The 268,287-nt window shown below is 35.0% G+C and overlaps 1 protein-coding gene and 1 long non-coding RNA gene across 2 annotated transcripts; one reads left to right on the top strand and one right to left on the bottom strand.

The window, feature by feature from the left end:
- Positions 1 to 34,287: 34,287 nt before the first annotated feature.
- On the bottom strand, positions 34,288 to 204,770 carry LOC150093856 (protein couch potato-like). The gene is made up of 11 exons (XM_090413028.1): positions 204,693 to 204,770; positions 106,445 to 106,522; positions 103,785 to 103,838; positions 95,937 to 95,999; positions 67,462 to 67,603; positions 62,661 to 62,696; positions 56,074 to 56,207; positions 55,041 to 55,285; positions 47,245 to 47,314; positions 36,924 to 37,031; positions 34,288 to 34,707 (listed from the first exon to the last, which is right to left on the bottom strand). The coding sequence occupies exons 1-11, from the start codon at positions 204,768 to 204,770 to the stop codon at positions 34,693 to 34,695; spliced, it is 1,023 nt and encodes a 340-aa protein (XP_090269154.1). The 3' UTR covers positions 34,288 to 34,692.
- On the top strand, positions 38,284 to 52,587 carry LOC150093857 (uncharacterized). Its single transcript, XR_016550321.1, has 3 exons — positions 38,284 to 38,363; positions 50,595 to 50,701; positions 52,468 to 52,587. It is a non-coding gene; the product is annotated as an uncharacterized LOC150093857 (long non-coding RNA).
- Positions 204,771 to 268,287: the final 63,517 nt, after the last annotated feature.

Here is a 268,287-nt window from a genome sequence, read left to right on the forward strand (position 1 = left end):
CCATTACTGGACTGTTTGATTTGCTGGAAAAAAAAATCCATTAAAAATAAGTATAGCATTTGAAGTCTCCTACAAAAAAAATCGGATCTTTGAAATCAATGAGTTAACTTTATTCCAATTGTGGTAGGCGCTGAAGCTGTTGTTTGAAGAAATGAAAATAGCTTTCCATGTTCTTAGGGCAGAATACTAGTTAAGATAGTACGCTATCTCTTTTAATAGAAAGTGAGCATGCTTTCTTATGTGACCATATTATCAGGTAATTTTCGTTTTGATATTCAACATTATATGGATGCTATATGAATTCAGGTTAAACATAACTTTGTTTAGATCAGACACTTTAAAATTGTAGTCAGAATCGAATGTTTCTGAACAAAAAGCTTCCATTTCCGTTTTAAAGAAAGCTTGTAATGTCATTTTTCTTGAGATATGCATGTAATGACTTATGAGTCATATCTCCATATCATCTTATTAAACTACAGGATATTTATGAATGCTTAACCTACTTTTTTGTTCCGATGTTTCAAAGTGAAAGTAAGTTATTATTTTGACCACCTGCTTCCTAAATGGTAAATATTATCGACAAAGAGGGAAAACTGCATATCCGTTTTCTTCTGAAGAAGAACAAAGGACGTTGATTTTGCGGTTATGGAGATGGAATTTTTGTTAACTTTCTTTGAATAATAAGTAATGGAATCAGAGATTAACGATCATAAACGGAAGATTGAAATTCATATTTGGAGTAGTTCACGGATGCTCTTTTATTTATGTACATCACACACACACACACACACACACACACACACACACACACACACACACACACACACACACACACACACACACACACACACACACACACACACACACACACACACACACACACACACACACACACACACACACACACACACACACACAAAAAAAAGTTTGGTAACTTTTACTTAACCAGAAGTAGCCTATGGATCACATCACGGAGATCGCTTGCTGGAGAGATTTTACATCAAGCACTTTTAGGCCCCCCAATAAACAAAGTGATGGTCTCACGTGCAAATGAAATCCTCTAATGACTTAGAGGTCTTCTCACAAACATCCATTTCACAATTTAGTTCAAAATCCACAAACTATTAGTCTGTTGGAAAGTGGAGATGATATCGACTCTTCTCACCAGTCCAGTTGGATTATTTTCCATTATTAGATACACACATGGAATATGCTTGAAATTATTCGAATGTCTCGCAATCTCTTTGTTTTTGTAAACCTCAATATACCGTTGTTCCACGTTGGGTGGGATTAGAAATGTTACTCTCATCGGTAGAGTTTCAACTAAATGCTGATGAAAGAAATTTGATCACTGCTCTCTCTCTCTCTCTCTCTCTCTCTCTCTCTCTCTCTCTCATAAAGCACAGTCATTTTTCTGAAGTTATAAAGCTTGTTCTTAACTCTTGCTAATGATGCTGTACACTTTGGGGATCAGAAATTGCAACTCTCTGCTATCCCGTCTAACCTTCATGCTTCATGCTCCTATTTCTTCATACCACATCTTCGCATAGCTTGTTTGTTTAACTGGCACAAATAGACTAACCTACCATGAATAGCGCATGCAATTAACAGACATAATCACCCAACCACTTTTTAGTTGCTTCGGTCGTAATATTCAAAAGCTTGATCATTTAATCTTAATGCAACTTAATGCAATTCTTGCATTAAGACATGATATCTTATTGATAATACTCAACCGAGTCGTTTCCATGGAACAACCACAGGCGTAGGTAAAATAATGTCCATAATATCGATATAACGTGTTTATTTTCCAGGCAGTACGACAAAGGATCCTAACCCCACCCCCCAAAAAAAGACATTCTCCATATCATTAACAGCACGTAGCTAAACATAACAGATGATACGATACATCACCATATCTGATTTCAAGGGTGAGTATGGTGATTCGCTTCTCCCACAGCTTTTCAACAGTCTGATATCAATCACTGAGGGCACTGTATCATGCATGTAGAAAGAGTGAACATTGTTTAGGTTATGTTTGCCTTGTACTTAGCATCTTTCCACGAAAACAGAAACTAGCTATAGAGCTAGTGCACATTAATTCTCCATAAATCTTGTACAGCTGTGAACTTTCTGAATTCATCTTCGAAAGCATTGATAGATGCATTAAGGAAACAGTGCACTGTTTCGTGGATTTCTTTTAAACATCGCATTTCGATGAACTTATCAAAAATATCTACTATCTGTCCAAAAAGAAACCGAACTTTTCGAAAATAGAAGAAACTAGTGACGCCACCTGTTGTATCTTTTTCTTTGTCGAGTTATAGTACCGAGTGTTACAGTGTGTTTTGACGAACGATCGGAAAATGAGTTTCAAACAGAGAGCTGCGATTGACTTCTGTGTTAACCTTGGTAAAGGTTTTATCAAAACGCATCAAATGCTTCAAAAGGCATACGGTGATGAATGCTTATCCCGTACCCAAGTTTACGAGTGGTTTAAGCGATTTCAAAGTGGTCGTGAGACGCTTGAAGACGAAAAGCCGGGCCGTCCAAAAACTGGACTGAGCGAAGTGAACATCCAAAAAGTGCGTGATTTCATCAACGAAAACCAGACATCGTCCGTGAGATTGACTGAAGATGAATTGGGGATTCCAAAATCAACTGTGCGGCACATTTTGACCGAGAGTTTGGGCCTTCGTAAATTGAATTCCCGATTTGTTCCGCACAAGTTGACCGACGACCAAAAAATGTATCGAATTGAACACTATAAGGACCTCGTTATAATCTCTCGTAAGGACTCAAACGTCCTTGAAACGATCGTTACTGGTGAGGAAACGTGGTGTTTTGAGTATGAGCCCGAAACAAACCGCCAGAGTGGAGATCACCAGAAGATGGCATCCGATAAAAAGTCGCTTGGAGAAGTCAAAAGTAAAGACAATGCCGATTTGTTTCTACGATTCCAAGGGCATTATCGACAAAGAATTCGTTCCGTCTGGCCAAAAAGTCAATAGTGAGTTTTATCTCGAAGTTTTGAAGGATTGGTAGCGAGAATTCGTCGCGTACGGCATGAATATCGTGATGCAGGCAGCTGCATCAACGATAATGCACCATCTCATCGTTCGAACATTGTGAGACAGTTTTTGAGCAAAAACCAAGTTTTGTGTGTTGGATCACTCGCCATATTCACCTGATTTAGCACCCTGTGACTTCTTTCTCTTCCCCCGACTTCATTTGCCGATGAAAGGAAAGCGACATGACACCACTAAAAACGTTCAAGCAACAGTAACCACGACCCTCAATAGCATCCCAAAATCCGATATAAAAAACTCATTTAACGAATTAATTGGCGATGCCAAACGCTGTATCGAAGCTGAAGGAGAGTATATTGATTGAAATGAATGCTTTGAATAATTATAATTGGCCTGTGGTTTATTTTCTATCAAACGTTCGGTTTCGTTTTGGACAGATGGTGTAGAAATCCAAAATTAACTTTAAGATATCGGGCTGGTTCTTTGGTAATACATTAATACGCTTTGAAATTGATTAGAATATAAAAGAACTGTTGACAATTGTTCGAAGTGAGAATCCATCTTCTGCTGCCAATGTAAATCCAATCTCACGTAATTTTCTTGTTCTACAAAAGTTTAAAATTGACTGATCAGTTCATTTCTTTTTGAGATACTTGAAGGTTTTGCATCTATCTTATCGCGTCTTTTAAAATGTGATTTCATGCTTGAGCTCTAAATGTCCGTCCCTTACTTTGCAATCCCTTTCATGGAATCTACTTTGGACAATAAGAGCACCGGGTTACTCCTTACTTTTAGATTTCTTAAAGTGTTTCCAAACTTCGGATTGATTGATTTTCATTTTGCAGCTAAAGTGAATATATCAAAATTATAAAATTAATAAAATTCAGCGCGAAAGTCTGTTCGCTGATTGTCGCAATCTTTGGTTTTGTTTAATTAATCAATGCCTTATGAGATGGCTATTTCCATGAGTGAACCGACTTAGGGCTATTAAGTGTAATAAAATATCAATTACGTGTGGCTTTTTAGTTGCACTTGTTAACAGACATATTAGGCATCTAATGATATTATTGTATTATATTTAAAAGAAACATGAAGAAGTGTGTAAAGTAATGTATAACATTATACACTAATTGAGTCGTCAAATATTTTAATTCTTAATTATATTTTAATAGACCTTTGTAGTTATTTTCTTCACACTTAAAGGTTTCCCCGAGGATGTTTCTGTAGGATATCATTCATTGTTTTTATTACAGCCGTTTTGATTAGGATTTCTCATTGATCAAGTCCTGTATCTTTCTTGCTTTCATTCTACTGTATGATATGGGAGCAAACGTATCTTTAAAGATTTTGAAGATATCTCATTTCTTAGGGTGAATTTATTTTATTTTATTTTTTTTTAAATTTCGCGTGTGATAATATAACAGTTGTGAGGCCGATATGGGCATATGTGGCATCATGTTATAAAGAGGAGGATGGGCAGAAAGGACACTTGTGTTACTCTGTTCTGTTGAAGAGTGGAACAGTTCATACACTCCATGTGATTGGTCACTTTACACAGACTTCTATAACGATGTTCTTTGCTTACACGTGGCTATCCTTCAACAGAAACCTTGGCTATCAAGTATAACTCTTCACGTGGTGTTCTGCCATTGACCCGAATCCCCCCCTGTAGACTCTTCAAACTTCTGATTAATTGTTTAAGCATCGGCTTCCCAAGATTTCCATCCACAGTTCTGAGCATCAACTTACACCTTAGTGTTAGCTTTCTGTACCTTTCATGTGCAGATGCAAGGCAAATGTGTTACCCTCACATTTTTCTCGGTAGACAATATTGCAAACAGTTCATTTGGAGTTGCACAATATTTTAAAATAATGCGCACAGATCATTGATATGATATCCTGTGTAAACACCTCTTTCGAATTTTATATGATCTTCTTCACGTACTATTACTTAAAAAGCAAACAGAACATTCGCCTTTAAAAATATATCGGTTTGCTTTCTATAGGAGGTCATCTACGCTTGACAACAAGAATAATATGTCGAATTTGAAAAGAAGGATAGCATCTCAGTACTTGTCTCAACATAATTTATATATTTCAGTGGCTTTCTCTCTTTTAGTTTGTGATGTGATATGGAAAGCGTCGTTTCAATCTCAGATTCACTTTACAACAAGATGATCACATCCTTTGTCGAAAAAATCAACAATTCAAAAAGTGCTAATTGGCATGCATATATTATAACCAACACGTTTCAGATTTTGTCAGTGAGGACAATAATGTCTTAGTCTTTTAAAACAAGGTCGTGTGCCTTGCACGGGGACAGATACATTGTTTCTTGTGAAACATAGGTATTCTTTTTTTATTCTCAAGGAGATGAAATTTGTCTGTCAACAAATGCGATGAGCAGGAAGCAATAACATAACATAGGGGACGCAGGAGCAGAAGTTGACTTTCTAAGATTAAAACTACTGTGGAAAAAGGAAACACTCAACTGTAAGAATAAATAAACCAGAACAGTACACGTCGTGAGTTTCATTTACTGTAATGTATTAAAAACTTAGCTTGTCAATACTGTTTCAGGGTTATCTATCTCTTAGCCTACCCAAGATGCCTATGTATAATAGGTTTACCATCTGTTTGTCACTAGTATTCACATAAAAAAGCACTTAAAACGAAACGTCCGTTGATTATATAACTGGTTTCACACACTACTACATGCTTAAATGCATCATCGTTTACAGAAAACCATCTTAATTCAGAAAGCCTCTCTGAAAATTTTCAATTAATTCATACTAAATACATCTTTTTCTTATTATTTTTATATTTGTATTATTATATTATTCTTAAGCTTTATAATGTTTTAAATTATGGTTATTTATTCATTTAAATTTTATTTCGAAGTTTTGTCAGAACGTGCAGATAAATTGTGCAAAGCATCTTGTACTAGTACGTCATTTATTCGTTTGATTGCAACGTTTATTATTAGCCTAACGTACCAACACTTCCTTTTCGATGTCTCCGATGTTGTTACTGATATTATATATTATTCTATATACAAATAGCGTAACAGATTTTAAGGAAGCTTCTATGAATTTCTTTTCCATTTCGACCAAGATGGATGGTAAGATTTTCCTAGAGGAACATGCAGTAGTGCATTTATATGTAGCAATTCATCACCAGCTGGCAATGAAAGCCAATGGAGATTTGAAATCTGCCATAAATATTCGTATTTTCATTGGCTACCATATTTTAAATATTTCGAAGAAAGTGTACGATGAAATATGAATATATTTGCGTAGTTTGACGTTGTTACCAATGCTCAAGTTTCCAAATATATTCGTGTAATTAAAGATGAGCATCCTGATAAAGAATTAAATTTAATGATGTACGAGTTTAGGAAAATTCCAATTATGCAAAAATCAGTTAAACTCCGCTCATATTAATTTTTAACCAGATAATCGTTTTACTTTTACTTTCATTTTTTAATAGGAATGCAGCGGTCATGTAAGTAATTTATCTTCGGCTATGATGTAAGTTTAGTACCTGGAAGACGAATGAAAGCTTTTTTTTTTTTTTTTTGCTTTTTCCTGTTTTGCACATCGATCAGCTCTCCCCTTCTGCCTACGGATGCTCCTGGGCAACTTAACAAGAAAATAACTGATGGGCTTGTTTAAAAAAAGTATTCCCAAGCCATTTCACTATCAATATTAGATTGCAATTGATTAAAATTTTTATTTTTAGAAATCATCTAGTGTATCTCTTAACGTAACTGGAGCTTCAATCTTTACAGAAGTTGAAAACTAAAAATTTCAAAACACACCATATAGTTATGTAATTGTATTAGTTCGACTTAGATTCAAATAACATTGAGATAATCTGATATTAATAACTTCATCGTGTGAATGGGTTTCCTTTAAAAGAACTTGTAATGTTCTGGTTTGCCTTTACAAAAATAGCTTTCCTCTTTGTGTTTAAATTATACTCGTATCTTTGCCAAAATCAAAAACAAATTGAAGTAATATTTACGAGAAAGGTGTCGAGGAGATGAATAGAGGAAACTTACTTCTCGAATTTATCAGCAGGAATTAGCATTGTCCTGACATGCTGATATAAATTTAATTATGAGCATCGTACTTTTCGTTCGCACAGATGGCTACTCCTTTTCTCTCGATAGTTTTGATTTTACCATACATTATGTTAACAAAGTATTAGGATTACACGTATATGCCAGGAAAATTTCAGATCCTACCATATGCAAATATTCAGGAAGTGTCTGCGTAAATCTGATAGTAAAAGATGGCATGTGCTGCATGTTTTTGCACAGTACTCGATGTCAATATGCCACATTCAGCTCAACTGACAGACTTCCAATGTGGGATGGTAGCTGGGTGTCACATCAGTGGTCTTTTTGTCCGTGACATTGTTACCCGTCTCAGTATACCGAAATCCACAGTTGCTTATGTCATTCGTAGATGGAAAGTTGATGGTGCTACCACATCAGGAAAACGCCCTGAGAAGCCTCCGACACTCACTGACCGAGATGGATGAGCTCTGTCTCGAAATGTTTGAATGTCCCGCACGTAATCGGCTGCGGACCTCGCAGCCAACCTGGAAAATGATGCAGGGATATCTATCAACACTAGAACTATCCGCAGAGAGGTGCGTGCCTTAGGTTACCACGGCAGAGCTGTTGCGAACAAGCAACCCCTCAACGCCAAATCACGTTTGGATTGGTGTCTTTCACATCGTTCCTTCCTGGAGACCGTAGACGATTTGAAAAGCGTTCTGTGGAGCGTCGAATCACCCTTCCGGATGCTTCATTCCGATGGTCGTCTTTGGGTCTGGTGATTACATGGGCAACGATTCCCGCAGGACTGCACCATTCCAACTCTCAAGTTTGGTGGGAGTTCCGTAAAGATATGGGGAGTGTTTCATTTGGATAGGGCTTGGTCAATTGGTGGACGTACCCTGAACCATTACGTCTGATAGCTACCTGAGAAGCCAACACTCACTGACCGAGGTGGATGAGCTCGGTCTCGGTTATCGCGCACGTCATCGGCTGTGAACCTGGAAAATTCTGCAGGGACATCTGTCAACACTAGAACCGTCCGCAGAAAGGTGAGTGCCTGAGGTTACCACCGCACAGCTGCTGCAAAAATGGACAACTTCATGCTTCCGATGCTGTGGAAATACTTCGGCAGTGACCCTTCCATGTTTCAGTACGGCAATACTCCATGCCATACTCCCCTGCATGGCCGAGACTGGTTTCAAAGAAACAACATTGAAGCAGGCCAGTCTAATAATGTTAGACTGGCCGCTCATAGTCCATGGAACATTTGTGGGACGAATTAGAATGTGGAATTCGCTCCAGACCACAGGGGCCGCCATTAGCATCAGCAATGGAGATAGCTTTCCGCGAGAAATGGAAGAACATTCCTGTTGCGCCGTATCCGAAATTGGTTGAAAGCATGCCTCCATGGGTAATTGCTGCCATTCAGGCCAAAGGTGGTCCCACTCGGTACTAGAAATGTCCTCTTATGATAACGAACTTGTGATATCGTCATCTTTTCCAATGTGTGAAATGTGGAACTTCAACATTCTGATTTACACAATCCCAACTACTGTGCTAGTATTTGGAGGTAGTAAAAGACATGCATGTGACAGTTTAGAATAGTACTGAAATATCTGTAAAAAGGGGTGTGGAGGAGAAAAGTCGATTTCATATGGAATGAATCAATATGAGAGAAACATTGGTTTAATATCTTCTTATCATCGGAATGGTGACGTTTTAGAGATACTTTAGAAATGGGAATAATAATCTGCGAGACGATTTAAGTTAATAGTTGTTGGAAATAAAATAACTGAAAAAAGACTGATTTAGCTCTGAGCATCTCCTCTTTTGTACAGTAATCAATGTCGCTGAGTTCGCGATACTTTCACATTCTTTGATTATATTCCTCTCATCTCTTATTCGACCTTCCTTCTTTTCTTGATGTTCAATTTCCAATCTTTCTAGATCAGTTTTATATTTTTTTTTCTATTCTTTTAGCAAGAGGTTTCAATTCAAGAAGAAATGCTTGTACTGATTCATGTTATATTTCCTTTTGATGGATGAGACTTTATTCTTTATATAGTATAGTTTTTCCAGCACTTCATCCATTCATTGGCCATGTCTACATCAACCGCTCTGAGAGAGGGAGAGAGAGAGAATTGTATTTTTTTAAATTGTTAATTGGCCTGTAAAATACAGAGAAGGTGTAATGTAATTTTTTAAAACCATAACGGACTATTTTCAACTGGCAGTGAATTATTTTCTTTTCCTCGCCTTGTTCCTTATATATTTTTTTAAATTGTACTGTCACGTGTCTCGTAAATATTGCGTCATTTTCCATTAGAAGATTGCGAATTTCAAATAATTATCTCATTAAGTTTCTTGCCAACTTTTTTGTCAATAGATAGTTTTACTGTTGTATTAAATATATTTTTTTAGATTTCATCTATCAGTTTCTTTTGTATATGCTGGTATCGCTTCCCATTCTAGGATTTTGCATTCTTTCAAAATTTTATTAAATAAATTCTTTATCATTCAGTAATTACGACTTCACTCTCATATTTAATGACTTACATTATCTGTTTCTAAAGACGTTTTAATTGCATCCACGGTAATAATTTATATGTACTTTTTTTCTATTATCATTTTCTCCCTTTTGTTAATTGTACAGTTTTATGAAAATAATATGGTTTTTCTTCTATTTTTCACCTTTACTTCCACGTTTGCATAGTGAACTTGTATTTTTATGGTTTGTAATTATTTTCCATTATGAAAAGCCATCTTTTTTGTTGCACTGAATACATTATCCAATAGTCATTCTGAGATTTAGCTATTCCGTATTCTACATTTGCTCCATTCCTTGAGTTTTATTATTTTTTATAATTTAAATACATCTCTCTCTCTCTCTCTCTCTCTCTCTCTCTCTCTCTCTCTCTCTCTCTCTCTCTCTCTCTCTCTCTCTCTCTCTCTCTCTCTCATTACACCACGACCATCATTTTTGCGAATTCAGTTTCTTTCTGTATTCTGGTTTTTCCGCTTGGGCAGCATGTTAACTAATTTCATTTTCTTTTATCTGTTGCAACCACTTTATGTTTTTGTATAAACAGAAGTTTAATATTAAACTCAGTATTATCAAAATGTTGTATCAAAAAGAGCAATCTAGTCTTCTGATTCCTTTCTGTTAGACGAATTAAATAAAATAAAACCACTTTGCTGACTAATGATTATAACGAAACTACCATCCAAAAATTATCGACCTGTCATCCCCCCAGCCAGATTACAGTCGTCTGATGAAAAGAAATTCCTTATCCAACCTTAAAGAAAGCCTAGACAAATAGGGCGGATTCTTCGAAAAGTACAATTTACACGCTTCGTTCAAACCAGCTCAGAAAGTTTCTTTTCTACCATCTATCAACGACAGATCTCTCCTTGCCAAGTATCTATTAACTCCTCTGTTCATGTCAACTTTGTTACTTTGGAGAGACTGGAAGTTCTGTTAAGATTAGAATCGAAGAACAATCAGGACTCAATTGAATTTTTAGAATCTGACAAGTCCGACATTAATTCTCATGCCATTAACATTAGACAGAAAGTTCTTTGGAACCAGACCGAGATTCTTCATTCCAACAAATTCAAGTTGATAGTCTGTTCCTTGCAACATGCGAAACCTTAGAACATGGTCAGAACCTCAACCGCTCTGATTGCATGCAAATTTCAAAGTTCTGGGAAGTGATTACTGTTGACGTTCCTATTTTTTTTAATATTTATTAAAGTATTTAATGTTTAGGTACAGAAACTATCCAAACGTTTTCCTTTGAACTCTAAATAGCGCTTTTTTTCTGTCAACTCAGCTGTGACAGAGACGTTAGCTAGTAGTCCCATAGTACGTAACTCATATCTTGTGATCCATATTTTGAATAGAATTAACTGATCTTTTCTTCTATCCTTGATTATGTCCATGTCAGTTGGAGTATTAATAAATTCTATATATTTCTAGACATGTGCAAGCCATCCAAGTGTTTCATGAACTTGATTTACACTGAAAGTTATCGTCATTTTTCTATAATAACTATATTCTAAAATTATCTTCATTTTTATTTTTATTCCATTTTTGGAAGTCATGGCGTTTGTTGTTAATTGTAAATTTTATATGCATAGTATGCATTATCTATTTCGGTTAAAGCTACGAATAGTACATTCTTCCTTAACTAAGGTATTTTTAACAGTGTGGAGATTGTTGTCGACTCCTGTGCTCTGTTTACTATTCTACGGAATGGTTTAGATCATTCCTTATGTTAAAAAGTGTTATTTATTACAGATTAAACTTCTGTGCACACTGTAGATTTAATTCTTAATTCTTAATTAACTACCTAAATAACTCGTAAAAAATCCACTATGTAAACAAGTTAGGATATTGTATAAATAGTGTACCACTGCAGGTGCGTTCGCGATATTGCGATAAGTCTTAGGTACTAAGACTGGTGCAATTGTTTCCCACACAACTTCCTGTGTGCACCAATTGACCAAAGCATTTAATGAACGATGTTCTCCGATGCTCCTGCGGAATTGAAGAGGATTGGTATTAGAGTCGCATGCCTATACGGAAACCACTCATTTCTCAGAAGAATCAGAATGTTTGTCTACAATGGTGTCAGGAACATCGTCAATGGACACTAGAAGACTAGGAAAAATGTCATGCTCCTACGAGTCACGGTACAGCTTGTTCTGTAGAATTTGGCAGCAGTTCCATAAAGCAATGAACCCGGTTTGCCTTGTAAACATAACTCAAGGTTCTGGAGGTGGTGTCATAGTGTGGAGGCATGTTCTGTTGGCACGAAAGGATATTGATGCCTTAATATTGATGGAAGGGCGGGTGTCCTCCAAAGTAATATGTGAATATTGTTGCCGATCAAGTCCATCCTGCATGTTGACTTTTTTTATCAAGTAAGTGGCCGTTGTTTCATGGACGACAATGCTACTGTCCATCACGCAAGTGTTCAGAATTGGTTCCGCGAGGTTGACAGCGATTTCCACCATCTTCGCTGGCCAACGCAAAGCCCAGATCTGAACCGCATTGAGAATGTATGGGACATATTAGGAAAATAGATCCTCGAGCAAAGTTCTCTTCCGTCAGATCTATCTGAGCCAGTTAAAGGACTGCCTGGTGAACGCCTGGTATATTGTAGACGTAGATGTAATCCAACACTTGATGGAATTTATGCCAAACAGCATATGTACTGTGAGTCGGGCTAAAGGAGGCCCAACACGATTTTAATTAAGAGTTTCTAATTCAGTTTATTTAAAGAGTGGCAGCCAAAATCTGAAATATAATCAAAATGGATTTGATGATAATAACATAATTCATTGTAAACATTATGCCTTCTCTAGTAATTTCGAAGACATCTTAATTTGTTTCCATTATAAAAAAAAAAAACTCATGGAAGTTTAGATTCACATTACTTTGCTATTTTAATGGGACATTTGATTATGCTATTCTTATTAAAATTATCAGAAATGTAATATATTTTTTAAAGAGTTTCCTGTTCTTACTTTTTCCAGTGAGTGTCTGCTGATTTTAATTGTCAGATGCAGTTTTGAGCTATTATTACGCGCAAATTTTTTTCTAACTTTGTCCAATAGCAAATGTGAGGATGCAAAAGTTTGTTAGAGGGGTGCCTACGTTTGTGCTAAATGGAATAACACAGGAAGAAATGGTTGCAAGCTGCTGGAAATTCCTGATTTAGTCGATTTTTTGACTCAGGTGATTATGGTTTGTAATCAAGGAAATTAAGTATATCAATTTTTTAGAATGCTAGTAATTCCTTTGGACAATCAAAAAGGTGTTAAAATATTTATATAAACTTCATAAATCATTAAAAGCATGTTACGAAATGAGACCATAAAATAGTATCTGATCTTCAAGAAAGACTAGTATTTTCACATGGTTTAAACCTGGGAGAGGGGAGGGAAGATGAAGAGCATTTATTTTCTTAATTGATGATCCATTTCATGTATTTATTCATATATTCATTGTATTTCTCATATTCAAATAATAAAGTGTCATTAATTACCTAAATCACATCTCAGTTTGCGTTTAAAAAAATAAGCAAGAAAGTTTTGCCTTTTCTAACTCCTTTTTTTTTCTTCCTTTTTTTTTATAACTGTTTTAAGATTACCTCGAGGATGATCTGAACAAGACTAAATCGTCTTCCTTGTCTGAAAACAAAGTGAGCTCTACAAAGCGATCATTTAATGCATACAAATAGATGACAAAACATCCATGGACTATGATTGCCACTGTTATATATATATATATATATATATATATACAAAATAATTTCCGGAAAAAATAACTCATTGTCTCCTATTTGCGACAGTGTTGTTTGTAAATGTTTGCTCAATTTAATAATACTAAATTATGAAACACGTACATCACGAACTGCGATCAATCCTTCGATGATTGCAGGAGCTTTTTCTTGCTCCCTGGATTTTCTTCCAATACTGATTTAGTCTCAAGCGTAGGCAGCGAGGCTTTTCCACTGGGAAACTGTTTGTCACCACTCATTTTAGTCCCAATGTTATATAAGAGGCGCCACAGTCCAGAAGTTGTTCTTTGCGCAAAACTAAAATCGAGCCAACTCTTTCAGGGAAAGGCAGGTAGTGTAGGAGAAATGGTACGTATTCTTCATTAAGTTATTTAGGAAAATAATTATCGACGTAAATAATGGTTGTTTAATATTGTACTACAATCTCATTAAAACGATTAAAATTTTATTATATAAACAGCATTTTTCAATTACTCATCACATACTTTTCCATTACGTACTATTTAAACAGCATGTAAAATTCCAGCCAATTACTCACTGTATTCACTGTCGTTTTAACAAAAATGACTAAAAAAGACGGTACTAAGTAGCATTGTAGTTTTAAGAAAGCAAACGGATTTATGCGATTCACATTACCCTAAATAGATGTGTTCATTCTGGTGTAGACTCCATTAAAAGATTATTTAGCTGGTGGATTAAAAGAAAGATTTTTCCGATCTAAACATTACATTTAAATGCTCTTCAGTTTTTTTTTTTTTGGTTGTTTTTTCTGCTTTGTTAATTTCGTCTTCACTCAAATTTTGGTTTTTATCAACCTGTTCACTTGTTACGGATCAGTGTTTTTTGCATTGTAACAATACGTTTCCAGTTTTAATCGTGTTTTCGTTTTTGTTTCTATGGTAACGATGTCTCGCTTTATTAATAACGTTTGCATAATTATGCTATGGAAAGATTGTGCCGTACTCAGTAACATCGTATACATTTTTAAAAAGACAACGTATGCCCTAAAACTTATATTAACTGTTCGGAATGAATAAAATTTTAAATGACAGACAGTTCATGAAAGGATACAGTTTATGAAATGGAATAGAAATGCGCTTTATTTTGTAATTTTACTGCGACAATGTTCCACATTAAAACAGAATATTCTTTCTATTATCTACTGTTACACTGGTAATAAGGTTTTCTCTTTTTTTATCCATTAAAATCTCTCCTAAACTTTTCTAAAAAGAAACTTTAATACGGTTTCTTTATTCCTAAATCTATTGAAATTTTTTTCATTGTAGAAAGAGTTTTAACACAAAAATGACTTTTTATACTTCTCCTACAATATTAATGATATTAAAAACACATCAATTCATTTGTATTAGTGTCTATCTTAATATCTGTATTCACGAGCTTGCACCATGTTGCTGATGTAGATGCTATATTAACTTTATCACCGTTTTAAATATTTTTCATTGAAATGACTCATTTAAAATAAAAAGTGTTTTAGTTTTTCACATTTTTTTAAATTTCGGACTAGCTTTTATTTTGTAATTCTTTTCTGTTAGACGAATCGAAATGCTAGCTTTTCTGAATTACGTATAGGTTGAAACATCAGTAGAAATATTACTTTTAAAAGTGAATAGTTTTTGCGCAGTTAAGAATGAATGTTAGTACGTTTTACAAGTTGAAAAGTAAATTATTTCACAGAGGTCATTTCCCGGAAAATTATGAAAAACGACGGACGTATGTCTTCCAGATATCATCGATGGAGTGATGATATCTTTGGCCCATTTAGATTTTTTTTTTAGTTTCAAAATTAAAACCCGTCAAAAAAGGACCAATTTTGGTGAGCATGGTGGTAATTTACATCGTGTTTTATTTTATTTTATTCTATTTTCTTTTATTTTTTCCAAAGCTTTTTGTTGAATTTAAAAACAAAATTATAGCATTCTTCAAGGCATGTCTAAGTTTGCAAAGTAAACTTATTTCAAGAGAATTTCTATATTCGTTTTCTCTGTCATCACTTTATCCATTAAGGGAATATGGTTTCATTCCAAAGATCTGAGTTTTGCAATATTTTAATATGATACTACACTGTTAGATGCCTACATCTTCAACTCTTTTCATTCACGTCATCAGATATCTTTAGAAAAGCCTCTTATCCATCCGTTCCGAAACATGCATTTCAGATATTGGATAGCATGGATGGAATCAATTTAGTTTTACTAATTGAAAAACCTTTTTTAAAATTCCTCTAAAGATTTAAATTTCACTGATATCGCTATCCATTGAGTAGCCAAATGTTACTCAATGTTTGGTGTATTGTGACATCACGCGACATAAATAAATTTCTATCAGAGAGATATTTCAGTAAAAATTGGGAATTCATTTAGAGCGCCTCCTTCGGTGACTTTGTAAATTATTATGCATCTTTCATTATTACTAATCAGAAATCAGAAGTTATTTATGTTAATCCAAATTCATCGTTGAATATAATCAACGTAGTTATATTTAAGTAACCATATATCCGGAAATATTATAGAAAATACTTGTTGAAATTATTAAATCTTTTGCTAGCTGCGCAGATGTGCATTTTCTCTGCTAATTATTATTATTATTATTCCTAAAATCAATTTAACAAACATACCATTTAAGTATGTGTCATTAAATATTAAAATATTTCACCCATAGAGTCACGCATTGATTTTTCATTAAATATACTCGTCTAGTGTTTTATTTGTTAAAAATATCGAAACCACATTGCTAAATAAATAATTATATAAACGCAAAATAATCCCCTACAAATTTGCATTGTCGGCATCTATAGAGGAATAAACATCTTAGTATATGTTATCAAATAAATTACTTCCTAGTATTATAAAATAACTCATTTGAAACACTTTCCAAGCGTCCTGCGAGATCAATATTATTTTGATAATTTTTACGCTCAAGTTTTATATTTTTGAAGGACAGATGTGTGTTCAGTGTCGTTAGCTTGTGAAGGATAACTTGTTCTGGTTTCACTGATGTTTCTTTCGTCTTGTAATTGATTTGGGTTCATTTTTGTTTTTTCTTTTTGTGGAAAGAATAACATAAACGATAAAATTTTAAAAACTACTGTAAGAAAATCTTCAGTTACATTCTATTATCTTTAACATTCTTTAAAACAACTAATAGAAATTCGTGCTTAAGTGAATGACCTCAACAAATGCCTTTGAATGGCACAGCTAAAGGCGTCAACCTTATGCCTCTTGTACATCATGAGGCTACAGTCATTATTCAGGGCATGCTTGTAATACGCGTGTTTTGTTGTTTAATTTAAATTCATTTCATATTTATTGATTTCATAAATGGCGATCTATAAACAACACACGACCAGAAAAATGTATATTTTGCATTAATTGATTTGCTCTGAAAATAACTCTCCACCATTTTACCATTTAATCGGCTATTCTCTCCAAACACCACAATTTCTCTGAAACCATCAAATGTCAATTCTAGGAAAATAAATCGATCAACTCATTGCTGGCAGAGAAGACTCACATATAAGCGAATAAGCAAGGACTCCCGGAAAATTGTTAATAAATAGTACAGGAAATTCAATGATCACTTTCTCTTTCATGCAATCAATAGAATGGTTGATGTAACAGTTAACACAGTAGCCCTATATGAACATGTGAGAACAAGGGAGTGAATTTTGACATGACTTGCTATTATTAATTAAGCACACGAATTCCGTCGCGAAGCCTGTTGATTTACATGCGAATAAATATCGAATTTGCAACAGTCACTTCCATAACTTATATCTGTGGCTAATAACAGATTGCAATCAGCTTTAACATCTATTAAGTACCCTTAATGGGATTATTGGTTTATTCTTTCTTTTATAAATTTCACTAGATTAATTTCTCCAGATTTGAGAAATGGTACTCAAAATGATACGCAGACTTATCTGCTGCTAAAACAGGAAAAAATAGTAAATCCAGGAAGAACTAAAATTTAGTAAGCATATACCAAAGAATTTTGATATACAGAGTTCTGGAGGAAAAAAGAAAGAATGCTATAGAAACCGTAAATTTTATTACTCCAATATAACGAAGGAAATAAGAATTATACTAACAAAAGCAAACAGAACAGAGTCAAACAGAACCAAATATTGACTCAAAAATAACGAAAGCCTATATTTTTATACATATATATATATATATATATATATATATATATATATATGTGTGTGTGTGTGTGTGTGTGTGTGTGTCTAAGACGCAAAGAATTTTTATAAGCTTTAGAAGAAGAAAAAAGAGGTGAGTTAACCGATCTAAAGATGAGGTTGGAGTTTGCCTCTGGCCAATTCGGATTTCCCTAATCCTAACAGACGTAATGTAATGGCCTCATAATCTTATTTGTCTCTATCGTAATTCCAGTACAGCTCAAAAGAGCCCAGTTCAAATATAAAGCAAAATGGTTTAATGAAACGATAGAGGGAATGTAAGAATATAGTAAATACTAGAAAACAAATATTAGAAAAATTGGGAAATAAATCAGTATAAATGTAGGAATTGATTAAATACTCAAAATGTAAATACATTTGTTAAATAGACGTCTAACAAAATAAAAAGCAGAGCAACACACAAAAAGACCAGAGAAGTTGTTTTGTTATAGTTGAAAAATGAACTGTAATAACGAATGAGAAACAAACGAAAACAATTTCCAGGTACTTTACCTGAAAAAGCTGCTGTATGAGAAATAAAATACACGGAATGTATGAGGGCACAATACATGAATATTACAAAAGATTAAATAGAAAAGAGCTCATAAAAGGTTGATAAAAGGAAGACAGCAGGCGTAGAAAGAGAAAGACTAGATTATCAGGCGTAGTGAATGAGGGGATATACTTGTAACCAGGAAGTGTTGAGCGGCGAAAGAAAAGACAATATCAAAAGAGGGTATTCTAGAGACGCACTCTGGTATCACTCTGCAAACAAAAGGTGATATTTTCGAGAGAGGAAATTAGATGTATCGCATCAGCGGAACACAATAAAAATGTGGAAAGAAAGAAACAACGAACTGTAGGTTGAAAAAAATGGAAGGAAAAAGTACTTATTTTTTGGGAGTAAACCGCAGATGCGACATATTGAGATCACAAAGAAGAATAAGGAAACGAATTTGTATAGAGTTTTAAAAGAAAAAAGTAAACATAATATGCAACAAGTGTATATATTTAAAGCGATTCAAACATTATAAAAAAAGTTAGAAGAATAAAATAATTTTGAATTTATTGGATTATTGTAAAACTTGTAAACAGACCGTTTATAGACTATTTCTTTTCCATTGATTAATTTTTTAGACGGTAAGCAAGTAGTCTAAACTTTATATCCCTCTGAGATCATTGAAACTTTATTCGAATATTGTATTACTTTTTTAATTCACAGAAGACTTCGGTAGTTTACGAGGTGTATTTTGTTCTCTTTGTTTTTAGTGGGTTTTTATTCCAATCTCGTAAGTGCGATGTAGGTTACAATGAATACAAACCTCAGACTTAAATTCCTGCTAATAACACCAAGTGTTTCTTAGAAATTAATGCCATATTGATTGCAAAAGAAAGTGTATATCGTGCAAGTGCATATACGCATCAAACTCTCATAAAATTCGTTCTTACTTCGAGCTACCCTTTTTTTTCCCGCTCTCTTCAGCATTTGTTTCGAGAGTTATTAACATCCATTTGCTCTCCGAGCCTGTGTGGTAATAATTTTTGAAGCTCGGCGTTCAGTGATCCAAAGTGAATTAGAGCATGAAGAAATTAAATTATCTGTTTTAGTTCAAGTGGTGAAGAAATAAAAAAAGCGTTTTATATCGTGTTATCATAAAACAGTGCAATTCAAAAAATATCTAATTTTGGCCTTCTTTGCCACAGTGGTGAGTGAAATCGCCCGACCCCCTTTCGAGTCCACAGGCTGCAGGTTCGAACCCGCCATGGCGTGAATAATAATGATGAGAGATAGTTATAACAAATAATAATTATTATATAATAATATTCTTTATAGACCACTTGTTACAAACCCTCGAAGGTGAATGATACCGCTCACACTCTACCATCATCCTTCATACGCGAAAACTGTCGTCAATTCCCATGAGATAAAACTTTATTTTGGGAAGAGGTAGACGTCACATGGTAAAGAAGAAAAACGCCTAACATCCTATTCGACAATTTCGTTCTTTTTGCGTCCTTGAGGATAATCGTCATACCATTATATATTACTCTGTTGGCGATATTCAAAGCATGTAGATTTGCATCATACTTCAATGAACTGTGAGTATGCTTACAACACATAAATAAAGTAAAATGAAATAAAAGCATACAAATTATAACTTATTTCACTTATATTATTTATACATGTAAAACGCGGAGAGATTTATATCACCAGCGTAAGATGGCTGATGATTACGTTAATTTTTCGAATTATTTGAAATTTCTTTATTTAACTGAGAATTTTAATAGTCCATCGCATCATATAATAATAAATCCATTAACTTCTTTTATTCGCAAAAAGGAGTGGTCGAGGATATTCACCAATATCTGACTTTTGAAGACTAGTGGGCCGCAAACTTCCACCCATAGCCAACCACTGAACAGCTGGCCTAAGACTATTGGTGACTAATTGGCAACTGGGAACGAGAGTCGGGCTTCCATCTCGTGGCCAACCCTTACACTGTTCTTTTTTTTTTTTTTGTCTGTCTGAAATAGTGTGGGTCACGGTCGATTTTCTTCACTTTTAGGGGACGAAAAACTCAATTTTCCTGGGGGGGGGGGGGGAAGCCAGAGATCAACAAACTCGAGAAATGGTCTAAGAAAGGATTACAAAATATATTCTCGTTGTCGACTAAAATCGATCTTAGAGGAGTCTTTATTCGGTCGGCCTAGATAGCTGTTAACACCATTTGTGCAGTTTTACATGGTTCATCGTATTATGTATATCATTATGATCTTATATTCATTATGGTATTTTCTGCTGAGTTTTGTTTGAATTAGTCTGAATAATAATAAAAACAACAATAGTATTTTCTCAAAAGGTTGATTTTTTGCTGCTTCTGGAAGGTAAAAAAACTAGTCGGACATTTTGGTCATTTTTGAATCCCAACTGTAAAGAAGAAGCGGATTTAACCGTATATGACAAACATTAATCGATTATTATTGGATTTATTAAGATATACTGTTGGTGGTTCTACTAGTGTCTTGATAGAGTATCTGAATATGTGCAAACGGTGATGGCACAAAAATAAATAAATAAAAACAAAAAGCGTACTTCTGCCAGTTGAATATAATGGAGATAATTTAAATAATAACGCATGCATTTCCGCAAAAATTGCTACAATGACTCAGTTTCTATGTTTAATTTTTCCCTTGGGAAAATAGCAAATATATGACTATTGCTTATAAATTTTTAAGGTAAACAAAACAAGGAAACTTTCCTTTTTTAAATATAAAAAAAATAAAATCGCCAACGACTTTTATTCCCAAAAGAGAGTCTTCTTCTTATTGTGCTATCTTCTATCGAAGGTCAGCGACCATCTTGGCGAACAAACTGCGGTCTTGTGCTAACTGAGCAGTTGTGCACTGCTCTTCAAAAGAGAGTAGGGAGGCCATTTTTTGAAGATCGATGGCCAATCAATCTCCATCCTTAGCTGTCACTGACAGCTGACCCAAGATTATCAATTATCCAAAGGCATTTGGAAGGAGAGTATGGCAGACAACTGCTGCCATCTTATAATCTCTAACCCTAACACTTCATATTGTTTTCGTAAATAGTGTGAATTTTATGGTCGATTTTATTAAGCTACAGGAGTTAAAATCCCGCGTTTAGCGGAGGAATAACCTTATTTTCTAGTGCTAAAAAAATCGACCAACTCCCGAAGCGGCTGCAAGGAGATTGCAGAAAACGTTCCTCTAATCGGCAACTAGAATCGAACTTCGGCATAAAAGCAAACGCCATTTCCATAGTGCTACACAAGCATCTCAACTTTCCAGTTTTGTATTTAAATTAATTATTTTAAAGATTTGATTGCGAAATGAATTCTGCTCAGTTATGAAAGTGCGCAAAACAGTTGTTAATAGATATCCAAAGAAGGAAGAAATCGTTAAGTATTGCTAGTTGTATTTATGTTTTTATTACATAAACAAAACTGGGGGAGGGGAGAATGTTAACTCCCCTGCCCAAGTTTTCCCATAAGTAAACCGTTCTTTCCCCCACCCCAAAATAAAGCGCCCTTAAATATGATAAGATATATATACCAAGTGATCCAAAAGTAAGAGAAAAAGTAAAAATTCAATTATTCGAAAAGTATAAACAATGCGGTTTTTCTCAGAAAGGTAGCGGTCCCGGAGCTGCTGCCTGTCGCTATTTAAACCGTGAGGTACGTAAATTTCGGATGTAATGAATACTGTAGTTAAACTTTCTGCATTTAACGTTTATTACCGAAGTTAAACGTTCTGCCCAGGTGAGAAATGTGATCGTTATGAGATAAAGAACTTTTAGTTAAGTTATATTATCAGAACTCCGAATGTGCAAGTGCGGCTTTGCTCACCTATCGTTCGATGCGGGGTATTAGAAGTGGAAAGGGACCGATGGCTTGTGCCTCACTGATAGCCATGATGAAAAGGTTTGAGGACACTGGCTGTTTGGAAGCACCTGCAAGAATCCGGAGACCCCAAAAAAAACTATTGCAGTTGTGCATGAGGTCGAACACGAGACCGACACACAATCGGCAACTGCCGCACATTGGGAATGCAGTGCCCTTGAAATTTCAAGACAAACTGGCATTTCGTACGGGACTGTGTGGCGATCACTCAGAACCATCCTCAAGAGGTATCCTTACAAAATCCAACACGTACAGGAACTGAAACCAACCGATTTCGAGAGACGTCATGAATTTACAAATTGGACTTTTCAACAGATGGAAAACAGTGAGGACTGGCTGACAAACGTCCTGTGGACTGAGGAGGTGTACTTTGTGCTTAATGGAAATGTAAATGCACACAACTGCTGCAACTGGGCGAGAGATAACCCACACGCAATTGTGGAAATCCCTTTGCATCAGCCAAAGGTGACAGGGTGGTGCGGGTTCACTCCGTCATTCTTTATAGGCCCCTTTTTTCTGTGAGGAAGTCCACAGCGGTACATTTCGAACGGTTTCTGTCACACGCGAGCGTTATGCAGCGCTTTTAAGAGACAGCATCATTCCCTCCTTGCAAGAGAGGCAAGCGCTCTACAGTGTAACATTCATGCACGATGGAGTGCCTCCGCACATCACAGGTCCTGTCCGGCACCTGCTGCAATCGACATTTGGCGATGTCCTCAGTTGCTCTTTCCCGCACGAATGGCCACCAAGGTCTCCAGACCTTACACCTTGCGACTTTTGGTTATGGGGCTACTTGAAGTCACAGGTGTACACAGGTCGGCCGACGTCATTGGCCATGTTGAAAGAAGCTATTCGCCATCATGTGACAGGAATTACAGTTGAAACCCTCTTCGATGCTGTGCAGGGTGTCGTGCCACGTCTCATGAATGACGGCCGTCACATTGAACATTTGTAATCCTAGAAACGTTGCGAACTGTGCTGCGGCACTGTACAAACTACTGACTCAACTGAAGCGCCACCTATCGGTGGAAAATGTAACTATTCTGGCAATAAAATTTTTCGTTATTAAAAAAAATCCCATGTCTTTCTGTGCATTTCTGTGAAAACCGCATCGTACTACTGTCTATACTTTTCGAATTATTGAATTTTTACTTTTTCTGTTTTATATATATATATATATATATATATATATATATATATATTATTAAAATAAACCCGGGTTTCCAATTTATTCTTCCCGCATAGAAACATCCCCCATGCTTCCTTCCCCTGTTATAAACAACCTTCAGCAGGAACATGGAATTTGAAGACCTCCTAGTTTTTGTTTAGGAGTGTCCCTTATTTTAAATACATTGGCTATTTTTACTCAAGAAAATATATATATATAAATTTCTTGAGTAAAAATAGCCAATGTATTTAAAATAAGGGACACTCCTAAACAAAAACAGGCTATAATAGCCGTAATAATAATAATAATAATAATAATAATAATAATAATAATAGTGTTTAAGAGGAGTAGCATGGAAATTTTCCCAGAAACAATACCTATTATTATTTTTATTTTTATTAAATTACTATTTTAATTCCATTTTTATTTTTAATTTAATTCTATTAAATTACCATCATAGAATCATGAAGATTGGTTCCCAATGGTAACAAACTTCGCCATATTTAACGTGGAAACTTAAAAATTATGTTGTATAAGAAAGAAGTAATGACAACTTTTTATAACATTCACACGCTAATATTAAAATTTGCTAACTTTTGAGAGAAAGAAAATAATACTCTTCACAAGAAAACCAGCTTCTTGTTTTTTAGAACGAAGTTCCATGACATCTCTTTCGAGGAAATCAAAATAAAATGCGTTTGATAATTTTTTTTTTCATTAAGTGCTTCAGTATATTTATTATTTAATAAATTAAATGTTCGGCAGTTGAATAGCGCTCTCATTCAATGCGTTATTATACTATTATTCTGTCCATGTACTTTAAGAAGCCGTTTCTTAAAGATATCAATATTTTATATTTGCATTGGACAGTATTTCTTAGCACAGTATGGGAAGTGTGCCAAAAAGAGTAGCATGTAAGCTGATATTTTTGGCACGTAGCAGAAGTATATAAAGAATTAAAAGTTTCCTGCTGAATTAATTTGAAAGAGGATATAATGTGGCATACTGTGGTTAGCACTTGCTAACAAAAATGGTTTAGCATCAAGACATCTAAGTATACACTTCGATTTAACTGAATTGTCATCATCATAATCTTTTTAGGGATTCCATCCCTAGTTACCTGTCTCGGTTTCAGTCCATCTTTTCCTTAGTCACCCTTGACTTCTGCGCTGTCCAGTTGAGTGGTGTGAAAGTATCGTGTTGGGTTGTCTCGAACAGTGTCTTCTAAATATGTTTAATTCATTTCTTTGTGTACTTGTATATTTTATCAATTACTGAGTCTATCTTTTGTTATATACGTATTTCTAAGCTTCAGATTTGTTTTCTTTTTCTTTTTTTTTCTAGAGTGGATAGTCTGCTGTCTTAAGCAGGAATTCGATTTCTGTACTTTCTATTATTCTTTCCCCCCCTCATTCAGTTTTATGGTCTATATTTCACTTTCCCACAGTCAGATGGTCTTGTCATAACTTTATAAACTTTTATTCTTGTACACGTTTGAACTTCGTTAGGTTTAATATTACTGCTTATCAATGTCAACTTTTTTTAATATACGATATATAATGTTAAGTACCCAAGGTATTAGACATTGTTTTTTGTTTTAAAATATTACTTTCAATAATCTTTTAATTGCGACCGGTGATAACTCTTTAATTAACATGATTTTCATTTTATCTGTTGATACTTCCCATTTCTTATTAATAATTGTGTTGAAGAAACTGATTTTTTATTAACTCGTTTCCTGCTGCGATTATTTGGTCAATTTGGTCATCTGCAATACTTAGAATGGTTCCACGATCCAGTTTAAATGGCGATTTTATATTTTTTCTTCTATTTCTTTACTATTTAATCTATGTAGATTTTGAACAAGAGCGATGAATTGGACATCCTTGAAGGACTTCTCTATTTATACTGCAGAAACTGTAGAAACTACAATTTCCATTCTGGTTCCTTTTTCACTGGTTGCTTGATCAAAACAACGAACTTGCTGATTCATACAGCAAGTTGGTTGTTTTAATCTTCATGGGCATGATTCATGGCTAGTTGTTAAGATTTTGTCAAACGCTTTCCGTTAATCTACAAATACAATGTGGGCTTTTAGGTTGAATTTACAGTGTCTTTTCATTAGGATGTTGAATGTGAAACTATTTTGTTAATCAGAAAGTTTATCGCGTGATTTGATTTTGGAAGTTAATGTTTTATGTGAAGAAATATATAAAGAGCGTAAAAATTTTACTCTTGAATTACTTTAAGTGTATTAAATCATCAAGATAATTTAATACACTTCAATTGACGCGTATTAGACTTAATCTTGTTCTGGAGTAGAATTTTTTATACTGATCAAACTGGTTTCCTTCTTTATATTTTTATTTGTTGTATTTGTACACAAGATATGAAAACATAATATGTAAAATACAAATTTAAACGAATAAGCTTTAATTTTTATCACACATAAAAATGGGGCGTTGTTTAGCACTGTGGAAATAGATTTGCATCCATAGCGCTAAGCTTCCCGAAGAAAGATGGCTATAGGTTTGATTCTAGTCGCTGACTAACAGAACTTTTTCCAGGTATTTCTTCGGCTGGTTCCGGAGTCAATCGATAACTGATAAGGAGAAGTAGGGTTTTTCTCTAAAAACTCGGGTTGCTTACTCCGCATCTCAAAAATCGATCGTAGAATTCACACTATTGGAAGCAATAACACTGGTATTAGACTTTAGAGGCACCAGATAGCGGCAGTTGTCTGTTGCACTGTTTTTCTTGAAAAGCCTTGATTCATTGATAGGTTGGGCTCACTATCAGTGAAGGCATTTTATGACGAGGGAGGTTCCATTGTTTTAAAAAGTTAGTTTGGATAAAGAAGCTCCCCCTACTCTCTTTAATAAATAAAACACGTTAGGGATTTATTTATTAATTTTAAAAAATCGGATTTTATAATTTCCCTTATCTACAATACAAAACGTATTGTATTGTAGATAAGAATTCGTACACGCATCATGATGTATGATGTGGGGACTGAAATCCCTAAGAATCTTCTAATAGAATTATACTCACGGAGGTCTGACTGATCACTGAGACATATTTGAATATTAACTTTTTTCGCGTTAAATTTGTACATATACTGTATATACTCTCGTATTATGTTATGTCAGCCACTGGCGCCTTAGAGAGGTGAGGAGAGTCACTCGATACAAATATTGTACTATCAATACCAAACTGAAATAAAAAGCTTAGTGTTACAGTATTAAGAAGAGGGGAACATAAGGCAAAAGCTACAGTAAAGTAGTGATACAAAAACACGCATGAAAAACGTCAATTGCATATAATATGAAAATTTGTGAATTTGTATTTATGGATAATGAACTGGGAAAAAAAAAAAAACGGTAATTTGAATTCAATATATTTTTTCACAGTGCTAAATCAATTTCGGATAAAGTGATTTTTGTGACTTTTTTAAAAAAAATATGAAATCCCAAGCACTCGTGGCCCATTTCAAATAGCTGTTTCAAGCGTATATGTAGCATGTATACATGCTACAAGTTCGGCATGTAGGACTACTTTCTTAAGTGCGAATGTAAACAGGCCACGGTTTACAAGACAGTTAATCAAGAAAAAAAGTACCGAATTATAAACATAATAACAAAATTATGATCTGATGATAGATATTTTTTACTTTCTGATAAACTGGTTTAATACGGGACTATTTCGGGGAAAATTATCAATGTTCTTCAAAAAAAAAAAAAACATTCACATTGGATTAATATGATTATTATAATACTAAACAACTCTACGAAGTCAAGGGCACACGAAGTTAAGGGCACACTCCATAAACTTCATAAAATATCTTGATGTCTATCACACCTCTCCTTGAACACATTCACCGAAGATGCAATCACAATGTCCACTGGCATTTTATTTTTACACTCATTCACCAGACGCTATGGAAAGAATCTGGATCTCGCATGCTTTTTAGCTACTTAGTTTCCGGGGATGACATTGAGTTCTTCCCCATCTGCTATGAACCGCAAAATTTCTCCTTTACCTAGACTCTAAAATCTCCTTAACAGCATGGTGTTTCCATCATATTTCCTTTTACTTTTTTATCCAAATTTGAAGACCACGATACTTTAGCTTGTCTTCAGTCTGTTGTTCCACAGGCCAGATCATCATCTTGGTTAGCACTTGAGACTGTTGATCTTGTGGTAGATCTTTTCGATCGGTTCTTCATTTCTATGAGACTCAGTAGACCATGTCTGAACGAACGCAGAAGTCCAGATGTAGTCTTATTGAGGCATTGTAATGTGGCGATCCTAGAAGTTAATGGACTTTTCAACATTTCAACTTTAACTTTTCATGATGAACATTGCACCCTTCAACATTATCCCATCATCCTAAGTATGCACGCACGCACGCGCGCATATTGCATTTAACACTATTTTTCATTAACTTATCTTATCAATTTCTTTATCTAGCACAAAGTTTCATTAATGAAACTTTGTGCTAGATGAAGCCGGAAAAAATATTCCTAGAATCAACATCAGCTTAAGATGGTTGAAATACAAGCATTTGAGACACAATAAACACACAAATATTTGCTTTCAAACGGCTTTATTTTTCATGCACCTAAACTTTATTTATACAACAGCAGAAAGAAAATGCACAGTTTTCACATGTTATTAAGATTGCTTTTTTTGTTTTGTCGGTTAGGTCCACTAAGTTGAAATTGTAAACACTGAATACGAGGATCAGCTACGGGATTCACCCACAGTAATGACTTTTAAAAGAGATAGTCGACAACAGATGGTCACGGTCATTTGAATATTTTGCATCCATCCGTTTTTATCGACTCTTTCGGTAAAGACGCGAAACTTATCTAGTAACCAATATTATAAGACAGAGCTATATTTCCATATTTATATCAAGGTATGATCAAATACACAAAAAACGGGTCTACATAGCATGTTCTAACTAGGATACATAAATCTACTTTACAAAGTTCCTAAGATCACGGCCGCGCTTAGGCTCACGCTACTTCTCTAGGCCAAAAGGTGGACGGATTTCAAGTTGCAGTTAGTGAACCGGAGTTTCGCGAATCATTTAAGGCATTTCTGACCTCGTCTGCTATTTATCTTACTCATAGCCACTCGGTCAATGAAAAACGAAAAACAGAAATGGTGAATTGTTATGACATCTTAACAAATTGCAAAACAAGTTCAAAAGAGGACAAAATGGAATCGGTAAAAATCACTACACACGACACTCTTGTATCTCTGATCCGTGAGAGTTTAACAAGTGCATGATGTACAAGACATCCCACACAGCCGGCTCTCTTTCAAAGCGGTTGTTTTTTTTTTTATCAAAAAATCTTTCTCTTTTTTTTTTATTTGTTTTCTGTTCTAGAATTTGGTCCACGAAACCTGAGCGATAAAGGGAGTGTGTGAGTTCTCCAGTACCCTGTCACTGAAACCTGAATACCTTTTTTTTTTGCAAATATCATAAAGGGATGTAGACATAGCGACGACAAAAATTTGATATTAATTATTACTTTATTTTCCAGGTAGTAATCATTTTTATAACAAACTATGTACGAATTCTGATGTTGACATTTTGTAGGATTTGTTTCAGGTTGCAGTAGGACCCAGGGAAAGAGACCCTGCATAAATTATTGTACCCAGTTTAGCTTATACAATATAAAGCGTCATATACTACATGTTACCTTAGAGCTCAGCGAGGAACAACAGATATCCACTAGTTACAGAGGTCACTTTGTTATCCACAAGGGTTCTCCCTACAATATCACTTTATGAATTGACTACATGAGTGCAGGGGAACTTCACGAACAACATTAAATAAAACTTAAAAGTAAAGAAAAAAAAGATATCAGTAAAAATACATAAAATCAATGGTAACAAGCCGTTCTCATAAACTAGCCTACAGAATATAATAAAAACTATACGCTATATCAGCAAAATATCACTGGATAATGTTATAAATAATTTACACAATTACAAAATATGACTTTAAAACCTTTCCTGATAATATAAAATTTAAGACATTTATCTGCCACTTCCGTTTTGCAAGAGCAAATTTGACACCGAGGTGTGACTGTATTCGCTATTATGAACTCTCTCTTTTTGAAGTTGAGCAAATCTTGCCTAATAAACCATTCTGCTTTTTTTGTTTCAGGTACAAAACTTCATACTTCACACAGTTACGTTCATCACACACACACACACACACACACACACACACACACACACACACACACACACACACACACACACACACACACACACACACAGTCTTTTTTAATCATTTATTCTCTCTCTCTCTCTCTCTCTCTCTTTCTCTTTCTCTCTCTTACTCAATTTTTTCTGCCTTCCTTACTTTATTTGCGTCTTCCATTCAGTAAATGACTAAACAACACATCAAAATTGAACGCCGACATGAATATTATGCCAATACAGTTGATCACAAGTCTGCTAACTTTGCATAGCAACTACGCTGAAATACATCAAAACGGAAATGGCCATACTACGTTCACACAAAAATGACACAAACTACATTTAGGACTATAGAACGAGATAGTAGCCGTATTTATACATAAAAATATGGGTATAGACTAGCACATTCCTGCTGTTTAAGACGGATGCTGATATGTCTGATTATAGGACTTGATGGTGTGATATGTCATCGAGATTGAGGCACGAGGCGATTTAGAAGATAAAATAACTTCCTTCCGCTTGCTAGGCATCCAAGGATGCCAAACCCATTCATTCTTTCATTCTAGACTTTGTTCGTTTAGTATCAGTTCTTTAAAGAAAGAATAATTACTTGGCTTTTTTTCATTATAGCCTAAGTTTTCATTCATAACTGATATATTTCTTCCCGTTATGGTATGGAAAATGACGAAAAATTCACTAAAATGGGATTTATTAAATAAAGCGTAAAACTTCGTATTCAATTCACTTATCATCAAATTCAAACTTTATTTGTTAAAGTACTCTACACAGAAGTGTAGAACTATAGTTTTTAATTTTAATTTAAATGATAATTTAATTACTAAATTGTAATAGTAGTTTTATCACTTCCATTGAATTGCAAATTAAAAGATAAAACATTAAAATTAAAATAATCGAGTCTTTAAATTCCACTTTCACATGACGATATTCAGTTCTCGGCTATGTAGGCCTATTATCACTTGCAGATGTTTTATCACAGTCAGTCAATAATAATTTTTTTAAAAATATTGAACGAAACACGGCAGTTTGTAAATGTATACAGTAATGCAAATAGATTTTTTTTTTTTTTGGAATGCAAACGAGTTTCAAAATGTACATGTTAAGTATAAATTGTAATAAATAGAATAATTAACTGAAACAGTATATTCAATTTCTTTAAATACACGATTTCTCACTGGATATGACTAAAGGGGGCGCCACTTCTCACTAGTTTTTATTAGGTTAATTTTGTTGCAAGTCAACATTTTTTCATGCTATTTATAAATGATTGTTTCTTCACTTCATTAATTGTTTCGATTGTATTTTAAAATACAATTTCTGAAATAGGCACTGTTTTAGCTTGGAGAATTTTCAAAATAAATGAAATAAAATAAAATAAAAACTGCTAACGCCTTTTAATTACCAAAAGGAGTAGGCGAAATCTTACTTAAGTATTTTAAAGATAAATGAAATCTTACTAAATATAAACGAAATATCAGTAAAGTATTTTAAAGATAAATGAAATCTTACTAAATATAAACGAAATATCAGTGAAGTATTTTAAAGATAAATTCATCTTAGGTTCCGTTAAAGTAATCTACTTTTTATTATTTCAAATTTTGAACCCAAATTTTAAACAGTAGACATTTATTCCTGACATATAAAGATGAGACGATGAGAATCCTTACGTATTGACACGAGACGAATTTGATTCCTGTATTAATCAAAATTATTTTAATAATACTCTAACAAGTTTTCCTTAAACAATTTAAACTTTATTATTAAAAGTGTGTGATTTTAAAAAGTGTAGATATGCGAAATATAACAAAGTCCAAACTCGGATTGATTTCAAAATATCCCTGATATATTTATAGTAGTAGATAGTTTAGACTTCGGTCGAATTTTTAAAACATTTTATTTTGAAAACGTAAAAACGATTTAATTTGCTATCGAGCGAGGTCTCTTTTTATATTTTAATGTTGATTTTATTAAGTTAACTGCATAGTCTTAATTGCATTATTGTTCTCAATGATTTGAAAGACATAAATTAACATTTGTCAGAAATTCGATAAATTATGACGAATAAGAGATCGTGAATTCCAGGAGGTATTTACAAAAACAGTAGAGTTAAAGATGATTTTTGAAAAGTTTGCTAATTAATTCTCTATAAAAAATGAATGTTCAAATACTAAAATAACCTTTGTAAAAATAAACGCTTAGTTTACGATTTGTGTATCTAAAGGAAACTTGAATTTGTGGATCTAAATGATTTTTCATTAATTTTCATTGCATTTCCTAATTCTTTTAGTTTCAAATCAAATTCCAACGAAAAGTCGTAGTTCTACTCTCATACAAAGTTTCAACAGTATTTTCATGATTAATGCAAAGAATTCTGTAGGTGAATTATTAACATTTGAAGTGTACAAATAAATAGCATTAACAGTTACAACTGTAATGAGAAAAAGAAAAACCCAGCAGTAACCTTTCGTACCTGATATCACAGAAACCTCATTTTCACTTAAGCAAGGAAAAAAGTGTGGCTTCTAAGTGTCACTTACCCATAAACTCTAAATAAACATATCATCTGCTTTTAATTAACATAGACCACGAATCGCATAATTTTTATGCTTTATTCTATGCTTCCAAGATGGATAAAACTTGGTCTGTTTATTTACAGTATTTCTTAATATCTGTTTAATTACGGATGACAGATCGTTAATCTTAATCTACCTTTTAGAGCTTATTTTAAATATTTATTGCAAAACTTATTTATGCTCTTTTAATGTGTGTGTGTGTGGATTGAAATATGCGCTCGCAAACTAATCACAAAATCTTCAAAGGGTGTCTTAATTCAGTTGTAATAACAGTTTTTATATAATTATGTGTGTAAATTACGTGTGTTTACTAACTAAAGTTTGCTTTTATTTATATTCTGTGTTGCGAATATTTCGCATCGATAGAGACTGGCTAACAATGCTTCCTTTGAAAATACGGAAGGGCTATTTTATTTATTTTTTTCCGCTGTATTGGAAATTTGTGCTTAGGTATTTCTAACTCAAAGAACAATGGTCAAATATTTTTTTTATATTTGCATTTAATGAGTTAATGATCCGAAATGAAGCAAATTATTGATTTTTCAGTTGTAAATCTTCGCGTAACCTGTAAGTTATATAGTAAAAAAATTTGTATAATATTTCATAATTTGTAATATTTTAAATATTAAAATTTAGAATATTTTGTAATATCCGTGAGAAATATGTCCTTGTGTGCCCGAACTTCTTTTTTTTTTTTTTTTTACACAGACGTGTTTTTTTTCCCTGAATTTATTTACTAAAATGACCGTTTATCCAATGTGGGTTCTTTCGTGGTTACCTGAAATGGGAGATGAAGAAAATGCGATTCATAAAGTGATTAAAATGATTAAAAGAGATCAAATGATTATTAATTAATCTTAGAAACGTAACGAATTACAAGCTCAATTAAATTATCTATTTGTTCTCATAATGTTATCTGCTTGAAATACAATAAACATATCAACAATTGAGCTTAAGAGTGTGCGAAACAATTTTCATAAATTTGGGCGAAAATAACGATTAAGGGAATTTGATTTTAATTTTTCAGTTTTCTAAGTTATTCGCTCTCTCATTAACGAAACGCAGAAGATAACAATGATTATTACTAACGATAAAACCGAATTGCTTTTCTGTGTGTGTTAAATAGGTTTATGAGCGATCTAAATGAATAGGATTATCAATATATATCAATATTATTTACAGTGTTTCACTTTATAAGCACTAGAATGGTCAATTTTTTTATCGTCCTTTTAGAGGCGGAAACTATATTCATGTCTAACATATACAAGAAAATATGCATTTACATGAAACGGAAGGTTAGTGATAAACCAAATTAAATAAAACAGAATAATACCTAATATAAAAGATTTGAATGCTACTGCTATTCTGTAAGTTCATTAAAAAATAAAAATAAAAAACATTACCACTTGAAAAACACAAGAAATCGTTATTTTCAGAATAACATTCTTCTTGTTAACATTATCTTACCACGTATTAATTATGGTCGAAAGATATCGTAATTGTTCTTCAATGCAAGGACCATTCTTTAATTATTTGAAGTATTCATTGATTGACATCATGTATATGCTGAATACTCAGAAAAAAAAAAACTATTTTCTTTTTATCTGTTATTCTGCAACTTGTATTTCGTTCGAAACGTTAACACGTGCATACAAGGTTAATTGCATTTACAAATAAATATTATGCAAAAGAATTCGTAAATACTTAACTTATTATGTAATAGCTTAAAGGACTTCGCAAATTGAGTCGGATAACACACTATTTAGTAATTGACTACAATTCAGTATAAATTATGCTAAAAATGAATACTAATTCTCACAACCACTTCTTTAAAAATCAAAACGTGCTTGTAATTACTTCTGACATACAGAATAATTTTTAAAGCAAAATGTTGGTAGCAAGTATTTTATGAATCAAGTGTACTTTTTTAAATAAAACTCCTGCTTGATAGTTAGGATGAAATTCCAATAAAGGCCACGAAATTCACGAAGAATTTGCACATCTTTATAGATGAAAATATGACGAACAAAGCTATTTTAAGGTGAAAAGTAACCTATGTAATTAAATAAATAAAATACAACTTTGTTTCATCCTCACGATTTTGCTATTTAGTATCAAAATCATTCATTATGAATCAAATTTCTTCTGTTTTTTTTTAAGTTCTATATTAATTTGTAATTCTAAATTCTATCCAAATAAATCCAATACTGTAAATTATATATATAATTAATCAATCTATAAGAATTTTCTTCTATTTCTTAAAAATGCATGGCATGCGATTATTCTACTAAAAATATCTGAAGGGTAAAAAGGGTTCTGGTCATAACTTTGAAAGAACAGTGGCTATTCCTGACTCATACCACTGGGTTTTTAGTATTACTAGTTTTTCCATTAATTTTGCTGACACGAGAGCTTCATTTTCCATACTATAAACCAGCTACGTCTTCCAAAACAGAAATTAAAATATACTTTGGCTCGACAGATCAGTCTTTAAATAACATATACATATATAAATAAAAAAATGTATGAAAGCATCTTAACGGACGAGCCGAAACGCATCGTAAACAGACACACGGCACAACATCTTAAACCAGTAAATGGGGGAAAAATCCTTGATATCGCTAAATTAGCGATTGGAACCCTTTTGCCGAATTCGGGAAACATCTCGCACTTTCTTCATATCAGTCCCTTGATACCTGCAAAATGAAAGAAGGAAACTGTTTTCAATAATATAGCTTTGCCATCTGATTGTAATTATGAGTACGAAACTTGGCAGTGGATAATTTTGATGAAATGTTTTAATGTTTGTTTTACATTTATCATAAGAAGTCGAATATTATTCTTATGCGTACATAGGTTTTTACGAGTGACGATAAATATCAGAAAAACAAATAAAATGTCTTCAAGATTTATTCTATGAACTTAAAATTTAAATAATCTGAAACATAAAATTTAATATTTTCTAAAAAGAAATTTTATTTGAAAAGATTATTAAAATTTTCATTTTACAATCATTATTCGTAAACAATAATGAAGATCTTTTTGTAAATTATTGAAATGTCATTTCAATATATGAACGTATAAAAAAACATATATCAACATATAAAGTTAAATAACTGACATTAGACTAACTAAATTATTGACTAAAAGCAAACATATATGTACATACAATTAAAGTACACCTATTCATAGTAATCTTGAGAGAGAGAGAGAGAGAGAGTCGACGATGAAATATCTACAATCTTGATGGATGCCCTAATCAGATCACTGGAAAGTGATTTTGACAATAAAAATAGTTAAAAAATGACCGATAGGCGAAATATGGCGCTGTGAGAGAGAGGAAATTATATTAATATGAACCGAATGATATGCGTGTGTGAAAGACTCAGCGTCAATGACAAGCGAAGTTATTTCATGATCTTTATTTCATTTTATAAAATACGTGGTCTCCAAAAAGTATCCCTTTTGACTTTGTTTCTTGGTAAACCTTTGGTATGGTTGAGAGATACTTCCAAAGACTCGTCTAGACAGATTACTGCTTGGGTAAATAAGTAGTATGAAAGTGTGTATACAAGGATACCTTCAGACTTTTTTTTAAGTGCAGCACTTTCATTGCTTAAAAGGTAGTCTGAACATTAAGCAGCAATTTAGATCTTACTGTAAAGTTTAAGTGTTTACTGGCATTTAATCCTTGAAGTCAATGTTTGGAATCTCAGATGTTTTGATTGATGTTATTTGTTTTTTCAGAGTAATTCTCTTTTTTTGTGTAAAAGGATATTTCAAAGCTTTGTTGTATTAGAAATATATTACTGTGTAAAAATATCCTTCCTTTTCTTCTGGGTCATCAGAAAGAAAAATCAAAATTTCTTGAACCGCTTAATATTTTTTTCATTGAACTTATTTATTTTGCGTTTGTAATTTTTAGAAATAAGGAACTTTTACAAAATCCATGTATTGCTTGTATCGTTTAAATATGAATAACATGAAATTTCAATAAACGCAGTACTATTAATAGAAAAAACGTGTTGCTACATGTTTTAAGTGAGCTTTGAAATATGAATATACCGGAGGATGAAATAACAAAGGCGACTGCAGTGCTGTAATCGAATTTGGAAACAGAACTGGAAACTGATTAACAAGAAGGAAAAGTGTCCAGTTTATTACATAAGCCATTCTGTTTACAAAAAATCATAATCTCGGTGCTTGAAAACCATAATTGTACTAGAGCAATGGCCTTGAAGGCCACTATCAAGCCTAATGGCAGATATTGTACATGGGTTTTTATTATCATTTTATTTAAAAAAAAGTCTAGCATAACTTATGAAAAGAAACAAATATTTTTCCGAACTAGATCTAGTTCATCGTTATCCAGAGAGCGGCTAATTGAAACTTGATAAAAGCAGAGATGGAAAAATCCCCAATAATTGCTAACCAGAATCTTTATCAACAAGCATATCTTCCACGCGAAAATTTGCTGACAAGGATATACAAATATAGCCACCAACGAAGAACTACTTTCCTTAAAAGGCTATTGCATATAATGCGGGATAAATCTAATAATCTAGTCTGGTCCAAAACTGAATAAGAGAATAATCGTTTAATAAGAATTCTCTCTGTCAAAAATCATCAATTTTATCAGACTAGTTAAGAAGGTGAACACAAACACGTAATATGATGCTTGACTAGATAGGATGACCCATTTAATGACTTGTGTAGTGTAGTAGTGTCGTGAACTGTTAAATTTATGTCTAGTCTAAAGAACTACCGCGGTAAAATTGAAGCCTGTGGAGAAATTCACTTCGTTTTAATGTGTAAAAATAGTTTCAAATCAAAGAAGCTGAAAATGGATTACTAAGTAAATATACACAACTCAGTTCCAAAAATATTTTACTGTCACAAAAATTGTTCTTACTTCTCCCATTTTGTTCTTGGCATATTCAATGCGTATACCTCCTCTATCTGAAGAGAAAAGAACACATCCTTGAAGAGCGGTCATAGCTTGCGTAGCTAACCGAATATCCTATAAAAGAAAATATCATAATTGTGATTCCACAATTGATTTCGAAACATCGTTATTTTTTAAAATTATAACGTTAGTGTTAGACATCTGGAAAATCGGTGATTAAATGAACAAACAATAAATAACTGCATCTAGCTATGAAGCCAGGAACTCAACGAAAATGTCCACGTCTTTTATGGCATACAAAATTCAGGTCAGTGATTAGTATATAATGAGAATTTAGTAGGATCGATCAAGATCATTTACCTGATTAGAAATGCATAAAATAATAACATAAGCGACTGAAAGGAACTGATATTGATGTCGAAGTGATGTTTTTCAACATCACTATGTGTAAGATTCCTGAGACTTTCTGTCTAAGGCATCTTACAGATACCAAGAGCGTCGGTTATACTTATGCTTAACTCAGCCTCAGAGAAACCACACAATTTCTTTTGCTTTTGAATTCTTTGCAAACCAAATAATTCAGGAAAGATACTATTTAACAACAAAGACTCAGAAAACTAATAAATAAGGAATAGATAATGGTTAGTCAAAATATTTTTACATATACTGTGTAACTAAGAAAGACTAGAGTTTAAACGTTGTATTGAATCGTTTTGGTCTGGTAATTTGTGAATAAGCAACTGCATATTGGGTGCAGCTTTCTTTCTATCATTTTCAAAATTTCCAAAAAATGTTCGGTAACATAATATAAACTTTACTTCATTTTATTAGTTCCATGCAATCGTACTTTAACAGCCAAATAATGAAACCCTGGTTTATCCCATCTTTAGTCAATGAGGAGCGTTTTGTTAGTTTGTTTTGCAGGAGGAAACGCCCAAGTTTAAGAATAAAACCTCTTTCACTTCCGTGCAAGACCAGTCAACTCAGTCAATAAACTAAAACACTTTTCGCACTTCACTTTCCTGACAGGATTAGAACAAGATCCTTCGAGACCTTCTGTTAATAAATGATAACTATTCTATTTACTATTCTATTCATTATTTACGTGGAAATTTGTGCAGGGCGCTATCAATAGCTGGGCTCTAACTTCTTTAATATTATTATTCAGAATGTTGTTGTTTGAAATCACGGCCTAAGCAACTACAGCTATATGGCAGGTATATGACATCGGTTATATGAGCACGTTCTTCTGGCCAGTTTGCCTGAATCAACAACCCAAACGCAAGATGAAATTCTTGCGTTTCAGACCTGCTAACTCATCTTTAATTGAAGAACTCATATGCAATTCTTTCTTCGCGACCTAGACGGGATTACAACCCAATGTAATCGTCGATAACTACTGAATTATGGACTGTTTTGAGGGACAATTTTCATCGAAAAAAAATTGTAAGTTTTAATTATTTTATGTTTTGGGATGTACCATAATATCATTCTCCAATTACTTGAGAAATTTATTTGAGATCTGAATTTAAGATAACGACATTAATTTAATTATGAAGCACGCTGTATTGATCTCAGCAGTGAGGCTGCATTCTGACATGTTTGAATTCAGTTCGCGAGTAAATCGTTATTTTAATGTTTTCGCGTTGGACGTTGCTTTCACTAAGATGACGTCTGATCTTCATAGAAATTAATGACCAACATTTGGATAAAAAATAGGAAAGATGCCAAATTTTAGAGAAACTTCATATAGGTGTAAATAATAGTAAGCGAGCTGAATGTCCATTCAAGTCCCACTAAGATTGCAATGAAAATGTTGGAACAAAGTGAATTAAAACGATAGTTGAACAACTAAATCCTGTTTTGATAACTATGTTGTCAGAATAGATAACACGGTATTAATGTTTTACTGGAAACGTTGATCATGGGAAAGTTTATGACGTGTTGATTCCAAAAAAGATGCTATCGATGAACGAAATTGTTAAATATCTGACAAAAATGTTCATTCACTCAGAACAACTTTTGTATACACTAGATAAGGTACGTGCTTCTATTCCTAAAATTAAATAAGGGATCGTATTTTCCAGAAAATATGAATTCACTTTACTAGCTTATTCACTATAAAAATGCATTTTATGGTCTTTCGAAAACAGAAAAATAGTTACTGGAATTCATGCTTAGCTACCAAATGGGTGTACATGAAATATAATTACAGTTATTAAAGGTGATATTTTTCATGCATTAATATTATATGCATTTGGAACAACACATTATTTTACTGCCAGATCTCATATAGTTCCTAGCCCATCTAATCAAGTTAGAAGTCCATTCTCCCCACCCATGCATTATTTAACCTTGACATTTGCTCTTTTGCATGAGTTGTCTTGCTATTAGTGTTCATTGCATTGCAACAATTTTCTTATTTTGGTACCCATTCGGTGCTGTTTTCACAGAGTTATACGTATCTACGCTGTGGTACTTACTGGTAATTATCATATACAGATAGCATTGAAAAAAATAAACAGAAAATACACAGGGCTTTCAGGTGCTCCATAGTAAGTGTACTTTAATTTCGAATTTGTGTGTGTGTGTGTGTGTGTGTGTGTGTGTGTGTGTGTGTGTGTGTGTGTGTGTGTGTGTGTGTGTGTGTGTGTGTGTGTGTGTGTGTGTGTGTGTGTGTGTGTGTGTGTGTGTGGTGAGGCGATTATTTAAGGCTCATTTAGTGACATTATATTTTTGTCATTCTGAACCATCAATTCATTCATACTTTCCTTCTCAACAGATCCCAACAGTACATTCCATTCACCTACTACCCTCTGTGTAAAGAATCTACTCCTCACCACACTCCTCAAAATATACAGCCCACTAAAACCACTCATCAATGTAAACGTCTTCATCATATCACCTCTTTCTCCTCATCCTCTCCATATAACCATTTCACAGCCAAGATAATGCCATATTCGCCTGTTTCTGATCTTCTCCAGAATTCCCCCATTATAAAAGAAACCAGGTGACTAAATCTGCGCAGATTAGTCCATGGGTGGTCGAACCAATGTTTTGACACAAAACCTTATTATCGCTATTTGACAGTCATTGCAGCAAAGCACTTTGAATCTTCATAACACGTGCCTATATTGGTTATTAGGCGGTAATCACTCTCTTTTCTAGAACAATATTTTTGAGAGAATGAAGAAGCACAGTATATACGAATACAAAGTGCATAGTTCGAATTTTCACATCACCATGCTTTGATGGCAAGCATAAACATAATGAATTGCATCTGCCAACAAAACATTATCTCACTTTCCTACAAAAGAGCTTAACTCGTGGCAAACAACTTCCAGCATCATCAAAAACATTAATAGATAAGTGAAAACGCACACACTCGATTATGGATCATATAAAAATAAATGAGACACTTGTAAAATGCGATGACACGCGAGCAAGACCGGATCAGCCATAGTTCACCTGCTAGTAGCTAAAGCTAAATGAGTCACATTTGGTTCGGTATTCCAATCTCTGAAATTTGATGAGCTCTGTGTATAATACGGATTTATGTGTTGATTTTAAAATTAGAAAGACCAAATCTAAATTTGTAAAGTTAAATGGTTAACTCAGTTCCAAATAGCACACAAAGTGGAAGGAGACTAGAGCTGCAAAGGAAAAGGAGCAATTTGCTTGATATCTAAGCAACAAGTTCTTCCTCAAAATGCAAAACCAGAACTACTTGCTCAAAATGCAAAACCAGAACTACTTGCTTACCTAATTTATGTGCCTATTTGAATAAAATTATCATTTTAGAGGCACCATGTAATTAGCGTAATCATGTAAGTTTGAAATTGAATACTGCATTCCATGCAACTTATATTCATTCATACTGTCAATGAAATAAATGTAAATAATAATATTAAAAGACTATCGGAATTAGAAGAATCAAATATGATTCCGAAATTATGGTTCAGATTGGTATCCTCGAGACGAATCATATTTTTGAAAAATTCATCATCGTTGAAAGACTTGAAAGATGACATCCTTCCTATGGATTGTGCTAAAATTATGAACATTTTCGGTTTATTTTATCTGGCAGTCCATTGGAACGTTCAGCGAACCTACATAATGAAGCGGATCTAAATAACCCTTTTAATAACCACTTAAAGAGCACTGAGAATAATGATGTCCTTAATTAAAATGATGCAAATGTTGCATCGATTTTGTCTATCTCTGAATAATAATCATACTTAAAGCCGTTAAGAGACCATTTCTGCCATCTTTCTCTCTCTCTCTCTCTCTCTCTCTGGAAGTTTTATCATCATTAAAATTTCTTTTCTCTTATATCAAAACAAAAAATCGATAAAAATAAAAGTACAAACAACCAGTTGAATAAATATGCGAAGCAATTGCTAGTATTAAAATCTTATCTCTCAGGAAGTATTATGGAGGTTCTAATAAATAAATGGTTACAGAAAGTCAACATGTGGTCTTTCGGTTTGCTATGTAAATCATAGCTGTTTCGACTGTGTTTGAAACTGCTTTCATTTCAAATCACTCATTCCACTTCTGGAAATGTGAAACTTGATGATCAAGAAAGCTTGAGTTATAGGTTATTCAGAAATAATACCAAGGCCTTGATATTAGTGTATTATGGCTGTATGTTTTGCGTGGTCTGCAGAAATTCCTTCCTTCTAATGTGAAACCGGCAACCACAGCTTTAGTCGAAAACGTAAAAAATGTGGTTGCCGGTCTCACATTGAAAAGGAAGGAATGATTGTGCTAACTATTTAAGGAAGACTACGTTACCACATTTTGTACGTTTTCACTGATCGGTATACCTGATTTCGACAGTCAATTGTAGCAAAATGATTTTTATGTAACCTATAGTACATTAGCACTCTGAGTAGGCTAAGGATTTTTTTTTTAAACATGGGAGTTTTCCCAGAAATAATGTAAATTTTTTTTTAATTTTATTTATTTTTCACTAGTCCGAAAACCCAGTTACGGAGAACAAAACATTTCACAAGTCACTTCAGACTTCTAATAAACAAGGTGGTGGTTTCACACCGGACGATGAAATTCATTTCCCGTCTAAAGACAATCGTATGCATCCATCGCCACCTGATCAACCATTTGTTGGTTGGTTAGAATTATAGCTGAAGCAACCAAGGAGATTGTGGACAAGTATTATGCCTGTTAATGGCATATGATTGGCGACAGCAAAATCACATGGTATTCCCGAATGGTGATCCCATTGCTCTGCAACAGAAATTCGAATCGTGCACGGAGAATAGAGACTTGAAAACAGTTTTGTAGACCAACTGAAATAGATTATAACTAATAGAAATGAAGTTCTAAACAAGATCGTAACCAAAAGGTGATCCCATAAACCCGCGTAGCTGTATTAGAGGCTGTTTCTTGAAGTAAATGGTGAGATCACTTAAAATACAAGTGGATTAGCTTTGCTTCTTCTAATATAGTTCTAATCTAATTTTCATAAGGCCACTTTTCAATTACATCCAAGAGAGCAACGCAATACTGCTCTTTGCTGGAAAGATCTTAGTATGTGAGGAAGAGCTCATGTAAAGACTCATCAAGTAAATGAAGATGAGATAGCCGGCCCAACACGGAGATGATAATGTTTTCTTTCCAAAAGAACAGTTTTTTTTTTTTTATCCAGAAAAGCAGGATGAACAACCTCCTGGGAAACACAGCATGCTAGGTCCAGAGCCCTAGTTGCGTCGGTAATTCCAATAGAAAAAAAAGATTAAATAAAACTTCTTTGAACTGTATATTATTATTATTTTTTAATCATGAAATAATATAATAATATATTCCATATTAAAATGAACTGTGTTGCCATTTACCAAATGTTCAGAAGACTAAAGGTAATGAGAAGAGTAAAGTTTGAGACACGAGAAAAATCTCTGCATGCTTCATCTTTTTTATAACAGTGGCAGCAAACAATTTGAAACAGAGTACGCTGCACAAGCAGATCACAGCATCCAGTAGTAAGTATTACAGTTGGTAACAAGAATGACTAGAAATGAAATGGAAAATAAATATCAAATACATACTGGAGAAGTGTTAAGTATAACTATCCAGAACACCGGAGTTCGGACACCCTGGTATTTCGCTTGTATTTAGTTTTCTTTGCTCGGTAAAATAAAGTTTTCCTTTGTGCTTTCAGAGGATTATTTATCAGCCGAGATTTGTTATACTATCCAGGCCTGACGACAGATAGACCAATACATAAAAGTCCTATTTTGATGTTTCATAACATTTTAGTAAGTTTTATTTTTAATGCATTAAGTGCATTCCTTCCATTAAATGCATTTAATAATCCAGTTAATAAATATAGTTTTCTTTATTCCATATATACTTAACTGTTTCGAACGATGAAATACCAGAGAATGGAAGCATCTAGGGACGTGTTGGCCCTCCATGTCAAGACGACATGATAAAATAAACGAAAACTTAAGTAACTAAGTTGTTCTTTGCATGGTCGCTTGTAAAACGAAAGCAATGAGAATGTGGTTCCACATTATGAAATGCAGAATTATTAATCCTATTGTCTCCACTAGATGGCGCAATATATTATCAAATGCGACAAGTAAATCGGAAAAAAATAATCAACACTCATTAACTTTCTAATATGCTTAGTAGAATGCGAAAATTAACAACAGCACAGGAATAATGCTGGCAGCGAGTTTATTGTTTCTTCTGTTTATCATGACAAAAGCTGTTTTAAACACAGGTCTGTTGTAGAGCAGTAATTACGATGGGTATTTAATACTCTAACAAATACTCCACGGTATTTATTCATATAAGCGCGCCATGCACGAATATTAGTATAAGGATTATGCCTTTTAATCACCAGCTGGTACATCACCATAGGACTCTCGGAGACTGTGCCGTACTCGGCGTTGCTAAACAGGCGACTTTTACCTGCGCATTGTTAGCGTGTCTGCGTAGATTACTGTTTCCTCTTGCTGTCATAGCCGAACAAATCCATGCTTATTAGGGATTAAATTTCGAAGAGCAGAGCGCCATTATAAATTTTCAAGAACTGTTTTATGTAGAGTGTAAGATGAAACTACGAAAATGCGTCAACGTATTTCTTCGCATGCTTTCCTAACCAACTGCAGTTTCACGTAGCATGACGAAATGGAAGTCCATCTCAAATTACATCCTAAACTTCCGAGCTAGTTCATCCAGATTAGAATAGATTTATTCCGGCTTTCCAACAGATCGAACTAATTTCGAACTTAACGAGCTTTTTTTAAAGCAATAACAACATGTATGTAGCGAATGCTCGCACACACGCACACACGCACACACACACACACACACACACACACACACACACACGCGCGCGCGCGCGTGTGTGTGTGACTGTGTGTGTGTGTGTGTGTGTGTGTATATATATAGATATAGATAGATAGATAGATGATAGATAGATAGATAGATAGAGAGAGAGAGAGAGAGAGAGAAACTGGCGTCCAGTGCAGTATTTAATCATGACATGACAAAGTAATGCACATCGCCATCAGTTGCAAATAGCTCTGTCCAATTAAAGGTATTCCAAAGAGATGAGACATCGCTGTGTGCAAGATCATGGCTGTGTAGCAGTGATTTGGAACCCTCCCAAATGTAGCGCCGTATCCACTACTACTTATAGAGTTTTTATTGGATATCATTTCTGTTGCTGGAAAATTTATTATATCAAATCCAAACCAGTTTCTGGGACTGCTCCGTATACATCTACTAAAGGCAGAGATTTCTGTCATTGTGGGACCCTTAATATGCAGAAATGAGATCACGTTTCTGACCTCTACGTATTGATTTCCTTCTTTTCATCTATTTTATATTAATTTAATATTAATTTAACCAGAACGTTTTAATCTCTTTAAATTCTTTAGCGGATTATATGTTTTCACGTGTGAAACGTTGACACCTTTTTTGAAACGCTGTTGAATGTTATATACATCATTGTGGGTTCGCGTCTATCAACTCAACAGATGGAGCGAATGAAAATTAAATGAAAAACTTTGAATATTTGTACCACCATCATTTTCATCGAACCCGTGAAAACTTTGCAAACGATGACTATAATTTGTTCACTGATGGTGATAATTTTTGCGACTTTTGATTTTTTATTATGACAACTGTTTATCATAAGCAGTATACCCTTCAGAATAGAGAATAGCGCTTAAGAAACAGTATTCTTATAGACTACATGAATATTTTTCACAAGAAATACTGTATATTATAGAGTATTATATTTATAATAAATTTAGTTTAATCATTTATCCAAGTGTATGCAAAAAAAGTTTGCGCCTGAAAATATCTTCAAGACTGAGGCAAGGTAGTGCAACACCAGGCAACTCCGAGAAAAGGTGGACCAAGCTCTCATCACATTTATTATAGTCTAACCAAGTGAAAAATAAACTTTCAGAGTATTATATTATTTACGCCTACACGTAGACCCACATTTCACCGTTCGTGTATTCGAAATCAAATTTGACGGAGTCAATGCTCGTTACCAACGTGCGAGTATATTTATTTGCAACTTAAACTTTGGCACGCCAAAAAAAAAAAATAATAAATAATAATAATAATAATAATAATAATAATAAAAATAAAAATCTCTGACGAAATGGAAATTGTTAATGAAAACCTCTGTTCGATATAAAAGAATTTTATATCCATTTCGATATAAAAAAAAAAGTTCCATATTTTGAACACTGCACCGTTTAAATTCTAACGTTTTTTTTTTTATTATATGTATATATATATGAGTAGTACGATACTGGCACTAATTAAAATCAAAAATGAGTTCCATGAATGCTACTTTCAGTGCACATTTGAGATGAAAGAAAATTTTATAAAGGATTAGTGATATTTATTAATTATAAAGCTGAAAAAGTAGCTATTCTTCAATAAATAAATTCTAATTTACTATTAGTATATCACTAAGAAATTTAAATAAGTATAAATCTCTGCATATCCTTCCACAGAATGCACTCGCAAAGAAAAAGAGAGAGAGAGAGAGAGAGAAAAGAAAGAACAATCGCCCTTTATTATCCTTATGATTATTATACCTTTTCTTTGTAATCAGTCGTATTTCATATCTAGTTGCGGTTGGAATTTTAGTGCTTTGTTATCCGTTGTTTTTTTCCCGTTACTTTATATTTTTTTAGTAAATTTTCCTTCCCAATTCATTGATCAGGAGAAATTTTTTTTGTCTTTTTTTATGCTTTCTACCAAGACGCCTGGCTTTCTTCAACTGCCTTTTTTTTTTTTCATGAATTTTCGAAGAACTCCAGAAGTCAATGTAAAGCAGTGTTTCGAGATAATGTCAGTTTGTTATTACATAAACACAGCGAAGTCAGATAAGGTCGTTATTTGGAGTAAGGTCTCTTAGATTACAACCTTAGTATTCCCGTCGATGCGTCTTAAAACAGCTGATAAAAAGAGCTTACAAAAAGAACGGAGAAAAAAAAAAAGGTTTCTTTAAAAAAAGTTGAAAGCTACACAAAAAGAAAGCGTAGTTTCTTGCTGGTATAAACAGAAGAGAAATAAAAATCCAAAAGTTGTCATTTACGTCATATAAGCTTCTAATGTTAGCGAATGTTAATCAATTTGTCAGGAAATGTCTATTTTTATCCATTTAATAATAGAAGTTATTAATGAATAGGTTTTTATATCAAATGCTTTCATAGTGTATTTGTTTAAAATAATTTTCAAATAACTACTAAATAATTGTAAGTGTACGAAATACGTTTAGTAAATATTTTTGTACGAAATAATTGTTAGTCAATGTACAAAATCATTTTCTAAAAAATATTTGTGTACAAAATTGTTTAATAATTTGTTATTCTTTGAAACAAATAGCATTAAAGTAAATATGCATAATTAATTAAAATCGAACACTGATGAATTCCAAACCGAATAACCGAATGAATTTCTTTTATAATGTTATCGCTTTTTGAAATTTAAAGTAAATTACTCTTTAAAAATAGTACTATGATAATGGTAACGAATAAAATAAAATTATTATTGGGACTGTATTTGTAAATTCTGTAATGCTAAATTTGTTCCTTAATCCATAATTATACTGCGCATAAATTATAAGCCGATATCGTCTGCTAGCGCTTCAAGGTATATCGATATTTATTCATAAATATTTCTAATTTACTATGGGAAAGATGATTTTCTTGTATAAAAGAAAAAAAATAGTATTTGTTTGTTTTAGTAAAAGTGCTTATTTGGAAATATATGCACTAACTGCTAAATAAACATAAATGAGAACTTGATGTATTAAAACACTTACCTGATATTCCACAAAGGCTACTGGAGCGCCACCCTTGTTATGCATTCGTAGGCGACAAAATCCAGGAAAGCTAAAGAAAATATATATGAATTTCCGTGCAACAACATAAGTACATAATAGTTCTTATGCAATTTCATTATTTAATTTTTTTTCTAACATACTAAAAGAAAGCAGAATAAATAACCTTTAAGAGGTTTTAATAAATAATCATCATAATAATATAGAATATTTTTAATTAAAAAATAGTGTATGTGACTAATAAAACTTGCCAAACATTTTTAAACTTGCAAATAGTGTTCTAATTATATACTTTAATTGTACTTAAAATATTTTCATATAAGCCAAACAACAACAACAATAATAATAAAGTTGAATTTGAATAATAATAGATTTTTAACGTTTCTATATTCATTCATATTGGCAAAAGTCTCCAAAATTAGTCTCCAATTGAATTTACGAAGAATCCTCGTTTTTTATTCCAAGGTTCTTCCAAGATAGGGTATTGAAGTTCTTTTCATATCGGATTGTAGTATGATAGAAAGATAATAATTTCCAATAATTTTTGAATGGTAGTTTTGTTGTATCCATCAATATCAGATTGCTCTTAATTTTATTCATGCCATCTAACAAAAGGGTATCAGAAGAGCAGATTATTAGCTCTATGCACAAGACTCTTCATAACACCCATTTTTTTGTGATGAATGGTGATGGGAGGATAAGTGAGTGTATCTACAATTAAAACTCGGCTTCCAATAAACTGAAAATTCAAGTGAAATTACAAATTATTACAGTATCCAAAAAGGGTACTTGGTTATTGGATTCACGTTCGTATAGTGAACTTGATATTGGAGTACAAGGAGTTTATTTTCTCTAAGAACTGAAGTAATGATGACTCAATGTGGGACCAGATTGAAAATATTCACAAAATGTAACCATACACGAATCTGAGGGAATATAGTGTCAAACAGTTCTTTTTCTAAATGCTCCATGATATAATCAGCTAACGCTGGTAAGAAAGGACTGCCCATTTCTGTTCCTTCTATTTGTTTTGACAACTAATTCTGTTATGTAAATAGCCCGAGTTGGTGGTAAACTTAAATTGGTTGACAATGTCTTCTGGGAAATCAGATTGAAAAAAACTCAAGAATCTCTTGTAATGGTATGTTGGTGAATAGGGAGACTATCTATCTTACTAAACATCTCTATGGTCATCCTCGGAATCCCACTGACCATACCAGCTCTTATATCAAACTGTCTTCACTTCAAAGAGAAAACAGATCTACATTTGTTTAATAATAATATTATGGTTTCTTTTCAGGTAGTCTCCCTATTCACCAACATATCATTACAAGAGGCTCTTCAGTTGTTTTTTTTTAATCTGATTTCCTAAAATGCATAAGGATGGCGACCCACTATTGGGCGTAGTGGATCGCCATCCTTACATTTTAGGAAGGCCATAGAGAAGAGGTGGACTGGCGTGATGAATTCGTAACTTCTCAACACTAGTGGAATCCCACGATTTTATATTGTCTAATGATTATTTCATTTATTGATTTACGTTTTTGTTGGATTCCTGTTGATAACACTGTAGATTGATCTATTTCTCAATAAGATATTGATTTTTCAATTATACTCGGTGGTATTCATGTGGCATTACCTTTATCGGCCTTCGTGATGTCAATATTAGTGTCTTGGCGTTGGGAGCAAATTTGCTTGTACTTCTAAGATCGGTATATTTAAATAAGGCGGATTTGCTTTGTATAAAATTTGGGCAGTCTCAAGACGTAATTTATTAGCTTCATCAGCAAGTAATTCTCTGATACCTTTTATTTGTAAGGCAAGGTATATCATTATTATTATTATTATTCGTGACACCTCCAAGGATCCGAAGACTCATCGCGGGAGGACACCTATTGTACATCTCTCCATCTCCACCACTACACCGAACGTCTACTACCAATCATCAACATCAGCGCCATCTACTGGCCACTACCACCACCACAGCTAGTATTTTTTGTCTGTAAATTGCGTGTGTTCTGAAGGGCCGATTTGTCTGTATGCGGGATGAAAAACCCGAGTTTCCGGAAAAAATACCCTGCTACCTCCGTATGAGATCGGCTAACTCCCCTTCTATTGAAAACGTCCATATAAAGATTCCTCCCGTCATGTCGAGAATCGAATTTGTGCCCCTTTTCCAATGGAAGGGCGCGACGTACTGTCGTTCTTCCAATTGCGCTACGGAGGCGCTATACATCGAGGAGACAAGGCCAAAACTGGACCTATAGATACAATCTTTAGTTCATCATTCGTCTGTAGTCTATTGGTTAAATTTATAAACCAGCTGTTGCGGTTTGACTCAGTTATTGGTTGAATATTGTGGTTTGTTCCATCTAACATTTCAAATATACGAATTAATCTACTATTGATATTATTTCGATTTTTTTTTAATTAAAGAACCCATCCAGTCGCATTCTGCCCGGAAGATTTATCAAAAAGCAAGACATTATTAGTAAATCAAATAAGTGAAACAGAAAATCACTTTTATTTAAATAATACTCCACTACTGGACCTAATATTTATTATTTATTATGAATTTAAATAATGCTCAAGACCATCTTGAGTTAATTTCTCGTATTTGACTATCCCTGACCAGACGAGCACATTTCATCCATAAACGTAGATTAATTCATAAGATTGAAATATTAGAAGGAAGAAACGCCGCAATATTAAGGAGTCAGAATTACTTCAGTTCCTAGAGAAAATAAACTACTTGTACTACCGTATCAAGTTCTTTATTGAACACACTAATAACCAACTACCCTTTTTGGATAATGTAACAATTCGGGGTCCTAAGGTCATGTTGAATTTTCATTTTATTGTAAGCCAAGCTTTACCGGCAGTAAACTTGCTTGGTTATTGGATTCACGTTCGTATAGTGAACTTGATATTGGAGTACAAGGAGTTTATTTTCCGATGACTCAATGCGGGACCAGATTGCAAACATGGCCTGTGAAATTACAAATTATTATAGTATCCAAAAAAGCGTACTTGGATTAATGGTATGGGAGATGAGTGAATTCTAATTCACTCATCTCCCATACCATTCATCACAGAAGATAGATATTATCAAGCGTCTTGTACAGAGAACTCGTACCATCTACTCTTCTGAACGCCTTTTGTTAGATGAACTAAATAAAATGAAAAACAATTCTATATAATTTTTGTTACACGTGTAAGCCATGATACTTACTTTAATATATTTAGTGCAAATTTTCCATTAAAGCTATTTATTATGTTCAATGTTGTATTGAATGAATACATTTCGACATAAATGATTGTTAAAAAAACAGGAGCATCAGATTAAAGAAATTAGCAAAGTCAAACAGCAAACCTTTACAAAGAAATTTTGAAAGGATCTCACAAGAAAGAACATAATAATGACAAAACTAAGGCAAAAGTAAGAATATTTTAATTTTATTATAATTATATAATCTCATTTATTTATATACGTTTGTATATAGTATATAATATCATTGTTTCAATAAACATTTTCGTATTCTGTATTTTGTATTAATTTCTCAAATTTTAAATTTACGCTGCACTGCACTCTTTGTGTCCAACTGCAAGTTTATAAGACAGTAAACGTAACCAAAAATTATTTTTCTTTCGTGATTCTGACCACAATCTGACTGTTGTATTCCACTATCCCCAAAATACGTAATAATAATTGATCCGAGTGGTTAGCGTATCCGCTAACCACTCGGATAACAAGAAGGGAGATCAATTTCGTCGCGAGACCATTGCTGTACTTATCGGATGTCTGAAGTGGCTTAAAAGTTCTGTGTTTGGTTTCTAGAGCTGGGCTTTTAGGCTACGAAAAAAATAATATTTTTATGTAAAAAATAAATAAATAATACCATAATACTATATGTATAAATAAAATTAATAAAAAATACTGAAGAAATCTTTAGCGCAGGATACTAATGTGCTTTAGGTTTACAAAAACTTTTCTTGAGTGGGACTTACATAAATTCCCGGTGGAGATCATCCTAGATATCAGAGGGGATTGAAAGAGTTCCACGTTTCGTTTCTAGAGATAGTTTCCGGATTATTTAAGCGTCTATGTTCCCTCACAGTACTAACGTATTACGTTTGCAACCATTCGTGGGGGTTGCCATAAAAAACAAAAACAAAAAAAAAAAATAAAATAAAAAAGAATATGGAAGTCAACATTTCTCTTAAATACCTGTCAACAATAACCTTCCAACATCCTCTTGTTGTTGTTGTTGTTATTGTTTTTTTTTCAAACAGTCTACAACAAAAACACATTTAAGCATTTCCTACAAAAAAGCAAGAAAGAAAAAAAGAAAAAAAGATACACGACTTCCTTTTGCTTTCTTTTTATTTGACCTCCGCCCAGCGCCTTAATGTAGTGCTTCCACAAATCTCCCCATCATCTAGTTTTCCTTAACCTTCCATCTAATTTTTTCATCTTTCTGCCCAACATTGCCACTCCTACTAAAGAATCTTACCTCTTCAACAGCTTAATTACTGTCTCAAAACTGGAACTACGTAAACTTCCTTCAATTTTTTTCATCGACTTCTGACCTCTGGTACATTCCTCACAGTGTTTTTCTTTCAGCTGTTCAAGAAATACCCGGCGTGAAATCAGCTTCAAGTTCCTTCTTTCCTTTTTCACAACTCACGGCAGTGATGTTCCCATTAAATATGATTATCACATAGGATTTGCAACTTCTCGCATGTGGGATTATTATTTTAAAAAATGTCCAACATCTGCATGTAAAGCGTACGGTTCAGGAAGAAGCTCTGATACATGCTTGGTTTCATTAATTTTTTCTATTTTGCAGTAAATTAATTATTTTATTTAAATAAAAAATGATATAAAAAAGACTAGCTAGAAAATTGAAAGTATTAATCACTATCTCTTTTCTTATTTTTATTTATTATTCTTTCTTCCGCATACCATATATTGAATCGCATAAAAATAAACAAAATGACAGCAAATATGTAGGATTGTAGGTTTTCTGGTATGGCAAATTAGCTCTTTTCCGCTAATGTCCGTTTTGATTTGATTTTACCATAAGTTTCTCTTACATACATTAAATATTAATTAGTATTAATTAATTAATTAATATGAAATATGATATAATATGATTATCAAAAGTGAAGTGTAAACTAATTATTATTTTTTCTTTTTCTCAGTAACTGTCTTCTTCATCCGAACTTGAAGTGACCGAGATTCACTAGCAAAGACTCCTTAATTCTTAATTTCCTTAATTTAGTAAAGTTCGTTATGATAAGTTCACTTTTCTTTGTTTAGAGAATTAAAAAAATAAAGGAAAGAAAAGAAAACCATGAAATATACTACTTTTCTTCACATTAAATGTCTGATGTCTGTTTATGGTTGAAGTAAATACGATGAAATAAAGACTTTGCATCACTTTCTCTTCATATGTTTTATATAATGGGTTACCATAGTCAGTTGTGAGTAATGGGTTCAAGGAGAAGTATGAGAGATTGTGTGGATAGACTGGATCTCCTGCAAGACCCATGGTGGTGCCCGTACTACTGTTATTATTATTCAGAGCGAGTATATCGAAAGTTTTCAGTATTATTTTTCAGTTAATTTTCAAAAATCTCAGTAAAAAAATATGTATACGCAAAGTGGAGGTGAGGGATTTATTCTATCGGAAACTCGGGTGTTTCGCTCTCAAACCGACCGAACACACAGATCAGATTTACAGGCATAAACACTTGCCCTTAGGGGATGCAGCAGAAGAAGGGTTTGCTTGCTCCATTAATTTGCCCTGCCTCCTAATCAGGGGACTTTTCTCGTCCTAATTAAAGAATGGTTCAACAAGAAGAATTCAAAGCAACCGACCGAACCTATAGCATTGTAATTTTGTCAGTCTGTTGGTAGGACCTTCCCGTCTATATGTTTATAACAGAATCGGTTTGAGTGGACTCCTTGTGAAGAAATTCGGTATTTGAATCAGTGCGATGTTTGTTGAGTAATTTCGGTTTTTCAATAAAAACAAATGCTCTGGAGCCTGGTTTGCTCTTCCTAGAAAGATTTGGTCATCAATCAACGGAATCGGAACTAATCAGGGCAGATGTGGCTATCTACTACATAAATGGGAGCTGTGTGACCAACCTTATTGTGATTGTTCTCCCGTGGCTCAGACGATTATTCATATTGTGAACGATTGCCCAAGGCACAAATTTCACGGTGGTGGCCTACAGGACATCCACAAGGTGACGGATGAGGCCTTGAATTGGCTTTCCAGTCTGGACATTGACCTGCAGTATGGTGGTGGCGGTGGTTATGGAAGAAACAGAAGATTCAAGGTCTCGTTCACCACCAAGATGTCATTCTCATAGCCGCTCTCATAATCCTCGTCGAAGTATCAGCAGAACTCCTCCTCGTCTAGAAGATGATGATGTAAGGTGAAATGGGTTTTCTCTAATGGATCAAGTTTTCACAAAAGTCACTACTGCTCTCTAATAAAACCTTGGATACAGCTACATTTGTGTTGTGATGCGTTGAAAGAACATGCAGTCTTGTCATATTCGATACAGTAGGATGATAATTTTCCCTGACTTGATTATAACATATTACGTTTGCTTTTTTTTTTTAAAGGAAGACTTGGAATGCAGTTCGTGCCTTTTATCTAAAGAACTTTTACATGGTAAGATTTTCATCATTTGTTTCTGGAGATTGTGATTGTACATTTCACTTGCCAGTTTCACAAAGCCATATGCGTAAATAAATAATTAAATAAAACAAATGAATCTCTCTGTCATATACTCATATCACTGGCGTAATAAATATCGGATACAATTAGTGTCTGGAATCTTAATGAGAAATTTTTCAGTCATTTCAATTTTGATCGAAGAATGATTTAAATCAGTGTGGGTGAAACCTAAGTTTTTGTGATACTTCATTTCCATAATTATTTCGTAACATTGCACTTTAGTTTTGTTTCAAACTACTTATAACAGAAACATATTCAAGTTAGTAGGCATCGCTTACCTTATTGAAAGTGAAAAGTGACGTTAGGCAAGAGAAATTGAAAATATTTGAAAAAAACAACAACAACAACATGGTAATAACATGTATTATGTAGATTTATCTCGCATGTATAATACTCCCCCGATACATCCAATCAGATGTGCTATTTATATCTCTTTAAAATCAATTCCCCATTGGTAACGTTATATTACAGTATTTTGTAACTGGTCCAATGTGAAATCTATTAAATTAGTTTAATCAGGATTAATAATTCTTAAGCTCTAAATGAATTCAACAATCGTTGAATTGATAATCGTAATCTTGAAACTTCGAAGATTAAAAAATCCCACCAAAGAAAGAGAGACGACTACTTTCTTTTTAAAACTGTTCGTAAACAGAATCTGTGAACTTTAAATCGATGAAAAATTCACCGAAAAAAGAGATAATGAAATCATAACTTGTTTTGACCTAAGGTTGTTTTAGTCAGTCTAATCTTTGTCGTAAACTTGAATTTTCTCCAAACAAGTTAGGAGACTTTTTATTGGCTGTGTGAGAAATTCCACTACTTGGAATTTCCGAACCAATTTTTCCAACTTTTTTTGCACAAAATAAAATAAGCTAGATATTCATGAGACACACAAGAATTTCTATATCATACTTACAGATCCTTCTGATCATATTAAAATAAAACGGATGGGCAAGAGAATGGATTCAGTAATATTATAAGTATTACTTTATGGACATTAACAAAATCACCACTTACCTTCCAAAAATATCCTTGAGCTCCTGTTCTGACACAAACTGACCAAGATTCGCCACGAAGAGTGTAGAGCAAGGTGGTGTGCTAGAGGTAGAAGATGTGGAACCAACCGGACTGGCCAGAGCTGGACTGGCTACTAGATGAGGTGGTGGTATTGTGGCATGGATGGCGGCACCACCGGCAAGAGCGGCATGGGATAAGGGATGGGGAACAGTCAGCGGGGGCTGCAGGGAAGTGTCAAAGATTTCCTTTAAGAAAATAAGTCTGCTCACTAGTATTTCATGTCACTATACAGTTATTTATCATATTAAATATAAGTATAATATGCGTGTTTTCGATGTCATTTTCGTTTAAATATCTTAAGAATTTATTAATTAAATAGCAGGTGACATCTAGCAGTAACACTACTTATATTTCTGCAAATACAAGCACTATAGTAATTGTACGTATGCATTAAAATTATTATTGTACAGGACTTATACAATAGTAATTAAATTACTTATTAATTACGGATTACTTTATACTAGATTGGCTTGATTTACAACTTCTCACCTCAAATGGTTCATAGCGTCCCCTCAAAAACGAGTGCCGATTCTGTCTTTTTTTTTTTTTTTTTACTCAAAAGATTTATTTCAAAACATCCAGTTTGGAAACAGAGGAAAAAAAAAGCGCCATCTGATCGGTATTGAAGGAAGAAGTACATTATAGGAAGTGACGTATGTCACATCTAAAAAAAATAACCAATTATGTTAATAACGGATTCTAGAAAGGAAGAAAATGCACGAAGAAAAGAATAAAACTAAATACTAGTTAACATAATTCAGAAATGTTAGAAACAATAATAATAATAAACTAATCACAAATTAGGAAAATGTTTTCTTGAATTCAAGAAAAAAAAAAGTATGAAGTAAGAATTTGTAGATTCCAGCCAACTAAAAGTGTCGATTTTTTTCTTTTTATTTTTGTACTAATGATATTTCATCGCAAAGAGCAAAATAACGAAAAATAGCAAATTGGTTTAATCAACAATACTTACCGGAAGCTGAGCATGTAAGGCAGGATGTACTAGCGCCGCAGAGTGGAGGGCAGACGAAACAGGCACCTCGGCATACGACAGTGATAGATGAGGCCAGCCATCATGAGCCGCTGGTAGTAATGCAGCTCCAATTTCTGTGCACAAAATGGAGTTTTAATAGAAAATAACTTACGAATTATAGCAGAAAAGTAATTACTCACTCAAATACTGATAATCACTTTAAACTTATTAACTGTTCTCAGTAATTATCGTGTAGGTCAGTATTGTGTATTTATTTCTATTCAACACAATCATTCAAATGTTATTCGGGATTTAAATTTCCTTATGCATAAATATAGATGAGCGGGTAATTTTTTTTTCTTGTGTGTGTGTGTCTGTGTGTGTAGCGATAGTAAAAATGGCATCAACTGTGTTTCGTAACGAATGCAGAGGTTTATACGATGCGAACTAAACATCGAAGGCAGGGAAATGGTCCGCTTAATCCATCAGAGAAAAATCTGCCACTATTGTCGTTATGAAAGAGATCAGTCTCTGTTATAATCGCATCTCCTCGAAATCCATTGATTACGTAAATCAGATAAACGCTTCAGTATTTTAAATACATTTCGTGGAGCGTCTCTTTGAAAAATCGATTCCCGGCACTGTAAAGCTTGAGAGCGCGAACACGGCTTACAAAAATGGGGAAAAATGGGTAACAGGTTATCCGACCAATCAATTTTCTTCGTAGAGCTGACAGAGTTGGAGAAAATGTGACGGAGACAAAAGACACTTAGAGTACCCATCCCTGCATTATTTTAATGTTCTACTTAATCGAATTAGACTTATCTTTGCACTCCAGCTGTATCTCAATTAAGGTCTACCAGAGTTGCTTTAATACCGTCTGTTAATTTGCCAGCGATACTAAATTGAATCCATTAGCTCATCCACTAAACTCTTACGATGAGAAGTTATTTTCTTTTCATTATCCACCACTCGCTAGAACAAATGCCTTTTTCTTATTGATCATGAATTTTCATTGTCCCTGTGTTTATTGGCAGGTAACAAATGAAAAATTACAAAAGCATTGGGGGGGGGGGGGGAGTTTTTGGCAGATTTTGAACGAGTTTTTCCGAAGTATAATATTAGAAACGATCGAAAACAGACTTTTTTTTTTTTCCTTTTTTTTTTTTTCCAATGTTACGGTCTGCCAATTGCATAGGGGTTCATCGATGAATCTGTGGTTTTAGGAGACATTCATAATGTAAACGGGATAACTTCATTCTGGATTGTTGTTTATGATGACCTCATTTAGCACCCATCACATTAAACAGAAAAGTGTAATAAATGAAGTAAATAATTCATTGAAACATTCTAATGAAAAATAAAATTATAAATATATGTATATCATTTACTAAGAAATAATGTACTAAGTTAATGAACTAGGTTAACTAAATTGTTTCTGAATAAACTATTTATTTGTATTTTTTCCAGCACTTTTGAATGCATAAATAGCGTAATAATGTTCAGTTTGCCATTTGAATCAAAAGAAGTGATGTGACAGTTATTCCAGGAAATAGTATTAGTCTCGTATCTTCCTGTATTGTTAGTTTATTTAATCGATACTGAAGGAGTATTGAGGTAGTCCTTGACAAAAAAAAAAAAAAAAGAGGGAGAATTATATTGAAAAGTCCTTAATTTTCATAAATATCAAAGAATGGTCCAATTACATTTAACTTTATCTCTGAGATTATTTTTTTCTTCACCGCAATCTAGAAATATTATCGAATAATTGAATTTTGGTAACAGTTTGTAATATAACAAGTTAATTGAAATAAAATTAATGATGAGAAATTGGTTGATAATGGAGCAGGCCATAAAAGCTTAAGCAAAAGAAAGGATCTGGGATTAAAGTGGTTTTAAATATCAGCCCTGGTATTGTGTATTTTCCAGCGTTTATTTATATTTTCTGCTATAAAGTAAATTGCTATCCTTCCAAAATTCATTTTGAGACGTACTGCAGATTGCAAAATAATAAAATGCACACTATTTACTACTTTGAAAACCGTAATTGGGAAAGGTTCGACTATTTTATCTGTCTTCCTATAGATTAATTTAACCTGCCTGCTGGATCCTGATCTTCAACTGCTTTTGTTCTACTCACCATGAGTAAAATGGTAAAATATCTTTCGGTGATGCGTGTGTATTCGTGTTTGGTATCGCAAATGGCTGGTTTCAGGAAACAAAAACCAGTAATAAAATTTCGTTATTTTAGAAAGAGCATGCTCCTTTTCATGCATTCAAGTAAGAAATTTCGCACTTATGTAATCATTCAATATAGACTAAAGGTAAAAAAACTACGCCCTATTCATATATTTAATATTAAATTAAAAACATATTTTATTAAATTTGTTGGATACATATGATCACAGGGCAGTATTTAGTCTCATGAGGGTTGCATATCTCTACATTTTCATAAATATTCTAGAAAGTTTGGTTCTTTGAGTAGTGAGATGGATTAAAAACATTTATTTTTTTTTAAGAAAGTTGACTGCCATCTTAAATATTAGTTTCGCCTATAGCAAAATATGACTTTATCAAGGTATTGATTTACATGTATCGCGCCATTTTCTCTTTTTTATTTTTTATTAAATTGATTTTTTTTTTAATTTTCTTAATTTTATTTATTTCAAAGTTCCGTTTTATTTTTAAATCTCATAAAAATTGAATTATGAGCTTTTCAAAATACATTCTGGACAATATAAGTAATTCTTCGTATTAGAAAAGGTATTTTAGTATAGTACATCTAGGAATTATATTAAAACAACTATTAAATTATTTTACAAAAGGGATGTGTCCATAATTGTGAAAAGGCTATTTGTGAACTGAATTATAATCAAATATTTGCAAAGAAGGACTTTTCAAATTACTTGGGACTTTACCTCAAAAATTAAGTGGAAAATATTGTCAAATTTTAAATTAATTTGAATTTAAAAAAAATAATAATATACTTGGCTGTCAGTAGTTTCTCAAAATGGAGAATAATCGTAGCATATGTGTGTGTAATTATGTCTATTCCCGAGACAATGACCCTGGACAATTTCAGATTTAATTATCACATATAAGAGGTGGGAATATTAGTCATGTTCCTGGTAACTCTTTGGTTATTTGTCGTCTAGTGTCCCATCCATCATCCAAAGAAAAATTATCCACATCCGAGATCTGGAGCATGAAAAATGAGATACTTGGTGACCGCACGTAAATAATTCACCATGGTGTTCCACGATGAGGGATGTTTACAGATGGCTTAAATCAATTCTGTACAGATGATTAATGCCCCTTGTTTGGTACTAGAAATAAGGAAGTTGTTTATTCTTCATCAGAGCCTGCTAATTATCATAGTCAGAACTTTTCAACTTGGTGTCTAGTCTTCTGTTTACTTGATGTGTAAACCCGGACTACACGACCCAATGGGATAGACGCACAGCATAAAACAGATGAGAAATTCTACCTCCGTGTGCCATTCTCTCTCTCTCTCTCTCTCAAAGGATCATTATTGTTTAGTACGGAGGAAACTAGAGGCAGTGATTACTTTGATTAGTTTAGTTTAAGTTTCCAAGAATTTGGTTTCCTGGCTTTTTTGTTTCTACTGGTTGAAATGTGTACACATTTCTTGGTCTTGTACTTACAATAATTATAAATGGGAATAAGTGTTTCCCAAGTGGTGAAGAAATAATAAGAATATTTAGTTTTTTGTTCTTTAATTTTATAATTAATATATATTTAATGTTGTTAAGTATAAAATTGTCTTGAGTTTTATAGCATTTATGCTAAAAAAGCTATAGGCTCAAAGGTGAGGTAAGTATTATGGATATTATAATTTTATTTATAATTTTAATTTATTTCATTTATATAAAGTATTCTTTTTTGTGGCTGGCAAGAACTGACAAGGAATCGGAAGATTTCTCACTGCTAGAGAATGCTTTTCTAATCTAGTCGAAGTTAATATTTGAACTCCCTTTCCAGCTGACTTTTTAGTAAGAAAAATATGAACAATAATACACATGCCGGCCAGTGAATGAGATACCTTCTATTATTACTACATTATTATGGATATTATTATACAAATAGCGAGCCGAATAGAGATGTTACTTAATCCATCATGGTCTCAAAGTCTTTATCAACACATTGGCAAATTTTATGCCTATACAGCAGCTAGAATATTAGCAATATCCATTTACTAAATGGAAGGTATACATACCAGCCACTCAATTTGAAACCTTTATTTAATACAGTGGTTCTGTATAGGCATTCGGCTTCCATGCCAGTCCTCTCCAATTCCCTGCTCATAGTTCAGTGAGATATGAGCAGGGAACTGCCTTCATTAAATGCTTTGGTCGACTGCTGCACACAGGAAGTTCTGTTTGTCCGCTCAGACCTCGTTCCTGACAACTTGTCTTAGGAATACAGTTGCGCCTCTTAGGCAAGCAATGTGGGTTATTTTTCCACTGATTAAACATCCGGATTATCTCACATTTTGAGAAATCAGTCAGTTCTGCTGCTTTAAAAACGTGGCTAAAGCCAGACTAGCATCCACAAAAAAGTCCTTTTTCGAACTCCCAAAAGATCCCTTAATTTTTCCATTGTGATCAAATTATTGACGATTACTGACCAGCAGCATTCTTTAATGGATGTCTAGAACACGTGATTATGCACGTGACTAAGTATTTTGCATGTACGCTGCGTAAGTGACGTTTACATACATCTGCATAAAGGTTTCTAATTTAGTGGCCGGTATGGGTACGTTATATGCAATGATGATAGTAACTAATTGCACAGACTATAAATATGCAGTAACTGATTCTAAGGGATAAATTTTGCGCTGAAGTGTACGTATGAGACAATCGGCAACGGTTCTTCAAAGACTTTGAACAGGAGTGACAGTGGAGCCACTGTTGGCATGTGGAAACCAGTGCTCTGCTGGATGGTCACATACAACATTACAATGTCTTTATATCACGGTGTTATTAAAATAAATAATAAAAAAACATTATGTCAACTTTGGGATTGCTGCCCTGAAATAGCTGACCGATGCGAGAGAGTGAGAATTAAGAGCTTCATAAGGGTTTAGTAGACGTGCCACCATCAGTGAAATGATTGTGCGCTATTGCCAGGGACTACTACTACTAGGTATCTCATTCGGGACAGTATCCAAACTGGCCCAACAAAGCTCTGTAGAATGCTTATGCCTCTCCAACAAATAACAAGCAGACTAATTGTGAGTGTGGAAACATCATCATTAAATATCAAAGGATGGGGGAAAAGTTTCACGGAGAAAGATCCGAAGCCCCGATTTTCATACGGCAGAAAGACAAGATTGCGGCAAGAATCTCCCCAGTTTGTAGAAGCATTATCGGAATTCGGCAGAGCAATGGTCTGAGATATTAGAGCCCTTGATACCATTCTGGGTGATCATTTCCCCTGCAATTGTTGACTCTTCCAACAGGTTAATGCGTTGCGCACACAGCAGTGTGATCAGAAATGGTTATTGGAATATCATAATGGCTTTTATCGTAATCTTAATGACTAAGAGCTGGTGACAGATCTTAGTCCCAATTCGCACTGTTCTCCTGAAGCAGGATACCAGTGGAATGTTCCCGTAACCTCGTGCAGTCAAGTCGATAAACCCCTCATGTATGAAAGGGTTTATCGACTGATTCTAAAATATTTCATTCGTCAAACATGTTATTTAACGTGTATTTCCAATAAACAGGCTACTCAATGTATATTAGAGTAATACCGAGCTTTTATGATACTCTTTCTTTATCGCATATCTGTTCTTTTACCCTTCTGAAGAATCTGGATATATCCAGACTGTCTGAAATTTAATCTCATCAAACAGCTCTTCCTGTTACTTATAACGTATTATGATGTGAACTATTTCCTTAAGTTTAAGTAGTCAAGGAAATAGTTTACATCATAATGTTACACCATAAACGCATAACTCACACATTTACATTGTCGCTCAGTTTATTTGCAAATATCTCATCGAAAATATCGTGTCAATATTAAACGCAACCCACAGCCTATTGTTTTGCTTATGGAGACGTAGTCTATGGGTTATCCTAACGAGAATTTTAACAGGTCTTATCAAGGACAATTATGAGTAACAGGACTTAGTAGAAGTGAGTTTGATAAGTGAGAGTACACTTAAAGCAGTTCCAAAAGCGTGTAGTAAGCAGCGAGTACAGACAGACAGATTTATGGTGAATAATGGTATAACAGAAGAACATTATTTTGCAGCCCTAAATGACACGAGTTTAGTATCTTTTCATATTTTTTACTGGAGACGAAGGACATGAATTTTTATACAGACAACTGAGATATTGAAGGCCTGTGCATAACAACAAATTTATTCAATCCAGTGTTAAATTGAAGTATAACTACTTAGTTAACTATTAAGATGTTTGTATCCATTTACAATCCCAATTTATGTTGTAATTTATGAAATGAAAGTTATTTTTCAGTGGTTTAATTGGGGTGAGTGCAGTTTGCAAACAAAATTGGTGTGAAAATTTTTTGACAACAAAAAATAAGGGTAAGTTACTTACTTGAGGCAAAGGAATCCATGTAGGTCCCGGGGCAAACTGCCGAAATAATAGGAAATTCAATTTTATCCTCCGTATGTGCAGTTCATATATACATAAAAAAGTGTTCCATGTTAAAGAAAAAAAAAGTGGTTTAAAACAAAAGTTGGACATCAGGGAAATTGGGAACAGATTTTCAGTTTAATTATTTATCCCATTATTTTAAACTTTATGATCACGATATCAAAAGTAGCCCCCATTGGAAAGTTATCTTTCTTTTTTCTAATTTTTGGTGCCGAACCCAGTATGGTTTACTTATATCACGTGATTTGTAATTTTGCTATTTAAATTGAGTTAATGAAACGAACTTTTTTTATAATTCTGTTCAATTTCTTGAATATTTTTTTCAATATGCCTCTGAACCTGAGGGCCAAACTTTGTTTTCTCTTCAAAACGTCCGGATTAATGTTAATAGTTCATACATGCACACTTATATTCAATTATTAGCATAATTCAAACACCATACACGATTAAACATAATAAATTATTATTATTTAAACAATGCTTAAGATCTTCACGTAGATTTGTTCACTTACCGTGTATCGTTTAGGTTCAAATAATCAAAATCACATTTTAGAAATGTAAAGAAGGTCTTTCGCGTCTAACTGGCATTAGAATCCAGATCTTTTAATCCAAAAGGCATAGTCAATACCGACAGGAACTCAATTGTGTCAGAAAACTAAAATGATTAACGAGCTTCTACCGTTTTGATGGCATGCAATTAATAAGTAATACACACTGTACCCGTAAACCAACCACCAACTTAACTTGTGTAGAAAATGCGTAGTCTAAATTAGGAAAGGTCAAATATCTCCATTTAAAGTGGCATGCGTTACGTTAAAAAATACACATTTAAATTATTTTAGACTAATCAGTTCATATATGGTACCTCAATAAATCAAGATAATCCTGAATGACTCTGAAGCTATCAAGCATTGTTAAATAATAAAAATTATTCACACATATATGGAAACATGCCTCTCGGCTACAAATCAAATTAAAATAGTTGACATAATAATTAATTAAACAGAGGACGGAAAGTATTTCTATTAATTTGTGGTCTATAAAAATAAAATTAAAAATAATAACATTAATAATTAATAAATGGAAAAAGAAGGCGAATAGCAACAGCAGCAGCAACTGACATGAGAACAATACAATAATAACAGCAAATAAATAAACAACAATAACAGAAAAAGCAACACTAAATAACAATAACAGCAATTAAGAAAAAAGGATAACAATAAAAAATGAGAAAGCAAGTATGACAATAATAACAGCAATAACAATAACAACACCAGCGATAATAATAACAACAATAACAATATTAGCGATAACAATAACAGCAATAACCAGAAAGGTGAAGATAACAATAACAATAATAACAGACATAACAATAAAGCCAAATGCAACAACAGCAACTGCAATCCATCAATCAACAGACATAAAAATAGTAATGCATTTGGAATCAAATAATGTAATAAGAAATAATCGGTCAAGTATTCAAAAACTGCTTAAAAGTCTGCTTGGCAAATGGAATGATATTTTCAGATACAAACTGGGTGGAAACGTACAGGGGAAGAAAAAATACCACTTGTCTATAACAACAGTCTAAATAACCATGTTTCATTTTTAACTCAATCCTGTTTAATAAGTAATACTTATCTCATTGTTTTATCTACTTTTTAGATAGGCATCAGAGGTTTGGTTGGCTGTCCAAAACGTGTACTTAATATTATTCGATATGATGTTAAGTACCCTGTGACTGAGTCATGATTTTATTTCTGTATCAGAAGATACTCGTATGTAAATCGCCTTTTGAAATGGATAATTTGGGTTAATATTGTTCTACGATCATTAGGAGAGTTATTGGAGAAAGTGACATCCTGAATAATTTAATTCAGCTGCACTCCAATAATTAATTTTATTTTATTTAAAATGATTCTTAAACAGAGTCTTCATGCACTCGATTCAAACCTGCTTGTATTGTGTGTTGTAAGATTCAAGTGTCTTATGAATTTGAAGTGGATACTCATGCTACTCTTTGTTGGCGCGTTGACCAAAATGCAACTGCATTTGCATTCTTTGTCAAATATCCATCTTTTTTATTTGGTTTTATTATTCTATTTCATTTTATTGTAAAATACGGTATCATCTTGATAAACTTATTGATATAAAGAGGCATTCTATTCACATGATACTCCGCATACCTGCAGTGAAATATATTGGAAAGAGAGTTTTATTGTTTAATATTGCATAGCAGTAGTCAAGATCATGAAGCTGATATGTTAGACTGTTAATCACGCGTATTCTCAAGGAAGTGTGTCTGTTTTATTACAGAAGGCTCGAGTTTCTGAGAGGATAAAAACTGAAGGAGCAATGGCGAACGAAAACTGCAAATTTTGATCAACATTTGAACTATCAGAGAAATCAACATAAAATATATCAAAAATAAAAATAAGAGATCTGCACATATTATTATCAAAATAAATGGCATTTCATTTTTTCTATGCCGAATTTTAAAATGATGTTAACTTCTGGTAAATTTAACTGACATGTTCCATGTATATTTTAAAACCTGTGATGCCTCTGATTGTCCATATAGAAAATAAACAAAAAAAAAAACCATTTTTGCTAGACGGTTTTCAAGCTACTCTTCTTTAGAATACTTTTCTGAAAGGAATTCTTACGAAGCCTTACTAATGCCTTCGTCGCCGAGAAGATCGCATTATCAGGTGGACAAAATTCATAAACGTTTTACTGGACTCATTTGCGATAACCTGGCATTTAAAGTATTCTTTTTCCATTTCACGATACTCTTATAGATCGTGAAGATGACATTAAATAATACCTATTTTCTCACAATTTAAGCGATTAAGGAGAAAATCATGTATTAATTCTTGTAAAACATTGACTCTTCATACGATGAAGGAGATGAAATAAAAGGAGTATTTTGTATGGCAATATTTATACATGAGCAGTTTTAATAGTATGAAGTTGTTAAATCGAGTATTAAACAAATATCTTCCTTAGATTTTAATAATAAAGTAAAGAATCAAATGGATTAAGTTCATTAATAACTGGAATATTATTATTATTATTATTATTATTATTATTATTATTATTATTATTATTATTATTATTGTTGTTGTTATTTACGCGAAATTATAATCACGTCAAAAATTCTAGTTGGGATTTGCATACATGTTTTCTCCACCAGATGGCAGGGCGCTTTTTCTAACTACACAACAAAGGAAATTATATAAATGTATCTACTTAATTTGTTTAAAATTTCTACCTGATGGAAATATATCGGTAGCACTACGTGCGTATGTTGTATTGTACCATCTGAAAATTGCAGGGTGATGTTTCTTGAAAAGATAAAAAAAATCTAGGCGCGATTTATACGTATGCGAGATGCGTATATCATCATGACGACATCTCTCAGTAGAAATGAAAAAAAGTAGGACATCTGTGAAGCGTTGAAATATATCTGACTCATCCGAAACATAACTGCGTTGTATGTACCTGTACCTTAACATGACACGAATCCTCACAATAAATATAACATCGCTAAACTCATATGTTTTTCATACCTAGCTCATTAATATAAATCCAAACCTTCTCGCTGGCTTTTCTACTTGTTAAATATTTTATTTTGTTTTCCTTGATTTCTAGACGTTGAATAGTTTTGCATAGGATATGAAATATTTCGTTTTAGATGCATAAATGTGGGCTGGTTCTATACAAAATTTACGTAATAACGTCAGAATATTTTTAGGCGGAACCTTTTGGGTGTGGGGATTTATTTTAAGAAACATAAATCTAAATATTTCGGTAATAGGGGTAGCAGAATTAATTCTGTTATTTTTTAACTCCCTTTCTAACCACCTCCCTGCACATCTAATATGTTACTTTTGCAAGCTCTCGTTTTGAGGTTAATATAGCAAATGCTGACGTACATTGTGACGCAACATCTATCGCGTGTAGATCTTGTAATTTTTAATTCATTCCAGTCCTTTCAACTGTATGAATTGTCATAATACATATATTTATTTAAATGTTCTTTCTAACTTAATAATGAAGACTGCTATTGTGTCAACTAACAATCCTTTTGAAGACTTAAAAGGATTGTTATTAATTCTAAAGGATTGTTATTCTGAATAAAGAAATTATTCAGAAAATATACTAATTTCTTTATTCAGAAGTATTAGCATTTTTTTTTGTATTCGTATTATTGTTGTGTTCAAGACCTATCAAATAAAAGTTTTGAATTGTGTCAATAGACGACTAAATATGAAATAAATGAAATAACAATAACTTGAGAAGTAATTAGATAAAATTAATTACAGTTGGGTTTATTGTGATTCTTTGAAAAATTCTCCAACATGAAGAGTATGCATATGGTTTACCTTTTACAGAATTATTGTTTTAATTTAGTTCCAAATGACAATAAGATAATAGCACTTGATAAACATCAGAAATCTGGAATCAAGAGAATAATTCTGTTTGGAATTTAACAAATATATACAAGTCAAAATATATATATATGTCAAAATTGGTGTAAATTATGAAACAAAATTCCCACCGAATCAATGCAAATCATTTGTGGAAGTGACCGAGTTTGTGAACTTTGTATGGGACGTTAATTAATTACAATCCTATAATGTACTCTCTCTCTCTCTCTCTCTCTCTCTCTCTCTCTCAAACACACACGCAATCCATATTAAAGAAAGGCTGCTCAATCATAAAATCAATCACTTACGTCCGGTTAGAGGGTGCAAAATTGCTGGGTGAGTTGCAGCTGCAGGAGGGGACTGTTGCTTTGGTTTGCTAACTTTCGTGTTACTCTTGGCGAATTCAAGTCTGATGGTTTGCGGCAAGTCGGGATCAAACCTCACACCCTGCTAAAGAAAGGAGTAAACAGTAATGAACATTAAACTAGTAACTAAATAATAGACAGGGAGAATCGAAATAAATAAGATTTGAGTAATTCTCACAATATGTAATTATACATATAAACACATCCTTGAAGTGCCAAATCGGATAACAGTTAGTCTATTTCTCAATGAATTAAGTTTTAATATAGTGTGATTTATTGCCAAGAAATATCCACGTACGATGTTCCTTAATATTGCTTGCTATTTTAGGGATATTTATTAATTCATTTATATATTTATTTCGGTTTTAAATTATTAAAAAACGTGACGTCATCCTTATAAATTATTTAAAATTATATGGTTAATTGAGTTTACATGATTAATGATATTTTGGATCATTTCATTTATTTTATAATAAATAAAACCACAAAAGTTTAGAAACCTACTTACTTTAGTATGCGAGACTATGAGTTACCTGGTTTTTTTGGTTCAAATCCTGTGAATTTGAACCAACCAAAGAGAAGTTCAAATCCACAGAATGCGGAATCCCATTTTACCATGGATATATGTGAATGTCTTTTGATAGAAGATGATTCCTTTGCCCTGTTCGAGATCACTATTTTGTTTATTAGAGGTCTGAAGTGAACTGCAAGCAAACAGTATCATGTTTGGTTTAGGACCGAACTACAGGATTATTTAGGTTTTAGTCCACCCACAGTACTATCGTGTTGTTATGTGTTTCATTCTTTCGTGAGTGCCACTGTCATAAAACATAATCCTGGAACCCTTCTAGAAGACAAACATGATAACTTTTAAGTAGCATCAGATCTCCAATAAGTTGTTAACACACAAGAGTATGAAAATTGTTTATCATATAAAGTTTTTCTTAGAATAAGATTTATAGCCAAGATTTTATAAATTGGAAACGCTACTTAGGCCGGCAGAATACCACTCATAATCCAGCGTTGGTTGAAGTATGGTCATCAGGTTAAATTTTGCAAGTTGATGTGCAATTCTCGATAATTTCCACCTCACTGAGTTCAGATTCATGAGTGACAGATGAAGCAAACAAGCCATGCGAAATTCGCTCTCTTGGAACTATGGTATGTGTGCTTTCTAGCATGTTATTGTACTCGAAGTAACTATCGAAGTAACTGATGATAGTTACTCGAAGTAACTATCATCAGGTGAACACATTTTGATTATGAAAAAGATTATCTGGTTGGAGGTAATTTTCCATATAGAAAATTCTTGTCAACTAGGAATTCAGAGGTACATTTATCAGTCTCAGGTTGTTACTTATTGCACGATCATATTTTCTTATCACACTACGACTTCGGCCATAATTACGAAAAATAAAAAAAAAGAAGAAGAACAAATTTCGGTGTGGAATCGGAATTCTCAGGATGATGAAAACATTTTTCGATTCTTCAGTAGTCACTTTTTTTCTAGCTGAGAGGGAGTGAAAATTGAGAGTGATTGCTGATCTACCACATCCATGATAAGATCCGTTGAACTGTCCTTTTCTACACATCACTTCCATTAAGATGTTTCAAATCCACAGTCGGCAAAGTGCTGAAGAAATAAAGGTACAGAAATGACTGAAGCCACAATACCTCGAGTTGGGGCTAAAATACCAACTGGAGATCCTGCAGATGACGAGTCACCTCATAGGTACATTTATCAGTCTCAGGGTGTTATTTATCTCACAATCATATTTTCCTATCACACTACGACTTCGGCCGTAGTCCCACTCTAGAGAAGCTATCTTCGGAAATGCGAATCAAGCGATAAAATGCGAATCAAGCGATAAAATGCGAATCAAGCGATATGTAGAAAACTAGCGCATGATTTGGCATACATTTTCATGGAACACCAGCACGCAAACATTTGTTAACAAATCTACGAATTCTCGTCGTCGATGGAAATGCACTAAGAAACACAGTATTTTAATTGGTAGGAATGGAAATTAGTAGTATAGAGTTGTACTATGCACTTTTACGGTCTAGTGTGATGGACATGTTTGGGTGTGGATGATATTTTCAATAACACTTTTGACCTGATCTGTGTATATGGTTCTAACAACGAAAATTGGAGATGGCAGTGTAATGATGCGGGGTTGCTTATTTGTTCCCGAATGAATGAGGTCCGTTGGTCGCACTACACTGAATTGTGATTACTAGGTCCTACCCTGATATCCTACTTTTGATATTCTTGACAGGTATATTACCTAGATTGTGACAGTTTTATGGTACCCGAAAAGTAACGATAACATCCGGGACAATGCACTGGCCAACGTTAAGAAGTCCAGATCCCATAAAGTATGCATCGATGAACAAATGAAGAATTGTGCACTACCAAGACGGAGCGCATTATATATATATACAGGGGCGGCTCGTGCATACGTACTGCGGAACTGCAGCACCCCCAATTTTTCTCGATATATAAATATATTTATTAATATTTGCTTGTAATATTTAATTTTATCATCAACAATCCTATACAATTCTCTTATTTTGTATTAAAAATTATAAAAATCCATCTTGTAGCACTTAGGAGGGCGAAGGACGTGAGCAGCACTGTGTTTACTACAGTGTCATATTGCTACGCACGCAAACATATGCACGTCATAGTGAAATGCGAGCTATTAGCGTAATGCGGCACTGTCCTTCGCGCAGTTCCACTGTTGTTTATATGCAGTTTGGGCAAGTAGTAGTGATCGTAGTGCTTATCGTGTTTACTCCGTCTCTTTAAATATTTGGACATTACAATTAACGGATTTAACTGTAATGTCAAAAAATTGTAAATCCATTCTTTTAATTACAATTAAAGGAATGGATTTTATTTTAAAGTAATTTTGAATTATACTAAACTGTATAATTTTATCGCTAATAAACAATATTTTTTCATGAAACAAAACAAGAAGAATATATTTTATTTTTAAATAATTTTGAATTATACTAAACTGTATAATTTTATCGCTAATAAACGATATTTTTTCATGTTTCGTTTTTTTTTAATTGTTACCATAATTTTGATATTTTATCCAAACACGTATACACTGTACTTACAGTGTGTATGTATATTTCGAAAGTTGCAGCACCCGCACGATTTCAAGCCACGAGCCGCCACTATATATATATAGTGGCTATATATATATCACCTAAAAAACGAGCTAAGAGATTGTAGAAGGAACAAAAACTCGCTAACTTATAATCTTTCCAATGATAATGTTTTCATCAAAATGGTGGCCTATCTTATTTCGGTGGTAGTCATGTGATGACGCTCCAAGTACCTTTCTTTCAAAGCCAAGAAAAGTAAAGGCTGGCCGATCTGTTAAATACGGTAGGCGGTTCACGGCACAATGACTCAAGGTGTGGCTACAGAACCAGAGAGAGGTAAGAACGCTGTGAGAATGGCTTGTTACATGATTGCAGTAAGTGAAGCAAGGATTATGAAGAAATAGAAAGAAACTAGCATCGCTGAACTCATTATTTTCGTCCACGGTAGAGGTAATGCCGCAACGGATAATGTAGATAGTGATGATTAAAATATCAGACGCAATGAAATAAATGTAACAGAACCCGGATTATGTAATTCAGTACGAAATATAAAGGAACAGAATAATCGTACACTTACACGTTCTAAGAAAGTGTTTATTGCGGTTTTTTTTTTCTTTGTAAGTAGTGAGTTATCATTTGAGGAGAGTAGCTGGTACATAATGAAAGTGTTACGGTAGCAAACTAGTTAAGGAAATGGTGATGAGGCGAGATAGGAAATATAAACAGGTGGGAATGCAAATTTTACTTTTTATAAGAAACTAAAGGTAAAACTAAAAGATAAAGAAGTGTGGGGAAACAAGCCAGTAAATTGGAATGCGTAGTTAATCTGGTCTGCGATATTGTAAAATATAAATTTTTGCAATAATGAGAAAATAAATTTAATTGCAAATATTGAATACAAATATTAATATTTGGATTTCATGTTATCGTTGTTATTTTGTTTGGTTTTATTAGTTTCTTTTTATTTATTTTAAGCGGGATGTATCATGATATTTTAATTAAGTAAAAAAAAAATTATATCTTTACAAAAAACACGATATTAAGTCTAATAATTTAGACTTCAAGAGAAAGAGAACACCAGATAATTATAGATAGAAAAATGTAGACTTCGTGTTTTTACCATATTCTTTTAATCCTAGCACTTATTTGGGATTTCATTACAAATCTAAATTTTTGAAAACACTTCCATTTTTTATTATTCTGTTTTAGTTAGTAAACACAGTCCTTTTCATCTGTTACTCATAATCAGCAGCTCAATTTTGCCAAAAAGGTCTATATTTAAATAGAAGTAAAGACATGATCACGAGCATATTTGAATAACTGATTTAGAATATTTGAACATCTGTTGTTGAATCATATATTTTAGATCAAAGGTTATTTCCAATCTCTGTTATTCAGAAATAATTACTTAGCGTTTTAACTTATTTAAAAATAAGACATTAGCATTAAATATATTTCTATGCTGAATTCATAAGTCAGCTTGTATTTTACACTCTCCTTAGATATAGTTGGAAAGGTAATGTTCAGTTAGCAAACAGCGTGCAATATTTCTTGTCTGTTCTATAGAGTTTCCCATTAAATAAATCAGAAGTTCCCAAAGTTGAAGTACAGGGTGTCCCAAAATTCACGCAAGAAGTAATTTTGATAGAACACACAGGTTTTTAATTAAAAATTGTAATTTCTTATTGATTCATAAAGTATACAGTATAGGGTTATGCATGGAATAGCATATCAGATAAATGGCCTCCACGGCTTTGCTGGCACATACGCACTCTTTTGTCAAAATTTTCCATGACTATTTTGCATAAATGTAGCTGAATTTCGTTGATACAGCGCTCAATTTCCTCCTTCAAGGCGCGAGTGTTCGTGAGCTTGTTGGCATAAATCTTAGACTTCAAAAAACCCCAAAGAAAAAAGTCCAAGCGTTAAGTCACATGATCTGGGCGGCCAATTCTGATCACCAAAACGGGAATTTACACGACCAGGAAATGACTCATGCAGTAATTGAATCGTTTCTCAGGCTGTATGGCATGTGGCACCGTCTTGTTGAAACCACATGTCGTCCACATCCATATCTTGCAATTTAGGCACAAAAAACTGGATTATCATGTCGCGATAGCCAGCACCATTAACTGTTATTGCTTTACTAGGCGCATTTTCAAAGAAGAATGGACCGATGATGCCTCCAGCCCAAAATCCGCACCAAATAGTGACACGTTGTGGATGCATTTGTTTCTCAACAATCACTCGTGGATTTTCTGAACCCCAAATGCGACAATTTTGTCGATTAACGAAGCCATCAAAATGAAAATGAGCCTCATCGCTGAAGATGATTTTGTTCGAAAAATAAGCATCCACTTGTTGTTGTTCCATACTTCATTCTACGAACTCTCTTCGCTGTGTATGGCTTCAGTTCTTGAGTCAATTGAACTTTGTAAGCATAAAGATGCAAATATTTCGTGAGAATACGCTGTAGAGAGCTTCTCGAAATGCCCAATTCAAGACCACGGTGCCGAATTGATGTTCCTGGACTCTCAGCAACACTCTCACGAACTGCATCGATGTTTTCTGTTGAACGACTTGTTGAAGGACGGCCGGAGTGTATAAGATCACTAATTGATCCAGTTTCCTTGAATTTGTTAATTAATCTTTTCACAGTTGATGAAGTTAAATCACTATTCAGACCATATTTTGTACGAAAATTGCGAACTGTAGCTGCCAAACCTTCATTATTTTTAAAATATTGCTCAACAATGAAAATGCGTTGTTCTTTCGTGTAGCGCTCCATTTTTAATAACCATGAACTGTCAGCTGTCACGCTGTCTTTTCTCGTTGGCAACACTTTACCGCACAAATGGCGCTAAATTTAAATGTTGCGTGAATTTTGGGACACCCTAAATTCATAAGTGGATTTTAAGATTTACCATTCATGAAACCAATTATTTTATTTTTTAAAAGTGTGTTTAGCTTCATATTTTAAAAATTAGATCGCTAGAATTTCGATCTCTATAAGTTTGATACTTTCACCCACAAGAAGGCCTTTTTCTAGACTTTTTTTGTGTTTTTCTGCTTCTGACTTAGTCGACCTTTGGGTACATATAAGTAGGGTTTTTGATCCTTAAAACTCTAGGTTTTAACACTATAAATCATACTATTTCAGATAATAATGCAAAGCGCTAGGATTTGAGACGATGAAATGAGAGAATGCGTCTACAATGCTCTTTTTCTCACTTCTCCTCTTCCAATTTCTCTGATTCCTCTTAAGTCACTAACAGCCTTGCACCAGTCGTAACCGATCAGCTATCAATGACTATTAAGGGTTCAGTTGGCTGCTCCGCGATCTTCAAAAAGTTTGGACTAAAAGAGCCTTTTCTGCTCCCTTTGAGAATAAAACACGTTGGGAGATTTTCTTGAAAGATGTTTATTTTTCATATCAGATATTACACCCATTCTGAAACAGGTGGAGCGTGAATTTATAACTTTTTTATGTATGTATAAGACATAAAATGTTTGGAAACCTTTGTTATAAATGTTATTTTAATGTTTGAAGTGAAAAATTAGCAAGTAAAACTTTCATTATCAACGTCTTATTATCAACTGATTTGTCAAAGATAGCATAAAAATTACAGGTTAAAAAACAATAATGGTATCCTCACTGGACTTCAAAAATTGCGTTAACAGTACTTAGCTACACTACTATTGAAACATATGCAGGAATGAGGAAGCAGAGCCAAATAATCTGATTACAAGAGTGAATTTCTGTTTCTAGTTTCATATCGTGTGAAAGCATATCACTTTGTTGTCTAAATTAATTTCGTCCCCTATTTAACTTAAATTTAATGAAAAGTTTTCGTTAAAGCAAAGGGTTAACAACAGATATTAGTTCAAATTTCTTGAATTGCAATCACGAAGAAAGGTTCCATGTAAGATGTAAAATGATCATTAGGCGAAACGGAACACGAAAGTGTTGATCGTTGATTAGACAGCATCAGAAAATCAAAGCCAATGGCTAAAATTTAGGTATTAAGATAATGTCTACTTAAATATAAGGGAAATAAAACAAATAGTAATGAAGTTACACCACATTTCCAGGACAAGTAGCAAATGATTTCTGAAAATGTGAAGTTCTGCATCCCCCAGCAAATACATTCGTCATCTTCCACTCAGTGATTATCCTCTGGTGTACTATTGACGAAGCACCTGTCCGACAAGCAATTTGCACTCGATGTTGAATAGGTAGTACCTTCATTTTCCACCCTAATAACATGTCACCAGATTTTTTCTACAATGGGATAGCTGCATAAACATTTTTGATGAATATGTGAAAATAATAAGATGTACCAACAGATATGGTGTCATTACATGCATCTCTATCAGAAGTCAATCTTTCACATAAGTGCTTGTTAACTTATTTATTTATTTAATGCTTGTACATTTTCTGGAAATGCTATTGACAGGCGTCTGTTCCTCAAGGGTAAAAGTTTGCATGTGGAGCTATGTGGAGGTGTCACGTAATTATAAGAGTTAGTAGATATTTAGGTACTAGTAAAACTGTGAAGAGGTATAGTGGAATTTGTTCTGTGCATGTGTAAAAGAAGGCTTTTTGGAAGGTCTTGCGATTACATTGCACATTGTAACGAAGACAAGTAGGATTGCAGATTAATTGCGCCTCAAAAGAGGAATAAGATTTATTGTCAAGAAAAAGCAATTTGATAATCAATATTTAAAAAGGAGCCTGTGTAGCTCAGTGGATGTGGCATTTGCATACCACAGCGCTTGGCCGCATGAAGGAAGTCTTGGTTTCGAGTCTAGTCGGCGACTAGAGGAAATTTTTCTAAGCCTTTTTTCGACCGGTTCCCGAGTTAGTCGATCTCTGGCACGGGCAAACAGGTTTTTCCTCCCAACAGGTTTGTAAACGTTTGAGTTTACAGGACGAAAAACTCGGGTTTTTCGTCCTATAAACTCAAGAAAATCGACCGTAGAACCCACATTATTTCAGACATTAAATATATTGTGTTAGGGTTAGGGACCACGAGATGGCGGCACATTTGAGCCGTCTCTCTTCACTTCTCTTCACTTAATTAGCGATAGCCTTGGGTCATCTATCTCTGATTGGTACCAGTGGAGATTGAACTGCCCACTCAGTCTCTAAAAGTTAGATAGGGCTAAATGGCCTCACCTACTCCCCGTATACAGGAATAAAAAGGCGTTAGCTGATTTTCTTTTTAATATTTAAAAAGACCTCAAACACCTTGATTCTTTCGAAAAAATGCAAATTTGTTATCCAGTGTAATTATAAACTGCTACTAAATAATTTGAGGTTTAATGAATTACTTCATTAACATTTTTTAGTATACCAGATTTTAAATATACATTTATTATACTAGATGACAGTTATTTCTATCCAATTTCATTTCAAAACAAATTCCTGTCTTGATTTTTTTCAGACAAAAACGAATTTGAAAAAGTAAGAACAAACAATAGTTAATATGACTTTCCTAGACCTAACGTGTAAATTCTTTTGATTCTTCAAATAGCTTAGTTTTACTTCCAAAAGTATTTTCGTTTTTCGGGAAGGGAGGATCTTGAAATGCGAGTGATTTAAAGTTATATTTCGAAAAGAGGAAATCCCATTACAATAATTATCTTTCCTGTTTCTCATTCTTATTTCTTAAAATGTTTAATTTAAGAAGGTAATGATATAAAACGATATCATTATGTTATGAACTCGGGTTAAAAAACGAAATCAGTTGAGGAAAAATTAGAAAAAAAGAAAGGGAACTTATTTGCGTTTAATAAAGATTCATTAACTCAGAAGCTAAATAAAAAAAGCTTACGAAAAAGTTTAACTAGTCATTTTGTGATTATTTTTATTAGCATTCCAAATCAAGTACCATAAAACCTTTGACTTCGTTTTACAGCCTAAAAACTGATTTATATTTGTTTCAACTTTTAACTAGTATGCCAAAGTTTGGATTCGAATTTTAAATGCTATTTTCTGTTATGACAGCACTGCCACGATTGAAGTGGTAAGCTACTTGTCAGTTACCCTGGATTCCAATGTGTTTCCAGTGGCCGATCTTAAATTTTTCTAGAGAGTGCTGAATGATCAGCAAACCAGAATCTTGAATTGCTTCCATTTTCCACTAAAAAAACTTTCTTATGGGTTTGTGAGCAAAGCCGAAGCAAAATTCAGGAAATTGAAACAGAGACTACCTCCGAAATTCTACAGACAGAATGCAAATCCCATAGCCAATGAAACGTCTTTTCCTACCAGGAATCTCACAGATCTATCTTTCTACTAAGTAGCACATATATACGCGTCTTGCTCGTAGCACTGTTGTCCTCGACCTGCATGGATTTTGCTAGCTTTACTCCGAGGAGTCTTTGCTTCTTATGTACCTGTTTTGAAAGTTAGATTGGAAGTGCAACAAAAAAAAAAGAAATCTACCTACTTCCTATCACAGACGTCAGAAGAAAAGTATCAAAAATTTAGATCCACGACTACTGCTATGAACCAACATTTTTATCGAAACTAGTTGATTCTACAAACAGCAGCTTGAAATGATGGGATGGAAGCAATATTCTGATCTCATGAATGCGAGAAACAATCATTACTTGAGCAATGTCCATTAGTTCATTGTGACTTTTAAAGAAATATTTATTTAATAATACTTTCAGGAATGTATACATAACATGGTTAGAAAATCTTATGGTTGAATTTCTAGGACAATATTGTTGTTCCAATTATAAAGAGTAGTTTTCCTAATAAATGTTTGTAAACGACAATCCTTAGATGACTAGCTAAACATTAATCAGTAGTGATAATGCAGAATGTGGATTATAACTAAAGGCCTCTATGGGTATTTACACGTATTTGTTAAATAAATGTTTGGTTTACCAAAAGGAATAGTGTGTGCACTACTTTTGAAACGAACATCGTAATGAAATCAATATCGCGATGTTGGTGTCGTTCTCTGCTTCATCTATCAGCAAACTAACTTTCCAGGGTTCATCTTATCGGTTTTGTTACGAGACACGTACAAGGACACATCTTATTAACTTCTTCAATGTTTGGTCTTTCTTAATACACTCGAAAACAATTTTAATGGTTAGCGCGACACGTTCCACACACTTTCCCTTCATTTCGTAGCATTCGTTTTTACAAATTTTCTGAAAAAGTGAGAAATTTTTCCTTTCGACCTGACGACTCAATGATCACCTTCGATATCTAATCCACATTCATTAACGTGACGCTTGAAGATTCCCTTCATCTTCTATCACAAGAACATTCCGTCCGATATAGTCATTTGAATTTGACTTTGTCATCTACTCAATTATTTTATTTGTCAAAACAGAATTTACAGATAAGTTGAAGGGACCGCTGTGGGGATTCCACTCTCTCTCTCTCTCTCCCGCTTTTATTTAGAACTTCGTGAAGAAAAATCCCCTTTTTTTTCATTCATATAACCTTACCCTTGATTGTACGTACGTTACGTAGATGACATCTTTGCCATTTAGCCATTTAGAACCAGTTACATCCGTTATGGAAACTCTATCATTAGTGCTTTCTTTTAGAGAAAGAATTAATGTACACTGATTGAATTTATACGACAATATTGTTGTGGCAATTGTAAAGTAATTTTCCTAATAAATATTTATAAATGACAATCCTTTAAATCGTTCGTCTCTGATGAATAGTTAAATGTTGATCAGTAGGGATAATGCCTAACAGGGATAATAACTGGAGGCCTGTATGGATATTTAGTGGACGCTATGCGATTCAACAGCAATCTTCTAAAAACTCTGTTACATATTATTACTTTGTTACATATAACATACTCTGTTACTCATATTATTTGCTCTAAACTTCGAACAGCGATTCTGCGAATGGACTATAAAAAATATATTTTGATACCTATAATCTGAACTTGTCCGTGCGGTTAGCCAAGTGGCTCTGCGCTTCGCAACCACATGGGAAAGGATCTTTCTCAGCCATAGCCAAGTTAGCCGTTCTTGAGCGTGGACAGCAGGGTTTTCCCACCAGTTTTTCTGTAGTTTTTCATCCCGGAAGTAGGCAAACCGAGCCCATGAACACACAAGGTACAGTCATAGGATATAGTACGGCAAGGAAGGCAACGGGAAACTACCTATATATATATATATAACTTCACCTAAACAGTCGAAAGGCTAGAACCTCAGCAACTACAATCTTGAACTTATAAAGAGACAGAATTAGATCAAATATTAAAGGAAAGAAAATTTCAAATATCAGTAATCACTGAAACAAAAAAAAAAAGAAAGAAATTAAAAGGAACCATGAGAACCGAAAATTTTAATGTAATATACAAGTATAGCGGAGTTACAGAGACCAAAGAGCTCAATCAAGTGTTATGATTTGGATTCATAATTCTCTTTCAAAACAGCTAAAATATTATACATTATGGAATGAACGAATAATAGAAGCTAGAATAAAAATAGATAGAGGTTATTTAACAATAATTGGTTTATATGCCCCAGAAGAAGGAAGAGAAGAGGATAATATAGAATAATTTTTTTAATCAACTAAAAATATGTATAATAAAATAAATAAAAAATATTATGTAGTATTAGCAGGAGATTTAAAGGCAGAATTGGAAACACGAAAATGAATAATAATATAGGAATATATGGAGAACATACACTAAACAAGAATGGTAAATATACTTGGGCATCAAGAGGATGGAAATCAATATTAGATCACTTTATCTTAAATGAAAAGACATCAAAGTTCTCTTTGAATGTTAGAGTTCATAGCGGATATGAAATAAGTAGTGACCACTTCTAATTAAAATAAAATTAAGGTTACCACCTACATGGCTACAAATAACAAGAAGAACAGAAAAAAAAAAATTTAAAACATTTGTTTATAAATCTAGATTAGTAAATAACACCTATATACAATGGCTATATTAACAAACAATTAACCAATATTAGATAAAATAAAACGAAATATGGCAGTAAATGAAAAATATATAAATATACATCCCCTTAAGAAAGAACCAAACAAATTCAATAAAAAGAAAAAATTGAAGATATGCGATGATACGATCAAAGAAATAATCAAAATGAAAAAAGAAACATATCATAAATTGTTAAGCAGCAAAAGATTAGATGATGAAATAGAATATAAAAGAGAAGTCAGAAAAAGACAGAAAATCGTGGAACAAATTTGTTTCTAATTTAGAACATAAAAAAGAAACGGAAAATCACCTGGAGAAGATAAGTTAGGTTCAGAATTATATAAATATGCAGGAATAAGCTTCAAAAAAAGACTCCTATTATTTTAAAATAAAATCTATTCAACTAGTATCCCCCCAATAGAATGGAAAAACGCAATTGTGATTCCTATCTTTAAAAAAGGTAGTAGAGATGACACTAAAAACTATGGAGGTATAAGTATACTATACTAAATTCTTGTTACAAAATATATAGCAGAATTTTAAATAGCAAACTAATGAAAACTTTATTTCATTAGTTTGCTATTTCTTTATTTCTAAAATTAATAATAGAGAAAAGAAGAGAATACAATTTAGAAACACATATTGGACATTTATTGACTTTGAAAAAGCATTTGATAAAGTTCAAAGAAGTATTTTATTTAACATATTAAAAGAAAGATAAATGCCAAATAATATTCTAAAAGCTATCATAAATATATATGAAAATAATGAAATACAAATAATATTAAATTATGAACTCGCCCTACAGCTGCGAGAAGTGGACGAGGGCTACCGCATCAAGGGCGGGTGCGGTTAAAGAAACGAGCCCAGCAGGTGGAGAGGATGTTGCGCGTGGGAACACTGAATGTTGGAAGCATGACTGGAAGGGGAAGAGAGGTGGCAGACATGATGAGGAAGAGGAAGTTCGACATTTTATGTGTGCAGGAGACAAGGTGGAAGGGGGGAAAAGCAAAGGAACTGGGAGATGGATATAAATTGTTCCACTCTGGAGCGAATAATGAGGGAAGAAATGGTGTAGGAATTGTGGTGTGTGGCAGAATGAAGGGCGAAGTACTGGAAGTGGGTAGAAGGAACGATAGGATGATGCAAATGAAATTGGGTCTTGGAGAAGAACGGGTGGTCGTATTATGTGTATATTCCCCGCAAGTTGGCTGTACAGCAGAGGAGAAAGATGAGTTCTGGAACGTGTTAGATGAAGAAATGAGGGAACTGAAAGAAAACGAGATGGTGATTGTTGGAGGAGACTTGAACGGACACATAGGGAGACAGAATAGAGACTGTGAAAGGGTGCATGGTGGCCACGGAGTGGGAATGATGAACTAGGAAGGAGAGAGGGTTGTGGACTTTGCAGTAGCGTTTGATCTGGCAATTGTGAACCTGTTTTTCTACAAGAGGGAAGAACATCTGATAACATTTAGGAGTGGTAACAACAGTTCACAAATTGACTACATTTTGACTACAAGAAAACATCTTAAGGTTGTGAGAAATTGTAAAGTAATTCCAACAGATCAAGTGGCACAGCAACACCGACTGCTGTGCTCAGACTTTAAAATAAGATCGAAGATAAGAACCTCTGGAAAAAATGGGATGAAGACAATTAAGTGGTTTCGCTTAAAAGAGGAGAGTGTGAGGAATCGTTTTAGGGAGAGGGTGTTAGAGAGGATTTCGGATGGACTGGAAAGTGTACAAGATTGGTGGAAACATAATTCAAAAGTAATCCTGAGCTGTGAAATCGAAGTGCTTGGTGAGACATCTGGAAAGATTAGAGAGCAGAAGGAGGGTTGGTGGTGGAATAATAATGTACAAGTGGCAGTGACAGCTAAGAGGAAGACAAAGCAAAAGTGGGAAGAGTCAAGATTGGAAGAGGACAGAGAGGTGTACAGAGAGAGAGAAAGCAAGAAGCCAAGAGAATTGTGGCACAGGCGAAGATCACGGCATATCAAGATCTGTATGATCAATTAGAAACAAATGAAGGACAGAGAAAAATTTACCAACTAGCGAAATGTAGAAATAAAGCAGCAAAGGACATCTTACTTGTGAGGCAGATCAAAGACACTGAAGGAAGAGTATTATGGAGGGATGTGGACATAAGAAACAGATGGAGAATATACTTTGAGGGAACTTTGAATGAGGAAAATGAAAGGACTCACAGAGAAGATGGGCAGTCTTCTGAGGGGATGGTGCAGAACATCAGTAGAGTGGAAGTGACGGAGGCCATGAAGAGGATGAGGAATGAAAAATCAGTGGGCCCTGACAGGATTCCAGTGGAGGCATGGAAGGCATTGGGGGAAGAGGGAATTGACCTGCTGTGGGACCTGTTCATGAAAGTTTGCCAACAGGAAAATATACCTGAGGAATGAAGGGAGAGTACCCTTGTTCCCATCTACAAGGGTAAAGGGGATGCACAAGACTGTAAAAATTACAGAGGAATAAAGTTGATGTCCCACACACTGAAAATCCTATAAAGGGTTCTTGATGGAAGATTGAGGAAGGAGGTGGAGATTGCAAAGAAACAATTTGGCTTCATGCCTGGTAGATCAACAACAGATGCTAGCTTTGGGTTACGGCAGATGATGGAAAAGTTTCCAGAGAAACAACGGGAGCTATGTCTGGCATTTATTGATCTGGAGAAAGCATGCGATAGAGTGCCAAGGCAAGAAGTCTGGATGTATCCGAGGGAGAAGAAGGAGAAGGTTCTGGAGAAATATGTCAGGTTGGTGCGGTAGATGTACAGAAATGTGAAGACAAGTGTTCGGACCTATCTGGGACAGACAGAAAGTTTTCAAGTAACAGTTGGCTTGCATCAAGGGTCAGCATTAAATCCATTTCTGTTTAACATTGTGATGGAGGTGGTGACGGAGGAGGTGAGAGAAGATGCGCCTTGGACAATGTTGTATGCAGATGACATCTTGCTGTGTGCAGATTCAAGAGAAGCAGGAACTAAACTGGAAAGATGGAGAAAAGTACTGGAAGAGAGAGGTATGAGACTGAGCATAAGTGAGACAGAGTATATGTGTTGCACAGTGGGCGGCGGCCAGGAGACAGACCTGGAGCTGGAAGGAAATGTCATCAGGAAGGTGAGGGACTTTAGATACTTAGGTTCAACAGTGGAAGAAGATCGAGGAGCTGAGAAGGAAGCGGGATGGAGGATACAAACGGGTTAGAGGAACTGGCCAATAGTGAGGCCAGCTATGACGTATGCTATAGAAACTGTGGCCCTGAGGAAAAATAATATCAGCAGGATGGAAGTAGCAGAGATGAGAATGCTTAGGTGGATGTGCGGTGTGACCAGAAAGGATCGTCTGAGAAATGACTATGTGAGGGGAACAGTGAAAGTTACGAACTTAGGAGCGAAGATACAGGAGGCAAGTTTGAGATGGTTTGGTCATGTGATGAGGAGGGAGGACGAATATGTGGGAAGAAGGGTCATGCAGATGGATGTGCAAGGAAGAAGGAAGCGTGGGCGGCCAAAGAAGAGATGGAGGGAGCTGGTAGAAGAGGACTTGGAGATGAAGAACTTGGATGTGGTTACAGCCCAAGACAGGAGGATGTGGAGGAGACTCATCATCAACAGTGACCCCACTTAAGTGGGAGAAGCTGAAGAAGAAGAAGAAGATTAAATTATGAACTCATACCCGAGAGAGATAAACCAAGGAGTCCGACAGGTATGTCCCCTTTCAGCAATCCATTTTAATTGACTTATATTCTTTTGGTTTATTATTCGACCATAAATATTAAAAGATCTGCCCAATTGTTAACAAGTTTCACCAGCTATTCTGTCTGGCTTCTTCAGGAAAAGAAAGTCGGTATAATACTGTTTACTAGTAAAAAGGAAGAATGGAGTAGCACAGTCAAATCAATAAAATTAAAACTAACGCGTAACATCATGCGCATGGAGCGTGGAGTCTCAGTCATTGTTCGTTGAGCGTGTTGTATAGTTTTTCGCGAAATAAAATTCTGGTAAGCTAAGTGAATTTATTAGGCTTTTCCAGATGTCTTTCAGGTTCATTCCTTGATTTCTGTTTAGATTTTCTCCTGTCTGTAATACAACTGCAGATTCTTTGAAGTTTCCACATCTACAATCCTCTTCTATATAAGGCATGGAGCTGTTATTCCAATCGATGGAGTGGTGAGACATCGAAAAATGATGGGCTAATTCTGAGGTGTTTTTTTTTTCGAATTTCTAGGCTTCTTGAACTTTGGCCTATATAATTTAACCCACAGGAACATGGAATGTTGTATACACCTGCGTATTTGTAAAAGGCATTAATCACCTTAGGAGATTAATGCCTTTTACAAATCTGTAGGTTTTCGATATATTGTGAGCTGGATTTTCCCATTCTCTTGTTTCTTTATTAGTGTATCTAGGAAAGTTAACTGATTGTTCTTTTCCAGCTCTAACGTGAACTTTATTTTCTGGTGGAAGAAATTTATTTTTGTAAAGAACTCAAATAAGGTGTTTACTGTGTCTTTCCAAATAATGAATATATCATCTACGTATCTCCACCAATTCAACGGCTTAGGATTTACTTTGGCCAGGATATCAGCTTCTAGTTTTTCCATGAACAAATCAGCGCAGGGAGGTGACAAGGAACTGCCCATGGCTAAGCCATCAAGTTATTCATAAATAGTATTATTTACTTTAAAATAATTTGATTTCAGGCAATGGCGAAAGAGCTGAACTATCCACATGACAATGTGGATAGAGATTTTCTATGATCTTGATACCTTCTTCAACAGGTACGTTTGTGAATAACGACACTACGTCAAGACTTGCAAGTATGTCGGTATTTAAGATGGTGATGTCTCTTAATTTTTCCGTGAAACGCTTAGAGTTTTTTATGAAGGAATCCAATGTCTTTATATTATCTTTCAAAAGACCGACTAGATATTTAGCTAGTAGATATGTCGGAGAATTTCTACCGTCGACAGCCGGGCGGACAGGAACACCAACTTTGTGCACTTTTGGTGCACCATATAAGCGTGGCGTCAATGGGTGTAGAGACTTTAGACTTCGTTGTAATTCCGAAGGCCACCTCGTCATATTACGTAATAGGACATTAGTCTCCATTTGATTTTTTGTTGTTGGATCTACATCTAATATACGATAGGTTGCCGTGTCTTAAACTAAATCAGTGATCTTCATTAGGTAGTCTTTGGTGTTCAAAATAACCGTCGAATTGCCTTTATCTGCCTTTAGGATGATTATATTTTTGTTCTTTTTTAGGTTTAAGAGGGCTCGCTTTTCAGAAGGAGTTATATTAGGGTTTGGAATTTTTGAGGTCGAAAGGATGATGATGCTTTTTAAACGATTATCATTTGCTACTGTTTCCGAGAATGAAGAAAGTCCCTTTTCTATGTTGCTTATGAAATCAATCTTTAGAATGTGATCTGGAGCGATAGCAAAGTTGAAACCTTTTTTTAAGAATGTTAGATTCTGGTTTTGATAATAATAAAATGGAATAAAAATTTCCATCTAGGTATTAAACTTTCTCCTACTGTGAACTTAAACACTCTCTGTTTTGCTGATTATCAAATAATAATTACAAATTCTGAAGACAACTTACAGAAAGCAATTTTAGATCTAAAGATTTAGAACCAAAGATTATGGAATGATAATATCAACAGAAAAATCAAAAACTATGGCCTTTAAAGGATAGGATCCAGCGAGAACTAAGGTAGTAATAGATAAAAAAGATCGTAGAACAGGTGAATTCATTTAACTATCTAGGATGCATGATCACATATGAAAATGAAAAAGATATAAACTTAAGCATTGAGAAATTTTTCAAAATAACACGTGTAATTAACTCTATATTTAAATCAAGCCTAGTACAAAAACAAACCAGACTAAAAGTATACAATACATTAGCCCTACCAGTCTTAACGTAAGGAAGCGAAATCTGGACAATAAAACAAAAATACAAACGAAGATTAATAACAGACGAAATGAAGTTTATGATAAAAACTGCAAAGTATACTCTATTGAATAGAGTCTATTCGATCACAAAGGAAATGAAGGAATTATGAAAGAATTAAACCAGGAATCAGTAAACATAAATGGATGGAACACGTTCAAAGAATGTAAATAGAAAGATTACCAAAACAAATCTTAAATTACAAATTACTAGGAAAATTAAAACCAGGACGTCTTCTGAAGAGATTCACTTCTAAGGCCGGAACAGGCCACTCTAGGCCTAAATCCTGGAAAAGCATGATGATGATAATCCGAGCTCAAAAAGCCATGGAACAATACGAAAGGTTCATATCTCATACCTTTAATCTCGGAACCAATTTTTAGAATCCTTTAAAAATATAATTTAGTGGCTGCCTTCATTCCTTTGAAGCTTGGGGAAAAGAACTTATCTGATGCCCTGGAATGGAAAAAAAAAACTTGTGCCTGGACACTTAGATCTTCTTTCCCCTTTATCTCTATCTAGCTACTACCATGTCACTGTCCTCTTCTCATTCTGACAAACTGAACGTTCTATGAAGAAAAAATTACAAGAACACCAATCTTACATCGTCAATAAGAAATTTGATAAATCTGGCCTTGAGCAACATGGAACTGATACCAACCACAATAACCTGCATTCTGAAAGGCATTTACTCCATGGTTGCTGCCATAAGTCCGATCGTTTATTTAAAGAAAGCGCAGAGGCCTTACTCCACCTCCAAACTGAATCGGAATGATTGCCCCTCACTATCAAAGATATGGAAGAGTCTTATTCTAATCAAACATCATTTACATTCTTAAAATAACAACGCAATGTTCCTTCGTTATCCATTTGCGTTGTTCTTACTGCTTTATACAATTCCTTGTTCGTGTTCTACTTTATATTCAAATTGATTGATGCCACTGATGATGACCTGTAAATTTCAGGTGGAAATATTTGCTATTAAATTTATATTTATTCAATTTTTCTTTGTATTATCCTGTTAATTAAAACTGTGGTGTTGTTATAAAGCATTGCTATGGAAAGGTGTAATAAAAGGGCGTTCAGTGATTAGACATTTATCTTTAAATGCTACCGAATACTTACACGAGTAAAAATTGAGTTATATAAGATAACTTTCACTCTACGAGAAAAAAAAAAAAAACTCGACGCACTTTTCAGTCAGGTCGCATTGTATGTCGCTATTCAATTATTATTTCATTCTTTAGATGTAAAATAAAATAATTTCTGCCATAGTTATCATATCGTTGGAAGAAAAAAAATTAAAACCTTACTACAACTCGTTCTGTCTGAAGTTCCTTTGGACTTAAGTTTGAGAAGTATTACTTCCTATATAAGACGGCATTACTTTTCTTAACAAATAGTTGCATGTTTAACCTATAGCAAATAATCATTTTCTTGAGATACGATTCACGTAACTAACTGATATGAGTACTCTCTTTCAGTGTACATAAGTGGAACTACCTTTACAGGGTGGAATGAACCTTTATAACGAACGTAATCATTACAATCGTTCACTTATTACAAAGAGTGAACACAAGAAGTGGTTTCTGTCCCAATATCTAACCAATTTCAGAGAAATGAGATAAGAACATAAGTTATATGTAGTGATTTAAGAACAAACAAATAAGTTGGGGAATTGTGTAGATGAAATAGGAACAGATCCCCAGACTAACAACTATGGAAGTATTTTGGTATCCGTAGAAGGGAAAAACGAGACGGATTCGTTGAGTGATTTTTCAAGGTTTAGTTAAATAAAATTCTCCAATAGATATGATTTTCTGGTTAAAAAGACTGTATTGTGGACAATGGATAACAATGCACTACTATAAGCTAAAATTTATTATTATTTTTAAGGCTATTTTGCCTGCTTTCGATTAGGAGTGCCCCTTTTTTAATGTCATTGGCTTTTTACTCAAGAATTCTTAGGGCATTGCAGATGTATTTTAGAGACAAATATATGTAGCAAAATAGAAGAAAATTCGCACATACCTTTTCTTGGATGTTGTCTGTCTTTTTTCTGCGATGTGCATACACCTGCTGTTATGATGTTGAAAGGGGAGTTGAGGGGGGGGGCTTAGGCAATGTGGGAGAATTAATTTTTGAAAAAAACCGGGTTTTTTTATATACGGTATAATATATACATATATTATTTTTAAGTGTGGGAAGAACGCTTTTTAGTAGAGGGGGCTGAAAATAGAAACTGTTTTTTTTGAGGAAGGGAAAGGGTTTATGGGAAAAGGGGCCGGGAAGAGGGTTAACGGGGTGCGAGTCGTTTTGACCGTGTGTGTCGTCTGAACTCATGGAGGAAGTGGATGCTATGTCATGTCAGCTTGGTGTTTCTGCCTTTGAAGTGCTTGAGTTATCGCCTATTGGTCGGAACTGTGACCTAATTTTTATGTTGTGGAGCTTCCAACACTCGGAGATTATGTAGGGTCGGTGGACGTTGATTGAGTTCTAGTCACATTTTATGGCTATCGTTTCCGATATTCTAAGCATTGTTTCGTTGTCTAAAATTCATTTTTTTCTTGGGAACTGCCTAGAAAACTTGATATTGAATGCAAATGTTTGCATTCATAATACTATTCATTTTTAGTACAAACATTACAATATATTTTTAGTGATCGTCTTAAGATATGTTGTATCATCCAGAATATTATTATTATTTCCTGACACCTTAAAGGAGTCCAAAGACTCATCGAGGATCATTTTTCTTTTAAACGTATTCCAATTTGCTTCGGGATTGATTCCACTAGATGACGGAAACATCCTTCAGAAATGCTCACCCATGAAAAGAAAATAACATCCTTCATTGTAGCAGAGTGGAAGGGGGTAGATCGATGCACGTGACTGCTCGTTCTACATCATTCGATAGATGTTCAATGCAGCGGAGATCAGGCGACTGTCAGGACAGGTGAAGCAGAAAGAAGTCACTTTTTATGTTCCTGGTACAATTCCTGTACATATAGCGTAACCCCTGTGTTGATTATTCTCTTGTTGGTTGCGTGATGCTTTTTCTCTCTGTATATATTCTTGTTCTACCATCGCCAGCATTGTACAGTTATAATCTTGAATATTAACTTTGTAAATATCTCAAACTGTCAATACCTTCTATCAGTAATGTATTGTCTGGGCTAATGACAGTACTTGATACTCCAATAGGCCTAATGATTAAATGTAGTTTCAGTCAGAGGAAACGGACAATGTAAAGAACAACGCAAAGAGACATTAGCGTTAGTGGTATGAAGTCAAATTCTTAGTAACTGGTACCTAAGAGAGGTAACAATTGTACTATGTTCAAAATATATTAATTTCTGGTTTTTACCAATTCTTTGTTCCTTAAATAGTTTAACCTTTTAATATACTCGAACATGTTCAGTATTTCGGAAGAAAGGTTACTCAGAGTAAAGAACCTGAGATTATTGGGAAGGCGATTAGAATTATTAGCTATTCCACTTGCTTAGACAAAGCTCATTTGGGTAACTGAAATTGGAAAATAGCTGCAATTTGCAAATGGAAATTGTTTCCGTTATAAACATTAATATCTCTAACAAAGATTAATTCACTTTTAGACAAGTAAAACATAAAATAATTAGGATTTGAAGAAAATCAAAGCAGTTGGAGTGATTACTACAGTGAAGCTGAAAATACCCCCACTATAAACGAATTTCATTTGAATTTTGCTTAATCCTCTGCAATACTTCGAAGTAGAAAAAAATTTTGATTTGTAATATTGAGACAGAAGATGAAGATTCTAGGTGGCGCACTTTGAGGTGTCAAAGATATTATCAATTATAGACGATCTTGTATAATTTATTTTTCGATAGTCGTGATATATCTGTATTTAAAATATTTTATTGTTTAAGATTACATCATACTTCGTGTTTATTTGCAGCCAGAGGGCGCACTTAAAAAATCATTTATTATATTTCGAGTGAATATTTAGGCTTTAACTACTTCATTAAATAGTTCGTAAATTACTGACGTTTGTTTGAAAATTGCTTAATTAATTTTCAAGTAATTATTCCGAACTATCTTAGTTTTCTTGATTCGTTCATTTGCGTTTCTATCTAATCAGTTCTATTACGAAAACGAGTAGTTTAAATTTAAGCTACACGAGATAATTTATAACACTTATGACGTACGATATCTGTTCGTGTATTTCACTAAGAATTTCCATTCCAATGATTACACTACAATCGATTCAATGTAATGGAGTGTTGCAATCAATTGGGCCACAAAGGTGGACTATTAGACCTGTGTTAACTCGCAATAGAAATGCTTGTAACAGCTTCATGCATTAGGATCGTTGGTCGATCAATTAGTATGTGTAAATGATTCTTGATTAATAACTGCTGTTTAGAAAATCATTCAAAAGCTCTAAGCAGGAGAATGTTTCAGTTACGTCATAGTTTGCGTTTTATCGTAGCAGTTTGTTCAGGGAATATTACCCTTGATGATCATTAGAGCGAAGGACTTTTCTAACAAATATCAGACACTGTTTGGTAGTTTGACATGGAATATAGTAGTTCAATACGGCAAATGTAAACTACTAGAAGTTTCGTAACACATACAACACCACAGCATATTAAAAGCCAATTTAAAGAACTTCAACAAGTTGCAAACACTATACATTTCTCTGTCGCAAATACGACAGAATTTTGACAGTGCAAATGTGGATAATCTTTAGAGAACATTTTGGTTATCTGGAAGAATAATCAACCGACGTATTAAGTCAGAATATATTAGGATGTCAGGCAAATTATAACACAGAAGGAATGATAAACTGTTCCTCTAAATAGCCGTAAAATGGAACAGGAAGACCATATCTCCTAGTATCACCTTCGAAGGTTGTCTTAGATAGCACATTGATTCCACCGACGTTTCATTTTCTGGAGGAAGTTGAGAACTGATTATTGGCGCGTTCAGTTATTGTGCTACATTTTCTTTAATTGAATTCGATGCTGCACGTAACTTTTCATTTAAAGTAATCTTCAACTTTGGGGAAAATTGTGGTTCATTTTCGCAGTTCTATCCGTCAAAAATTTCCTTAATATCGCCGCAGGCGATTTTTCCTCTGATTCACAGTGAGAATCCTTGAAAGAATTTTGCTGACACTTTCTCCGTCACTAAATCTTACGTTAAAATCCTGTGACAAGTATCATACTCAATGGTAAGGTTTCCTATCGAATCCAACCATCATGAGCCATCGGTCTGTTTGGACTTTCTTATTTGTTTTCTAGAAATATAAGCACACATCAGTCCTTTATAATCTTTGAATGTAAAGGCAATCACCATATAGGATGTATATGGTAAAAATAAAACGTCGATTTTTATATAAAAAAAAGAAAATAAAAAAATCTGTATTTTTATGATGAGTTTGCTTCATCGTATAATGTCTTAGTAAACCGTTTGTATCTAATTTTAATTCTGGCTACAAAAATTATTCCATAACATCAATGAAATAAATTTCGAAATATGTAGTCCTTCCTGAGGTATTTTTTTCAACAATCAGATATTTTAAGACAGTTTTAAAAGCTCTTTTTTATTTTATGATTTCTCAAATGCACCCAAATTCTGAACCACTTTATGGATGAAAACGCAAAGAAAGGTAAGATTTCATTTTTGAGAAAATGTAGAAGGTGTCGATGAAAAAATGTCCAATATTGGAAACGTGTTACCGTTTTTGAACAGACACAATCGATCATAGTTGTTTCCTAGCAGCTGTTGTCCGTAACCCCAACTGGTAGTTTTGGTCGTTTTCTTCTTAGGTGTTAAAATAGGATTTTGTACCATTCAAGTTATTGGAGTCCCTTCGGTGGTTTCGATTCATGGAATGCCGTCCACTCCACCACCATCATCATCAATATTCTCTAAACTCTGTTTAAAACGCATACTTAGGAATAGTTTCGCGAACCTGAGTGGCATTCTTGTTGGCCTTTTTTTCACCATTTTGCAACATCCGCTGGTAATTTCCCAAGTGTAAAACAAAATTTTGCGTTCTCACGCAAGTCAATATCTACCGTCGCGACGCTCAAAGCGACTGTACACGAAAAATGTATAGAGAAAGCTAAAAAAAAAAAAAAAAAACAGAAAATGGCGCCTCTGATGATCACGTGATTTTTTCTTAAGGATTGTGAAATGTTCAGATAAGTAAACAAACAAAATGCTCAGTTACTAGCTGAACCATTATGGGAAGAAAATAAATCAGTCCCCAAACATATTAGTACATTTTTTTACATCAAAAAAAAAAAGAAAAGAAAAAGAAAACTATATTTTTCTTTTTAATTACAATAAGATCTTTATAGTGCAATTAAAAATAAAAGCCTTAAAAGAGCGGTTAGTCTTCCCTTTTCTCTCCAATAAATCCTCCAGCACTCAACTCATCTCTCTGTTACGTGCTATGCCTAATGGTCTGTTACAACTACGAAACTTGACTTTTGATTTAAAAAAAAAAAAACTATCTCATGCTATTATATGACAGTTGATTCTATACGCATGGTTCTTGTATTCTCTCACAGGTTTATCTATTTGCCGGACGAAAAAACATTTCACATCCGTATGAGGCTACCAAACTCACTTTGGTAGCCTCATTTATAGCGCAAGATGTTTCAATGCTATTCAACATGTAGTTTTTGAGAGCATAGAATTTACGTAAACTTATTGAAGTACACAATTCAAATGGCAAAGAATACGTTTTTTTTTCTTCCGAGGATTTTCACACTATTTCACGAAGTGGGGTTTTAGGAATCTCCCGATGCAATTATAATATTTGTGTGTCAATAATATACTACAGTTAGAGCAATATTACTCTAAAATATCGAATAACTACCGTATTTTAAGAAAGAGCGAAGGAAAAAAATGTTTTGGTATGCAGTACGTAATTTCCAATGCATTATGTACTACGCAAAATAAAGCATGCAAGAGTAACTCATGGCAAAGGTGGTTCAAGTTCCGCAACACAATTTTAGAAACACAAGAAAAACCCAAAAAAAGTTCTGGATTTCCATATTAGAGTGATATATCACCGACAAAATCTTATTAAATTTAATTCGTATTATGCTGGATACATGTTGACAAAAATATAGGTACACGATGTTAAAACATAAAATTTATCTTTTAAATCAATCCTTATAAACTCAAAATATTATTTAGCTTATCCGTAGTGAACTGTATGTACATCACTGATTTGTGTTCGGTTACTTTGGAATAAAACATAAAAGTGTGCTTAAAAAACAGAGTTTTACCAACAGGACAGGAAGATATAAATTTACATAATTTTTCTAAGCTCTTCTTCGGCCTATGACTGATCTTTGCCTTCATTTTTCGCAGTTGATTGCGTTAAAATATTTCATTAAAGCTTCTAAACTGAAGGGTTTCCCTTTCTGAATCTAGAGTTTTTCATCCCACAAGACAGAAAACTGGTCAAAAGAACACACGCAAAGAATTGAAGAGTAGTGGGCAATGCAGATAGAATTAACCATTCTGTAATGAATACCAAGTGGGTTTTAATAAACCAAGCACGTGACGAGTCATGGCGCCTAATACGAAATGGAAGATAGAGGGGAATTAACGTCGATGTTTATTATTGTTTGCAGAGGAAAGAGCAAAATATTCTCAAATTGCAGTACCCAACATGGAGTATACCTAACATGGAGAAACTCAAGACACACACCATGAACTGACTAACATCTTCCGTGTCTGAAGAAGTCACGCATCCTTCCGAAAAGAAAAAACATCTGTGAAAATGCTTCTGGAAGATGATCACACAGAAATGCAAGAATGCAGATTATGTGATATATACGAAGAGGTCCATTTTGTACAGGTAACAGATAGTAGGAGAGATGATAGTTCCTCATTGTTCGGATAGAACGAAAACCGCAAATAACTTCATTTAATCAGTGGATAAACCTATTACATTAAGCAGCGCACTAATTGCGATGAAGATACGTGGATTATTCAGTAGGAATAAATAAATTCTTTAAGGCGAAGTAATCAGAGGTAGAAGACGATATTTAAGCAACAAAGAAATAGAATGAAAGAGAAAACGAAAATCCAATTTTTAGCAATAAAAGCCTTCTATTACAATTATGAGCATCAGCGAGAGAAAGAGAGATTTAATAAAAATTTGCAAACAGTCCAATCAGCGAATTTATATGTGATACATAACAGGAGGCAAATACGATACAGCATTTAGCAACGTCTTTATTATTTATAGCAGCCAGTAGTTCACTTGCAGGATCATTAAATGTTGCAATCCCCATTGGTAAAGTGCATGTGACCCATGATAATAAATTTTCAATCTCACTTTTCTTTATTTAAAATAAATGTTTTACCAACCCTTTCGAATTTGTGAAACTCCATTAAACTGGCTTCCCACATTCTCACAGGCGAATATTTTGTTTCTAAGAATGAATTTGCTGCTCTTTTTTTAAAGAAACACACACACACACACACACACACACACACACACACACACACACACACACACACACACACACACACAAAGAACAAAAAATAATGCCTTCTTGCTTATAAATCAATATAATCAATCAGAATGTAATTATTACTTGAAGCAGGCAATTTTCTTTGGCCGAGACATGGTACAGAAAACTATTGGCTGCCTATTATTTGCCTCCGTTAAAGAACCTGCATCGTCTCTCTTTCGTATCCCTTAATTTAACTAAAACAATCTCAACCGGATAATGATCAAATGGAAGCGCGTGGGAAAAGGTAGCTGCCGTCGTAATCAGAGCCGACTGCCCTGCGTAATAAGGAGAGACAGAGAGAAAGAGAGAGAGAGAGAGAGAGATGCTCTCCACTGACGAACTTAACAGCAGAAGAGAGGGGAAAGTTTAAAAAAAAGCAAAGAAAATCCAAGAGAAGCGGAGAAACAATTAAATAACCATACCTTCCTCAAAAACATTAACGCATCTCTCTCTCTCTCTCTCTCTCTCTCTCTCTCTCTCTCTCTTCCGGCAGCCGTTTCTTAATTATGTTCGGCCCTTTTAGAAGCTAAAGTTACATTATTAAGTTGGCAGTGATGAATTGGGTTACCACTGTCTTGGTTCAGGTTTACTCTTTTTTTTTTAATAAAAAAATAAGGACAGTATTGTCGATGTAAAAAAAGAAAAGAAGTCCAAACAAGAAAAAAAAGAAAGGTTGTCTGAAGATGAACACACATTCCAGATGTTAAGATGCCACGGATGCTGCAGAAATATACCGGAGATAGCCCTGTCATTATTGTACGAAACAAGATGCGATGCTTGCACCATTATCATGGGATTTTTGGCTGCTGTAGGTCCCTCAAGACTTATTTTATTTCCCTTGGAGAACATCCGTCTGACTTAATACTCACATCCCTTTCCTTACCTGAGTGATGAGGAGAACAGGAAGTAAATGCATTCTCTCAATGTATGCGATATCTAAAGGAAGAAGTTCTAGTCAGGTTGAAAGGATGGGAGTTTTTTGTACATCTGTTTGTCTGTCTCCTTGTCAATCAGTCACGCTAATCTACCTATCTATTTAGGTCTGCATGTCAATTGGCGGTGTATACTAGCTGCATGTGTAAGCCTTCATACCTGTAAGTTAATGTATACTAGTTTAGCTAACTGTTCATCTATCTGTGTATTTTTAACTGACTCCTTTGTTTTATATAACAACATGATGCATTGAGAGAGCTGAAATTTGGTACTTTTATCTGCCCTAGTAAGAATGTATAGAAATATTTCTTTCTTAGTTACGTCTCCTTTTTTTTTATTAGTTTGTGTGATTTCTCTGTTATAAAGGATAATCATCTCTTTCTTTCAAACATGTAATAATTGTACCGATTTTTTTATCTTCTCTAAGATTTCCACTATCGTTGCACTGCCTAAGGACAACAAAATAAGTAATTTCTTTTTCTTTACGAAGATAATGTCTGTTCGTAAAATGAACTGTAGCTTCGCTCGATGCGCTTATCCTTTTCTTGACCTTAGACCTTTGTAGAAATAAAAGGATAGGTGAAATCCTTATCTCATGAATTCTTTAGGAGAAAAACAAGAAAATGGAAGAAAAAAAAGGAAAAAAAAACTAGATGACTACCTTTTAAACCACGTATATATTTACGCATTTTTTGTACATTAAAAAAAAAGATTGCGTATATGTCTGACAGTGCAACTATTTTGTTACCATAGGTGCAATAGTAGGTTAATTACCACTTTTTGGTGTGTTTATCTCCATGACGAAACACTGAATGCAATAATATTTATTCGCACTAACAACGAGAAACACCTGAGTGTAAATGCAAACTACGTATATTGGGAACAAAGAAAAACTATAGATGACAAATCTTTCTTACTTGTAGATCTTGCTTGGCAGCCTCTGCACCAGCACGGGTAGAAAACGTGACAAAACCTACCGGCTGTAAAAGAAAGAAATATTGATTATTTTGCAATATTCAAACATCTGTTACATTTGCTTATTTTCTAATAATAAAGAGGAAAGAGTTGTGAGTTTCTGTAAATCATACTTATTTGCAGAAGTTTTATATGTCTCTAGAATAACAATTATTTTGTGCTTGAAATAATTTCTCCTTTTGATACTCCAATATTTTCCGACTCAGGTCAATAATTTCGAAATTATGATTTCAACCATCTTTTCAGTCTCCGCAGCTACAATTAATATAATTCTTTAACACTTTTATTGATGAAGGTTGTTGATCATAAAAATAAATAACAATAATAAGCATTGTTTGGGGGAAAACAATTGGCGAAGATCTCTTGAGTATGGAGGATGTTGGCGACCTTAATAAACGTATGGATATCTCCTTTATTTATTACCTTCCAAATGGTAACGATAATTCATAGGTAATTGACTAAATTTGTAGATGATCTGTTTTGTTCTTTATCAGGAAAGGGCCTCAAGGGGTTTGCTTAGTTTCGAAATGAGTGTCATTTGATCCTGAAGAAGATATCAAAATATCTTCTTCAAGATTTTCTGACTTTCTTTAAAACTCAGCTAATATTTGTCCCTTTTGTCATTACGAAACACTCTCTGTTGGTTGCTTTATAAATCTGAAACCAAATTCAACATGTTCACTCTTTTTTGACGACTGTCATTCTGAAGAACAAAACTACAAGAGATCGTATACGAAAAGACATTGTAAAAGGAAAAATCTTCTGATTATTCTATAATTTTATTTACAGTATCCAACTAGTAAAACAAAAACTACTTATGAACATTTATTGTAGGAAAGTTCTACAAAAAATTAAGATGCGCCGCTTTATTATGCGATCTCCGAAGCAGTCTTCAGTATAACTTCTCGAGTTTAATTCCACTTCTAGAGACTGATAATCCTACAGCATAATCTCCGGGAAACAACTACACGTTGTAATCTTTCCACAACACAGCAGAAAACGGGCATTGAGGGAATAGGCATTGAGGGAACCGTTTCAAAGAATAGGTGGAATGAAAGAGTGAGCAGTGAATTTTGTTCGGCATGTTTTAATCTATTCATTTGTATAGATTCAAACTATATTGACCAGCAACTTCTAGTGTTCTTAACTCTTATATCCAGACATCTCTTGTAATAGTGGATATGGCTATATTCGTTACACGGTATTGGAATCGTTATGGTCAAACATTGACAGTTAAATGAGCCTTAATAAAGAGCTCAGTGCTTTTGACGTGGCACTATCATAGGATGCCACCGTTGCAAGTATCCAGTTCGTGAAATTTCTTCGGCTACAGCTGCCTTGATCAACTTCAAGTGATGTTATTGTAAAGTGTAAACATCTGGAAGTAAAAGCAGCACAATAGTGACCTGGTAGACCACATAAAATCACAGAACTTGACCACTTCGTGCTGACGCACGTGAAGAGAAAAATTCACCTGTCCTCGGTTAAAACACTAGCTACCAATTTCTTACATGTCTCTGCAAGCAAAGCCAGCACCACTACTGTTTTTCGGAAGCTGAAAACATGGATTTCCATGGCCGCGCAGCAGCACACAAGCCTACATCAGCAACGGCAACGCAAAGCTTCAAGTGTAGTGGTGTGAACCTCGACACTATTGGTCTTTGGAGTGGTGTAAATACGTTCTCTTGAGTAATGAATCAAACTTCTCCGTCTGGCATTCTGACATATGAGTCTGGGTTTTGCAGATAAAAGGAGAAAGCTACTTGCCCGAATGTGATGTGCCAACTGGGGTTGTTTTCATGGTTTGGTCTGGTTCCATTAATTTCAGTGAGGGCCATACGTTGTCATGTTGATACAGTGTACGAACACAAAATCTATGTAGGCACATTTACACGAGGTCTATGGTTTGATGAGATGAGTGTTCATGAATTTAACTGGTTTTCACACAGCCCTGATCCTAACCCCATCGAACGCGTAGGATGAATTAGAACGTCGATTGAGAGATGGGTCAAATCGCCATACATCAGAAACCGACCTCAATAATGCTCTTCAAGAATAGAAGGAATTGCAACAGCTATATTTTCCAAAATCTAGTGGAAAGTTGAAAGCCTTCCTAGAATATTGAAGGCTGTTGTAGTACCTAAGGGTGAACCAACTCCATAATAATGATTTTCATTTTAGAATAAGAGCTGGAATGAGCTACCATCCAAATAGTTTAGAAGTTTCGTATTTCTTATGCAAGACAAGATTCCACTAAAGTCGAAGAATACCTAAGAAACAGACAAGTTTCAGAAAAGGCAACGGCACCAGAGATCAGATCCTTTGCCTTATGTAGATCATTTAGAAATATGGAGAGTTATGACTTCCTTTGGTACTGCTGTGTTCAAATACTACTGAAAAGCTTTTGACTGTGTTTAGAATGTGAATTGCAGGAGATAATGAGTTTTCCTCAACGCATTTTCAAGTTGGTTGTTAACCTGCACACACAGCAAAAAGCCACGATAAGAATGTGTTGGATTAATGGATTGATTCAGGTTGGCAAGAAACTTAGTTAAACAAGGATGCCTACTTTCTCCTTACTGTTCAATATCTCTGTAGAGTACATCGTGAATAAAGTACTGGATGAGCTGATGACATGGATTAGAATAGATGGCAGATGGATCAGAATTCTGACATGTGCTGATGCTACAGTAGTACACCTCTGTAATGAAACGAACTAGAACGAACGCCTGACAAATTAATGATATCAGAGAAAGGCAGAAGACTTAAAGCTAAAACACAACCCTAGTAAGACGAAGATCGTGGTAAGACGAAGAACCAGAAAAATAAAAATTTTGGCCATTTGAATCTAGAAAAAAACAAACAATGAATCTACTGTAATTCTGGTTCAGGACTGCATGTAGACTCTACATAGAGTGGTGGTTTTTTATAAAGTATAAACAAAAGCTGATTCTAGCGAATAAATTCTAAATTCATTAAACATCTAAATTGTCCTTTTCTTCATTACTTGATTCATCAAAATAAATGATTAAAAGACTCTTGAAGTTTGAATTTTTTTCTCATATTCTATTTGAAAATGTCTGTGGAAATTCGCTCTATTTGGAAGTAGAAATGATTAGAAGTTATTCCAAAGGAAGATTTCTTTTAAATAAAAACGGGAAGATGTTTGTACTGTACACATCTCTGATACTGGGCATCAAAAATTCCATAATTATATACTCGCCGTTTCCGTCTTCGATTCAAGTTTTCTTTACTCTTGAAATCATCCTCTCTCTCTCTCTCTCTCTCTCTCTCTCTCTCTCTCTCTCTCTCTCTCTCTCTCTGTTTGTCTGTCTGTCTTCCTAATATAAGCTGATCTGAGCTTTTCGCTTTTTTGTTTCTTTACATCTCATTAAGTTGTCCAATTAACAGCGAAACCATTTTTATTCTTTAATAAATCTAATGTATAACTCAATCTTTATTCTATTTTCGTCATTTTCTTCATTTGCTGGTAATTGCCAAAGCATCTGCTCTGTCGCTAATTATCTAATAGATACTATTCTTTACTTCACGGTACACCACTTAATCTGAAAATCTTGTCCAACACGCGATTTTTCCTATTGCTTCCATGAAGTGATTTTCCTGCAAATGTCAAAATAGTTTTGCTTTTGCTTTTCTTTATTCAGTTGTGTTTTTTATGGTTGGAGTATTATTTTGAACAATTCAATCTTAATACGATCTCAAAATAGACCACTTAAATCCCTTTCTTTTAGCCTCGTCCCATATCTTACTTTAAAACCCCATTTCTTATTTACACGTGGATTTTTTTCCAATAGATATATTGATGGCTTCATTGAATAATAACGTATACCAATGGATTTTACACCCTCTGTCCAAAAAGAAACCGAACTTTTCGAAAATAGAAGAAACTAGTGGCGCCACCTGTTGTATGTTTTTGTTGTCGAAAGGTCGCAACCTTCATTAGTGTTGTATCAACTGTTTATGACATTTTTTCATTAGAAGCCGAGTTATAGTGCCAAGAGTGACAGCGTGTTTTAACGAACGGTCGGTCGTCACGATGTTCATGCCGTACGCGACGAATTTTCGCTACCAATCGCTTCAAAACTTCGAGATAAAAACTCGCCATTGACCGTTGGCAGGCCCAATTCATCTTCAATCCATCTCACGGACGATTTCGGGTTTTTTTTTTTGATGAAATCACTCACTTTTTCGATGTTAACTTCGCTCACTCCAGTTTTTGGAAGACCCGGCTTTTCGTTGTCCTCAAGCGTCTCACGATCACTTTGAATCGCTTAAACCACTCGTAAATTTGAGTACGGGATAAGCATTCATCACTGTATGCTTTTTGAAGCATTTGACGCGTTTCGGCAAAACGTTTACCAAGTTTAACACAAAAGCCAATCGCAGCTCTCTGTTTGAAACTCATGTAGCTAGCGTTCGTCAAAACACATTGTCACTCTTGGCACTATAACTCGTCTTCTAATGAAACAAATGTCATAAACAGTTGACACAACACTAATGAAGATTGCCGCTTTCGACAACAAAAAAGATACAACAGGTGGCGCCACTAGGTTTTTCTATTTTCAAAACGTTCGGTTTCTCTTTGGACAGAGGGTGTAGAACAGTGATAATGGTTCTTCACTTCTTAGAGGGGATTTGAACCCAGGTTTTTCCAACCAAACGGCTGGTCTATACCAGCTGAACTACGGAGGCTTCCAGAATTTTATATTTACATAATTCCGTTGTTAAGAAAATCATTATTGGGACGAGGACAAAAGCCTTACGTATAAGAGAGAAAAAAAATATTATCATAACAGTCACGCGGTATTTTTCTCAAATAATGTAATTCTTTCTTAAATGTTTAACTTACTTTTAAAAAAAACTAGTTGTTATCTTAATGAATTGATGAAAGGAAACAATTTGGCAAGCATTTTGACATTGACGCACAAATTCCAAAAATGCATTTTGAAAAAGGCAAAAATCGAAAAACTTTTAATTCAAGTTAAAACGGGATCTCGTCACGTCTCAGTTTTGCCTTTAACTGCTGCTTTAGAGAGTCAATACTGATCTATAAGTTTTAATATACCGTAAAGTCCACTCAGATTTTTTTATTATTAAAATGATCAGACCAATCTTAAACAATGTTAATACCTGGAAGTCATCTAAGGCTAAAGATATTTATCGACGTAAATTCTCAAAAGTATTAACTCGAGATTTGTTTTATTTTGTGCAGGTTCTTCACATCTCTTTCATCTCCACGTCTGTCTTTGTTATTCTACGAGTGTTCGTCCTATGGTACAGAAATTGTGCTTACCGAATCCATCCATAAAAAGAAAGCAAAAATCTATGACATCCAATTATCTCATATTGTCATCACTTCAAATCTTTCTCAAGTGATGAAGCATTCCATTAACAAGACTTTTATACTAACTTAAAACCTTCCGGCTAATTAATGATCTTCAATATGGATTTCATTAGTGTCGAGTTTTCTAAAAAAAAAATATCTTATCTATAAATGCCATGGGAAGTTCGGAACAACTTGTTCTTGTCATTTTAGTTTGGTGGAGTTTGGCTAAAAGCAAATCTACATCTTATGATCAGTTTGTTTTCTTTACAGTTGTACATAATACGGTACTCCCAGCGAGTAGCAAGAGAAGATATTAGCTAAATCTTTCTGGCTCCGCACTATACTTTAACTGTGCACTTCGGCATCACTAATGCTACAGTAGCACAAGGTTCTTGCGTCAGACTTTTTATTCTACAACAAATTGATAATTCCCTTACAAGTTTTTTTCTGTGTGTGTGTGTGTGTGTGTGTGTGTGTCCTGAAAAATTCCATCAAGTCTTCATATAGACTTGCACATCTTAACCTTACATACTTTTATATAATAAATATTATAACACTGGTAGTAAAACAACCTCGCTTGAGACTTGCTTCTCAACGTCTCAACTTGCCAATTTTACGGAGGGAAGCTCCGTAAAATAAACTTCTGAACTTGTACATGTCGGTAATCCATAAAAAAAAAGTTAAATCTTGATAAAAAAAATAAACAACTACATGCCACACATTGTTCTATGAAATATGTTCTTAATGATACATGAACTTCTACAAAGTTTGGAGAACTTTATAAAATACTGAAAATTTATAACGTTTCTGAACTTGAATTTATGAAATTGCTGAGAATAGTTTTGTTGATTATGTTGTGTATTACAGTTATTAAATTTCATGGCAATATTTAACTGTTTTCAGTATGCTAACTGCCAATTGCGTTGTTTTTTAAGTACCAACCTTTACTGTTTATTTCTGCTAAGATGAAATATGGATAAAAACAATAATATAATTGTTAAATGTAATTTAAATTACATTTTATGAGACTCGTGAGTATGTTGAATTTCAAAACAAATCAAAATCGCTGTATATTTCTCTGAATCACTGTTTTCTCACAAATAATTGTATTATCTCAACTCAATCAACTACGTCTTTCGAATTACTCTATAGGTGAAGCTAATAAAAAAAAGCTAAACTAAACTAAACATTGCTCAGTTTGGTCCCAAATAGCAATAATTTAGTTCTGAAATAATATATTCATCGTAAAACATCGATTCCCCCATAATTTGTTTCATTTTTTTGTGAATAAAAAAATTCTTCAGGATTCACACAACCATTTTTAAAATCAAAACTATTCCACACCTCCTCAAAGTTAACCACAATGAGGATTTGAAAACTTCGAAATATATCTATGCTACGTATATTATAATATATTATAATATGGTAGATATCTTTCTCTTTAGTAAAATGAAAAATAAGGGGTATTAATGATTACGATACCGGAATAAAAAATTTTTTTTGTAAATATTCATATTCTTAGTTTTTTTGTCCATGAAATGAGCCCTGAAGCGGCCAGATTGAGTTGTCTGGAAGACCGGGAATTGTCCCCCACCCCCCACTTCCAGAAAGTGGTTCAGTTGGAAAACGACTGATGGCATTGCTGAATGACAATGCCGGGAAACCCATTGGTTGTCTCCTTTTTATACAACGAAGATTTTTTTTGCATATTCCGATCTTTAGACACCATTAGGTTCCCTAGTTGGAATGATATTGATCTCTGCCCTTTTCCTGACATAATAATATCACATTTATAACTTTCTCATCATTAGCCAACCGTGGTAACATTCAAGCAACGAAATTTGATGCAGTTCCGGCCTACATGGCGCCTTCAGTTTCAGCACTTCGAGCCAGTGGACGCGTCATAAGAGTGATTGGCTCACCCTCTGCTTTCTTCCAAATCACTTTGAAGACGTGGGATAACTAATTCATTCATTGACAGTTCAACTATGAAATCCTCAAATCGGCTTTTCTTTATTAATATATCTTCCTTTTTTTCATTGTTTTCAATAACCTTACCATTAATTAGTTTCGTTTAACTAACTAGTCTTTATTTCACTGAAGATGGAACTCTTTCATGCCACCTGAGGTCTCCCATAAGCGTTTAAATAAAATTATTTAAACGGCTAGTGATCTCACACTAGCCGTTTAAACTCATCTTCTACCTAAAGATAATCACAAACATCTATTCCCACAGCAGAATTCGAACCAATAGCTTATTAGTAGGAAACGTGGATATATGAACCACTTAGCCAATCCGTTCGACCATATCACCTTCATTGTTTTTTTTTTTCTTAAACCGTCTGAATTATATTTCGTCAGTGGAGGCCCTATCGTGTGAAGGAACCTACTACAGCGCTTATTACCTAAACAGAAATGAGCGTGCTAATAAAAATATACTTACCGAAGAAGTTTTGCCGTTTTTACTTGTTACTTTAAGCAAGGACCCTTCGTAGCCCTGGAAATCGTAAGCAAGTGTTACAATCAAAATATATGATAATACATTCAGTGAATTCAATAGTAACAAAACTTGAAACTTAACATGTGTGGTCACTCTTATATTTATTTCATTTTTGGTCAGTATGTTTATTTGTGAGTTTTGGGTTAAAGATAGATCACCTTGATCACTCGTTTTATTCTTCTCAAATGATTCCCACGAAAGAAAGAAAGATGCATTGAAACAACAAAGCTGGGATAGCACTGTGAACATTGAAACGAAGGCGATTCATAATTTAAAATCGGTTAGTTATGACAGAAGAGTTAAGTCTTCGAACAATACATTGCAAATGGTATCATTCTGAAGAGAATAAAATTATTTAGAATATATCAATAAGGATATTTTATTATGGTTTGCTATTTCATATATCCATTCGGTGGCATCTGATCTTTGTGACTTGGATAGAAATAGTGTGTGTCTGTCAGAGTGAAAAATTTATGCATATTAATGGTTTCTTCGTGTCACGGTAAGATATTTTATTAAGAAATATTTGATTAACATGTAAATGTTTAAAAATATGGGTTATTTTAAAACAGCAGAATTTATGCAACAAATATTTGTATTTTATGTCTCCTAAGTCTGCGCGGTTAGCCGAGTGGCCATGCGCTTCGCAACCATATGCCTGACATTCTTAGGTTCGGGAATCGAACCTAGGAATGTCATAGGTTCGATTCCCGTCGACGACGTGAGAAGCTTAAGGATCTTTCTGAAACATAATCAAGTTAGCCGGTCTTGAGCGTGGTTTTTCTCCCCAATTTATCGGGGAGTTTTCCTCCCGCAAGCAGGCTAACCGGCCCCCCCGTGAACAGACGCAGGACACACCGGGAGGCATAGGGCTAGCCACTCTATCCTCTGGACGGGTACGGTTTAGAAGGGCTAAGGATAGCCCCTTAACAGGCCACTAGATCTGATACGTGAAGGAAGAAGATGTCTCCGACGTTAAAATGTCACTAATGCGGCGAGGATTATTAAAGGCACAGAAATGTAAAAGCAAAATGAACTAAGACATGTGTGCAACTTCAATATCTGAAGCAACTGTACTAACCACAACCACCTTAAATCAGCGATTCTCAAAATGTTATGATAATGGCTTAAATACAGTTAATCTCTGATTATCTAGAAAATATTTTAATTAATTAAAATTTGCACACTCTAGAATCAAAGTCGCACAAAATAAAGTAATTGGGGTCTTCTGTACAAGAACAACAACAATTGTCATGCTTATTATTTTAGTAGATGATTATCTGAGTTGATTTGGTGGTTTTATAGGAGACTACACCAAATCTTGTTCTAAATTTAGCAATCAGTTGTCACATTAGTGGGAGTAATTCTTGGACCGCTTCCCAAACTTTCTGTGTTTAGGTCTTGGAAAGTGGAGAAGGTTTCTTTTCTTCGATTGCATAAGAATTTTTCAGGAAATGTCAACTTAAATCGCGAACTTAGTAATAGAATCCAACCATTTCGTATACGGAAAGACAATAAAACTCTTTCAAAAATCCACATTTAAGCACAGAACAATTTTCTTGGAAGCAGTTCAAAACTTCAGAACCTCATCTAAAGTGAAATAGAGGGGATAACTTAATTTTGAACATTTAGCAAACAGTCGTATTCGTTATGGCATTAACTTTCAGCCATTACAGATACTTTTTTATTTGTCTATCGTGAACATTGTAATAATTATTTTTGCTATACAATTCAGATTTTTTTTATCATGGAGAATAGGAGAAGTGATTAGTGAATAGGAGAATTAAGCGTACATATTTTTATAAAATGGTTTGGTTTTTATTCTGAATCACTTCGTCATGATGATATTATGCATTAAGAAAAAACTTAAAAGTGAAATTAAGTTAAAAAAAAAAGAAACTGTTGCTTTAAACTTCAATGTTTCGTTACCAGTTATTTTTTCTTTCCTTCCTTCTTTTTGCACTAAAACACTCCTTACTTTCTGGATTGCGAAGTTCGAATCCATCAAATAAAAAAAGCTTTGAGATTTGTTTCCCGTTTTTTTTCAGGATATTTTTATTTTCTGTAAAGGCGGAGTTAGTCTTAGACTAAGGGAAAAAGCTTTCAACCTCCTCATCAAGGGAAGGTGATATCCTTTGTTCCTCTTACCGACAGATGGTCTTCGGATGCATCCACTAAGCTGACAAATAGCGCAGTGACTTGACATAGTCTTAATTATCTCAGTGTTAATCAATCCATCAACCGTATCTATTTGATCTGAACTTTGAAGCACTGACTAAGGAGAAAGTGTGTGTTTTTTACGCTTAAAGCAGGCAAATCTCTTTGTGGACACACATTTACCAAGCATGAGAGATTATGGACGTATCTTATGGGCTCACTGATATCTTCTCTGTTAAGATCAGATTCAATTCGTCTTAATATTAAACATGATGGACTAACTGGTATTATTCGATTTAAAATTAATCAATAAATAACAGAGTTTAAAATCATTATGATTTTACTTTGAATATTAGTTTCGTTAAATATTTTAAAATATGAAATAGAAACTTAATAAGACGTAGTCTTTTAAAAAATCAAAAATGTTTTTTTCAATCTTTACTTACCTTATATGCACGAAAGAGGAGGTATAATTCTCTAGGCTTAGCATCCATAGGGAGTCCACTTACAAATAACGTCCTAACCTGACAAGAGAAAAAAAAAGAAAAACAAAATGTTAAGAAGTATGCACAAGATTTGCGTGTAAAGATTAGAAAATGGTAAACAAAAATTTAATCACGTTACCGTTAAATATAAATTTGTAAGAAAGTCTGATTAGTTTTGAATTTGGAAAGAAGAAGAAGAAAAATATTTAATTAATTACTTTTCATTACATAAGCAACATCTACTAAATCGAGTCATAAATTCTTAATAAAAGTGCGAAAATAAACGAAGTTGTTGCTGAATAAAGACATTAATAAGCTCTAATTTCAGAAATCAACCCAATGGATTTTGAAAAAAAAAATGTTAGCAAGAAATATTAACCTGTTTCAGTATAACGGAAGAATAATGGCACTTAGTGTTAATTAATGATACACTAAACAGCGATGAGAACAAGTCACACGCAAAAACACGTTGCTTCCTGATTTTGAATAGCTTCAGATCTTCCTCCTTTAGGTTACTTCTCTCATTGTAAGCCACATTTGTGACAAACAAGCTAACGAGACGTATTTTACATTCAATTATTTAATTGAATGTAAAATATGCTTCAAGAATAAGGATTACACCCTGGTTTATGCCTTGGGGGATGTTGCCTGCAGTGCATTTGTCTGAATAATGAAAATATGGAAGCATCAAAGTATGTCGCTATTTTGTGGTACGGAGAGATCTGTTTGGTTCATACTCCTGAAAAAACCCTTCAGTTTTGCTGTGTGTGTACATTCTTGCAATTCTGTGTGTTTAGGTCCTTCACGTCCCTGCAATGTTTATGCTTCGTCCCATGATGATAAAACAAATGGAGTTCTTTGAGAGATAGAGTAAGTTCTGGACTTGAGCTGACGTTCCCAATCTTATCTGAATTAGAGCCACTGCAGTTCAGTCTGTATGGACCACGCTCTTTGATTAAAAAGATACCAAGGTTCTACTAGTGAGTGTTAGTGAGGTAGGTTTTTTCCAACTAGAATAAAGGTAATTTATAGACATAGTGCAAACACTGTAAATAATAATGCTATACGTGGTATTGTACAGGACCGTTCCATCGTAATTGCTAAATAACAACACATGATTACTAAAAATAATATTAATAAATTGCATATTTCATTCACTCAGCTCTAAAAATAGACTCAGTATTGGGCAAAGTATACGAATACCGAAAGAAATGCATCGAACATATTGAAAGGATGGACAGTTCAAGACTATCCAAAAGGATACTCCGATACCACCCAGTTGAGGGCATGGAAATCAGTGACAACGAAGAAAAAGATAGAATGAGTCTGGAACAAGCCATTGGGCCTAAATCCCTGAAAGTATGATGATGGTGAGCTCTAAAGGTATGATAAAATTTACGGGAAATAGTCATTAATGAAGTCATGATCATAAGAAAACTCTTCCAGTGTTTACACTGGAAGATCTTTTCACACTCAAAAACATGGCGTATTTCAAAGGTTGCCTGTTGATTCTAGTCGGTATTTAATATTAAAATAAAAAAATAAAATATACATAATATAAGAAAAAAATCATCCAAGACTAGTGTATAATTTTCCGCACCCAACTGACATCTAATTTTTGCCTGCTCTTTCATTTATTTGGTTGCATATTCACGTGAAATTCACGCTATAAGTTCAAGAGGCCTTTAATCTATAAGTTTGTACCGACTCTCGTTGAACAACTCCAGGATTAATTTGCATTTATTAGTGACAAATAATTTCTGTTGGTAAAATCTTCGGTATTTTGGCTCTCATTAGAATGATTCTTCTCGCGTCCATACGAAAAGTTGACGAAGAAATAAATATTCCGACAACGAGTATCACTTTATTATGTTGTCCTTTCTTCTCTTGGCTGTTCCCAGACAGATGTGTCCCATGTACTAAGGAGTGTCGAACCATTGCCACAAATTGACGGTATTGTACACTCAGTCAATCCCCCCCCCATCGCTTAGGGAATGCCACATCACAATCGGTTCTCTCCGAGGGCCTAAACTTTGTCGCCACTCAGCCTTTAAATCATTCCTTTTCGCACTCCTTAATCTCACTCTCGCAGAAATGACTCGGGAAAGAGTTCGCATTCTTGTCTTCTCTCGGTGTGTGTGTGTGTGCGTGTGTGTAAACTGTTTTGGTCCAAACCCACGTGGTCCACTGATGCATTCGCTACCGTCGCGGGGATTTACTGGAGATTTTCTGGGTTCGAGATTGTTCGCCAGCATCCACACAAACTGTTTTGAATAAGCTAGTATTGTCGCGAAGGGAAAACGAAAAGCCCCCTGTGGAATAATAGTGAGCGAACTCAGGGAGAATTACTATTACGGCAAACTCTCACGCTTTACGATTCATTAACCAATTCGGAAATCATTCCTCGTCCGCTTGGAACGAAGTTGCCTTGTTTATCACTTTCCTATTCGCCCTGCGTGCAATCGCATTTGTGCCAAGCGATAGCCTCATAAGTTACTCAGGAATTCGGAAATTGATAAGTGCCACGGTGAAATCTCTAGAAGATATTTCCCCTAATCGACAGTAGACCAGAGGAAAATAGAATTAAAATTAATTTGTTAATTACGATTCGGTCTCTGTAAATAGCAAGTTAGCATTGGTAACGATCTTTGTACAACTAACAGTCTTGCAAAATATAAATTACGCTCGAAATCTCAAGCGCTGTTGTTTACAACGAAAACGTATTATTGCAACAGTTGTACAATTGAGCATGCGCTAACTGAAACTTGGCTGAATATTTAACGAAGTATTTTTATACGTAAATGTTCGTTTCGCAATCACACATCGTCTGCTTCTAAAACTAATTCTGCTGGTTAATTGCTCGATAAATGAACAGATTGAGCGTTTTAATTCAATTTGATTGGACTTATTCAGACAAATTAAAGAATAGTACAGGAAAGCTACTGTTCTCTAAGAATCGATAATGACTCTTTCCTTTTCCAAAAATCTAATTTGGAAAAGGAAAGAGTTATTATCAATATATCTGCATGTTGAATTAAAGAAATAGTTCTGTAGAATTGATATCAGATTCTACCACCCAGTGGTAAGCCTAACATTTCAATGTGTTCGCTTACTTTAAATATATCATTGGAGTTTCGATCTTGTCGTTATACGTCCAAAGGAGTCTTCATTTGGTGTTGGATATTTTTAGAAGTAATGTCATTTTTATTGGACTATAAAACATGGCTGTTTTTATAAGTATCGTATCGTAGTTAATATACATATATAGTTTAATGTATATGTGTTTTCTTTTTTACTTTGTGTTGTTTAGGTTTAACATTAATATTTGTTTTATGAGTTTTTCTGACGTCTGTTTTTTTAAAAAAAAATAATAAAATGCAAAAGAAAAATATTTCTGCTAACTTTTTTTGATTCTATGAAAGTAATGTTAGGGGGGGATGAGAAATGAATCAGATATTAGAGAAGATTTTGTTGGTGTTGTTGTTTTCATTTACGAACTTTTATCTTATTTCTGATATTACTTGCATTAACTTCGTATCTAGCAATCAATTTCAGTAATGGAGTTGAAACTGTATTATTAGTTTATCGCTATTTCAAAATAGAAAGCTTTTAGATTTCTAATAAAAAAATTAAATATAAATTAGTTTTTTTAATCAAAAATTAGGAGCTATGCAGACTTTTCTTTACTTTAATATTGTGTATCGTTGAAGATTATAAAGAAGATAGAAACCGCTACGGTATTGGAATATCCTTGGATTGTAATTTTCCAAAATGCATATGAAAAAATGTTATTACAAACAATAATAGAAAAAAAAATGAATGAAAAAAGTTGAAGATTTCCGACATCGAAGAATAAATTCATAAAGTTACTTATTCAAATAATATTCAAGTAATGAGTAAAAGAAAGAAAGAAAGAGAGATCGCACACATAAGAATTAATTATATGGACACTCGAAAACAAAATATGATCACATTTTCTTGAAGGGACCATTTATACTTAAAATTAGTACTTTGTCATTAATGCACAACGGATGGAGAGAGATCAGCCGCGTGGCAGCTATATCTCACTGCGCTATCTTGGGAATTTGCGTACTTTCTGGAGATCTTCATCTTAAGCGTCATAGCATCCACTAAAAGCTTTCTTGATTAAATAACGGATGTCACTCTACCTTGTTGACATTTGTCTTTATTGCATAAAATAGAGTGCAAAATGCGCACTCGCATAACTTCGTCTATGAATAACAGAATTGCCTTTCACAAAATTTGACAAGCGAAACAAAATGCCGAACTGTATTAATCTAAGATTATTTTTAACTTTCCAACAACAACAAAAAAAAGTTATTTTCTTCAGTTCCACGAGATTTTGTTGAATTACCTATAATTTAGGTATCCTTAACAATGCATTTTACTTTGACGTTTTTGTCCATTTCAATTTTTGTGTCATTTTCACTTAGATTGAGAACAGTCTGCGCTAAGAACTTTCTTACCATGTCTGATGTGCCTGCAATGGTTGATTTTCTGTGTTGAACATTGGGGGGGGGGTCCCCTCAATGAAAGATTCTTTGTAAAAAAGATCACAACGCGTATCAACGTCCTCCTCTTATTTTCCCTTCCTTTTCTTAAATTGTATGAATTTTAGTACTTCTTGCTCATTCTGGCTGAATCTGCTGCCCAAGAAACACTCAAAGAAATTATAGAATGCCAAATATTCAAGCTTTTAAATGTAATTTTAAACTTTTTTTTTCTATTCTGTACAGACATTAAGGCAACTGTTTTCTTATAGTTGAGTTAATTTTAATTTTTATATCAACCTGAGAGTCAAAAAAATTGGGACCCAAAGAAATATTAGGTGTCCTGTCAAGCGAAGGATTTTACTGAAAGTCGGTAAAGTTTTGCCTGTTAATTGTTATGTACTCTCCTCCCTGTTATCTATCTTGTGGGGTGAAAATACAAATACCGAGTTTCCTTAAGGAAAAGTCGTTTCACTTCCGGATGAGACGGTATAGGTCATCTTTTGAACCTTATAAATGATTCTCGCATCCTGAGAGAGAGAGATCTGAACCTTTGAGAACTGATTTACTAGTGTAAATTATGGTAAAGATATGTATATTCTCATTGAAAGGTTGTTTTTGAAATATCCAGTATCTATAAACAACTAGATACGCTTTCTGTTCTGTGCATACGGAAGTTTGATGACTCGGAATTTCATATACGGTAGTTGGAATGATTTTTTCGTCCATTAAATTGGCAAACCTTGTAGAAAACCTCACGCAGTTTACAGAAAAAAATTACATTACAACCAATAGTGATATATTGGTTTCCTAAGATGGCGTTGAATGTCCCTGTGGGCATCTCGGATGCTGTATCATCATACGCTAATAATAATAATGATGGATCGAATCGAAGGCGTATCAAATCTGGTGGTTAATCTTAAAGACACATTCCCTCTACTATTTGAATGGCTGATTTAAATCTCTTTGGGAAGATGAACGGTTATCATTGGAAACCCTGTTCCAAGGATCATACAGTTTATCTTATGTCATCATTCCAATGAGTTGCTGGATGCACTGCCTGGAATCACATCGAAATGAATACCCTATATCGTTTATTTATTTATTTTTGTAGTACTAATACATTTCCAAAGCTAAAAGTGTTTTATACATTTCCATACCACAATGAAAACGAATCGACAACACCTTGAAAGAAAACCAAAGAATTATCCACTCATGTTGAATTTTTTTCAATCTCAGATTTCTACATTTCCATTAGGGTGTTGCTTACACAAGAATAGATCACCACTGTCTCTCTTCTCTTCATGTGGACATTTTTAAGTATACATTCGAATAGATGTGTCTTTTGCTTTAACTTGGAAGCAATCTTAAAGCAGATTTATCTGAACAACAATTCTAGTGTCCATAGCAACCCCTGGTGACATGCAACCTTGGTTAAAGTCAGGTTACATGATATTCCTGTTTGTCAGCGAAGCAGATATCTATGATCCATTTGCCTAATAATGTTATTAAGCATTGAACGAAATGTTTGAGTGTAAGTCCCGAGCGTCGCCATGGAGACGGGAGAACGCAGATAGAAACTGTGAGGAAAGGTAGTCATGCTGCTAAAAGGATCGTACGTGTTTCACGCTTGTGCGTTCTCCTTGCCAAAAAGCTATATTTCTTCGCAATATTTTAAAACATATATCTGTAATCCTATTTCCTGTGTTGCATTCTTTTTTTTTTCTCTCCTCATTCCTTAAGTAGGTTATTCGCTATGGTGACGGAAAAAAAGGATCTTTCGTTATTGTTCCTTGTTATAAAAGGGCCACCGGTAAATAGAGCCGATATCTATCTACGCATGCAGAAGGTAATTTGTGACTAAATTCGGTTTATGGCCATTAGTCGCATCGAAGGAGGTAATTTAAGAAATATCTCGTGTTCTCCATGCACGAGGCAATACTATCTAATATGGCATTCCCTGCATGCTGAGTAACAAGGCTAATAAACTCAGTAGTTCATGAAAGAGCATATTTGTTTGCATTATCCCATATATATATATATATATATATATATATATATATATATATATATATATATATATATATATTTTTTTTTTTTTTACTATTTTCTGTATATTTTAGCTTTTACACATTTGTTCATTTTAATTATTTGAGGTTTACAATTTTAAGTGGTCCATCGTCCATCTCTTGGCCAGACCATAAAGTTGGCACAAAATATAAAATCAATAAATAGCGAATAATAAACCAAACTGAATTAAAAAGCGTCGCAAAACGTTACTAAAACAATACAAATTGAATCAAAATCAGAACTTACTGTTTCCATAGCAACATGGAAGTGTTACGTCACATTCATTTGTGTCCATCAGACAAAAAACGAAACGTTATCAACAGAAACTAATGCATCAGCATAATTATTATGAAGTACTTTTATATGCGTTGCACGAAATGAATAAGCATTTATTAGATTTATTTTATCCGTCCGTACGCTAGTTAGTCTTGTGGACAAGTTTTCTCAAAATTCGCTATTTGGATTTTCTTGTAAAAATGTTTTACACTTTTTGGCATAATTTTCATGAGTATGAACTTTTTTTAAATTTTATTTCGTTATATCCTATAATTTTATGAATTTAAATATATTTCAGTGGGCGAAAGTAAATATAGAATGGTATTAAATATATCGATGAAATAAAAACATGTAATCTCGTTTCTTTATCTTTATCTTCCAAACAAAAGGGCTTATCATACTATAATTATTCACTAAATACATTTTATTGACAGCACAATTGACTCTAAAAATTGGTCACTTTGGCTTTGTGCCAACACGAAACCGGAATAGTTTTCGTTGATTTCCCAAAGGTCATCAAAACTCTCAAATATTTGATTATACAGCAAGAAAGCTTTGTGCCTCTTCTGTACACTATTAGATTATGTTTTCCTATATGGATATTCTTGGCATCCTTTCTCCTCCTTGTGCATATTCCCTCGAGGTATTTACCGTTTAATTGCAAAGAATATTACATGAATCATCTTGCGAATGTCGTTCTCCAGAGAAATAACATTACACAAATCTTATATAATAACATCCGTATAATCAAACAGAATTTGACTTTTATAAGAGCGTAAAATCATCTGAATTGATTTTTCCTTGTAACATTTAAATTATTTCAACGCCTGCCTTGTTTGTTAAAACAGTCTACGAAAGATATTTGTATAGAAAAGCAAAATTTTGTATACATATGTATGGCGATAACTTTTTTAAACTTTCATCGCTATTTTTAGAATTTATCAACTAAAGAATTCGATTGGACCAAGCGTTGCATTTAATCTGTAAGCTGTTATTGCTTTTATTTGATTAATGGACACTTCACTGCTTGACCGACTACGAGTGAAGTATTTGGAGCGATACCATAAGATCGCAATGTCTAGTTACTCTACTTGCTGTCAAACTAGACGCCAGCAACTGCTGCAATATTGATGCAAACAGTTATAGATTTCTCCGTTGTTTTTGATCTTTGAATAGAGTCTGAATAATTTAGATAATTTTTCTTGTAATACCAATTAAATGATTCATTTCTTTTACTGAAAGTGAAGATAGACTTTGCAGAATGGATGCAATTTTGGTTCATCTACAATAGCATTGGTTTCCTTCATGTTTGTTTTATTCATTCTCTAGCGTTAACATAAGGGAAAAATCAAACAGTTGTGAATAATTAAATATAAATAGTGGTTTATTAACCTGGGAAGATTTAACTGATAATATCAAGCGACATTAGAATCTCTCTGGTTGCAAATGTCAAAGGATAAAGACAGATGACAAATAACACAAAATATTAACAAGATGCAACTTTGAAGAGTTTTTAAATCAAGTCAAGCAATTCTTACGAATTCAAAACCCTAAAGATTCGTCCAACTAATCTAACGTATGGTATTCACGATCAGGAGAAAGATTATTAAAATAAATCTAGATGTCTAAGTTTAATGAATGATCTTACGTATAAAGGCTAAATATTCGCTGCAAACCAAATCCCATGAGTGTTTCGAATTATAACAGGCTAATATTAATTTCTGTATGCTATAATATAGGAAAAATAATAACAATATCTATGTTTGTGTGTATGTGTGCAATAATGATGATGATCAACTAGCTTAAGACGTCCTCTGAGCATAATTTTTGATGCTATTTCTCTAATAATAATGCCGCGTATTCAAGATATCACTGAGACAGAGATTTTTTCGTGCCGTGATATCGAAATGACGTCAATTTATTTCATTCGTCAATTTCAATCGCGGAATTAAGATGGGGTATATGAGTTCCCAAGAAAAAAATATCGAATGAATCTGTGAAAAATTTACTTGCCATATTTACAGCGTGGAATTTAATATTCTATGAAGTAATCTTGTCTAGGAGTTATGCACTTACCACGTTTCTTCCATGCTGTCTCATAAAAAAAATGGTAAGGATTTTATTCCCAGAAACAAAGATAGTTTTTCATAGAACAGAAAAACCAGCCAAAGAACTCAATATTTTAAAATATATATTTTAGCATGGTCTCAGTTGCTATAGTCACTCAGTTAATAGTGATAATGGTTTGGTAACATAACATAACAACAGATTCTATCTCTGCTAGATATTTCATAGACAGATAGTATCTCGTATCTCACGAAATCTCTTGGCAACCAAAAACTCAGCAACACAGAAGGTCGTATCTGCTTTTCTATTTTATTTTATTTTGCAAAAAAAAAAAAAAAAAAAAAAATCTGAATAGAGATGGAATCCAAAGGCTGATTTATTTTATAATTTAAAAGTATGTTTTCAGGAGGATTTATATCTATCTGCGGTTATTTCAATTATATAAACAGAATTAAATTCATATGAAAAATTTAAAGGAAAAACAAAGAAACGTATTTGACATGAGGGGGTAAAAGGCCCCACATTTTTAGATTGTATATCCTCGTGAATGCGTACACACTAGTAATTCCGTTTTCAGTTTCTCATACCACATGAAGCTCATGTTTAATTCTGTTTTTCACTGTACATACTACACAAAATATCCATCATACGATATACGCCGGATGTGACTCTCTTTCACAGGAATTGAGCCGATTTTATACGTAAAAAACGGCAGGTCCCTTAACTCTTAAAATTCGGAGGCACTCTGAAAAGTCTCATCCTTAAAAGCAGACTTCTTCGAGATTATGTCTTTTACTTCACAAAGAAGGTTTCATCACAGTAGCTGCAGGTACTGATATATTAGCTCTCAAATGAAAGCGTCCGTAAAATCGACAACATTCATCGCTCTAGCCTGCGGGAGAAAACACAGCTTCGCCTCGGAATTGGCAGAATTGCTTACTACATCAGCAGCTGGGAACATCCTGGTTGTTATCATCTGGGTACTTTTAAGAAGGCTAAGTATGTGGATGTAAAGGATATAGTTGAGTCCTTTAAGATGTAAAATAATATGTTTTTAATATATTTTCTGCATTTTATTCAATATTTTCTTATTGGCAACGTAACAGACATGATTGCTCTTCCCCTGTAAAGGATACTTCTTTGTATGACACGTTATGGTTTTTGTTTTTGTTTTTTATCCTGCTCATTTCTTTACAGATTATAATTATTACACAGATCCAGAGTTCATTAAAAGACGTAACATTATAAGTAAAGAAAGATCTAATAAGTATGAAAATAAATTTGTGTGATAATCCGTAGCTTTTATTTCTCCTTGAGATAGATGAACTCTCTTGATAGTCTCATCGTATTCTTGGGACCTGGCATCTTGCCAGGATAACCAATAATTCAAACGTCATTGTTCCAACGCTTGATTTCTCGTAGGGACAATTTTCATTTCTCTTTGTACATCTACCCTCCATTATCATTACTAATGACCTTCTGTGTGGTGTAGGATTTCTAGGTAATTAACGTTGCATAATAAACTATGTACGTGGCATCGTCTTCGGTACAAGAATATCATTGTAGCGACATGTTGGTTAGGACAATCTCATCAATATTAAAAACTCTAGACGTCTTTGATAGATTAAACTTGCCTGTTTTCATTCATAAAAGGTTAGATGCGCAATTTTCTCAAGCCTCTAACTTTCTGTCATAATGTTTACAGGGTTGCATAATAGCCTGCAAAATATTAGATAGGATTAAGAAATTCTCTTTCTTGTCATAAACCCATAGAAAAAAAAGAAAGGTAATTCATTGTAACGAGAAGAGAGTATTCAACTAGAATAAAGACTTTACAAGTTTTTGCTTCCCCCCCCCCCCTAATGTAATTAAGCAAGTGATTCCGGTAATTCGAACAGAGCTCACCAGATGGCAGCACTACGTGAATAGAAATATTTGCAATTTATACACTATTTTGTAAAAATTCTAATGCCAAGTAATTGCATGATTAATTTTTGATATTTTTTCGCATCTATCTATGTGGTTTGCTTTATAAAATCCTTTAGAATTTGAAGTAATTTTTTTATATTTTCTTATAATAAAAAAGTTGTGTTCAAGTTCTCATTCCAAACATTACTTTAGACCACTTTTTTCCCAAGCCTTTTTAGTTTGTAAGAAGTTTATATGTTTGAACTAAAATATTTAAAATTGATAACCTGTTTCACCTTAAAAAGATCAACTTTTTTCAAAAGCAAAAGAACATGATTTAAGTTCCAAGCCTATAGCTTAGAAAATCTGAGGAGATGTTCTCTCTCTCTCTCTCTCTCTCTCTCTCTCTCTCTCTCTCTCTCTCTCTCTCTCTCTTTCTCTGCTCAACTTCTCCAGGTATTTCTTAATGTCCTTTGCTCTTAACCTGGGCTATGGAAGGAGGAACCAAACATGACATGAATTAATGAAGGTAGCGGACATATAACACTAAATTACATAGCGAGCCAGCACACATCTTTGCTCCGGAATTCAACCAGCTGTTCATCTCATGCGCCTACTAAAAGAGCATAAAAAAAATCGTGGTAGCAAGGCTTCTAAGAGTTCTGTTTACTGTACGTTGTTATAATGGAGGAATAAGAGTTACACAACATAAAAGAATAATTTCTATTAGTTACAGAAATAATAACTGACGTCAGTGAAAAAGAACTGTTTGTTTGCGTCCATGATATGTATATTGGAAAATAGTAAAAGTATTGAGAACAGAGAAATTAAAAACTATTTTAATCTATTTTCTTTATTTCGAGATATAAATCACAAATATTTCAAATCCGGATTGATTGTTTGGCAGGTTAAAATCATCAAGTTTCCTGGAGAACAAACTATTTTTATTTTTATTTATTATTTTTATAAATTTATTATTTTTATATATTTATTATTATTTATTATTTTTATATATTTATTATTATTTATTATTTTTATATATTTATTATTATTTATTACTTCTATTTATTTATATCTGCGTGACTATGTTGGATTAAACTTCACAGTTGATAAAATATGTTCCCTCTCCACCAGTAGTTGGGGGATTGAAGTGGTAACACTCAGCAATCGTGACGAAGGTAACCTAAGCCTCTAAGCCATTAACAAGGGCTCTTGTTAAGTGAAACAATGGCAACACGTAAGTTTATGAATATGCATCTACTTCACTTCATTATTACAAACGTTTTATTAGCATTGTTTGGTTTTATCTTTTTTTTAAATATTTTCTGAATAAAGGTTAATTCTTTGAGATTTTCATTCATAAATTTCTTATTTCAAGTAAAATGATATTGTAGTTATGGATATTTATACATGATATTTAAAAAGGGAAACATAATACATTTTATTTCCGCCATATCAATATCATTTTCCACTCAAGTGATACTACACAAAAGTATGTTCTTGTTGCAGTTAATGCAACAAGAACCTACTTTTTACAACTATTTAACTAAATTTCAGACTTTGTTGATTTCAAATACAGTACTTTCTATCGTTTTAATTTGAAGCAAAAAGGACAGCTTACAAGATCTATCCACGTTCATTTTATAAATATAAATCTAAAATATATTTTTAAAATAAAAAAGAATGTTTCTAAAAATGTTTTATCTAAAATAACGAGTTTGAATAATTAAGTTTTGTATTTCCTCAAAAACGTAGCATCTATTTTATACACCTTTCTATTTTTATAATAATCTATTTATATAAAATTTGATTGGGAGAATCCCAGCTATTGTTGTAGATTGAGATTTAAAAAGCTATTGTTTCAGATTAGATATGAAAGCTGTTTAAGTTATTCAAGTTATATATTGGTCGACACCAGTTTAAAACTAAAAGTTTTCAGATTGAAAAACGGACATTCTCATTCAGAATATATATAATATATAAAAGAAAGAACTAAACTAAGCACTTAAAATGAGTATATTTGGCTTCGTAATTATTCGTTTCTTCATTCACTGTCAGGTATCTTGACAAGGGTCACTTGTATATGTGTATGAAATTAAAAGCCTCATGACGAAAGGTCATTATTGCAAGTTAGTGTAAATCATATCAAAATGTCTTCTTAATAAACCAAATGAGCAGAGTTCAGCAGCTTTAAATCGGATGACAATTAATTGGGAAATTACGTTTATTATTCTTAGGGAAGTTATACAAAAGGAGGGCGGACAAAGATTAAATCAATTGTTCCTCTGTCTTCTTCTCCTACTGATCGCTGATGTCTCCGGATATCTTTTTCCACTCTACAAAAGGTTACTTCCGTTTGTAAGCTACCTGCGTCATGCTGCGTGAAAGGTTTCGTCTACAGCAAACAAAACAACTTCCCTCCGCCACTTTTCTATCTTTTGTTTTCCACCTCTCATTCACAATAATTGGAGTTACTAGTCTGTCACGTCAACTAAACTGGACGCCCCTACAGTGTTTAAACCCCGTTGACATGCGGTGACAGCACTGTTCTACCAAAGTGGTCACCATAAACTGCTTTACCTGGGGCAGGCAACCTTCTGAGTGTACCTAGACGCCAAGTTCTCTCTCTCTCTCTCTTTCTCTTACCATGAAGAGACAGGTATCTACTTTTATAACATATCGATTTGAGTGGCGTTGCCATAGCGACCACGTCTTCCTGAATAGGCACAAAACGGTCTGGCACATGATGTAGATTAGGGGAAAGAAAAGGTAGAAACAAAACTTTTAGAGTTGATTAGAAGAGCGGAAAAGAAGATAAAATAGAATGATTTCCAAGTCTATAAGAGTCGCAAACACTTTTCATAATAGTATGTATACTAAGGCGATGCTGGGTGTAGCGACGAGTCTGATTCTTGACAGCCATTGAACTGCAATAAATATTATTTTTCTCCGATATTAATACATTTATGGTATGAAGAAAACAGTGAACGTAGACTTTTGCGTGTATATTCATTGTTTTTCTTCATAAAATGTGTTTGTTAGATAAAAACAAAACGCATAAGATATATCCATATAACTGTTAATGTTTTATGCGCAGAAATTTAGATATTTCTTCCTGCGCATCCTCTGTCAACATATATACAATGATGAATAGTGACGTAACAATTGTTCACTCTTAGAAACCTTATATGGGCCAGAACTTTAAAGCATTCCAGTGACCTGCTGATGGATCGTCAGGATGAGGTAAATAAAACGAAGTACTCAAATGAACGAATGCAATAATGTTAATTTTTTTTAATTAAATTCAGTTAAATTATTAATTTTTAATGTTAGCATGTTTCTAACATTCCTTCTCATAAAGCTTTTTTTTATTGCATTGAACAAATTTGAAAAGCGATGTCAACTTCGTAACTTTCTTTGAGTGATAAATTTTTATATTCACACTGACAAGAGAAACATCGTATATATCATGGCCTGTGTTTATAAAACCATGAAAAGAAATACATTACATGCTGTTCGTCAACGATGTCTTAACAGAGAACGTTGATAAACAAGTCTCACAAGTCAAAAGAATTTGATTTTAAAGTCTTACGAAACGAAGGATTTCTGCTTTTTTAACGAATAAATACATGGCTAAAGACCGAAGATATTTCTAAAACATAACTCGAGTATTTTATCTTTAACTTTAACTTTCCACTACCTCTGCTCAAGACGTTTAGAATAACTAAAAAAAAATATCCCAAGAACAATACTGATTGTTTGGCGCCCTGTAAGTGACAGGAGAAACGTATGGTGCTTGGGGAAATAACTGCCGATTCGCGTCATTTTGAGGAGTAAGTAACGAGAAAAATGGCCCACATTTTGCCTTCCTAGTACGACTGTCATCAGTCAGTGTCAGCAGTCAAACATGACGTCATTGGTACAAGAAGACGTAATGTTTTTTATACTGGAGCAATGATCGATACTTAAAGTCAGCTGCACACACACACATACACACACACACCAGGACGATCTGTTCGTTGGATGCAGATGTTTATCAAACTGTTAATTTCCGATGACAAGACGGATGGCGAGTCGGACTAGAACGCCAGTATTTTTTTCACGTAACAAATGAGTGCCGAAGATGAGCCTAACTGCAGGTTGTTGGTAACCTAGTGAAAAATTCGCCACACGTATGCATAGATTACAGTTATAGATCTGAAAGTGACACTTTATATGCTCCATTTCAGCTCTTCTAGAATAAATAAAGGATTCGTCCGTTTTTTTTATTAGCGATGTGCTTTTTTAATTACACCAAAAATTATTTTTTGTATTTTTATAGAGAAGAAATAAAATCAACCAATTTGATAGATATTTTTAATTTTTAAACATGTATCCATTTCTATTTAGTGAGTCACATCTACTCTATATTTAATTAATTTGTTTCTGTTTTATCTTTTATTTTGTTTGTGTACGTGTGGAATCTAATCAAGGCTGAGTAAATAGGTTTTGAATAGCTCGCTAGCGCAAACAATTGTTGACTATGTGGACCTTTTTGTCACGCTTTATAGAAGGAAATACAACTTTATTCATGTGATTGAGCTCGTTACCTTAAATCAAATATTTGAATCTTAATAAAGGTCAAATATACGACAGAAAGTTTGCCACTCCTTATATAATTGAGCGCAATGTGTTTCGTCTTACTCCAGTATTAAAATCAAATGAAGTTGTTATACAACTATCAGCAAAACAATATTCATTTATGTACTTAAGAAAATTGCTAATATTATAAGGGATGCGTTTTCACCCAGCCATTACCATTATGCTAAACCGCATTAAACGGATATGGTTTCAATCTTTGTTAAAACATTATTATTTTTAAATTTCTCTTGGTCACTTTCTTCGTTATCTCGAAATAATTAAAATTGCCGACCCCTAAGGTAACACTTCAGTTTTAGAAAGAAGTAAAAGTCACAGAAGTGAAGCATGATGTCACATATTAGTTCATTCTCTTTCCTCCTCCATGGTTGGTACATTTTCGGTAATAGTATGCGCCCAAACTCATAATCATTCAACCATGATAACAGTCCATAAATACTCTGTTGTCTGTCAGCATTCATGTGACGTCATGTCAGCCTTTATCAAGGCATGAAAGGTCATATTACCGTGATGACATATTTAGGAGTTTCATAGCTTCCTTAAAATGCTTACGACACTCGAATACAATTTCACTGATTGGAATGATACCTCTTTGTTTGTCTTTTTGTTATTCCTTTAGTGATTTACAAAGATTAATAAGGTTTTGTGTTTACAAATATATCGTCTGATTCTTATTGTTGACTGACATTCGATGAACAAGATGAAAAAAAAATGTCATTAGCTTAAGTAACCAGGAAAAAAGATGAATGAAAAATAAAGTAAACAGTTCGCTAAATTTTGATAGGACTTTCGTAGAATTACAGCGTCATTATTACACTTCTATTTCTTGTTTTTTATATAACTACAACCCATGAAAGTTTACCTATGGTACATTAGTACTGTAAGCGAGTTACGATTTTTTGTCCTTTTTTTATGATTTTTTATTTTTATCTGCTGTAAAGACTGGAACTTCTTCAAGCCATTTAAGGCTTCTAGTAAACTGGAAGGTTAAGTTCTCCCACATTGAAAATCACAAACATCTATGCGTTTGATTATAAACAATCACAACACATCTATGCGTGTAGTGGGATTTAAGCCTACTATCTATTATAGTATAGTTCAGCCAGAATATATATGGTAAGCAATACATGTTGATATTCAGAAATGTTCTGTCAATAAATATAAATGGAATAAATTACAGTAACGAAGCAACTTAAATTCGAGGTGCAGACGTAATTCATCATTACAAGACGGACAAAGAAACAAACGAACATATTTAAGAGCCTCGCTTCTCAGTTGGTTTCGACTAGCCTTTGTTTGGAGAGACCTGGGGTTCGAATCCGTTCTATGAAGTAAAAATCGTTATCAGGGCTTTTCAATCAAAGGTGGGTTAGTCGGTCTTATACGAGGGTATTTTTTCTTCTATCGTGGATACTCCGCCGATACTTTTATAGTTTATACTTTTATAGCGGAAGTTGATACTTCCGCTATAAAAGTATCCGCGGATACTCCGCCGATACTTTTATAGTTTACTATATTCGGCATGAAACTCTTTGATTCCGATCTTTGAGTTTCTTATTCGGCTTTGAAATAATGTGGGATTTAATATCCCCTTGATTTAAATAATGTTACATCGCCGAAGTGAAGCCTATTGGCTCTTTTATTTAAGTAAATAAATTACATTTTAAAATAAAATCAAAATAATTTTAAAACTGATTTTTTTTAAAAAAAAAGTAATAAATATTTATCATGGAAGCAAATCAAAAAAGTAAAAGCTCGAACTTCTATAAAGGATTCCAGATAAGAGGGACAAACTTGAATCGTTGCCTTAAGATTTTTCTATTTTTATTCACTTTAGTTTCTTAAGATAATCGTCAGTGTGAGATGTCCGATTGTCTTTCTTTAGCCAAATTCACTTCAGTCATGGTTTGTAATCACAGATTGCTCAGGAACTGTCTGTTTTTCGCACCTGGCGTGTCACTCTGTCCCGTCAGGCGCTAACAAGGTAGCGCCTGAGGATGCCACAAGCTCGCCTGCTATTGGCTGTTGTCACTTTCAGCCGGTGTGGACACCATAATTAATTGATCCGTTTGTTCCTTGGTGGAAGTTCGCCACTCGGTTAAGCAGCGTGCTGACGGCTTTTAGTGCCCGAAGCAAGTGCAGAAAGATCCGGAGGAGGAAGAAGAAGAAGAAGGGGGAGATGTAGGGGAAAAGAAAGACGGGACTGTTAGAGACAGGATGTTATCGAGACACAAAGTACTGATGCTAGCAGGAATTCTTTGCCTGTTCGCTCACTATATGTTGTCTCCTCTGCCTAAGGCACATCAAGTTGTCTGAGGAAAATGTGCAAATTTCAAGTGTGAAGTCGGCATGAAAAGACGCCAAAAGTTAGCCTAAAAAAAATATAAGATTTGTACATCGTTTCCAGCAGACATCGAGGGAGAAAATTGGCCGGTGATTTTAGCAAAGTAAAAACTTTTAGTGTTTCTCTATCTTTCCGACGAATGTGTGGAATTTCCGGGTTGGTGGGTGACGTCACTGTTACAATCGATCTTTCCAACGATTACCTGAAAAGTGGAAATATATTTTATCGCTTAACCTTGTTTAATATTTTTACTCGCATTTCCTGCTCTTCTGAATAGCGACTTATTGCAATAGAAATCAAAACTGAAATGATTATCAGCATTTCTATTTTCTTTAAGTATTTTGATAATGCAAATTATGTTTAACCTATAAGATAACTCTGCATTTAATGGTGATTTTTACAGTTACGTATTAAATTGCAGTCATTTATTGGCCTGTTCACATACAAGCGTATTAAACATATGCATCTGAGCCTCTATAGCTCAGTTGGTTTCGACGATGCCCTTTGACCTGAAAAACGTCCGTTATCCTCCAACCTCCTAAACATGGCTTCCTTTGACCTTTTTTTTGCTACCCCCCCCAACCAAAACAAATACAAACATGCGGTATTTCTTCAAAGGAAGCATTGAATACTCATAATATTTTATCTCTTACGAAATGAAGTTAATCATTATCTTAATATAAAAGTTCACCGAGTCAACTATGTTTAGCAGCTTTTAGAAACGACTAATTCTCTTAAGATTAGCGAGTGTTTTACGAATAGCAGTTCTGCTTTGTTTATTACGTATAACGATATAATTTCCAATTTCCAAGTGACTATAATGCTGTCCATCTATTTAATATGCGCGATGCAAAGTGGTGAATAAATGAAATTTTGCACGACATCGTGAGGAAGACTCTAATCAGAATATACGTAACATAATTTTTATGGCTTTTAACAGTTGTTATCTTGCTATTACTATATAAATTCAACGTAATATATCTGTATTCTAGTTCTATTACACCTCTATTGTCTCCTTAATTTCAATCAATATTAATTTTAGCATGTATGGCACTGGTTATATGTAAATTGTCATACATTTCGATTGCAATATGGCCATGAGATATTTTCCAGTTCTACTTAAAACAGCAATTTTTATAAATTATTCTCTGTCGTCATCATCCGCATATCAAATTAGTCTTATTTTTCGTTGTTCATTAAGATACTGAGCTGATTATTGGTATTAATATTGTTATTACGTCATTCATAATGATGACATTTATGGTGTTGGAATTTATGAACTCCGTCATATTCTAATTTCCTAACCGTGATCCTACAGATTATATTTTCTGTTTTATTGTACACAGCGCTGTTATTGCCACATATTTCTTTGTAATGATTTTGAATCGAGATGTCGAAATTGGTAGATGATTTCCGCTTTTACGTGCTAAATTGAAGAGGGAGAGGTTGGGGGAAAAAAGGGGGTTCTGGAGTGTCTTTGATCTCTTTCGTAGATGGAATTGGTGTTATTAAAAAGGTAATTGTCATTTAGGTTCACTCCAGGAAGGGTAGACTAAATAGGCCAAAAGTGGGTCTTTTAAAATGCGAATATATAACGTCTGTTGATATATAAAGGGAATGTTTCAAATTTTGTAAACATGAATACGTTTAATATGGTTTTGTATTTTCAAGCTGAAATACATAATTCTTCACATTAAACTGATTTTAGCAAACACGGAAAAGACCAATTTTTTCCTTATGAATTTTCTGAACAATGAATAGATCTCAGAAGAAGCGCGCTTTTGAATATCCTCAAAAGTCTTTGACTTCACGCATTTGGATTTATTATTAAGATTTGTCAAAATCAGTCAGGTGATAAAGCACATGATGACAGTCCGACTTAATCCTCTCCACAGTTGTATATGTTATCTGAGCAGTTTTCGTATTCAGCAGGTTGCAAAGCATAATTGCGAGTGAATGGAATGATCCTGCAAATCAGGCTAACTCCCCTTCAAAAAAATCTTATTATTTTTTTTTACATCAGTAACGATTCCTGATTCCAACTTTCAAATACGAATTTCTAAGTTACTACCCTATTAAAAAGAAATCCATTCTCATTCCTCCGAACATACAGTGATTCATTATCTTTTAGTAGCATCCTGAACCTATCAGTGTAACATTATTTCCCTGATTGCTTCCTTTATAATTCGATCATCATAAATACTTTCATTTGTAGAGATGGAGCTTGCATGTAAATTGCTACGTTAACATCGCATATTTGCGCATGCACGCACACGAATAAAAACACAACCGTTATAGTGAATTATATAATGGTAAAATGCAAGCAGAAATATATTCTTCTTCTGCTATCATTAAAAAATATAATCTTTTTTAGATCTCTTCCTTGTATAGCTTGTGAGTATCCATTTATCTTCTTTAAGAACGGAAGTAAATCCGCTTTATAAAAGAGAGCGAAATAATGTATTGCATTTAGGCTAATTATAGATAACTATCCTAATGAATTGATCGCATACAAATTTCAAGAAGAGGCAGCATTTGTAGTATTACAATAGGAACTTAGAGTTGTGCATTTCGCTGGGTTCCTCTCTATATTAAAGAGTATACTTTTCATGAGTTCCAGTTGAACAAAAAAAAATATTTTATTGTTTATCTTATACTAAACCCATGGTGCAAGTATACGCTGCGTGATAATTATCTGTTTCACGAGACGGCTGGGGAGATTATAAAGTTTACCTCCCTCGCAGGAGGCTACTGACTTCGCTTTTAGTCGAAAATCTCCACTCTCACAATATTCTTAGTGAAGGTTGCAAATTGTTTTTAGATCTATTCACGAATTAAAATAATCTAAAAATGAACTCTCTGAAGAAAGAATAAGCATTTAAAATATTCATTTTTGGTGCAAATCGTCAGAAAATAAAAATGAGCGTGTGTAACTGAAAACAAAAACCAATAATGCCAAAGATGGCGCCCAAACGATGTCGATAATGTCTCTATTAATAAAGACATCTTTTCCCCCCCTATTTACTTTCCCATTCTCCGTCATTATATCCTAGCTGTAGTAACCTAGATTTCTACAGAAAATCGAAAAGCGGAACCAATTTCGATTACCAGCTCACTATAAAAGAGAGAGAGAGAGAGAGAGAGAGAGAGAGAGAGAGTGTGTGTGTTTGTGTGTGTGTGTGTGTGTGAGCGACAGCAAGGTGGTCTCTGAGTAATTTTTCATCAAAACGTATTGTATGAAGGAGTGGCAATGTTTAAAGGGAAACGAAAACATCTCGCTTGTTGCTACCCAGTGAAGAACATAAACATAGCGACAGTTGACGATTACCACCAAACAACTGGTTTCCAAGGGATATATCTACAAGCACTGCCAGCTACTATCTATAGTACTTTACTGACACGGAAGTTCCTCATTAGTCTGGCAAGTAAATGTTGTGCGCACACAGATGAATAGAATTGACGACATGGTTCATAGTTTTACTCTGTATGGGCATCGATCTTTTGCAGACTCATAGACAATCATACGATAAATAAATCATAGAAATTCATGATATTAATGGAGAAAACAGACTGCTGCTTCAATTCCTCCATCAGGCCTTTTTGTATTAAAAAAAGGTCCGTTGTTTTATATAAAAATAAGCAATGCAAGCGAACGGTCACGGATATAATTGGATAATAAATTTCTTATTCCAAAGAAAGCAATTGGCTCTTGTTTTTCTTTTTTTATGTATTTATTTATCAACCCACGATTCCGAAATTGGCGTAAATAGAACCAGAAACGGAATAAGAAGTCGTTGAAGAGCGTGCAGTACTGACTCTGTTTCGAAATCCGATTTTGCGTTTATATAAGTTTCCTGTTTAGATAAACTGTGAACGATTTATACGAAAATCGAGTATAAAACTGAAATTCTTAAATCAGCAAGCGATGTGATTTCCGGGAGAATGGTACAGTTGAGCCTTCATGCTAAGGGGGAGTGGGGGAAATGCAGGGAAAACTGATTTCTCTGCATTTTTTCCTTCGCCTTGTATTCAAAGAACTTCGTTATTATTCGTTGCCTTTCTAAGGAATTTTGTAATGTCCGCAGAGATCACACGGCACAAAATTGAGCATAAGTGGATGTGAGTGTTGAATATGTGCATACTTCTCTATACGAAGGAAACGTCGTTTCAATGTGCGCGTCTGAAATTAGCATGCGGGTGAATATCGGATCTGTTCTTTATTTAAGATTTTACACGAATTTCCATTTGTCCGATTCACCTCCGTCCCTTAGAAGAGTTTGATTCCCCTGATTAAGGAGTTGCAGGTAATTTAATGTACTTCCCTGAGCTTCCTGGAGAAAACCTTTTACTTCCATAAGAGACTGGCTAACTCGCCTTTGATTAAAAGACCTGATAAAGAATCTTCTTATCCTCCACGGGATTTGAAACTACGTCTTTTCAATCAAATGACTTCGTCGGATTTTGAGACATGTTTTTGAATTTTGTGATGCGTTTAGATAGATTCATATAACATTTAATTGTTTTGATCACTCTTAATCACTGTTGAAATCTTTGTGTATTATACTTACACTCTAGAATTATGGGATTTCTAATTGTTTTTGAGAACCAAAAAAAATAGAACTTTGAAGAGTACAACAGTCAGTTGTTGATTATGTTGATACAAAATGAAGAATCTCTCTAACCTTCGTTAAAGAGATTCTTCCAGAATGGTTGGAATAAAGCGATTGCAAAAGAAGGCTGCTTAGAAGTGAATGGAGTGTGAATAAATAAGATTTCTTGGTTGGAATACTTGTTGATCAATTATTTAAAACACATAAACGGACAACAAAATAAATTAAGTATGAATAAAATTATACAACAGTTTTTAATTTTCCTCTTTTAAGACATTACAAAACTTTTGAGATGCTTATCTGTTTTACTTCCCTTTCTTTATAATATTCATAAAAGATCGAACGTGCACCACATTAGTATCGTGGAGGGGAAATGTAATCCAGGAACCTTTCTCTTGAAATCCAACATGGTAATTTTCTTTTTCAAAAACCTTAGGCCTCCAATAAGCTTAGTGATGATTTCACATCGGAGTGTAAAATTCATCTATCACCTAAAGACTCATAAACATCCATGGAGGGACAGTCGAATTGATAACGACTCGTAAGCTCTGGTGTTGATGCTTGTGAATAATTTTAGGCGCGCGAGATGACTTTCATCATCCAGAAGCAGTACAAGACCATCATTGCAAGACACCATCTTGAAAAAGTTCAATGTTTTATCTCTAGAACAGGATTCACGAAATATGTCACACCCAACTCGACTATGTAGCTGCTTCAGGTTTACAACCTTTCACGAGTGAGATGTACATGTTAAAAATATTTTATTTTATCAGTTCTGAAGGGTCTCAATGCCCAAGATATTGGAAATATTTTTGCACTTGGTTTGACTATAATAAATTTAATTTAATCCTTTATCCAAGTGTAACCAAACAACGTTTGCACCTGAAGCATCTTCAGGACTGAGGCAACTCGTGGTAAAGGTAGACCAAGCTCTCCTCACTCCTTGTCTCAGTATCTCCCATAATGCAAAGCACATCTCCTTGCAGACATGTATAATGCTATGCATTAAGGAAAGGGTCGCTACCCAGACTGGTTTCGACCTTTATTGAAGTCTCGTCAGTGGGAGAGCCAGACCCAGAATTGGTGATACCAAGGCAGAAGCAATGGAGAGGTCGTCAGTCCTGAAGATACTTCAGGCGCAAACTTTGTTTGCTTACACTTGGATAAAGGATTAAACTAAATTTATTATAGTCTAATGAAGTGGAAAATAAACTTCCAACATCTTTCTTTAAATCCAGAGTAATTCAATAATAAGGTGGTACACATTTTGGCAACTCGTATAAGTAAATATGACCTCTCCATTGCTTCTGCCTTAGTATCACCACCTCTGGGTCTGGTTCCCACTGTCGAGACCTCAATAAAGGTCGAAACCGGTCTGGGTAGTGGCCCTTCCCTTAATGCATAACATTATACATGTCCGCAAGGAGATGTGCTTTGCATTATGGGAGATACTGAGACAAGGAGTGATGAGAGCTTGGGCCACCTTTACTACGAGTTGCCTCAGTCCTAAAGATACTTAAGGCGCAAACTTTGTTTGCATACGCTTGGATAAAGGATTAAACGAAATTTATTATATCTATTCCAAAGAGTGGCCGGAAAGATGATAGTCTGTTCATTAGAAATATCCGCTTGATAGCATATTGGAACGTTTGCTGCGAACCTTCAAAATAAGCCTCAATTGTCGGAATATCAACTCTGGGTTCAAGGCTATTCCACAAGTATTCTATCCCAAGGCGGATGAGATGAACTCTTACAGTTCCATTAGACTGGCTGACAGTGAATCTGTAACACGAGCATCTGATTGGCCGAATGGTTAGAGTATCTACTCAACAGGTTGCAGGTTCAAATCCGTCGAGGGCATGGATGTCTGGGGTTGTCTTTAAGAGGAATTTCACTGCTTGGTGCGAGACCATCGCTCAGCTTATTAGAGGCCTGAAAAAGTCTAATGGTTTCTCTAGATCTGAAATATATAAATCAATATACAAACATTAACAAAAACAGACAAAATATTCCTTAGGAAACAAGGGAACCCGTGCATGAAAACAGGGATCTCATTTGAATCACGCTGAAAGATTTCGAGACAAGAACTAAACATACGATGGACTTAGCAAGAGCAGTTCTTTCGAAGTGCAGTAATTTTTGGGCAAATTGGTGGTTGACAGCTTATTCACATCCCAATTTCTGCTTAGATGGAACATCCTGTAACTATTTTCCTTTTTAAAAATTTAAAGTTATCTCTGAAGGAAAGATATGATGAGATTATTTCCTGCTGCTTCGAATGAGAAACAGCAGGTAAGTATTTGTTTTCATTAGATTAAAAGAATCGAAAACTTCTCTGACTATCATAATAGAATATTCACATTTCACTTCGACATACAGATATTCATCACTGAGGAATTATTCGCATTTTAGGTTGATCAAGGAAATCCTTTATTTCGACACTGGCAAACATTTTTTGTGATGATACAAATATATGAATTCAGAGCTGATGAATGCCTGACATAACACGATTTTTTTATTGTATACGTGGATGTTTCATTAGAATTTTCTACTTGAATCATGTTTGCTTTTTTTCATAATTCTCTCTCTCTCTCTCTCTCTTTCTGTCGCTCTCTCTATTCGTGTCCATCATTTCAAACTCAATTTGTCTAGCCCACTTCTTCGACTTAGTAAAGAGTTCCATTTTCAACACATTAATCGCTGCTCTTCCCTGTCTTTCACCTCATAAATCTTTCTTTTAATCTTTATTTTATGTTTGTTCTTCGCTGTAATGATCAGATCATCTGCAATTACCCAATCCCACGGCATTTCTGTCATTTTTGATTACGTTCTGCATCAATTATGATAATAGGAAGAAATTTGCACAAAGCTGATTTCTGATGCTATAGAACAATTTAAAACGAACATATTTTACAGTTAAAACCTATAATCTCACTATTTTTCGTTATTTTCTCATAATCTTCGTGTTTTATAAAGCAAAGAAGACAATTTCTTTGGCTAATTCTTTCTTAAGTGCTACTTTGATGTATATTCGACTTATCTTGTAAGAATTCAAATCCGAGTATATATATAATATTTTATTTTATTTTATTTATTTATTTTTATGTTATTTTTCATTTTATTTATTATATTTTATATTAAATATTTTTATTTCATCTAGATGATATTAAAAGCCAATCGGTTCAATGCTAACTTGAAGGCATTTATTAAAAGTATTATAAACTATTGGCAGTAGAAAGCGCCATCTAGATTTGCAATGTTTGTCGTTGAGATTTAAAACCTCGACCAGGATCGGTATTAAGGAATTTATACGTGCCGTTTCAGTTCACTTCGGCGGTGGATTATGTAAAATCCCAGTTTGTCTCTAGTTTTGGGGTTGAGAGGAAATTAGTTGATTATTTCTGATTCCTGACTTTAGTGTCCTTTCTTTGGAGCGACAATTGTTCATAACTCAGCGACATCCCTGTATGTGTGTGTGTGTGTGTGTGTGTGTAGTGAATTTTCAAAGATTTCCCTGCAGGCCAATGCATCACCGGCTCCTCTTTTCATAAACCCCCGTCTTGTCCTTTGAATAGAGATCGCTTCCTTCTTGCATTCTGCGCTCTTTTACAACAACAGAAGAAGAGGTTTTCAGAAGATCGAGCGATGTTACAAGAATAGCTGCAAGCCCGAGGGGGGAGGGAACGGTGAGACTACATTGCATGGTCTAGGTTCCTGTTACTATGAAAAAAATACAAGTATAAGAAAGGGGAAGTAGATTCTGACTTGATCCACAGCCATTTCATCATACACTTTTAACTTCCACTGCAAACATCCACTAGGGAATTTAGCTCCGCTGGGTATAAAGGAGACAGACTTGTCGGCAACTTTCGAAGCAGGGAAAAAAAAAGGACGGAAACCGATTAACAAATCCTGGTTTAGTTTGCGTCGAACACAGTGATTCGTAGGGAGATACAACCACATTGCTACTACTAGTAGTACTGCCTATTTTGTCGAAGAAGTGGATCTTATCATAAAGTCTCTTGTCGGACTTTTCTCCTTTGTCTGACTGAGTCCAGTAATATAACATATAGATCAATCACTATTTTGATTAGCTTTCGGAAGCAAGATGGTTTTATTATAGCTGACAAGAATATATTTTTGTTACATCTTGCCAAGACTCAAAGAAGAAGCCCTTACTGTACTCATTTTTCTTGTTTTATTCTTCAGCAACCAACACTGATATTAATCACTGTTGAAAGTGATGTATCGGAACGACTTCACTACAATAAATCACTTAAAAATTATCCTCGGCAGGTGGTATATATCAAAGTCAGTACAGGTAATTTGCATAAGTAATAAATAACAGTTGACCTTTAAAAACATTGTTATTACCAAAGCAGCTAAGGCTATGATGTTAGTTTATTGTCTGTTGATTTTGTGTGTTCCCCGGCTGGACAGAAGTCACTAACAACAGTCGGTAAGCTAGAATTAGATATTTTTGTAATGAAGAACATTCACTGCACGTTACTGATGTTCTTTAGATTGTAGAATAAGAAAGTACACAGAACGTCTTAGGATTTTAATGGTGACATGAAGATACCCGTCAACATTTATGTCCATAAAGAATCCATTGTCCAAATTTCGCAATGTCCACCTTCCCAACCATGAAATCTTAAAATATTTGTTATGCAAAGAGATCTATAAACTTGGTATTTGTAGAGGATAAATTACAGTAAAATTTTAAGAAAAAAAACACACTACTGGAATCTCGTGCGCTTAAAAGTTAGTGCCCTACACACAAAACTTTCTAATCTAGTCCAGGAACGTATGACGCCAAAGGATAGCTCAGTCAAGACTCACTAACTAAACGACATGCACTCTAGCTGAATATGGTCACGTATTTTCTTCGTTTATTAGCTTAATTTAATCTCTAAGCAGCGCGTATAAATGTAAATTATACGAACACCTACAGTGCAGAATACATTTACCTGAGTTTGTCCTTAACACATACAGTTTACGAAAGTGGAAAGTTAACTTTAAAGAATGCTATATTTGCATATCTACTGACGGTGTCCAATTAAAATATTACATAAAAAATTTAATACTATTCACTTGGTCATTTGGTTCTTCCTACTTTTATGAATTAAGGACTAAAAGCGAGCGCATGAACAAACATATGCACACCCTTCCCTCTATATGAAATCCTAAAAGTGCCAACAGTGGGGTCTTTCTAGTCTTTACGAGAGTCCAACATTAAATACACAAACAAGTTTATTATAAACCGCCATTTTGCTGATTTAATAGAATGCATAACTTCATTAACAGAGAGACTGTTTGAGTAGCATTCGCATTTAACACTTGTATGAAGAAACTCCGGTATGGCTTTAATAGCTAACACTATTTACTCCCAACAATATCACTTTGTTTTAATTTGCCATGGACAATCCTTTTCGGATATGCAAAAGCGGGCAACTGTTGCAGAAGTGAGACAGTAGAGTTGGGAAAACTCATAATACGAAATATTACTGTTGTTTAAGCAAGTATTTGTTGCTCCAGAGAACTATCTTTTCCTAGCCAAGGAGCGCGAATCGTAGCTAATAATTATAGCCTTTATTCACATACGGTTGTGTTGTCTGACAGAACATGAATGTTAAACCGTGACGCATATAAACAGTACTGTTTGGAGAGAACATTCTGGTTTAACCGATATTTTTAATACATCAAAATGCATAACATTGAATATGCATTTTGATGTATTAAAATAAAGTTTATAATTAGTAATAACCAATAATACAGTAGCAATTTCTCTTCCGAGAACGTACCGGCAAATGCCTGTACCAATATCCGATCTTACTGCAAAATTGGCAGCAAATAAGTCTGGGTAAGCTTTCTAACAGGCACGGATGATCATTCATAGCCATGGCAACCGAATGGCTTAGTAGAAACATAGCGAGCAAACATAACGCCACGTCTGCAACGTTTGGGTTGGTTTCTCAGAATTTAAATATTTGTTGACACTATCTATGTTTTCCTTCACAGCTGTAGATTGGGTTCATAATGACACGTTATTATAGATCTGGAACATTCATGTCAGATTAATTGATGTGCTACTCTTTGTTCTCTATTTATAACTCTAGACGATAATGAGATACGGCAGGGTTGCACACGTGTACTTCTGTGGAGTATACGTTGCACACCAACTATCTTTAAATGTTTCTCTCTATGCTACAAAAACGAAATTTATACATACACATACACATACACACATTCTCTCTCTTTCTCTCTCTCTCTAAAAGATGACTTTTAGAAATATCTCATTAGTTTCTAAACACATGCGACCTAGGCTGTACGCTGTATTGGACATCAAACGTGCGACTGTACCATTTCAAATGCATGTTTAGATTATAATACGTGTGAGAAACAAAAAAATTAAGAATTTCTGTTTTTAATTCTTAGGCGTAGATTATTCTCCTTCGACTTAACTACATTTTTCTTAATAATACGAGCCAAACATTTCGTTTAGAATTACTTGGATTCATTAAAGGCAAAAGTTGTTTTGATTCGCTACTCTAATCTTACCACAGACAACAAAATACTTTGTTTACAATGAATAATGAGTCGGTCTATTACAAAAGAGGACATCTCGTTACTTTGTTCTTTAAAACCGTATTAAGCTGCTTACTAATGTCCAGTGATGAATGCATGTTGCAAGAATAAAATGAATAACAAATTATGTAATTTTATGCTTTCAAACCAATCATCCTGTTTCGTCAGGTCCTTAAAATAATTAAAACTGGTTTGCACAGATTTCAAAGAGTGAATAAGCCTTTGTCTAAGTGGCATGATGCCAAATCCTAAGGAATTTTAAACCTATATATGTACAAAAAATTAGCGCTCCTAATATTTGTTGGAATGTTTCCAATGCGCGAAGATGGAGAAAGCCGTTTGTCAAATATTGGATGTATAGAATCAGTTTTATGAAATGTTTTTCGATTTAAGCTCTTCAAATATAGGATTATGGAGTAGAAGTAAATTCATTTTGCTGATCACAATACAATAATAATAATAACAATAATAAAGTGAACTGAGTGCTATAGGCAGGTACATTTTGTGAGGTTTTGTTTATGTCGACTTTCGTATAAAGGCTTACGTTTTGAAATGAATCGAATCTGAAATTCCCAATAAAATACTTCGCTTTAATAGGATATATTAAATCATCCCTCTATCCGATAGGAAATATAAAATATCTGCATGTATCCCTAGATGAAGACGTACACACAAAACAGCCTTTGCCTGTATAAAACAGGATATTAATAAATCAAAAAGGTTTAATAGGAATTTACTTCAAACCATATGAGTTATTTAAGTACATTTACTAGCATTTCCTTTCTACTATCCTTTTTTTTATTCGTGCATAAAACCATTAATTTCAAATATCGGTCTATTAAAAATTTTTCAGTCGTGATTTTCTTATTCTAAGCGTTTTCATTTCGTGATGGGATAGTTTACCACGAAATAATCTTCTTCCAGAAAAAAAATTTAACCTAATGTAATATTTAAACCTTAAAAAGGATTTTTGTATTTCAATAGCATATAAAGTCAAAGTTGATATTCATTTCTTTCAATTAAAAAAAAATCATTTATTTAAGATTCTGAAGAATCAACAAGTTAGACGATTTTGACGTCAATCATATTCTCTATGAAACTGCGTTAGAAAGATGTTATGTAGTTCATCATTTCACGCGCAACTCTTTCTGATTCTATCGTTTTTACTTCCTTGATTGATCTAAAATATTTCATCCATTCATAGATCTTTCCATCTTACAGATGGTCACTCTCTCTCTCTCTCTCTCTCTCTCTCTCTCTCTCTCTCTCTCTCGTCTTGGTTTTTTATTGGTTGTTCTTTTAATTATTCCACTGATTTCCTGAATTGTATTTATTCTTTCAGCTGTATCTTTGACTTTTAGATATGTTATTATGTAACGAAATAATTAAACTATTCTTCCTGTGACCTGCTAATTTATCATCTATTGTATTTTTGTATCCCATGTGACTCTTTGAGCTAATATGATTTCGACCTTTAAAATGTCATGACTTTTGTTTTCTTTTGTAAACTCTTTATATTGTTAGTAAATTTTATTTAATTCATAAATGAATTTTAATGGTCATCCTTATTGTCTTGTAATACAGGGTAGGCCATACTCGTAAGTTAAGGGAACATGCCGTAGAAAGGCCTCGTCTTTGAGGAGCAACTGGGTAAGTTTTTTTTTTTAAACATCACAGAATTTTTTAATAGTTATGAAAAATCGCATTACGTAAATGTCTTCCATTTTCGGCTTCACAAAGAAGGGGTTTTTCTAATGTTCCCTGACTTATGGACCATCTACTGTCTTCTATGGACCTTATGGACCATCCCGTAGCTTTTTTTAATATAAATTTTATATAGCTTGCAGTAATTGTAAATGTAATGGATATCATCGTCTTCTTCCCATTAAGTCGTAGATAAAACTGCTTCAGTCACTTTCAGTAACTTATTTTATAATTAAAATTGCTAAATTCATGATTAGGCTTTCAAGTTATGGTTCTGTTCTCTCTATTTCTCCCTACTTGCATGTCCCCACCCACCCACCTACCCAACCACACAAACACACTTTTAAAACTGATGTTGCACAGACTAGCTATGAGACAGTAGAAGTACATTGGACCAAATTCAATAACAGTTAAGAAGTCCTCCGTACTGAATCTTTGGAAGTCCCTTTAACTAAATGTTTAGAAATCTTAGAAGAAATATGTGTCCTAGTATTTTTCCTAATTTTACCATCTCATCAGCATGCCCAATGGTTTTACCCTAAACAATTCTTAGCGGTTCATGTACGTGTGCTATCAAAAATTAATATTTATCCGATGCCAACAACATTGGATGAACACTAAATTTATTTTGGCAACCTATCAAGACTTGGTTCCAGTTCCTATGACGCCTATTTATCCACTTTGTGATCTTCTAAGTCTACTTATTATTTCTAATACATGCTCAAGAATCTTTACTAGCAGCAGTTTTCTCTATCGCTTTATATGAGAAATAGAGGTATCTTATTATTATTTTTTTTTTACCTTAGAAGAAAATCTTTCTTCCATTATCAAATCCGTTGTCCTTACCATCATCCTTCAACTCTATATGTCATTCTGCTCTTTTTCGTCAAATCTTATATTTCTTTAAACTATCTTTCTGTCTTTTCCAGCAATAAGGTCATCATTCTTGTTGAATAATGTTAATGACTAACTTGCTCCATTTTGCCAAATGATGCCTCGATGCTAAAAGCGAATGCACAGCGATGACGATCTAACAATTGTTCACTCACCTATTACACAAACAGACTAGTAAGTAATCTTAACTATTTGCTTATCGGTCTTTTTATTTTTTTTACCAATGTTTCTTCGAAGTGCATTATAAGAACTGGATGAAAGTTTTTTTTCAATCCCTCTTCATACTTCAGAGATTAAAAGCAATGCCAGCTAATCTCAGTACCATAAACTTTCTATTTCAGTTGGTAACTTTTACATGCTTTTATTCGACTGAAATGTTTTCCGAAGAACAGACTAGTTTGTATCCTGTCTATTTCGAAGAGGAAGACACATCTTTACGATTCAGCTATTTAAAAATAAAGTCAAACATCGTCCACCAACACTCAATTCTAGACCAACTCCATTTCGAAACGTCGCATTAAATTGATCATCGATGGGGATGGAATTCAGTCGTATTTTGAGAAACTGAAGAACTCCTTAGTTTTCGATTCACCAATTCTTAAATATTAATTGTTCCCTTTCTTTTTTTTTCTCAGCTTATATACAACACCGCAATTGCGGTGTACTATTATGGCTTCATTGATCTATTGTGTTTGAAATTACTTTAAAAAAAAAAAAAGACATGATCATAATTTCAGAAATAATCAATCTCTTTACAGAGTGAATTGCAAAGTGTTTTACTGAATAGCAACAAACTAATCCCAGTTTGTAATTGGTATTTTCTGCATACAATTTCTACAGTAATTAATATGAAAACAACTACAACGCAAAATAAGCATCTCGTAAGAAATTATAAATTCTGAGCGAATAAAAAAAATTCTGTTCAAACTTAAAAACATGTGAATATAGTCTCAGAGTTCTGATATTGATTCTATGATTTACAACAGAAACAGAAAAAAAAAAATAAATAAATAAAATAAAAACTTTCTGAGTAACCACTGTTTACGCCTCGTTTAAAATCCACCTAATGATGCGAATAATTTTTGCATCGATACAAGGTTTGCTTTTTGACATCGCTAACAGAAGTCACGACGTTACGAATTCTAAGAAACAGCGCTACCTTAAAAATATTTAGATAATGACAAGACGCAATTTTTCTTACAATCTAACTACCTTTCATACCAGATCCGGAAAAACGGTTTAATCAACTCTGTTTATCTTCGAGTATGTTTTTATTCTTTTTTTTTTTTTTTCTGGTTGTCCTACGTAACTCAACGTTTCAAAAGACAGACAGATGTCTGTGTAGTGCGTTGACATGTGAACCGCTAACATACAACAACAAATCTATCGGCAAAAAAACCCTGACAAACATATGTGTTGAGAATTTCTCCGTTAGTCTTAAACTTGAACGCATCATTACCAGTTGCCATGGGAACGGCTGTCATATCGAGAAATATTGACACTACGTACATCGTTAGTTTGGTAGGAAGTAATGCTTTGTTTTTCTCTCTGTTTTCTTTGTGTGTGTGTGTGTGTGTGTGTGTGTGTGTGTGTGTGTGTGTGTGTGTGTGTGTGTGTGTGTGTGTGTGTGTGTGTGTGTGTGTGTGTGTGTGTGTGTGTGTGTGTGTGTATTTTTATTTCTGTTTTCTTGTTCTAATGTTTATATCGTGTAAAAGCTTTTTGTGGATGTTGTTTTGGGGATGTTGTTCTTATTTAGTGGATAACTTAAGAAAAAAAACGTCTTACAATATTAACAGAACTTTCTTTTTTTTTTTCGATCGTAAGGGGATGCATTTTGTGTTTGCGAAAACAGAATTTGAACTCATCCAGTTTTGCTTGTCGAAATAGCTGTGGTCTGTAATCATTAGTTCTTTGAAGTTTTACGAGAATGCTTAGAGAGAGAGAGAGAGAAAAAGAGAGCGAAGCAATGCACAAATGACTTTTCTTTGTGTATTTCATGCTTCAGTGTGTGGAAAATTACCTTTATGCACACAACAAGAAAAATTTTTGGATCATTCTTGTGCGTCAGAATAAGACCACTTTTCAAGTATCCATCGACGCATATTTCAAAAGTTGTAAGATAACCAGAAATAGCTGATTTTGAACCTAACTAGAGATTGCTGATTTTTATCCGCACTTTGTATTAAAAAAAAACAAACTATAAAAGTACGGCAAAAGTTAAATTTTTCAAATGACATTTTTTCCCCTTAGACTTCATAAAAATTTAAATCAAATAAAGTAATTTACCTGAAAAATAATAAAATCACTCGCCCGGTGCTTAAAGAATGAGTTAAGTATCACTAAGATTCGAATATCTAAAAGAAGACACATCACCTCTTGCAATTTCATTAAGCTCCTAATGATATTTTTTATGCAAATTCGTAATGGGATAATGTATTATCTTGCTATCATTTTATCATTTATTCTAGAACGAATAAAAGCAGAAAAGAGATGAAGTTTTCGTGTAGACGTCCAAATCGATGTTGAATCTCATAAAAATGTTAATAAGGAACTAGGAGATCTCACGAACGTTTCTAAGATACATACAATAAACAGTAATGATGAGTTTATAAATCTTCCCCTAAGATCGTCCATTGTAAGATATCTAGAAAGAGAATATGTAGAAAGTGCAAGAGCAACTACAATCATTATTAAGGACGAGCTAACAAAAGATAAATCATGTTGCCCTAGCAACCATTAGTTCAATCAGTGTAAATGAAAATTGCCAACCCACTGCCAACAAAAGGAATTATACAATAATTCTTGGACAGCAAATTATTTATATTTACGAATCTTTCCACCAATGTGTACCAATGAACAATAAATAAAATATCAGTTACCAATTTTCATCTTAGTTTTATTGACACCGTTTTGTCCAGTGTGCTATGAATGGTTGGAAAAAAATGGATCGCGCAGATGCAAAGTTATAAAAACTGAAGACAAATTACACAGAAAAGCCCTTGTATTGCAGGATAGAAGTTTAGAAAGTGGAATTGTTTGAACCTGTATAAACGACCGGAAATAGCACAACGACCTCTGGTGGTTTATTAATTTTCGAGGATCAATTTATTGCTATGAACGAAGCTTTTGTTGTCATTAACCGAAATGGTTGGAAATACAGAAGACAGACCTAAGCCCAATATATTATATATTTAAATATATGTGTGTTCTTCAGCTAGTTTGGCCGTTTTGTGAGAAGTAAAACCACGAATTGACAGGGGAAAAAATCCTGCCATTTTCGTATGAGATAACTTATCTAATTTTCATCTAAGTGTTTATAATTATTATTATTTTTTATTATTAAAGGATTAAAAAGATGCGTAGTCGGTTTTATACGGAAGTAATATTTTCCTCTTATTGCAATCTCCACTAAAACAGACAAACTGTCTGAAGGATGCTCACCTGACAGATAACATCGTTAGCTGTTTCAAAACTGCAACAGTCTTCTCGAGCAACAGTTATGTAATGTTTGAATGTTTTCAAATTAAATAGATTTTGTCAGAATTATTGGTTCCCTTAAGCGTAAATGAAAAGATAAAACGCATCGAATGTACAAGATGTATATATGTTGAATTAGTTAAGACGTTAGCTATAGTCTAATCTTCTGTGCTCTGAAAACATCAAGTACACACATTAAGGTGGACACCTTGCCACCCATTTCTGCTAGAGTGGACTTAATGAAGGACATTAACAGCCGCATGAACGCTATACGCTGCTTAGATAATTTCAGCTCGAGTTGCTTGCTATTTTGATCATGGAACATTTCGCTGATGATCTTTAATTTGTCACCTGGTGGTGTGAACATTAAACTACCGAAACATCATCCATACCAAGAAATCTCATCAGAATTATAATTAGTAATTTCAGAAACCAGTAACATTCAAAGGTTGTTTTTACTCTTTTTTTAACCTTAACGCAATTTGACTCTATAGGTTTTATAACCGGAGATATCTGAATACTTAAAATTATAACTAAATCTCCAATGTTTAAAAACCATAATTGAATCTCAGCTGTCATTTCTGAACATCTTTCGGTGAATTTTAACATCAAGCAAATATTTTATATTTGTTTTAATTTAAAAACCTTCAGAAATTATAAACAGCATTCCATGCTATTTCTTATCTGTTTCGCATAAATAGTTAATATTTTATAAATCTATCCACTTATTAAAAATAGTCATCATCATACGTATCAAAGATTTAGGCCTAGCATGGCCTGTTCCGGCCTTAGAAGTCATCGTTGAATCGTTTAAGAGGACGTCCTGGTTTTCTTTTTCCTAGTGGCTTGTACTTTAAGGCTTGTTTTGGTAATCTTTCTGTTTTCATTCTTTGAACGTGTTCCATCCATTTATGTTTATATTTTTTTATTTTTTCTATTACTGGTTCTTGGTTTAATTCTTTCATTATTTCTTCGTTTCTTTTGTGATCAAATAGGGTATACTTTGTAGTTTTTCTCATAAACTTCATTTCTGCTGTTGTTAATCTTCGTTTGTCTTTTTGTTTTATTGTCCAGATTTCGCTTCCATACATTAAGACTGGTAGGGCTAATGTATTGTATACTTTTAGTCTGGTTTGGTTTAAATATAGAGTTAATTACTCCTGTTATTTTTAAATATTTTGTAATTTTTTACATTTATATCTTTTTCTTTTTCATATGTGATCGTACATCCCAGGTAATTAAATGAATTCACCTGTTCTAAGATCTTGTTATCTATTACTATTTTAGTTCTTGCTGGATCTTGTCCTTTAAAGGCCATAGTTTTTGATTTTTCTGTTGATATTATCATACCACAATCTTTGGATATTTCATTTAGATCTAAAATAACTTTTTGTAGTTTATCTTCAGAATTTGTAATTATTATTTGGTCGTCGGCAAAGAGGAGAGTGCTTAAGTTTACTGTAGGAGAAAATTGAAAAATAGTAAGTGAGAATAATTTAATGTTGGTTTGATCTACTATTTAAAGAGGTACATGAAATTGGCTAGTTATGATATTGTTGGATTTTCATCTTTCTACTACTAAGGGAGACTGTCGTCATGGAAGCAATGGCCTTGCGCCTAAAGGTTTAACTAGCAGCTGTTAGGTAAAATGCTTTGTCTGTTTTTATTGCATATTTTCTGTGATGACACTGGAATTTTTATAGTTAAATTTAATTGCTTTGAGAGGAAATACTATTATCTACTAGATCAGTGAGTAGCGTGATAGGCAGTTATTTATTCCACAACAGTTTCAGCTGGTATGGATGGATTCTCTAAAGGTTATTTTCATTCTTTCATCATACACACACACACACACACACACACACATACACACACACACACACATATACAGAGAGGGGATTGATAAGTCTGTCAAAGAATATCCATCTGAAATCGGTTTTATCGGGATCAGTTTAAGATTTGGAAATAAAATTCTAAGGACGTGTTGAGCAAAAGCATTCGATTCTTCTTTGTTTTGTTTTGTTTTTTAAATCATTTTATGCACGTGATTATTCAGCTTCCAAGAAGTAGAAAAAGACGGTTCATATATTGAATAGAAATGAAAGTCTTTTCAAAGAAACAGCAAACGATAGCTGTTTCTTTAATGAGAAAACCAATTAACAAGTCGATTTCAATTTATGCTAAAAAAGTGAAATTAAACTGTACAGTAGAAACAACAATTGTCAGATTGATGAAAGAGATGGATTTGCAGATGCATCCATTAAAATGCAAAATTTCAATCAAAGAAAGATTAGCATGCAGAATTTTTTTTTGAAACGGATAATTAAAAATTAATTCTGAAAAATCTAAAGAGAAAAGGTATTTAAATGTACTTGTTAAGATAATATAAGCGTTGGGAAAATAAGAACTAAACACTTCTTTAAGCAAGGGTTCTAAAAAGGTAATTATTCATGTGTAATAAATATAATAACTTAAGTATTTGATTCAACAGTGTTTTTTTTTTTTTTTTTTGAGATTGTTAGAGTGACGTTTTGCCGTTATTATTTATCATTACCAAACTATCTGCGCGGTTAGCCTAGTGGCTGAGCACTTCGCAACCATATGCCTGGGAAAGGAGTGTCCTTGGTTCGATTCCCGTCGCCGACGTGAGGAGCTTAAGGATCTTCCTCAGCCATAGCCAAGTTAGCCGGTCTTGGGCGTGGACAGCAGGGTTTTCCCACCAGTTTATCTGGGGTTTTTCATCCCTCAAACAGGCAAACCTGCCCCATGAACACACGGATCTATAGCAATAAATACTTAACCCCCAATGAGGGGTCTCAACTCGCCCCAGTAGGGACGGGGGAGAAAATGGGAGGAAACTCCATACGAATAAATAAATAAATTACCAAACTAAACTATCTGATGTCTCCGTATGGTGTGTAGCTAGGTTTTTTTTTCTTTCTCTTCAAAAGAACCCGTTTGTCTGAGGAGACTGGCTAACTCACTATCATATCCAAAGATTACTGCTCATCCTGACGAGCTGTGGAAGAGCATTTCATAACAGGCAAGAAAGTTTACTTAGACGATCCACATACACTGCCACTCTAATAATTCCTGGATTCAAAGACTTTTTAGTTTGGGATTTCGGGATTGAACTATCTCTCTCAGTACTGAAACACCAAAAATGTTATCCGATTTGTCGTATGTTTATTTTTTTTAATAATTTTTTTATTTTATTTTTTTTAAAATCAAGTTTTTCAGCAAAATCTAAACTTCTAGGAGTCATCTGAATTTCACATTAGTATTTCTTAATGGATACTCCCAAGAAATTATCCTTCGGTAAAGTCAATAATTTTCTTAATCACACTAAGAGAGGCACCAGATAGTCGCCCTTCTAAGTGAAATATTATTGGTGATGCAACTTATGAGGATACGAATCTTGTACTAAGCGTAACTATAAGTTACGCTTAGTAACTTAGAGTTACGCTTAGTACAAGATTAGTACAAGTAACTTAGAGTTACGCTTAGTACAAGATTAGTACAAGTAACTTAGAGTTAGCGTTACTCTAAGTTTTTACCACCTACCTAATACATAGTGTCATTAGGTGTCCATGATATTATTATTACTTACTCTTCTTTTTTGTTTTGTGCTCATATATAGAGTCAAATAAGACCAAACCAAAAGCAACTTTCTCATTGCAAAGTCAATAAAAAATATGGTAGTTTTAATTACAGGTGTATTGATTTAACTTTTGATAACTGAATGCTTGGCAATGATTACTGTGGTGCTTGAACCCAAAGAACTGACTCTCTTCTGAATGGATGAATCTCTCAACAGATCGTTTCTATCGGATGTGGAGATCTGAATCTAGCTAAGTTAAATATGTAAGTTAAGGTTCGCTAAGTTACATCTCAGGTATTTTTTAACTTAAGGTTCGATGACTATTTAAAAAAAAAAGTGATCAAAATAACCGGATATGGAGTCATTATAATTTCTATTAAATTGGATTTCAGTTTCGATATAAGAAAAACCGTAAAAGTGACGAAATTTGTACAAATAACATTAAGCAAACTAATAATTTTGAATGTATGAAACTCCTATGTAAATCGATCTCAGCACGTATTTATGTGGCACTTTTTTGTATCTGTGTATATTTTCATGCATCTAGTAGTGCTTGATCGCTATCGCTTAACTGAGTACCTGCCCAAAGGCACTTAAAAGCAAATTAAATATTCTGGTTGTCTGTTAACTGAATTAATTATTATGCACAACAAGTCATGACATGTTATTTCTTTCAAGATATAAAATTGCTCGTTAAACTACTTTGCGATGTTTTTAGTAGATCATAAATCCCAATTTCTACTCTCTTATTTTAATTAAAAAATAAAACAATTAAATGAAGAACTTAGCTAAACTGTATTGTAGTATTTAACAGTTCTTCTCTTTCTATTTTTCATACATTCCGTAAAACTAGTTTTGTGAAGTTGTTTTAAATAATATTCATCTCTCCAGTTTTCTAAGTTTTTATTGCAACAGACTCTGAAAAGTCGCATCTGCTGACTTATCTATTTCAGCTAAGAATTGTTCCATTTTTTAGTTCAAGAATCACAGAAATAGTATTGATAGATTCAAGGGTACCAACTGTGCTACTTTTGTCTATTCTGTTGCAAAAATAGGGCCTAATTACTCAAAGATGTATCCTTCTCGTGGGATTATTCATGATAGCTTTATCACAAATCATAAAAGAAAAATACAAACGGGATTTATGCAACTAAATGTTCATCTGAAACAGAACTTAACGACCTTGGAAGTGGACAAGTTGCCTAATGTCTTATGGCGGAGTTAAAAGAATTTCTTAGAACTTAGGTCCGGTTGGAGTGCCAGATCTGAAATCAACAAACAGCGCGGCTTCGAATCTCACAGTGAGTTGTGATTGTCTTGAAGTGGGAAAAGAATTTCATCTCTTGGTGAGACTACCGTCTTACTTATTGGAGACCTGAAGTGACTTGAAAAGTTCCACGTTAGATCTCTAGAACACGGTGGGTTTCTGGACTATGCACAAAAAAAAATCAAATAAAAAATAAAATTATTAATACTAAAGTCTCTCCTCCAGTATAATAATGTGCTATACGTTTACAACCTTTCATGGGTGGGAGTCACGTAAAACAAATTTCTCAACTCGTTAGCATAAAACACAAAAACTGAGACTGAATGGAAATATCAGAGATTGAACTTTCTTTCAAACTGGGCTGAGGACTTTAGAAGATATTGACAAAGAAGCAGGAGATCCAAGACTGACCAGAACGTTGAACACATGAATTTTAATGACGAACTACCTCCCACAAAAATTTGATAACAAGAATATCATGTTCATAGAGTGCCAAGGCAAGAAGTCTGGAGGTGTCTGAGGGAGAAGAAGGTTCCGGAGAAATATGTCAGGTTGGTGCGGGAAATGTACAGAAATGTGAAGACAAGTGTTCGGACCTGTTTGGGACAGACAGAAAGTTTTCAAGTAACAGTTGGCTTGCATCAAGGGTCAGCATTACGTCCGTTTCTGTTTAATGTTGTGATGGAGGTGGTAACAGAGGAGGTGAGAGAAGATGCACCTTTGACAATGTTGTATGCAGATGACATCTTGCTGTGTGTAGATTCAAGAGAAGAAGCGGAAACTAAACTGGAAAGATGGAGAAAAGTACTGGAAGAGAGAGGTATGAGACTGAGCAGAAGTAAGACAGAGTATATGTGTTGCGCAGTGGGCGGTGGCCAGGAGACAGATCTGGAGCTGGAAGGAAATGTCATCAGGAAGGTGAGAGACTTTAGATACTTAGGTTCAACAGTGGAAGAAGATGGAGGAGCTGAGAACGAAGTGGGATGCAGGATACAAGCGGGTTGGAGGAACTGGAGGGAGATGGCTGGAGTGTTATGCGATAAGAGGGTGCCGATCAATCTGAAAGGCAAAATTTATAGAACAGTAGTGAGGCCAGCTATGACATATGCTATAGCAACTGTGGCCCTGAGGAAAAATAACATCAGCATGATGGAAGTAGCAGAGATGAGAATGCTTAGGTGGATGTGCGGTGTGACCAGAAAGGATCGTCTGAGAAATGACTATGTCAGGGGAACAGTGAAAGTTACGAACTTAGGAGCGAAAATACAGGAGGCAAGGTTGAGATGGTTTGGTCATGTGATGAGGAGGGAGGACGAATATGTGGGAAGAAGGATCATGTAGATGGATGCAAGGAAGGCGGAAGCGTGGGCGGCCAAAGAAGAGATGGAGGGAGCTGGTAGAAGAGGACTTGAAGATGAAGAACTTGGATGTGGTGACAGCCCAAGACAAACAGTGACCCCACTTAAGTGGGAGAAGCTGTAGAAGAAGAAAAAAAGAGTTCCAGTGGAGCCAAAACCGCAAAAACTGGACTCTAGACAACTATAAAATATTCTCGTGCGATGAATCTCAATACAGTCTGTTTTCTTCTCATGGGAGAACTTGACAAAGGCTGCGATTAGAAATGCATAGTCCCAGATGCTTAATATGGTAGTGGATGTGTTCATTGGTATCGATTGATTCAATGGCTTTTATCCATGCTATAAATAAAAAGAGGTGGTTATTTCCAAGTTCTAGATAAGGCTGATTTTTCTACAATTTTTGAAGGGAATTACTATTCAGTCTTAGTTTGAAGATAACAACGTGATGCCTGTTATGGACTGACTCTCATAACTCGATCTAAACCGCCATGAAACCCCTTGTAGGATGCAGTCGAATGATGCGAGGAATCATCCGGGAGGTCAACATCACTGGCACAAGTGATCTTTTATGACCGGGCTCATTTATCGCATGTTACAGATACATTACACAAAAAACCAATAAAATGGACTTCTTTCTTATTAACTGGATGTATCAAATAATGATTTATTGTCCTTTTATTTTCAAGCCACCATTCGAGCCATTTTTGAACTCATCCTGTAAACTGCACGCTTTTTTTTTCTCCCAGTACTGTTTGTAGGAAGGAAACTGTTCGAAGATCAAAGCGAGGTAACCAGTTTATTTTAAGAGGTAAACACTCCTCTTCTCAGAGATGTGATCTGAATCCAGAATTCCATGCTAGTGAAGCCACTTGGAGAAATTAGCGTCAATAACCGTTTCCTCAATAAATAATAACTCATCAGCAACTGCTTCCTCTTATTCTAATACTTTGAAGCGATAATGCAACCGAACTAAGCACGCTCGTTGGCATGACGATGCACGTGTGTTTGGCTTTTAGTGCTTCTCTCATCACTGGGGCGCGTGAGATCGCCTGTGGACTTTGACGTAATCAAATATTAACTTATAAAAATAGTAATAATACGAAAATAATTATTTAAACTGAAGTGACTGAAATAAAAATTTCAGAAAGAACAAAACTTTATTGGTGATCAGAGTAGCCATCAATTCTTTACTCAGGTTTAGAATTGTGAGATTCCTAATAATCAAGACATGACTAATTGCAACACAAAGATTAAGCGACAGATAGGAGCAAATTTGTATTTAAAAAAAAAAATTTTTTTAAATTGTTTTTGATAATTCATTCTAAAAATCTATTTGGAATGACTGTCTTGATTATTTGTAAAATAGAAATTCTGAATTATATGAGTTACTAAAAAAAAATAAAACGTAGTTTATATTTGAGTTATTTATATTTGAGTTTAACTCAACGTTTCTTTAATTTACTGACTGAGTGATTACTCTAATCAGACTATAGACTAATTGGAAAGTAAGCTACGTTCTTTCCATTTTATTGTCTGCATTCCACTTTCATAACAAACATTAGTGGTCCGTTGCTATGACAACCATCTAGAAATTCAAGCTTTCGTCTGAGACAACCTCAGACGTTAAACGTTAGGATTAACTTGAAAAATAATAATAAATAAAATAAAAATTTTAATCTTAAACTGAGACTGCAGTTATTTATAATGATAATATGGTGATATTTTCATCAGAAACTTCGGTCTAGTTGAGAAATATGTTTTAAAGTAATGAGAATTTTTTATTATTGTTTTGACTATAACAAACGTTTTTTATACATTTTTTTTATTCAAAAAAAACATTTTATTTTTCACGTCATGTAAACTTACGTCTTGCTTGGTCGCTATTGCTATTCTGAGTCATCCGTCGAATTCTATTGGCAACAGATTACTATTGACGTAATCTCCGTGGAGACAATGACGAATTATATTTCACTTGACTCATAATATTGGTGACAGTACCGATACGATGATCGTTTTGGTTTAACACCCCTCTTAGATCATTGTTTTAAACACAGCAAATCTGCTTGCAGTGTTTTCACAGTTCGTCTTTTTTCCACCAATTTATCAAATTCCCACTATGCATCTGCCTTTCCCCTCCTTTGTAGGTTCAGAAATATACGTACAACAAAACAATATGTTTTGTTGTACCTATATTTCTGAACCTACATTTTGTTTTAAGCATATATTTTTTTCTAACTCATAATCTCCGGTTATAACAGACCACTGCTGTATATTAATTATTCCAGAATGTATAACATATATTATACGTCAATAATAAACGAGAGATTATCCTTAAATATTACTTTTAGGGGAGGCATTTTGGAAATTTTCAAAGCAACAACACTTTTTTGAAAATTTCCCAGTAAATTTATTTCTATTTTCTGTAATTTTCACAGTTACATACGTGAGTAATGTAGAAGTATTCTGTTCGTATTTTATAGGTTTCTAGATCATTTTAAAAAAATGCATGCAGGTACTGTTTTAATGTACAATTGAAAAGTTTTCAATAAAAATACTTTAATCATTTTGAGACGCGATTTCACTTCAGATATACCCTGTCATCACAGAGAGGGACATTTTTACCCTTACTTCAGCAGAAGTGTGCCATCTTTTAAGGATACATTTTTAAAAGACACATTCTCTCCCTTACTACAGCGTTTTTAGGGCAGTAATGTTGCAGTTTTGAATTTAGTTCATTAAACTACGGAATATAAATTTTAAATGACCTATGGTTAATAATTTTTCAGTATAGTGAATCAGGGACTGTTTACTGAAAAAAAATATTTCGTATTTTTCGGTTCCACTTGAATAACATGTTGGTGTGAAATGTCAGCACATAAAAAACGTAAAAGAATAATAATAATAAACCTGCTTGCCTCTATCTCTCCAAAAGACCTATAAAATATAACTGTTCTTAGTGAGAGAGTTGCTAATTTAACAATTTGTAGTCAATTTGAAAAGAAAAAAAACTGAAAAAAAAATTTTTTTTTTTTTTAAGTAGAGAAATTCTATTAAATCATGTATTAGTTGGTGGTTGTGCAACCTTGTTAGTAGCAATACAAATAACACTATAAAATCTCTTCCTACCAACCATTTTCTAGTAAAAAGTTTTCAAATTAGTTTTCCCAAATAAATAAAAGAGAAAAATAAATAAATAAAATATGAAATGCAGTTGTTTTTGAAAAGCGGGTGATCAGTCACCGGAACATTGTGATCAATACTTTTACAGCTATTTTCGTTGACAAAACGTGCGTTGTATACATTTTAAATATCATCCCGATGTCATTGTTCCAACTGTCACAACTAAAAGCGTATGCCGCACTGCTACGTTTCGCCTACCGAGCTCAAGGACGGCCTAAGGGAGTCGGCCAACCATGACAACACACACACACACACACACACACGTTTTCCGAGGCTAAACAGGTGTTTACTTCCAAAATGGAACCCACTTAATTATCGCGCATGCTCCGCACATCGGTTCCTGTTGCGTGTGGCACGCGCTAAACACGTGCCAAGCAGAGTTTTGCCCGACGGCTAGTAAACTGCATCGGGGATAGGTTAATAAATATGCGTTTCGGAACACGTACTTGTACAGTGAAGATTATGAGGGGGGAGGGGGGGGGAAATTATCAAGATAGTCGAAGGAATAAACACGTTTATTTTTTTTTTTTTTAATCGTGACGTCATTAATCACATAGAGATATTATTATCGATTGCACTTTGTAATACGAAACCAAACTTTCATTCCCAGTTTCAAAACAAAAATGAAAAAAAAAAAAAAAGAAAATACGACTGTGTGTTCGTCGGGTTCTATCTTATCAAGCATGTGGTAGGATGTCTGCATAAGTAAAGAACTAGATAAGAATAGAGATCTGCAAGTTGTCCAACTGTGTCACGCAGGCTACAGACCACAGTATACGAAAAAACATGGAGCTAAACTTATGTCAGTGAAGAATGATGGGAGTATCAGAAACAAAGGGGTTAGAGTTTGTTGCCTTGGGGAATAAATTGAGATCTTGGTGACATGGGCTATCCCAGGCAGACATATACTAACTGATATCGGGTGCAAAAGATACAGTATTTTTAGGACCGACAGAAGAAATGGAAGAGGAGAGGTGGGCTGTTAATAACACTGGATGACCCAAATCCAGTTAGAATTGAGACTAACAGTTTTCCATTTCCAAGTGGCAGTGAGTGTGAAGTCATTTGGTGTGAGGTGGAATCAACACCTCAAGATCAAATACCTAGTAGGGTATTGTTACAGGCCTATTGGATCTGTTACCAGTGACGAAATGGGTACACCGAACATTGATTAGACAGCGGTGACTCATAACGACAATGAAACTGGGTTTATTGAGCTGCCGCGAGACAACTTCCTAAAGAAGCATGTGACAGAAGGAACCCGAGGTCAAAGAGTGTTATATCTGATTATATTATCAAAGGGTGTTTCAGTTAAAGACGTAACTATTCTGCTTCCAATTGGTGACAATGATCACTTGGGAAGTGGCTACGTTTATGAATATTCCACTCAGAAAAGGTTACAGGCTGAACTACCAAGCAAGAAATTATGACTACCTGAGGGGTACGCTAGGTTTTGCTCCATGGTATCGGAAGTGCATTTAGAAAATACTTACATGATGCAATATCACGATGGGTCCATAAAGTTCGTAGAATAAATAGGATCGGAGTAAACTGGATGTGCAGTCTACTAAGATTGCCTATCCATTTCAAGCGAGAGATTATTAAGAAAAGGATGAAGTGGAAAGAATCCCATGTGCATGAGGATGATGTCAGTTATAAAAATTATAAGAAATAAGCAAAAAGACTTACAACTATTGTACAGAAAGCAAAGTCTGAATATGAAAATGTTTCTGCAAGTTAAAGACAACCCAAAAGAATTCTATCGTTAAATTGCAAGTAAAAGAACGAATGAATATGAAAGAATAGCTCTACTGAATGTAGATGGCGTGCATGTGACTAATGCAGAAGAGACTGTGCAACTAATCAGCGCTCATTCTGCTAAAAACTATCAACCTGAAGAATATGCGACATTGAGCTCACTGCTACCTCTTCACTGGATGAAGAATCTCAGGTGAATAAGAAACACAAACTGAATAAGAATTCCGCAATAAGGACTGATGGGATATCAGCACGGCTGCTAAAGGAATGTTCAGTTGAACTGGCTATTCCTTTGACCAGGCTACTTAATATGAGTCTCAGAACAGAAGATTTCGCATGAGTGGAAGGAATGTATGGTAATTCCATTGCAGAAAGGTTGTGCAAAGACTCATGGGTCTAACTATCATCCTGTCAGTATCTCTGGAAAAAATAGCAAGATATCACTTACAGAAATGGGTTAACAGAGAATGTCTACTTTGTAATGAGTTAAGTCACTTTGCAAAGAGTTGAAGTAATGCTACCGTTTACTTAGACAAGGGGAATGGATACACCGTCATACTTTTGAAGTTGCTCATGCTTTTGATAAATTTTATCGACTGCAATTTGTCAGTACAAAAATAACCTAAAAAACTAAATTAAAACAAAATAAGTGTCTGCCCGATTTGTGTTTTCTTTTTCTTTGCTGCTATATTAGCTGGGAAAAACAGTATGATTACGAGGGACAGAAGCGTATGGAGTGAAAGAAGTGACAAGTTGATTCGTTGAGTTTGGAGCTGAATGGTATATGGATTTTGGCCAGCAACAGCCAGCGGTCGTATATTATTAGAGGGAATTGGAGGAATAGTAACGGCCAGTTCGGTGGAGCATAGACATAATGCAGAGTGTCTTTGGTATGTCAACCCAGATTTGACAGCAAAATTAAGTTGATTTGAGATCTATAAAGTGTTACGAGTTGAGCAGAGAAGTAAAGTTTAGAACGAAGAAGAACACCACCCCTCTGCTTTGGAGAGAATCAAGAGGCTGTGGCTGTGATATTCTTATGACAGGATAGGATAGGATAGGCAACATGTGAAAGTCAGCCGAAGAAGAGAAAACTGATTTTGGCTGATGAGTAAGTAGATGAGTAGAGTGTTATCAATAGTGAAGGGGGGGAGAGAGAGAGAGAGAGAGACTTCTGTGAAATAAGGCAGGACTGAGTTTTGATAGCATTAAAATTTATTAAAGTATCTTCAAGCATTTAAGAATGTTTATCGGAGTACTTTACAGTTTTTGTGCACGATGACAGGAATATACTGTCATCAACAAAGCTAAGAATAGAATTGGAAGTTAGTGAGAGAAGATCGATAGAAGAAAGAGTGAAAGTGTAGAGTCACGGAGTACAGCATTGATGCAAAAATCAGATAACAGAAACCATGACACTTAGTGAAGTCCAGAGAGAAAGTTAGCATTCCACTCACTGAAGGTGGAATACAAGACCGTAAGACGACTTCTTGGAAAGAAGGTCACAATACCAGATACCTTCGAGGATCTCGAAGTCTTTCCATGGCCTATATCCGAAATAGGTAAAATGGCTTACGATGGAATCACGGAATCCATATTCCTGATCACTTCTTAATAAATGGGTTTATATATAGTGAAAAAGCCGGTTAGTGACGACCTTCCCCATTATTTTGAGAGTACTGAGGCGAAGAACGAGATGATAGGTCGATGACTGACTTTTTATTTATTTTTTTTTTAAGGAATAGTCTATTTAAAAGCTTGCTCCAATACTGTTGGGTGTAACACTTCGTAAAGCCGATACAGGACAGGTGTTAGTTCTAGAGTAGAAGACGTAACATCACTGGAGGGATAGCATCTGCGCCAAAAGACTTATTAGTCTCTAGGCTATTGCATAGTTTCCTGATGTCTTTCCAACGAAAGATCAGAGGAGGGTATTTTGAGTGCGGTTTGTAGAATAGTAGGGAAGAGATTTGACTTGGACGTCTAAACAAGAGTTGAAGGAAAAAACGAATGCCAAAAAGCAGGTTTTTTTTATTTTATTTTTTCTTTGGAAGATATTGCCATTGTTTCATCAGAGAGAGAGAGAGAGAGAGAGAGAGAGAGAGAGAGAGAGAGAGAGAGTGAATAAGTTGACCCCTAGGAAAAGGGACCAGACGGTTCGACTGCCATTTGATTAGTACACAAACTTAGTGCATTTGGACCTGAGAAGGTCTGCTTTAGATTTGCTGATATTTTTCTGAAGTTCTTACAGTAGTATAAGCTGAGCGAGAGACAGGACTTTAACTTGAGCCATGAAAGAATAGTTTCAGTTATGAGATCTGAGTGTGTGCCGAGATCGGAAAAGAGACGAAGCAAACCTCAGATCGTGAAAAAGAGGAATAGAAATTCCGAAGGTCATCGTAGTGACACCAGTGTAATGTCATAGGATACGAGTCTGAGAATGGCCGGGAGAAAGAATCATGAACAAGATTAGGAGCATAGTTTCAAAGAAGAAATGTTCTCAGCGTATTAATACGTCAGTGATGCATTTGGAGGAGGAATTAGTTAAGAAAAGGTTAAAGGTTGTGGGGAGAATGATGAGGATTATCAGAATTGTGGTCTGTAAATTACTTATCAGAATACCAAGAAATAACAAATGGGCAGTTTTCATATTCTTATTCCAGAAGAATCCTGAAGAAGAACTACTAATTGTCCCATATCAGGACTCTGGAGGTTAATATTTTGAAGTCTAGCATCTTTACTTCCATCTCATAAGAAGAATCGTTCGATACTGCTCGAAGATGAGAAAGACTCTTCTCTAAATCTACATCAATCCTCAGACTTTTCCTTTCTATACTTAGAAAACTATATAAGAGTTTTAAAAGGAATTGGGGCTTAAATGATGCACCTCTCTTACAGAATCTACTAATCTGTACCCGATTGGTAGACATTATTGTAAAAAAATCTCATTCCTTTTCTATTTCAGATATTTAAATTACCGAAATTGATGATATACTCAGTGTTTCTTCTGTTTCCCTGTTAATCCACTCCAGTTATTTAACATCTCACCTTCCCTCTCTGTTCGGTTGTTAATTCAGGTCTACTGAAGTCATAAACAGTAAGTGTTGAACTTGGTCTACAGAATGATCTACTCGGCGTATTCCTACTTATATGAAGCAGGTACGTAAAGTGATTTAAAAATCGCTTTTATTAAGCGTCTAAATGGAGAGATGAAACAAAAATCAAGATTTTTTTCCAGGAGGAAGTTATTCTTAGCCACTCCAAAAACAAATCACATCCAAATGAAGCAACGTTTTTTGCAAGCACAGTTAGCATTGAATTCAACAAAAAAGAAGACGATATTTCTTACTATGACTTTTTTTTTCTTTCTTCATTTTAAAATGCTAGGTCAGATTTCAAATGTCTTCTTAGTGCAGTCAATTTAATGCATGTCTTTTGGCTGGAAAGATTTGGGGTCAAATTCCGTCAGGAACGAAAGAAATTTTTCTTTCGATCTTGGACGACAAGATAAATTGGTTTCCAGAATTCCAAATTCTATCGACAGGCAATTTGTTCCTTTTCCTTTATTTGATAAAAATATAACAAAAATACGAAAAGCATTTCAAACAAGAACTGTGTTTCAAATTCACTTACAAAGAGAGAGAGAGAGAGAGAGAGAGAGAGAGAGAGAGAGAGAGAGAGAGAGAGAGAGAGAAAGGAAAATGTGCTTTACAACACTTATGCAATATGATATCGCGTATGCACAGCTTCAAAAAGTTATTTTGAGAAGTAAGTACAGAGGAGCAGAAGAAGAATCAAACATGTCGGTCGAATTCCATGATTAAAAAATAAGTTAAATGTGAAATAAAAGAAGAAAAAAATAAGGTAGAAACTATTACAAAACAAGGAAAAAATAATCTTCAGGAATTCTCAAAAGACCGAAATTTTAATACAAATTAAATACAGTCTCCTACTCATAGTTCTGGTCAGCTAGAATTTCCAGCTGACCAGAATCTAGATATTCGTTCTTTTATGTACTGGATCGATAAATAAAGAAAACATATTTGCCCATAACTTGCATTATTTATTTTGTAAACGGCGTCCAGTATGCCGTTATGTTCACAAAATTTCGTACGACAATATATTCTAGATAGGAGGAAAATAAGTATATAACATAGAATCACATAGAAATGGTTTCCTATAATGTATAGAGCGTAGCACAATAACAGGTTGCTAAAGCCAAAAAGAAAAACATCATCCTACATACCATATGATATATAATTGCACAATTTGAAGACCATCAACTAAAGACAAACTAAAATTCAGATATAACTCTCTGTATTGTAGTTTCTTCTACCGCAGGATTTATTTCTAGGTCTCTGCCCATAAACAGGCTATCAAACAGGTTGTTTTATTAAATGTTAAAAATTTAATAAAATACACTTCTTATAATATGTATTCTTCCTTTTGAATGCTGTCCAACGTTTGATTAAGTCATATTTCTATCGGCGAACCTTTTTTCGTTGTGTTGTAGATAGGTTGGGCCACCTCAGGAAAAAACTTCGTCAATGGTAGTGGAGCGTTTCTCACTGAGTAGTTCTTTCAACTCATGGAACAGATCGAAGTCTGGAGAATTCGCGTTAGGACTGTACGAGGGGGGGGAGTTAGGTAGCACTTGCTGTCCATACTTCTTCATAAGATTGAATAATTCATGAACATCATCTGTCCCCGTATTATCATTGAATACGGGTGCGATATTCCACTTGACCGGATATTCGTCTTCTATTTGAAAGTCATATTTCGCAAAACAGGACCACCAGAATAGAGAAAGTTTTTACTTACAGTTCGAGTACTCTATTTAGATTCCATAATCCCATAAACATTCTTTTGAATTATTTTAAAACTATGCTAACTGATATTTTCGTTATCTGTTTGAAATGTGGATTAGTATTTCAATGTGTTTCGTTGATAGTTTATTTGGGTTACCCCAGGCATTTACAATGGGTGACGAAATATATCATATTTCTAGTGAAATATATTACACATCTCTTAATTATAATGCATAATTCGGTATTTTAAATACTCTAAAATGTTCTCTAAAATTCTAAAATCATAGAACACGCCAGAAAAGTCCACATCATATTACATTATTGACCAAGAGTTTTAAGAAACAGCCTCAAACTCAACATACGCGCACCTACACGCACTTTAGTTGTATTAAGCATGATTTCGATAACTGCATATTTTATCAGACAAAAATCAGTTAATATTTCAAAACTTTGTGATGAACTTAAATAATATTTATAGTCATCCAAATACATATGTTTGGCAGTTGTCAAATGGAATATTCTAACTTAAATTAGACGGTCGTTGGCCTCACAGTGACATTAACGTTGTTCTTCTGCCATTCAAAGAGCACGTGTTCAAATTTTAAAATTAAACTGGTAGCCACCGGTAGTTGTTCTCAATGGATGCGTTACTGTCTATGGAATAACTAGACCATAATTCATCAGATATCACATACATGCTATACGCATTTAGCAACAAGTAACCCAGAGAGAAATTGTTTGAGCGTGGAACTAATTTTTGCATCGACGTTGTCGCCGATGGGCTTGGGTGATATGAGACTTAATAATGACACCAATGAAATTATTTCTTTCTTTCCCAAACTGTCTATTACCAACAGTTATAACGTAGACTGTCCTTATACTTCTACTTGTATTCGTTTTCATGTAGGACTTAAAAAACAACGAAATTTGACTTGATGTTGTCGATGGTGATATGTAAACCAAGTGATATTAAACAAAAAATACATTTTGGATGCGTCTAAGTTGTGAAAAAAAATTTTTTTTTCTAGAATGTTATCAAGCAAAATAATATCCTTCTTATGATTAAGTTCCGTAAAGTTGTTTTGCAATACTTGATCTCTCAGACACGAGTTGAAGTCATGAAGAGAAACGAAGGAAGAGCACACACACACATCTAATCCTCAGACTTCCACTGTGTACAGCACATGAAATATTCATTGGGAAACGTTTCCTTGGCGTAGACTACAGGACGTTTTAACACGATGATGAATCCAAATCACGTCATCCTACACCACTCTCGGATCTGCTAAATGATTATAACAAGCATGCCATTCGGTTGCTTGTCAAGTAGCCAAACAAAATAAATGACGTTACTACAGAAATCTCGTGTTGATCTCGTTTTCAGTGCTCTCACTGCATTAATTTAACCCTCTACTTAAAATATACTGTAAACAAACAACTCGATTCGACATCAAAATCGAAACAAAGAGAATAAATTATAAATAGAAAGAAAAAATAGAGGGTGAAGATAGAGAAAAACAGGAGAGAGACAGAGAATAGAAAATCAACAGAATGAGTAAGAAATAAAATAATTGAAGATATGAAGAGGGAAGAAACGAATAAATGAAGGTAAGGTGAAGAAAAGATGGATCAAAAAGAGAGAGAGAGAGAGAGAGAGAGAGGGAGGGAGGGAGGGAGGGAGGGAGAGAACGATAAACAGAATAAAGATACAAAGAGAGAGAGAGAGAGAGAGAGAGAGGGAGAAAGAATAAATAGAGTTATGCAAGCAACAGAAAAAGATGAGAGAGAGAGAGAGATGGGGAAAGAGAAAATGTGCAGTGAAGTTGAAATCAAAATTAATACAGAGGAAGAAAGGTAGAAAGATTAAAGTACAAAATATGCCAGTCAGAAGAAAAATGAAGAAAGAAAGGTAGAGCAAATAATAATAGCATTGTGCAATCTTGCAATGATTCAAAATATATTTCTAATTTTCCAGAATGCAAAACTGTGGTTGAAATTTCGACGAAGTCACTACCATCATATTGTCGGTATATTCAACCGTCTGGGTTGTTTGTTTTGCGGAACCCGAATTTCCGAGACTATTTGAAGACTTCGCTATCCCAGGCATAACTGCACTCTCTACATTACACTGAAGAAAAGAGAGAAAAAAAGGGAAAGACTATGTAATTATGAGTAGTGTATATTTTCAAGCTCAGACAAGAGCGAAGAAAGTGGCAAATTCCATTACAACGTAATTAACGAAGACTGTCCTACGAAAAGAAGAAATTGTGCCCATTATTATCAAGTAGCAATGAATTATAACGCGTGAGAACCCTCCAGCTTCTTAACTGCGTCCTGCTATTTCAAGAACAGCTGTTAGAATATGAGGCGAAGATGTCTTTAAACGTCTCCCCCCATTATCTGATATCGATACCAATCAATCGTTACTTATCAGATTTCTTCCATTTTTCACAGGCGTGCCATGCAGAAGTTAGCTTTCTTTTTTTCCCTCCCCACTGTTTGACGCAAAAGCGATTGTTTACCTGTTGTTACTATGGTAACCGATGTAGCAGGGTAACGTTCCCGCTTCTGTCAAGGTGAATTATTATTCCTACCTTTCCAATCAATACTAAGTAGCTATTTCATATTAACAAAGCTGTAGGGAAGAAAACAGCTGATGTTGACATCGCCAACTATAAAAACGGAAACGAGGTCACTTTTAAGATGGAATTTTTTTTTTTTTTTTAAACTTTTGAGATTCATAAAAAAAAGTCATGTTTAAAACTAGCGCAAATCAAACACATACATTTATATTATGTCGCTTTATTTGAGAGAGGTTTTCAAAATAAAATTTCGATTTTTGAAGTCAATATCTTGTTCACAGAATTGTCAACAAAATTGTCGGCAATACATTTACCAAAAACTGCACGAGGGTTCAGTTATTGAGATAATACGTAATGTCGCTATATAAAAATGTAAATACAACTGTTTTATATATCATAAATATTTTATGTTTCTTTAAGTTCGCATTTTTCCCTTCAATTTTAAGGTTTTTTCTAAATATCTAGGCAGATTCCCATTCTATAAGAATATCAATAAATACGCAATTTTGAAATGATGGATTTAAATGCTATCATGTTTTTCATTAGAGATATTTCAAGAATAATTATTTGGCAGATATAATCGTGCGAGTAAAACGAATATTGTTTGTACATCGTGTTGGAATTTGTGTATAAATAAAAAGAAAAAATAAACATCTGTTAAATTAAATAGCGTGTTCTCAATTCAAATGATGGTGTTACACCGGGCGATGAAAATCATCGTTTGGAATGAAGATGTTTCTTCTGAGTAAGCTCATCTTATGGACTGCCTTTAGAATTTTGTAAGAGACACACACACACACATCTTCGATCAGTTCTAGAGTGTCTCACATCTATTCCTTATCGTCTACTCTTTTCTTTCTCTGTAGCAGTAATGTTTTCTTCATCAATGCGCATCTTATTTACAACTTGGTTCATTATAGCACTTTGCATTTTCATTTTATCCGTCATGGAAAAGTAGCAAACATGAACACCCTTCGAATAGAGGGAAAAAGTCCAATTTTTAGACCCCTCCCAGAAGTCCAACTTATCTCTCACTGAAAAAACAATATAGCATTCTGCTTTTATTTGCATAATATCTCATTCATACCTGCCTCGGAATCCAAGAAACTAGCCTTTCCTTCTGCTTCAGATGTTACTTATCATCTGAAAAACTGTTTGCATTTTAGATGTAGCAGATGACTCATCCTTGCCCACATTTCTGAAGACTTCTCTCAAAATATTTTTTAAAATTCGTGAGGGTTCAATCGCGTACGTGACGATCGCGATTGAACTTCCTGGGTTCGATCGCGTATCCAGGAAGACCTGGATACGCGATCGAACCCAGGTCTTCTTGGTTAATATATCGAAAACATTATACTGTTTAACGGTTTAACGAAAATGGCAATATTTCGCTTGTCTACCATCTTCTCCCCCCCCCAAAAAAAAAGCAAAAGCAAAATAAAATACGAAACGGAATGATAGAGACTACAACAGATACAAAGAGAGATTGATTAAGATGAATTAGACAGAAAAATAAATCCGCACATAGTAAGAACAAAACAGAGAAAGAACAAGTCCGATAAATAAATAAAAAGAGAGAGAGAGAATATGATGAATAGACAGATAGATCCACTCGAAATCTGATGGTATTTAAAGTCGTGTCCAAGGTTCGCCCTTTTAGTAACAGGTCTCGCATTAGCAACTGCTTACAAAATCGATGCCAGTATTTTTCCGAGTTTTTGTTTGCTTAGCAACGGTTGCTAGGCTCCAGGTAGTAAAGACAAGCATGTAGGTGGACCTATTAGTGGTGGTAGTGCACCAGTCTGTGCACTGTAGGAGGAAAAAGTAACTTTGTAATATCTATATGCGCTATTCGTAGTATTTGGGTAAAAGTACTCGGGACTGCTAACCACACGATACATCGATCAACTAATTCAGTTCTGTACAATGGAAATTGTATGGAATGCAATGCTCAAACTATTCCGCGAATTGACGATTTACAAATCAATTTTTTTTTTCCCCAGTGCCGTTGATACTTCTAAGGTACTTCTCATTAATCCTGCTGAGTACGTAACAGACTATATTGAGACTTTGTTCTTTTTTAAGAATCAAACATACACGCCTAAGAGATAAAGTGTCGTACATTCTTAATTCAGAGCCGGCAGCTGTACTTTCACTGCTACTACAATACTGACTGGGGGAAAATTACCGAAGTGAGAAGTGAAAGTGATGTTAGCTTGAAAACCCTGAAGTTCTATTTCCATGGAGACAACGCTTGAGAGACGACGTTGACAAATGGGGAGTAGTCCCAAGGTCGCGAAAGCATAAAGGGAATTGAGATGGGGGAGAGAATTAACGCTGCAGAGTATCGCCCTTGTTGGTCTCCAGCAATCCAAAAAGAAAATTAAAAAAGAGAGAAGAAAGAAAAAAAGGAGTTAAAGACAAAACGAACAGACAGAGAGAGAGAGAGAGAGAGAGAGAGAGAGAGAGAGAGAGAGAGAGAAAGAATGAATAAAAATGGGAAGAAATTATTTAAGTAAAAAAGGGAAGAAATTATTTAAGTAAAAAAGGGAAGAAATTATTTAAGTAAAAAAGGGAAACAGACGGAAATTATTTAAAAATACATTTCTTTTTATTTTAAATTAAATTCTTCAAAAATATTTATAGAAGCTTCTCAGGATGTGACTGAACTAGCAACACTGTTGCTAGTTCAGTGACAATTGGTGCTCCTCAGAACCAAACGAACTATTGGTGCTCCTCAGAACCAAATAGAAACTTCAGATCAATAAACACGTTTTAGGTGTTAAAGTTTTTCAACAAGTACGTTCGAGGCTTCAAAATTGGTATCTGTATATTGCGTATGCTCATTTAGCCGGTTTGCATGTTTGGCAGAAATCCGAGTCTCCTGGAGAAGGGAGGGGAAAAAAACTGCCATCTCCTTAAGAGATCGGCTAACTCACTTTCTTTTTTAGGTGAAAAGTCATTATAATAGTCCTTCTAGACCGTATCGAACCCAAATCTTCTCAACATAAGAGCATCGTCGAAACCGAATAAGCTACAGAGGTTCTCAGGGTCATTAGAATAAGCAAAACACATAATCCATTGTGTTTTTTTTCCTAAATAAACCTAAATCCATTACGTTTATTTAGGAAGCTTTTATTTCAAATATATTTCTCTTTCATGACGCATCGTCATGAACATTCCCTTATGATAGCAAAGCTGAATTGAGGGAGGAGAAGTCTCGAAATGAATCTATCTTGAGTTTGAACCAATAAGAAAGAAAGTAACATTCGTAGTCAATCAAATCCTCGCCGAAAACTATTCTACTGTCGGAACTATCAGACAAAAACATCGTTTCCCTAGCGCCTTTATAATGGAATACTCTCAAATATCAACGAGATATTTTTTTTTTTAGCAAACATCAAATCTTTCATGCGATATTTATCTATCTTCGAATTATTAAAAGTCAAAACGAGAACTGTATGCACAAGACAAGTTGATACTCTGCCAAAACCATCCGGTAATACGGTAACATTCTGCTTATTGCATTGGAGATGGGGGGAGGGGGATGGACGATGAAAAGATTTCCTGGCAGAGTTCGGGAGCGTAGCTTCGGGCATATGAAAAGCAGGTGTGAGCATAGAAAGCAGGTGAGGCTGACGCATTTGTCACACAGGGGAACACCAATAACACTGGAGTGTACACACCTGCCTGTTAAAGCAAGCACAGAGAGAGAGAGAGAGAGAGAGATCCGCTTTCTCTCCTTGCTTAACAGAAAGAGGGAATCTAAGAGATTCGCTGCCACTTCTGGTGTTTGTCTTCTGCTATGGCACCCTACGGTAAGAGATTCTTGAGACAGAGTGCGCAGATATATGAAGAAGAACAGAGGAACCAAAAAAGATAAAAGATATATCTATGCACTTTCCTTCTCTCTCTCTCTCTCTCATCTATCTATTTCTTCCATTCGTTATGCACTTATATAAGCTACCCGGGAGGAGACTTTACTGTTCTTAGAGGTTAGCCATTTCTATTTGGAAACACCGCACACAACATTTTCACTTAGTAGAGAGTAATAATACAAATGTCATCAACCGGCGAGTACCTACTGCGGACGATAGCTATTTTTCCGATCTGCTTCCCTGTAAACCAAAAGATTTCACTGTAAAGCTCCCGTTCGATATTTTTATTTTTATTATTTTATTTTTTATTTTTTTTATTTTTAACAAATCTACGCAGTATTCGACTCATTTTACTCGTTGAGATAATATTAAAGGCTTAAAATGGTTGTAAGAAGAAATCGCGTTTGCAATTAATATATAAATTCGTGTGTTTTTTAATAATTAATTTTTTCAGAGACAGAATTATATCTGTGTTTATAAATTTAATAATTATAGAATAGCAATATCCACACGAATCATGTGATAAATCAGTAATCAAATGGGCAATAGTGTAAAGTTTCTATATTCCGATGCGAAATAAGAGAAAAAAAATTAAAATAGGTAATTAGTCATTTCATAATCATAACGTGTAAGCATAGGTCTACACCCACTTCATTATTTGGCTGCAGCGTAGTCTTGTGAACCTGAAACGTTACAGCTTATGAAAAAGTCAGAGGAGCCTGTTACGTTTAATGTAAAGGTGGCGCCAGCGAATAGAAGGTTTTTATTCCTCTTTAGCATTTTTAATTGTTGTTTGAGATGTTTAATTTTAAAAATATTAGATTTCAATGTGTCAATGTTCTAGTTGGAAAATTTCAAAATTCCAAACAAAATGATTTGCTTTCATTGGAGCATGTTGTCGAAACATGTCTTCTCCATATGTGGCAGAAATGACAATTTTTTTATCCACCCCATGTCTAAATGAGACCCAAAGTCAAATATCATCTGTGACGGTGGGAAATTTTCAAGTGACGAAATTGTATTTGAGATGGGTTGAAGCTGTTAGATTAAGTCCGGTGTATATCGTGTTCTAGCTGATTTAAAAGGTGAAAAATTCAACTTTCCACGAATAAATCCCTTCCAGTATCCATATGAGACCGGCTCACTTACCTTCACCTGAAAAGGTTCGTCACAGCCTACATGGGATTCGATCCAGGTTTTCCAATCGAAGAAAAATGCCGCAATATTCTCTCTACTACACTAGGAGGCGCAACACCAGCTGGACGTATCATCCCATTGAGTTAAAATGGATTATCATAGCAAAAATTAGACTTATAAAAGACAAAGCCATAATAGACTATAAAACATAACACATAATTAGAATATGCTGAAGGCATACACCAACCCAAACTCCCATTTGTGATAGAAGGAAGAGCTTAGAGATGTAATGAAACAATAACTATCTCCTATCTTTGACGATTCTTCAATAATCCAATCCAATTCAACTAATTTTCCATTGATTGTGTTTCATAAAGGCTCATAAGAAGTGTACAATTTGTAACATTTTAAAAGAAGAAAATAAAATTAAGATAAATATTGCAATAAAAATAATAATTAACCAGACGCATCTCATAGCCCGGGGTTCCTTCCATATCAAATAACAGAAGTAACCGCCTACAAACTAATTTTACACTGTTAAACATTCCCCGAGAGGTAATTTCGAAGAAAACTACATTTTAAGAAAATAATCCTTCTTAATTAAACGGGTTTTAATTAATTACATAATTAGAAAATTGTCTTTAATTTTTTTTGTTGCTAATGGCATCTTCATGTAGTGGTGATGGGTGTATTTCACGTTTGAGTTTTTTGTTTTTCCTTTTTATTTTAAGTGTAGGTTATTGTTGTCTTAATAAGCTACTTTTACGCATCATGGAATCTTAACAGCATTTAGAATTATTGCAGATAATTAATGTTATTTAAATCTAGTTTTTGTGTATCTTCTAGGTGTCCCAAGGCGACGAAGTACTAATAGTTCCGTTACTCAAGTTCAGTAGTTTGATTAATTTGCATTTAATAAACTAGAAATTTAATTTTTGTTCCATACTGTTGAAAGTAAATCATTTTAATGTCTGTTTATGCCCAAAAATAAAAAAAAAAAGTAATTTACTTAAAGTTTTTCAATCAAAGTTAGAAATATACATAAAAACACATCACTGAGGTATGGCGGCCGTCTTGTAGAAAACGAGAAATTCCCACAGACGAACAAAATACTTTATTTTTGCTTGCTCTTCCATTAATTGGGATTGAGCCTTTAGCTATGATGACAGCCAGTCTCGTTACAGCTAGCACCTGCCCCTGTTATGTCACTCAAGAGAATAGTAGCACAACCCCATTTGGTCTACGAACCAACACCCATGCCAAGCCACGCAGGTTCCGCATGGCATACAAGTTTCCCACTGATCTTCGGAGATTTAAGATTGGTTTTAGTCAAAGTGCGATTCCACCTATAGCTACAAATAGATCACCAAGACCAAAGTAATTTTGAAAATAAGCGGGAAATTCATCATACTCAAATAGAAAAGCCATCCTTTCTCTTTACCCCCCTGATAAAGCTATTTCATCATTACTTACATCAGCTGTCGCCTTCAGTTTTTTTTTTTTTCTTCTACACTGATGATCTGGATTAATTGTTTCCTACATACTGAATATAGTATTAAGTTCCTGTGTTGAGATTTTGCAAAAAGGATATCGGAAAAATCTTAACCAATTGTGTCCACTGGTTCAGGGTATTTTTCCGATTTGTTCTCAACGATGTATGTCAGTTTTGATTGCAAAACTCTTTCAATCATCGTTCTACAGTGTTCCTTTTACGTAGGCTGTTCAATAAGTAAGAAGACTAATTTTACTGTCGCGAAACCACTCATTACAATATTAATTTCTTTGGAATAAAGAAATGTTGCTGTCTGTATTAAGAAAAGAGGTTGATAGATGCCGTATACGGGCTGATGTGCCAGAGTGTCATGTGACTAAACGCAAGCTTGTTTCGGCGCACCTACGAGCGATTAAATTATGTGTGCGTTTGCAAAAATCGGCATCGGACAAGCTTAAGAAGTTGTCGTCTTCTTGTTCCAGTCTTTCTTTCCATTCTGTGCACACATCCACTCGATGCTGCATTTGTTCCGGTGTCAAAAGTTTGGGAATCCATCGGGCGCAAACACGTTTCAGTCCCAAATGAGTGAACACTTCCCACAGAAATATTCAGGACAACATGCAGCTGGCGTACTGTAATTCTGCGATCCTCCTTGATGATAATCGCTTCTGTGTTGATCATTGTCTTCGTGATGGACGTTGAAGGTCTTCCCTCACGTTCAAGATCTTCCACATTTTTGCCTTCCTTCCTTAAAAGTTTTATGCCAGCGAAAAACACTTGCCCTCGACATTGCTTCATCGTGGAAAGCTTCGCGTATCATGTTAAAAGTGTCCGATGCCGATTTTTGCAAACGCACACAAAATTTAATCGCATAACGCGTTCCAAGGACGCTTCCATTTCGACGACTAGTCGAGTTTCGAGGCGCGCCGAAACAAGCTTGCGTTTAGTCACGTGACACTCTGGCACATCAGCCCGTATACGCCATCTATCAACCTCTTTTGTTAATACAGACAGCAACATTTCTTTATTCCAAAGAAATTAATATTGTGATGAGTGGTTTCGCGACAGTAAAATTAGTCTTCTTACTTATTGAACAGCCCTCGTACAACGGATTGAAAATTGCCCATATTTAATTTATTCCACAGAAAAAAAGGCAAGATTTTTGGTCATAGATTTGCCAACTCTTTGCTTATTTATAAAATAATAAACAAATCATTAGCTGGAAACCTGTCGACAAATAAGAAATAGTGTGATCGCGAGACTATTGCTGTTCACTTACGAAGAATTGTTGCAATGTCAGGAAACATTCTGAGAGCTTGACATACAGTCTAAGGTACACGTTCATCTTGTGTTTTATTTTCTGTTTGGCAACTGAACTTCCAATTTATTCTTTGGCAACTCAGAATGCGTAATGATGGACTGACCTTCATTTTCAAACTTCTAATGCAGTTTACGAGTATCGCATCGCTCCTCTTGTCTGACCAAGTCTCAAGTGATGTCCAATGCCAAACGGATTCCATAACAACAGACAACTAAAGCAGTGATATTTCAAATAATCAAATGACTACGAGATATGCTTGAACTGTGAATATTGTTCCAAGTGGAGGAAGTTTCCTGTTTGGATCGTTGCAGGATTTAAATTAATATTTAAAACTATAATGTAATTATAAAATATCGTTATTCCTGTTTTTATCTATGCAATTGACTTAATGCACATCTCGACGCTATTAATAAATTTTATCACTTGATAAAATAGTAAAAAGAGTTAAGAAGTCTGCCGCAGACTCAAAATATGTAAATAGTTATACGTAGTAACAAACGAATCTCTTATTTTAAAATATTATTTTACTGGCTCGGCGTAAAATTTGTTTTTATTGAAACCCATTTTAAATTAAAATTCATTCTATTTAAAGCGTGCTTTGATTCTTTGGCCCCGTAGAGTTCCACTTCCACGTAATGATTTTCTTACCAGTTGCAGCTAGTAATGTGCAACTTGTCTTTCTGTGTCAATCTACCAGTGGCATTAACAAAAGCGTCACTATGGTAACGCTCTGTACCAAACATAAACAGTCTCACTGAAGAGAGAGAGAGAGAGAGAGAGAGAGAGAGAGAGAGAGAGAGAGAGAGAAAAGAAGAAAAAAAAGCTCTTAGGAAGAAAGAGAATAATAGCGTGTACCAATACAGAGGAATTGCTTTGTAGGATGGTACTTGCCATCGATTGTAAATGAAGCTCTAGAATAAAAATTATCTTTAGATACTGGCTTTCTCAATAGGCGTTTTAAGTTTAGAAAAGTGTTTTCTAATGTCATTAATTAGAATAATTTTTGTTTCGGGAAATGCACGCATGAATCGTGTGTATGTCTTTTGTAAAGTAACACACAATGAGTCATCTGGACAAATGTTTGTATTTCTGTTTTTTTTTTTTTTTGGTTTAGTTGAGTGTGGTGGTTAATTATCTTCAGTAGTTTCGGATCTCGTGTGAATTGCTTTGAACATAATTGATATTCTCATTATATAATAAATAGTATATAATAAATGGCTGTAGCTATCACTCAACGTAATACATAAATAAAATATCAGCCACCATTCTTTGTCGGATTTGATAACTTTAAGGATTTTATACGTGGAAGTTTATTATATGTTCCATACTGTAAAAAACAGTTTAATTGTTGAACAAAAGTCTCCATGGTAATGCACGAGCTGAATGCTACTAGTGCCACATGCCACACACGCGCTATCTTCTGGGTGCTTTCATTAGAATCCTGAGAGGTATGTTGACGTTTATATGATTTTTTTTTGCATAATAACTGAATAAATGGAAAATATAAAGGTTCTATGTAACAACTATCACCGGTGTCATGTTCAAATGCTGTAACGAGAATATTTGTGATATCAGTGACTGAAGCAGTCAGTAATTGTTGGTAAGCAATGTTTTATGCTAGTGAATTTTAATGCTGTTGTCCGAAACTAGGGCTAGTTGAGAAGGGCACCACCTGCTGAGTATATTATCACTGCGATATGAAAGGTTCGCCTATTTCGTTCTTGAGAGCGTAACTTATTGTTCGTAGAAACATTTACGTCACATCTGTCTCTAATAACAAACTAAACAAATTATTGTATTATACATAGATAGAATCGTATACAGCTTTTATATGCTTTTAATATCTTGTGTGATTCATACTTTAAACGACAAAAAAAAAAGAGTACAAGTTTGTTTGTTTTCAAAAAGCAGTGTTGTTAATCGTTATCCACAAGCAAAAATATTTTGTAGAATAAAAGCAAAGTATTCAATGTGGCAATCATGGTACAAGACACGTAGCTAAAGCAAACCAAAATTTACGGATGGCTATCAGTCAGAAACTTCAACAAGGGTTCTATGCAATCACAGGAAACTTTTTTTTTTGTGTGTTTTACTTACATAATAATACGGAAAAATTGGGAAATTCTGGTAAGATGAAATGTAAATACGTTTGCAAAACCGAGTGGGAGTGTCTTTATAATGTTTGCATTATAAAGACACTCCCATTGCTCTCGAATACTGCGTATCATTCACAAGCCAAGTAATGCAATATGATTGCATTGCTTGACGTTACGGACACTGAAAACTGGGTGTGTTTACTTAACAGACTTCCAGTAGGGTGTTGTTTAAAATCAGCAGCAGTTATGTTTTATTCAACAAGTAGCGAATGCGATTACAGCAAAATGACAGAATCAGAAACGAAACGGGCAGCATCCCGTTGAAAATTATGGCCTGGAGTGATGAATCATTATACTCACTCTTAGTATCAGACATTTGGATTTGACTGCACTTTTTACCAGAATGCACCCTCCCGTTTACTAATTGTGGTGACGGAGGTGGTATTACCATGTGGAGAATGCTTCTTCTGGTATGGACTGTGGACTCTTTGAAGTACTTCCAGCAACAATGAATGCTGAACTTCATTATGTTCATAATTTGAACATTTTGATTTTGCCGACACCCTGGCTGGTGATTCCATTGAAACGATCCAGCCGTGTATTACTAGATATGAATGTTTGGTGGAAAATCTACCAAATTGAGTCCCGTCTCTAATAACCTAAAAACCTCAATACCAATAACATTTCTGACAACTTCACCCATGCAAAGTCGCAAACGTACGCTGCATTGATATCCTTCGGATGGGCCATAAGTTGAAAACCTCTTTCAGAGATCAAAACACAGAGGCTTTCAATGAACAAGGCAATTTAGTAGCATCACACCGAGGGTTGAAAATCATTATATTACATTCTCCAATGGGAATCATATTCACAGCTTGTGAGAAGTAAAAAATATCCAAGAAATGACATATGTCCATCTTCATTTTTTAATTCGTGAAACATAACTTCCGATAAGCTACTGCCCCCTACCTAAGTGATTAAAAATATACGTAAACCTTTTCTCCCCCTCATTTTTTGTATATTTATTTATTTATTGGATAAACACGTATCACTCAGCAAAGACTGAAACATTTCGAAAACGCTAACTCTAGAGAATTAATAGATCTGAAGAAAACATTAACGGACTCAGCCAAAAAATCAGCATGCACTGCGTGACGTTGCTTTTAAGGATAGAATAATAAAAATTCCCTTGATTTAAGTAAAAGTAGTCATGGAAAAGAAGAAATCGGATAGAATATTCGCTCATGGCAAGCAAATCCGCATGCGCCTTTTTAAAGAATATCAAGAAAAACGGAGATACGCGACTTAAAAATCAGTGATAGAGTAACTGGAAAGAAATCCCAGATTATAAGAGGTAATATAAAAATTACGATGAGGATGGGTTTCAGAAATTATATGTAAGTTGTTACAAAAGTTTCAGATATGTTAATTAATTAGGGGAATAATAAGGATCTGTTTTCGTAAATCAAGGAAATCAGTTTGGTACCAAGGGAAAAATACTCAAAATGCTAAAACTATTACCGGATAATAATATTTGCAAGTCATCGTAATCATTTCCTGAAATACGTCCTCAAGGAATGTGAAGGGTATTATGATTCTAATCTAATCTAGGATCAAACTAACTTCATTTCAAATTCTTCTGTTGTTTTGTAAGGTACTCATTTGATCCGCCGAAGTCTTCTGTTTTCTAACATTCTACTACATCTGTACCTTAGCCTGATCTATGATTTTCGTCCTATCATGTTTGGTGTGCTTTTTTTCTATTACATTTCAAACTCAGAGGCCAGAAATGAAGGATATAAATATGTAAAGGCCATTAAATCATGGTTGGGCATAAGACAAGGATGCATAAGACTTTTATTTGCAATTTATGGGAGTGACAAGGGTAGTTCATCAAATAAGATAACAAGCGTTCTTATGTGTAGGACACCTAAGACGACTTTGGTACTTCCTTTGCCGGTAAGTGGTTGACGTCCTCGCTCTCCAATCAACAGAATCGTATCTCGCCATGAGATTGAATGTTTGCAATTGTTTTTAGGTGGGAGATGCTTATTAGAGGTCTGAAATGGCTTGAAAAAATATCACAATATTCTTTCAAGCCTAGATTTATTCTGGATTACGTAAAAGATAATTTAAAAATCTCTTTCTTCACCTATAATGTGCATCGGTTAAATGCACATTAAAAAATTACTTTATTCAATCATCTTAATATACACCAAAGTGATTCCCTCAGGTTTGGTGCCAAGGGAAAAATAGCTCAGAGAAAGCAGTGACTGAATACAAGGGCAAGAACGTGTGTGAGTGATGCAGATCATTTAACATGGAAAATGATGCGAGCATACGAACGGCATGCAATGCTATCTAGTGGTCATATGAGGAAACAGACGATACAAACGCTTTCATCTAGGACTCATCCTCTTCCTCGCGAACGATGTATTTGCACATTCACGCGATGTTAGACTGGTATGGAGAAATAACTTTGGGGATGATCAAATCAAAGCTATATTGAACAAGCAAGAAAAATGATAATCCAGACCACCATATTAGGAGTACGCAAGAGAGAGTAACAAGAATTTATGTGGTGAGAGGGAGGAGAAGTTTGAGAAATAGCCATGTATAGCAGAATATTTTAGAGATGTATTGCACATTTCCGAATGGACAGTATTGACATTTTATTGCTGTAATTTTCTACAGTTAGTAAATAAGACAATAAATTCTCTCCTCTAAGGAATAAATGGGTGAGGTAACAAACCGGTAACGCGAAGACCCTAAAAGATATTGAAAAATTCACGACTTATTCATTCCAGCATCATTCAATGGCGAGACCATGAACGAAGCTATTACAAAGAACGTGGACGCTGTCATTGATGTGCTAGTAGAGATATTCTGAGGAATTTCGCCAGTTGAACAGAATCAAAAATAAAATATTGGCAAAGCAAGTGTTTCATGAAAGAAAGTTGAAAAGAAGGAGATGACCAAGAGAAAGAAGATTTAGTATGTGGATGGCATACTCGATTATATACAGGAACAAAACAAAACAAAACAAAATAACCACTAAATACTTTCAAAATTGTTTCCTGTTTAGTTTTCAGTATTCTCTTAGTTTGTTTAATTTACCGCTTGTTTGTTGGTGCCATTTTACTGCAGCGAAACGTCGAAGGACGTCAATCATTCAACTAAACGCTTATTATAAACAAACATACGCTGCTATTGTAAGGGTCAAATGCCACAGGAAACTAGTAGATGACTACCACTTAAGCTGCTGAAATTTATTAGCTTCTCTTAACATTGTCGAAGAGGCATGTCTCGAGGGAGGTATTGCGTGCTGAGTGATTGTATATCGTGAATAAATAGTTCTCCTAATATAGCAAGATGGAATTCAGAGAACTTTGGCAGCTCTGGAGCTAATACTCCTTTAATACAATGTACTGAATACAGAATTGCTGAAATGTTTGAAGCTGGGGAGAATGCAATGAGGAAGAATATTCAACCATGAAACAGCAAAAGTTGTTACAACAGTTGAGAATCAGAAGGCGAAACACACGTTATTTTTGTGAGACCCTATTTCAATTGTCGTTTTTTATTTCACCTCCCAAAAACATAGATTTGCCGAGAACATTACAAACATTATAGTTATTAAGAAGGACAATATAGAGAGTCGTATCAAGTAAATAATTCAGATTTGTCAGAAGCTTTTGTGTTATAAATAGGTTCTTCTAGCAGTTGATCGAAACAGTATAACTGACATCAGATAGGTCTGGTTATTTAGATTTCGCCAAATTAACAAGGTTGAACTGATGAGTTACGACTGTAAATTGTGAAATGTATCTGATTATGCGGGATGAGAAAACCTCAAATTCCGGGAATTTGGTTGGTTATTGTATTGGTGGGATTAGTCATATAGTAGTTCTCAGGGATGAAGTCCCTTATCAGTTACCTCTGGTTCCCTATTGAGGTTTCAATTTCTCCTATTCCTCAAGATCAGATTACCTATATTCTACTTACGAATTCATATCCGATCTAAATAACTGCGACAGAGGTGTAGATCATTATTCCTCAAATGACTCAGAATTAACAACTTATATTCAGCCCACCTGTAAAGGGGCTCATTACACACCCTGATGTTCTTGTGTCTTCATTGTTATGTTCTGGGGCTACTTTGTCTGTCTTTTTAAAATAACAGGAGCAATCCGAGAGGGAGAAAACCTTCCCACCTCAGAAAAATGTTTCCTAATATTCCTATGATATGAAGATACTCTTTCCAAACACAGGGCATTTTCGCTAGCGACTTCTATCCAGGAAAACATAATAATGGATTATATCAGTATTCAATCAATTAATACCATAAGTGATTTATCCGGATAGTATTAAGTGATCAAGTATCAGTTACTAATTCTGATTTAAGGATTCGTACATCAGCCATTTTTGAGAGAGAGAGAGAGAGATGGGGGAGGAAGCTATTCATTATTACTGTTCGATCTACGAAAAGTTTCAATCTGCACTGTATTAGTCAGAGGTTTCATAATCGGAAACCGTGCTGTTGAGATTAAGCAGTTTTTTTAATGCATTTCAGTCCTCCAAATATATGATAGTTACACCCTGCGTTGAAAATCATCTAGGATGTAGATGATCTTTTGAGAATGCTCAGCATAATAAATAAAAAGGAAAAGTAAACTCTATTATTAGAATAAATAGTTTAGAAAAATGCTCTTTATTGCAATCTCGGGTTTATTACCTTAGCATTTTATGACCTTATTTTAATCTCAAGATGAAAATATGTTGCATGACAAGCTCGTGTAAAATGCAATCACTTTTTAAAATATACTGTATACTAACGAGCTGTTTACTATTTTAATCACTTTCTCTCGCAAGTAGCTATTCTTTGAATGTAATCACATAAAGTGACGCAAAATTAGCAGCTTTTTGTAAAAATAATTACCTACGGTTGCTAATCAAAACAACTGTGTATTTCACTCTCGTCGCATGTCATGTTACGGGAAAAACAGAAGCACAACAATTCAAACGGTATAATTCTACCATCAGGTAGTTATGAAAATAACAGAAAAAATTATGCATCTATCATTCATGTGAACGATAGAGGAAATTGGAATCAGGGGAATTTAGTAAACAAGTGCAGTACTAAATTCTATTTAAAAAAACAAGCAAAGAAATTTAGGAGATGTGCCGGACGTATCCTGTCACATTCCTGATAAGAAATACTAAAAAGAGATAATAAAAATTTATAATTGTAAAAAAGTTAACTAGAATAGTAATGATATTTAGCCTTATTAATTAGTTAATTTTTGTAACATACACTCGTCATGGCGAATTTTTAGCAATCACTTAAAAATTTATATTTTAAGGTTGCTGAAGCTTAATCTAACTGGATGAGTTAAAGAAACTCATCACATACACAGCACAGTAGTTTGACGATAATTTTATCTAATTCTAAAAATGTTCTTCGCGAGCCACATTTAATGACCATAATCAGGATATACATTCGATAAGGAAGTGCGTATGTCGTGGGGGGGGGTGGATATTTTTCTATATAAATTACCTCCATTTTTCTTAACGCTATTAGATGAATCCTCGTAAACACGCGGAAGAGAAATCTAAAGATTAATACTGAAGAAAACACAGGCAGCATTTTTAAAAAACGGATATAAATGTAGCGGTGAAATGCAGATAGAAAAGGAAACTGGCACAAAAGTCAGTACTTGAAGAATTAATATTCAGAGCAAGGGTTCGTGTGCAATAGAAAGGAACAGCTGTCTCTAAAGGAAATTTCAGAAGATAAAACAACAAATATACTTTTCCCTGTAACTCGGAGTTGGTTTGTGTTAGCATTGAAAAGAATAGTCATGAGACGTGTGTGTGTGTGTGTGTGTGTGTGTGTGTGTGTGTGTGTGTGTGTGTGTGTGTGTGTTCAGAAGCCACTTAGCTTGTTCGTGGGGTTAAAAACTGATTTTTTTTCACTGTCCTAAAGTCTTAGCGCTAGAGCGATTAACTTGTTCTCCTTTTTTTTTAAAAAAAAATTGCTCTTATCAAAATACATACGCAATTTTTAGTTTATTCGATCTAAAGAATACACCGAAGAAATAGTAACATTCAGACTATCCAGATTATTTTTTTAATTTAATGTTTAATAATATATATGTCCGCACACTTAGCCTAGAGGCTGTGCTCTGCGCAACCATGTGCTGGGGAAGGAGTGTCCTAGGTTCGGTTCCCGTCGGTGACGTGAGGAGCTGAAGGATCTTCCTCAGCCAGTTTATTTATTTTTTTCCCGATTTATGTTTTTTTTTATTATTATTATTACTATTATTACGGGCGACTCCAGGGAGTCCTTAGACTCATCGCGGGAGGTCCGAAACATCATGTCCACACAACTATTCCATTCTCACAGTATCTATCATACCTTGCCTTGAACCCATTCACTGTCATAGCACCCACAACAGACTCTGTTAGCTTATTCCACTCATTAACCACTCTAAAGTAAAGAACCCAGCTCTAACACCCTTGCTAACCACACTCTTGCCCAGCTTCCATAGATGTCCCCCCTAGTTCTCCCACCACCAGTCCTGATCTCAAAAATATCCTCTGAATTAATCCTATAGGAAATCCTTCAGTAATTTGAATGTCTCAATCATATCTCCCCTTTTCCTCCTATCAACCAATTTCTGCAACCCAAAAATCTTCAACCTGTTCTCATAAGGTTCATTCCATAGACCTTTTATCATCTTGATCACTCGCTTCTGGATCCTCTCCACCTCCTCCCCATCAAGAAGAAACCTAAGTGACCAAATCTGGGCACAGTAGTCGAGATGAGGTCTTATCAAGGCTCGGTACAGAAGAACAATAAATAACTTGCTTGTCTCTGCTTGTCAAAGTATTTTTCAGCAACCAAGTGATTTGATGAGCTGATTTAGCCACTTTTGCAGTGTGTCCCCTAAGCTTCATCTCCCTATCCACCAACATTCCCAAGTCCCTGGCCTCATCAATTTCCTGCAGTACAGTTCCACCAATGTGGTATACTGCTGCTAATCTTTTCACCCCAAAATGCATAACTTTACATTTTGTCACATTAAATTGACATCCATTCTCCTTAGCCCAGAACTTCAATCTATCCAAATCATCCTGCAAGATTTCGACATCTTCTGCATTCACTATTGCCCTACCTAACTTTGCATCATCAGCGAACAAATGAACCGTTCCTCTTAGATCCTTCCCTATATCGTTAATGAACAGATTAAACAGCAGTGGTCCAAGACCAGAACCCTGCGGCACACCACTAGTCACAGGCCGTCTTTTGGATTCTACTCCTGAATAAACTACTCTCTGATATCTCTCCATCAACCACCCACCTATCCATCTCACCAACTCTTTATCCATTCCCACATGTTGCAGTTTACGGATTAGAAGTCCATGTGGTATCCTGTCAAAGGCCTTAGCAAGATCCAGTAGGATCACTGTAAACCCATTACTCTTATCGAGTTCAGCCGTCACTGTGTTATAAAACGTGAGCAAGTTACTGAGGCATGATCTACCCTTCACAAAGCCATGCTATCCCCCGTACAGTATCTCATTTTCATCAATCCATTCCTGTATTTTTCCCTTGACTACTTTCTCCAAGACCTTGACAACGACTCCTGATATGCTGATCGTTTGGTAATTTGCAACAGTAGTCTTGGATCCTCTTTTATGCAGTGGAACTATTTTCCCCTCTTTCCACACCTTCGGGACTAAACCAGACCCGAGACTCAGATTAAACAACATGGTCAAGGGCACTGATAATTCTTTAGCCGCTTCACGTAAGACCCGTGCCGTCCTTGCCATCCAATCCCACAGATGTATTCACATTAAGGTTCGGTAATAGACCATTCACCTCCGCTTCATTCATCACAATTCCCGTATAAACTAAACTAATGGTTCCTTCATTCTTTTAGTGTCACCACCTGGATGATATACTCTTGCAAAGTGCTCACTCAGTAATTCCACTATATCGCTGATTCAGTGACCTCCTTACCATCGGCATTCCTTAAAATCATTCTGCCGTGTACAGTTTTTTTTTTTTTTTTTTTGCTTGCAGCATATTTAAAGAACTGTTTGGTATTCTCTTTAACTTGCATAGCTAGTTTCCTTTCATAATCCGCTTTTGCTTTTCTTACCACACTCGTTACCCTTCTGGCCTGCGCTTTATACTGTTCGTGTGCCTGCAGGTCACCTTTCTCTTTAAATTCCCTCCACAGTTGTTTCTTTTTTTGCAGCTCAAGCTTAATGGTGCTATTCATCCATTTAACCCTTACTTGTTTTACTATTCGGACTCTAGGTATACAATCAGCCATAATATCCTAAATGCTCCTTGACCACGTTCCATGCTCTATCGACATCCAGCCCTTGCAGTTGTACATGCGATGGCACTGAACCAAGCAATCTCCTAAGCTTGTCATACTTGCCAGCACGGTAATTCCACATATAACCTGTCTTAATCGAAAGTTCCACACCTTTAGCCACCTCCCAGGTCAAGATGCTATTACCAGGTCCATCCCGCAAAGCAGGCAAACCGGCCTTGAGAACTCGACACTACGGACAATGGATACACCGGGGCGTAGGACTGACCACCTTATTCTGTGAACAGTTTGTGGTCCGATGATTAATAAACCCTCGACAGCGCAAGGTAAAAGAGGGAAAAGGAAGATGAGATGAGAATAATATACATGAAAGTCTTCTTAAATGCGATGATTCGTTCTATTATGTGACACTTTCAAGGACTCATGCATCATTTCTCTTCACACATCCCAATAACAGTATTTTTTGTCCGTAAATTATGTGTGTTCTCTGGCCGATTTGCCTGTATGCGGGATGAAAAGCTGTTTCTGAAAAGAAGAAGAAAAAAAAAAAAACAGACTACCTCCGTATGAGATTGACTAATTCGCCTTCAAATGGAAATTTCCACATTCTTCTTCATACGGATGAGAATTGAACTCAGGTGTTTCCTATTGGAAGGGCGCAATGCTAAATCATTCTTATAATTGCATCACGGAAATGATTTACGTCCGTAGGTAGGCGCTATGGTCGCTTCTCAATTTTTTTTTTTTTTTTTTAAATTGAGACTGTCATGATTTGTCGGTAGAGTCGAACAGTAAACCCGATATTTGACATAGTCCTTAAAAGGTTAAACGGTCGAGAGATATTAACAGCTATCGCTTGAATCCTCATTATTACGATCGTGTAATAATAACATTAAGACACTTCTACTGGTAAATTCGTGCTGGAGAAATCCTTCTAAAACTGGAAAATTCAGCCGTTTTTTTTCTCGTAAACATATTGACCCAAATAACTCCTGTTATTTCCTTTTCAGTGGAGAGAAGATTTCATTTGACCATCGAGAGGATGGGGAGGGGGGGAAACAGGTAAGTCAGTCAGTCACAGAGCACCGAGGTATGAAACCATGGTAAGCACGAATACGATTGCCGCTTCCTGTATTAAACCATGCCGAGTCTCTCCCCCCCCCCGACTACGCAAGCAGTTCATACCGAGATGGCGGTAACTTTAGACCGTTGCTGACATCTGAAAAGTGGCCTCCTCACTAAACACCGCATTGACAGCAAGCGTTCGTGTCGAGTTAGTCACGTTAAGGAAGTCGCTAATCAAATACATTCAACTTTTCTTGTTATCACGTATAATCCCTTACACTTACTGATTCTGTAGGGGGTAAGGGATTACAGCGTTTCTCTATGATTTTTTCCCTCACGGTAAGCTGAGGTATGCATAGAGCCTTGCTCTGGGTGATCCCGCCCCACCGTAGCTAAATTGTATAGCAAAACGATCTCGTTATGTGATCAAAGAAGTCTTGCCTTACTCAATCGTAGCTTCTCAATGATGTCTAGTCTGTAAGTTGATTGTACATTATAAATATTTATGGAATGCGGCGATTAAAACCAGCGCATGTAAGGCATCCGGTTTCAACCCAAAGAATACACTGCCTGATGTTGCATGCAGTCATATGCGCAAAGTCTAAAAGAGGGGGAAACTGTACGACCATCTGGAACGGAATCCACCTCCAGAAAGTCCCCAACCCGATTTTATTTGTTTGAAAGAATTCTTTGTAATACATGGCTTTTTGGTCGTGGAAGAGGAAACAAGCTTCGAAATCTCCAAGATGGTCAAATTCGTTCCCACCTTTCTCATGTCTTGCATGCACATAACCAAATTGGGCAAAAGAGAAACGTTAGAGCCACCATGTAGGTAGCCTCTTCATAGAAAATTTCTACGGACGCTGCTGAATCAAGGTGTTTACTAAAATAAAATAAATGGCAAAACTGAACAAGAGGAAAGCGAACGGCAACCACTTTGTTTTGCTTAACCCGGATCCTCTTGCATATTCTTCCAAAGACACGACGAGCAAATAAATAAGTGAATGAAAATTTACGTAGTGAGTGAATGCAATTAGATAACAAACATACACTCGTCTAGGATATCAATCAGCGGTTAAGGGATACCAGAATGGTATACTTCCCATCGCGGAATGTCTGGAATTAGTACTCTATTCACGTGCCACAGTTGTGGAGTTGAGACTCTCTCTCTCTCTCTCTCTCTCTCTGTCTTTTTCTTCACGCGAGCAAGAATAGACGTTACTGTCATTATAGGAGGACAGTGTGGATAACAAAACATGGAAAAATTAAGGTCTCTCCCAGTTTTTGGATAATTTGGAAACTCTTCTCTCGAGACCAAACTTGAACTGCTCAAGCTATTTCAAGTCTCCACTAAGCAAGATGATAGTTAATACTATTCAAAAGTATTGAAAAACAGCCATTCCACAGTGGAATTCAAATACAGAGCCTGTTGTTTGGAAAAGATGCTACCCACGCGACCCAAACAGTTAGGGCGTAGCAGAGAGACGACCGCTGCTCTATCTATTTATTTATTTTGTTTAAACTTTAATAGTCTTGCAAACGCTGATATTCCCACAAAAGCTCTACATGGAATAATACAATCAACATAATACTCGTACAATATGGATGAACACCGGGCTGTGGACTTGAAGGTTTGCGAACAAATAAATGAATGCATTTCTTTGCAGTTGAAATGAGAGTTTGGTGAAAATATCCTTTATTACATTCCTCAGCAGGGGCGGCTCGTGCATAGACACTGCGGATCTACAGCACCCCCAATTTTTCTCGATATATAAATATATTTATTAATTGATTTATATTTGCTTGAAATATTTAATTTTATCATCAACAATCCTATACAATTATCTTATTTTGTATAAAAAATAATAAAAATCCATCTCGTAGCACTTAGGAGAGCGAAGGACGCTAGCAACACTGTATTTACCACGGTGCCATATTGCTGCGCGCGCAAGCATATGCATGTCACAGTTTTATTTATTTATTCATATGGAGTTTCCTCCCTTTTTCTCCCCTGTCCCTATTAGGGCGAGTTGAGCCCCCTCGTGGGCCGGTTAAGTATTTATGGCTGTAGATCCCTGTGTGTGTTAACGGGGTTGGTTTGCCTGTTTGCGGGATGAAAAACCCCAAATAAACTGGGGGGAAAAAGCCTGTTGTCCACGCCCAAGACCGGTTAACTTGGCTATGGCTGAGGAAGATCCTTAAGCTCCTCACGTCGGCGACGGGAATCGAACCCAGGACACTCCTTCCCCAGGCATATGGTTGCGAAGCGCAAAGCCACTAGACTAACCGCGTGGACCACGTCACAGTGAGATGCCAGCTATTAGCGTAATGCGATACTGTCCGTCGCGCAGTTCCACTGTTGTTTATATGCAGTTTACGCCAGTAGTAGAAACATAACATTTGTTATAGTTTTTATTTCAGAACATTTTTGGGGTTATGATAATAGATGTTATTTTTAAGTAATTTTGAATTATACTAAACTGTGTAATTTTATCGGTAATAAACAATATTTTTTCATGTTTCATTTTTTAATTTTTTTTTACCATAATTTTATCCAAACACGTATACACTGTACTTATGTGTATTTTGAAAGTTGCAAGCACCCCAGCAAGCCACGAACCGCCACTGTTCCTCAGTGATCATGTTGCATTACTCGCCGACTATTTTGTATCAAGTACGCATCAGATATCAACGGTCCTTATACAAAAGCTTTAGAATTAGTCTGAGTGTATCGATAATGGTTGGTTTTTCCTTGTTTGTTCCAAAACCAAATAAAGCTTGGCTATGTTTTTCCAGGTAGTTTTCCTCTGACTTCTTTCCTTTATACGATCATGTAGGTGTTGATTCAAATACTCGATTTGCATCAAAAAAATAAATCATAGCTGGCTGTCTTCATTTATGTACCAGTAAATGTGCAAATCGAGTGTCACCCATGATGCAACATCTACATGAGCTGCATCGATATGACTCCTTTGAACATTAACAACATCGCAGCCAACATTTTACTCATTCATATTCATGTCCCGGGTTGTCTATGCACCTGTATTTATATATATCTTTCTAATGATTCATGACATATGCAAATCCAAGCTATGACTCATTTGGATAAAGGAACGAGTATTACTGAAGGATGACCAAGTTTTTTTGTTTTGTTTTTTGTCCAACAGGCATATTTGCAGTATAGAAATTTCAGTAATAGGGAATACCATTTTGTGAGTAAAATAATATTCCTCGAAGTTTCTCTACTGACTTGCTAATATAACAAACATGCCAACTAAGTGTTTTATCATTCTCACCAGCACCAGACTCCCCCGTTATTTTATATTTTCCCCCTTGATTTTTATCATATTGTTCAAGTACGTCACATGAAAAGATTTAGCCTTTTTTAAGCACATGTCAGTAAAAGCAAACTATCGAAATCGCTTAACTTTGAAGTAGAAGAGAGGAGGGAAATATACGTGATGTATCGAATCATGTTTAAGAAACAAGAGTAGTTCTCTTTACTAAACTAGTCAGGCTTTAATAAGGACTTCGCTAGATTCGGCCGATTTTGCAGCTGAATAGATGCGGGACGGGGGGGTGTTATAGGTTTGGGAGCTTAACTTTTGCGGTAGGAGGAAATATTGTTAAGGAAAGTACTTAAAGATAAGTGAAACTACAACGCACGTGGGATTTTCAGAGAAAATCAAGTTTAACTTGTAAATGTCATATTTTTACAAAAGAATTGGATGCGGGAAATAATTTTATTTTTATGTAGTGTATTTTATTAAGATATTCAATGCACCTGTGCAATACTTGCATACCAATCGCTGCGAATAGAGCATAAAGAGTAAAACAGTCAAGTGGCATAGACGAGTGATTATCAGGGACGACTGGATTGAGTAAGCCTATTCGGAGCTCTGCGCTATGTGATGGAGCAAGAACATTTTTTAATAATAATTATTTTTTTAAAGTATGATCAATTAACATATTGGTTAATTTTTAATAGTGTTTAATAGTACATATTCCCGATACCTAATTGTCTTAAATGAGTAGTTCTATCAAAATAATCCTGAATGATTTTACATTTACTATGGGAACTGGAGATTATTGGAGAAAAAGCAGAGCCTTGTATGGATCGCCATATCCTCAGTTCAGCGGGTATAACTCTTGATAGCATAACTCTTGGGATTGATAGCATTTAGAGTGCAGTCTGTTGTTAGAAAATAAACATCTGATATCGAAATATGCAGCTAGAAAACTAGAAAAGGGATGATCAAGTCGATCAAGTAGTTTTGATATGGTTATTGTTTTAAGCCTATTTAAATAAAGTATTTTATTAGTCTGAGAAAATTTAGAAGTGAACTGTGTAAGTTCGAATCACAACGAAACCGAATTAAGGCTATGAAGCAAAAGGTTTAATAACTGGGTGTGTTCTCTGGCCAGTTTGCCTTTTTTGCGGATGAAAACGCTCGCTACTTACATATGAGACCGACTAAGCTGCCGTCACTTGAAACGCCTAAAAGGTCATTGGTTTCGAATTCTGTCCTAGACAAGATTCGAACCCCACCTTTCTAACAAAGGCGACTGCATTACGTAGGCGCTCTGAAGAGGAAGGCCAACTCAGTTAATAAATCTGTGATTAGCTTTTCTCACGAGAAATATTTTGATTTTATGGGATAAGAGGAAATTAGATGTTAAACGACGAAATAAATTGAATTATTAGGATGGTTTTGTATTTCCCCGTAAATCATTCACCAGAGGACACATAAGTTAATGAAGAGCGTGATAAAGTAGGCTTAAGAAATGTTATTTTAGTAACAGTAGTTAATTATAAACTCTCGTAAAGCATTATGGGTTATACAAATGTAATGAAGCTCTGTACTTGGAATTGGAAGTCAGGGTAATTGATACCTCTTGTGGTGAGTGTTTGGACGCTTTCGTTAGTGACGACTGCTTTGCGAAATGTAGAATATCTTACTCTTGAGGGTTGTATCCGTGTTTTGATATGAAGGTGGTGTAAGTTCTGCTTGGTTGTAATGGATTAATACTAATGCCAATTGTCTGGTTTGTGCCTGTTAGTGTTAACAGGGCCTTGATAATACGAAAAGCAATATGGTCCAATGTAATTAAGGATTTATTACCATTTGATATAAAAAAACTGTAAGAAATATAGTCAACATTTTGTGCCTCGTAACTGGGAGAGCAGAAAAAATGCGATAATAGCTTGAAAGATTTGTTAAATCTGCAGGCCAGACAGCAAGATAAATTTTCCTTCCACCCAAATGTTAATGGAACAAAACCCACGTCCCAAATGACCAGGTATCTCCATACCATACAGTTTCTTAATTGCATGTTCGCCTTGTATAGGACTGTCGATATTATCGCAACGGAAACGCTTTCTTCCTTCCTTCCTCTATCCTGTCATTGGCGCCAGCACCAAATGACACGCAACGACTGCTGGTTTTCCTCGCGACATTTCCAAACATGTTTTGTAATGTCTCAGCAAACAGACACCACCTTTAGCCAGCGGGTCGTTCAAAAGTAATCGTTGTAACAAGTTCGATGTACCGTTAAAAACTTATTCTTGTCTTTTTGTTCTGCATACATTATTGATAGTTCAAGCCATTTAGCACCGCCTCATCTTCCTTTGCCTTGATAAGAAAAGGGAACGTCCCCGGTCCACTGCTCTTGGGGACTGCCTCCAATCTATCACGCTACACCAAACTCATGTTTGAATTAAGTTTACCCACAGCGCGTACAGTAGAGTTCCGTTAGTTCGAGGAAATATTAAAATTACCATTTCGGATCTTTAATTTTGTTTTTGCAGGGGAGAACGCTCCTAAAAGGGCTCTGAAGTTTGGAACTTTTCAAGAATGTATCTCCTTAAAACAGTTTGGAAATAATTGAAAAGCCTATGAACAATTAATGGAATGATTTTTGCTCCCTGGTAACTGATTTCCCTTTCCTAATTAAATAAAATTTTGGAAAATCTGAAGAAAAAGTATCCCGTCAATATAAGACGTTTTGTGCAAATTTTCATAAGCTGTTTTTGGCATAGCGAAAAGGTTGCATTATAAAGAGCTTAAAGTGGAAGCTAAAAAAACCGAAATTACCTCTTATAGAAAATCAAAGATGAAAGAACCTCAACTCTTAAGTGGTATTCATAGAAATGTTGCTAATTATCCACTCGGTTATTACGCCCAACATTCTACACGATAATGGACCACAGGCTTCCGAAATGTTGTAAATCTATAGTCCATTATTACAGGGTTAAATAATTACTTTCGTGGTACAAAAGGTTTTATGTGTGTGTGTGATCAGAACCTAATTGCCAATTAATAAATATGTAAATGAAGATATCGTGCAAAGATAAAAAATGCAAAAGAGAGCTAGCTTGTCTCATACCTTTTTTTTAATCAATAAAAACAAGTCGTATGATCATTTTATACCACAATGGGTTAATTTTCTAGGGAAAAAACTGCAAAATGATCGAAAACTCCTCAGACTGTCTCCCCCTCTACATATTATCTCTTCCATATCATCCTCTTCGAAGTTGCTTTGTGACTTCATACAACTAATCTAACTTTCCCTCCACTGTTGAAAAAAAAAAACCCGCTTGTTTTGAATTCGGCTAGGATAGCTTACGTTTTTTAAATATAAAATCTTCTCTAAAAAAAAAATCATAGGAGTTCCCAATATTAGTATCCGGGGAATAATATTCATGCGGTGTTGGACCAGAAACTTAAGGATGGACAAAGCAGAGTGAGCGAAGGCATTGTTATGGTGGATAAATTAATGGATGGTGAGCTATGAACCATATATTGAAATGGTGATTCAAATTTTGAATCTTGGCATCAAATTTTCAATGCACAATTCCTGAATGTCGAAAAAAAAAAAAAAAAAAAAAACAGTATGCACGTTAGACTGAAATGAAGTACTCCTCTATTGTCAAATTTCAATAGCTAGAAGTTTTTTTGTGAATTTTTTTTATCTAATTTGAAGCAGAAACTTGGCGTACATGAGCTATTGTTCTTTCAAGATAGCAGCTACGTTATCGCTTTTTTTTTTTTTTTTTTGAGTGAACTGGCATTCAGAAAGAAAGGATATTCTGAACTGAGTTTTAATTTATTCAGGTGTCCACTCAATCGAATAAATACGATCTGTTACTGATTTCGACAGCTTCCATAACCATAATTTTATTAGAATAAGGCTACGCTTATGCCAATAAATATACGTGGGTATTTATCAATGAAGATGTATTTTTGTGTGTAAATCGAAGGACGAGAGGAATTTTCAAGTCATTATAAACGAACCAAGTTCATCAGGCGTAAGTAGATATGGTGGACTTTTCTTAAGGAAACTTCTTTTTTTTTCTCACAAAAACACCAGTAAGGGATCACCTAAAATCTCGAGATTAATAATTATTCTTCAACTGTATTAAAAGTAACCGTTAATGAATTCGTTGTATAAAGTTCTAAGCGTGAATAAACCCGCTGAAACAAAAGGCCAACTAGACCATTTTGTGGCGGTTGTATTGTGATAAAAAAATAAATAAATAAATAAAATACGAATAAAAATAATTGAACGTTATTTTTATTAACGCAACGCTTAACAATGACCGAAGAACTGCAGCTATTACTTCAGTATGACAGTTAATAAAAGAAAAAAATACGATAATTAATTGAAGAGATTTACTCGTTTGCTGAAACAAGCATGTTTCATAGCTCAAAACAATCAAACATTTAATTTGGTGGATATTTTGTAGACAGGAGCAACCCTACTGGTCAGTAGTGGCGGTATCAAACGCATTCCTAAATCGTCATGATCGTGGCCTGGCAACATCCATATGAAATATCCAACATTAGTTGTACCAACACTGACGAAAACTCCTTTTGTTAGAGGGTGGGATGTCATCCTATCTCCATATTTCTTCAGAAAATATACTAATAATTTTATATTTTCTTGTCTTCCTTAAAACACGTAAAGCATCTGAAACAGTTGCGGGAGGAGCTGAGATAATATTTGCTTATCAGTATTATTTTCCCCCTATAATTCTTCATATAATGTTCAGATAACCACATAAAGCTTAGTTTATATAGAAGAATAAAAAATACTCTAAAATTTCATAAACCTTCTCAAATCAAAAAACCAAAATAGTCTTTCATAAAATGAAAAACAGCAATAGAAATGAAGTGATAAATAATAAACTATTACAGTAGTGTGCCAATTTGCTATGCTATCTAATGGAAATGATGAAATATTCATATTAATTGTACCACTGGCCTTGACTTAGATAGACCAAATTTCTGAATTGTGTTTCGTCCACGGGAGGGGGAAGAGTCCGGATATACATTCGGAAACAGTTTGTACATTACGTGCCGCTCGAAATATGTTGTAGAGTGTCCCTTAATAGCTTTCTATATCTTAAAGATTTTTTTCCTTTTTTTTTTATTCGTACCGAAACTCACGATCTTTCTTTGCGTTTCTAGGTTACTATCGGTGAATTGACGGGTAAAAAAAAAAAAAAGCCAAGTTACTGCATTGCGTTTCTGTGGTTCGTAGGTAAGTCCCAACACACTCTTACCTAATATCCATATTTTTGCAAGATCCCAGAGGCTGTCCCATAAATTGTTCCATCTCCTTCTGTGGTCATAGCAAAAATTTCCCTACTGATCACTTCATCAAAATAAACCATCATCGATGAAGAACTGATTTTGTCAATGCGGTTTTACTTTTGTAGGGAAAACATTCCTTTAAATGCACACCTGCTCTATGTAAAAGAAGATTGTAAAAATTCTAGTTGCATTTGTGTGTTCTTGTAGTTTCGTGCCCCAGGATTATCCATTAATACTAAGCATAACAGCTAATCATAAGAACAATTTTAATACAATCAATTATCATTTAGATGCAAAGACGATTAAAAATATTCCTGCACAAGGCGAGATTACAACCCTGTTGATTGAACATATCAACTATTGATATGTTCAATCCCTTATCCTTCCTGTTTCTTAGTTTTATAGTATGAATTCTTTGTTTGTTTGTGTGTCAATACATGGAAAAATTACAGTTATACAGCAAATATCAACAAAGGACAAAGAGCCATCTGTAGTCCATTCAAAATGTACATGGATATGACATCATGAGCTAACACAACACCATTGCTATCCTAAACGATACAAACATTCCATGATTCACCATGACTTGTCATTTATTTTTAAATGACAGGCGACATATCTTCCTCATTTTCTGTGTATTAAGATTGCGTTGAGTAACTCATCAAAAACATGATTAGGAGAACAATTTATTTTTGTTTCTTTATAACTCATTAAGGTAAAATCTTTTGTCATTCCAGTAGTTTATTGGCTAAATTTGCATACAATTACTTATGAGTTTTAGAAGAGCTATCCTTAGTTTCTTTCTTTTCTTTTTTTTTTAAATCCTATTCCATTTTCTTTGATTTTTCCCGTTGGAATGACTTGCAAATTCGATAGAGTCTACGTCTTGGATTCGGCATTGTTCCCATTGTAATGTGAGGGAAGAACTTTTCAACTGAAGGTAAGTTAGTCTGTCTCGTAAACCAAGTTTCCTTACAAATCTGCAGATTTTAGTCAAGGACTAAACAGGAAGCAAATCCCCGGACCATACACGAAATTATCCAACATAATACGCATTTTAACCTTTAAGGTATTACATCAGCCTTTATTGCTTTGAGTTCATTTGAATTACCAACAATTCACCCCAATCTCTTAAATTCTATTAGTGGTAATTATATTTAAATGATGGTGACATTTTCGACACACACGGGAACATAGGCGAGAATAGATGATATTTACATGTTTGAATTGTTTAGAGATGAAACCCGTGTCAAAGATGGAAGAGACATTAATACTGTTCCATAAAAATATTACCGAAATCTCAGTCATGATACCAATATTTTACCGAAACAATGTACGAATTTCATGACGAATCGAAGATAAATGAAATTGATGGACCACAGTGTCATACCAAGAATTTAATTGGTGCGACACACGAAAACAAAGTACCAAGAGGTTGACGAGTTCACAATAGCATCTGTGTACTTACTGACACCACCTGCTTCTTGAAGATGGATGCCCAACTCGACTAAAAGCTAAGCCTAAAGCTTGTCCTTGCGTGACCGAACCTGCATGGAAGTTAATGAGATGCTACTTGAAGCTTATAATGATTATGCAATACCTTATGGAAACAGCTGATTTTAGAAAGGCAGAAAATCGATAAATTAAGATAGGCTGGGAGTATTCGCTGTGACTGTTCGCTGTGTACGAGCACATCTATCGCTAAGTAAGGACGATTACGCGTGGTTGGAGTATTGAAAGTCAATCTGTTAACTGCGTACTTCAATATCTTGATAATTGGCACACTGATCCCAAATTAAACGAAGTGTTAAGAGGACTTAAATTGACCCAATAAAATTAAGAGATTCACAAGATTCACTTTCAAGCCAGTGAAACTCGTAATCAAAATCACCAATAGTTTACACACCATCTGATTAAATAATCTATATCTAAAAAAATACTTTGAAAAAGTCTTGGATTTTATTATCACTCCTCTTATTGTTCCAAAAACTAACATTGTCTGCAGCGTAGAAAAGGAAATTTTTCATCTTCCGCAAGTGATATCAGGATCAAAGCTCTTCTTTATTATCTCCTACAGCAAGTTTAGAAATGAAAGCGATGAATCATTTAAAAAAGAAAACAAAAAAATATCATAATCCTCAAGGCATAAAAAGACAATGCAACAGTCGTTATGAATACTGCACACTATGTAGTGATCATAACCACTCATTCTTGAGGACTCTTCAACCTACTCCACTAAAGACTGCGATCATACCTGGGGTCATCAAACCAACGACTTTCTTCGTAACAAGCCAAACGGCTGTCGATTTAATTTAGTCAACGAAACTGATAAACTCTATTGATATCGAATCACAACTGATTCGATATAATGTAAGACTATATTTCCACTTAGTCTTACATTCTTGCAAGTGATCCTGTAAATGAGGTGTTGAGCCGTATCGACTATCTCTTCTCTCCCTGATGCTGTTCAAGCAATGCTTCGTGTAATCAATTAAATGGATTAATTGTTTTTGCAGCAACGTTTTAGCCTGCAAAACATCAGCAGCCCTTGTCTCCTCTTTTCGCAGATACCTTCATGAAAAACTTTGAAGGACATATTCTTTCTCAAACCGAACCAAAACCTACTATTTGATGGAGATTTGTTGACGACAACTTCATAGTCTAGAAAAATTAATCTGATTTAAATTAATAATCTTCAGTCTCTCAATTCGTTTCATTTAAAAATTCGATTCCCATTCTTGAAATTCTTGAAAAAAAAATGTGGCATTTCATTGGATATTTAACGAAAATCCACCCATAGTAGATGATATCTTCATGCTTCGTCTCTTCTCCATCCCTCCCAAAAAGTAAGTATAATTCATACTCTGAAAGAAAGAAAGAAAGAAAGAAAAAAGAGCTATCTCTATTTTGAAAGATGAAGATAGACTAAAATAAAAACTTCAGCCTCTTCGTCGCCAGTTCGTTCTTGACCAAAAAACACTGTTCACAATATACTCCTTTATGGTACTTGTCCCTAAAATCTTAACATTCAGTACAGAAACCCAGTTTCCATCCCACACTTCCGAAATCTCTTCACCAAAATCGCTGTCCTACTTGAGTCAAAATCGGAGTGGTTTACAAACCTATTAAATTGTCCGCAGCCTCTTTAGATCTCCAAAAGGCAGTCAATCTCCTCCCACTACAAACATCTGAATGTTTATAGAATTTATTGTGCGTGTGGTTTATACTACATAGGTCAAACGTTTTGACTCATGTAATATAAACATAGGTCAAAAGTTTTGCAATAAGGAACATCTCAGCAAAAACATACAGAAGTAAAGAAAAGGTCTAGGATTAAATATCATTCCATCGACTGGAATACAGCACCACACTCCTTCCATCAAACTTCCTTTCACATCGAAACGAGGAATCCACACACGAGGTGCTATGTGTGTGAGTGAATGCAAATTCACTCACATAGCACCCTCTCTTCATCATAAACTAGTCCCTAGTTTATGATGAAGTCCTCATCATAAACAAGGGATTCGTCTTAAATGTCTGGAAGTCACTAATTAGATCTCTAAACACATTTGAATTTAATTTTTTTTAAAAAAATTCAAATCATTCTAAAATGAAGGATGACACCTGCTACGTATTACCGAACCTTAGTGGATCCACTTTACTCAGTTGGGTAGTAAATTCGAGAAGTTACGAGTTAATCATACGATAATCGATGCAGTTCACAAAGCCATGAATAACTTTCTCTGTCTCTCCTTCCACTTCGAGATTCTGTTTCCTTTTTTCGTGTCAGTCGAGCGAGTGAGTCATGGTTAATGAAGCATCTTTCCAATGGATTTATTTTTCTCATTTTCCACCAGTTTATCTTTGATGTGTCTGCTATCGTATCGCTGACTAAACTGCCACACCCTCTGTGATATTTTGGCGGCGAGAATTCGCAAGCGCGTTGTGTAGAACCAGTAGCCACACAAATGGATTAATGAACTTTGTCACCGTAGGTATATGAACCATTACGTTCTCCACCCTCCGGACATATCCCACAACACAAGGCGGGGCTCGGCGCCAGTCAGTATTGTTCATGCACTCAGACACAAAGGAAGCTAAGAGAGAGAGAGAGAGAGAGAGAGAGAGAGAGAGAGAGAGAGAGAGAGAGAGCTTCTACATGATACTGCGTGGTTGCTTTTTTAGTAAAAATGGCTTCATGCAGATTATATGATTCATTTCGCTTGGAAACAAACCTCGTTTCCATTCCCTTCAATGTTATTTGATACAAATAGAACTGCAGAGAAGTCTGAAGTATGTACCATTGCATATGAGATCAAGATCCAAAAGGGAGAGGAAGAAAAAAAAAAAAAAAGAAGCTTCTCCAGGATTATGTTTATGATAAACGAGTTTCGAAAATCTGGGCACAAATGAGGATAGAGTTAACAGAAACAATCTGTTTTCTTAGAATATTTAGTGTTAAATAGAAAAGAGAAACCACATTAAGAAAAGAACAAACGAAGAGAATTAAAAGAGAGAACACAAGAAGTCCAAATCACCAAAATACACGAAAGGGGAAAACATACATCCGAGAGATAAACAGAAAAACAAGGGAGAATAAGAAACAAAAATCATAGAAATAAAAAGAAGCATTATATAAAAAGAGAAAGCAAAAAGAAAATGACAAAACAGAAAGAGAATGAAAGAAAGAAAGAGAGAGAGCTTTTAATTGGGTTGTTTAAATATCATTCAAACCCAGGAAAGTTCGTAAACCTATTCCATATTAATACCATTAATATTGCTAAACACTCAGACGGCTAACACAAGTGTATTAAAATGCATATGTTTGCTGTCTGTGTGTTTAATCATGTTTAGTACGTGTTCCTCTAAAAGTTCTGAATACCATGAATTGGCCAAGAATTCAAGACAGACATGAATTCTCTTTGCACTTCTAAAGATGCACACACACACACACACACACACACACACACACACACACACACACACACACACACACACACACACACACACACACACACACACACACACACACATGTTACAATGGAGTTCGACCATACTACTGTTAAATTGGATAGAAAAGACGCTATCACTTGGCCAATCAGGTCCATAATTAAGAAGGGTGTATTATATCTATCAGCTGCGTATATTCATTGGTTGATGTATTTGTTTCTTCGGCGGGTCATTATTCACGTTTATAGGAGAAAAAAAATTCTTCCATTGTCATTCTTCCAATTCATTGAATCGCAGTATCGACAACAGCAAGTTTATATATAATATATAATTACTAGAGCCATATATACACACACGACAGAGGGAGAGAGAGAAGAAAACAGTAGAGCAGGAAACATACTTATGACTTTCATTTATGTAGTAGCAAGTTAAGAACTTTTGCGCGACCAACCTGCACTTATTGGCCGCCAATTGTCAGGTCACTCAATCACATTAATGTGATTGAGCTACCCGACACTTCGTCCCTCGGGCAGAGTAACGAAACAGAGGGTGACCGCACCGACTAATGTTGTTCGTTCTCAGGGGACCAGTGATTAGTCTCGTCCACACTGATAAACCAGGAGCAGCTCTTAATGTGGTCTTACTTGTACTTAAAGAGGGAAATGGGGGATACATGGAAGCTATCAGACTAGAGCTCAACTTAATACCAACTTCCTTGAAGTTTTTGACTGAAACTATCTTCAGACGAAAATTGTAGTTCTGATGAAAGTTTAGAATCCTCTGAAGAAACGCAGAGTACACGCACGCACACACACAGAGTGGGAATTACGTTAAAAGGAATGACATTTCGGAGATAAAATCGTAGCCACCGTAAGCCAGGAACGGGGAGTAAAAAAATGCTAGATCTGTGGGCAGAGAAAGCTCTTGGAACAAATTTCCTATCCTACTTACATTGAATCTTCGTTTTTCCCATTTCTTCATCTATCTTCCTCAATCTTTCTACTTTATTCCACTTTGTGCATTCACCGAGAGACCATTTTTACTTCCCTTTCATATCTTTCTTCGTTTCTCAATGCTTAACTCAAACCATCCAACCCTTCAAACTTGTCATTTATTTCACGAACATCAAATATACAAATCCTTTACTACTTTCTTTGCCTGAATAAGATCAGAATATCGCTTTTTGACAGAAGCATTTCTCTAGCGATATTTTCCCAAGCAATATATGTGACTGATACTTGTCTTACTTTCGTCGAAATTAACCTGCAGGGGGCGTAATATCAAATCTACAACGTTTCGCGTGAATCTCTTCCAAAAGCTTTTCGAAGAACGTGTAACAGTATAAGAGTAGACGATACAAAAAAAAAAAAAAAAATCTGGACCACGGAAAACTTCTTACCGAAGTGGCACAAGATGAAGGTGGTAATTTTGGGGAAAGAGGAGAGTAGCGGAAGCCCTCTGCTAAGGCAAAATTCACAATAATGTCACTTATGGGATTTTAGAAGATCCCCGGAGATTCAGTGAGGAGAGAGAGAGAGAGAGAAGCCAAGGGAGACTTCCAAAGGTTTCAGTAATCAAATTCCCAAACACGACAAGCAACGGCAAGAATGCAATAGTTGATCCCAGAATCGATCCGTAAGACAGGTTTACGGGGACGCACTCCGCAATGACTGCCCTCACAAAGTGAATTAAAAGGTGTTAGGCCAGGCTACTTGCTTCGGACTTACGATTGTTTTTCCTCCTCGCTCCAAAAAGCATTTTCTCCTAAAAAGTTTAGGGTATCTGTGATGGAGATTTCCTTCTATGCACGAGAAAGAGAGAAGGAAGGAGAGAGAGAATAACTTTCTTGTATCAGCCCACTCGAGACTTTTGTTATCTACCGAGAAGGGGAAACTCCTTCACGCCTTGTTTATTTGGGAGCAGCAAGAGCAGCAGCCAATCAAGTCTTTGCACGAACACACAATAACAGGTTTTGGAAACCGCCAAGACACGGTGTTAACATTTGCCGGGGTGCTTATGGCAGGGATGAAAGGGAACACGGAAAGGGGAAAAAAAATAAATAAATAAAAATAAAAGATCGCTTCGCGTTCGGAAAGGAGTTTCCCACAAGGGGTTTCTTCTAAACGTAATGATCTCTTCGCATCAGTTGTTTTAAAGTGTAATCGCCAGTTCGGTAGTGAATTAAAGGCAACAATGAATGCATGCGCGTGCGCATTCAGCCTTTTTTTTTTTTTTTTTTTTTTTTTTATAGAAACGCGTAAGAAATTATTTCAGTTAAATTTTTTTTCTGAATCATCAAATTCTTGCTTTTAAAATTCAGCGAGCTGTTTGTTTCCGTTTCTCTATTTCTTGCAGATATTCATATTTTAACTTTCAAGTCTCCTATTTCTTTCTTTCTCTTTCGTTCCATTATATTCTAGTTTTTACTCTTTTAATGTTTTTGGTTCTTGTCCCTTCTCTCTCTCTTTTAACCGCTTCCATATTGCTCTCTTTAAACATTATTATTTTATTTAGTCGTCTTTCTTTTTTTCTCTGTCTTTCTCTCTCATCCAGATTCTTCTTCTTCCTCCTTCTATGTATAGAGAGAGAGAATGTATAATCTGATTACTGTGCAGTTTTCAGATAAGAGCAACTACAGAATTCTTTTTCTTAGTCTGTCTTAATTTCTTTGTGTTTACTCTATTATTCTTATTCTTCTTTGTCTGTTCTATAACCTGTGATAGTTTTGGCTAGACTCAGTTATCGAGTTCTCATAAATGACTGCTGTTGAAATGTTGAAATATACATTATAAAAACTCATCTGAGTATTATTGTCATAATCGACAAATGATCATTCGCATTTCAACATAGCATAAATATTTCAAAGTGTTCCCTAGGGGTTCTGTCGTAAGAATGGTTGGAGAGATCTGGTTTCGATTCCTGTCTTGGATGCGAAGTACCTTTATCAGCGCTTTTCATGTCTGTGACTTAGCAGGTCAAGATGGAAGGGCTTTACTCGCAGAATCTCAGGTTTTTATTCCCAGATTTCAGATAATACTAGCCTATCTCAGCTTTGGTTGGTTCGGGCATAATTCTATATCAACAACAGCTCCTCATATACAAGGAATTCCGTTTACTAATTAATTTCATGCTAGATTTGATAGTTAATTTTTTTTTCTCTTGTGCAGTTAACATCCAAACGGTAAAAAGTAATCTGCAACTGAATTATTTAATTTTATTTAATTAATATTTTTTATTTAATAAATCTTATTTAATTAGTCATTTTATACTCGTTGACGACTGCGCAATTAAGGAGTAACTTCCTATAGATGCAGGCACATAGTTTGGAACTCAACATATAAACCCTTTAAACTGAAGTATCATTTAATGTTATAAAGGGGAAAAAAATCTATTTAAGATTAGTCTGTGGAAAGTATATCAGAAAAAAAAATTTTTTTTTCAGTTTAAAAATGTGAATACGTTTTTAAAAAATTAATAAAAAAATTATTATAATAACTTGGGTTTTGATTTAATCTCAGTTAATAAATTACTCTCATTAAATTTAATTCTCCAGTTTCTCTTCTCTTTCCCTTCGAAGTACAAGATCTTACAATTCATTAGGGGAATCCATCCTACATCTCCCTCCAAACACGCACCGAGGAGACTTCGAACATTACTCATCTCTTGTTGTCGTTTGAGTTATGTAGACTATATCTGCGAATGAGAGAGAGTCTCAAAGCTTTTATAGGTTTAATTTGATTAACTGAGTAATGATAGTGAACCTGGATTAATGCATATCGTCTCTACTTGGTCTTTTTTGTTTTCTTTCAGGCAGCCCTCAATAAGACCTTTTCAACCACAAAGCAGCACAAGCTACAGATGGGGAAGACAGTTGGAATTTTTTTTAAAAATTGTTTCTAAAATCAGTTGTAGTTGTTTTTAAAAATTAATTTGCTGTGTTTTAAATGGGAATTTATGTTAACTTTCTCAATATGTGTATCATCGCCTAAATAAAAACGTATTACAAAATTATTTGAGATCAACGTCACGCGAGCACTTTACCCTAAAATGTGAAGCTTAGTACAGTAGTGTTGAAACTTATTCTGGATTGTGTCACATTGCACAGAATTCGTATTTTTAAACTAATTTTTAAAAAAATATAAATAAATAATCGACTCCAGGATTAAAGCAAATCTGTATTCATTAACTAAGCAAATTATTTAAAAAAATTATATTCATGCAAATTAACCAAAATGGAAACATCAGCTACCGAATGTTTGTTTGCGACAGTCATTAAGACTTATCTCAGTATTGCAGTACTTGATCAACCTACTTTCCACCGATGATCGTATTTCCCTTTTCAATGGTGCTATATTTTAGTCCTAAGAAACCAACAAGGCGTACCCTATTTGAACAGCTTGGCTCACACGAGTAGCAAGCGTGCAGCACTGGATCCACCACTACCGCTTTATGATGTTTATTTTATTCTTAATAAATATCACTTTATTGAATTTAAAAAAAAATGAAATAGTTTATTTTTCTATGAACAAAAATGCCTATAACTTCTATATTTAGATAATTAGAATTATAAAAAATACTGATGGGATGCGAGAATTGAAATCTTAGTGAGGAGGGGGGGGGTCTACTAAATGTGTTTTTCTTATTGATTAAGTTTACTTAGGCAGTTAGTTCTCGATAATCAGCTCATCTCTTGTAGTATATCTCATGATAAAAAAAATATAAATATGAGGATGCTGTTCTGTGATTCTTAATGGTAAAATTTTCTCCTTCAACATCCGTCATAAAATCTTGGAGACACGGCTCGTTGTTCTAACTAACTAGATCTCGAAAAGGTGGAATAATTTTATCTGTCCTGTCCTTTAATCAAATTTATAATCTTCTGAACTCTCCCATTTATTCTGTCGGTGTTTTCTGAACGCAGATTGCTTGATTAGATTACTAACAGGCATTCTCTTTGTCTTAATGTAGTGCCTAACGTAGGCGATTGCTGCAACTGACCTTAAAGAAATATAGCTGTTAATATGACTCCTAATTAGACGACAGAATTTCTGTTCCATTAAGGGGAATGTAATCATAACTGGATGATTTTCAGATTGTACAGAACATTGCTGCTACTACTTTGCTGAGGTATTGAAAGGGGGGAGGAAAAATCTTCATCCGTTTCTATAGAGGCAGTCTATTTCTGGTTCGTCATTGTCAACGTTACGCATCTCCCCGGGGAATGTTATAGAGGATTTCCGACTCTCTCAGGTAATTAGTTTCTGTCTGTTTCAAATCTTCCTTTAGAAGAGCTTACCATTCTATTCACAATAGGTACAAGGCACGATGTTGGAAATATGTGACGAAATACATGAAAACAAATCAATAAATCAATTTAGAATATGACATATTGTTTCAGAGTTGTACGATACGGTCTCCGTTTTAAAAAGTTCAATTTTTTCTGTAACTGATCCAGACATGTATCTAATTTCGGTTTATAAATGACCTTTTATCCATACCCAAAGCTGTGTGTGTGTGTGCGCGCGCGCGCGCAGTAAGCAAGGTAATCTATTCACTGAAACTTCCTGTGGCTGCCATATCAGGAGTTATCTACATCCAATCTGAGGACAGACGTTAGAAGTGTGTGTGTGTGTGTGTGTGTGTGTGTGTGTGTGTGTGTGTATCTAAACAATACGCATTTCCACTACCACCTCCACTCATGCAGTAAGAAGGTTCCGGGTAGTTACATATAGGGCGTGTGTCCCACCATGTGGGGGTTGAGTAATAATACACCGGCAGATAACGACATCTGCTGTGTTGCGTTGTGGTAAGTGTTGATCGTCAGAGGTGCTTACAGAAAACTCCAAGAACGACTTAGATTCAAAATAGGTGTTATGACATTTGTAAAAGAAAATTTTATATTTTTTTAAGATGTATAGCGGCTGTTGAGTTAATAACGATGGATTGTTTTCTAGGAATTTGTCATCATTATTACAAATCATTACAAACAGCTGAGTGAACACACGCACGAAAATTAATAGGCAAAATATAATTATTCTGATCTTAGCTATTTCAACGTTAACGATGGAAATAACAGTAGCCATCGTTCACAACTGTAGAACTGTAAATGTTGATAACACTAATGTTATCAACATTTGCTGAGGAAGTTTTTGAAAGGGTAACGAAAAAGAGTAATTATTTATTTTCAATGATAAATTACGCGATATTTGCCATCTTATAATATAGGGCAATGGTGAATTACTTTCTAAATTCTGCTTAGTTTACAAAGAGACAATCACCGAAAAAGGGTGGCGAGGGTAACTTATAGAAAATATTACAGTTGCGATTGAAGTTCTTGATGTAACTGCAGATATTCTTGAAATCACAAATTCTAAAATGTATTAATGGCGTTACGAAGTGTATGTCGAATTCACTGATACTGAATACTCAATGACAGTTTGAACATGTACCATATTCTGTGTTGTTACATTTTGTACAACGTCTGTTGACGACTGTACCAATCAACTGTTGACTCAGACCGCTGTTACACTGCTGACTCAATTTTGATGAAGTCACTAAGTAAATTGTTGAATCACTCAACGAAGAAGTGGATTATGATGGCGGGTCAGTAGATATCCGTCAATAATCTTTTAAACGCTCTGACCAAATGAAAGCCAACTTGTGTCAGCTTCTGAATGAACAAATGAGTGGCATTTTATCGATCTAGGCGCCTACCAGGAAAGTTACACCATTTACCAGTTTATCTGGAAGTTTCCAATACTTTGTGTCTGTTGCCTTCCTGTAGCCGATGACAAGCAAAAGCAAATCAACACGTCCATGGTTACATGGCAATAAAGGTACTGTTGCACACTTAAGGTACCTGGTACGCTTCGGCGTCATTGTGTGTGGTCGTTCGTGATGCACGCGAGGCCTTGAAACTTCTGATGACTTACTTCCATCATCGTTTTATTTCACACCCCTTATTTTGGTGTTGAATTACCCCCCCTTTCATCCCCTCTATCATACAATAATACTAATAGTAAATGGCGCTGTTCTGTTGTACTCTATCTCCTGACGTCCACGTGTGTTTGTACGTCGAAATTTTGGTTCGGTTGTCATAGCAACAGCAAACACAGACATGCATGGCGTACTCTGTTGGCTGGTAGCTGCAGTAGTGCTGTTAAGTACCTAGTGCAGTGTTAGCAACAGTGTCGCCATCGGGAGCGTGTGTGTGTGTGTGTGCCAGGGAATGTCGCCGTTTTGTGGGCGGGAGGCGGGACGATAACCTAGGTTACGGATTTTGCTTGTAGCAACAGCATTTAGGTAATCCGATCTGCGTACTAAAAGTCGATCACCCTATTCAATAGTTACACTCCCAGTCCCGAACATTTTTGCTTCTTGTTGGAGATTTGGTAGAATTCGATGCGCGAATATATATTTTGTTTCGTCGGACAATTCCCTTGATACACATCTAAGGTCAAAACTAATGAATGGTCGGTGGTAACAAACCACCGCCCTTTATGGTATTTTCATCAATTCATAATTATGTTTCTAATTGGAGTAATTTCATCAGGTAGGTCACCGAATACGAAATAGACTATTTCTACCATTCATTGCTCTCTCTTGGTGATTGGAGATGAGGAAAATGTAGCACGAAAATGTATTAAAACCACCAAACAACTTTCATAATTAATTAAAACCATTTGAAAATGAAGAGAAGCCATTTTCTTTTCATGCACATACACGTATGTACTCACAACCGCCCATCATCGTCAAGAGAAAACAGAACAGAATAAAATGATCATTGAAAGTAACTGCTGATGACAAAGTGTTAAATATACACACATAATTTGTGTATGTTGTCCGCTCTATAAAGAAACCAGAATCTAATTTGATACCGATTCGGTTTTGAGTAAATAGGCAGGACATATAAAGATGTTAGAAAACGCTTCAGGAAAATACACTTTACGCTTCCCGTGATATTATTTCCAAATCTTATCGAATTTCTGAAAGCTAATCACAACCCATCAGTAACTTAAATACAGATTATTAAATAGCCTTTCTACTACTGAAAAAAAAAAAAAAATTAAAAATAACCAATTTTTCTTCCGTGTGAACGAGAAACTGAGTGATGCAGCCGGAAGAATGGCACATATTTTGAAGATATTTTCCAACTGTAGTTGTTAGTTAATCTTAGATGAAGATAGCATAGTTTTTTTCACAAAAATTCTGTTATTGTTGTTGTTTTATAATTCTTAGTGTCCCAGCTCACTTGGGCTAAACTGAAATGTTTGGTGTTTTCTGGCCTCCCCTTATGCTACTCGTTTAGTTGATAAACGAATTAAAATATGCTTCAATTACATCTGCCCGGAGTTTGCAAAAAATCACGACCATCCTTAATATTGCTTATAGCACACTTCAGAAACATATCTACAGTTTTGATTTCCGTTACTTGTATAATATAATGACACATGTGATTTAAACTGAATATAAATCTAAAACAAACATCACTTATAATGGATAAAACAGACAATCTTCTCTTAAGGCACTTAACTCTGTGATCATTTTTCTGTAATGAAGTTGCCTAAGAACAATAACTCCCTTCTTAGTAGAAGCCCTTTACTCTTAATCCATTTCCAAACTGTCTTTTAGAGGTCCACCTTTGGATTTGTCTTTAACTTTGGGGAACAAAGAGATCGCTCCCAGACCAACACCATCTTCAAACAAATGGTGAAAGGTCATTTTCTGATTGACCACTCTCTTCGGAACTTGTCTGTGCATATGCCCATATGTGGCAACACGTTTACGCCATTATTCAAATAATCTACATTGGGGTTATGGGAATGGGGTCAATCACCTTCGCTCTCACGGATGTACTTCCGGAGAATCCGTCGATCTAGAGTACAGGGATGTGCGCAGAAAGCGTTCGCCCCCTTTCGACTCCTCTCGTCCCGTCAAATATGGCCGTAACCTATCGTGACGTCACCATCTTAATTCTCCGATTTCTCCCAGCATTTTCTGTTGCCGATTTTTACACAAAAGGTGAAGGCCAAAAGGTTGAGTTACGGTGGTTCACAAGCCCCTCTCTCTCTCTCCCCGGAACCTTTGCAGTTTAGCCTTAGGGGACAGTTCGCAGGGGCGCGGAAGCGAAGCCGTTGAATGACTGGGAATTGAATTGCGAGCATGTCCGCCGGAGGGGCAGAAAAGGGGGAGGAGATGAAACAGCTTCCTGTCCTGAATAGAGTACGACATATCCGAAGAGGAAGGGTCCAGAGCAGCGATGAGGGCAGAAAAGCCTGTTCCCGCTTTCAGCGAGAACACTACAATGCACTGGGATGCCTGCACCGAAAAAAGAAAAATATTACGCTCTGGAAGCAGACCATGAACAAGGCAGATCTGCCGTACTGGGAGAAACAGACCCACACAGGATATTTCCTTCCTTCCGCCGCAACCCTCCTCCCTGTTTGTGTCCGCTCGTACCTTTGTTTACGTGATCTCGTGCGGGGACAAAAATCAGCGGTGCGGACGACCAAACTATTTTTCTCAATCGTCATCCCTTCCGCTGCATGCAAAACACTTACTCGAGTTTCATTAACAACGTCGCTGTCTTCATTTGTGGTGCGAAGAGGTCTTCGGAGGTCAAGCAAGAAATTGTCGGGGTGGTCTATATGAAAGTTCATCCCGCAATCACACCTGGATTCGGTGCACAACTAATTAAAGGGTTGTTGAATACGGTGTGGGGAAATCAACACGAGGCTGGTATCCATCTTTCCCATTCATTCCGAGTTGAATACTCGAAGAATGAAGTACATCCATATTCCTAGAAATGTCGCTTTTCATAATAACCAACATCTGAAAAATGGATCCCAAAATCGGTCTTTCAACTACTGGATGACAAATTTGAAATTAAATTATTAAACTAATTTCAACTGTGGCGTTTTTTTCTTTAAAGATCTTTTTTGTGAGTACATCTAAACAGAATATTCGTTACTTTATAGTCGGACACAATGGTTTCACTCTCCCACTCTCCTTACCAGGGGTGGGGGAGGGGTATTCAGTTGACTTCTCGAAAACATCTTTTCACACCTGCCCCTAAGACTTTTGTCTGTTCTAACAATAATCATTTGATCGACACTGCGACAGATTGGATTTGACGAATCTGCAGCTGTTTCATCGATAAACAAATAGAATAACTGAGTGACAAACAAGGTAAGACAATTCGAGCGACAATTAAATAAATGCTTAGTGTTTTTTCTAATTTCTATTTAATGACGTTAGTTATATTGATTGCTGATTCTTGATAATCATTGGTGAAATACTACTGACCCTAAGAAACGAAGGGTATACAGACAAATATACAGATGAAAGAACATCAATAGTCAGAAAAGGGCAAAAGAGTACTTTCATTCAGTGATATTTATTATTTTTTTAAGTAGTTATGTGACTTTTTTGTAGACCCTCTCTGTGTACAGATGTGTAAACTGTTTACGAGAAACTAATTAAAGGGGTAAGAGAAACTTGAACGTCTCTAACTAGGTAGCCACACCAGAAGGATTGAGAAGATCTACAAAACATGATATAGTAGGATAGGAATGCTACATCAAAATTAAAACCAAAAATGGCCTTCAGAGGGAGTCAGGGGGACTTTAAAGAAGTAAAATTGTCGGATGAAGTCTTAGAACAGTGCAACTTTTCTAAGACTTCATCTGATCTGACGGAAGATGAAAAAGATGTGCAGTTGCTCAAGCGGCACTTAATGTATTTGAATAAGCCTTAATATAAGCATAAAAATAGATTATAAATTTTTCTATACAGATCATTTCTATTATACGGAAGCGAACCGTAAGTCCTCCAACAAAAAATGAAAGAAAAAATAATCCAAGTGCTGAAATGAAATTTTGTAGAACAGTCAAAGACAGGTGGGATCTAAAAACAAAGTTCGGGGCATTTAAACTGAATGGATAAAGTCGTTTACCATACTTGACTTACGAATATAAGATAAATGAAAGGAAAGGAAAGAATATATTACATAAACAGTGAAATTGCAATCATCCGATAGTGAAACTGGAATTTATAAACCTTGGTGGTTTATAAATTCAATTTTGAATTATATTTTCTATAGTTAAGGGTATTGTTTCTGGGTAAATTCCCATGCTACTCCTCTTAAACACTATTATTATTATTTTCTATAGTACTTTTTTTGCACAATCAAAGCGACCGATATCCCAGGGTATTGAAATGAATACACCCTAAGAAAACGTAAATAATACATCATTTCAAATAATTTAAAACACCCATGTTTTAATACTAATGTAAGGTGAATATTCATGGCTGTAAATACTTTCTAATTAGAGGCTTGTGTCATTCGGGTGAGTCTACTGAAGCGACCGTCTGCCCTGAAACCACACACACACACACACGTATATCCAAACACAATGTTCGCCGGCACAGAGAACACACCTGGTGGCACACAACTCGGTGTGTGTGTGTGTCTCTCTCTCATGCGCGCGCCTACAGCTGCCCTATCGACACAACGGCGACTTGCCACTACCAACATCTGTTCGTCGGCTTTAACCCGGGCTTGCAAAACGCGTCATGTCTGCCGTTACGGTAGCTAAGGAACGAGAAATACAGAAAGAGAGCGAAAGATAGAAAGAAACGCACAGGTAATAATAATAATAATAATATGCAAAATTTCTTACCTCTTCTTCGGTGACTGTATTAACAGAATCCATGCTCTGGCTGAGGGTCATTGAACTTTCCGTAGTGGCCGTAGACATCTCGGACGGTCGACACCAACCAGGTGATTAGGACAGGAAGGTGACAACACAGAGTCTTCCAAAAAAAAAAAAAGCGCCGGCAAAAATGTCAGACTCTTACAGAGGGGACGGATTGGTCCAGGTGAGCGTGGGGTTTTCACAAAGACTGTGCCGAAGACTTTTTGTTGTGGTTGTTTGTTTGTTTATTTGTTTTGATGATCGGCGATTTGTAAAAAAAAAATTTCCTCACAGTTGATTTTTTCCGACCTGTGTGCGGAGGTGCTGTGCAACCAGTGCAAAAGTGAAGGGGGTGCAGCTCCTGACCACCGACTCGCGTGCTACATATACGCCGGCTCCAACTGGGGAGGAGTTCTCCGATTCTAGTCGAGCACGCGGCACTCCAGCGCCTACCTTTACGTGGTACTCACCTTTTGTTATTCCCACCGCGAAATGGACGCATTGCTGTGACGTCACACGGTAGTTTCCAATCCGATGATAAGTTATCCGCGCGGATGCATGCTATATGACGGACCGGTGCCAGGTTTTGAGCAGTAGTTTGTGGCGGTGGCCGTCGTCATCTATGGACATGTCATAACCCTCGTCAGTAGGGGGGTTGGGAAAAGGGAGTGGGGGGGAAGAGAAAAAACACGTAATGAGCAGAAAGAGGGAAAACGCACTATTGGAGTGACCTTGGAAGCAGAACTCACCTGTGACAAGCAACGAACGGAGAAGGCTCGGTAAAACAGAATTATTGATCAAACACGAAAAAAGAAATTGACTACTGTAGTGTGACACTAGCACTTATTTTTATGTCATATCGGGAATATGTCGTGGATTTAGGTGACACGCTTCCACTCACTGGCTGTCGATATATTTTACGTGAAACTTCCGACAAGAAAACAGAGGACAGCTGCTTTACATGCGTCTTTTAAGCTGTTAATAAATATAGTTTAGATTCTCGCACGATAATAAACAAAGCAAAAATTGATCAAAATAGTTGTGAAGAATTTTTTTTAGCGATAAAATTTTTGTCAGTTTTTAAGAGGTATAAAATTCTGCGATGCAGAGAAACAATAAGCTCGATTTTTGTTTTTCATATAAATTTGTAATGACAATGCATGAAATGAAGATAACAGAGGGCGCACCAAAACTTACTTGTGATAGAAATAAATAGGAAGTAAAATAAAAGCTTTCAAAAAGATTCGTGTGAAAATTTACGATAATTTTTGAAAGTTTTTCATTCTTGATAAAAAAAACAAATAAATAAATAAAACCCGAAACTTTTGGTAGTTTTAGAAGTATTTTTAAAATACCGGTTGATTTTTAATGGCAATACGTGGAAAAATTAAAATATATAGTTTACTGAAATAAGTGCGTACGTTAAATAATAATAATAATAATAATAATAATTATTATTATTATTATATGTACCTCTAGAGAGTCAGGGACTCATCGAGCTAAGGCCCTTGAAGGTTTCATTGCCTGTTGTCCATCATAACCCTCCTTGAAAGCATTCACCTTAGATACGTGTCCAGCGACAGCGTATTCCATTCACTTACAAACCATGAAAAGATCTGCACTCCCGGTTTCGTGACCATACCCTTACCCTTACTCAGCTTCCAGGGATGACGCCCAACTCCCGCCATACCGGCCATGAGCTATAAATTATAGCTATAAAAAGAGCTACAAATCACTGTTTGATTTGACTACAAATCACTAAAATGCCTTGGCAAAATCTAAAACAATCACTGTGTATCCATTCCTCTTATCCAACTCCGCTGTCACTATGAACTGTATAATATCAGTTGGTAAAACAAGTCTTACCTTTTAACAAAGCCATGCTGTTTTGTATAAAAAAATCCAGGTGTTGTCTACCTACCGCTGGTGCAATTTCTCATCAACCACTCCAATGCCTTAAAAACTATGCCGTAGATAAAGAATCGTGTATTATTGACTGCATCTGTTCTAACTCCAACTTTATTACTGGAATTATAGTCGTGTTGAGACTCAGGTTAAGCAAGCCGATTACACAAGCAGCTAACTCCCTAGCAAATTCTTTTGGCACGCCTGCTAATATCTCATCTAAACCCACTTCTATTAGCATCAAGCTCTTGCAATGTTTTTTAACTTTTTTTTCAGTAAGGAGTGCATACTTTACTGAAAAAAAAAAACATATACCAAATGGATCGGCTACCAATTAAAATATCAGTTAGTTTCTTTATACAATTAGTTAGTTTTCTACAGTTTCTTTATACTTTATACAGTCTTTATACGTTTAGTTAGGCACTAGTATGATTATCTGTTGTATGGCACAATGTTAGGCACTACTATGGTATAAAGGAGTTGTAAAAAAATCTAAAAAAAAAAAATTACTGTTTCATAGGTTTAGGCAATATGACAGTGCTTTATAATTTTAAATTTTCATAATGAATATAAAGATATATTATGGGTATATTTTGTTTACTAAATTTTCATCAAGAAAGAATTCAGATATTTCTTTTTGTTATTGCAGTTCGTCTAATATGTGTATTATTCCGTACGCACATGCACTTAAGCATACTTTGCCTGCTTTAAAATTATTAGTGGATGAATTTTTCTATTTCTTCTCGCCCTTGGCATATTACTGGCTAAGCAAAGCATACTGTATAACAGCATTTTCCTTGAAAAATAAGATATATTAGGCTTCATAATAAAAACCAAATTAGCGAAGTATTTGCAATTTAAATTATATCACCCAAAACAATGATTGATCATTCTATTCTCTGAATAAATGATCACTGGTTCTTAGGCCTCTTAAAAAGTTCATAAATTCACAAATCACATTAAAGTAAGATCGGTTGTACAGCACACAATGACGTCAGCGATTCCAGATTAGCAAAAGAAGAATTTATTGAAAACTTTCCATAGTGATCGTCCAGAGGAACTTTTTTTTTTTTTACTTTTTTATGGATATTTCTTTCGAATGAAGTCAATTTTTTAACCATGCAACACGACAAAATCAGCCGTAGAAAGCACACGATGTACATGCAAATAAACGAAATCATTTTCAAATACCAGTTCGATTAGGAACATGAGGTGGCAGTGGTTTGATATATTCGTGCATCCTCCGTCTATCACGATGCACTCCAATTCCCCATAAGTGCGAAGGTAGAAATTGGTCCTTGCCAATTTTCCACCGACGAATGCACTCGCAATGCGATGACTTTCGGCGGGGGGGCGGGGGGAGGGGGGGGGGGGCTACTGAAATGGATACCACAAGGAAAAGTGGAAAATAGTTCATAAACACAGTGAAATACCTCAGAGCGCAAGCGACATAGAAGTGTTATCGAATATGCCAGCATATATTTACAAATAGTTACTAGCACACGGGAAATATGCAAATCAAGCTAAGATGCCGAAATGCTTGTCGATAAAGAAAACTATAAACTTCTACTTGTTACTCATAAACGATAACAAAATTAATTCTTCAAAACTCAAGATTTCATTAGACAGAAATGGTACGAATATAAACTCTTCCCCAAACTTTTTTAAAGCATGCCGTAATCGTACACAGTGGCTAACTACTAGAGGGAATTTAGATATCTCTCATACAGGTCACATGCGACTTGTATCGCTTTAGAATCGATTGTACAACTCTATAACATTATCAGCCGATAGAAATGTAAAGGAGCCACCACAGTCAAGAAAAAAAAAAAAACGAGGATGTTAGGAAGGGTGAGAAAGAAATTAGGGCAGTCCGACGTGGAAACAATTAAGCAGCAGCTTAGGAATACAGTTAATAAGTAGTGGAACACTATGAGAAGAACTGCGCAGTCTCATTTTCTCAGAAAAGGCAGCTGCCGGCTATGGCAATTAACAGTACAGACTAAACTGACGTAAAGAAACATTTGTGATTGTTCCCTAAAGCGCTGGAAGTCCTTGATACGGACCAATGAATCATGTGCGCCCGTTTCTGATCAGATGATCGAGTGAGCACATGGTGGATATCAAGGAAATGTTTCCTGCCGAGTGAATAATACCAATCCTTCTGGTATGAAATCAGACCTTGAGTTGCAGTGTCTGGAAGGATGACCACTGATAGATATAAAAGTCATTTGGATAATTCAGGGCTTCCTACACTGTACCACTTTCACGGAAACAGATTCATGACATTTTCAGCATGGCAATGTACTATGCCATTTTGCAGATACTATCGCAGGATGGTTTGAGAAAAGTAATGTTGAAAAACTTAACTAGCCTGAAGTCAACCGATCTCAGTCCAATAGAATAACTTTATGACTAAACGGGACACTTTGTTTGGGGCGAGACCAATGCATGCAAGAAGGGTGTATGGCCCTGGAAGTCCGTTGAAGGAAAAATGGTTCAAAATACTTGAATGACTATTGAAATTAAGGGGATATTAAATCTCACATTGTTTTAAAACCGAATAAGAAACTCAAAGATCGGAATCAAAGAGTTTCATGCCGAATACAGTAACTATAAACGTATCGGCGACTACTAGCGTAACCTAAAGCACGTAGTACAAGTACGTAGTACAAACTAGGGCAACTCGTAGCAAACTTGAATGATATCAAAAACTTATGAACTGTATACCCAGAAGAGTCAAAGTATGATATAGTTAGGGACAAAGGTGGGCCTGAAGAATTGAATAATTTGTTAACGTTTGTTTGGCATATAGTGCTGTATCAGTACGGGCCTGGTTGACGTATTTGCTCTCCAATCAACAGACTGCGAATTTGAATCCCTCTGTGGGTGTGGATGTTCATGATTGTCTTTAGGTTGGAGAAGAATTTCATTGACAGGCTTGACACCACAGCCTCTTATTGGAGACGGAAAGTGCCTTGAAAAAAGAGCTAGACCAGGTAAAAAATAAATGAAAAAAACACAAAAATAAAATTACTAAAAAATGGGGAAAACATGTTTAGCATACCCATGGCACAAATGTGCTATGGGTAGAAGCCTTTCGTGAGAGACACAAAAAAAAAAATATAATAATAATAACAAAACAAAATAAAATAAAATAAATGGCTGGCTGGCTGGCTGAGCATCTTCAATCAGCTTCATCGTGTTCATGTTTTAAATAAAAAGGCTGTGGGTTCGAATCCCACTCTGGAATGAATGTTTGTGAATGTCTTTAGCTTCTGTATGACTTTCATTGCCCAGTCTCATAAGCTGCTTATTGTAGGCGTGAAACAGCTTGAAAAAGTGACTTGCTTGGTCTCTAGAGCTGGATGTCCAGATTCTTTAAACATCTACTCACTGATAGTATTAAAATGCGCTATAGATTTACAATCTTTTATACCAATGACAAAAGATAAGAATAACCTTATAAGATAAGAATAATCTCCTTCACACACGTACGTGTGTGAAGGAGAGCGTTGATCTTAACAAATATAAATAAAAAAGAGTATTTTATGGGATGTACAATATATTGAAGTGTACCATCGCATATGAAGAAAACATATTGAGCACTTCTTCAGTAGTTGGGATCGTTATAAGTTTCAAATCCTGCTGTTTGACTACTGTGAAATTCTTGGTCCAGGTTTCAAGAAAGAAGAGGTATAACGAAATATACATCATTGGAGAGTGAATCTGTAATTTACAATAACCTTTAGGATGCGTGGGTGAGTTGATATGTGACTGCCTTGGTTATTCCTCGGCTTCAATATCCAAAGAACTGTACATGTAGCTGTGACTAAAAATTAGAAGCTGTTTATTCTCTCTCTCACTCTCTCTCTCTCTGTGTGTGTGTGTGTGTTCAGAATTCACTTTCATACGGATGACCTCGTATTTCAATTTCTATGGCATTTGAAATACAAACAACGTGGCAAAGTTACATATAGAATTCATGGACTTCTGCTTCGGTGTCATTGAAGTTCAGCTTCCTCGTTCAGGAGGGCATCGTTGCAAACTCGTTTACCAGGTGTTTCAGAAGAATTATGGGTGAAATATGTGCATTGGCCACTCAGCAGGTCTTTTTTTGGTGCTGTTTTCTTAGTAGTCTCTCTACGCAAGCGAACACCACCAACACCAATTAGCTTCTCCGTGTTCTTTTGTCCACGAGAAACTCAAAAAACGAGGAAAAAATTTTGAGAATTTTCTCTCTCTCTCTCTCTCTCTCTCTCTTTCTTTTTGCGATTGAATGAGAAATCATCCAACATCCAACAAAGGATTATTTAAACTAAATGCAGTCACATTTCAGATATTTCAATATGAAATTAGGGCATGAGATTGGGCAAAAAGCTCAAATGGACTCTCATGAACCCGTTATTATTAGCAAAACTTAGCTGCACTCTGTGATCGAGTAGGAAACTCCTCTGCTCTTGAACTGACAAAATACAGTGGTTGACAGTACGATTACCAGTAAAGCGTATGATACTTAGTTCATCTGGAAGAGACTGTAAACTTTTGGAATCACCTCTAGACTTTAAAATAAAGTACTTCTGATTCTCTTATTTGCAAAATTTCAGAGGCTTAAACCTTAAATAATTATATCATTTTCTTGGTCAATTTAAAGGCTTATTTCCTCTAGTATTATGGTTGGATCAAATGATCTCTTTAGTAGTCAGAATGCTTGGTATTGTGAAATATTTTTGAGATTTTTAATAGTCATCACACACGAAAGGGTGTAGGTCTACAGTAACTACAGTGGATAGGTCAAAATAATGAAGTTAAGATCACAGTTAGAAGGAAAAATTAAGAGGAAGAAAAATTAGAAAAAAATGTTGACTCGTGCATGGAGAGTAGTAATGTTAGTATCACATTAGTGAGTCTGACTCCCACTGCTGAGACCACAATAAAGATCGAAATCGGTCTGAATAGTGGCCATTCCCATAATGCATCGCAACACAACACTTCCTTTCGGAAGTGTGCTTTGCATTATGAGATACTAAGGTAATTGATGTTAAGTAAGCATCCTCTACAAGTAGTCCTGAAGATCGTGAAGATACTTCTCGCCAAATTTGTTTGCTTACACTTGGATAAAAGATTAAACCAAGAATATAATATCTTGCATGAATAATAGATTGCCGTTTATATCGGCATATAATGTTCATTCCACCCCCCCCCGCCCACACACACACATCCACACACACTTTTAGTAATATTTTTCATTATCCAGTCCACAGTTTACGTCTCATTACTCTTGTTTCCGAATTAAGAAGGCCATCAGGGATATGACAACCAGCAGGGGTGCACGGAAGCGCGAAGCAGTCGTGTCAAGTGATTTTAATTTAATGTCAGGGGAAGGCAGATGGCGACGAAACCATCTTACGTCTAGGCGTCAATCATTCTTGGTTTTCTCATGGATTGTGGATTATATAAACACAAGTAGTATAGCCGATATCACAATTAAGACACTGCCTAACAAGAAAGTATCTGCCAATTCAAATTTACTACACATAGTAGTAACTATACTATATATATATGAACTATAGTAGCGACTATACATTTATGATAAATTCTTTAATGTTCTGTCGCCTCCTTTCGCTATGAAACTGGTACAGATATAGCAAGTAAACTATTTACACGCAAATTGATGGCATAATATGCAAATGAAAATTAAACACACGGACTGAAACATTCAGTGAGCTAAAACATTTTTTTTTTTCTTTTTTCGTATGGCAAACATGGCTGGTTAATTCCACAATTCAAATCTATGAAATGATTCTAATAAAATGAAGTTTGGGAAATTGTAATGCTTGTATGTTAAGGTCTACCGGGCACTTATTGTCATTAACTTATTAATAAACTTCTTCAATAGACCCCCGACTATTTTGCAACTTCTCAGGTTCATTAAGAATGAATTTAACTTCCCCAACCTATATCTGTAGCGTAATCTAAATTCATCTAGGAATATGATAGCTTTACATTAATAATATCGTTCTTAAATAGTAAATGTCGAGAAAGAAAACCAAATATAAAGTTCATCATTAGTAACGTTGGAAAAACAATTTAAAGAAAACCGATATAGATCTTCCCCCCCCCCCTCTTTTGTGACTTGTTAATCACATGTTTAAGAATTTAGTGGCTTCAGACTGAAACTGATTAAATGCCGACAACAGTAATCTCTTTATTATCCTATTACTTCACCATTTAGATTAAATTTTATTCCATCAATAGCAGCTGTTTTACATCTCTTGTGAATACTGCAGAGATTTATTGCATTATCTTGTCAATAAAAAAAAAAAAAAGATTTTCCCCAATGGAAACCGATAAAAGATGATGCCTACGTTTTATCTCATCCTTAAATGCGCCACTGCATTTGAAATGTTTTTCGATAGACTGAAAATTGTAAAGCCGAGTTTATATCTTTTGTGCATTGTGAATAAATAATAAATACTGATAAGTGTTTCTAAAACCTCTAATGGATGCAAGAAAATTACACGAGACGAAGGAATTTATCGATAATTTATTAAAAACTGAAAAGGTAGGAGTAATATAAAAACCTGGAGGACCTGAATTACCAGTGCGAATTACCTGAATTACCTGAATTATTTCATTACCAGTGCGATTCTATTCACTAACTACAGAAACTTTTTCTAGTTTTTTTTATTTTTTTGAAGAAAATTGGGTTTCTAATTTTAGAAAAATTATTGCGCGCGCGCACACGCACACACACACACACACACGGTTACATACAAACTAATGCCAATTAGGATTAGGAACATCACGCAACATCTAACACGTTGAAGATGGTGAAAGGTGGATATCGGCTGCCTTTCTTTCCTCTTAACTCAACTCATAACATGTTCCAAATGTACAGCACGTCAGCGCTATTCACGAACTTCCGATTTCCCAAACGTTGGGCTAAAAGGATACCACCTACTGCGTCTTGAAACACGAAAGAAGAATTAGATAAAGAAATGAAGAATCGAGTGGACAACGCTCGCTGGCTAGCCAAAAACGATCTGGGTTCGAATTGCATCGTAGGCATGAATGTTTGTGAATAGCTTTACGTAGCACGTGAATTTCATCAATGAGTGAAAGCGCTATCCTTTACAGCAGTGCTTTTCAACCTTTTTCATAACACGGCACACGTAGACTAATTATTAAAATTCTGCGGCACACTAAAAATATATTCTTTTAATTTTTTTGATGATCTGGCAAAAAAATAGGCATAATTTTGATTGATTTACACACAGAAGAAGAGGGAAGACCAGACACTAATAAATAAATGCGCAAATTACGACATTATTTCTTTCAATTAATTTGTTTTCATAAATCTTGCGGCACACCACTGTGCTGCAGCACACCGGTTGAAAATCGCTGCTTTAGAGGACTGAAATTCGTTAAACAATTTTGATGTTTGGTTTCTCGAGCAAGGTTTCCCAATTACGTGAACATTAGCCTACCGACGATATTAATACTAATGTACAATGGAATATTCCTCTGGGAGGAATTGAAATATCGTTCAAGTAACAACTTCATTTATTAATGAATATTGTTATTTTTCAATGTGAATTGTATTCACAAAAGGTTTTAAATCTATCTTACAGTACTATGAGTATCGCCCGTGGTGTAGCTGTTTAGAATATCCGGAAATTCTGCTCTGGATACGAAACCAAACTTTTTCAAGTCACTTCGAGTCTCCGATAAACAGAACAGCGAAAGTTTCACAGCCGGAAGATAACATTCATCTCCAGAAACGCCTATTTCCAAAGTTGTATTCGAACCCCCTCCCACGTAGGTTGGGGTGTGGAAGACGCCATTAAAGTTGTTAAAAACAAATCAATCACTTGTTAATAATTACCAAGTGATGAATTTATTAAATTGCACATATATGTAAGTTAATAAATTAATTGTAAAACTTAATAAAACAAAAATTAATTAATAAAAATTAATTGTAAAGCTTAATTAATAAAACCAAAAAAGGAAATGAAATTGTTCTTAAGTCGTACAGATGCTTGAAAGCCATTGATTTCAACTTTGCACTAAACAGCTCCCTCTAGCGGTAGTTTCCCATATTTCTCATAATTTGTCATGTTGTTGTATCAGAGTTAAAGTTGTAAACAGATGTTGCTTTCTCTCTGTGTGTTGGTAAACGAAAAGCTTAAAACTCAAGATCCATATTCTCTAGGATCATTTCACTAAAGGAGGATGAACAAGTCATATTATGAGAATTCCAGGTAAGAACTAGAACTATTTAAGAGAAAGATTGGTTTTACCCACAAAAACCACTCAGATATTTTATTCAGTAACCTATTGAATTGGCTACTGAATAAAATAGCACTAACGTATAGTTCAATACCGACAAGATGACGCAGGTTAGTTAGCTGTGAGTTGTGTATCAAACCCAGAATGAAAAAGAAATTAACGGATTAAACTCATACACAGTGGCGGCTCGTGACTTGAAATCGTGGAGGGTGTTGCAACTTTCGAAATATACAGGGTGTCCCAAAATTCACGCAAGAAGTAATTTTGATAGAAAACACAGGTTTTTAATTAAAAATTGTAATTTCTTATTGATTCATAAAGCATACAGTATAGGGTTATGCATGGAATAGCATATCGAGTAAATGGCCTCCACGGCTTTGCTGGCACATACGCACTCTTTTGTCGAAATTTTCCATGACTGTTTTGCATAAGTGTGGCTGAATTTTTGATACAGCGCTCAATTTCCTCATTCAAGGCGTGGGTGGTCGTGGGCTTGTTGGCATAAACCTTCAAAAAACCCAATCCAACGGCGTTAAGTCACACGATCTGGGCGGCTAATTCTGATCACCAAAACGGGAATTACACGAACAAGAAATGACTCATGCAGTAATTGAATTGTTTCTCGGGCTGTATGGCATGTGGCACCGTCTTGTTGAAACCACATGTCGTCCACATCCATATCTTGCAATTTAGGCACAAAAAACTGGATTATCATGTCGCGATAGCGAGCACCATTAACTGTTATTGCCTTACCAGGCGCATTTTCGAAGAAGCATGGACCGATGATGATGCCTCCAGCCCAAAATCCGCACCAAACAGTGACACGTTGTGGATGCATTTGTTTCTCAACAATCACTCGTGGATTTTCTGAACCCCAAATGCGACAATTTTATTTTGTCGATTAACGAAGCCATTAAGATGAAAATGAGCCTCATCGCTGAAGATAATTTAGTTCGAAAAATAAGCATCCACTTGTTGTTGTTCCATAATCCATTCAAACAACTCTCTCCGCTGTGTGTGGTCAGTAGGCTTCAGTTCTTGAGTCAATTGAACTTTGTAAGCATAAAGATGCACATCTTTCGTGAGAATACGCTGTAGAGGGCTTCTCGAAATGTCCAGTTCAAGACCACGGTGCCGAATTGATGTTCCTGGACTCTCAGCAACACTCTCACGAACTGCTTCGATGTTTTCTGTTGAACGACTTGTTGAAGGACGGCCAGAGTGTATAAGATCACTAATTGATCCAGATTCCTTGAATTTTTTAATTAATCTTTTCACAGTTGATGAAGTTAAATCACTATTCCGATCATATTTTGTACGAAAATTGCGAACTGTAACTGCCAAACCTTCATTATTTTTAAAATATTGCTCAACAATGAAAATGCGTTGTTCTTTCGTGTAGCGCTCCATTTTTAATAACCCTGAACTGTCACGCTGTCTTTTTTTTTTTCTCGTTGGCAACACTTTACCGCACAAATGGCGCTAAATTTAAATCTTGCGTGAATTTTGGGACATCCTATACATACACACTGTAAGTACAGTGTATACGTGTTTGGATAAAATATCAAAATTATGATTAAAATTTAAAAAAAAATTAAACATGAAAAAATTTTGCTTATTATCGATAAAGTTATACAGTTTGGTATAATTCAAAATTACTTAAAAATAAAATATATTCTTCTTGTTTTGTTTCGAGCGAAAAGGTCAATAACTTTTCCCTTGATGTTTGTGTGACGGTTGAAGAATTTTTTCTCCGTTGAAATCATTGCAAGTGCATTTAACCTATCCTAATTCATAGTGTTCCTCGGAAATGTTTTTATTCTCTTTAATGTTGAATTTAATGTTTAATCAAAAAAAAGATTAAACATTAAATTCTCTTTAATGTTTAATCTTGATAAAAATTCAAGAGAATTTTTATCAATACAGTAATTTCACTAAGAACACAATCTAAAGTATTTTCTGTTATAAATTTTAACAAGTCAATTAATTTACAATAATCATGCATGTTGGGTCTACCGTAGAATACTCTACGAACGCTCTACTACTGGGGCAAACTGCATATAAACAAAAGTGGAACTGCGCTACGGACAGTGCCGTATTACGCTAATAGCGCTCCCATCTCACTGTGACGTGCATATGCTTGCGCGCGTAGCAATATGACACTGTGGTAAACACAGTGCTGCTAGCGTCCTTCGCCTTCCTAAGTGCTACAAGATGGATTTTTTATTATTTTTTTATGCAAAATAAGAGAATTGTATAGGATTGTTGATGATGAAATTAAATATTACAAGCAAATATGAATAAATAAATAAATATATTTATATATCGAGAAAACTTGGGGGTGCTGCAGTTCCTCAGTGCCTATGCACGAGCCGCCTCTACTCATACAGTTGGACTCGGCTGATTCACTTACATAAAAAGCATGAAAACATGGAAAAATTGCTACACTATATTTTTAACTGATGCGCGAAGACTTTGGCAATCACTATGAGCAGGTTCTTTAGGAGTTACTGTTTTTTTTTATTATTATTATTTTACTACTGCTATCTCCCATATGTTGCTGGTTACTGTGTACATAACATGTTCCTTTTAATGTTCCTTTTTATTCTTTTTCAACACTTTAAAATTCTATGTTCTCATTCCTTTGTATATTAGGTTTTTCACGTTTTGGATATGATAAGTATATCTACGCTCACGCTATGGGCTCTTCATCTTCAACACTTCCAAATTAGTTTAATCAAGTCCTGGTCCAAAATGCACACACGTATGTCAAATCCTAAAACCTTCTGTTATTTTCAGAAGGTTTTGGATTTGATAATCCCAATGATTTATCCGATCTTACCATTCTTGGCTTAGACGACCGAAGTGTGAAATCTAACATTTTGGACTTCTTAAAGCACCAACCAAACGAGACTACGGCAATCTACTGAGCTTGAATGGGCAACTAGTAAAGCCAAGTAGATTGTGGGATTAATTGAAATAAACTTCATCTGTAAGAGTAAGGCAATAAGTCACAACCCCGTTTCAAGCGAATACGGGGTTGTGACTCCTAGCTTTACTCCACCAAGATTTTTAACAGATCTCATCAAAATCGAGAGTATTCAGAGGAGATTGACTAAGTACGTAAAAAGATTGTCTCATGATAATTATAAGAATTACTGAGAATTTGCTGAATCTGATGACTTTATTTTCCCGATCCCCTAGGAGACGAAAAAGAGATTTAATGGAAATGTATAAGCTAACTCAGAAATAATGTAAGAGAGATACCAAACGTTTTCGCATTTTGGTTGAACATCGAGCTTCAGTAGAGGATATAATAAAAAGATAGCGAAGAAAAGAGTTGGAAAGAATTAAGTTCTTCCGCCTTCATCAATGAGTTATAGAATCGTTAACATATTGGAGGAAGAGAATAATTGAAAGTTAAGTAAACTGATTATCTAATTTGGCAGTGTTGAAAATATCAGTATTGATATGTGTTTGTGTATAAATATGTATGAAACAATAATAAAACTAATAATTAAAAAAAAGTGAGATGATGAAAAGGAGAAGATAAGCTGAGTGAATCTGCACAAACCATCCCCTAAACGCGAGTGGTTATTTTCGTGACACAGGTATCGGTTTCACCATTGATTGTGATTAGTCAGTATACGGTTCATTCGCTGTTCGTTTATTTTTTTTCTTTTTTTTTTAGAATTGCGTTAGTTGGGCTTAGCCATGGCGCCCATCTTTATAACATATAGGACCTCCTTTGGCTGCGATTATTACAGCAATCCTTGGGCTAATACGTTCCACAAGTGCAAGATAGCAATCAATGAGAATTTTTGACTATTCTTCCTGCAGGCATGTAATGAGGTCAAGGGACGTTTGTACCCACTAGTCCTACTGGGTACAGACGTCCCTTGACCTCACCTGATGCTTCAGTTCATCCCACAGATGTTCAACAGGGTTGAGATCAGGGCTCTCTGAATGCCAGTCAAGTCTGGTGACGTTCATGTCCACAAACCAGGCAGTTACGGCAGCAGCCTTATGACACGATGCACTGTCTTTGCATCGTGTCATAAGGCTAGAAACGCTACAAAGTAGAAACATTGCATTGTCGAGAACGTTCAGATACCTCTCAGAGTTCAATGTTTATAGCACCATAAATAGAAGTCTGAAGTCAAACCAGGAAAAAACAGGACCATACCGTCACACCGACTCCTCCGAATTTCATGGTTCTGGTTGCATATTCTGGAAAGAGACGTTCACCGGGTATCCGCTACATCCACACCCGTCATCCATATGCTCGGTAGAGTGTGTAGCGTGATTCGTCTTTCCATAACACAGCTTTCCAAGCTTTCAAGCTCCCACTGTACATGCTCTTTGCACCATTGAAGAAAATGTTGCATGCTGATTCGGGTACTTTTCGGCTCGTCTATTTCAGTCCTACCATGGAAACCCATGTTTGGCGCCTCGGTTCTGAATGCTTTTTGAGCAGCTTCATGTTTCAGTTGATACCCGGAACCTCGAATACTCCGTATTCAACGTGTCGGTCGACGAATGGCGGTTCTTACATATATCCTTCGTTGCACCCTATGGTATCTTTCGGCTATCTTTTGCCTAGCAGTCTCAGTTTGTTCCTCCTCATCAGAATTTCCAGGCCTATAACAACAGCCGATGGAATACTGTTTCGTGTTCACTTTAAGTTCCTATCTTGAAGTCTGAAAGTTTTGTTGCTATAAGAGTAATATGTTCTTGGAGCATCACTCTTACCGAACACAATTCATCCGTTTTCATTAAAACTACGTCACCTCAATTTTTTGCCTGTCTGTTCTTCCTGAAAATTCTAAACCCTCCATACTTTAATTTCATCAGCTCATTGTTTTCTTTCAGCCGTTTCTTGTTTATCAGTAACACACATTCTCGGATTTTTCATTCTCTAAAAATGGTAAACCTCGCTACTCTCAACAACAACGGTGGAAAATTCCACGTCATACCATTTTTCAGCTTTATATTGCACTGCAAATCATTTGCACTAACCAACCAACCAACTTAACCACTTCCCCCATTTGGTCATCAAGCTTCAAATTACACTCCGCGACCTATCCTAAGGATAAAACACATTGCTCACCGATCCCCCACATCTTCTGCAAGTGTAATTCCATACAGTATACAGTATTATCGCCCACTGACATCGATCGTTATATTCCTCTTTCTTTATGCACCTTTAGTGCTTTCTCTCCTCAATCTCTTCTCCAGCCACCATTCCTCATAACAACCGTCCATCTTATCAAATCTCATGTCATTGCATTAAACCATTTTTATTCTTTCTTTCATTTCTTCCCTACAGATTTTCGTCACCTTCACGTTTCTCTCTCTCTCTCTCTCTGGACAGTTTAGTATCTTTTGTGAAGTAGTTGTGAAAAATAAAACGTGATATTTGCCCTTCAGTTGGAAAGATCTGGGTTCGAATCCGATCTAGTTGGTTATGATTTTCGGTAAAACAAAATACCAACTACAAGAATACGTGCAATTAATTAAAAAAGAATGTGTCCTACAACATACTGTTATAGCTTTAGAGGCTTTGGTCGTAGTCTCACTACTTTCTTACTCACTTTCTTACTTTCCTTTCGTTATTGTTCTATCCTCCCTGTTGTTCTTCTTTTCATGACTTGAACTTTGATCATTTTATTAAAACTTCAAAATCCTCAGGATATTAGAGGACTGGAATGTGCTCGAAAAAAATAAGTTTAAACCTGCTCCATAAATATTCGTTTTTTTAATAATTATTTTTATAATGATCACGAGCATGAGATGTTGTTTAACGTATGGTACTGTCCACCACACCTGGACTTAAGGTCAAAGAAAGGAGAAATCTGTTGACGTTAAATAAAAAAAAAAGAGCTGCAGGTTGTACTTTTCAAGAATACATGACTGACTAACGTCCATAAAAAACTACCAAATTTTGTTCCATTATTTGAATGAAAGAATGTGTATTTTTAAAATCCTGGAATTCAATATCTTTATGCTGACAAATTGGAGCCTTCTAAGCTGTTTTTTTAACAATATGTTCTAGTGAACTGAGAAAAGATGTGACTAGCTGATACATTCTTAAGAGATTTAAAAGTGAGCAAAAACTCAGTCAATGCTGATTTTGATGAACCAGCTATCACAATAGCTAAACATGGATGAAGAAAAAGTGGACATCCACGAGAAAGAAAATGAAGCAAATCGGTAAGAGATAATCATTGATCAGTGTAATCTCTTTCGGAGCTGTTGATGCACCACTTCGAATATGATAACATACGCTATGATTGGGTGCAGGCATTTGTGAATTATACGCGTTAAGAGCTCTTCAGGGGTAAAGTCAAGATAGAAGAGAAAGACCAAATTAGCATGTTGGAAAATGAAAAGTCGATACAATCTGATATGTGTATGCAAAGAAAGATGGGGATATCAAAGCTATTCCAAGAAGAAAAATATCATCTTATTTATATTATTATATCCATCCCCACCATTAGTTAGAAATTTTGAAGCGGATGCCCTCCCTTCTCAGTATTGTGACTTGATTGAGTCCAAGTAGCGTAAAAATTAACTTAATGGATTCTTTTTACAATACGTACAAAAGACAGAAATGAGAGCGATAGGACAGTAATTTAAATATATGAAACTGTCGTACCTTTTCCTAAATATGTTTGATACCAGCTAATTTTCGATCCTTAATTAATTACTAGTGGAATAGGCATGAAAAGGTAACAGAAATCAAGACCATAGTTCTGGAATACGAACTTCTCCAAGTGAATGCTACCATCAAGACGAAGATATTTTGTTTAGTATCCAGATTTAGAGAATTCTCTGTCGAAATTTCAGATGAATTTTGAATATTATGACTTTTAATGATAGAATATTTACGTGGATATCAATTTTGTTTAGTATCCAGATTTAGACAATTTTCTAATCTATTCTGTCGAAAATTCAGATGAATTTTGAATATATTACGTGGATATCAATTCCAGAATTGAAGGAAAGTAAAAATCAATAAAATTATTTTTATTTTTGTATTTGGAATGACAAAAAACAGGGGAAACTGGTTTGGACAAATATTGCGATCAAAAAACTTTCGATCTATTAATAGTTTACAACTTTTTACCAATCAAAATGAATTGCGATATTCTTGATTTTATCTGGTACGGTCGTGGCACATTTCTAGAAGAACCGCAATTTAAATATAAAATGGAGTGGAGATTAAATGCTTTCATAACATACGAATGATTCACTATAAATGTTTGGGAAACAATAATCCAACCAAGGAAAAAGCAGAAGTCGCGAAGATCTTGGCAATCCGCAGTATATAATTCTAGACAAATAATGCGAACAAGAGCGTGTGTATGTGCTGTTCCATAGATGAAACCAATAATAGGTTGGGATCAAACTGCGTGGAGGCAAACAACATGCTTAGAAGGATGTCGTGAGAAAGAGAGCATGGTGTTTGGAGTATGACACGAATATTCTAGTATTCTGCAGTTATTTGAATAATTTGCATGCGATTAGTGCTTCAGCATTTCTCTCTCTCTCTCTCTCTCTCTCTCTCTCTCTCTCTCTCTCTCTCTCTATCTATCTATCTATCTATCTATATCCTATCGTCTCCCAAAACACTGATCTCACACACGAATGCCACATCAGCCAGCAGTAAACCAATTAACGCAAAAATAACTACCACTGTTACCAACGTCATTTCCCGAGAAAATGGAATTATTATTTTCGCCACCAAAGTAAAAACATCCCATTACAAGATAATCTAACGGTGATCGCCAAAAAATATTACTGACGCTTCCCGCGTAGCTGGAACTGTGCAGGTATATTTTAGCCATATCTCATGGGCACAAACGGTACTGCAAAAAGGCGTCGATATCGACGATTATCACTTCGAAGCAGCCCAATAGCACTGGCCCCGACAAAAGTAACAGTATCAAATGTTCCCCCTGAAATTCCTCATCAATCCATCAGATCCATGTTATCAAGATACGGTTCTGTCAGTGGAAAAATACGCACATTGTCATCAGTCACAAAGCCCGAATTTGCCCGTGTCAAATGCTTGCGAAGACAGGCATTAATGCACTTTCCAAACAACGACGCACAACACGACCTCCCAAAATTAATCAACACGGACATAAATGAAATAACTTACACTTTCTACTTACTTCCTCATCACAGTGCTTCTTCTGTCATGAAGATGGTCACATTAGGAAACAGTGTCCCTATATTACCAACAGTTCATCAACAAACATCCCAGCCCAGAATAGCAAACCAGTTGAACAGAATAACATCGTACATGAAGAAAATCAAAGCATAGCAAAAAAGTAAACCAAAAATTCTCTCCCCCATAACGAACTTCAGAGGAAAGAAAATCCCGAACTGGAAAAGACAGCGCTCATGTCGCTCTTGAACGCCTGCCAAGTAATGAGATCCAAGGCTCTGATAACGAAGTCTCACAGCACGAAAACACGGATCCTCCCAACAGAGATGACAAGGACGAACTAATTAAAAGCAATCCCCAGACCCAGCAACCAGAATCACCAACCCAGCCTCCCACTAATTCAAAACCTCACCCTATAGAAGAAATTACTCAAAATGACCTTTCATCACCTGCATCCAGCCAAGGAGAAACAGAGTTCCCAGACGATGAGGAAACTGTATTTCCACATGACGACCTAGAAGAAGAGGAAGCTGAGGGCGAACTTCCTCACACTGAGGGTCCCCTAACCATGAAGCAGCTGTCATCCTTCATACAGAAAGTGCGAGGCTCTCCTCACAAACTAACTATAGCCCTTAAATACACCACAAGAATCTCGGAACTAATATCTCAACTTCAGGACCTACACTCGAAACTGAAATGTAAAAAGAGCAGAGCAGAGATTAACAGGAGTAAGCGAATCCACTACCTAATTAATGGGCTACAAACACAGTATCAGGACCAATATTAGATTAAATTTACAATCAAACTTTCATACATCATAATGTCTATAAGTCTTTTCTCTCTCAATGCAAGAGGATGTGCCTCTGCTCTACGCAACAGAATAGTCCTTGACCAGGTACAAAAATATCATATAGACCTAATACTTCTGCAAGAAACAAACATATCAACTCCTCATCCAATTTATCCACAAGATGGGCAGAGTGGCCTTATGAATTACAGCACTCTGCAACCCAACAACATCATGGAGCAGGAGTTAGCTTAGGTGTACATCATAGATCTCCCTACAAACTAAAAGTGATTGCTGATATACCAGGATATGCCTTGTATGCCCACATAATAGCACCCAACCATAATACCTTGCATGTGTTCAACATCTATATACCACAGCAGGATGCTCTGGCATCACAAATCCTGGATTTCGTTCAAAACCATCTTTCTAGAATAGACCAAGAACATATCATAATAGCTGGAGATTTTAATTGCACTCTTGACCAAGAAAAAGACAGACCTCAGTGTGCTGAACATCGTAGCCAATTAATAAACATACTTCAAACACTGGTAAACGATAATGAACTCATTGATGTCTTTCGGCATAGACATCCTGATACGAAATCCTACACATGGAGGTCAGCAATCACAGCGACAAATAGGCCACTCTACTAAGCACGACTGGACAGATACTACATTTCCAAACACACCTTGCCTCTAGTTAGAAACATCTCACACATCCCTTCCTACATTTCAGATCATTGCTTCGTCAAGCTGCAACTTTCATCATCTTTGGAAGCATCCAAATCAGGAAGTGCCTATTGGATCTTCAACAATACTCTCCCGAAAGATCCAGCTTATATAATAAACACTCAGGCTTTAATAACCAACCTCTCTCACTCGAAAGTGGATACAGAACCAATGAAAACATGGTGGCCCCACTTAAAATCACGAATAAAATCCTTCACGTAGATCTACAGTCATCAGGAAAATCAACAGAGGAACATTGGAATCCGACAACTTGAAGAACAGCTCAAGTATCTCCCAGAGAAAGCCCTGAACATCATTCTGCCTTCCAAGCCATGCAACGACAGGCAGAATTATCGGCAAAAGGTGCCCTACTTAGATCGCGACATACACAAATAATTTTTTCAGACGCCCCACAAAATATTTTTTCTCTTTGGAAAAAAAATGCCAGGCAGCAAACTCCATCTCTGCTATCAGACTTCAAGATGACAGCATCAGACAAGATCCAAGTAAAATCACCTCTGAAATCCTAGAATATTACAAGAATGCATAGAGCACTGCAGGAACATCCCATCATGCCATTCATTCTTTCAGTATTTCATGAATGGCATGAATGGCATCCCATCATGCCATTCATGAAATACTGAAAGAAACAAAAAACATCTCTGCAACAGATCGGAACCACTTAGAAAACAAAATCACGCTAGATGAACTGAAAACCGCATGCACATCTTTGCCAAAGAACAAATCTCCTGGCCTTGATGGTCTCACGTCAGAGTTTTTCCAAGTCTTCTGGAATCAACTCCGACGACTTCTCCTCAAAGCACTGCAAGAAGCCTACCTCAGTGGGCTTCCACAATCCGTTACGATCTCAGTAGCACGATTGATACCAAAGAAGGGAGACCACACGGATATCTAAAACTGGCGTCCAATCTCCCTAATTAATACCGATTGCAAAATCATTTCCAAAGTTATAGCAAACCGAATAAAGCCAACACTGCCTGAAGTTATTGGCCAACATCAAACGTACTCTGTCCCAGGAAGATCAATACATGATAACCTCCATTTAATAAGAGATCTCATCCACATCGCAAACAGCCAACATGAAAACCTAGCACTCATCAGCCTTGATCAGGAGAAGGCTTTTGACAGGGTAGAGCACGAGTACCTTTATGAAGTTCTAAAGGTATTTGGCTATGGTCCTCTCATCACTGAAACAGTGCAATTGCTTTACAGAGATGCACACTTCTGTTTAAAAATCAACAACAGGCTCACTCGCACTTTGTCATACTCTCGAGGGATCAAATCAAGCAAGGATGTCCCCTCTCCGGACAATTATACACACTGGCCATAGAACCCTTCTTAAAAAGAATACACGACACCATCATCTCCAAACTAACCAGCATAATAGACCCACATCAAAAAATTACCCTATCAGCATATACCGATGACGTCACTGTCATAGTCCAAAATGAAGAGGAAATGACAGTAACCGAGGAAGCACACAGACTATATGCACAAGCCTCAGGGGCCAAATTAAATTCTGCAAAAACCACGGGCTTGTGGTCAGGCAGATGGAAGATTAGAAATGATTCTCCGATCGAATGTATCTGGCCCAGCCAAGGACAAAGATACTTAGGTGTGCACCTTGGCAACACCAAAATATATAACGCACTGAACTGGACGCAGCTGCACAGCCGTTTTAAACAGATGCTAGGTAAATGGGACAGCGTTCGTTCCATGTCTTCACTTAGAGGAAGAGTACTGATAGTTAACCAGATGGCCGTAGGGTCTTATGGCATACCCTCAAAGTACTCACACCTCCTGAAGAATTTCTCCACCACATTCAAAATGAAATCAAACGTTTCCTCTGGAACGAAACTCACTGGAAAACATACCCTCAACTCTGCAAGCCACTTAGCAAGGGAGGTCAAGGTCTGATTTCCCTTGAAAACAAGATTAGATCCTTCAGGATAATCCTCCTAAAGACACTTCAATGCAATCACACTTATGTAACCACCTTCGATTACATTACGAAATCATCCACCAGAGGACTTGCACTTTCCATAATCCTTCGAATGGCCAGTCCTGCACCATCTCCTCCTAAACTACCTCATTTTTACAGAGATGCTCTACAGCGATGGAAAAACACAGAACTTCATCACATACTTACAGGATCAACAGAGTCAGCTGTACTTACAGAACCACTATTTTCGAACAGAAACAGAACAAGTCTCACAACTGGCCAGGCCTTTCTTTTCCCTACATGGAACTGGGCAGAAATAAGAGTCATAGGGGACCTCCTAACCCAGACCCTAAAGTGGAAAAAACATTCACAAGCCTACCGATGAAGAACCCAAAAACTGGAAAGCAATATCAAAAGCTGCAAGCCTCTATTATAAAAGCCTATCCAGATATCGCTACACCTCAGGAAATCCGTATTCCTTCTAGAAACTGCTCGGGGCCGATATTTCATCTTGTACAATCTGAAGCCTCACTTCCAATTCTTCCCTCCAACTACAAGAAAATATACCACTTCCTCATGTGAGTGTCCCCATCCTCGCCCTTCTTATATTCATCCTTAACCCACTCATCTACAAGACTGCATATGCCACTCAGTTTCAGTGGGATCAGCCATATAAATCGAAGTGTGCCAAACCAGATTCCGACATACAGTGGAGACTATGGAATAACATCTTGCCAACTCCTTCTAAGCTCTACAAATTTGAGCTAAGAGAAACGGATCTGTGTCTATTCTGTGACGTTTCAGGTACCTTGGACCACACATATCTAACCTGTCCCGCAAACAAAGTGATAATCACCTCTGCCTCTAGCACCTGTAACTACGCACACAGTCATGACGACTACTGGAATTTAGTCCACACAGAAGAAAATAGACACAGAACGTGCAATTTCCTCTTCATCTGCGCTAAGGGCGTCATCTACGCTTCTACCTAAAACAGACAAAAAATAACCAGCACCCATCCATTACTGAAACTGCACAAACCCTCATGCACATCCTCCGTCGGAAACTAAAAAGCAGTCTTTCACTGGAACTTGAGTACTTCAAAGAAACAAGAACTGTCGCGAAATTCATGGAGGAGTGGAATCCAACTGGTACCCTCTTCTGGATTGAAGACGACAATACGCTTCATCTGAAAGATAACTCAGACTGAAACTGAACTGTAATTTTGAATTCATTTATTGCATTCTCTATTGTATACCCGAAAGGAAAATGTTTCTTTCTCTGTAATATATATACTTATATGCTTATAATATGTAAATACTCCTTGTTACCTATCGTCTAATGTATATTTCAACAAGTTAAATAAAAAAAAAATATCTTTCTCTCTCTCTCTACTGGATTAGTGCAGTTGGAAGACGACAGCCATTTGTAGTTGTGAACAGCGAAATATCCGAGAAGAGAATTGGGGTATTAGAAAAGTTGCATTGGAGAAAAATTATGATTTCGAGAAGAAAAGTAACAAAAAAGTTCGGAATGATCGTCTTCACTCATCTAAAAAGTGAGATTTCTTACGAGTACTGAACACCTGAAGAGGCTTATTTTACTTTACTTGTTCTGCATGCATCGTAACACATTGCATGCTTCTCTCTGAGAGCCACCAGCAATGGCGAGCTTTAGTTTTTTTCTCGTAGCATGAACTTGAAACGTTTGTGATACAAAACAAAGGAGAGATAAGTCGGCGTCTAAGCTTGTTTATTATTATTTCGCAAATAAGATTATTTACAGATTAAAAATATAATAAGAATTTATAAGAAATCTGAACCTTGGAAATTTCTAGATAGTTTAATGCAATTAAAATCTATTATTGAATTATTTTGTGTTCTGTCATTGGGTTAGAAGAACAGTTCAGTTTCCTTTAGTTGGGCTCTGATAAATATTTAAATTTATTTTCGTAGAACCTCTTAGAACTTTTAGAAGTTTATGAATAAACAGGAATTCATTTATTATTGCTATTTAAGATTTTGTATTATCTAAAACAAAGAAAGCAAATATAAATTCAAAAGAAAACGCTCGCCTAGATTTTAGAAGATACTCGCAGACTATCAGCTGCATAACTAACACCAATAAACTAAGCAGTGGCATAATTCAAACTGGGTTAATGGAAGACTAATGAAAAAGCACTACGGGGAAGATACGAGCACTCTACCAGAACCTGTCCAATTGGAAAGCTTTGGATAACCGACAATCTGTAAACTTGTTATAGAGCTGACCGAAAAATCTAATTGATGCCACTGTAACAGGAATAAGCAATTAATAATAATAGGATGATGATAAAAATGAATTTTCCGATTGCTGGAATGCACCTGAAATGGACTACTTTTTTCCAAACAAATATTATGGTTTAATAACGAAAGCATAGCAATAACAAGTAAGGGTATAATTGCTGATAATCACTAAATCATCCTTTAGTGATTATCAGCAATTGCTGATAATCACTAAAGGATGCGTTTCGTAATCGCAATTCTGTTAATGTCATTTATTATCACAATTGAATCTAGAGCCTTTTTATGTGACTCCCAATCCATTAAAGGTTGGAAACTATACAGTATATAGTACATCGGTATCGTGATCAAGCTAAGGACTTTTTTTTAATTATCTTTTCTTTATTTTTACGTAATCCGTAGTTCGTATATAGATAGAGATACTATCGGTGCTGTATTAGTTCAAAGAAAACATTCATTGTTCAATAAACAATTGCTTTGTTCTTTTTTTAATATAGTTACGACTTTTCCGAATTTTATTTTATGTATTTGAGAAATTCAACAAAAAGTTTTCTCGGAAAACTAGCAATTGTTGTTAAAATACAATTTTTGAGCCCTTTAAACTGCTCAACGCGATGTTCAACCAACCATGTCGGGATAATTCTTGGAAAGTGTCTCTGGTACTAATTTGAAGCCATGAAAACAACCCAACTTTTGCTTTGTTGGTTTGTTTCTTACTTTTTTTTTTTCCCTGTTCCGACACGACAGTTGCCAGGTGTGAGATAGCACTCAGTAATCGCAACGATAATACGAAGTTTTATTCCAAACTGCGTAGATAAAATTTAAAAATAGAATGAACGTAAGAGGAAACAAAAGCTGTAGTGTATTGTACGCGTGCTGGTGGAGAGAAGAGAAAGTGAGATGAGGGGAGAAAAGGGGGGGGTTACCGTTTTGTAACCATGAGTAATAACAATGAGAGGATGGGAGGAATGAAATTGTTCATTTTATGCTTGACGAACTTTATAGATCAGTCTATTGCAACACACGGGTGGATGCTGATGTTTCATTCGTTTGCTTAAATTTGAGGCAAACTCCAGAAAAATGCCTCGCGCCACGTACGATGAAACAATTAAGCGTCGGCCATGATTTATACGCCATTGAGCAGTGGATCCGTTTGCTAAGTTCTTCGGGATCTTGAAAGTAGATTTAACGCTAAATCATCTCGACTGTACCTTCACCACAGAAATGCATCAATTAAAAAAAAAAAAGGTTCTTTTAAGAAGAATCGAATACGCATGACTATTTTTTACTCCAGCTGACGTAATAAATGTGCGCATAATGACTAATTTCAGTATGTGCAAAAAGTTTGCGCATAATGAAATTTTTAGAACACGTACGAGCATGACGTCACAATGAACTGTGTTTGGTATAATATTATAGTTAATACGTTATGCATATTTAATGCTACGCTATATTTGCATTTTGACTAGATCTTCTGATGCCTTTCTTTCCCAAAAGGGAATCGATAGTCTCATTTAGATTTACCTTTTTGGAAATCGGTAGGTAACCTGTCTCCACCTCTAAGCATGGACACAGTTCAACGCATTTTGTCTCTGTGTTGCTGGATTAAGAACTCCGGTTTCTTCCTGAAAAACATTGTCTCTTGAATGAGATAAAACAGTTGCCTAGAAAAGTGACTTGAATGCAATGTACAAACAACCAGAAATGTTTTATAATTCGCAATCCAAATTTATCAATGTTACTGTTAATCTTTAATTAGGGGGTTTGGAAAAGCATAAAATTATCTTCCATTTTTCAAAAACTGTAACAAGAAACTTACAGACGTATAGGAAAACATAACAGAAAACAAGATAAAAATCGGTTTTGATTTTTATCTTGTTTATATTTTTATTTTTATAGTACATGAATGATATGAAAGAATAAAGTCACAAATATTGCAGTGTGTGTGTGTGTGTGTGTGTGTGTGTGTGGTGTGTGTTAGAGAGAGAAAGAGAGAGAGAGAATCATTTATAGATCGGATTGCTTTCCTCTAAACTGTCTCGAGGAAATTTGGGATTTATACATTGTTAGCGATCGTACAGGTTAGAAGATCATGTACGAAAATAGACAGTTTTAATGATTACGCATTTATATATATGATGTGTTGATATGTTTTTGAGAGAAAATGTCAGCCCCAAAATAGTAAGCTGCTTTTGTCCCTGTATATTTGAGTCATACTAAAGATTAGGGACAGTGACTTGAGATCTTCCTTATGAGAAATAAAAGCGTGCGGCAGTTTTGTAGTATTGCAGTTCACGCTATTCTTTCCTCATCCCAATGGCAAGGCGATTAGTGTTCACTGCACTGGTCATGGAAGATCTTGAAATTTGGTTTATTTCAGCAGTACAAGCTTTGTCACAAGAAGAAGAAAAGGAGGGTTGGAACGTATTGGCAACAAAACTGTGGATAGTATCTGAGGTAAGACAGGATTAGTAAAGTATAAGAGGAAGAGAGATTGAACAGAATGACAGAGAGCTGAGATACTCTGACATCATTGGGGACAAAATCAGAAAACTGGATCCACCAGACACGAAGTGAACTACCAGAGCCAAAGAGGTAACTGACACCTTATTGCAATTAGTTGCATTGATCTCCCTACCGTTGGCGACCAACTGCGAAATAGGAGAGAGTTGCCTCCAAAAACGGGTAGTGTTTGCTATTCTATAGAGTGATAGTGTCACGATCCAGATTGATGAGCATTACTTTCTTGGTGGACCAGATGATGGCATTTGATGCTTCTCTACTGGTATGCATCCTAATCACGAAAATTTGTCAACAAATCGTACATGAATACTATGAAAGAATAAAGTCACAAATATTGCAGTTGATGTTTTAACTGCACCTCGGGTATTTCCGATAGCACAAAAATTCTGATTAATTTATCACTGTGTGAAATTTTCCGAATGCTTTAGAAGATAGAAATATAAGATCTGATAATGTTGGAGTCTTGACAGGTAACAGATTCATTTGGAGGAAAATTGTAGATAGAAATTTATCAATGATGTAAATTTTTCATGTAGTACTACTATCATATCCTGTACACCCTTTGAGGGTACATGGCAGGAATTTCATGATGATGATGATGATGACATTCCTATAAACGCAAAATGTTTCCATTAATCAATGACTTGCTTTCTACCAATGTTGATGAAAATACTCCATGTCATTTGAAATTACACCAACTTTTCTCATTAGTGTTAGCATTTTTCTGAGAGAAGACCTTCCAGTGGGATAAATGTCGATGCATTTTCCAAGATTACTTCATAAACCCAAATTATATAAACTTATTTAACTTTAATTAAATCACTAAATCAGCAGGAGCATATTGGTGAAGTCTTGTCGATGTTTACATTTTGGGACATTTTTTTTTTAGTGGACCGCTTGAAAATGTTAACAATGATTTGTTTGTCATTGTTAACAATGTTAACAATGACAAACAAATTACACAAATTTACAATATAGAATCTTAAACAAAATGTCCACTTATAATCACACTGTGAGCTAATAGCTTCAGTTTAATAATTCTTAAAGGCCATGCAGTTTTATATATTTTTTATTCTCATTATTTTCACAAACATTATTAAAAACCTTACTCCTCATTAGTGACTTATATTTTAGTAAAAGTCACTACACTAAAATATATCCGTTTTAAGAAAACGGATAATTGTTTTGAATTTATTTGTGTTCTGATATTTGTTTTTGATAAGATACGTAACACAACTGAATAGAGATTTTATATTTATTTGTTTGGTAATGATATTTAATTCATATTTCATTATTTTTCTTATCTTGCTTCAAATTAATTCTCTAGATGCTTTTCTGCTATTTTTTGTGTATCAAGTCTAAGTGAACTGACGTGTCACGTGATGTTATGAATGTCAATTAGTAATGGATCACATCGATCTCTGAGACTAAAAGTATAAACATTCCACAGCACTAAGATGTTACTAACATGCATTTCTTCGTTACAGCGTAGGTGCATATTTAATAATACTGTTTTTTGTTTGTACGTATATCGTAATGAATATTAATGAGATACAGGCGAATTTCCATTTACTTCATTTTTTAAGTATTTTAATTATGCATTTTAATATTTATTTCAATGAAATTCAGTTCGATGATTCGATATTAAAATACAAAAAACTATGTTATTATGCATCTCAGAAAATGGGCGCGATAGGCGGGAGGGGGGGGGTGCTACTTCTACAATTTCAGAAGTAATTAAAATAAAGCACCAACTGACGTAATAGATACGTCACTGTCTGCTGCACTGGTAGTGCCGAGTTAACTGGAAAAGAATCAAAGAATTTTTTTTAGCCATCGGTATTAACTGCTTCATGGTGTTACCTTACACAGTAAAAATAAATACATATATAAAATTATATTTATATTGGAAAGAAAAATCCAGATTCGAATCCCGTTAATGACCCACATTCGGCAGAGAACACTTGTTTTGCTAATCTTTCCTCTCCCATTCTGTTTAAGTGACCATACCACGAGATTAGCTCTGCTAGCGCATTCCTGGATGCTGACAAAGTCAAGTTCTTTACTAATATCCTCGTTTTTAATATGACATTGCCATTGATGCCATCTGTTCACTCCCCTAATCTTTCTCAGGACTCTCATATATGCGGTCTCTAGTCTTTGGCCAAGTATTTTACTTCAGACCCAGCTCTCAGATCCATAATTTAAAATTGGTTTGAACACTGTCTCGTATGCAGCTAATTTAGTGTTTTGACTAATTTCTTTCTTATTCCATATGAATTTATTCAATTGACTTCCTACCATACCAGCTTTGTTTATTCTGTTGTCTATTTCCATATTTAATTTCCATCTTCACTAAAAATCGTGCCTAAGTAGCTGGAATGTTTTACTTGTTCTATAGGTTCTCCATTCGCAATGCAGTTTATATTTGCAATGCTTCTGCCTATTTTCATTGTCTTTCTCTTTTTAATGCTGACCTTCATACCATATCTCTTACACTGGTTATTCAATTTAGTCAGGGAATCTTGCAGACTTGCAGCGGATTTATTTAGAAATATAACATCATCCGCATAAAGCAGAGCTGAGATTAACATCTCTACTTTTGATATCAGGTTTAATGTTACTTTCCTTCATAATGTGATCCATATAGATAATGAATAACAGAGGGGATAATGTAGATACTTGTCTGACACAAGATTTAACATTAACCCATCTTCCTGTATACATCCTTCAATTTTAACTACTGACTTACAACTCAAATACAGACTACGTATTGCTTGATATACAGCCCCATTAACACCATATAACCGTAGAGTTTTGAATAACATTCCTCTTGGCACCTTGTCATATGCCTTTTCCAGATCTACAAAACGTAAATACAGATCTTTGTTATATTCCCATGATTTCTCGACTATTTGTCGTAAAGTGATGATCTGATCCTGACAGCCTCTATTTGGCCTGAATCTAGCTTGTTCTTCGCTAAACTTTCCTTCCACAATCCTTCTCAACCGTTTCTCAAGTATACTTGCATAGATCTTGCCAGGAACACTCAGTAGGGAAATACCTCTGTGATTCTCACATTCAGTTTTATTTCCCTTTTTATATATGGGTACTATGAGAGCTCTACTCCAATCATCGGGAATTCGTCCGTCTGTCCAGGCTTTCTGAACTATGTAGTGCAGCCACTGTAAGACTTTTATACCACCATACTTCAGTATTTCTGGTCGAATATCATCTACTCCTTCTGCCTTTCCATATTTCAAGCCTTTGATGGCTTTTTCTACTTCAAGTATGGATATGTATTCCTGACTGCATGCCGGGTCAGTGTTTTTTATCACTGTGCTGTCATCACTGCTTGTTTCATTTAGCAGTTTTTCAAAGTAATTACTCCATACTTCAAGGATATCTTTTTCTACCATTTTCATGTCACCTTTATCATCTCTAACTCCTTTTACAGCAATCTTTCCTCCATTTCTAAGCGTCTTCAACAACCTCCAGAATATTTTGCCACCTTCTTGATATTTATTTTCTATGTTCTTACCAAAGTCCTGCCATGACTTTTCTTTAGCTAGTTTTACACAGTGTTTAGCTTTCTTACATTTGTCTCTGTATTCTGTAAGAGTAAAAGCTGACTTATTTGCCAGGAACTTTTGATATGCTTTCTTCTTTTCCTTCACTGCCTCTTTAACTTCCTGTGTCCACCAGGGAGTTCTGATTTTTTTATCCTTGCACACAACCTCACCATATGCCTCTCTGCCAGAATCAATCAATGTTTTCTTCAGAGTTTGCCACTGAGTCTCCAAGGTTTGATTCCTGTTCTCAAACTCTTTCATTTTCTTTTCAATAATCTTTCTGTATTTTAGTCTACAGTTCACATCTGAGAGCTGCTCAACTTTTATTCGCTTTAAAACTTTCTTACATGTTATTCTTTTCAATACGAAATCCAATTTTATCCTGCTCAAGACTAAATAGTGATCACTTCCAATTTCAAATCCTCTGTACACTCTGGTGTCCTGCACCAGGGAGAAAACATCACTATCAACAATAACATAGTCAATGAGACTTTTCTTATTCCTAGCCTCTTCTCTCCATGTGAATTTGTGCACATTTTTATGTTGGAACATGGTGTTAGTAATAACCAGTCCATGTCCTGAGCAGAAATCCAACAGGTATTTGCCATTATGATTAGATTTGCTCTTTTCTCCAAATTTTCCCAATATATTTTTATATGTCTAAGAATCCCCAACAAGGACCAATTTTTCCTTTTTCATTGTGTCGGTTGCTTTCTCTAAAGCCTCAATAAAGTCCTCCACTTCTACCTTAGTAGAACCTTCTGTGGGACATAGGCATAAATAAGTCCCATTGTTCATTTTCCTATTCTGATATTTGCCCACATCGCTTTACTTGAGACTGCCTGCCATTAAGGAAGATTAGCCTCGAATTTAGTTGAATACTATGGCTACTCCTTCTTTTCCTTGATTGTCATTGCCTGAATATAACATTTTGTATTTATTGCTCAGAAAGATCTCACCAGTTTTTGCCTTTTTTGTTTCAATCACCCCTATTATGTCAATCTAGTACTTATGTAATTCTTCAGCTAGCTCCATTTCTTTGCCATTCAGGCTTCTTATGTTGATAGTACCGATCTTTAACTCTGGTGATGTTGAGTTGGGGTGTGCTTTCAGATTTGTGTGTTATAGGGATGTTGTCATCCTAATTTTGCTATATTGTTGTGAAATGTGTAGCACATATCGCAGGCGCCTGCGATATGTTATCACATATGAAACATTGCTTTTGAAGAATCATTAAAATGCATTGGAAGCACAAAGTACACTGTCTGATCAAAAATATCCGAACACTCCGTCGTAGTAGTGAATATAACTTTATACATCGCAATCATGGCTCACACAGATATAAAAGGAAGAATACTGTTTTGTAATCATCATAGAGAAACATTAACAGTACAATAAGGAGTATTAAAGAGCTCAGTGACTTCCCGACGTGCCGCTAGCGTAGGAAGCTGCCTTTGAAACAACTCAGTTCAGGAAATTTCCATCTTGAGAGCATGAAAACCCATGTTTTCAAGCTCCGACGTAAGTTGCGGTGCTGGCATTGCTTGCAGAGGAATTTGGGAACTCGGTAGTGAATGTTTCAACCGAGGTCTGGAGATTTTTTCTTGCCATGCACTTCAGTACTCGGTAGTGATTTTATGTGACCCACGAGGTCACGATGTGCTGTCGTTTCCACTTCACAATAATCCCATTTACAGTTGATCAGGGTAACTGCAGAACATGGGTTTTCGTGGCCTCACATTCTCCACGCAAGCCTGGCATCAGCAACGGCAACTGCAAACATCGAGGAGATTGGTAAAGCGTTTAGCTTTTGGACTTGAGTCACGCTTAACCATCTAGCAATTCGACGGATGAGTCTGGATATTAGCAGATGCTACTTGTGGTGGAGAAAGCATTATGGTCTCTGTTATTCATGGTTCGTGTTATCTCTCCCTAGTTCCAGTGACGAGGAATCTTAAAGCTGCAGCCTATAATGACATTCTAGACAGTTCTGTGCTTCCAAGGCCCTTTCCTGTATCAGCATGACAATGCTCCCATTCATAAAGCGAGGTCTGCGCAGGAGTAGTTTGATGAGATAGGTGTTGAAGCAATATTCTAACATCTATCTTTTAACTAAAACTGCACGAGTATTTAGACAATGATTATCACCAGCAATGTCGCTGAATTGGTGACGTCACCTGCATGACAAATACCCGCTCCTCCAAAGAGATCTTCTCGATTGATGGAATGTCAAAAAACTAGAGTAGGACAAAAATAAAGTACCTCCAAGACAACCTCAAGGCAAATACGAGAAAAAGATAACACCACCAGAAACATCCTGAATCTGTATAAAGAGAGAAAGAAAGAAAATGTTTAAGCGATCTCGATATTTTGAAGTTATACGGCATACTACAGAAACCGAGAAAAGAAGAAGAAGAAAGAAAGAGAATCAGATAAGAATTGCTTCTCAACCGTCAGTACCTACCTTCTGGAAACATATCTGCTGTCACTTGGGATTTGTGGGAATCCACGAGCTATTGGATCTTCTTCCATATCTGCAGTTTGCAAAGCGAAGATTTATTTCGAATACTTGAAATTTGATCCATTTACTCTTCAGGGATGATTTCATCTGAATATTACTTGCTTGTATTATATTGATTGTATTTCCAGGTCGTTTAGACTGTCTTTACTAAGTGATCTGTTTCCAGTAGTTATTTCTTCTCTTTTTTTAATTTTTAAATTTAAGACTGCCTTGTTATTTTGTAACAGTTCGTTGTATTTCATAAAGGTTTTCATATTTTTAATTTTCCACATGTTTGGAATTCTTTACTTTGATTTCTAATCAAATATTCTTTTTTCTTCTTTTTTTTTGTATTTCTCTAAAAAGATAAGAGATCTAGTTGTAGAGAAGAAGATTTCCTTCTTCTCTACAACTTTTACAGAACTGGAGCATTCGATTTCAGGTATTTTTCATGTTGCTTATGGAAATCAACTTGCTTGAATAATGGTTTAACATTTTGTTTGGATATTTGTTTTCTTTAGACAATTTTCTAAAGTCCATTTCTTCCAATGATGATGATGACGATGAACAGCCTATTTTTTTACCCACTGCAGGATGAAGACCACTCCCATTGAGGGAAGTTTGGGTCTACTAGTTCCATGGTGACCCAGTCCATATTAGGAGAGTGTATCTATACTTGGCTGAATGAATGTATGAAGGTGGAAGACAGTCACAAATATCCATGCCTATGCGGGATTCGAACCCGCAGCCTCTTGGGCTGGAGAGCGGATACGCTAACCACTCGGCCAACCAGGCCAGCAAACTTGTATATATGAATGACAATATTCCTAGCATTTCAGAGGCCATTCATAGTACTTGCATTTTCCCGTCCTTCACGTGTTTCAAAATGTACATATTTTGAATGCCGAACAAAAACGATGCTGGATCTTCACTGTACAAGTAATAACTTGTTCACACACGTATCTCACTGTATGAAAGTGAGACTTATTTGTGTAATATAATCAGTATTTTGTGATTTAGAATTCGTATCATATCTGAAGAAGGGAGAAAGAGAGAGAGAGAGAGAGAGAGAGAGAGAGAGAGAGAGAGAGAGAGAGGGGGGGGGGAGAGAAAGAGAGAAAGAGAGAAATAATAATGTTACAATTATGGTGAGTTGTGAATTTTCGATACGCTATATAAATGGGCTTATCAATGAAAGAAAATCTACATCATCATACACACATTAGTATCTCATTTATTTAAGTATTTATTTATTATTAAAAATAAAACTTCTTTGCACGTCTATAGCAAAGGTTATATTGCATTTACTCCTTACTACAGACGTGTAAAAATATTTAATATTTTAATATTTACTAAAGCATTTTAATATCCCATCTGAGGAAACTGCGAAGTCCGAATGTGCATTTTGATTTTGGGGAATTTTTTTCCAGGTTTTTAGTAACTTTCCTAACAGAAAATCCTGTTATTATAACTTCTGTAAAGCAAACGGAAAAAAAAGTAAATATTTTTCGTGTTTTGTTTTTTAATTTCCGCAAAAGTGTTGAAGACCGAATTGTCCTTAGGCGCAAAGTTCATGCATCTTATATACTAAAGGTTATTTCAAGGTGAAAAATATTTCACCGTTCTTCTAAGCCTAACTTGTAGATAAAAGCTTCGTCATTGAAGACAGTCTGTGCAAAACTATAAACCAGGCTACTTCTTTGATTCGGAGCATAGAAATACTAGGAAATATCAAACCCCACTTCTGTCCCTCCAAACGCAAAACTATCTACTTACTTTTCTCTGCCAACATTTTCATCTTCATTTTTTTTTTTGGATAAAATAAAATCCATCTAATTCATCCATTTATAAGACATGATACAACTTTAAATAATTTATCTTGTTTAAAGTTAAACAAGGTAAAAGTCCGGTTGTAAACCTGTACCTTGTAATCCCCCCTCCCAACATTTATACGGAAAACTCGGTTGTTATTTTATGTTTTATTCTATAAGGGGACAGAGTGCCCTCACAACACACACACACACACATGGTGTTGGAGGCTTAATGGATTTTTTACAACACTCAAAAAGAATTAAATTAGAATTTAATACTTCCTATATTTCGTCCTAGTCACTAGGACATCTACGGGGATTACAAAAACACTTAATGTAACATGCACACACAAATCTTACAGTACTAAGCCCAACCACGTGGGTGACACTAAAGTCCTCTAGTGATGAGTGTTTCCCAAATCTTCGGAAGTTTAATGGATTTTTTACAACACTCAAAAAGAATTAAATTAGAATTTAATACTTCCTATATTTCGTCCTAGTCACCAGGACATCTACGGGGAGATGTCCTAGTGACTAGGACGTCTCTTCATTATCACCAGAGGTCCCACTTTACATTCCAGGCCACCTACTACCGCCCTTAGAGGGCGCTCCACCTAGATAGGACTTTAGTGTCACCCACGTGGTTGGGCTTAGTATTGTAAGATTTGTGTGTGCATGTTACATTAAGCGTTTTTGTAATCCCCGTAGATGTCCTAGTGACTAGGACGAAATATAGGAAGTATTAAATTCTAAGTTAATTCTTTTTGAGTGTTGTAAAAAATCCATTAAGCCTCCAACATGATGTCCTCACAGCACTTAAGCCTCTACACACGTACACACACATGGGTTTGGTTCTTCTGACAGTCCAAACAATCTCAAACAGTCTATTTTGAAAGGTTTATTCATTCTTTTCATCGCTTTTCTTTCTTTTTTATCTCATCTATTATAATTTATAATTTTTAATTTACGCCCATTCTCAAGAGTCCTATACAACTTCGCAATATCCCTCCGTACGAAACAGAATGGATGAACTGATTTTGATCATAATGAATATTTAGAACTCGAAGAAAAAATCTCCCGTAATTTTAATTTAAAAAATCATCGGATAATAATAATAATTACTTGAACTAAAACGAAATACGTTTATCACTGCTCTAGTGATGTCGCCATCCAAGACAATAGTTACAATTGACTCAAGTGATTTTAAAACTCTTAGGTTATTATCCCACCTAGTAAATCAACCGCTATTGATATTAATTTTTGCCTTTTGATTATTAAATAACAATCATTCTTTACCAACATTAATCTCTAAGAAGCCTACAATATTTTGTATTTAAATAACTTTTTTTATCTTCTTTATAACTTGTTCCAATTCATCAATCATTTTTTTTTTTTTTTTTAATTTTCGAAACTTCTGATTTTGAAATTTACTGAACAAACAATTATCGTCAAATTTCTTGCTTTTTTTCTAGACTTACTCGGTCGGTTTCTTAATCTTTTTTCTTTCCTAATTTCTTTCGGATTATTGGTATATTTTGAATGCCGCTATGTTTGCATTTTAATGATCAGCGTCAAGTGTTGAAATCCTTCATATTTAGTTCTTCAGTTTATATAAACTTATAATAACGAAAAAAAAAAAGATGTAACTTTCATAAAATTTTAGAATAATGTTTGTTGCCTTATGTTATCTTAAAAGTATTCTACGAGTCAAAATTATATTTAAAAAAATATGTTGTTGCGTGAGTTATGGCTTACAATATCATTTTGATCTCGAATTACTCTCAAGAAACAGTAATTCTATTCACCACTTGCAGCAGTATGACGAAACGAATCGACATTAGATTTGGTTTTTATTATTTTCACTTTTGTGTAACATCAAATGTGGAACATTAAAGCAGGAGTCTGAGAAATATAATCTCGTGCTGTTTCCAGATTCCAATATTTTTTGACTGTCCCTGTTTCTATATTCAATGCATTTCTTCCTTGGTTATAATCCCATGAACGACGCCAGGAACTTATTCTAAGCCTTTTTCAGACGACACTTGAAAAAGAACAGAGTTAGACATTTTCAAATAAAGGTAGTGAGATCTTCGATTTTTGGTCTCGTTTCTATTTTCTGTTGGCTGATATTCATATCTAGACATTTCGCTTATTTCTTTTTCTCCCTTTATTTATTTATTTATTTATTTTTTGTAATTTGCATTCCAGCCACGAAAGTTCTAAACCTGTAGTAAGTGGGTGCTAGAATAAACCTTAACCTATAGACCAAACATGATATATTTTCGAGCCATCCCGGACCACTATTAAAGCAGGGTAGTGATGTTATGAAAATAACATCACTACCCTGCTTTAATAGTGGATCGATGGTCTAATGAACAAAGATCATACTGTGATATACTACAGATATTATAACATATCTGCGACGCATGTCTACGGGAAGATGCCTTTATAATTCGTTGGTAAAAATGATAAAATTGAGATATGTAAAGATCAACATCAAACGTCTATTCGGAATGTGAGTTAGCCCTTCTGGAAAATTCGAAATCCAGCTAAACTTACGTAGCCCAATCGGTTTCGACAATGCCCTTGGGTTAAAAAGACCTAGGTTAAAATCCCGTGTACGATAGGAAGAGCTTTATCATATCAGAGATTTTCAAATTAAAGTGAGTTAGTCTCTTTCATATGAAGGTGGAGATTTTTTTCCCGGAAAATTGGGGTTTATCGTCCCTCGAAATAGGCGCACAAACCGGCCAGAACAATACAAGCAGTTTACCGAAAAATACATTGGTTTTATAAAATGCTGTGCCTGTCACTATTGTTGTCCGTTGTATAATCATACGCTAAATAAAATAAATATATACATAAAGATCCAAAGATCCAAAGATCCAATTGCGAGGGATTTTTTTTTTTTTTTTTTTTTTTTTAATTTCATCGTTTTCATTTTTGGATGCAATTTTATGACTTTGAGTTAGAAATGTACAGTTGAATAATTTGTAAATAAATTAAATAACTACCAAGAAGAAATTGAATTTATTAACAGTTGAACAATCAGATGAGTTTTATGATTGCAAAAAATTTTGTTATTTGAATCGAAGGTCGAATTACTGAGAAAAAAATAAAAAAAAAACAGAATACGAATCTAGAACACGGTAGATCAATGTATGTTAGACAACATGGGATTTGGTATATATGCGAATTGTTAATGCCGTCCGAAGCATAGACATCTGAGAACTCATGCACAAATATGAAGCTGTTGGGTTATTTAAAAATCTTGAAATAATTTAAAGAATCCAATACCCATAAATGACTCAGTGAAGTGAAGGTTATTATGGTATTATAATGAAGGCATAAATGTAGTTTCATTCGTAACATTTACAGGTTTTTCCAAGTGGAAATAAAAGTAGTTAAAAAAGAAGAAAGAATGAAGGAAAGATAGATAAGATTGATTGTATCTGACCTTGTGACAAAACAATACTAACAACTCATAATGCTCATTTATTACCACCATAATTCTCATCTGTAACCCAATAAAACCGTCTCCAGTGTTTTTCTTTTATTCTTTGAATAGTTTTCAATCTCAATGAGTATTGTGGAAACTAACAGTGTTAAATCTAATAAAATGTTTCCGCTGAAAAATCGTCCATCAATCATCTACTTTGTTACTTTTAGGACTTTCGTGCAAAGAGTCGGAAATCGAGAGAGAGAGAGAGAGAGAGAGAGCCGATATTGGAATACTTCTGACGTGTTACAGGGACGTGGAAAATTTATGAGAAGTTGATGAATATAAATAGCTCATAAAATACATTGGTTTCCGCTTCGGAATCTTTGGTAATAATTAAGTTAGGTTGCGAGTGTGTTGTCCACAGATCAAACTCATGCGCCTCCCCCCGACACACACACTAATTTAAATAACTATTTACAAGAATAAATCGAAAATTGTTTGTTAGCATATTTATATGGTATATTATTACAGCGTTATAGACACTTCCGAAAATATAAATGAAACGTAAATCTTTAATGTGAGTTTCATAATTTGGTAATAGATGGCGACTCTGCATTAGCTGTTACGGCATTCCAAACGTGGCTTTTCTTTTGTCCATATATAACCTTCAGAAAAGCAATAAAGCATTGTATATTTGTTGAGGTCCCAGAATGCCACACCAAATGGGCTTTATCGGTAACAGTGGTCCCCGTGTGTTATGTAGAGAGATGGATGGTATGCATTTCAAGTATGGATTTGAGGATGTTAGAGGTCTGATCATCTGACAACATCAACTACTCCTGAAAAAACTTATGCTGTAGGTGCTGCCGTTCAAAGCAAGTTGAGTGCGAAAATCAAGGACGATGCTCATGATCTTCACGTTTCGTACAGGACAACAGTTGCATCCACTACTGTCTACATGACGGAAAGGTAGGAAGGAGTATGGTGGGTGCTTATGATCTTATGTGTAGCTGCTTATGTCTATTTTAATCACATATGTATCGAGAAAATAAAAAAAAACTCGTAGAGAGATGAGACAAATACCTGAAGAAATTTGAATGTTATGCTGTAAAACTGTTTAGAGATTCGTCTTGTTGCATGGCGAATGTTCATAACAATAGTTATTAAGATTTATGGTTGTAGTTATTCATGTTGAAATTTTCTGAAATAAAGTACGTAGACACAGGAATGAAAAAACTAAATTAAGGATTTACAACCTGACATTTAGCTAGCTGAAGCTAGCCGATTAGGTGCATTTTAGATCCGTTTCAATACGTATTTTATATAATTCAGGAATGAGCTTACAGAATCTCAATGAGTTCGCATTCCTTGAAGGTGTTGTTAATTTGAATTTCTCATTCCTCCAATTCCTAAAGTGTGCATCGTTCTTAGTAGTTCTTAATGTAATCCGTAAAGAATGGTAGAATGGAATGCGCAATTATAATAAATAAAAAAATAAAACATGTGGGTAGCTCAGAGCTAGTTTTCAGCTATCCTTATCTGATGACGTTTTAACGAAACTGCCAGCACCCGTCATATGTACTACTGGCATACCGTATACTGTATAAACAATAGATGTTTATACCTTTTTAAGTTCCTTTGCTTTCTTCTCAGTTCTTTAAAAATCCAAAATTCATCTTTTAAGTATTTTTCGTTTTTTTTTTAAATTTTTTTTTAATCTGAATGATATTTCTATACTCAATTGTCGATACCTTGTGCTCATCACTTTTAATTGTATACCGTCTCGACTATGATGAAGTCTTGCATAAAAGTTCTTACAATCTTTACCTCCAAAACCTTGTATACACGTATGAAAATAAATATGAATTCATTTAAACCTCGCATGGAAAAAAAATTAAAAAAAAACTTATATTTCTTTTACTGTTATTAAGACTATTATATTGGCCGTCTACAACATTTTAAGAAAGCTTGTTCAGTGTTTCTTTTTTCGAAGAATCCCTAATGATTATTGCTAAAGAAGTTTAGTTATAGAACGAACTCGTCTTTTCGTTACTGAATTTTCAAAGATTTTTTTTTTAAGATAAGAATAAATGTTGCTTATTTTCAGTTGGTTACGAATTCTCCAGTTAGAAAGTTATCCCTTATAATATTAAGAAAAACATTTGAGTGATATTTAGCAAATACTTGGTAATATTCTTACAATCATACAATTTTTATTTTCACTCATCATGTCATAGCAATGCCGTAGAATACTAGATTTTATGTGACTTATAATAAAGTAGTAAAGTAACCAATAAATACACATTTATTTCGAGTGAAAGTTGAAGACGTGTTTCGACACTGAATACGCCGACTCATCGTATATAAGCAGCTGAATAAAATCAGTCTCTTCTCTCTCTCTCTCTCTCTCTCTTTCTCTCGCTCTACAGTTAGGCTTCGTATTCCAGTGATACTTTATTATTCACACTGTCGGGCTCTGTAGAAAAAAACGATGTTCCCCTTTGATTCAAACCTAATGTAGGAAAGTCCTACATTAGGTTTGAATCGGTTCAGATTTGAAAGAAGCATTCGTAAATTTTACAAAACAACTTAAATTGAATCTTCATTCACAGATGCAAATAATCGTCTGTTTAGTGCGTGATCCCACAGTATTTTATGACTGCAGACCAACAATTTGTGATAAACAGGCCACAATAGTTACTGTTGCAAACGCTGAAAAGCAACAGAATTATTAACAAGGGAGGGAGTTGATTTTCACAAATGAATCTTCACGCAGAACGATATTCTGATACTCTTTAAGGCCATCTTCTATTTCTGTTCCATCCGAGCTATTAAATTTTGGGATACGTTGTGCATAAAGTTGGTTGGACTGAATCTTTTATTTATTTTTTTTAAGACGTCAACCTTGACGTCTTAAAAAAATAATCTTGACAAAAAAATACCTTGACAAAATAAGCCGTCCTTCGAAAATATTATCGATGCATTGTCGTCGTTGGCTTAAGTGTAAATTGTCCTGTACAGCCGCTGTAACCTTCAAAGACAAGAGATTAAACTCATAGTCCTACATAGTAGTAGTACTTTGAATAGTTTCAGTTAGACTTTTATTTTTTAATGGCATAAACCTTCTTCCAAAGAGTAATCTTCTTCTTAGCGGCAAATTTCGCTTCTACAAGTCATTGTTAGATTTGTTTTTTTTATTTTTAATTTTTTGTAACGCATATTGCCGTACGCAAAGATAATTTGTAAGAAACTTTATTGCCAAATGATTTAATAGACATTTGCATTGAGAAATAAATATCTTATTTCTGGAGATTTTAGCATGAAAATAAATATCTTATTTTCATGCTTAAAAGCTTACGGTTTTTAATTATTGTATGTGCTCCCAGACCTTCCATGATACAGCGTATAGCGCGCGCGCGCATCGTCTCCACTTAATTTTTACCCCACATACATTAAATAGTAGTTGTAGCCTGAGGGATGTTTGCGAGTCAAACATCTGGTCCCTATGTCAAGATATGGCTGCTCTTTACTGTCTTAGTGAGCTTCCTTCCTCAAGCAACCTCGCCCGTCTAGGAAAAACAGCTGTCACGAGGTTAAAAAACTCTGCAGTTTTTTAAATGCAATACCAAAGCATATAATTTTCCACATATAGCCAGTGGTTACTAAATTATATGAGAAATTATAAACCAAAAGTCTCCAAATTGATTTTGAAAAATGGGACAATTTCTTTTACTTTCATCGGAAGAATGCTAAATTAAGACCGAAATGAGCTGATCTATAAAATTAATTTGCATCCTAGAAGTCTATTATAACGAGATTTCAGAAAGGTAGAAAAATAATTTTCCCTTCAGCGAATTATGATGAACAAATGCAAAGAGCAAAACAGAAGGAATACATTCAAAAACGATTGAACTTTCATTCAGGTTACAAAATGCATACTGTATTATACTGAACATTATACTCGCCAGTGAAAACCCAATTGAGGCTCCAAAACATTATAGCAATTTCATGTTGACTTTATGTTAACGAAACGTAACATGATTTTTTTCATAGAATTATTAATCAACAACTGGTGTTGCGATTCTTACCCAATACAGTTTAGTTGGTTGAAAATTGAAAAATGGCCTTAAGCCATTTTTATAAAGACATTAATTTCATTCAGTTGCAGATCCGAGACTCGTTTTGCAGAAAGGCAATACACCATATTAGTAGATGTATATTTGCTGGAAGCATTCACAGAGGTTTTTATCGAGGAAAGAAGATAGTGAATCTTCATTGACACCTGGTTCACAATTTGTGGTACTTGCTTATACTTTGAACAATCAGTTGATCATCATTTTCAGTTTCACTATTGCCCATAGACCTTTTAGCAATATCTCGGAACAATATCCGAGCTACTGATTCTATTTTAGTGAAACTCTTTCTTTTCACATTCTTCGTGTTTTAATTCCCTAATTTGAAGTCCATTGATATATTTATGTTTAGTTGCTGAAATTTTGGAAATCTTGTCCCTGAATTACTGGAATGCAGCCTGTTATCCGATGGTTTAAGAATGTTTTTTTAGAGGTGGGGGGGCGATAATTTTCTTTTAAATATACAAGGTGGCTAAAATAATACGGATCGAAAACGGATTCGTGTTTTTTATATTCTCTTTTTCTGATACAAAGCATTTTAGAACCATATTTTTAATTAATTCAATTTTAATTCTATAAAATATGAACCAGAAATACTAAGAGATTTTTATTGATATTGTATCGCTGCTTTAACATTTATAAATGAACACAAGAGTAGATCGTGCTTGTTTTATAGCCTTTAACTTTTATATGTGAAATAATAAAAGAAACTATATATTCAAACACAGACGAGTGCAAGTGACAAGATTATGTGTAAGAGTATGCCTTGATGAAAGGTACGTTTAGATGCATTCAACCCACTTATAGTACTGCAATATTTTGTGAGAATGGCAACAACTAAAAAATGGACAGTTAAGTGCCAATAAACATACTTTTTTGCATTAGCTCACTCATGATAAAAATGTCCAAAACCTATAAAAAAAAAAAAAAAAAGAGAAGGTAATTGCAAAAATATCATCAGTGATGGATTGCAGATTTTGGATTGCTAATTTGGATTCAGCACCTCAAAATACATTAAAATTACCAAAAATAGTTTCAGTTACAACAACAATTTGTGGACTGCGAACTTGGTCGGGGAATAGTTGTCTGAAGCCTGTTCTCCAGTCAACAGGCTGTTGGTTCGAATCCCGCCGTGGGCATGAATGTTTGTGATTATCTTTAGGCGGGAGATAAATTTAATCTCCCGACGAAAGGCTACTGCCCGCATATTGCAAGTCTGACGTGGATTGGAAAAGTTCCATGTTGAATCTGTAGAGAAGGGTTTCTAGATTATGTTAAAAATACAAAGTAAATAAATTAAATAGCAATAATTTAAAAAATCCTCACTCCGCACACGGTACTAATATACTTCAGATTTACAACCTTCCATGGGAAGAAGATACATAAAAACCCCATTGGACTGTTTCTAAAAACTGGGATTTATCGTAGACGGGCAAGTATTAGATATTGAATCTTAATCTTTCATAATAAATGTTATGGAGAACATAAAGGAGAAATAAGCTCGCTCTAAATAAGCAGTCGAATATCTTCATATGTGCTTTCATTAAGCCAGAAGTCACCAAGCAAAGAAAGAGATTAAAATTCTACATACACTCTTTAATATAGCTATATGCATATCTGGACAAATTACACAAAATGCTACTCACCACGAAAAAAAATGTACTCGCCCAGTAGCCTCCATTTTTTAATTATATATCCTAATAAGTCAGTAAGAGTCAATGGAAATGTTCTCCACACAACGACACAACAACATTTGATCACTTTATGGAAGTGTGTCGTTGTTTGGGAAACATTTCCATTGTGTGAGAAATGATTCTCACTGAGAATCATTCAAAGAAGAAGTCAATATTTTTAATATAATTTGTTACTCGAATGGCCTTTTAGATTATACATATTCTTTTATGTTTTCTTCCAGTTAAAAAATGTTTATACAGTTACTTTTTTATTAAATAAAAATATTCTATTTTGTCCAGTCTGCAACTACTCGCCAGTTGGCAAAACCTCGTCATGGTTTGTGCCTATGTCTGATAACGAAACATTGAAATATAATAGCAGTAAATTCTTCTTTAGTATCGAAAGAGTTCTCTCTCTCTCTCTCTCTCTCTCTCTCTCTCTCTCTCTCTCTATATATATATATATATATATATATATATATATATATATATATATATATATATATATATATATATATAAAATAAAGTATGTAGATCTGCCAGTGGATGTAAGGCCCTCACTAACTAAATATTCACGCGATATCTAGTATACTCTCCTTAAACTCAATAATTGATAAAGCATTGACGATCACCTATGGCAACCCATTTCACTGAATCACTAGTATCCAAAGGTGTGTGTGGGGGGGGGGGGGTGCAGTTAACTGGACTGTAGTTAATTTCCTGCAGTCCTGTTCCATGAATGTAATACACAGCTTGCAATCTTTTAATCTCAAAGTGCAACATTAACTTCCAACCACTGCAGGCTTGGTTGACTGAGTTCGGGTTCGAATCCCAATCACAAACATCATCCCGTGAAGGATGGATGTTTGTGATTCTTTCTAGGTGGAAGATGAATTTCATCGCCCGGTGGACCACTTATCCACTTATTGGAGGCCTGAAGTGGCTAAAAAAGTTTCATGTTTGGTCACGTTAGAGCAGGGTTTCCTGACAATGTAAAAATAAATAAAAAATTACAAAAATATATAAAATTGACAAAAATGGGGGAAAAAAGCCTTCCTTGCTCACTTATGGTACAAATGTACTATAGGTTTAGTAATAACCTTTCGTGGGTGGTAACAACATCAAAAAAATTGTCCATACTGTCGGTCTATTTAAATCATTCTGCAGGATCTCCATCACTTTTATTGATTATTGACCTCTCCAGCTTTATCATCTCCAAACAGCTGAACATTCTAGCTTAAGTCATTTTTCCTTTATGACAAATGTAAAAACTTAAATAGTAACAACCCAAGTACACAGCCCCTGTGGCATATGACTGGTTTCCTTCTCGCAGATTCTACTTCGCTATGTGATGCTCTTGCGTTCTTCGAATAATTCGAGAAGCATATTGAACAACGTGAACCTTTGGACAAAACTACATACAGATTTCAGTGTTCTGAAAACAACAAGCTCTATTTTATATTATATAGTTTTATTATATATAAATATAAAGAAGGGTCAAAATAATGAAATATGGAAACCCCATAACGCAATTTTTTTAATTTTATAAGCGAAAATGTATTTAATTGCGGCTACTGTGACGTCAGCAGCCGCAGTTTTAGATACACCTATTATATATTACGTTTCTAGAAACGTTTGGTGGGGTGCTTAAGGGTCAGAGCTATACAACTGAGAGGAGACTTCCACATAGCCTTTAAAGGAATGCGGAGAACCAATCAGGGCTTCTGACCTAATGTTCAATCCTCACCTTCTCGTGGGGCACACTGTTAAGTATCTACCTGGATGCTGAAAGAAAGAGGATGGGCTGGCAGTTTGGGATTTAGCCGACCAACTTGTATTCTTATCGGCTTAAACCAAAATAAAAAATGATGGTACAACATGACAGAATTTTATACCGGCTGGTCGCCCGGTTAAACAATGCCCCCGTTGTTTTCGCCGGCGAACTAGGCAAACAGCGAAAAGTCAGCTACTGGAACAAATTCTGAAACCCATCTTCAACTCAACATCACCAGAGTTCAAGATCGGTACTATCAACATAAGAAGCCTGAATGGCAAAGAAATGGAGCTAGCTGATGAATTGTACCAGATCGACATAATAGGGGTGACTGAAACAAAAAAAAGATAAAAACTGGTGAAATCTTTCTGAGAAATAAATTCAAAATATTATATTCACGCAATAACAATCAAGGAAAAGAAGGAGTGGAATAGTATTCGACACTAAACATAAGGCTAATCTTCTTGAATGGCAGGCAGTCTCGAGTAGAGTGATGTGGGCAAATATCAGAATGGGGAACTGGAGAATTAGACTTATTTGTGCTTATTGGTCCCATAGAAGATTCTGAGGTAGAAGTCTAGGGATTTTTTGAGGCAGCTGAAACAATGAAAAAAAGGAAAAGTTGGTCCTTGTTGGGGATCTAAATAGCAGAGTAGGAAATCATTGTCAGACATACAAAAATATTTTGGGAAAATTTGGAGAAAAGAGCAAAGTTAATAATAATGGCAAATATCTGTTGGTTTTCTGCTCAGGACATGGACTGGTTATTACTAACACCATGTTCCAACATAAAAATGTGCACAAATTCACATGGAGAGAAGAGGCAAGGAATAAGAAAAGTCTCATTGACTATGTTATTGTTGATAGTGATGTTTTCTCCCTGGTGCAGGACACCGGAGTGTACAGAGGATTTGAAATTGGAAGTGATCACTATTTAGTCTTGAGCAGGATAAAATTGGATTTCGTATTGAAAAGAAGAACATGTAAAAAAGTTTTAAATCGAATAAAAGTTGAGCAGCTTTCAGATGTGACCTGCAGACTAAAATACACAAACATTATTGAAGAAAAAATGAAAGAGTTTGAGAACAGGACCTAAACCTTGGAGATTCAGTGGCAAGCCCTAAATAAAACACTAATGATTCAGCCGGAGAGGCATGTGAAGTTGTTTGTAAGGATAGAAAAATCAGAACTCCATGGTGGACACAGGAAGTTAAATACGCAGTGAAAGAAAAGAAGAAAGCATATCAAAAGTTCCTGGCAAATAAGTCAGCTTGTGCTCTTAGAGAAACAAATGTAAGAAAGCAAAAGACTGTGTAATACTAGCTAATCAACAGTAATGGGAGGATTTTGGTAAGAACCTAGAAAATAAATATCAAGAAGGTGGCAAAATATTCTGGAGGTTGTTGAAGACGCTTAGAAATGGAGAAAGAGTGCTGTAAAAGGAATTGGAGATGATAAAGGTGACATGAAAACAGGAGAAAAAGATGTCCTTGAAGTATGGAGTAATTACTTCGAAAAATTGCTAAATGAAACACAATGATCACAGCACAGTGGTAAAAAACACTGACCAGGCATGCAGTCAGGAATACATATCCATACTAGAAGTAGAAAAAGCCTCAAAAGCCTGAAATGTGGAACGGCAGTAGGAGTAAATAATATTCGACCATAAATGCTCAAGTATGGAGGTCTTACAGTCAAACTCTGCACTGCATAATTCAGAAGGAATGGACAGAGGGACGAATTCCAGATGATTGGAATAGAGCCCTCATAGTACCCACATAAAAAAAGGGAAATAAAAGTAAATGTGAGAATTAGAGAGTTATTTCTCTACCTAGTTCTTGGTAAGATATATGCAAGTATACTTGAGAAACGGTTGAGAAGAATTGTGGAAGAAAAGGTTGGTTAAGTACAAGCTGGATTCAGGCCAAATAGAGGCTGTCAGGATCAGATCTTCACTTTACAACATATATCTGAGAAAGCATGGGAATATAACAAAGATCCGTATTTAAGTTTTGTCGATCTGGAAAAGGCATATGACAAGGTGCCAAGAGAGAAGCTATTCGAAACGCTAATGGTGTCAATGGGGCATTATATCAAGCAATACTGAGTCTGTATTTCAGTTGTAAGTCGGCAGTTAGAATTGATGGATGTATACAGGAAGATGGTTTAATGTTAAATCTGGTGTCAGACAAGGATGTACATGTCCCCTCTGTTATTCATTATCTATGTGGATCACATTATGAAGGAAAGTGGTATTAAACGTCATATCAAAATTGGAGATGTTAATCTCAGCTCTTTGCTTTATGCGGATGATGTTATACTTCTAAATAAATCCGCTGCAAATCTGAAAGATTCCCTGGCTATGTTAAATAACTGTTGCAATAGATATGGTATGAAGATCAGCATTAAAAAGACAAAGACAATGAAAATAGGCAGAAACATTGAAAATATCAACTGTGCTGTGAATGGAGAACCTATAGAACAAGTAAAACATTTCAGCTATTTAGGCACGATTTTTACTGAAGATGGTAAATCAAATATGGAAATAGATAATAGAATAAACAAAGCTGGTATGGTAAGAAGTCAACTGAATAAATTTATATGCAATAAGAGAGAAATTAGTCAAAACACTAAATTAGCTGTGTACAAGACAGTGTTGAAACCAATTTTACTTATGGATCTGAGAGCTGGGTCTGAAGTAAAACACTTGACCAAAGACTTGAGACCGCAGATATGAGAGTCCTGAGAAAGATTAGGGGCGAACAGATGGCATCAATGCCAATATCATATTAAAAATGTGAAGATATTACTAAAGAACTTGACTTTGTCAGCATCCAGGAATGCGCTAGCAGAGCTAATCTCGTGGTATGGTCACTTAAACAGAATGGGAGAGGAAAGATTAGCAAAACAGGTGTTCTCTGTTATATGGACTGATACTGTATAAAGTGCCTTAGAAGATAGAAATATAAGATCTGCTAATGTTTGAGTCTTGACAGGTAACAGACTGAACTAAAGGCTATATATATCAGGAATTTGATGATGATGAAACGATTGGTGCATCTTTTAATGTGACATCAACATAACGGTACTCCTATCACTGACAAAAACCAGTGGTCAAATATCATATCTCAAATATCCCCCCATACGAATGCATTATTCCATTCTTTATTCCACTGTCTCTTTATTGGCAAGATCTGATTTACAATCCCATCTAGGATACAAAGACTCTTTATAAAGGCTTTCCAACTGAGTGATGGAGTTAACTGGTTTCGTGTGAGAGCAGCAGGATTTTTACTTCAGAGAAACTCAGATTTTAATTTTCACTTTGTTTAATATTAAGGCAAGCTGCTCAATGGACAACATATTTCATATCGTCTCTGGATATACTCTTTTTATCAGCTTTTCGAGAGGGAAGTAAAAATCCGAGTTTCTTGATTGAAGAGAAAAGCCTGTGACCAGGTGGTTTTTTCTTCATGACCTTCAACGTTCTCATGAAAGGCGAATATTCTGGCTTCTGGGCAAAGGTTGTCGTCCTTTAAGTAGTGCAATACCCATGCAACTTTGATACTGAATATTGCACTCTTATAAACGTTATAGTTATTTTAGAAACTTTATAGTTTTAACAAATTTGATTGAAAAAAGAACGATCATTTAATCTCCTTTCTTCAAAGAATTACATGGAATTTGTGTTATTATTTATTTATTTAGGGAAAGAGGCATTCTATCCCATACAATTCGTAAGAAACGCACCAAGATGCAATAATATAAAATATATAATATAATAAGACAAAGTATAAGAAATATAACAGGATACATTGCTCGCATTGATTATGTTTATCCTATGATTTTATTTACACTGATATACCAGTACTCACCAACCACCCCAATGCTGAAAGTGGAGTTTCCATTTATTGGTCCAACATATGTGCTTCACTGGTCATTCAACAGCAATATGGTTTATAGTTTGGCTTGAAGAACACAGCCATACGCTGGTAACTCATAGCGGTCCCATTTATAAATCATCACGTCTGCAATGATTAGTTCCTTCTCAATTTATCTGCAATATTTACCTACCATTATCTAGAATAGTGAGTATATATATCACGCAAGACAGTCCGTGAGAAGCTGGACATAAATGATGCCTTTCCTACGCTATGTACAGTTCGCTTAGAAAAAAACACGCGTTCAAATTTCTTCTAGAAAAAAATTCTCTAGAAGGTCGCTTTTTTTTAAAAAAAAAGCCGACTATCAGGAAGGAAAATCCTTTCATCCTATATGAGACTGATTAACTCATCTTCACTTGAAGTTTTTCTTATAGAGGTTCGTAGATGGGATTCGGGTTCATATCTTTCCAACTGAAGGATAGCAAAGGTCGTTGTTGTTATTGTTGCGCTACTGATGAGAGTATGGATGGATTAAGATAATCCGAGAATCTTATCCTAGAATCTAAACATAGTATTTTTATATCAACTATAGATCTCCAATAAGCAAAATAACAGTCTCATACTGGGCGAAGAACACATTTACCACATAAAAGCATTCACCAACACATACACCGCTGTCAGATTTAAACCAACGACATGTAGGCGGGAAAGCAGAAACCTTGTCTCCATCGAATAGCCAAGCTAGCATTGCTTTCGCAATCAGGAAATTTATTTCAGAATTCACACAACTCTGATAGACTTAATTGGATTATGCAACTTGGATTCTGTTATCCTTTTATATATAGAACACTCCTTATTGTTTAATAAAGGCAAGCTAATGCCTTTATTAAATGTCAATGTTTAAATAGTGATGTTATAACCACACTAACAATATTCATGCTTAGTTTAGCATAATGCACATACTAAGTTTGAACATCGATACCTGAAGTAACAATATTCAAAGTTAGAGTTAGGATTTTGGGAGCATCGGAGCTAGTTTATCGCAAGAGTGTCAGGTAACTAATAAATGAGTGGTATTATCCGATTTCTGAGTGATAGTTGTTGATTTCTTCCTAGTCAAAGATAACATATTTCTTGGACAATTTTATTTTGTTTCCAGCGACAACGGGTCGCTGGTATGAAAATGAAGATAGAAATAAACTCATGAGCGGAAATATATCGCTTGCAACATCGTGTTTGCAATTAGAAATCAGCATGCTGCACTTCTGTGGATTTTAGAGCTTCTAATACATTGTTAGTCTGTGGACATATTGATCATAGTTGAGCAGATCCCAATTAAATATATAAGTGTCATATGTAGCATTCTTAGCCTTTGGAAAACTTCGGAAGAGTTTTGAATACTGCATGATAGCCCAGTTATGCTATTCTTTCAGTATTTTGGATCCATTATTAATATGAATATAAGGATTACATTGAACGGATCCATCTGTCACATTGCACTATTGTAGAATTACTATAGTTTTCGTTATGAAATGATGCCTCGGCTAAGAAGAGAAAATATGTTTAATTCGATGTTAAAAATATCCCAGTATTTATGAAGCACAAACCGGACTATACTTGAAGTAGACATTAATAACAAAGCGCTTTCAAACTGAAAATCAAGAACGACTTCGGCTCCAGAGAAACAAAGAGAGCAAATCGAAAAGATGATGGGAAAATTGCGCTTCATCCTTTGAAAATTCAGATGACAAAGCACAGAAATGTTAACAGTTCCACCTATTCAAGAGATCTTTGTATAAGAAGTATGGTTTATATTTTAAGGCAATGATCTCTTCCTGTGTCCGTTAAGCCTGATATTAGTCGAAAATTACTTCAATAATATTAATTATAAAACTCTGAAATCGGCACAGAAATTAAACAAATACACTAATTTTGTCAGGAAATATTTTTTGTGACTTGAAAAACTCCACTCTAAGAATCTGAACTTCATGATAATACAATTATTTCATAATAATAATAAAATTATTATTATCTAACAGTCTTAGTATTATCAATTCACTACTTATATAAATAAACGCTTTAGTTGAAAGACAGTTTTCGCTTTCATTAGTAATGAGATTCAAAAATTCGTGGATGGCAGTGATAAAAGATTTGTGGGGGGGGGGGAATAATAAGTAATGTGTTATTACTTTTTATTTTATTAAATAAAATAATAAGTAATAACAACAATAGATAGGCTTGTTATTGTTGTTAGTGATTCCAGTCGCAACCATTTTTTATGAGTGCGAGATATATGCATTGTTATACAGCATATAATTACTTAAATTTAGGGGATATTAAATCCCACATTATTTTAAAACCGAATAAGAAACTCAGAGATTGGAATCAGAGAGTTACTTGCCGAATAGGGGATATTAGGTCTAGCTACTCACTGATGAAGCCTCAAAAAAGGCTGAAACCGGTCTGGGTAGTGACCTCGCTCCATAATGTAATAACAGCATACATTTCCTAGGAAATGTGTTTTTACATTATGGAAAATGCCTAAGAATAGCGATCTGAACTTTCCCCACCTTTGCAAAGAGTCGTCCGGTATTGTACTACGTACTAGGGTCACTTGCATTAGCTCACTCTAAGAGTGTTCGCCGATACTTTATAGTTTACTATATTCGGCAAGAAACTCTCTGATTCCAATCTTTGAGTTTCTTATTCGGTTTTAAAACAATGTGGGATTTAATATCCCCTAAATTTAAGTAATGTTTTCATTGCCGAAATGAAGCTTATTAGCTCTTTATACTTAAGTAGCTTAATGGTTGCACCTGTTTGGAAAACTTGTTCGCAGAGTATAAGTTCTTTTCGCTATACACTTTGGTATTATTAGGTCTAGCTATTCCTAGCCTAGCTCCCACTGATGTGATCCAGTTTGTGAGGAGTGCCTGATCCAGCGAATCTGAAAGAGAGCTGCATGTTCCAGTCCTGCTGCCAGAAGCTTTCAGCCTTGGTGAGAAATTTTTTTTTTAGTTATAGTTATATATATATTTTGTTCTTTCTTTTTGCCTGGTGCCTGCTTGTAGTCTTCCGCCTCTACGTAGTGTAGCAGGAGATTTCTGCAAACCGGAACGCTTGGCTCTCGTTTAAAGGTCTATCCACTTTTCCGGAACTTAATTCATAGTGAGATATTTTTCTCTCTTCCAAATGACTTCATTTCTGCCGCGAGTGAAGACCCTCGGTATAGAGGCGTCAACGTACCGAAGAGGACTTTAGCGAGAGCTCTCGCCAACATAGTAGGGGCACAAAAGATATTTGGTTTTACACCTTATGGAGCAGGTAGATACCAGGTAGTGGTGAAAGATATAGAAACCAGGAATAAGTTAATGGCAGGTGTAGAATGTGAAGGGAAAATGATCTATCCCTTCGTAGTAGGAAGTCTACTGATGACACTACGAATAGAAAGGTTCCCTGTAGAATATCTCGAGGAAGGGAGTGAGATAATAAAAAAGGTTTTCTCAAAATGGGGAGACGTACGGGACATCAAAATCACCAACGATGCTGACTACCCCGACTGGAAGACTGGCGAGGTGACCTTCCTTATGGAGATGAAGGCCGAAGTCCCCAACTTTGTATTTCTAGGCTCTGCCAGGAGTCTGCCAGGACTACCCTGGTGTAAAAAAGCAATGTTTTCGGTGCGGATCACTCGAACACCTAGGTACAGACTGCCCCAAGAACAAATGCAGGAACTGCATGGCGGCAGGACATGCCCTAGCCTAGTGTGAGGCACCTTGCCTGAAATGTGGAAATACAACCCACAAGGTAGACGTTTGTCCCAACAGGACACAAGCAGAACGAATAGGAGGTGCTATATCGCCAACCCCAGCAACCACTCCAGTAAATAAACCTGAACCCGAAAAAAAGGACGACATTCTAGTTATAGGCAAAACAGCAGAGGAGCCTAAAACAACGGAGCAGGAAGACTCTCCAGTCATTCAACCCACAGCTATCGTGACAGTAACAACAGGAAATCAAGCCGCCACCACGAAAAACTCAGAATGGAAAATAAAGAAAAAAAAGAAACGTAACTCAAGGAAAACTCGCATCGAGACGGAAGAGACCACAGAAGTAGAAGAAATGGAAGCCAGCAACAACACAGAAAAAAGACCAATCAGCCCTGAAGAAGGAGAAACGAAGAGAACAAAACCAGATAACAGATGCCCAGAAGAAGTATCTGACTCTGAGGAAGAGGAAGAAAGGGAAATCAGAATAGAAAATCAAGAAGAGACTGAAAAATCAAGAAAAGGCAATATTACCTCAGCCGAGGAATCGGAGGAAGAATCCATCCCCGCCGTGGACGCCCAAAGGGTTCTAATGCGTTTAATCCCAGAAGACTCCGAGGTAATCCTCCAAAGGGCAATAGACAAAATAGGAACACCTATACTCCTCCTCACAGGTCCTGAGACCATAAGCTTAGAATTGGGAGACCTCTATATAGAAAGATTAAGTGAACTAAACCCAGCACAGCTAAAAGGAATCCCTGAATTAAATGAAGAAACGGAAAGGAGTCTGTATAAAGCTCTTCACCAAATAATAAATGGCCGAGAAAAAACAGTAGCTTCTCAAATCTTACAGAAAAATACAACAAAAAAAGAGTTAAGGGCAAACTAAAAACTTGTCCTCCTTTCAGGACCAACTAAATACTTAATTCTATTGTACAACTTATTGGTTTCTCTAGCTCACTAAGGAGGGGGTAGACCTGAGAACCCGGGCTGCGAAGGCTCACGTCGAGGCGGTGCAGCTCCTTGTGGGCTGCATCACTCGGGCCGGGTTCTTCCCCCAACTCTCGGTTCTCTGGTTGATAAAGTCCACCTCAATACGGATCCCGCTATTGCAGTTTTTTTTCTTTTTCAGTTGTAAGGCATAGTATAAGAAGAATCTAAGTTCCAAATTTTAACAAACGTTTTTCTTTTTTTTAGGGGTTACGAGATGACGTCTCCAGACACCTGGATTAATGTAACCTAAAGTTATCTTTTTCGTATAAAGTGAAGTGTAAATTTTAAGGTTTTTTTTTTTAGAACAGGTGTAAGGAGATTATGTTTTACAGACCTTTTAGCCACAACCTCTGGGTTACACAGCTAAACAGGTTGACTGAGGCCTCTTTTTATCTCCTACTATCCTACTCTACCTTTCTTTAACTTCCCCTATTACTACCTGCTGACCCTCAGCAATCTTTATACTCCAAAGGCCGATGATGAAAGACATGAACTCCCATTCTAGCTACTCACTGATGAAGCCTCAAAAAAGGCTGAAACCGGTCTGGGTAGTGACCTCCCTCCATAATGTAATAACAGCATACATTTCCTAGGAAATGTGTTTTTACATTATGGAAAATACCTAAGAATAGCGATCTGAACTTCCCCCACCTTTGCAACGAGTCGCCCGGTATTGTACTACGTACTAGGGTCACTTGCATTAGCTCACGCTAGTGGTCGCCGATACTTTATAGTTTACTATATTCGGCAAGAAACTCTGATTCCAATCTTTGAGTTCCTTATTCGGTTTTAAAACAATGCGGGATTTAATATTCCCTAAATTTAAGTAATGTTTTCATTGCCGAAATGAAGCTTATTAGCTCTTTATACTTAAGTAGCATATAATTATTTTGTTTAACTTTATTCTTTTTATTTGCTGTACGATGCATTTTTATGGTTCCGAAGGTTAATCATTAGTTCTAAAACTAAATTTGAATAAACTTATTTCATTTTGCCAACTTGGCTAATTTTTTTTTTTTTTAATCCACAAGAAACCGATGTGTATTCTGTGTGTTCCCAGTGGTTCGAATTTTTTGAAATGGAGAATTCGTTTGTATAGGCTGCTTTTATTCGAAATGTTTACATTCAAGTCAGCTCTTTTTATGTCATCTACAGATCTTGATTCGCTCGCAGATGTTTTCAACGTACTTCAGTCGGTACACGTTATGATATGACGCATGTATTACTAAGAGCTCGTGTCGAAATGGTTGTCGTGCTTGCAAAATGCATTCTATTTTAGCAAAAATCTATTCTACAATATTTTTTGAGGTGAGGTAATTCTCATTTATACAGAACGCACAAATTATCAGTGCTAGATTAAAGTTCTTCCTTTTAAACGCGAATAGTAAATCTTATAGTCTAAATAATGAATCCTAGTAGATCATCGAGCATGTCTTTATTAGTCCTATTCTTATAAAATATCAGATATTTTATAAAAGGGAGAAAGATAATATTGGTACTGAGCCATGTTGTCAAATCGGTGGCTACGATACGAAATGAATTATATATCCTTCTGGAGGAATAAAAGTAGGGGGGGGGGCTTAAAGTTTTACAAGGAACTGAGGAATTTAGGAACCATACTAACAAAAGAGATACTACTGAGCATTGAGTAATATGAAATTTCTTCGTTCGAATAATACCGAGGACACATAAATGAGGCGAGTATATTAAGTATATGTCATTTGGCTGTAAATCTCCGAGTTTTGAAAGAAAAAAAAAAACGAGTTCGTAAGAGGAAAAGTCCTACTACTTTTGAGACTCACCATTCACTGAAAAGTACCTTCTAAATACTAACGTCCTAGGCAGAACAATTTCCTTATTTTTTATTCTTTCCTCGTTATTATTTTATTATCTATAATTTACAAAGATTTGATACCAAATCTCGTCTGGATTCTTCAGCCAGATTTAGTCTAAGCTTCAAGGAGATCAGAATGCAACAGAAAAGATCAGTAATCAAGATAATATCGGGACTTAATAATGTTGAATATGGATATAAACTGAGGGAAGGTGGGTTTAACACACACACACGCACAGAGAGAGAGAGAGAAGAAATAATAAAAAATCTTTCAGCTTAATTAATACAAAAATATAATTGAATTTTTTATTAATAAAATCGAAATAGTTTTCATTAGTCTACCCTGCGAGTAATAATTTTACGCTGAATTTAATTTTTACACTTTAAAATTAATGCGAATCCATCCATTAAAGTTTGTCATTTGCTAATTATGATCTGCAGTTTACGTTTTTGTAGCCCATAAAAGCGTTACAAAAACGTTCCCTTCTTCATTTCTCGAGTAATATTTAAAAAATTAAAATAAAATAAAAAGATAAAACAAAATAATTGCAGTTACATAAGTGCAGAATGTTTTTGTTTAATTTTTAAAATTAATTTTTCAATTATTTTATTTGTATAATTCTGGAATTCTTGAAATACTAAATTTTCAAAAAGAAAAGTTGTATATAATAATAATAATAATAATAATAATAGAAGAGGTTGCTAACTGAAGCAAGGATGACGATCATATAGCCAGCCAGTTCTTGTAATTACCAAAACTGAAAATTTTAATGATTACTATTTGAAACAGTTTAAACGTCAAAAAAAAAAAAAAAAAAAGGACCGCAATAAATAGAAATCTATTTAATAAGCAAGTTATTTTCAGAAATAAAAATTAATTTTAATGATCGCAAATTCGATCTGATTTTTAGTCTAGCAAAAATGCACTATATGTCGTTCGTTTAAAAACACCTAGTCGACCGTTGCTTAGTGTCTCTAGCTGTAGGTACCGTTGCTAAGGAAAACAACGTTGCACGAGAACGGAACTTCGCACTACCAGCTGCACGCCCCACCTGGCTTACCTGGAGACAAACGTTTCGAAGGAGATACTTTGTGAAGTAGATCGTACCATTGGATAAACAGGGGAGATTGGATAGCTAGTTATTTCCTGTACTGGTAGTCCACTTCCTGGTGAAGCAGATGTTTCAGAGATACAGTTGTTAATAAATAAATAATCATAATAAAAAAAAAAATGCATCGAACAATGAATGCATTGCACGTTATATACATAAATACCGTTCGATAATTTTACTTGTACAATATGCATTTATGAACGATATATGTTTTTCAACTAATTATATTGTCTTGCTATTTGTTGGTAATAATACATGCAGTTTACTTCCAAAAAGCACCGCATCTAAAAAATATAGCGTGCCAGTAAATATCGTGTTGATTTTTGTTGTTATGCAAACGATTTAAAGTTGTATAAAGGAAATTATGAAGTGATAATTCGAAATACTTTGTGCGTTAATGAATTTTAATAAATTATTGTTCAAATACACTTGTAAAATAAGTTAATACTTAAGTATAACATATTTGTAGTCTTCACAACACGAATATAATATTAATTTTCACGAACGAGGTCATTCGTTGTAGCTGGATCTCCATAACGAACAGCATATTATAAATTATTATGTCACATCTCTTCAAAATAACTAATTTCCATAATCATGAAATTTTTGTTTGTATGAACTACTTAAACAAGCTATTCATAATTGTTGCTTTAAGAAGAGAAATTCGTATCTCAGTGAAACATTATCATATCTGAGATGTAAATATATTTCAAAAGCAGACAATAATTGGTTTAAAATGAATAAAATAAAAAAAAAGCAATATCCAGTCTATTCGTGGTCATTAAATGCGTTAATACGTCAGTTAAACAAAACATAAATTCTTCTTTACTACACTAGATGGCGGGACTAGCAAATACGAGATTGATATTGATAAAAATCCCAACTTGAAACCTTGTTGACCTCTTCAATCTTTGCAACACGCTACTTATTTTTTTGCTTATTTTAGGTAAGCAGAAAACAATGCGATGGGTGCAATTTTTATACTTCAGAAGTAATTTTTACCAAATCGGAAGAATTATTACGGAAATAAAGATAAATTAATAACTACTATCCGTGACTGGTTAAGGGTGGAGTATAGCTGTCCATTCCCATTTCCGAAAATTAGAGTGGCCTCGTCTAACACCTTGGGGAAACAAAGCGTTAGCGGATTTATTTTATTTAATTAAAAATAATTACTATCTTTCAGAAATTAGTCAGCAGCATCAGCATAACTAGTGTTGCTGACTGATTTCTTCGGGAGTGGTTTCAATTCCTCAAAACACATTATCACTTAGGTGTCCTCACAAGCAGAACAGATTCCTTAACATGAGAAACTCAGTTGCTCACCGGGCTTCCGTGTTGCAATTTTGGTAGAAGTTCTGACTAGAGAAATTTTTTCTAAGCCTTTGTTCGACCCATACCAGAATTAGTCGATTTCGGGCAGGGGCGATTGTTTTCTCCCAGAAACTTGTGGTTTTCTTCAAAATTCTTGACTTTATAGTTCCAATAAAAATAGTTCTCCAAGTCAACAGTTAAAATCGACCTACACAGGTCATTCTTCTACAATCAGATGCAAAGAAAGAGATTCAATTGAATGAAATGCATATTTTCACAAAAAAAAAATTAAAATTATTATTTTTTAATACAACTCTCGTTGTAAACACAGTAAAGGTCGAAGAAAGGCTTATAAAAAATTATAGTCAGAGACTAGAATCGAAGTTAGAACGGTCTATCTTCGGGCGACCTAGTGCTACGGATGCAGACGCCATTTCCCCAGGGCTACACAAGTCTGCTAGAACACATAGATTAGCAAATTAAATGTTCATAATATCGATCCATTATAGAAAAAAGAAGTAAATTAAATAAATTCTCCCTCTAGACAAAGAGAAATCTAGAAAACTGCAGTGGTCACACTGCAGTCAGCTAAAATGCATTTAGAAGTCCGCACAATATCTTTCTGAATAAAACAGACTATACTGAAATAAGAACTGAACAGGAAAACATTTCAGAGAGAGCCCTAAACTGCATACATTTCAATAGCATTTCGGTTCTCCTTTGATCCTAATTACATCATATCATACCACCACTTTTCTGGGCGCATCCTCCACCAGTTGATCATGAGTTGGAAAGTCGGAATTCTTTTTCCTACAGCATGACCCCAATCCATTGATACTGTATTGATATGTTGGTCTAGTTGTGCAAGCACATTTAACTTCATCCCAAAAGTCTCTATAGATTCAAATTGCGCGCATATGCAATGCTTCCTATATCGGGAAAGTTTTTATCATCACAATATGCGTATAAAATGTAATAACGCAGTGCACTACATATCCGTCATCATCCACCCTTCCACGCACAAACCAAATATCTTTTGATTGTGCCGGACCGATGAACGCAGACGAATACCAAGAATCCATATTAGAAGAAAACGCTCAAATCATTACACTATTGCAACCAAACTTCACAGTAGGAGGAGAGTACATTTGCATAGATGACTTTCCTTAAGAATTTACAACACCCAGTCGCCTATAGGATGAAAAGGACGTAATACGATTCGCGGATTTCCGACGCTCTATGACAATTAACAATGTCCTTTATATTAGTAGTTTCTGCTGTTGTTTAATATTTGGATTACCGTATTTTTACTCGCACTTTTTTACCACAAAATTAAAGTTAAAAAATCGTGGTGTGAGATATATGCGAGGATTATCGTAAATTAAAGTTTTTCAGGAAAAATTTAAATTGACGTTTATAATTAAATCCTCAGTATTCATTATATAGAATTGCCCACATTATTTATTAAAGGAATGCATTTAAATTTTAATTATCAACGTTATTTAAGAGATCGGCCGCTCACCTTCATCACGCGCTATACTTGAATCTTTAGCGGCAATGCTTTTGTAATTAAATTAGAAAAACAGTCATCTACCCTTGCTCACATCCAGAGCAAGGGTAGATGACTACCCTTGCTCTGGATGTGAGCAAGGGTAGTCATCTAGCGAAATCATGTCCCAAGCTCTCAAAATCCAGTTGCACAACAGTCTAATGATAGTCTCTTAATCTTCCCCTGTCGGAGTCGGATCGTAGCCGCTGGCTGCCATCCACTCCGTGTAGAACCTAAAACTTACCTCATTCATCTAAACGCAATCCAAGATCGAGTAGAAGTCAATGCTCTCACTCCCACATTTCTTCTACTGGTTACTTCCATCTCTATGGATATGATTGGTGGGGTATTAATAAAAGATCACGCGAATCAACGACAAAGGCTGTTGAAATGCTGATTCTCTTCAGCCGAATACAAAAATATCTGAAACTGCCATAACAATATTCATTATCTATTTCTTTTAAAGTTTAAATTTTTTTTTTAATGTGCGATATATGCGAAACGTTTTAATTTTTTTTTTTCATAAATTTCTTTTCTGCGAGATATACGCGAGGGAGTGCGAGTTATATTCCAGTACATATGGTATATGCGGGCTTTTCTTTCAGAGAAACCGAACTATACGCTCTTTTCATAAGTTCGCTATTAAAGAATTGTATAGAGAAGCTGCTGACTTATTCACATTGGACTACCTAAATCAATGCATTACCTTTCAGAACACCATAGCCGCGCGATTTTTGATTCAGTTGGCATATGCATACTTCCATCGATTGTTAGTATTCTACTAATGCTATGACTGGATAGGCCAATGATAAGTGTCCTATATAGCATCACTTTTGAAGTCTCTAAGTTCTCCTAGTATCCTTGACAGTAAGCAAATATAATACAGTACCAGTAAAGATGTGTAACGTAATATGTTTATTTCTAAAATAGCCCTAATATTCATTTCAACATAGTGTAAGTGAAAACCCAACACTAGAATTTAAAAAGCGTTAGGCAAATATTTGCCGGTCAAAATGACTTTTCTCCGCTTATATTTATACTCTTTCATTGCAAACTATTACATTTACTCTCACCATAAACTGAGCAATTTCAATTCCTTAGCTTATTGGTTTCTGTGATTTTCGAAATGAGCGAAGTGAAAGGAGAAAGTGTACAATAAATTTTACAACAAATTACTTTACATTTGAAAAATCTGTTACACCAGATATCTGAAAGTAAGTTTGCAGTCATCTGCATTCAAAGTCTATCTACACCACGCCCAAAGAAAATTAGGCAGTCTAGTTGAATTGTTCGTTCTTTTGAAGGTGAAAGACTAAGAGTATGTATGCATGCATCAGAAATTCGTCTAAACATTCCAATTCCTCAAAATACATTATCCTTAGGTGTCTCACAAGCAGAACAGATTCTTTAACATAAGAAACGCAGTTGTTCATTGTGCTTCCGTGTTGCAATTTTGGTTAAGAAATTGTTTTGATTACAAACAATAATTTTGATTACAAACAACATAACTGTTTATAAATATCCTTCATACTCCCAATGACTAAGACCCTGTGATATTTCGTAGCAAAGATGCTACTTGGACGCTGCAGTTTGGTGTGGATTTCTAAACCGTCCTCAAATGCCTCTAAAAGTAAGAATTCATCCTGTAAATAAAATAAAATATAAATACCAAAATGTCACAGGATATTGACACATGCGATTGTTGTTGGACATTGTGATAATGTCTGTACATGAATGCTAGGAGTATCAGAAACAAAGAGGTAGAGCTTGTTGCCCTGGTCAATATTTGGGACCTTGGATTGCAGGCAATAGCGAGACCTGGCAATCAGAATCAGACATACTAACCGGTATCAAGTGTAGGGTGCACTATTTTTAGGAAGGATAGAAAGGACAGGAGCTGAGGGGTTGTGCTGCTCATAATATCAGATGACTTGAACCCAGTTAGAGTTGAGACGTATGATTTTAGTACTAGTAACAGTATTTCATGTGCCAGTGACTTTGAAGCCATCTGGTGGGAGGTGGAATCTTGCAAGATTAAATATATATAGTGGAATGTTGTAACAGACCAGGTGGATCGGTTGCTAGTGATGAAGAAATGAATCACAAAGTAGAGACGATGTGCGCAAAAAGAGTAATCATAATGGGAGACTTTATCAAGATTCATTGGGTAGTAGTAAAATCTCATGAGAAAAATGAAATCGAATTTGTGCTGTTACGAGAAAACTTCCTCATGCAGCATATAACAGAAGGAATTCGAAGTCGATGAGTATTAGATCTAATTATAGTGTGAGAGGGTGTTCCAGTTAAAGACATAACTATTCTGCCTCCGGATGGTGACAGTGATCATGCGGTACTCACTTGACAAGTGGCTAAGTTTATGAATGTTTGATTCAGAAAAGGTTACATTGTGAACTACAAAGCAGGAAATTCCATCCAGTTGTTGGATGGAAAGAATATTGGCAGTGCAAGGGAAGCATTTAATACCCAAATCGAGAGTATTATGCGATATCAGAATGTGTCGCTAGAATTCAAGAATAACTAGGGTAGGAGTCAAATGGATGTGTAATCTTATTAAGTAAGAGATTTGTAAGAAAAGGATGAAGTGGAAGGAATACCATGTGCATAAGGATGATGTCATCATCATCAAATTCATGCCATGTACCCTCAAGGGGTATACAGGATATGACAGTACTACATGAAAAATTACATCATTACTAACTTCCTATCTACAATTTTCCTCCAAATCAGTCTGTCACTTGTCAAGACTCCAACATTATCAGATCTTATATTTCTATCATCTAAGGCACTTTGTACCGTATGAATCCACCTATATCTTGGTCTTCCTCTGGTTCGTTTTCCTGCTAACCTGGCAGAGAACACTTGTTTTGCTAATCTTTCCTCTCCCATTCTATTTAAATGACCATACCACCTGAGATTAGCTCTGCTAACGCATTCCTGGATGCTGACAATGTCAAGTTCTTTCCTAATATCCTCATTTTTAATATGATATTGCCATTGATGCCATCTGTTCACGCCTCGAATCTTTCTCAGGACTCTCATATCTGCGGTCTCTAGTCTTTGGTCAAGTGCTTTACTTCTGACCCAGCTCTCAGATCCATAAATTAAAACTGGTTTGAACACTGTCTTGCATACAGCTAATTTAGTGTTCCGACTAATTTCTCTCTTACTCCATATGAATTTATTCAAGTGACTTCCTACCATACCAGCTTTGTTGATTCTGTTGTCTATTTCCATATTTAATTTACCATCTTCACTAAAAATCGTGCCTAAGTAGCTGAAATGTTTTACTTGTTCCACAGGTTCTCCATTCACAACACAGTTGACATTTTCAATGATTCTGCCTATTTTCATTGTTTTTGTCTTTTTATTGCTGACCTTCATATACTATATCTATTACAACAGTTATTCAATTTAATCCTGACAGCCTCTATTTGGCCTGAATCCAGCTTGTTCTTCACCAAGCATTTCTTCCACAATTCTTCTCAACCGTTTCTCAAGTATACTTGCATAGATCTTGCCAGGAACACTCAGCAGGGAAATAC

The sequence above is a fragment of the Typopeltis vanoorti genome, chromosome 23 (assembly GCF_054136105.1).
Source record: "Typopeltis vanoorti isolate ZY-2024b chromosome 23, IOZ_Tvanoo_1.0, whole genome shotgun sequence".
Taxonomy (NCBI): Eukaryota; Metazoa; Arthropoda; class Arachnida; order Uropygi; family Thelyphonidae; genus Typopeltis; species Typopeltis vanoorti.

Bases quoted from the DNA above. Each gene is read 5' to 3' on its own strand.
- LOC150093856 (XM_090413028.1), bottom strand. From the start codon at position 204,770: ATGTCTACGGCCACTACGGAAAGTTCAATGACCCTCAGCCAGAGCATG. The intron at 67,604-95,936 runs GTAAGAAAGATT...TCCTTTCTTTAG, and splicing joins CTGCCAAGCAAGATCTACAA to CAGGGTGTGAGGTTTGATCC. The intron at 56,208-62,660 runs GTAAGTAACTTA...TTTTGTGCACAG, and splicing joins CATGGATTCCTTTGCCTCAA to AAATTGGAGCTGCATTACTA.